The sequence below is a fragment of the Talpa europaea genome (genome assembly GCF_964194135.1).
Source record: "Talpa europaea genome assembly, chromosome: 11".
Taxonomy (NCBI): Eukaryota; Metazoa; Chordata; class Mammalia; order Eulipotyphla; family Talpidae; genus Talpa; species Talpa europaea.
The window spans coordinates 74,577,401-74,865,758 of NC_140078.1; the positions used below are offsets into that span (position 1 = coordinate 74,577,401).

At 42.3% G+C, this 288,358-nt stretch overlaps 2 protein-coding genes across 2 annotated transcripts; one reads left to right on the forward strand and one right to left on the reverse strand.

Moving 5' to 3' along the window:
- Nucleotides 1-8,317: 8,317 nt before the first annotated feature.
- Nucleotides 8,318-132,868, forward strand: ANO10 (anoctamin 10; the record flags this gene model as incomplete). The annotated part of the gene is made up of 12 exons (XM_084247789.1): nt 8,318-8,465; nt 11,722-11,919; nt 13,336-13,470; nt 20,400-20,519; nt 22,774-23,343; nt 24,689-24,744; nt 26,988-27,062; nt 29,277-29,459; nt 37,427-37,618; nt 37,821-37,949; nt 93,646-93,762; nt 132,800-132,868. Exons 1-12 carry the CDS (start codon nt 8,327-8,329, stop codon nt 132,866-132,868), a joined length of 1,983 nt encoding a protein of 660 aa, XP_084103915.1. The 5' UTR covers nt 8,318-8,326.
- Nucleotides 132,869-142,098: 9,230 nt separating this feature from the next.
- Nucleotides 142,099-185,939, reverse strand: SNRK (SNF related kinase; the record flags this gene model as incomplete). The annotated part of the gene is given in 11 exon segments (XM_084246997.1): nt 142,099-143,317; nt 146,713-146,847; nt 149,241-149,453; nt 151,091-151,232; nt 169,085-169,558; nt 169,654-169,712; nt 169,714-169,777; nt 172,764-172,806; nt 172,809-172,821; nt 182,809-182,858; nt 185,850-185,939. Coding segments are annotated over 11 exon segments (2,502 nt in total).
- Between the last annotated feature and the right edge of the window lie 102,419 nt (nt 185,940-288,358).

Consider the following 288,358-nt stretch of genomic DNA (forward strand, 5'->3'; position numbering starts at 1 on the left):
GGGATCTGGGGTAAGGGGTTGAGTCAAGGGAGGGGCGCGCTGAGGCCGAAATCTGGGGCTGCTGGAGTGAGGTTTGGGGGGCTTAGCGGGGTGGCAGGGCTGTAGGGAGGGAGGTCGTGAGTGGGGGCGGAGGAGCCGTGAAGCATAGAGGAGGAGAGGACCAGCTCACAGTGACCCGATGATTCATGCTGCTGGGACTGGGGAGAGTTATGGTATTTCCAAATCCGTGTGGCCTGGACAAGCCTGCAGGGTACTGCTTGCCGTCGGGGTGATTGGGCTTCCAGGCTTTTCACTGGGACGCATCGCACAGTTTAAATAATAACTGCAAGTCTGGGGCAGTACCTGGGGCACCTGAGAAATGTGGATGGAATGTGGTTCTCCTTCCATAGGTTGCTTCTGATTTTGCTGGCGCCTTCACAGCCCCAGCTTTGGTGTGTGCTTTCTTCTGCAAAATCCTGTTCCAGGAGCCAAGACACTTTATGGTGGCCCTGGACTTCTCAAGTACAGTTGATGTTTGTTCAAACTCAAAACACAGTTGTATCACATTCCCTTAAATACTGCGGAGTTTTAGTAAAAAGAAAAATCCTGTGAGTTAAAATCTTTATTACCTATTATCAAACTAAGTCATACTAACCTAGAAGACAGGACAAGATATTTCTTTAAGGACCCATTCTGTGAATATGATAAACCATTTGAAATTAACTGGGAAGTAGGTCATGTCCTGACCAGCTGTAACTGAGAGAATCTTAGGTTGCAGATGAAGAATGAAATTTTAAAAATCTGAAATAGTACAAAAGACCTGGTATACTGGAGTGGGTTTTTTTTTTTTTTTTTTTGTAGAAAATCTGGAAGCTACAGAAAAATATATGGATGACTTTAAAAATCGCATACAACTCCATTAACCCTATTAGCATTTTCATACAATTATTAATTCTCTGTGGGGTTTTGTGTGTGTGTGGATTCAGATATACCTACTATAAAAATTAGGGTCATGTTGATTTTACTTTATAATTTGCTTTTTCCCCTGCTTAGGAATTTCCTGGATCATTAAAAGTCTGCTTAAACACTTTTTTAACTTTATTTTTAGTTGTATGTATTTCTTTCCTTGGATTTTACTTTTTTGCCAGGTGTATGTGTGTGGAAGGAGGGTTGTTAGAGAATAGGGACTTTTTATGGGTAGGAATCTTTAGTTTAGTTTTTGATTTTTAAATAATTTTAGATTATAAAAAAAACTTGCAAATATAGTACAGTGTTCCCATATGCCTTTCACTTGGCAATTATTGAAATCAGTAATTTATATTGCTGCAGTTTTATTAAGTAACCTACATACCTTGTGAAAGTTTCATCAATTGTCCTACTAATGGCCAGGGTAAATTCAAGGTCCTTCATTGCATTTAGTTGTTTTATCACCTTTAATCTGGGTGCTTTCCTATATAGGATGATCTGGTGCAAACTGTGAATTAAAACTAGGCCTTTAGAAAGCATCTATTTTCTCTAAATTCATATCCAAAACCCCATGCCTTGTGAGAGCATATTTATCTTCTCTTCCTGTATTGCTAAACTAGTATGTTGGATCAAATTATGGAACCAATAAGGTGTTCTTTTATTTCTTTTTTAAAGATTTATTTATTTATACAAGCATTGGGTACAGTCAGAAGCGCGGGAGGGTGAGAGAATTCACCAGAGCCAGAGCAGGGAGCAGAACAGGCAGACTGACAAGCACACTGCTGAGGGGAGCAGTGGGCGGCAGGAGAGGTCTGTGCGCCATGTGGGACCATTCCCCGGCCAGCACTCAACCGCTGCGCCACCAGGGAGGCCCGTGAACTTGTCCTACTTTTAAACTGAAAGTCTGTGGCCTGGGAACCCCTTCAGTCTAGGACTGCTCTTTGCCTTATAGTCATTCCTGGCTGCTGGTTTGGGTGACAGTCTGGATACTAGAGAAAAATTGACAGTATTAGTAGGAATCATACTTAAACCCCTCCCTCCCCCACCCCTGGTCCCAAGATGTCCATATATGTTGAATCATTACCTGTTTTTAGATTGATCCCAACTGGAACCATGGGGTCCTCTTTTGTACTTACTCTTAAAGCCTTTATGTCTCCTCCCCCTGCCCCCCCTGTGTTTTGGTCTGGATGTACCAGTTAAGCATCCATGGTAATGGTGGAATAAGTTCCCATTGAGACCCTCTGGTAAAAGTGGATCACGGAGCTCTGCTGTCTCCAAGGCTGCCACAAGGCTTCTTATTTCCACCGCCTCACTGTTGAGATTCATACCACTGACCAGGCGGTAGGGAGAAGTAGGATTGGAGCAGGCAGGAGTCCACTGACCAGTGATCTGCACCACTGGAAATCTGCCTTAGCTGCACCTGTTACATGTAGGACACAGGAAGAGCAGGAACCCTGCGAGGAGAGGGACTCCCCAGAAGTCTTCCTATTGAGTAACAGAAATGTCCTAAGTAGGAGGGGGCACAAGAAGGACACAAGTGTACCGGAGTACGAAGAAGAGAGTACACATGGTATAATAGGGGGTACTGGTCTGAGGTAACCCAGCTCTGTGGCTCAGTGGATGTCTCAAGTGTGAGGCAGAGCTGGTCCTTATGGCACCGCATTGCCAGCAGGGTTGAATCCTCCGACAGCGCCTTAGGTTCTGGAGCCTCGAAGGGATCTAGGCTTACCAGGCTCCACTGCAAAGTCTTCATGGTCAGCCTTCATCCCCCCCACATGTTTCATATTACTCAGAACAGAGTCCAAGCAGCACTGGCACTTGTCTGTGACACTTTTATTGCGCTAAAGCATGCAGCGACATAGCTGTGGCAAGGCCAGTGTTCCTTCTGATAATGAGACTATAAAACAGACTTTATTGATGTTAAGTTCACAGGTAAGGGACAAAGTCTTTATCACGAATGTCATGGTGTCATTCAAAGATCACTGGATTTTCAGACCTGTCCCTGCTACCGTGGTTGTGTGACTTTGGGTTTTCCAACATGACATAGTGAGGTCATGGGCCTAATTGACCCCTAAGACTTTCTGCTGTAAAAATTCTGTCACTGTCCGCCTCTTGCAGTGTTCTTGGCAGTTTCCTACGTAGGAGCTGGCGGGGAGGTGATGTGCCTAAGCGCCAGGTCCTTTCATTTCCGAACTGTGGAACAGAAGGTATTTCATTGTTAATCTTTCCTCAAAGTAAAACAAAACAACTTGAAAGCTAGGCAGCTTCTTCTGTACAAAGTTGGCATGTTTGTTTTTCCCTCCTGTACAGGCATGCTTTGTTTTATTGCACTTTGCAGATACCGTACGTTGTACAAATTGAAGGTTTGCGTCTGCCTTGTGTTAGGCAAGTTTATCAGCATCATTAGTTGGTATGTTTTTCATCTGGGGAATAAAGCAAAACTTTTTTTTTTTAATAAAGATTTATTTATTTATTTATATAAGCACTGGGTACAGTCAGAGGTGCGGGAGGGTGAGAGAATTCACCAGAGCCAGAGCAGGGAACAGAACAGGCAGACTGATGAAGTACACTGCTGAGGGGAGCAGCGGGTGGCAGGAGAGGTCTGCACGCCATGTGGAACCCTCGCCCTGTGGCCAGGGATTGAACTGGCTGCAGAGACTGCGGGCAGCTTCGCAACCCAGCACTCAACCGCTGTGCCACCGGGCAGGCCCCAAGCAAAACATTCTTTTTACTATCAGCTTTAAACAGCTTTAAACAGTATTTGATCTTTACTAAAGTATCTATTTTACATATATTGTTGGAAATGTGGGACTTCTATACTTAGAAATATGGAAACCCCTTTTTTCTAATTATAAAAAATACCCCCTCACTAACATTCAAATCAAAAATAAAATTAAAAAGAAGGAAATAAAAAGCATTCTAAATCCTACTCCTTAGAAATAACTACTAGGCGAAATATATCTGGCTAATCATGGATGGAATTTTTTATTAAAATGCTCTCTATGGACTGACAGCTGTGGACTGAGACATGTATGCAGTTCAGGGTATAAACTTTGGCAATGGGCTGCCTGGTTACAAATCCCAGATTCCCTGCTTGCTGCCTTGTAATAATGGACAAGCTACTTACCCTCTTTCACCTCAACTTTCTGGTCTGTAAAATGAAAGTGTTAAAGTTCCTTCTAATGCAGAGTAGGTAACTAAATGAGTTAATGCTTAGCCCAGTGCTCTGTCCCTAGTAAGTCCTCAGCAGATATTAGCTAGTGTTGTCATTTTGATCTTACTATGGGGTACATATATTTGTAAGTTATGCTTTGCATCTTTTATATTTTTCCAATGTATTATGACATGTTCTCCATTTGAATAGAGCTGGCTCTATATCCTACTACTTATGCTTCCTTAGCTAATCTCCTGTTGTTGGACTTTTATGTTGCAGATTTATTTTTTAGCTTATCTTTAGCTAATCTCCTATTGTTGGACTTTTATGTTGCAGATTTGTTTTTTAGCTAATCTTTAGCTAATCTCCTGTTGTTGGACTTTGATGTTATAGTGTTTTTTTTTCTGTTCCTTTGCCATAAATAATAAAGCTGTAATGAACTTCTATATACTTAATGAACTTCTCTCTATATATTTGACTTAATTAGCTTCTTGTCACAAGTTCCAAAAATAATAAGAAGAAAAAACTGTAATGAACTTCTCTATACACATGTGATTTTATCACCTTGGCATAAATTCCTGACCATCTTGAATGGTATGAGTAGTCAATATTATTTTTCATAATCTCACTATGCTTTCTGAAACAGTGGTGTAATAAATGACAACATCTGTCAACAGTATGTGAAAATGCCTACATCTACATCTGTGGCAGAATGGGTTCTGTCTGTTTTTCAACTTTGGCAAATTTGAATTAGGAAAAGTATGTTGTTAATTTGCACCTCTCTTATTAATAACTTTGAGTATTTTTTCAAATGTGTGTTGGTAATTTGTATTCTTTTGTGATTTGTGATTCAGGGTTTTTTTTTGTTGATTTATAAGAACTCTTTGTACATCAGAGATAGTGGCACTTTTATTAGTGATACATTGGAAATCTTGTGTCTCAAGTAATGAAAGGCATATAATATCTCAAATGAGATAAAATCAATGAGAAAATTATTATTATTTTTTAATATTTTATTTTATATAATTCTTACATCATTTTTCATCTTTGTACAATGTATGCATTTTCATTTTGATGATATTCCCCATACAATTGCACCCTCCCCCTTACTTTGACTCTAGTTCTTCCTCTCCCCACCCCTTCCTAATCCCCCCCCCCCATAGTGTGTCTCTGGTTTATAGTTGCTTGTTGATTTTGATTATTACTTTGCATTGATTAGTCTTTTTCCTGGTCTCTTATTTAGGTTTTCTAAATTCCTGCTGTGAGTGAGACCATCCGGTATTTTTCTTTCTTTATGACTTATTTTGCTGAGCATGATCCCTTCTAGCTCCATCCATGTTGCTACAAACTGCATGTGTTTATCTTTTTTGATTGCTGAGTAATATTCCATTGTGTATATATGTACCACATCTTCTTGATCCAGTCATCTATTTTTGGGCATTTGGGTTGTTTCCATAGCTTAGCTTATCGTAAATAGTGCTGCTATAAACATAGGGGTGCAGGTGCCCTTTGGAATTACTGTTTCTGTGTCATTTGGGTAAATATCTAGGAGTGGAATTGCTGGATCATATGGAAGCTCTATGTTTAGTAGGTCAAGAAATCTCCACACAGCTCTCCAAAATGGATTTTGCCATCCACCACATTAATATAAAACATATGAGACTTTAATGGGAAGAAACTTTAATACAAGTAGGAAACAATGCAGGAAAGGCAAAGAATCTAGTTTCTAAATCAAGCACCCACAGTTACCCGTCCCCTCGTGGGTAAAACTCCATCCAAATGGGATTGGCCCAGAGCAAGGCCCCAGAGCCTGCTTCTAAAGCATCTTCCAGTGGGGACCCACAGAAAAGTGTCAGAAACAACCAGACAAGCCTGAAAGGAAAGAGCAAAATCAAAATCAAGATAAAAGCTGCCACTGTCACCTCCCCACAGATCTTACCCACATCTGTGTCACCCCATCCATGACCAAAAGGCAAGCACAGTTTTTTTCACATGTCTCTAGGCTCCATGTGCCTCCTCCAGGTCTCCTTCTGGCTCCATCCTGCTTTCTTCCTTCCTCAGTCTCTGCAGCTTCTTCTCTCCCTCTCAGCTCCATCCTCCCTTGGGTGGGGCAGGGAACCTGGAACCTCCCCCTTTCCTGGGGTCCACCCTGTTAAGGTTGGACCAGTTTGCACTCCCGCCAGCAGTGCAGGAGAGTTCCTTTTTCTCCACAACCTCACCAACATTTGTTGTTGCTAGTTTTTTTAATATGTGCCATTCTCACTGGTGTAAGATGAGATCTCATTGTAGTTTTGATTTGCATTAATGAGAAAATTATTAGTTTCTAGATAGTTCTCATGTTTAGAGTCTCAGAAATATTGCTTTATGACCTGGTAATTATTAATAAGTTGGTCCTTTGTTACTCACATTAGATAGGTCTTTTAGTGCTTAGTAATGCATTAAATACTAAAAAAGTGACCTTGAGACATGTCCACATATTCCCTAGTGAGCTTTATTTTTCCTTTAACCCAACCATTATTTGTATCTCAGTTATTTCTTCCCTTGCATACTCTTCATGTCCCAGGTTAAAATGTTGGAGTTACCATCTATCTTTTCCAAGTTGAAGGGTTTCTGGCTCTCAGCCTTCCTTTCTGGAAGGTTAATTCTCCCTCCTCAGTCTGCCCTTTTCCCTCTGGTCTTTGCAGTTGCATTTAGCCTTTCCCTGTGTGTTAGAATGGTTTGATACACACCTGCCTCTGCTGTGTGAAGTCAAGCTCCTAAAAAAGGACAGTGTGGACCTTATTTGCTTTTGAACTTCAGATGCTGTCAGGACTTGGTTCGTGGTAAGCTCATAATAAATGTTTGCTATTTGCTATTTCTATTTAAAAGATAATGATGCGGGCCTCCCCGGTGGCGCAGCGGTTGAGCGCTGGGTTGCGAAGCTGCCCGCAGCCTCTGCAGCGCCGGTTCGATCCCCGGCTGCTCCCCATCCACCGGAGGAGGATCCCACATGGTGCGCAGACCTCTCCTGCCGCCCGCTGCTCCCCTCAGCAGTGTACTTCGGTCCTTCTGCCTGCTCTGCTCCCCACTCTGGCTCTGGTGAATTCTCTCACCCTCCCGCGCTTCTGACTGTACCCAGTGCATGTATAAACAAAACAAACAAACAAATATAATAAATAAATAAAAACATGCCTCTATAAAAAAAAAAACTAAAAAAAAAAAATAAAAGATAATGATGCTAAGCCTCTCTGTAATACTGGTAAATTAACATTTTTTTGTTATGAAAAATTTCAGAAGTTCAGAGGAGTTGAATGAATAGCAGGAAGAATGCCCATATTCTTGCATCCTAAATTTATCCATTGAGAGTCATAGCATGGACACAGAGCTAAGCCTCTGCTCAGAAACTCACACAGTGACTCATTACTGATGGCTGGGTCAGATGTAAACTGGAGCATTTCCCTAAATGGTCTCACTTAACAAAATGCTGCTCCTCTGCTCTGTTCTGGCCAGTCTTCCATTCTTCTTCCATGCTGTTTTTATTCTTGCTGCATTGATTTATTGATTTTACACAGGTTATTTCCCTGTGCAGAACATATTTGATCCAAACCTTTTTCAGAGTAAATGTTCTGTGTCCCCAAAGCTGTGATTGCTATCTGCTATCATTTTTTCATTTGTGACCACACTATTAACTATTTGGTCATGAGTACTAGTTCCTATTTTGATCTCATTTTGATTTCCTTCATAGAATCTTAACATCCTGACTTTTGATTTAACTGGTATCTCTAGTAAAAGATAAAAGATCTGATCTGAAAAGAAATAAACATTGGCTGCTATGTTAAATAGCATTGCTAATGTATTTGTAGTATGATTTGAATGTGGCATTGATTTATAATACCTGTCTTGTCCCAAATAAAACTTACACACTGCTGGAGAAAAGCAAAAGCTTTTGATCAGTTCAGGTCAGACAATCTGGATCTGCTTGATCAACATGTTGCAAGATTGAGATTTCTCCCAAAGGAAGAGAAGATGTTCTGTGGTATTGGTCACTCCTTTAGTGATGGTCCCCGGGAACTGATTTGCACTCATACTTCGGAGTCATTAATACTCACATAAAGTACAAAGTTAGAATAAGTTTAAAGTGTAAAATTTGCTCTTGTTCAGAATCACTGGGCTGACTCTAATTTTCTCTTTTCCATAATAACCACTTTTCTTTTCACTTTCTTTTAATTTTTAGCAAGTTTATCAAAGATGAAAGTGACCTTATCAGCTTTGGATACTTCTGAGACTTCTTTCACACCTCTGGTAGTCATAGAACTTGCTCAGGATGTCAAAGAAGAAACCAAAGAATGGCTGAAAAACAGAATTATCACGAAAAAGAAAGATGGAGGTGAGTATAGTGAATACCACTCAGACTTAGTCATGTTCAGTGAGTGAAAATTTATTTTCAAATGTGTTTTACATTTTCTCACTGATATATTTTTAAAATTAATGTTCCTTTATTTTGCTTTTTATTATTTATCTGGGACTTAAAAGAAATCTTTTTTTTTTTTTTTTAAGAGGCCAGAGATGCAGTGGGTGAGAGGATTCACCAGAGACAGTGGGGAACAGAACAGGCAGACTGACTGAAATACACTGTTAAGAGGAGCAATGGGCGAGACAGGAGAGGTCTGACTCACCATGTGGGTTGCTGCCTGGCCGGCCGGGGATTGAACTTGTGCTGCAGAGGCTGTGGATTGCTTCATAGTGCGGTGCTTAACCCCTTGTGCCACCAGGGAGGCCCCTTAAAAGACACCTTAAATCAACATTAGACTGTAAATTTCCATTAGACTATAATGAATATGGAGTGATTTTGTTCACAGCTATAAACTCTGTGCTTATCACAGTTCCTGGTGTACAGTAGGTGCTTGATAAATATTTGTCCAATGAATGAGCAAGTATCTATTGCGTGTTCTTTGTATGGTGCTGGGGGAAAGATAAATCCAGCCTGTTCTTGCAAAGATATTTCTTGCAGGTGACAGGGTAAGGAGACTTAGTGTAACTGTTGTAGAGCAACCCCGATACAAAATGGGGTGCCTGACTGTGGGTCCGACCCGCGCGCTTAAAAGGACTTATTAATGCTCTAGGGAAGGGGAAGGGAAGGGGAAATGAGGAAATGTACAGCTCAGGGAGAAAAGTGGGAGACAAAGTTTTAAATGAGTCCTACCCGATCTGCTGATCTGGAATCCCAAATGGCGCTCTGAGAGCTGCTGCAAGCCAGGAGCCCTAAAGCCAGGAGGCAAGCGACAGCGAGCCCCCCAATGCCCACGTGTTTGGTTTTTATATCCAACCTGGCTGCCCAACTCCACCCTCAGGTCCCAGCCACCCTCCCTTTGGTGGTGATGGGATTTGTCTTTCCCAATGTCTTGATGGCTTTAGTCTGGAGTGGGGGTGGGGTCCACAAAGCCTGTATGGGATTAACTCAGGACATCATTTCCCCCTAACATTACTTCCTAGAAATTGAAGTAACAAAAGAAGCGAACAAAAGAGTTGTTACAAAGCAGTGCTTAGTACCTAAAAGGGAAGTGTATATATACTGTGTTGTAAAAATAAAGGGAAGAAAGCGGTGATGCTTTGGTGATGCTTTTTGGGGTGGTTAGAGATGTCTTTATAGAAGAAACCAAAGTTTAGACCTTTCCCAAAGGGAGAAATGAGGTCTAAATCTGGGTGAGAGGGTGGAGGGCTTTTTACATGAGAAAATGCCCCACAAAACTATGCAGAACAACATCTAAGACTTTACTAACGCTGGACCAAACTTAGGCTTTTTTAAAAAGATTGTTACTGTAAACTGAAGTGCTTTCTTAAAAATGAAACTTCGATAAACACATGCAATTTGCAGCAACATGGATGGAGCTGGAAGGGATCATGCTCAGCGAAATAAGCCAGAAAGAAAAAGAAAAATCCCGGATGGTCTCGCTTATAGCAGGAATCTAGAAAACTTAAGTAAGGGACCAGGAAAAAGAATAACTATAAGAAAGTAAAAATCAAAATCAACAAACAGCTATGAACCAGAGACACTCTATGGGGGGTGGGGGGCGGGGAAAGGAGTGATTGGGGTCAAAATAAGGGGGTTGCAATTGTATGGGGAATATAAAAATAAAATTTAAATTAAAAAAAAAAAGAAACTTCGAAGTGGAAGTTTTAATGTTTGTTTGTTTTTCAAATAATAGAATCAAAAGAAAATTTATAAATATGTATCACTGCTTGCTAAAATCTGAGCTGTTTCACTGGTCTAGGGCCCCTTTAAGGCTCCTGAGATCTCAGAACATTTGTAGTGTCTTAGAGTGAGGGACTACAGTGTACCCCAATCTCTTCCTTTGCTCACTGTGTGACTTTAGGAGGGACACACAAGGGTGGGGAAGGTAGAATCTATCTACTCTGCTGGGACAATAGTAAAGGAAATTACCAAAAAAGTATTCTGGAGTTTTCAGGTATAGGCAATAAATTTAACACTCATGTTTGCTTTTACTCTTTTCCAAATTCCTATTAAAATGTAACGAAAGGTTTTTTTTCAGAAAGATATAAGTACACATTTGACGTAGAAAAAGGACAGCAGCACCATTCTGGAAGCTGGAAAGCAGGTGGATGAGTAGTAATTAGCTTCTCAGACTTGAGAAAGTCAGAGGTGAAGCTGGCTGGGTAGAATATTGAGATGAGTTTGGTTTACACTGCAGAATATTCCCAAAGACTCAGAAGTCAGTGAAACTGAATACACATGAAGTTCGAAATAAAATTGGTGCCAAGAAAAAAGAAAAAGAATGACTGCAATCTATTTTAAAAAGAGTTCAATTTCTTGATTCCTTCTGTATTTTACCACCTGGCAGAAGACTCTGCTTATTCTCTGCAGAGGGTCAGATGCATGGATTTTGGCATGGGGACACTATGTACAATTAGACACAGAGAGTCTGTCTGAAAATAGGGCACTAGCTCAATATTTTTACCCACCACAGCTATGTCGGATAAAATTAATATCCTTTAATTTTAATGTTTTTTAATATTAAGAAACTTGTTATTTTTACTAAGTTCAATTTTATATCTAGAGCTTATAAATTTTGAATTCTTTTCTCATATCTACTTGTGATTTGAGTAACTGTTAAGCTACTTATTAAATTTTCTAGTTTTTGGCATTTATTAAAAAAAGTTGTACAGGATTGCCATCCCCAATTATTTTTATATAGTTGACCCATGGACAACATGAATTGAACTCCATGGGGTCCACTTATATATAGAAAATGTATTTTCTTTCTTATGATTTTCTTGATAACATTTTTTTTTCTCTAGTTTACTTCATTGTAAAAACAAGTTTATAATACATAGTCAAAATATGTATTAATTGACTTATCGGTAAGGCATTCAACAGCAGGCTAGTAATAGTGAACTTTTTGAGGAGCCAAATGTTATACACAGATTTTCAACTATTCAGGAGGGGATCAGTACCCAATGTCCCTGCATTGCTTAAGAGTCAACAGTATATGCTACTTATTTGGAAACTGGATTTAAATAGTTAATATAATTTCTTTTCTAAAAACATATTATTTATTTAGAAGATTTTTATTTTTGAAACTTTTGTCTCTTTCTAAGATTGTGCTTATCTTTTGTGTTTGAAGGTGCCCAGCTGTTGTTTAGACCATTGTTAAATAAATATGAGAAAGAAACACTTGAAAATCAGAACTTATATCTTGTTGGTGCCTCCAACACTAGACTGTTACTCGGGGCAGAAGCACTGGGGTTGGTTAAAGAGTGTAATGACAACGCCATGCGAGCCTTCACCTACGGTACACGGCACAACTTCAAAGGTTTTGATGGTAAGTCCCAAGATTCTGTGTTTCTGTCAGAATCGATTATCAAAGAGAAGTTTTTGATGTAAGTTAAACAGAACATGAAGCTCCTTGGATGCTTATTAAAAAGCCTGTTCTATTTTCACATAATACAATTCTTTAATCATTTCGGTAGTTATTATAGAATGTGGTACAAATATCCAAACAGCAGACGCTTGCTTGATCTCATTCACAACCAGAGAGCAGAAGGTAAAATGTTCTTTAACTCTAATAATATATATTTTTTAAAGATTTATTTATTTATTTATATAAGCACTGGGTACAGTCAGAAGCGCGGGAGGGTAAGAGAATTCACCAGAGCCAGAGCAGAGAGCAGAACAGGCAGACTGATGAAGCACACTGCTGAGGGGAGCAGCGGGCGGCAGGAGAGGTCAGTGCGCCGTGTGGAACCCTCGCCCAGTGGCTGGGAATTGAACCTGTGTGGCAGAGGCTGCGCAGCTTTGCAACCCAGTGCTCAACCGCTGCGCCACCGGGGAGGCCCTCTAATAATATTTTTAACTAGAGATAGAACTGAAGTTTGCCTATACGACAAATTTTCCTTCAAACTCTCAAGCCCAGGCCATTCCTTCTGGAGTCAGGCATCTTCCTGTAAATGAGGGAGAAGAAAGTCTGATAAGAAAATACTGCTTTGGGCCTCCCCGGTGGCGCAGTGGTTAAGCGCTGGGCTGCGAAGCTGCCTGCAGCCTCTGCAGCGCTGGTTCGATCCCCGGCCACCGGGTGAGGGTCCCACATGGTGCAGCAGACCTCTCCTGCCGCACCCACTGCTCCCCTCAGCAGTGTATTTCGTCAGTCTGCCTGTTCTGCTCCCAGCTCTGGCTCTGGTGAATTCTCTCACCCTCCCATGCTTCTGACTGTACCCAGTGCTTGTATAAATAAATAAATAAACCTTTAAAAAAAAAAAAGAAAGAAAATACTGCTTTTTGGACAGGTTAATCCTCTTAAATGAGGCACATTTCACTTTGGTCATTTATTCACTGAGATATAAAAATCTAGAGTCTGATGAAATTTAATCACATTTTGTAACTCAGAAAGCCCAGGAAGGAACTAATTTGATTCCAAAGCCAGATTCCTACCCTGATATCATACCTGCCCTGGCTTTTTTGCTCTTCCCAGAAACTGTCCTTCTCTGGAACCCCCTTTGGGCCAGCATAGAACCAGTTACCTTACCAGGAAATGGGGATTCTAGGATACTAAACTGCTACTGTGTTTCTTATTACTAGATTTTCCAGTATCATGTCAGTAGTGATTTTGTACTTTGATTACTCCTTAAGTTAACTGTTTATCATTCACATCATTATTTCTATAATCCCAGGTTATTTAAATATTAGTCAATTTATTTGACTACTGCTGAGAAAATAACTGGAATTTTTTGTTTTATTTTAGACAACAATGATGATTTCCTTACAATGGCAGAATGTCAGTTCATTATCAAACATGAACTTGAAAATCTTAGAGCCAGAGATGAAAAAATGATCCCTGGTTACCCCCAGGCAAAGTTATATCCAGGAAAATCATTATGTAAGTCATGAAATCAACCAGCTTATAGATATGTATTTGAATGCAACTTTTTTTAAAATAACAGATTATAGAAGCTTTATATTTTTTCTTTTACTGAAAATGTACACAGTTTTATAACTTATTTTGCTCTAACATGTCTTTTGCATTTAGAACTTCACTATTTTGCACCTTTAAATCAATATATTTGTTCTGTATGTTTTGCCGGTTTTTATTTATTGAGTATATTTATCACAGCATACAGTTAGTTTAAAATTCAGTGTGAACACATGTACATATTATACAGTTAAAATAACAGTTTGGGCTTCCCTGGCGGTGCAAGGGATTAAGTCTCAGCACTATGAAGCTATTTGCAGCCTCTGCAGCACAAGTTTGATTCCTGTCCAGGGAGCTAACCCAAATGGTGCAGCAGACCTCTCCTGTCTCACCCGCTGCTCCCCTCAGTAGTGTATTTCAGTAGATCTGCCTGTTCTGCTCCCCACTCTGTCTCTGGTGAATCCTCTTACCTCCCGCACCTCTGGCCTATACCTTAGCTCTTGTATGCATAAATAGATAAAATAAAAAAAAATTAAAATAACAAAGTTTACTTTATGCCCAAACATTGATATAATCAATATTCATGGGGGAATATAAAGAGGAGACGTGATATTTTCCTGGAGCACTCTTCCCATCTCATCTCACTAGAGATGAATACCTGAAAAAAAGGAGAAGGTTTAAATAGATTTACAAAATCACAAAATGCCTGAATACAAATTAGCAGCTTACATTTTCATTTTACATAATTCTGCTTGAATGAGAAAACTAATTTGCAGAATGAAAGTATTTAACTACACTGTGAAATTCCAAGTTTACCTCAAATCCAGATAATGGCAAGGCCTCAGAGCATTTTTTTCTGCCTATAAAATACACTTTAAACATGTAAGCTTTGCAGCAGTCCTTCTGCCTACCTGTGACTATGCAGGTGCTTCTTTTCACCAATTCTCTCCCTTTCCCTTATGCCTGCCCATGACCTGTACCACGCTGGTGCTTGCACTGAACTCCCTCAGCACAGGCAGCTCTCCTCAAGGGCACCTGCCTGTGACCATGCAGAACTCTCTCTTAGCAAACCTGTTTCTTTCGGGGCAGCTCTTCCTGCCTGCGTGTGTCTATGCAAGTGTCTTTTATTCTTTTCCCCTTTTATAATATACCTCCTCTTTTGGATTAAACAAACAAACAAACAAACATGTAAGCTTCTATCACTCCCAGTGTGGTTTCCTTTTAATCATCAGTGTTATACTTTTCCTAGGTGACCAAGAGCCAGTCGGTATTCCCAGTTGTCACCAAATATATTTTAGATTCAGAGACACCCATTCTGATGTTGCGCAACCATCACATCTGTCCCCATAATTCTTTTCTTCATCTTGTAAATCTGAAACTCTGTACCCACTAAAAAACAACTTCCTTTTCCCTCTTCAGCCCAGCTCCTGCTGACCACCATTATATGACCTGTCTTTATGATTTGACTATTCTGTGTGTCTGAAATAAGTGGACTCACATGCCATTTGTCTTTTTGTGACTGGCTTTTTCACTAAGGATAAAGTCCTCAACGTTGACCTGTGTTGTATCATGAGGAAACCTTTTCAAGGTTGAGTAAAGTTCCATCATATAGCTATGCTACATTTTGCTTATCCATTCACATGTTGATAAACCCTTGGGTTGCCTTCTTCTTTTGCCCTCTGGCTGCTTCACCCAGGCTTGCAGAGGTATGGGTGCTCTTAGTTCACCCTGGACTCACTTTTAAGGCCTCTTTTCATAGTTCGTGATTCAGGTTTATAGTGTGGTTCTTTTCTGTCATCACAGGTACAGGTTTCTTTTTATGTTTCTTGTTTCCTTTGTTGTTTTTAGTTTGGTGTCATTAACCAGAACAAGGCCCAGGTGTCTCGTCCCTGTTTATTGCCAGAATTTCGACCTTTGTATTTAAGTAGTTGCTTGTTGCCATGCCCAAATTTTAAATCTTTCTTAATTTATTAATGGGAAGACATGTTTTCAGACTCAGCTGGGCACTGCATCAAGTTAAATACAGAGCTGACTGAGGCACTCTCCTGGTTGTTAGCATAACTATCCTGTGTCTCCTGTTCATCCACTTTAATCAGCCAGTCATGTAGAAATCTCCGATTTCACCTATTAGTTTCTGCACAGGTACATTCTCTTGCTTTGGTTGGGACAGAGATAAGAATGAGTGTGCCCTTTATTAAATGGGGCTTTGGAGCAGTCATTTTCCAAATGTTCCCAGTTGCTTCAAAGAGAGAAATTTTTAACTGAATTGAAAACCATGAAGGAAATATATAATTGGATTTCTCTTGGGTGCATCGGTAGCCAGCCTGGTGCCTTATTAGAAATATCTTTCTTGTTGGCATGGTAAGACTTTTGTAAGCAAGGATCTGACCTTATTTCCCTCCTTCCCTACTTCTCACCCTTCTTCCCTCTCTATGCAATAAATAGAAGAGAATAATAAAATAATTTTAATTACAGTCATGTGAGATTTTTTTTTAAAGATTTATTTATTTATTTATACAAGCACTGGGTGCAGTCAGAAGTGCGGGAGGGTGAGAGAATTCACCAGAGCCAGAGCGGGGAGCAGAGCAGGCAGAAGGACCGAAGCACACTGCTGAGGGGAGCAGCGGGCGGCAGGAGAGGTCTGCGCTCCATGTGGGACCCTCCTCCGGAGGCCAGGGAGCAGCCGGGGATCGAACTGGCGCTGCAGAGGCTGCAGGCAGCTTCACAACCCAGCACTCAACCGCTGCACCACCGGGGAGGCCCCATGTGAGATTTTTTATGCTACCTGAGAATCATGTTGATGTTGTTAGACTGAATTTTAAAATACTGCCATGTTTTTTTCCTTTATGTCTTTGAAAATGTGATCCCTAAAATCCTGTGTTGTATTTTGCATCATTTTAATTTTATATCATAGTATTTGGTTGAAGAAGTGGTATATGGATAATTATAAACTGAACTGTTGACAAATTTTTTTTAAAGATTTATTTATTTATGCACACAAGAACTGGGGTACAGGCCAGTGGTGTGGGAGGTGGGAGGATTCACCAGAGACATAGTGGGGAACAGAACAGGCAGATCTACTGAAATACACTGCTGAGGGGAGCAGCAGGCGAGACAGGAGAGGTCTGCTGTGCCATGTGGGCTGTTCCCTGGCTGGCCGGGAATCGAACTTGTGCTGCAGCGGCTGCAGATAGCTTCATAGGTTGCGTCTTAATGCCCTGCGCCACCAGGGAGGCCCCTGTTTACAAATTTTAAAGCTAATACAACTTACAGTGACTAAAGTCCTAGATTTTCACCACCAAGTTAATCCACCAAAATACATGGAAAGGCTTGTTTTCACTTTAAGCTTTATTGGAGCCATTATCTGAGGTAGCCTCATCCTTGAAGCTGATTGGGAGGAGAGATTATAACCTGCTGTGTGCCAGGCCCCCTCAACATTGGGAGTGGCTCGCACTTTTATGAGAAACAGCCCATCCTCACAGACTTACTTTGATTTTCATTGTGCACATAGCAATTATAATTTTGTTTGCCATAATGTTGTGTTTTTATAGAAAGCTTTCATTCAGTAGCTAGTTACTTGTGTCCTCACAGCCATGAGCTGTGTATGTAAAGGTGCTCTCTCATCCATCAAAGCCACGTGGAGAGCTAGAAATATGCTATATGTAAGTCTCAGTCATTGTGCTCACCTTGGGAGGCTCCCGCTTGTAGTTTCCTGTGTGAGCTAAGATCTCTTCATATTCTCAGATTGTGCCTTCTGCTATTGATTACTAATAGTTAATAGTCATGTAAATAACCTCATGAGTGTTTTTCTTTAGAAAGAGGAGATAGGAGAGCCAAGAATTTCTTATTTATTAACTGTACTCCAAGAAATGTCATTTAAGATTAATCTCTATCTCACAGTGCCTGTCAGATCATTATCATGTTTTGATTGCAGGGATGTGGCACATCTCAGATTAGATTAATATTGTTATTCTTTTAGAACTTCTAATATTTATCTTCTATATACAAATGGGTAGGTTAGAGTGGCCAGATGCAACCTGTCTTCTGAAATTATTAATTCATCTTATGAGAATAATGGAGTAGATTTCAAGTAATTATCATGTAGTCGGCATGTACATAAGAAGATTGAGCTATTGATCTCACCTATCACTGTGTACAGAAGCTATATATCTATTTCTCTATCTATATCTAGATAGAGAGATCTCTCTGTTGCTACAAGCATATTTGTAGAAACAACATAGGAATATAAAAATGTATTCAAAACACAGCAGAGTTTTCCTTCTTAAGAAAAAAGTGGTGTGTTCACTCCTGAGTGAGAGAGTTGGGTGGGGCCTGGGCCGGGGCTGCTGGTGCATAGCAGCAGCTGCAGGGTAAAGGGGGGCTGTCTTCACCGTGCAAAGGCTGCTGCTGGCCTTTGCCCCCTCTTGGTACTTTGTGCGCTGTTCATCACTTTCTGGACTAGAGGCAGCAAGACCTGCTCCTCAGTGATGCTCTGAGAGATTTTTGTTTTTACTTTAGAAGAAAACTTGTCACGTTAACCAAAGACAGAGGTAGTGCTGTTTTAGTATTGTTATTGCATTATTTGATTTAGAGAGTTCCTGTGTAAGACTTATAGTCTCTCTTAAATTGGATTTTTGTTTGGCTAATTGTTAAATGGCTAAAATGGTAATAGCCCTAGTACTTGACAACAGATCATTCAGCATTCTTGAAGGAAGGAATCTTAGTTAGTTGTTCTTTTCTTTAAATAGGCCTGTACATCATCACGTTTTCCATAGAAGGTAAAGCTCATGTTAATTACATTCTTAGCTGACTTGGGAAGGTTGAAGGATTTGAAATAAAAGTCTTCTATTTTTAGAAGCTGAAACTAGAACCATACTTTGGCACTGAAGAAGAAGTGAAGCCTAGTAATGTAGGATTTGTGGCTTTATATTCTCTCTGCGTCCTCAGTTCATAACCCTGTTTTAGAAGTAGACAAGCTGGTTTTTATGCCTGCCTGGAAAGTCTTTTATGCTGGAATGGAATCATTTTTTTTTTTTAAATAAAGAACTGAGAAATAGTGAAATAATTTAGATACTGTCAGTTCAAAGTTAAAAAAATTTGATACAGTACTTGAAAAATAACAAGAAAGAATAAGCTACAGCTCTGCATCCCCAAATAAGAGATAAGAATCAGAACTTTTGTGGGTGGCCAACTCATCTTAGCTGAAGAAAAATTTGCTGAAACACTTTAGAATAAAAATATTCAAACAATGGATCTGACCACAGCAGAGGCTGATATAACTTAAACCACATGCCTTTTTTCTTGTTACTGATATTTTAGTATATGCTTTTTAAAATCATTAAGGAGAATGTCATCACAACCCTAGCTTTTAAAAAACATTTTTCTATGTATAACTTATGTACAAAGTATAACTTGTAATGAAGAATCATCAATTACAAATCTTTTCCTCCAGACTCAGACACTTCCCTATTGTCAGTACTAGATATTTCCTCTTTACTATTTTTCTTTCTTTTCTAAGATATTAGATTTAATTGCCCTGAAGAATATATGATAGGGCTTCCATCCAGAGGACACGTTGTCTCTCCTGTTAGGTGTAGTATTTCTACGCTAAAGACTCAGGTCATGTTTCTTGTCCATCCTGCAGGCGTTTATTTGCTGATCCTCATTGAGAGGCCTCTTTCTGATATTTCATCACCTGTGTTTGGTGACAAGGTGGATAATAGGGGAAACAGTCCTCCAAAGAGATGAGCTGGTAAACCTTATCAGTATATGAAAAGAGGAAAGCATCTGCTATTGATGCAGATGCCATTTTATAAGCAGCCATAGTCTTTCTAAGAGACAGCACTGGGAAAGTGCTCTCTTTCTCTCTCTGATTATGGTACATGGCATTGCATTTGAGTTCTCCACATTTTGGGTCTTAAAGGCTTAAAGGCCAACCAACCCGGTATGTCACTAAGTAATTATGGATGAGAGACTGCCCGGTTTTTATTTGTTATTACCAGGGAGTCTTGTCTGTGATTCAGTTTATCTCTTCAGATACATGCATGAGTGTTAAAATCACACTAGACAAATGACTGCTAAGAGTAGAAAATCTTTTATATTTGCTGTTTGTGAATGTGTAAGCCTTTGCTAATGGTTTAGAAAGGATGAAAATGACTGAACATACTTGTATCAACAAGAATAAGAGGAACCGAACATTTTCTTACCTTCACTGTAGTGGAAAGACAGATTGGAAGAATTTTTCTAAGGGCAGCTTTGTAATGTGTGTCTAAATTTAAAATATGTATGTTTTTGGATCTAGCAATTCTTGTGTAAGGAACTAGTAGACAGGTGGGGAAATGTAAATGTACAAGAATTAACATATAAATAACTAACATTATTTATAATGGTAAAAAAGGGAAATGCATTTTTCAAAAGAGGATTGAATTATAGCATTTCATACAAGGGAATATTGTGACAGTGCTAAAAAGGACATAATGTTCTATTTATAGTGACATTGAAAATATATTACTATGTGAGAATATTCCAGAATAATGAGTATAAAATGATCCCATTTTTGTTTTTAAAATATCTATGATGTGTATTTTAAAGTCTGGCTATAAAGTAAATTGCTGTTTACAGTAGTTAATTTGGGGGGAAGAGAGAAAACCTGAGACCTTTCAAATTCTAATTTGTGCTCTACTGTAAGGCTTAGGATTTTACATTGACATGTATTGCTTTCATAAGCAAAGAAAATAGTAACGACATTTATATCCTGAAGAACAAAAGAAAGTGAGTCTTTGGGGTAGGCAGTATAACAGTGATCTCTGTGTAGCGCTTCTCTCTTCATTTGATGATGCAGGTCATGAACAATCTCAAATCTGTTTTGTGAAGTTTGGCCCATTTTCCCTTTGCAGTGAGAAGACTGCTCACGTCTGGCATCGTGGTTCAGGTATTTCCACTGCATGATAATGAAGACCTGAAGAAGCTTGAGGACACTTGGTACACTCGGTTTCCTTTAAAGTGTCAGCCCAAAGGTATGTGTCAATCCCTGTTCTCTTAGAGGTGAGGAAGACACAGCAGTATAACCCCCAGGGGTAGACATTTAATGCTCTGCTAGGCGAGACTTACCAGCTGCAGTTGGGTAAAACCGTGTGTGGGGGCAGTAAGGGGACTTCCATGATCCATTCATTTATTTGTTCACTCACGCATTCTTTTGTTCCTTCCTTTATTTCTAGTATCATTGTAGGTGGTCTGAATTACAGATGTTCACCAAATTTCACCAACACAGGCCATTCAGAGTGACCACCATGATTTCCTGTCAGAGCTGGAATAGAATAGATTGTATAAGAATTCAGTTTGTGAATATTTTGTTTTTGAAAATATCTTTCTCTTTGGAGCTAATCATTTGGAGTGGACAAGCTGTGCATGATCTTAGAGCCAGACTAGCAGATTTAAGTTTGGTTTATAAATATCTTAAGATGGTTTATAAATATCTTGATGTAAATTTCTGGATCTATTCATTTTCTCTGAATCCAGCTGTAAGAATAATCATTAATTTACTTGGTATATGTTGAACATTACTTTGTGTAAATTTATGTCAGTATGGATGTCCAAATTTTTTGGTTTTGTTAAGTCTTATAAGCATGAGTGTTATATATAAGCTGGTAGATTTCACCATAAATGTTGCTATCAGTTTTTCTTGACATGGCATTTCTCTTTTAATTTTGTTTAAAGGAATCTCTGTAATATAATTTCCTTTTTAATGTCCATTTCTGAGAATAACTGTTAAGAGTATTTAACAGTAAACAAAAAAATATTTTTAAGATCAAATTTTTAAATGGCATTTTGAAATTTTTCTTGTATTCTCTGAAAGGAAGATTTTTGTTTTTATTAGTTCCTTACTTAATCTTTCCACTCTGTTTATAGGCAGCATTAAATTTAAATATTGTCTCTAGGACTTGTAAGAGACATTATCTATAAGCTACTGTTAGAAAGTAAGAGGAGAAAAGGAGTTGATGGTGAAGGCTGGCCATGCTTGTGGTGGTGGGTTACAGGCCTCCGGGAGTGCCTGGGCGGGTGTAGTAGCTGGGGGTAGGGCAAAACTTAAACTCCCACAATCAAAAAAGGGGATTTGATTTAGAGTAATAGAATAACATCCACTGTTTTAATTTGCTTCTGAAAAATTAAGGATGGGAGAAAATAGCTTATCCCAGTTTACTCTAACCCATCTCCATAGACTGATCTGACACATTATCTTAAAAAGAAAACTTTTTTTTAAAGAAGATTTATTTATTTATACAAGAGCTGGGGTACAAGCCAGAGGCATGGGAGGGTGAGAGGATTCACCAGAGACAGAGTAAGTAGCAGAACAGGCAGATGGACTAAAATACACTGCTGAGGGGAACAGCGGGCAAGACAGGAGAGGTCTGCCACGCCAAAAGAAAACATTTTATCTGTATATGATTAACAAGAAATAATAACTCCAACTGCTACCTTTCCCCCAGCCCCTGTGTCCACCGGGTCCCAGAACAGGATGCACTGACAGTCCAGGTGCTCACCCACGTACAGTGCAGCTGGCACAGAGTGCAGCGCTCCTGATCTCTTTGAATTAGTTGCCGTGTGTAGAACTCACAGAATATTAACTGTGACTTTAATGGGAACTTTGCTTAGATGAAGGTATAGACAAAAGTGTTCCATGACTGTTCTAGAAGCAAGTGTGTAGAATATTGTTTCATGCTTTTGAATAATTTTTCTTTAATATAGTGAAAAATTTGCCTTGCTTGACTCATTGATGAAAATTTATATCTTTGGGTAGGAGGAGCAGGATAAGATGGATGGGGAGTCTTCTTTGAAAAGAACATTTATAATTATAACATTAGAGTGGGAGAAAAGTGGAGAGCATAAATTAAATCCCAAATTAAAATAGCTAATTGGCCTGGGCTGAATTTAAAATAGGACCTTGGAGATTTGGAACAGGCCCAAAGGTGAGTTTTCCTTTGGAAAGAGGGCATCCCCAGATGAAGAAGTAAAGGAGGAACAGATCCAGGATGCCTGGCAGCCCCTGTAGCCACAGCCTGCGCCCCGAGCTGGGACAAGTGTCAGTCTTACCTTACAGACCAGTGGGGTCTTTGTACTACGTGGAGGACAGACTTGCCTTCACATATTGACTGAGAACTGAGGGCATTAAGTGATCCCCGCTTAGCTTAGAATTTCTACTTGAAATTATGGAAACAAATGGAAAATCTTCAGTATTTTGTACATAACGTTTTTCTCCCCCTTCCATTGTAGATCATATTCGTGGTTACTTCGGTGAAACAATTGCTCTTTATTTTGGATTTCTGGAATATTTCACTTTTGCCTTAATCCCCATGGCGGTCATTGGGCTACCTTACTACTTGTTTGTGTGGGAAGACTATGATAAGTACGTGATCTTTGCCTCGTTCAACCTGGTCTGGTCTACAGTGATCCTTGAAGTGTGGAAGCGTGACTGTGCCAACATGACCTACAGATGGGGGACGCTGGTCATGAAGAGACAGTTTGAGGAGCCCCGGCCAGGATATCATGGCGTCCTGGGTATCAACTTGGTCACAGGCAGGGAGGAACCGCTCTACCCCAGCTACAAGAGACAGTTACGCATCTACCTGGTCTCTCTGCCATTTGTGTGCCTCTGTCTTTATTTCTCTCTATATGTCATGATGATTTACTTTGACATGGAGGACTGGGCCTTGGGTCTGCACGAGGACAGCGGGTCCGAGTGGACCAGCATCTTGTTGTACGTGCCCAGCATCATCTATGCCATTGTGATTGAGATCATGAACCGGCTGTACCGATACGCTGCTGAGTTTCTGACTTCGTGGGGTAAGGCTTGATTCTTCGTATGTGTGTCTCATTTGCCTGTAAGAAATATTGCTCAGGTCATGGGATTAATATAATCCTACTGCTGCCTTACAAAGAAGGCCATTGTTGCTCTGGCTTGTTATAGAGACATTAAAAAAGTTCATGGGCTTCCTGAGCTCGATGCTTTCATCACGGTTATTGTGGCTCTCACTGAGCATGGTTACCGTGTTCTAGCTGCCCTGCTGAGCACTCTGTCTACACTTTGCTGTTTTCACCTCCTCAGGATACATCAAATTGAAGTTATTTGACTATTGTATGCATAAAGATACTGAGATTTACCTAAGTTCACATAGCAAATTGTACAGCCTGGCTAATCCGGGCCTTACTATGTCTAAGTACCATAATACTGTGTTTTATGCTGAGGGTAAAATAGATTGGATTATTTTTATGATGCTCTGGCCAGATGAGCTGCATCTAGTACCTTAATACTGATTGTCTAGATTGAATGGGGGCTCTGAGGACTGCTGCTGGATTCAGAGAAGGTAGGTGATTGTGTATGAGTCTGCAGTAAAAGAGGAACTTGCTTATCACTTAAAGATGGTTTTGATAGACCATTCCTTAATATATTTATTCATTCAAATGAATATGTTACTATTCCCCTGGAAAAAATCTAGGCCTTAATGTCAAGGATAATAATAAAGATGTGTTAAATTATTTTTATAAGTCATGTAGTGTGAGGGGGTTAAGGGACCCCCTCCAGGGTTAGAGAGTGACTGAGTAGCTACGTTGGTGTTCATGCCTGGGTCGGCTAACACTGACTCTGTACAAGATGACGCGTCTCTTCCGAATCTTCCTTTTGGTCCTTTTATTGCTCTCTCAGGACCTTATGCAGTGTTTCCTTTTATTTGACGAGCATAGAAGTTTGAGTTTTCCTGTAAGTTCATTCTTGTCAGCTAAATATACTGAAACTTTTATTGCCCTACACTTTGGAGGTTGTTTTCAGGTTTTTCCATTACCAGTTTTTTCTATTATCACTTGCTCAATATCTTTTTCTGGGTGTCTCTCTGTGGGGTCATTTGCCAGTACATACCAAATTTCTTTGTAGCAGCAATATTTAAAAAATAATCTCAGACTATTATGCTGTTGCAGCACCATGAAAAATGTGTTTTAAGTTTCTTTCTGCAAATACTCCATTTGTCTTTACCATGGTGGTAAACAGGAGCCATGACTGACATTCAAGAACATTTGCTGATAGAGGCGCTGTTGTTCTCGCTCTGCTCTCACTACAGCTCTCACTTTACTTTGCCACAGTGCTCCCATGCTCCTCTTCTCTGAGAGAAAATGACCTCTCCTTTTAATATTTTAGAGAACCACAGATTGGAATCTGCCTACCAGAATCATCTAATTCTGAAAGTTTTAGTGGTAAGTAGAGTTTTTATATACAAAACCATTTTAATTATGAAAAGTTACATATTGTTTAATATTTCGGAATGTAAATATGAAGACTTGCTTCTCATTTAAGATAATCAGATAGTTAATATACTTTGTGCAAGTAGGTCAGGATTAATAAATAAGTATGTTTATATAGATATTCAGAGTCTTATTACTAATATGCACATGGTGTAAGGCTTCAGATACAGAAAGTAGGATTATAGCCTATTTACAGGTATTCAAAAAACTAACCATGTTATAGATGTGTCTTTTACTGTTGGTGACTTCTTTAGAATATTTCACTATTCAGTAATCCTTCCAGTTACCCACAGTTTGTTCAGAGAAATTTCTAATGTGTGAGAGGTTCCCAGCATGTTCTGATGGGTAGGAGGAAAGAGAGGGAGCAGGCACTGGGTAAGCTGCTTGCTGTTTGTGTAAAAGCTCACACATTATGCCTCTTCCACTATTATTATAAATAATCAAGAAGTACCAGCTTGAGAGCACCTCATTTATGAGGAAATTACCTCAGCCATCTGTAAGAGAACTGAGAAGCAAGGCAGGTGAATAGAGTCCTCTGAACTTTCAACTGGAATTGATTTAACACAGCCCATGTACTCTCCTCCTGAGAGTGGGATCTAGGCCATCACTTAGAAAGAGTGTTCCAGCTGTAGAAATCATTCTAAGGAACTTATCTGTTTTTCTCAGGCTGAAAAGATCAGAAACCACCACTAAGAAGGCATTTAGGTTTCTGGAAGTAGGAAAATTTATAGTGGCAAGAGTGGTAAAGAAATGGAAAATCTGTCACAAGTAGATAAAAGTTCAACATTCGTGGTAATTTGGACATTAGAAAAGGGGTAGAAGAGGGGTAAGAGGCCATCCATATCTGAAACGACTCTGAAGGCCTCATTCTAACATGAAATAATCGATATTCAAAATGCTGGTGCTGAATCAGCAAGGAAGTTAGGCCCTGTGTTCTCTGTGAATAAAACAGGGGGACACACAATACATTAAAAAGGTGTTTTTTTTTTTTTTTTCCAAAAAAGATCATCATAGAGAGCTTTTGCCTGTACAGGTAAAATACTCCATTTGTCTTTAAAGAATTCAGCTGTTTGTGAGATTTTATTATTCTCTGATAATGTCAAATTCAGTGTCAGTGACTGCCCTGTAAAGGCTAGTAAATGAGAATCTGCTCATCTTCCATTGTGTTTCTTAGGGCCGCTCCCTTTTTAATCTTATGGGGAGAGCATTTCTCACCTTGCCCAGGTTTTGCTTTCAATTTCTACCCCAACTCAGCATCCTGACCCCTGTCCTGTGGCTCTGTGGATCTTCCTGCTCACTCCCCATTCCCTGCTAGTTAAGTACACACGCCTGTACACAGAGCAGCCTTTTGTGTCAGGGAGGGACCTGCAGAACAGCTCGTAGGCAGCGGGGGGCTGGAAGGCAGAAAGTGTAGGTGATAGTTGCAGGTCCTTGAGCGGGGGAGTAATTCGAAGAAATGGTACTTGTGACTTGTGGTGGAATTCCCTCTGGTTGCTGTATTCCCCCTCCCCTCCATACAGTGGGCATGCAGGGCAGTCTCAAACCCATGGTGACGAAGATGCTTGCCAGGCCTGGCTGGTTGTTATGGCTAGTATCTCTGTAAGGGTGGGGAGACTCAGGTTTGTGGGCACAAAAGAGGCTCCCTGGACTGGGATGCTTGTGCTGTGGTTCTTGCTGGCACTGCCTGGCCATCCTGATAGTTCTCATGGGATGGGAGTATCAGGCGTGGCAGGAAAAGAGGGTGTGTAGGCAACTTGCAGTTGGGATGGTGTGGGGTGTAATGGGGATCACTATCAATCCTCTTTGCCAGTTCTGCTGCTGTCAGGACTCCTATTCTAATGAACAGGGGTGGGAATGAAGAGAGGTGGGGACTGAGCCTCCCTAGGCTACCTAGGTTGCTTGATCACCAGGTGCGAAATTCTGGGCCTTAGCCTCCTTCTTTTGTAAGAATATAGTAGAAACATAAGATGTGCTGGTGCTGTATTATTCCTTCAGTCCTGGGGCCCCAACCAGTTTGTCTTCCTCGCAGCACCTCCCCAGTTCTCCTTGGTTTGCTTCTTGTTTTCTTTCCAGAGTTTATAGATGTGCTTAGTGAGAAGACCGGCCTTGCAGTCTCTGGACTCGTTCAATGCTATGTTTACAGTTGCAGAGCATTATAAAGCAGCATTAAATATTGCTTTCTTTTTTTTTGGCAGTTCAATTTTCTAAATTGCTTTGCCTCACTCTTCTACATTGCCTTCGTCCTGAAGGACATGAAGCTTTTGCGGCAGGTGAGTGTGAGTAACAGAAAGATGTCAAATGGATGGGTTTTAGAGGGTGCTTCCTATTTTCAGGTAATGTAATCATTTCACCTTATTATTTTTACAAATAAAATCTTTCAAGGTTTTTTTTAAAGATTTATTTTTATTTATTTATGCATATAAGAACTGGGGTGTAGGCCAGAGGTGCAGGGGGTGAGAGGATTTACCAGAGACGGAGTGGGGAGCAGAATAGGCAGATCTATTGAAAGACACAGCTGAGGGAAGCAGTGGGTGAGACTGGAAAGGTCTGCTGTGCCATGTGTGTCAGCTCCCTGGCCAGGGGTTGAACTCAGGCTGCAATGGCTGGCGATAGCTTGGTAGTGCTGAGACTTTAACCCCTGAGCCACCAGGGAGGCCCCTCTTTTAAGTTTTTTGTATATTTATATGCCCAAATCTATATTTTAAAAAGTTAGCAATTAAACTGTGTATCATTTTCAGTTGAAGAGGAAATAGTTGAAGCTCATCAACTTATAAGATTAATCACACAGGACAAAAAAGAAAATTACATAGCGCAGTAAAATCAAATATATGATTCTTCTCAAAACTTGTGAAATCAATGCTAACAGCAAAAAAGGAATTCATTAATTATATTTTTGTGTGTATCAGGGTGGAGGTGATTTGTATAATATTATATAGGGCTTACATATTTCTTTTTTTTTAAATTAGTAAGTTGTTAACTTGAGAGAACAGCAGATTCTATGCAGTGCTGTATCTTTTCTGAAATGTTTAAGAATGTCTGATATTTGTTTTAGTTTGTTGCTATTTAATAACAGTGAGTGAAAATCACTGCTTTCTCATTTCTTTTTTATACTTTCACCCAGCTATCAGTGAGGATTGCTCCTCTCTATGTAGAGTGATTGTTGGTGAAAAAAGTAAAAAAAAAAAATCTAGGCTTATTAATACTTGCATTTTTCAGCAAATTAAAAAACTGGAACAACTAGAGAAAGCTATGAGATTTTGTAATTATGGTTCTACCAGCTTGCATAAAAGTAAAATTAAATGCTGTGCTCTTAAGAGCTATAATAGAAATACTACCACTTTTTGAAAATTGAGAAAGTCCAAAATAATGTATTTGAAATTTATTAATGGATTATAACTTCTCACTTCTTATACTTGGAAAGTCTCTTTTATCTAACAGGAAGCAGGGAGATGGGGAAGATTCTTTAATAAATAGAATTTTAATATCAACAAAGGTGATGTGGGATAGAAACTCTGCTACCATCCAGGGAAAATGGAAATTGACACAACCCCTCCTGGAAACCACTTATGCAGCTTTGCCAACAACCTTCACCAATCCCTAGTAAATCATCAGCGATAGGGCCAGGATTCATGTTTATTGGTATCCAAGGGGCAGCGTTTATAATTGTAAATGTTAGGAATTCAACAACAGTGTATAGGCTGGTCAAATTTTTTTTTTTTTAAGATTTATTTATTTATTTATATAAGCACTGGGTACAGTCAGAAGCACAGGAGGGTGAGAGAATTCACCAGAGCCAGAGCGGGGAGCAGAACAGGCAGACTGACGAAGTACACTGCTGAGGGGAGCAGCGGGCGGCAGGAGAGGTCTGTCGTACCATGTGGGACTCTCGCCTGATGGCCGGGGATCGAACTGGTGCTGCAGAGGCTGCGGGCAGCTTCACAACCCAGTGCTCAACTGCTGCGCCACCAGGGAGGCCCTGGGTCAAAGAATTTTTAATGACATAGGAAAGTGCTCATCAGATATTTAGTGAGGAAAAAATACACAAAGCTGTATACACTTAGGATGATTCTAATTTTATTTTCACATTATCAGAAAGAAAGATCCTAAGATGTTACAGTGGTGCTATGAGGGAGGTTCTCTTAGTTTTATTTTTTTTTAAGTTGTGGCCCAACTTTTTTTCAAAGTCGGCAACCTCATTTAGATTCATATGTTGTAGCCAGGATGGGATGACAATAAACAATTTCAGGTTAAATAGTTTTTCTTCCAGTTCATAACTGGCTTTTTAAAAATTATAATCTTTTTCTGTCTTTCCTATGGAAAAAAAGGAGTAAATCAGAAACATCATTCTAATGCCCAGCTTTTATAACATAATGATATGGAATCTCAGCGAAGACACATTGTTGTTAATAAATAATGTGTATTTGTGCATGGGTGGTGGTTTTGTTAAGCTCACCACCACATATCATTTATGTCCTTCTCTTTAGAGCCTGGCCACTCTTCTGATTACCTCCCAGATCCTGAATCAGATTGTGGAATCTCTTCTTCCTTATTGGCTCCAAAAGAAGCACCACATGCAGATGAAGAGGAAGATGCAGTCTTTAAAGGCAGACATCGATGCTACGTTATATGAACAGGTTGTCCTGGAAAAAGAAATGGGGACCTATTTGGTAAGTTTGAATATTGCTGAATTAAACTTCAGCTGAAAGTGAGTAATAGTTATGTACTGAGTTAAAAAGCATAACGCACAGATACCTTGTGTCAGATGTGACTTTTATTTGTACTTCCAGACAGTTTCCTCACCATGAACTACTTTAATGTTAAAAAGGCACAGTTGTGCATTAATACTATTGTCACGAATCTGAAATTTTGCCTAACAGTGAATTTGGTGAACTGTGTGACTGCTGTGCTGAGGGTGGTGAAAATCTTTGTTCCAAAGATGTCAGAGCAGGAAAGGAAGATGAGATATTCTGCAGAGACAGCACTGCCACTTGCTCTTGACCTTTCAAATTTAGAAAAGATTGAAGCCTATCACTAAAATGAATGTCAATCTGAATATTAATTTGTAGTTTAAATTACTTAATGTTATTGTAAATAAAAGTAGTTCCCTTAAGATGGACATTTTAGGAAACACAGTCTGGCTATTTATAATATTTCAAAAGTCTAACTCATACAGGCTACCTATGTGTTCAGCAAACTTTTTTTTTAAATAAATTTTATTTTTATATTCCCCATACAATTGCAACCCCCTTATTTTGACCCCAATCCCTCCTTTCCCCGCCCCCCACCCCCCATAGAATGTCTCTGGTTCATAGTTGTTTGTTGATTTTGATTTTTACTTTCTTATAGTTATTCTTTTTCCTGGTCCCTTACTTAAGTTTTCTAGATTCCTGCTATGAGTGAGACCATCCGGTATTTTTCTTTTTCTTTCTGGCTTATTTCGCTGAGCATGATTCCTTCCAGCGCCATCCATGTTGCTGCAAATTGCATGTGTTTATCTTTTTTGAATGGTGTTCAGCAAACTTTTGTTGAGCTCTGTCTACATTCACTATTCTGTGTTTTGGTGCAGAGGTGCTGGGGCCACAGTTGCTTGAGGTCACTGTTTCTTGCATCCTTCACCTTCTTGGTATTTTCCTTCGGTGGTTCATTCAGTGAGGGTCCTTGACAGTCTGGTTTTCATCTTGAAAGATTTCGTCTACTGACTACTGAATTTCTTGGCTGATTGATTTTTATAGTTTTTCTCCTATACTTAAGAATTGTAGTTTGTGTTCATCTAGTGTAGAATTTTATTCTCTCTCTGTTCACTTCCCCTGCTTTGTTTTTGCAGTGCCCTGGGCCCCAGGCCTCACTCGCCCCGCCCTGGGCTTCTAAGTCCCCAGTCTAGAGTAGGTGTTTGTAGCTCAGAGTTCCCCCTTACAGTGATGCTGGGAGTTTGCAGAGCCAGTCACAGTGCCAGGAGACAGCATGCTGTGACAGAGACTAGTGCCCAAGCAGCAGCCATGGTTTTTTTCAACCTCCCTTCAAGAGCAGGGCACCACTGTCCTGGCCCCTGGATGTGCTCAAACTGTCTGCTTCCAGTTTTGCTCCGTCTCAGTGGGTGCCTTTGATTCCCCCACCCACAGCATACAGATCCGTGCCATCTCCGTTGGTCTGTGGACTTGAAGCCTCAACAGACTCCTGCTTGCCATCTTACATTGAGCTCCATTTCTCACTTCTGCCACTGTTTTCTTGTTTTTGAGTGGTGATACATCTTTTGATTAAAATGTACATACACGCATCAGCATTTTCTGCCATTGCTGTGTTTGGAAGAGAAAATGATTCAAATTATAAACTTAAAGCACGTCTTGACCAGCAACACCCTTTATGTTTATCTATAAAGCATTAAGGAAATGCAGCACACACACTTGCAGCGGGAGAGTTCAGGGAGCATAGCACAGTGTGGAGCCTGTCTGAGCTGGCTCAGTGCTCGTGTACTGCCCATCACAAGCTGTCTGATTTACGTGCTGTCAGTATCTTTCCCTTTCTTGATCTAGGGAGTAGTATTTCTGGCCATGTTTATTTTTCTTCCTTCACTCTCTTAGAGAAACTAAACTAGCAGATTGATCTTCCTTTTCCCATGACTCAGTGAATGGCCTGCAGTAATTTAAACAGCAGTCCTTCATCTCAGCACCTTTAATTAAGCTAAGAACTATGTGCCAATAAGGTTACACTGTCAAATTCTTAAATCTTACCTTTTCTGGCATCTTTTGACATCTGAAAATACCTTTAAGAAGGAAGATAAGGTAGGTGTTGCTTTTCCCAATAAAAAATTGGCAACTGAAGCTCTGTTATTAATTATTTGGTGACTACATCAGCACTACCTTGAAGATTTTGCTGTCACAATGCCAAGTCTTTCTGGTATTCAGCGTGAGCTCTGTTCTGTGAGTGTGCATCTGCAGCTTGCGTGGGGCCCTGCATGATCTGACCAGCTCTCCCTTCCGCATCTCCTCCAGTGCCCTCTTTATTCTCTTCACTGCAACCACATCAGGTATTTGCTATTTCACTTCTCTCCATGTACTTGGAGAGGGGAGATGCTGTCGGGTTACTTTTGTTCTAGGTCATTGTTTGCTATGTACAGATCATCTCCCTGTGTGGATTTTTGCCCTCACTGAAGTCAATGAACTTAAAATTGTATTTTCTGTAATCTCATCCTGACTGCTGTATATGAAGCTAAAATACATTGCAAAGCTTTGGGGAAAAGCAATTTGACAGAAACTTGAAAAATATTATAAAAATAATACTTTATCACTCACTGTAGAAAGCTTAGAAAATGTAGGACAGAGTCAATTAAGAAAAAGAAGTCCTTGGTCATGTCCCCACAAGGGGTCATCCCTGGGGGTCTCGTGACCCTTCTTGACTGGCTGTGGGGCTAGGTGGCTCGGTGCCACAGCGCTCCTCCACCACTGCGTCCTCCACCGCTGCCGACTGCCAGCTCACGGCCAGCTGCAGAGCTGTGTGTGGCTGCCCTCACGTGAAGAGACCCCAACCGGGACAACATGTCCACACAGCAAATGAGCTGCCTGCTCATTGAGGAGGTTGGCCCACGGCATAAAGGAGGGCCACTCTCCACGCTGACGGTTTTGGAAATGTAATCATTTTTTTCAGACAGTATTTTTTTTTTTTTAATAGAGGCATGTTTTATTTGTTTGTTTGTTTGTTTGTTTGTTTTGTTGATACATGCACTGGGTACAGTCAGAAGCACGGGAGGGTGAGAGAATTCACCAGAGCCAGAACGGGGAGCAGAGCAGGCAGAAGGACCGAAGGACAATGCTGAGGGGAGCAGCGGGCGGGAGGAGAGGTCTGCGCGCCATGTGGGACCCTCCTCCGGTGGCCGGGGAGCAGCCGGGGATCGAACTGGCACCGCAGAGGCCGCGGGCAGCTTCGCAACCCAGCACTCAACCGCTGCGCCAGGAGGCCCTTCAGACAGTATTTTAATCTATGTTAATGTTTTCTTATTTCAGTGGATCAATGAGGAACAATTTTTAAAGTTAGTAATGATCACTTGGTAAAACTCCCATACACGGAAAGTCTTTGGTGTCTTTGAAAGTTTTTAAGAGGTTAGTTTTTGGAGATCAGACAGTGTGAAAACTACAAATCTGGAATAGTCCCCTGCCTTTTTTGTTTTTTTTCAAGGCATTGACATTTGTGAAGTCTGTTTGCCTCATTGTTTCTTCATAGGATTCGAGTTTAGCGGTTTTGGGGGTGTACTTCCTTTGCTACCCCATTAAGAGACAGCAATGTCAGGGTGTTCCTTGTGTCGGGCTGCCTTGTTGGATTATTGGATTGCTCTGGTGACAGGCAAATTGTAAAGGTTCTTTTTCACTTTGTAATGAGTTAAATTTTCTGTGGGTAGAGGTTTTGAGACTATCTGTTCTTTATGAATGGTAGCTCTTTATAAGTAATTTCTAGTTGTTTGTTACTGGTATATGAGAATGCTGTTGACTTTGACCCCAAAACTTTGCTGAATTTTCTTATTTCCCATATTTGGGGGGACTTTATTGGATTTTCTTTGTGGATATTTATTTCTGCTACAAATAATGGCCATTTTCTTTCTTCCCTGAGTCTTTATATTATCTATTGGGCTCTATATTTTGAATACATTTGGATAGAAATAGTAATAACAGGAATATTTGTTGAGTTCCTGATTTTTTTGTCTTCTCACCATTGAGTGCTATTGTCTGTTCTATGTTTTTAGTAGGAAACTTTTTATGTTAAAAAATGTCCTTTTCTCTTCTTTATTATGAGTGATGTTAAATTTTATCTAATCCTTTATTGCTTCTGTTGAGGTTATCATATAATCTCCCTTAATTATTTTTATTTTATTTACATTAGTAAGTTTCTTAGAGAACACTGTGTTTGCATTTAAATGATTATCCCAGACTTCAATATTTTAAATTTATACTTACATGTATTTTAAATATATATATTTATAGTTATATATAAATATATATTTTTAGTTTTATATTTATAGTTATATAAATATATATTTTGTTAGGAATGCTAATATATTATTTAGGGTTCTGGGGAGAATAGCTAATAACTTTCCTTACTCAGTTACTGAGGGAAGGGCCCCCATGTTATTTATCATGGAAACTCTTTTAACACAGAGTCTAGCATTTGACAGGCACTAAATATAATATGAAATCGAGAGCAATTTTAAGACAGAAACAGCTCAGCTCCTGACCTCTGTTGCTGTTCAGTCTATACTTCCTTTCCTTATCATCAAATCTACGCTAAATAAATACATTCAGTATGGGGAACTCTAAGACAGGGTTTCTCCAGGGTGATGTGAAGAGCCAGTGGGGTAGATCACCTGCACCCTGGAACTTTGTTTTCATGCATTCACCTATCTGTATGTAAAATTATGATTATCATGGAAATACTATAGTATTCCTAATAACTGCTTTGTTATTAAAGTTTGTATATAGGTTCTTAGAATTGCCTTAGTTGGTCTTCGCTACCTTGCAGCTAATAGGGCAGAGTGTGTCTCCGTTAATGTATGTTTATTTTAGTGTGTGATTGTTTGCTTTGTTAAATTTGCTTTTTTTTTCCTTTTTGCTATTGGATTATGTCCTGGTTTGTTAAATTTATTGACTTGAAAGTGCTGGCAAAGTGTTAACGTGTAAATACCATCACCCAGAATCACCTTTCGAGGTGGAGACTCAGAGCGCTGCCTTGTGGGGTAGGGGCCCCTGAGTGTGGTGCCCTGACAGTGCCAGCAAGACACTCCTGTGACCTCTGAGGCTGCCCAGCGGCACAGCTGAGAGAAGCGCCTGACTGTCTCTGTGTAGGCTTAGTCTTTTATTTTATGAGCTGAAACGGCACAGTTTTGAAAATAGAGTGTAGGCTATCAGGATTTCTTAAGACCACACTGTGGTAAAATGGAATGATTGTGGAGATTTTTACTCTTTCCTAACTCTTGCTTGCTTCACTCTTCAGAGAAATAGAATGATGCTATATCTCTGGGCATATTTTAAAACCATATCTGTATGCTGCAATACGACATAAGGAAATACTTTCTTTTTTTATTTTATTTTATTTATTTATACAAGCACTGGGTACAGTCAGAAGCGCAGGAGGGTGAGAGAATTCACCAGAGCCAGAGCGGGGAGCAGAGCAGGCAGAAGGACCGAAGTACACTGCTGAGGGGAGCAGCGGGCGGCAGGAGAGGTCTGCGCGCCATGTGGGACCCTCCTCCGGTGGCCGGGGAGCAACCAGGGATCGAACCGGCTCTGATACTTTCTAGTGCCAAATGCAACCAAAGAGTGGTTTAGAAACTGCTCACCACTGAATTCCCAGCTGAGCATCAAGCTGTCAGTCAGTCAGCTCCCAAGGCGCATGTGTCTGGTGTTACTCTTTGGCGAGCCCTGGAACAGCCAGTGAGAGGCACTTAAAACCCCTGCTTCATGCCTCAACCAAATATCCAGAGCATCTGAAAGAAGCACTTCCTGCCATTCCCAATACTCTGTAATTATGTCTGGGTATTTTCTATTTCAGTGAAATATAAAAAAAGAAAGGCAACTGACTGAAAGTGGAGTCTGACATATTAAAACTCTCAGCTACTGAATATAATGTGCATGCTTTGGTGAAGACTGAGTCTGAAGAGGCAGTAATGATAATTACTAATTTTAAAATATTAATATTTTGTGTTGCTTTCAAATATTATGAGTTTTTTAAAATAAAACTGAAATTATTGCATGTGCACTTGGTAATCATGAGGAAGCCTGAGGATATCAGAAGTTGGGGAGTGTAGCCTTGGGCATCATGAAGGCTGGCTAGCCTGTCACTCAATCATGACATGATATAGAGTGCTGCTGTGCTTCTTTCGGGTCAGAATACCTGTGTTATTGTAATAGGCCTCTAGTGAGGCATTTGAATAGCCTATCAGTGATTCTCTCCAGATACAGTGATGTCACTGAGGTAGACAAGCCAGAATCACTGATGCCCAAGAGACCCACATCAGTGAAGTTTCTATTTCTTCTTGATCCACTTTTCATGTTTTGTGTCATTCCAAGAATTGACCCATTTTCATCTAAATTTTTAAATATATTTTTGCAATACAGTTGTTCATAGTATTTCCTTATGGGGGGAAAGAAGTAATGTCCTCTCTTTCATTCCTGATTTTAGTCATTGGAGTTTCCTCTCTCTTTCTTCTTGTACAGCTGAGGGAATGGTTTGTCAGTTTTATTTATCTTTTCAAAAGAAACAACTTTGGTTTTATTGATCGCTATTGTTTTTGTTTTTGTTTTTTAAATTTCTTTCACTCTAATTTTGGTTATTTACTTCTTTCTGCTTGCTTTATTTAATTCCTCTTATATTTTTAAGACTCTTAAAATGAAGGTTTTAGTTGTTCTGAGGTCTTTATTCTTTTTTAATATGTAACAAAGACATTTACAGTCGTACATTTCCCTCTGAGGACTGCTTTCATGGCATTCCATGAATGTTGGTATGCTGTATTTTCATTTTCATTCATCTCAAAGTATTTTCTAATATTTCCCATGACTCCTTCTTTGAGTCATTTGTTTTTAGGAATATGTTGCTCAATTTCCATATAATGTATGAAATTATCAGATTTCCTCCTGCTATTTCCTCCTGCTATGACCATTTTCATTCTGTGATTATCAGGCAAGATGCTGTTTTTAAGCTCTTTAAATTGGTTGAGAATAATTTCATGGCTTAACATCTCATCTGTTGTGAACAGTGTTCCATGTGCACTTGAGAAGAATGAGTATTTTTCTGTTAATGTGTACATTGTTCTGTAGATGTCTTTTAGGTCTCTTGTGTGTGTGTGTGTGTGTGTGTGTTAGGGCATGACTTCAACGCTAAGATTGGAGGTTTAAAATTCTTCCTTAGCATTCACTTTCTGTTTGAGCAGAAGCTCAAGATCAGTAAGAGATGAGATCTTTAGGGCCTTCTTAGGTCTTTCCTGAGGTTGTGCACGATGCTACGCATGTGTGTGAACTTTTAGATTCCCAGAAAAAGTGTTGAAGCTTTTCAAATCCCCTGTGGATATCACATTCTTCAAATTGTCCTTTTGAGTTCCCTAACCAGTCTATTGATCACTCAAACTGCTGCCCATCACCTTAGGCAGATTGATGTTAAAACTAATCCAATAAAGGGCCTCCCTGGTGGTGCAATTCTTTATTATAGAATTGCCTTTGAATTTAAGTAAATTCTGTGATTGAGGAGAAGGAATGGGAAAAAACTCTTTGAGGTTTTGTTTAGAGGCCAATGTGGGGCCTCCCTGGTGGTGCATGGGATTAAGATGCAATCTATAAAGCTATCTGCAGCTTCTGCAGCACGAGTTCGATCCCCAGCCAGGGAGCTACCCACATGGTGCAGCAGACTTTTCCTGACTCACCTGCTGCTCCCCTCAACAGTGTATTTCAGTAGGTCTGCCTGTTCTGCTCCCCACTCTGTCTCCGGTGAATCCTTTTTACCCCCAACACCTCTGGCCTGTATCCCAGTTCTTGTATACATAAATAAAAAAAAAAAATCTTAAAAAAAAATAGAGGCCAATGTGTTGGATAGTAATGCAAAGTGTTATTATCTTATTTTAAAACAATGCCTGTTTTCTTCTTGTGGTTTACAATTCTAGGGCACCTTCGATGATTACTTGGAATTATTCCTGCAGTTTGGTTATGTGAGCCTTTTCTCCTGTGTTTACCCATTGGCAGCTGCCTTTGCTGTGTTAAATAACTTCACTGAGATTAATTCAGATGCCTTAAAAATGTGCCGGGTCTTCAAACGTCCATTCTCAGAACCTTCAGCCAGTATTGGTGTGTGGCAGGTAATTATTTGAGAAAATACATTCTGAAAGTATGGCTTTTTTAAGCTAAAGAAAATCAGCATTATGAGAAAAAATTTGAAATGTATTTGGAATGTTTAGAACTAGGGGAAGACTTTTTTCCTAGATTTGAGATAATATGAGCAAAGATAAGGAAATATGGAAGCGACATTGCATTTTTAATTTCACCTCCTTTTTCTTTCAGCTGGCTTTTGAAACAATGAGTGTTATATCTGTGGTCACTAACTGTGCTCTCATTGGAATGTCACCACAAGTAAATTCACTCTTTCCAGAGTCAAAAACGGATCTCATTTTGATTGTAGTGGCGGTGGAGGTAAGTGATTATTTTAGCCTATTTTAAATTGTTTCCACATCAGACAACTCTGTTACTCTAGAGCATTGGTGCCCTGGCTGTCAGTAGCTAGCAGTTTCACAACATGCATTTACTGGCATGAAAGCATGAAAGTAGTTCAGGTAATGGGAAGACATGAGAATTGATGCTTTGTATTTCCAGTTATTGCCCAAGTAAGTCAGTCACTGTGGTAGACAGAGGAGCATGACTTTCTAGCCGTTGTGCTGACTTGCCCAGTGCTCAAAAGATAAGTCCTGTTTGCAACAGAATCCTGTAGATTTTTTTTTTTAAAGGCATGTTTTATTTATTTATTTGTTTGTTTATACATGCACTGGGTATAGTCAGAAGCGCGGGAGGGTGAGAGAATTCACCAGAGCCAGAGCGGGGGGCAGAGCAGGCAGAAGGACCGAAGTACACTGCTGAGGGGAGCAGCGGGCCGCAGGAGAGGTCTGCGCACCATGTGGGACCCTCCTCCGGTGGCCAGGGAGCAGCCGGGGATCGAACCGGCGCCGCAGAGGCCGCGGGCAGCTTCTCAACCCAGCGCTCAACCGCTGCGCCACCGGGGAGGCCCAGAATCCTGTAGATTTTATTGTTTTGATTTTTTTCCAGGTTCTGTCAGTTCTACTTTTTTAAGCAAATAAATCCTAAGAAATGTTTTGATAATGTCTCATTTTGATAAAAAGCCTCATTTGTGATAGGTATGGACTTGATTGTGAAACTCTAAAACTCCAAAATGTAATGTGTAGGAAGACCCATAATTTCACATGCAAAATACAAGTCAGTTACCTGTCTACTTTTTAGTTTTTCATTTTGTTCATCATGTTCCTGAATATAGATTACTGTAATACTTGAAGAATATTTGAAAACTAACCAATTATAAATGGAAAGATTTTGTAGGTATTTTTTTGTTGCTAGTGGTGATAGTTGTCAGGAGTACTGTGACTGTTCATTTTTATTTATTTAAACCATTGAAGAAGTTATGGAAATTTATCAAAGCAGAATTTAGCAAGAACAGGGAGTGGTGATTCATATAGTTAAAGCTTCAGAAAGTAGAGCTGTCCAGAAGAATTTTAGTCACAAACGTGTACATTTCCAGTAGTGGCAAAAGAAATGTATTCTCCTTTGCTTTTTGCAATCCTTTATTACATTTGATAGGAATCTGTGTTCATGATAGATGCTATATGTGGAATATGTGTTTTGGAGAATGATGTTAGACAGCATTGAGTAGGAATGGAAAAGAAAATGACTCTGGCTGATAAAAGTAAAAGTATTCTGAATTTTTTTAGTTGAATACCTATGAAAGTGAGAAAATGAAACAGAGGTGCTTTAGACACTGGATGGCCAGCTTACCAGGATCACAGTGCACCTTCTTGATTTAGAGTGTGGCCCTTTATGTTGTGCATCTAGGAACTTGCCATTTCTGGTAGATCTAGTTTTAATTAGGTTTTTGGAACTGAAGTACACTTAAAACTAATGAGACTGACAAGGGACTAACCAGAATGCCAGATAGATGATTTACCATATGGAGATATTTTTCCAATGACTGTAACAGTTGGTGTTGAATTGATTATTAGAAGGTTTCTTGGTAAATTTAGAATGCTGGATTAGAGGAGTTTAATAGTCTTAAGAGACCCTAAAAACCTTCCCTACTTCCAAGCAGAGCAGAGCTCTGTCATGAGCCAGATTTTGGCAGCAATGCTGGCTAAGTTCAATACTGCCCTCTTTGTGCTCTGATCTGCACTCCTTCTAGATTTCTGGCTGGTGAGTTTTTCTGTATATTCCCATTAATTAACTACAACCTTCTTTTGTATTTGGTGAGAAGGATGGATGGATGGCTGCATGGATACATGGAGATATACATATATAATTTGCAAATATTTTCTTCCACTCTTTGAAATGACTTTTCACTCTGTTACTACTGTCCTTTGATGCACAAAAGTGAAATTTATCTATTTTTCTTTTTTTTGGCCTGTGTTTTTGGTGTTACATCCAAGAAATCATTGTTTTCTTCTAGAGTTTTAAAGTTTTAGGTGTTTAATATATTTTGAGTTAATTTCTGTAGAAAAGGTATATAAAGGAAAGGGTCCAAATTCATTCTTTCGCGTGTGGATATACAGTTTTCTCATCATAATTTGTTGAAAAGACTGTCCTTTCCCCCGTGAATGGTCTTGGCACCCATGTTGAAAATCATTTGAACCATGTATGTGAGGGTTTATTTCTGGGCTCTATATTCTATTCTATCGATCTATAACTGTCTCTTTTTTAAACTACTTGACGGAGGGATGGTTGACATTGAAAAACTACTTATTTAATGTATGCAACTTGATGAGTTTGGAAATCAGTGTACATGTATATTTATGTTGGCACCAAACTATTTAAATTACTGTAACTTTGCAGTAAGTTTTGAAATCAGGAAGTATGACACTTCCAACTTAGTCTTCTCTTTCGATTGTTTTGACTAACCCAGGTCTATATTAATGTGCTTGTAGAAGCTATGACTATTTTCTTGATTTCTTTTTTAAAAAAAGATTTATTTATGCATATAAGAACTGGAGTGTAAGCCAGAGGTTGAGGGGGAGGGTTGAGAGGACTCAACAGAGAGAGTGGGGAGCAGAACAGGCAGATGTACTGAAATATACTGCTGAAGGGAGGGGAGCAGTGGGAGAGACCTGAGAGGTCTGCCTGCTGGTCAGCTCCCTGGCTGGTTGGGGATAGAACTTGTGCTGCAGTGGCTGCTGCAGTGGCTGCCGGTAGTTTGATAGTGCTGTGTCTTTAACCCCCGCACCACCACTTGATTTCTTAAAACTATTGATCAGAAGTTGGTATTACATTGGCAAAGATTAGTATTAAAATAAGCCCTATCTTTCTACCACAGCAGTATGTTTGAAGATTTACTTTTTTCATCCCTCACTTTCTTTTATTTGAGAGGATCCTGGCTTTGTATTCTAAATTGAGAATTTTTGTGTCAGAACAAAATCAAGCTCAGAGAAACTGTTAGAAGTAACCAAAAATTTTAGTAAGTTAGCTAATTTTATTCTAGTGTTGCTGAGACCTGAGCTAAATGCCATCTGGTCTTGTAATGAATCCAACATTTGAAAAGTTTGCAAATAAATTAGAAAAATTCAGTTTTTTGTTTATTATCATGTAAGTTTGCAAAATCATACTGAAATTCTAATTCAGAATGTTATGGAAAGTTTGTCAAAACCATCAGTGGATCAAATTAGGTTGTTTCTGTTTATAAGATTTTTCTCTTTGATCTGCAAATGTGTTTTTAGAAATGGAGGTAAAATTTTAAATTGTTTTACTTCCTATTTTATTTCCTAGAGTTTAGGTAAAGTTCTTTTTTTTTATTGAGTTTCTAAAATTCTTATTCCAGAAGCTATTAAATTAGCAACGTGCTCTCTCTCTATGTTTATATATTAATTCATAGTCCCTAAAATTGTAGAAATTTTACTAACTGAAAAAAACATAGTAAGTCTTAAATTTATATACATGCATAAAATAAATTCTTGTGTATATATTTAATGTCTTGATGAGAAAAGCAATTGAAAATACTTTATTTTAAAGGTTTTTTCCTTCATTTTCACATCTGTTTTTCTGATCTGAATTTGTTAACAAAGAAAACTTAGAAAATCTAATGAATTTATAAAGTTGATGTTGATAGTGTCTTCATAATTTAAGTTGTGAATGAGTTGTTTTAACAGTTTTTTGGTTCAAATCCAGGAAACTAATTTTTTTTTTTTTTAAGAAGCATTTTATTTTTTTTTTAAAGTTTTATTTATTTATTTATACAAGCACTGGGTACAGTCAGAAGCGCAGGAGGGTGAGAGAATTCACCAGAGCCAGAGCGGGGAGCAGAGCAGGCAGAAGGACCGAAGTACACTGCTGAGGGGAGCAGCGGGTGGCAGGAGAGGTCTGTGCCCCATGTGGGACCCTTCTCTGGTGGCCGGGGAGCAGCTGGGGGGATCAAACCCGTGCTGCAGAGGCTGCGGGCAGCTTCGCAACCCAGCGCTCAACCGCTACGCCACCGGGGAGGTCCCAGGAAACTAATTTTTACTAAGTTTTCGTATTCTTAAGGGTTTTTTTAGTACAATTTAAAATTGAGTAAAAGGTAAGTATGATCATTACTGTGTGTTTGTAATTCATTGTCATGTTTTGTGTTTTTACTGCCATCTAGTGTTGCCCTTAAAAACTAGTGACATGTGAGTACTTTTTTTTTTTTTACATTAAAGTAACACTGTATATAACATTAAATAAGTCATTGAATCACTGGTAATCGCGCGAGTGTATACTACAAGAAATTCACTTTTAAAGTCCAATTCTGTCCTTTGTCTCAATTTACCTGCTCCCTCCCTCCTTCCCTGACCACCAGTTGGTTTCACAAGTTTATTTTTATTTTATTTAGTTCCTCTGTTTTCTCTATGTACCACATGTGAATGAAATCATATGATATTTGCTCTTTTTTTATTTGTAAAATAGTTACAAAAATTTATTGTATACTGGCCGACAGAATAGCTTATGATGTAGGAAACCACATGAAAATGCTCCCTTGTAGGTTAAAAGTGGTCCAGTGCTGGCACTGCCATACACAATGGATTAGATCCATTAAACCCACTGGATTAGATCAATATCCAAGTAATTTCTCTTCATTAATATTCATTATCCTTGGGTTTTTTTTTTTTTTTTTTTACATTTTGAAAGGACAGGTTTATTAGGAAAAGGAAAAAGAAGAAGAGAGGCACCTGCACAGTCACAGGTGGCCAGGAGAGCTGCCTCTGCTGTTTTGCAAAGTGAAAAGGTTTGCAAAGAGAAATACCTGCCTAGTCACAGGCCAGTAGGAGAGGTGTGTTTTGCCAATGCCCATCATCCCCAATTTTGAGATAAATTCAATTCACTTCTTAGATATAATTTCAAACAAATGATAAGTACATTATTTTTGTAGTTATTTCTTTACTGTTTACTAAGTTGAGGTAACATTAGTTTACAACACTGTGTAGATTCCACTACTACATTTTCTCAACACGCCCACCACCAAAGGTCCATTCGCCCTTCACCACCGACCATCTGGCCCTTCTACCCATTTCCTCCCTCCTTCCCCTTTACCTTTTACCTTTACCCTACTTACGATTTACCTTTTATCTTCTAGTAACCATCATTCTGTTGTCAGTCTAAAAGTTTGTTTTGTTTTTGTTTTTTTTACATTCTATTTATGAGCGAAATCATACAGTGTTTGTCTTTCTGCTTCTGACTTACTGCACTTAGCATTAGCCCCTCAAGATCTATCCTTGTTGTCATAAATGGCAAGATTTCATCTTTTTTTATGACTGAGCAGTATTCCTTGTGTATATGTATTTTCACCTGTTCCTCCATGACCAACCCATGATCTCTGGATGCTGGGATTGTTTCCTATCTTGACTATGGTGAATAGCAATGCAGTGATCACAAGGATACATATGTCTTTTCAAATTAGTGGGTTTTTTAAATTATTTTTATTTTTAGGGTGAATACCCAGAAGTGGGATTACTGAATCATATGGTGCTACCTTTAATTTTTTGAGAAACCTCCATACTGTTTTCCATAATGGCTGCTCCAGTTTACATTCCTACCAGCAGTGCACTAGAGTTCTTTTCTTTACATCCTTGCCAATACTTAGTATTTTGACTTTTTGGTAATAGCCAGTCTAACTGGTGTGAGGTGGAGTCTCATTGTGGTTTTGATTTGTATTTCCCTGTAAGTGACATAGAGCATCTTTTTGTGTGTCTGTTCACCAGCTGTATATCTTCTTTGGTGATGAGATATAAGTCACATACCATACAATTCACTCATTTAAAATGTACATTCCGAGGCCTCCCTGGTGGTGCAGGCAGTTGAGTGCATCGCTGCAAAGCTGTCCACAGCCTCTGCAGTGCCAGTTCGATCCCCGCCAGCATTGGAGCAACCCACATAGCAAGCAGGCCTCTCCTGTCTCGCTTGCTGCTCCCCTCAGCAGTGTATTTTAGTCAGTCTGCCTGTTCTGTTCCCCACTCTGTCTCTGGTGGATCCTCTCACCCTCCTGCGCATCTGGCCTGTACCCCGGCTCTTGTATAAATAAAAAAAAAAAATCAAATAAAATGTACATTTCACAGTTCTTGCCTGACTTTTATAGCAGGTCCTCACAGTCTGCTGATTTTCATGCTTTCTCTTCTCTTCCCCCATGCTTTCTATTTCTGGAATGGTTATTCCAAAACAAAATTCTGATCATATTTCTCCTCTGCTACAGTTCTTACGTGAATCTTCATTATTTACAGAAGAAATACCTCAGTCAAATACCAAATTCTTTGCAATCTCCCTTTCTCCTTTACCTCCCCTGCTGCCCACTTTGCCATTGGACAGCCCAGGCCCCTTTCTGCAAATTGTTATTAGCATTTTCTAGAACTGTATGTCAATCATGTGTCTCTTCTACTAGACTCTGGGCTTCCTGAGAGCATGGACAAGCATGCAATAAATATCAATAATTGAATTACTTTCAACTGTTTGTTTTCAAGTGATTAAGCAATTTCTTGTTAAATGTTTCTTAATGAATGAATGAATTATACATATATATTTTTGGTGAACATGTAATTAGTGGCAGTTAAACATAAGACAGCTTTATGTTTAAAGAATTTCATGGATCTTTGAGAAGTATATTAACTAAATCCTTAGGTAAAATACTAAAATTATAAAATTTATAAGTGAAGGTGGGCAGAATTAGACAGTATGGTACAACAATTAAGAGTAGGGACTCTGGGTTCAAATCCTAACCCTGTCTTTGACAAGCTAAGTGTCTTTGAGTAAGTTCAGCACTTAAAACTGTTATGAGGACTAACAAATACATGTCCATGGTCTGCTTACTGTACTGCCTGGCAAGGTTACGTATTCCGTATTTGTTAGTTATCGTCACTGTTGTTTCAGAAAAAGACAGTATCTGTTCTCATAGACGTTTCTTTACCTAACTGAAAGGTCTGATTAAACTTGGAGGATTTAATTTTAAAGATGCCTAGGCAGGAAGCTACAATCAACTCCTTGTCTGACCACCACTTCCCAGTTTTGGGGCATGTGTTGGGTTCTTGGGAGGGTGCTTTGGATTAGGATAATTTTGTTGTTGTTTTTTCAATTTTCTTATATCATCATTTTTGTATAATATTTTATTTCTCCCCTCATGTGTAGTCCCCATAATTCTTCCACCAACACAGCACCTGTGACCATCACTATTGTCTCTTCCTCCCTCCCCTGTTTTGACTCCCCCTCTGTATGCCTCAGATCTCTGATTTGCCTGGGACTTTTGTCTTGTTCCTGAGGATTAGGGTACTTTTGAATGGAATTATTGAACTGGGTTTTTTTCTCCCTATGTTCCTGTGAACCTTGGTAATTTTCTGGTCTTTTGTGGACTGTTCCCCTCTGTAGTTTTATCCAAATGAAACACAGTTCTGTACTCTCTTAATGGTGTGGGAATAATTAAAGACAGTCAAGGCAAATTTCTTTCATTGAACACGTATTTATTGTGTCAGGCATTACTAAGATTCAGCCCTGGCTTTAGAAGTACTCTTCTAAGGCACTTCTTTTTTTTTTTTTTTAAATTCTTTTATAGAGGCATGTTTTATTTATTTATTTATTTGTTTGTTCGTTTGTTTTGTTTATACATGCACTGGGTACAGTCAGAAACGCGGGAGGGTGAGAGAATTCACCAGAGCCAGAGCAGAGAGCAGAGCAGGCAGAAGGACCGAAGTACACTGCTGAGGGGAGCAGCGGGCGGCAGGAGAGGTCTGCGCACCATGTGGGACCCTCCTCTGGTGGCCGGGGAGCAGCCGGGAATCGAACCGGTGCTGCAGAGGCCGCGGGCAGCTTCGCAACCCAGCGCTCAACCGCTGCGCCACCGGGGAGGCCCCTAAGGCACTTCTAAAGACAGAATCCTCCATGAAATAAATCAAGTGCAGTACAGGCCTCTTTTCTAACTTTCCCTAATGAAAGTTGGAAGCTTTCTACATCTCCTCCTGACAGTCAGGAGGTCTTTCCAGAGCTCTGGGTGAGGATGATGGGGAAGTTGTCCACTCACTGAATTAAGTGCTCACCAAGAAGCATTTTGCTTCAAATTTGTTTATGTGTGATATTCTTGTTACTGTAATTGACATAATTTAATTAAATGGAATGAAAACTGATGAAATGTGTGTGCTAAACAGAGAGAGCCGTCGTTTCTGTGAAAACCTTTGGAAAGACTCCATAAAGACAAATTGCTATCAGATTGGATAAAGATGAGGCAATTATGAAAGATTAGGGAAAAATCATAAAAATATGGATAGCTTCCAGATTCTGTTTTTACTTTGCTTAGGAAGTGTCTTTAAGTTTTTAGTCTTCTTTAAAGAAAACAAACCTGGGAAGCTTTGCCATTGTCATATGGGGTTGTTTATATGTGAACAACAGTGAGAATCCCCATCATTGGATCCTATTTAAAGAAAAGGCGTTATACTAAATGATTTACAAATAAATGTATATTTAACTGTTAAAATAAGACATTAAAGATATGCATTGTTTAGGATCACTCAGTTGAGCCAACTTCTTTAACTTAGGAACTACTGGTCCTGCGTGTACCACGGAAACAGTCTTTCTCTTTCCTGGGAAGTGTGGAATTGGGTCCAACCTTTAAGTTTGACAATTAATGGGAAATACTTGTTTTTTTGAAGAGTGTGGTGCCCTCCAAATTGATGGTTAGTCTATAAATTGTTTGAATGTCTTTATTAACACCTGGTTTTAGTAATTTACATTCTCTTAAGGTAATATAGTGGCTAACCTAACTTAGACTTTCTTGTCCTAGAAAGTCTAAGAAAATGCAGAACTCACACCTCTGAAAAGATCAGTTTATATTCAGAATGGAGTTGTTTTCAGAAAAGAATTGTACAAGGATTAAGAATTAGAAAACTCATTCATTTCTTTACAGATGTATATTATCATTTTAAAGTCTAGCTAAATTATTTTCTCTAAAGTGAAATCACAGAACATCATATTATACATATTAAATATTAAGTACCAAAATATCCAAAGCCAAATAAAACAACTTGGCTGTTTATCTTTGAGGACTGCTACGCTGGTCTCCTCCCAGTCAATGTTTTCAAGGCCTGCTGTCAGTTGCCTGCTCCCTCTGTCTCCTCTCCTACCCTAGCCTGTGCCTCTCAGGCTCCATCACTGGCCTCAGTACATTGGCTGCCTCTTGGCTTTTCCTACTAACGCCTTCCTTTCATGATTGTGAACTTCCCTTTCAGGTACATAAACCAACTCTGAGTCAAACTTGCCCCCGCGCTCTGCTTTTCTGTTTCATTTCTTTGGGGGAATGGGGATTTTTGGTTTCAGTTTTTTTCCCCAAGGATGGAAAACAAGTTTTGCTTCAGAAAATGCAAAGAAACTTAAGAACACAAGATATTCCTACTGTGTATAGTACTGAATGGAGTTTTGAGAGGGACCCTGGGACTGCTCCAGACAGGAGTAGGGTGGGGTGGTGAAATGTATGGGGAGGGTACGTAATGCAAACTGGGGGATGAAGGACAACTGATAGAGAGCTAGGAGCTGATGATGAAAATTTTACATTCCATTTGTACTTCTTTGCAAAATGGTCTCTTATAACACACTGGCGGAACTGCAACATTCATTTCCTGTCACTAATGTAAACTTGACTTGGCCAGTCCAATAATAAGTAGCAATGAATAGGTTGAAAATGGAATCTACTGTATCCCCCACTGTGAGAATGAACTTCCACATCTCTCCTTACTAGGGAGTAGCCCCCACTTGGGAGTGAGGGGAGCATGAAATAGGGTTGTGCCTGAGAAGCCTGACCCCTGTGCGTGTCACACCGTTGTCTTGAACCCACGCGCCTCCCCTCCTGTCTCAATGGAGTCTCTCCTGGCAGCCTCCAGGTCCCTCTGCCCCTTCCTCTTCTGACCAGAACACTGGCTGGAGTCTCTTGAGTCCTCTTTTCCTTGTTCCCAAGTCTACCTTGCATTTCAGTTTCTGCAGTTTATTGATTAGGTCCCCGTTCTTTTTACCTGCTGTTCTCACAGTTTCTTCTTCTGCCAGAAATAAAAAAAGAAAAAACTGCCAGAATTGTTCTTAAAGATCTATCCTTGAAGTTATTCTGCTTTCATGAGACTTTCTATTTCATGTATTTAAGAAGCTGTTTCTGAGTTTAGTGTAAACGGAAACTACGGAGCAGATAAATCACATTCTTGCCCTCTGAGGAAGCCTGGGCCCAGGGGTGGAACATTTCAGAACTCATTTTTGATGCCTTTGTTTTTGATCTTTCCTTCAGTTAAAACGGTGTCTTTAAATTCATGCTTATCAACATCTAGATCCTGCTTAATAACTCATTTCCTTTAGGAACGTTTTCCCAAATCCAAAATGTTATGTTGGTCTTTAGACCAAATCTCACTTCAAGAAACATTTAATTGCTTTTTGTATTGGACTTTTGCATCAAATACTGGACCAGATTTGAATGATTTTTTTTTTAACAACATAGACATTGATATATTAATTGCAATTGATGAAATGGTGTCAATTTGACCAGCTCATATTTTTTCTAGTTACTTTGATGTATTGTAATTGTTCTTTTGTTATTATTTCTGTTTTCCTTTTCCTCTTCCAACTTTAGTCTGTATCTTTAGTTTCTTTTGTAGCCCCCCAAGGTGCCATGTTACCAAAACTAGATTAAATTAGAAACTTTATGAGTGTGTGCTGTGGACTCCGAGGTGCTCATAAATGTAAGATGGTAATATTACCACTGTCATTTCTTTCTAATTAATGAAATGTGTCTCCAGTTCCATTGTGTTATGAATGTTACTAAAAATGAACTATTTCCAAATATATTAAGAACCATGAAAGGAAAGAAAAATTTTGAACGTTGATTCTAGTCTAAGAAAATTTCTTCTTACCTTACATATTTTAGTTAAAAAAGCTTGTCTCCCATCTGAAGGAATGTAAATGTCATGTTTTACACACATACGTGCTTGCACACATATATGTATTTGCATGTGTGTGTGATTTATGTGTGTTTTGCAAGATATACCTATTCTGAGCCTGCAGATCAGGTTTGTGCTCTGACAGATGACCTACAGAATGTAGAGATGTGATTATCTCCCCTGCTGTGTCAGGCCCTAGGCCCAACCACTTCTCCCTATGTGGGAAAGGTTGCGCTTCTCTTCTTTCCGTGGCAGCACCTTGCGTAGACACTAGGTACCATCTGTACTAATATGTCTACAGTGTGGTCACTGGTGTGCTTGCGACTCAGGTTAAGGGAGTATTCACAACTAGAAGTCAGGGAGAAACCCACATGGCATGGCAGACCTCTCCTGTCTTGCCTGCTGCCCCCCTTAGCAGTGTTTTGGGTCTTTCTGTCTGTTCTACTCCCCGCTCTGTCCCTGGTGAATTCCCTCGCCCTCCGGCGCCTCTGGCCTGTACCCCAGTTCTTGTATAAATAAACAAATAAATCTTTAAAAAAAAAGTCAGTAGGATTGGAGCAGAAAGAATACAATGTATTATTATTATTATTGGTAGTAATCAGTTATAGAAAAGGAACCACAGGGAAAAGCAGCTTTCAAGATAGCCAACAATATTCTTCCACAGCTGATAAGTCCATGACTCACAAAGGGTTTGAAAAGCACATATGAGCAAGGTGTGGGGAGAGCTCTTTGCATTGTCTTCTCTTTGCCAGTAAGATTATCTGGTAGATTTGTTGTAATGTGCATCCAATCTAAATTTGGACATAAAAATTTAGCGAGGGTGGTTGCCCTGGTTTAGGAGTGAGGTGTGTGACTTATAGCACAAGGGCATTTTTGGAGCAATGGAATTGTTGTGTATTTTGATTGTAGTGATAGCTTCACAGCTCAGTGCATTTATTAAAGCTCAGAGAGCTGTACACCCAAATGGTGGGTTTTCTTCTGTGTAAATTAAAAATAAAATTTTAAATCTCTAAACATTTATTGAAAAATGTTTTGAAAATCTTTTTTTTCCCTGTGGCTTAGGGCATATTTACAAGACGAAGGAAGTCATTTTTTCCTCCAACATGAAGACCAATTAATCTAAAATTTGATTTTACATGGCAAGCAGCTCTTTTCATACTCCAACTAAGAGTTTGTAATCGAATTTTTTGGATATATTGTTAAGAGGAACATGTTAAAGGAAGTAGACCTCTTTAGTTTTTCTTTCCTTGAGCCCTCCTAACTCCTTTCAACATAAAAGGAGCGGCTAGTCTTGAGTATTGTTACTGATAAGAGCAAATTAATGAGCTGAGCCATAGTCTCAGACATTTGAGAAGTCGCTGGTCATGCTTATGAACAAAAATGATTGGCTGTTTTATGCTTTGTTGTTTCTAGAACGTGGGTAGTGCACATTAATTCAGGCAATTTTATGTGAAGTCATTTGCTGCTGTGCAAAGCCTGAAGACACAGGGTATCCTTGCATGCTTCTCCCCCAGTGGGATCTGTAGAGGGACTCGGGAAGCGGCACCTGGAGGCCACTGAGAATTCCAGTGTTCTGATGAGTGAGGGATCACGTTGATAGCAGTTAATGGGGTTATTAAGAGCCATGAAGTTTGTATTTGGTAATTTTAAATAAATTCAACCTAAAAGAAACATTTTGAACAACTTGATCACCTTGAAAGTTTGTTCAAAGCATCCTATCTTAAGCTCTTATCAACTGATACCATGGTAATTAGTTCACATGTCAGCTGAGATGAATGGAATTCGGATTTCAGGATTTTCTTCCTGTTGTCTTCATCTGTGTGTCACTGAAACCCGCTCTTATTTGTGCTCATCATAATTTACATTGTTACTCCATACACTATGTTGGTCTGAGAACTGTTAGTAGTTTTTTTTTTTTTTAAAGATTTATTTATTTATTTTTATACAAGAGCTGGGGTACAGGCCAGAGGCGCAGGAAGGTGAGAGGAGTCACCAGAGACAGAGCGGGGAGCAGGACAGGCAGACGGACCGAAATACACTGCTGAGGGGAGCAGCGGGCGTGACGCCACGTGGGAATCTCCCTGGCCAGCCGGGAATCGAACCTGCGCTGCAGAGGCTGCGGACAGCTTCACAGCGCTGCGCTCAACCCTCTGCGCCACCGGGGAGGCCCTGTTAGTAGTTTTTGAAAGATCAGGAACATGTGGTAAAATATAAAGCCAATGCTCCCTTAAGAGAAAATGTCTGGGTGTGGACAAAAATGTCAGCTGAGCTGTCTGTGCTCGGTGACGTAATGGATTTGCATTCTGGCACAAGGCCTTCTCTCCTGGTCACTGAATCTGAATTAACACCCATACCGCTGAGCAGAAGCAGCCACCTGTTGTGTTGTTACCATTCTTGGCTCTGCAGCTACGGTGTCTCACTCTACTACTCTGTGACTGTCCACTTCTGGGCGACACTGGGACAGTGGATGGAGGTAGAGGACTGTCCTGTAGTAAAGGTCACCTGTGCCACATTGGGTCAACAAATCATATCCTTTAGAGACTTTGCTGCTAGGAAAAGTGTCAGCCCCAGGTGAGCATCTCTTCCCGGCTCTTCCTTTATATATGTGCAACTTTTAATCATATTTTCTGAGATGCTTTTCTCTCCCATATTCACCTCTTGTATGGACCGAGTTTGTCTCCCTTTTCTACATGGCTTGCTGTTTGATAATAGCTTTTGATGCGGTTTCATTTTTGTTGTTAGCTAACAGAATGGAAACGACAAAGGCATTTCCTCACTGAAATAATAATCTTTAAATTTTTGTATTCATTTTTTAAATAGTAATGCTTTTACATGACTCAAATTTGAAAGCTTCAAAGACATAGTGATAAAATCCCTCTTATTTTGTCTCCTAGTCAACAGTGTCTCTTCATGGAGGCAGCCAATGTAATTGTTTCCTTATATATATGCTCCTAAAATATGTAATGTGTATATAAATATACATATATTTATGAATACATTAAATGTATATATTTTATACATTAATATATATGAATAGGGATTCATGAGCAGTATTCAGGCCATTTATTTTATACCTTGTTGTTTATATGAATAAAAATACTATGGGTAATTAAACAAATTTATGTAAAGGAATGCATATGTAAGATGACCTCTGATGCTATTGAACTTTGGAATTTATGACTCGAATGTTCTTTTATGAAACAGTTTTGACCTTTTCAGTATAATTAAAGTTCTTGCATCATGAAAAATGACAGGTAGAAGGATAATACTGTGCTGCTTGATTCATGTTTGGTTCAGTTTCACCTACATTTTAGGAAAAGCCAGAGCTGCTTATCAGTAACAAACTTTGTCGGCCTTTTGCCAAGTATAATACTAGGACTGGATTGGGACCAAAGCAAAGAAGTAGTCTATTTGTACATTTATTATAATTTTTAAATAGAATGAAGTTTTAGAATTACTCCTAAGGCTAGAGTCTATTTAAAGAAATAGTCACGCATTGATGGGAAAAGAATCAATTTTAGCAGCCTAATTGAACAAAAATGCACAGGATTAAGGCATTTTTGAGGTTGCTTTTTAAAAATAAGTTTCATAAAATTTAAACAAAGGTCATGATTCCATAGGCCATGAACTCTACTTTGAATAGCAAAAGATTCCTCAAGAAGAGTTAAGTTCCTGAACATTTAAGACTATTTCCTATAAATTTTGTACTTAAAAGACAGCTTGGCTGGATAAAAAATAAATTGGCTCAATTTTCTTAATGTTTCTTGAAGAGGCTGCTACTGTATTGTCATGCTTTATTGCTGTCAAACTGAAGGCACTCTGCTGTTCTTCCTCTGTTGAGTGATGTGATCATTTTGCTTTGAAACCTATAGGGTCATTATTACTTTTGTCTGTAAAGTCTAATCATTTGAAATATATATGTCTCACAATTGACTGGTCTAGATCACAGATATACAGTAGGCTCTTTTAAATGTAGTTTCACATCTTTTATTTCTGGATTATTTTCTTGAATTACAATTTTTAAAGTTGGGCTCTATTGTTTCGTTTTTCTCTAGGGCTTCCAGTTATATGTATTTTGGATTTTCTTTATCTTCCATATCAATCACTTATTTCACTTCACATTTCTCTTTATTTTGTTTTATTTTATTTATTAAAGATTTATTTATTTATGTATACAAGAACTGAGGTACAGGCCAGAGGTGTTGGGGGGGGGGTGAGAGGATCCGCAGAGACAGAGTGGGGAACAGAACAGGTGCAATGACTGAAATACACTGCTGAGGGGAGCAGCAGGCGAGTCAGGAGAGGTCTGCTGTGCCATGTGGGTCACCTCCCTGGCCGGGGATCGAACTCGTGCTGCAGTGGCTGTGGGTAGCTTCATAGTGCTGGGTCTTAACCCCTTATATCACCAGGGAGGCTCCTCCCTTTATTTTATTTTTGTCTCCTTGATCTTTTAAGCCTTCCTTTGATGTCCCTTACAATATTTTCATTTCTATCCATTTGCTACTACCCATTTTGTAACTTAATCCTCATTTCTAAGTTGATTTTTTTCTTTTTTCTTCACTTCTTTACTGGGTTGTCACTCTCATTTCACTTCTTTTCCTGTTTGTTCCTGATATTTCTGTTCTGAGCTTTAAAAATTCTCATTTAGAAGTTTCCTTTTGCATTTGTAAATGCTTATTTAAGCTTTTAAATTTACATTCAAGTATTGAATTACAGTATTCATCTGGTTCATGTTTTGTTTGCCTTTTTTTATTTTGTTGGGGAACAAAACCGCCTTGATTCTCAATGTTTATTTTATTCTTAGTAACTTTATACAGATGTTTTCTGTTTGTTCATTTTTAAATGAATGACTTTCTTGAACTGGCAATACAATTTTTGGCAGGCAGGGATACAGTGAGCACTTTACTCAGTTTTTCAGTTCAAAAGTGCTCCCTTCTTCTGTTTGGTAAAATGCCTTTTTCTTTAATGAGTACCTTCTTTGTGGTGAGGAGTATAATAAATATTGCTCTGGTTTCTGCAGGACAATAATTTCTACTTTTTGTGCTTCACTTTCCCATAATCACCAGCCTCCTAGTGATACCTGAACCTTCTATGTAGTCTTCCCCTCCAAATGTGCCCTTCTAAGATAGACTCTCTGGTTCTGTTCACTTTCCAAGTTCCATGGTCATTATTCTCCAGGAAACCTCTGATCCACCATATGCCAAACCTGTTCTCAGTGGTTCCTTACTCTTTTTGCAGTCAAATGCTCTACCGCTGAGCTATACCCCCAGTTCCTTACTCTTTTTGGACTGATTTTTATCTGTGTTTCAACACCCTTAGAATTCTATTCCTCTTCTTAGATTTTTTTTTTTTTTTTTTTACAAAGTCTCTAACTTGATTTCCAACATAGATATGAGCTCTGGAGTTGATCTTATTGGATTTGAGTGTTTATTTCCCTGTTTTCATGTTTGTGTCATTCCCTGTTTAGTCAAAGGAATGAGTAATGGATAGTTTGGTTTGCTCACTCCTTGTTAATTTGTTTGCTTTTAAGGATGGATGGAGAGATTTGAACTTAGAGGACGCCATTGTCCTGCAAGAACCCAGAATACTGTAGTAACATTTTTATATTTGAAAAAAATTGAATTTATTTTGGTATTTTCAGGCATTGAGAACTAAGTATATATTCATTGAGAACTAAGTAAGAATATTTCATCTTCAGTTTAGTTTATCATCATATTTTATTATATATTATTTGGATTATCATTATACTTTAATTTATACCTAGTTCACTATAAAATCTGTTCTTATTAACATAATAGATAACATCTAATGAATCATCTATAAGGAGCATGCTGGGCATGTTATAATAGTTTAAATGAATAAGGGGCATTTCAGAATTGAATTTTTAAAAATATAGGTCACTGAGCAAAATGTGAAAACTTTTCACAGAAATTCTATACAAAAATCTCTGCGTAGTTCAGAAATTTGTGATTTAAATCCTTGTAACTTTGCCACAAGCCACAAAAGAGCTAGCAAGGGGTGTGTGTGTGTGTGTGTGTGTGTGTGTGTGTTATCCATTGTACGTGCCATATATGCGTATATATGTGTGTATTTTATAAACAGACACTGTTTCTCTACTACTGAAGTCAGAAAGTATGATAGAAATTAATTTAGGCCTTGGGCCTCCCCAGTGGTGCAGTGGTTGAGTTCTGGGTTGCGAAGCTGCCCGCAGCCTCTGCAGCACCATTTCAATCCCCGGCTGCTGGCAAGAGTCCCACATGGTGCGCAGACCTCTCCTGCCGCCCGCTGCTCCCCTCAGCAGTGTACTTCGTCAGTCTGCCTGTTCTGCTCCCGCTCTGGCTGTGGTGAATTCTCTTACCCTCCCGCGCTTCTGACTGTACCCAGTGCTTGTATAAATAAATAAATAAAACTAAAAGGAAAAAGAAATTGTTTTAGGCCTTAACAGTATTGAAAGGATCGCTACTGTTACTTGCAGCTAAAAGAAGGGTTGAAAGAATATAGGCACTATATAACATTTATAAGATATTTTATTTAAGTAAATATTCAAAATATTTTAGAGAACTTTATAGTAAAATTTAACATACATAAAGACATTGATTATGAATGCCAAACCCAATAAAGTTTCAAGGAGTTAGAACATTTGTCAGGCAGAAAATTTTACCAAAACCCTTCCTAGCCCTTCCCAATCACTGCCAGCCAAAAGTAACCACTTTTCTGATGTCCATTTCCATTTAGTTTTGCCTCTTTTAAAATGTTGTTATAAATTGTATCACAGCATATTCTCTCAATATATATTTTCTATGATCTCAGTCTGTTGTAATTGTTTCCCTACTATGATGCTTTTTAGCAGTTTCTTTTTTTTCCCACTGACTCGTTAATGAATCACTTAGTGTCGCTGTGTGGATGCGTGTGATGCAGCTGGCAGGGAACCGCAACACCCTGCAGACGCACGGTTTCCAGCATGATAAAAATAATCATAAATATTACATCTCTAAATCCAGAGAAGAACTTGTCAAAATGATGGTTAATTAGAGAGATTAATAAAATATGAAGATATTTAAAGATTTGTGACTGAACATAACAATTAGTATGTTACTAATTCTGAAAGTAAATCTAAAATGGGTAAGATAATTTTACAGTCCATATGTTAGTCATATCCCTGACTAAAGAGACAAGTTGGCAGTCTTATTAAAGCTTCATCATTCTCATCATTCACTTGTTTTTATTTCCCTAAGTGTGATGATTTCAATGACTCTTTTCTACTTAATACTTTCTAAGCATTATGTGAATATGCTAGAGTGTACTGACTGTTGTCATTTGCAAACACAAGTGCTAAATGTGTGGTAAAACAACAAAATAAATTACTGCAGAGCAGAGTGATGAAGTTAGCATAGTACAGTAGCAGCAGGACCTTGGGTTTGGAAGGAATGATCACTGGAAAACCTGAGGTTTGAAGTGCCCAGCCTCAATTAGAGTCTTAATAAGTTGCTGGCATTTTGACATTGAAAATCAAAGAGAAGTTTGCAATGGAGAGGAGCAAGTTTGAAAACTGGTCTCTGCCTTTCATAAATGTGTCAGCTCCCTCCCCCTGCCACTACCACTTACAGGTTTATTATAGAAACTTTGTGGCGACAAAACACCTTTCCCTATTAAATAACTCTACTCCCTTTATTTTTTATTTTTTTTAATAGAGGCATGTTTATTTATTTATTTGTTTGTTTGTTTGTTTGTTTTGTTTATACATGCACTGGGTACAGTCAGAAGCGTGGGAGGGTGAGAGAATTTACCAGAGCCAGAGCGGGGAGCAGAACAGGCAGAAGGACCGAAGTACACTGCTGAGGGGAGCAGCGGGCGGCAGGAGAGGTCTGCGCGCCATGTGGGACCCTCCTCCAGTGGCCAGGGAGCAGCCAGGGATCGAACCGGCGCCGCAGAGGCTGTGGGCAGCTTCAAAACCCAGTGCTCAACCGCTGCGCCACCGGGGAGGCCCTCTACTCCCTTTAGAATGTAATTCTTCCTTACCAAATTCGGTGACCTGATCACATTTGCCATTTTAAAAACCAAAACACCCCCTCTCTTACTCATGATGAGGGGTTTTTCAGAGGAGTTAAAAGGGAAAATTAGTTAACTATGGAGGCCTAGGGGAAGAATCCTACTTGGATCAAAACTGGCATTGGCTCTTCTGGAGAAGTACATGTGGGAAGCAGTATTCAGGGATGTCAGAGATGCGTGGATGTGTGATGTATTAGGAAAGAGGGTGATATTATGAGATACTCTTAGGTTTCTAGCTTGGTAATCAAATCGGCGTCCAGTCAGTGAAATAGGGGACACTGGTAGAAGACTGCTTGTCAGACAATCCCACATTTGCTTCAAGTTCCATGGAGTCTCGGGTACCTCTGAGATAGGCAGGATTAGCCCAGCAGGCAGATGGATGAGCTAGAAACCCAGGTCCTGAATGCCCTGTGTAGGGAATCCATGTTCCCTTTCCCTCCCCCTCCATCTATTGGCCCAGCCTGTGGTGCACATGCTTTTTTCACAAGATACTTGGAGGGAGAGATATTATCTTGCAGAAACGTTCTTGGGTTTTGGGCCCCCAGGAAAAACTACAACCTGGACAGATAAGTACCGTGGGGTAGACTGAAAATACAGAACCATTGCAGCCACGCTGGGATTACTACTTTGCAGTCATATCTCAGAATCTAAATGGAAAAGGATAGGGTTAAGAGTCAGAGACTCACAAACTTGACGAAACTATGCCGTAACAATTCTCTGTATTCCTCCACCCTCAAGAACACAGATCTTTACAGCTGGGTGCAAAATGTACTCTTAATAAGAAACCTGCCCACACAACCATTACTGAAACAAATTTTATCACTGTGCACAGGGACAGCTACTTGAAAGATAGCATGGCAGGATAAATAGACATGATTCACACACAGTGCTTGGTTGAGGTGACTCAATTCATTCTAGAAATTTATTCTTTGGCTGCTATGAGAGATTTGAATCCTGTTTTCTTCCTCCCTCTCTAATATCTATTCTTTTTTCTTTTTTTAAGATTTATTTATTTATTTATACAAGCACTGGGTACAGTCAGAAGCTCGGAAGAGTGAGAGAATTCACCAGAGCCAGAGTGGGGAACAGAACAGGCAGACTGACGAAATACACTGCTGAGGGGAGCAGTGGGCGCGGCAGGAGAGGTCTCCGTGCCATGTGCGACCCTCACCAGCAGCCCGGGATCAAACCAGCACTGCAGAGGCTGCAGGCAGCTTCACAGCCCAGCGCTCAACTGCTGCGCCACCAGGGAAGGCCCTCTAATCTCTATTCTTCCTTGACAATGGGCTGCTGCTTCTTCAGATCCATTGCCACTCCTGTCTTTTATTCCTGAGCCACTCCATGTATAATGTGACTTCCATGGCTTCCATTGTAGCTTTGAGTGAGCTCTTTCCACCAGGGCTTCTGCTTTACTTCTAGTACCTCCTCCTGACTGTCACCTGTGTACCTACTTACCCAGTTGCCTCCACCTTAATGTCACCCAGCAATGACTGTTGTAGAGGGTGTTATGTCTGTGCCTTGCAGCTGTGCCTCCAGCATCCTTCCTAGATAAGTTCTGCATCATTTTGGACATTCTCCTGACTGGGTGACTGCCAGGTCTGGTTCTTTAGACATTTTAGAGGGTTTGTAAGCTCTACAATAGCCTTTTAACAAATCCCTTCTTTGCCCAAGAAAAACAGAATTGGTGTCTGTGGCTTGCAAATTAGAACCCTGCTTAACTCAAGTAGATTTCCAGCATTAATACCTTTAAGGATAGAGGCCAAAATGTAATCATCTATAACTTTAGTGGCATGCTGTAACTCAGCTTGCACATAAGTGAGCGCGCCATCCTTTAAGAAGGGGGCTTGTCTTACATGTGCCATGACACGAGCAAGGGCACAGGGCTTTCCCTTGCAAAGAACATCGAAGCATTACTATGATAGTAAAGAGGTTAAAAGTGGGGGTGTAGTAATAGCTATGGACCTTTTTTTAAAGATCTTTTTATTGTGGTGAAATATAGATAACGGAATTTGCCATTTTATCAATTTTAAGTGTGAGGACTCATACTTCCCAATTTCAGAACTTCCTACAAAACTACAATAATCAAGACAGCGGTGCTGGGATAACAAGGGATTGATTGATGGGATAGAATTAAGAGTCTAGAAACTCTCACATGCGCTTTTTGACAAGAGTGCCAAGACAGTGCATTAAGAATAAAGAACAGTCTCTTCAACAAATACTGCTGGGACAACTGAATATCCACATTGCTAAAGAATGAAATTCTTTTTAAGATTTATTTGTTCATGCATAAAAGAACTGGGATATAGGCCAGAGGTGTGGGGGGTAAGAGAATTCACCATAGACAGAACAGGGAACAGAACAGGCAGACTGACTGAAATACACTACTGAGGGGAGCAGTGGGCAAGTCAGGAGAGGTCTGCTGCGCCATGTGGGTATCTCCCTGGTCGGGGATCGAACTTGTGCTGTAATGGCTGTGGCTAGCTTCATAGGTTGCGTCTTAACCCCTTGCGCCACCAGGGAGGCCCTGAAGAATGAAATTTGACTCCTACCTCTACTCAAAGTGGATTAGTGTCCTAAAGGTAAGGCTGGGTTGGACTGCGGGGCCGTGGCAGGGATGGAAGGGACCATACCTGGAAGGAGTACGTATCACTTCTACTTATTGGCTGTGGAAATCAACCAGATACATTCAGAGCCGTGTAGCTGCAGGGAGGCTAGGGAATGTGGATGCAGAAAGAAGAGGAAAACAATTTAGGCGAAAAGCTAACTTCTGCTGCAAGGAGATTATTCTTGGTTATTCTTTTGCCTTTACAGTTCTAAAATTCTGCTCTATATTAGAGCTCCCTCACTGAGTCCTACAGTTAGAGGGATTGAAAAGAAGTGAGAACAATAACACTCAATTACCTTTTCCCTGGACAGACACAAAAAAGAGTAAAGTTCAGCCAGCAAAGTTTTCACAGAAATGCTGTTTGCAGAAACATTCTGTGAGCCTGTGAACCTACCTGTTTGCCAAAGCACAACGCTGGCTTGAGAACATGATGATCTTTCCTGATCTCTGGCCTGTTTCTTTTGAGCTAAAAACATAAACATAGGCCTCATTTGTGCAATGGAAGTTCTGTGGCATCATTGAAGATGAATGAACACTGCCTTAGGGAAAACCAGACAAACCGATCGACCAGTAATGGCTCTGAGTGAAACCAAATGAATTAGATTCCATCAAAGACCCTCTGCAGTGGCCATCAGGAAGTCAGACATGCCCATGTGGGGACCAGAGCCCTCCCCTCCATGGCTGGATCATGGGAGCCAATTTTGCTCATCTCTCTGAGTCAGTCTCTTGACGGCATCTGTTTTGTGAGTTCGGTATGTGTATTATGGAAGGAAGAAGTAGCACTCATCTCATCTGTGAGTTTGTAATCTAATTTGTAATGTGTTCTGTGAATATAGTTATAGAGACTGATGGGATTGCTAAAGAGAACCAGAATACAGGGTGCACTAAAAGCAAGGCACAGTGCTGTTCACCTCTAAGAACTGCCTTCTGCCCTGTCTTAAGGGACCTTGCCTGACTATCACAGAATCCTGAGCTTCTTTGTTACTCCCTTTTCCCCACAGCATACATCTACTTTCCAGTGTTTTTAAAATACATGCCTTTGAGTTTAGTTCTATGTTTAGGCTAAATGTTGCATTTTTAAAGTAAACAATCCGGGAAAGACTATAAACCAATGCTGAATGAAGCATGGTCTGCAGACTGGTGTTGGTCCACAAAGTGTTTGGCACTGGTCCACAGTGAGATAAGCACAGAACCTGGGGCTAAATGTTCAGAACCTTCTAAGACAGTCTGGCAGCCATTTCAACTTAGAATTAGTGGGGTCATCTTGTCGAACAAGTAGATTGGGGTTTTGCTTGCATGGTAAACTGCCTATCATGCAAGCTCCTTTTGGTAACATGCAGTATGTATTGGTCTGCTCTGGCTGCATAACAAAATACCACAGACTAGGTGACTTAAACAACAGAAATTTCTCATAGTTCTGGAGGCTGTCAAGTCGAAGATCAAGGTGTCAGCAAAGTAGATTTCAGTCTGAGGTCTCTTCCCTTGGCCTGTGATGGCTGCCATCTTGATTTGTATGTGACCTTGGTCTTGTGTGTGTGCAGAGGAAGAGAGCTCTTTGGTGTCTGTTATATGGAACTAGTTGTCTTGCCAGCCTTCTGACCTCTTTAACTCTGATTAGCTCCTTGTGGGCCTTAGTTCCCAATATGGTCACATTTGGGGCTGGGGCTTCAATAGAAGCTTTGGCAGGGCACAGACCAAGCACAATAGGGCCAATAGATCGGTGCTTAAATGCAAGGAATTTAAAAAATTGGTCCCTCACCACATACAGTTTGAGAAACTTTATTGTAGATATAAATAGGGGTAATTAACCTGAGCATGAGTAGATATTACTTAAAGAAACAGGAAACAATTAGTTTTGGGTTAAAAATATTTGCATGTTTATGAAATTTATGTATCTTGGCATTCACTAAAATTGTTTTGTGTGAAATGTTGACTTTTTCGAGATTTGAATAAAGACCAGAAATGATGTGTGGATGGTTAATTCCTACAGAGGCCTGTGCTGAAGCTTGGTACTGTCACAGTGCAGTAGTGCTATCCTGTGTAAGCAGCCCACTCACACACCTGCCTCTGTCCACTGGCTCTTGCCTTCCGGCTGCTTGAGGCCCTCTCCCCATGGCCTTGCCACACCTCAGGCACTTCACCTCATCCCACCAGAAGAGTGCACGGCAGCCTCCCTGGGACCCTACTATTAATGCTTTCTTCTTTCTCTGTATTTTCTATCTCAACAGTAGGATCTTCATCATCATGGCCACTTACTTGAAGCCAGTGAACATTTTTTTCATTTTCCTCTTTTCCTCTAGACTTATTTGTCTCTTACCTGCTGATTCTCCCTCCAGATTGTCTCCTGAATCAGTTTTCTCCTGTCTGTTCACCTTGCAGCAGGCCGCAGCTGCCCTGCCTTCTTTCAGTGAACACCAAACTGCTCTCCCTGCCTTCACCATTCCCTCCAACCCATACAGATGTTGCTTTCCCAGACCTCAGGAATTACACACATGTGCCTGTCACTACTCTCCTGAGCTCTTGGGGCACACCGGCTGCAGGTACACCAAGCTGTCTGTTCTGTGCAGCACACTCTGGTAGCCAGTTAGCACCTTGTTCTACCTGCACCTGCACTCAGGGTGTCTTGGCACAATCTGGCCTTCTTTCCTTGCCCTGTGCTGGAAGGTCTAGCTGCAGGCCACCGAGAGACCATGAACACACCTTGTTTTCTTTCTTAGGGAATACGATCCTTTATTGTGTGATGTCCAGCATCTTGCAAACTTATTTCATGAATTTTGGTTGTTGTCATGTCAGATGGGAGGGTTATTCCATCATGGTTAAAGTCATAGTTGCCTATTGGAGTATTTTTAATAAGTAAGAAGGTAATAGGTTTAATTAAACCAAATGTGTTAGAAGGGTGAACTATTTTCTCTTTTCCGCATTATCAACTCCATTTCCCTAGTTGCTGAGGCCCCAAACCCTGGAGTTGTCCTGATGTATCTCCTTCCAACCCCAAATTCAGAGTCTTGTTTACTGCAAAATGCAGTTGGCTTTTGAGCAAATCAGGGGTTGGGTGCAGACCCTTACCCTCACCCCTGCACAGTCAAATATCCACATACAAACTATACTTACCCTTCCATATCTGTGGATGCTTCTCTGCAAATAGGAAAGAAACCCTGCTTGTGGGTGGACCTTGTTGTTCCCACATCAACTGTGATGTGGGAGTCTGACTTCTGCTCATGAACGCCACTGCCTACAATGCCGGCCAGTTACACATTGTGACTTCGGACAAAGTACTGAGTCTGCTTGTATCTCTGTTCGTGATCTGGAACATAATGCTTGGTAATAGTGTCTACCCAAATAACATTGTTAAGAAGAGGAAATAAATCAATATTTTAAATGTGCTTAGAACTGTGTCTAGCACATGGTGTTTGTTAAGTGGACAAGGACAGATCTGTGATTCTTTCTTGGGTCAGGCTGGCTCCTGAGATGGTGACCTTCCATCTCGTCTCTCTTCCCACTTCCCATGTGCCGAGAACTGTGGTCAGGGCTGGAAAATACAAAACAGTGAGAGGGTGGACTTCTTCCCAGAAGACACTTGCCAGTTGGCTGCGTGCCCGAGCCTAGATACATGAAGCCAAGAGTGAATCAGGTAGAACCATGACTGGCAAATGAAGGAGAGGTTGTGGACGGCAGCCCGCCCCACACGACTTGTCATGGCAAACATGTCCGGGAATGGGGTGAGAAGTGGGCACTTTCCAGTGAGGGCGCTGACTCTTCTTTTTTTTTTTTTTTTTTTTTTAAAGATTTATTTATTTATTTATACAAGCACTGGGTACAGTCAGAAGCACAGGAGGGTGAGAGAATTCACCAGAGCCAGAGCGGGGAACAGAACAGGCAGACTGACGAAGTACACTGCTAAGGGGAGCAGCGGGCGGCAGGAGAGGTCTACGTACCACGTGGGACCCTCACCTGTGGCCGGGGATCGAACCGGTGCTGTAGAGGCTGCTGGCAGCTTCGCAACCCAGCGCTCAACTGCTGCGCCACTGGGGAGGCCCACGCTGACTCTTCTTTACACTCCCACACAGCATTCAGCCTGGGCTGTCCTGCTAGGAAAGCTCGAGCTCATGACAGCCTGCATTTATGCAGCAAGCCTGTGCTTCTATACAGTGCAGTGCTTGTACCAGGGGCTCATCACATGTTCCTGAACTGCCTGGGAAAACACACAGAACTGTGCAGTGAGGAGTCAGTGCCCAATGCCAACAGGCGCTGATCTGGCCTTCAGTGAAGAGCCCCTCACACTTTGTGTTTTCTGAGTTTCTGAAGGCATTTTCTTCCTCCAGAGATGCTCACACATTATGTTCTTGTCAGGCTGTAGATGCAAATCTCCCTGGTCCTCTCGGGTATCAAGGTCAGGTCAGGCTGTGCCTCGTGATACTGAAATGGGGGGATGGAGGGAGGTGAGAGTCCAGAAATGAAGGGTGATCACACTAACAGACATAACCAAAAACTAAATGAATGTCCTCTGCCTGACTATGTATCTGCAATCATGATTTACATGTGAAGAAAAATGCTCAAGGTTATTTTATAAAAAATTATTTTCAGGAAGAGATGGGGACTGGATGTTAGGCATTAATTTAATATGGACGAGTTTATGCAGGCTCCACTCTCAGGCTAAGTAGAATCGGTAATGTCAGTCTAGTGCTTATTAAAGCTTTTTTTTTTTTGAAATTTTCCAGATACTGTCAAATTAATGAATAAATTGATATATGGACTATATTTTGTGAATTAAAAAAATCTAATTTGTGTTACTAGAGCAGCAATAACAAAGCTAAACAACCGAAATGTATAAATAAATTATGTTAGAAATAGAATGACACTATTTTCTATTCTGTGCTTATTTCAACTCCATTATTTTACTGTCATCAGTTCTTTTTGCATTGACTATCTTTGTAGTACTTAAAGCAATACTCTTTATAAGGGAAATCATTAAGTTTCAGGTGTGCATCATTAAAAACCAACATGTATATACAACATTAAGGTATTCATGTTGGTTTTTAATGAACCACACCTGAAGCTTGCATACTGTTATAATACAATGCTACCTCAGTTTTCAGAAAAGTGAAATCATTAAAGTAATCATGAAATTTTGAATGTTGCTTATAGTAATTCACCGAGCATATTAATCAAACTATACTATTCTTACTTATTAACAATTTTAATTAAATCATGAAATGGGATACACATTAGGTGGTTAATTTTTGTCATCTTGAGAACATGATTATACTGAAACTAAATAAGACTGTATCCTGCCTTTTATTTGAAAGAAAAAAAGTCTTTTTTCCAGTAGAATTAGAGCTATGAATAGCACATAGAATGTGACCTCTGGACAACTTAGTAAACTATTAGGGAGTTTTTATGTAAACCTGGTGGGCTTAATTGTCAGCTAATTGCCACTTGAATCCAGTGCACTCCTGTACATATTACTTAGGTCTCAGGGAATTCAGTAGAAGGTGCCTAATCAGACCATGGCACAGTGATGGTGCTGTGATTTTTTACACTGAAATTAAGATTTCAATGTATAAATAAATCTTTATTTCAATGTAGATAATCATGGGTTCACTTACAGTTTTAAGGAATAGAAATAGAGCCCCCCTGTCTCCTCCAGTAATAACATTTCATAGAACTGCGGAGTCACACCACTTGGGACCTGATGCTGGCCCTTTGTGGAACTTGTTTACATTAACTTTACTTGCTCTCATCTGTGGGTGTGTGTGTCCTATTCTCTGTGGTTTCGTAGCATGTGAGGGTTTGTGTGGCCACCCTCACTGTCAGCAGACAGAACAGCTCCGCGCCCTGCAAGGATGTCTCCTGGGACCTTTGTGACCACCCTCCCTCCACCCTCTCAACCTTTTACTCCTGGAAACCACCAGGCTGTTCTCTGTTTCCAAATGTTGCCTTCTAAAAAATGTTCTATAAATGAAACCATACAGTATACATCCTTTGGGATTGACTTTTATTTATTTATACAAGCACTGGGTATAGTCAGAAGCGCAGGAGTGTGAGAGAATTCACCAGAACCAGAGTGGGGAACAGAACAGGCAGAGTGATGAAATACACTGCTGAGGGTGTTAGGGGGGAAAGGATGTCCCAAAGCTAATTCCATATAGGCTTTGTGGACTCCACCCCCACCCTAGGTCAAAGCCAAAGACACTGGGAACTCCAAATCCCATCACCACCAAAGGGAAGGTGGCTGGGACCTGAGGGTGGGGTTAAGCAGCCAGGTGGACATAAAAGGCAGACACGTGGGCTTTGGAGGATCCCCCATTTTTGGCTCTCCGCCAGCTCGCAGCGTTCGGCCAGCTCTGAGAGTGACTTTGGGTTTCCAGGTCGTCGGATCGGGTAGGACGCATTAAAAACTTTATTTCCCTATTTTCTCCCTGAGTTGTACATTTTCCTTATTTCTTTTTCTCTTCTAAATAAACCTTTTATTAACCCCTTTGTGTGTGTCTGTAGTAGAGTATTCATAAGTCCCTTTAAAGCGCGCGGGTGAGGACCCACAGCCAGGAACCCGTTTAATATCGGGGTTGCTCTATAACAAGGGGAGCAGCTGGTGAGGCAGGAGAGGTCTGTTGCGCCTAGTGGAACCCTCGCCGGCGGCCGGGGATCGAACCGGTGCTGCAGAGGCTGCGGGCAGCTTCGCAGCCCAGTGCTCAACCGCTGTGCCACCAGGGGAGGCCCAGGATTGACATTTTTAACTCAGCACAGTTTACTGGAGATTAACCCAAGTTATTATTGTACCAATAGCTTCTTCCTTTTTATCACAACCCAGTTTATTTAACCATTCCCCACTGAAGTACATCTGGGCAACCTCCAGTTCTTGGTTACTACAAATAAACTTACTATGAATATTTTTTACAGTTTTTGTGTGAACATAAGTTTTCATTTCTCTGGATACATAACCAGGAGTGACGCTACTGGCCTGTATGGTAATTGCATGTTTAGTTTTATAGGAAAATGCCAAACCGTTTTCAGAATACTGTACCATTTACATTCCCACCATGTCTACATGACGTAGTCTCTCCACATCCTCGTCAGAATTAGGTGTTGTCACTAATTTTTCTTTTAGCCATTCTGATGGGTGCATACTGCTATCTTGCGGTTTTAATTTGCTTTTTTCTGGTGATAGATGATGCTGACGTTTTCAGGTGCTTATTTGCCATCTTTATATCCCCTTCAGGGAAATATCTGTTCATGTCTTTTGCCCATTTGTGTTTTTAAGGTTCTTTACATACCCTAGATAGTAGCCCTTTGTTGAATATGTAGTTTGCAAATATTTTCTCTCAGTCTGTATCATCACATAAGCTTTCACAGAACGAAAGTTTTTAATTTTAATGAGATCCTTCCTCTTCATGGCTTTTTGATATTTGGTCTTTTAAAAAGTAGGGAGAAGTGTCTTCTGTAGAATTAGAGCATATTTCTCTTGTAGTTATTTTTATTTTAAAAATTTCTTCTTTTCCCCCACTTTCATGCTCTCTTTAGCAACCTAAGTTTGTTCTCAGTTGTGAGAATATTTCAAGTTATTCCAACTGTAATTTATTTCCAGTGTTCTTACATTGGATGAGCATCTTTACATTTTTCTCCTACCCTTTACAACATCTAGAAAATTTCTTCTTCATTTGACCACATTTTTGCAAGTGCTTGCTTTTTAAAATTATGTGATTATGCTTTTCACTATTCACATATTTAACTATAGAATTTCCTCGCCTCCCTTTTTTTTCCCCAAATCAAACCCAGTGTGCAGGTGGCATTTCATTTTTACCACAGTTTATAGTGAGTCCCTGGAGCCTGTGGTGGAGATGTACATGTTTGTATATTCATTCTGACCACTTGGAAAAGGCTGTCCCAGTCTATCCAGTTCAGAGACATGCCTTTCCTGAGTGTCCTTGGCTGCAGGGCCTCCAGTGACCCTTCTGCAAACCACCATCAGGTTTGCAGCATTTCCTGTCTCTGTCCCTTGGTGAAGAACTAGGCCTCAGCTGGGAGGTCAGCAGGCAGCGCTGCCTGGTAGCATGCTGAACTGCCAGCTCCAGTGGTCACGGCTTGGGGGAGGGGCGCCTCGCACTCTTGACCTGCATGCATGTGCTTCCTGTTAAGGGAACAGCCCCCCCGCAAGGAGCCCCGTACCCCCAGCTCTGAGCCTGTGATAGGTCCTTAAGCCTTGTTGAACACCTGTTCCTCCTCTATAGAGCAGGGGGTGGAGTATAATGCCCACCCTGCTTCCCTCAAAGGGCATATCAGAAAAATTCTTGCATCTTCTTTCCTGTTCTATCGGGACTCTGGTGAAAGTACCTGCTGACTCCCTGCTGCTGGGGATGCAGAAAGAACCATACATTGGCTCTTGGGCAAAAAGATAACAATGTCAAGTCTACTAGCAAAAAAACCCCTGCTGCTTTTTTTTCTTATGAAACTGAGATGATCTCTAGAATAGAAATTATAACTCATTCAGTTAATTTAATTAGGATTTATTAACATCTACTCAAAGCCAGACACTTTTCTTATCAGTGATGACACAGCAACAAACAAAAAGAAGTATATATTTTAGGGGGAAGATAGATAATGAATAAGGCAAGCAAATAAAATATGTAGTATGTATAAATGATAAGTGCTAAGGGAGAACTGAAGTGAGGCTTGGAGATGGGACGTGATGATAGGGTATAGTGGTGGTGGTTTTTGGGAGGTTGTCTGGGAAGGTTTCCCAGAAGGGTGCCGATAAGTCAAGGCCTGGAGTAAAACCCTGAGGGGATCTGGGCCTAGATCCCCTCAAGAGGCAGCATTGGAGAGGGGTGGGGGGAGAGTAGGAGATGAATCTAGAAATCCTGTAACAGGGCATAGGAAACCTGAGTGTGTAGGGCTTTTCAGCTCACAGGCAAGACTCTGGCTTAACTCTAGGTGACATGGGGGCTGCCTGAGATTCTGAACAGAAGGTGGACTGTGGGATTTTTGTATTAATGGGGTTCCCTGGCTGTTGTTGTGACAATGGACTGTAAGGGGTGAGAGAAAAGGTAGAGAGACCAATTAGGAGACTGTGGCAATGATCTCCTTGGCCAGGGTAGTAAATGTGGAGGTGGCTCCAGTGTATTCTGGATATAGTTTCATGGCAAATTAGAGGGACTTGATAATAGGTTACAGGTAGGACATATCAAAAGAGAGGCATCAAGGATGACCCCTATGTTTAGCCTTAGCAACTTAGAGAAGGGAATTGTCATTGCTGAGATAAGGACAGCATTTTAAGTCAGTTTTGGCAAAGAAGGTCTAGATAATACAAGTGCATTTTATCTTTTTTAAAAGTTGAGGATTAACAAACATACAGTAAAGTGCTTTAAAGTGTAGTCATTTTAAATTGTAGCTTCAGCAACCCTGTGTCTTAAATATAGTTTATTCATCATAAAAATTTTTGGATGGAAATGTTTTTCTTTTTTCTCTTTAATTATTTACATCTTAAACTCTTTTTATTTTTAGTTCTTCTAAGAAGCAAGGTAAATCTGTCTGTGCTCCAAATGGAAATAAAAAACTCATATGTTCTGCAAATATCTTTTATCCCTATTATGCATACTTATAATATCCTGGCCCCCTATGGGAGAGGTGTAAAAAAAGGCATGACCTCTACCCTGAGGGGCCATACTACTGAGTTAAATCAAAATAAAAATGTAAAAACTGCAGAATAATGACCAGATTCAAACAAACCTCACTGACAGGCAGTTTGGGATTCGTGACTCTGTGCCTGTGTAGTTACCTACTCGTCTGGAATATCTGTCTCGAAATGACAGTGTTTTGATTCTATTGATAGGATCTGAAAAATGGCTTACTGAAAAGAATGTGTGAAAAAACCATGTTACTTGATGAGTAAGAAAGCCTACTGAGGTTTTGAAGTACACCTCAAATAAAGGGCTTTGATGTGGTTTCTTTGGGGGTGTCACTCATAACCCCTAGAGAAGATGTCATCTCAAGTAAAACACATGCTCTTCAGTCAAGCCATTAGTGAAATACTGTTGAGGGAATTCAGCCTGTGAGTAGCCCTTGTGCTAAGCAGGAAAAATACTCTGATAATTAATTAAAGCACTTATAACTTGAATCTGATTTTCCTGTAGAAAAAGTAATGTGGGAGAACAATATGCTGACCAGGGATCCAATGTTCAACATGTTGTACAAATCACCAGACACCTTGAATTTAACTACATTTATTTTCAGCTAAAATCGACCCACTATTTAGTATAAAACTTGTATAGTAATCAGAAACCCAGTTACCAATGACAGGATTTTATTTATGCCAATACCATCTCAAAAAAGCCACTGTTGTTTTTGTGTATTCTACTTTAATTTTTGTAAAGCAAATCAGAGAAACTTTCATTGTACTTGGAAAATTCAGAAGAACTTTATTTAGACTTTTGCCATCATCTTTAAATGAAATTTTGAACTACTTGGCCATTTTTCGAGAAACAGAGCCAAGAATAATTTTGTGAAAAGACGTTTTCCTCTAAACTTAGTGACCCACTGTGATTAAAAAAAAACAAAACAAAACAAACCCACTATACTTCCCTTAGCAATGGCAGAAAATATATCACAGCCACAGCTATAATTTGTTAGATACCAATCACACGGCCCATCTGTCTCATAGTAATTTACCTCTTTTAGTGGAGGTATTTCGTGTTTTTTCTTTGGTTCATCAGCCTTTGGCTTTTCTGTTTGTGTTGATTTTTGTCACCTGTAGATGCAATTTATCGCCTCACTGTGTAGCAAGACTCAAAGCTTCAGTGCAAATGGCGGCCTGCACACTTAGGCAGGGATTGGTTTAAAATCTACTAGAAGCTAATCCTATTTAATTTCTTCAAAGATGATTTTGTAGTCACAAGAGAAACTTAAGTATTTTTATGATGTGGTTGCAGCTCCCTTCCCTTTGCCTGTCACTGCTCTTTTCCAGCCTCCCTTCTTTGTGCTGCTTGGCTCTCGGGCCCCTCCCTTCAGTCTTTGCTGCTGAATCTTCTGATCTTGAAGGTAGCAGATAAACTTGTGACTCAGGAGCCATCATATTTGATTTTTAGGTCTTCTTCCCTGTCCTCATCTACTGGGATGAATCTTTGTAGTGAACTAACTCTAAGGTTTGGATTTCCTAAAAGGAAGTATCAGGTGATACAAAAAATAAAAACAGAAATAAATGACCAAAACAGGAACTTCTGAGCATCTGAGGATGGTTAAAGGTGTTTTAAACCACTAGAGGGAGCCCATATTGTTCCCATCTCTGAATCCTGTAATGTTTAACGGCGTGATTTTATTCTCCATGGAAAAGTTACTTATAGGTACATTATTTTAACAATCTCCTTCAGTTTGCTTTGAAGGTGGAAATGCGAGAGTACCAGTTATGAGAACACTGTCTACTCTGGTGGTTTTGTACTCCATGTTCTGAAAGTGGTATGGGCAAAGAAATCTGAGCAAGGACCTTGGGATGGCTCCTTGGCTGGTCTCTGCTCTCCACCCCTTCCCCATAACACTCACTGTCATCTTCCACCCCATCCTTATGCCAACCCCTGGGAAGATTTCGTCCCATTTGACAGCACATCATGCTGAACTCTGGGCAAATGGATGGTGAATGATACAACTGTCCTTCTCACGTGCGTAGAAACTTCCAGCTTTACCTCTCTTGCTTTCCTCTGAGGAACTTGCTCCTAATGATTTCTCAGATACCCTTCACGCCTTTGAATTCTCTGGGTTTTCTATCTTTGTATCAGAAGAGTTGTGTTTGTGTTTTATTATCTGAGAATGACTCTGTGCATGGCAAGGTTTTCACAAAATACTTGTATTTTAACAGTCAGGTTACTGAAACTATGAATATAAAACACAGAATGTTTCTTATAATGTTCAACTCATAATACTTTTCTCATTTGTAAGTCTATAAAATTTTACATATAAGAATCATAGTCACTTTCAAATATGTATCATTTTTATTACTATTTAGTGAATTTATAAACAAGCACATTAGGATTCTCTAAACAGTTAACAAAATTAGTTCATTAAGTTAATATGTAACCTTTATTGCAGACTTCATATATATGACTCAAACATGTCAAAAGCTTGACAGGGCAGCTTTGCAGTCTAACATTAAGCAACTCAAACCAAACAAGTTTAATCAAAAAAGCAGTGGATGAGATTTTGTTTAACATTTCTAACATATTAAAAGTAAAAAAGCCCAAAATAGCCCAATGATTTTTAAAAAGTGTTGTTGCAGCTTTGTGTTAGGACTTACCCAAGTATGTTTATATTCATTTCTTCACCCCAGGGTTCCTCACCCACCCAAAGGGAACAGCATGACCATGTCAGACCCCTGGACTTGGTGAGGCTGGGCCCCAGGCCTGACGCTAAGAATGCTTCCATTACTTCTACCAAGGCCACAGTTTATTGAACCCATCTTGTACAAGTTGCCTTAGAGTAATAAGACTTTGTTCATCCCTTTAAAATAATGTCTTGAATGCATAAAATTTTATAGCTCTCACTTCTGAGTATGAATTATTTATTGAGAAATCTGAGTTGATTCAGTTCTTCACGTACCACACACTCCAGCCCTGTACAAACCTTTTACAGGATACTTCACCTTTTGCTGTTTCTTCTGCCACCTTCTAAAATGATCTTTAGAAAGTCATGTGAGTCTGGAAGCTTCTCCAGCCTTTCTAAATTTCACACCATCCACCACTATCAAGTTGACTCCCTCTACCCATTCTTCTCGCTTCCCCTCCCCTTGTCCTCTGGTAACCACTAGTTTGCTGTCACAATGTGAGAGTTGTTCTTGTTTTGTTACTTTGTTCTGTCTTTATATTCCACATGTAAGTGAAACTGCCCAGTGTTTCTTTTTCTCACTTACTTCACTTAGCATATTTAAGTTCCATTCATGTTGTTGCAAAAGGCTAGTCTTCACCTGTAAACAGTTAAGAAAAATTCCACTGGATGTTTTGATATATATCACATCTTCTTTGTCCAGTCATCACCTGTTAGGTTAGGTTGTTTCCATGTCTTGGCTGTTGTTAAGTAGAGCAGCAATAAACATGAGCAATATTAAGAAAGTGAACAAAACACTAACTCATTTATTTTGTGGGCATCCCTATAGTTTTTCCCTTTTTTCTTGTCCTGATAGATAAAGACCCCATCTTTGTTTGTTAGTCACATGGAAACAGGAACTTTTTGTTTTGGTAACAAAATGCTCCTCTAGCACAAAAAGGAATCACAAAATAAGTTTCTCTAGCATGTACTTAGAGTATCGCCTAATTGAATCACAAATATTTTGAGCACTTGAAAAGGAAAATTGTCAAAGAATTTATTCTGTCAAACTGTGTGATTGCTGTAGTGTTACTGTGAACACACTCTTTTGTCCCTTGTGTCTTAAATGTTCACCCTGAAGAGTGCAGGATCCGACACTTTAGCTCACATGAGACGCCTATTCAACAGTGCAATAAGCTATAAACATATAACCTCCAAATAAGTAGTTGATTGTGCATGCTATGGGGGAGAGTTCAGCCCCATCTTTGTACTTAGTCATGGATGATATTGGCTTATGATTCTTGTGAAGTACTGAGAGTTGACTGTCATCAGTCATGTCTGTTGCATAGTTAGGAACCAGGCCATTAGCTCAGACTCTTAAATAGAAATCTGCCTGCAGAAGAGTGTCCTCGGGTCTGGAGGCAGAGAGCTTCTCTGGGTAGACTCACTTAGGAGATCATTTTTTTCCACAAGAAAGGAACAAAAAGAAAGAAAAGCATTTGAAAAAACTGTAGAGGAAGAATCATCATTGTTGGATCTCTGTTTTGTGGCACTGGGTGCCCAGAGCACAAGATGCTTGTAGCATAAAATCATGTGTCCTTAGAGAAGATATAATCAAACCATCCTTAAATATGACCCGAAACTGAATCTCTTAAGAGACAAATGTAAAAAGCAGCCTCTTCCTTTAGAATGGATGTTCTATTTATTGGCTTGCCTGCCCAATACCCATTTCTGCTGGAAACTGGCCTCCCTCTCTCCCCCACAGCAATGGGCGAAGCCTGCCTATTGGTCAGTGGTCAGTGTGGGCACGCCCAGCCCAGGCTCCACCATGCACCCCTTCGGTGGAGGGTGGGAATTGCCATGAAGGGCAGTCTGTCTCTGTCTGTCTGTTCTGCTGGATGGGGCAGCTGGGAACTCAGCAGCTATTATGGTCCCAAAGTATGAGAGCTAGAGAGAGCCCCTTAGAATATAGAATGGCCAGAAGTAAGACTCAGAAGAAAAGCATTAGGAGCCATGGAGATTTAGCACGTTCATCCAAGTGGATCATCTCATGTTGTTCTGCAAGGCATGGCAGAACAGGGAGCAGTTCCTGCAGCCGATGTGCTGGCGGGTAGCCAGGCGCATATTGGGAGCAGGAGGCCTGAGTTAGTTGGCTGTGCAGGAGCTATCAGTGACATCCCATGGTTCTCAAGGCACAAATTAAGTGTCAGTCTCACTGCCTGCCATAATTTAAAAACTGAATTTACATTTTTTTCTGCTTAGAGTTGTCCAGGTATATTCAGTTTCCTGTCATTATGCTATTTCATTTTTTAAAGTAATACATATTCATAATTTTAAAGAACAAATATTCCATTCAGAACAATAACAAAACAACCGGTCCGTGCCCTTTCCTACCTTCCTACAGTCAGTCATTCAATATTTTCACCTTTCCTGTTGCTAGACGTCTCTGCTTGTCTAAGCAACATGCTTTTTGTTAACTTTGTCGACACCTGACTATATAATATGAAGGTTTCTACACCCAGGGTATACAGGAGCTCTTTCCACGTCTCAGAGACCCATCTGCTGTGCTGCACCGGGATCGGGGTGCTGCAGCCTGGCATTTTAGTGAGATTAGGGAGATGAGGCGAGCAGAAATAAGTTTATTTATTCCAGAAGTCTCCCAAATCTCAATATCATAATTTATTTTATAACTTTGGTAGTTAACTTTTCTCCTGCTCAGTCCATTCAGTACTTATTACATGGGAATGCCAGTAGCTGTAAGCTTTTTTCTTTTCCTTTTTTTTTTTAAACTCCAATCACATTTCACTAAAGCTCATTACTTTTCTGATTTTTATTGAGTCCTGTGAATCTGATAGTTTTTGGTACATACTGAATTTTAAATTGGCCAACCTCTGAATTATTATGTCCCTGTTTACTGTTTATTTTTTGTTTCTACCTCTCCCTACTTGAAAAGGAGTAACAAAATTAAAAATATGAGTAGGATAGATTAAGAAGCTTTTAGAGAATATCTAGAGTGATCAGACAGTATGTTTTTACCCATCCACACAATATGAGACATTTAATACAGCTGGGTCTTAAAACTTGCTCTCAAATTCTCTTGTCAGCTGAAATGAAAAAGGGAAAGGTAGTACTTCTTTTTTTATTACTAAACAAAAGTAAGTTTAAAAATTCTTTGGAGATAACTTTTTGAATTAAACTCAAATATGACTTTATCTTATAATTCTTGGGCTAGGGAACCTGGATTTACATAATGATCGATGTCCTCCAGCATAGTTTTAGAAAATATGCACAATTTGCCATTGAGGTGGGTCAATGACCACTTGTAGCGTGCCCTAACCTAGCAGAGGCATTTCTGAAGGGAACTGTGAAATTATCACTTAGGAACTTATGTTTGCTTTCAGATGCTCCAGCCTTAAAATAGAGATAGAATTTAGAAGTCTAATACCCTGTTCAACTTTTTCAACTGTTTGATTTCTCAAACTTACGCCAAATGTTACATCAAGTCAATTTATTTTTGAATTATCTGCTCCGTATGCATGTTGCCAGTATTTTGTATTATTTAAAATTAGGACAATCTTATCAATTATGAACACGACACAGGAGTGAACATTAAGCACTTATTAAATTAACTACTTGGCCCTGAAAACTTCTCAACTAGAAGGCCAACCTACAGTATCATAGGCATAGCTCTTAGAGTAGATAGAGCCCTGCTGATCTTCAGTTTTGTCATTCATCAACTAGGGGTATACTGCCTACCTCATCGGGCATTAAATGAGTAAGAATATGGAAAGCACAAAGAGGAGGGGTTGGGTCATGGTAAGCACTACATTCAAGTATTAAAGTGTTAACTTAAAAGGCAGAAATGCTCCCCCAGACTGACTGCGCTGGCATAGCTTTAAGGCATTCATGCCACACTAACCATGTTTGCCATTGGGGTACATGTTGGCTGTCACCTGAAATGTCCAAGGCTGTGTCTAGTGTCCATGATACTTCTCCATTTTCTACTTATAACCTATAACAGCAACACTTTTTTTTTTTTTAGTAGCTGAAATACCATTGCATTTTAACATTTAGTTTCAGGTGAACAGGCACCTTCTGTGTTCAACAGGGATGCCTCGTCAACCCATCATCCTGTGTGCTGTTGCACATGACCAGGTTTTGTCTGACAATAAAGGGAGGTATGTGGATATTTAGGATATGTGCTTTGACACCAGCCATCCCTTCCCACTCTGAGCTTACTGCCCATACAGTTTCATGGTCCAGGATCTGAAGAAGTATTTGAGGGGCCTCCCCTGGTGGCGCAGCAGTTGAGCGCTGGGATGCGAAGCTGCCTGCAGCCTCTGCAGCGCCAGTTCGATCCCTGGCCGCTGGCGAGGGTCCCACATGGTGCGCAGACCTCTCCTGCCACCTGCTGCTCCCTGTTCTGTTCTGTTCCCCTCTCTGCCTGTTCTGTTCCCCTCTCTGGCTCCGGTGAATTCTCTCACCTCCCACGCTTCGGACTGTACCCAGCGCTTGTATAAATAAATAAATAAATAAATAAATCTTAAAAAAAAAAAAAAGAAAAAGAAGCAGCATTAGAGCCTTGCATCTGTGTTGTCATTGTTCCATTTGATCAAAAAATGACAGTTATGTGATGATTTATTGATTTAACATTTAAATAACTATTAGCTGTTCTTAAGTATTTTCTTAATAAGATGAACTTCTAAGAAGGGTAATAGTAGGTGGAATGTGTCTTGCTTCCCTTCCTACCCACACCTCCTAGGACAGTCACTAATCTTCCCAGGCACTGTTAGGGCAGTTGGCATATGGCAGATGCTGAATAACAGTTTGTTGAATAAATAATTCTAAATTGATTTAATGTTCATAAATAAGAAGGAAAATGTACTACATCTTATTTATACATCTGGGTAAGTTTCATCCAGTGCAATTCTTTTGATATGCTGACTTTCTAAACAGTTTGTAATAATGTATTTTAATGCCATGTAACATGATTAATTTTTATTTGAAGGATAATGAAGAATTTTATTATTTGTAGACTCCAGGATAAATAATAGGGCCTGGGACAAATGGCAGGGAGAGTGTTACAGGATGCCAGCAAGGGGCAGGTCAGGAGTGGATGGAAGACCTACTTTGTCTTTTTCTTTTAACCATCTATATACATTATTTTCACAAATGAAAAAACAAAACAAAACCCTGACCTGTGGTAAAAGGAAAAAGTATTGTAATTTGTGCCTAACCTAGGGAGAATTATATTGACTTTGTTAATTAGATAAATAGTTGGGCAACAATTGTAGCTCACCTTCCAAGGCATACTTAGTAGTTCTGGGGACTGGAAATCTTTTTAATGAGACTTTTTATAGATTGTTCAATCAGAGATTATAATATAATGGAAATTTTGACTTTTCTCTGGGAAAGATCCAAAAATCTGCCCACTCTGGAGATCTGCCTCTCTTGAGAATAGATCAGAGTGATTATCAATCAGCAAACAGGTTTGCCATGTTATTTTTTCTTCAGAAATCCATGCTTATCCATGATGTTACAGCTTGACTTCTTTTTTTGCATTTACTTTTTTTTTTAAATTGAGATAGCATTGGTTTACCACACTGTGTATGATTTAAGGAAATAGGTTCAAACCTCCTCAGATGTTGTGTTTCCACACCTTCCACCAAAGCACCCACAGTCCTTTACCTTGGACAATTGGGTTCCCTCCCCCCCGACTTTTTATTTTAAACAGTTAATCTTAGGTTATCTCATTGTTTTAATATTTATTAGCATTTCTTGTCCGTATGAAGTTTTTCTTGCTCATACAAAATGATCTAACTCAAGATCTCCTGAAATAGTGAAGTAAAGAGAGAAATAACAAAAATTACAAAAGAAGAAGAAAAGTAAGGGGAAACCCCATCAGCCCAGAAGCAGGAAAGGAAGTGGTGCCCATTGTGCCCTACAAACATTGATTCATCGCCGATCTCACACAAGTGGACATGCTGGAAGTAAATACAGAGGGAAGGGTCAAGGATGAGGAGGGTAGTGGGTAGAAGTGTTGGGGGAACTCAAGGAAGAGGACACAGATGTTTTCTTCTGAGACCTTCTGGTCTCTCCAAGAGACAGCAAGCATGTGAGTGCTGAGAGTGAGGAAGCAGAGAGTGGTGTTAGATATTTGAAGAGATGTTAAAGTATAGAATCAAATAATTGGGTGGGTCGGGGGAAATAGCAATTGTCAGTCCAGAGAGCCCATTTGAGGTCATGAGTTTAAAGTGGGGTCAATAGTCTTGTATTTTTTTCCTCCATCCATTGTTGTGAGTGTATTGTTAAAAATTAGAGCAATTCTAATTAATCATGGACTTTTACTTTTGGGGATTTTATCAAAATATGAGAGTACCCATGGAATGTGTCATATGCAGAAATGGCATCAATGAAACTGGCTACAGCATAAATTTTAACACCACTGATGTTCATCTGGAGGCCCTGATGAGGTATCCTCTGCAGGGGAGGTATCTTGTAAGGTTTTACATCAAAATCTAGACTTGCAAGAAGTATTCCATTTCCTAAGCATAAACTTCTAAAAATTTGAAACTTTATACTTCAAAATTATGAGACATTTTATGGCAAGAACGGAAAAAAATAAATGTTTTGTCAATACTTGGTTTATTTTCTTAATATTTCTTTTTTAATTGGATAAACTTCCCTTTTAGTTAAATCTGGGGTTGAATGTTTGATATTTCTTTAAATAGACTTCCAACAGGGGGAAAGTGTTTTGTGAATATTTTCTGGGCCATCACAGCAGTGTTATGTAAGAGGAAATCATTATAACATCCTTCTAAAAATACTTTAATGGAAAATTATCTTGCAATCAGAATATATCTGTTTAAAGATGTAATATTAAAAAGCTCTGCAATCTTCATTTACAATGTAACTTAAAATTAATAGACTAGTTTTCAGAGCTGTTTCAGTTTTACAGAGAAAATTATATAGAAAGTGTGTTACCCTATGCCCTAAATTCCCCCAGTTTTCCCTGTGATTAACATCTTACATTAGCATGGTACATTTGCTATCATTGATAAACCAATATTGATTTATTATTAATGAAGGTTCCCAGTTTACATTGGGGTTCATATGGTATCATTGGAATGGTTTTACCATCTTAAAAGTCTCTTGTGCTTCAGCTGTCATCTCATTTTCCCTCCCTCTCCCCCACAAACCATTGGCCACTACTGATCTTTTTACTGTATCTTTTCTACAGTGTCTATAATTGGAATCATACAGCATTCAGCCTTTTCAGACTAGGTCCTTTTACTTAATCTTATGCCTCTAAGGTTCTTCGATGTCTTTCCATGATTTGATAGCTCCTTTCTTCTCATCACGGAATAAGGCATTCCATTGTATCATACACTGTGGTTTGTTTGTCCAGTCATCTGGTGAAGGACATCTTGGTCGCTTTCACTTTGGGGCACATATGGCTATAGTTGCTGTACCCTACAATGTAGTTTTTAAGTATAGTTGTAATTGTTGATACCTCTGTTAAGTTAGCACTGCCCCTGTCTTACCTGACTGCTTAGCCCAGATGAGTCCAAGAATGTTTCCAGCTGGCCCTGGTCATCGCAAAGCTGAAAAACAGACTCCTTGTTTCTTGGAGCTTACAGTCTATTTAAGGAAGAGCTGGATTATGAAAATACACATCTAAGGATTTAAATACACAAATGCATATGATAAGTTTTAAGTATTTTAGTATTAGAAGATTCAATGCTGGGCACAGAAAATTGCTTAAATAATAATTGGAGACCCAGAGTAATGGGCTTCCTTAGAGAGTCTTACAGAAAAAGCCTTTGTGACTTCTGCTCTGTGACCATTAAGCAGCTCTTATTTATAGTAGTTTTATTTCTAAAGATAAAAATTATGATTCTTGGCACTTCCCCAAACCCTTAAAGCTTTCACTCCAATCAGCACAAGTAATAAAATAATCATCTTAACAGGACTTCGAATATTGTAAACATTAAGTAGTGAAAGGTTCTTCTCTGGCCATGTGCCTTCAAGTTCTATTGATTTGATGAATCAATAGGAGATGAAATTAATATGAACCTGGAAGAATTGTCAGGAGGGAAAATCATGAAAAGCTGCCGTTTGATGTAGGATTGAAAACTCAACCAGAGGCTTCAAACCGAAACCACCACCACCACCACCACCATCAATTTTCCTCTGAGTTTTATGGTTTTTACATTTTATATTTTTATCAGTGATCCATTTCAAGTTAATTTTTGTGTATAGTATGAACTATTTTTCTTTTTTTTGTTATCATTGATAAACCAGTATTGAGGATTTTTTCTTTTTTCCCATGTGGACATTCAGTTGTTACGATAACCATTTGTTGAGGAGATCCTTTACACCTATTGATTCAACTTTATATGTATGGCTCAATTTCAAGACTATTCTATTCATCTATAAATCTATTCTTTATGTTTTGATTACTGGGGTTTTAAATTTTCAAATCAGCTGTTGCACTCTGCAATATGCTGTTGTTACTCAAAATCGTTTTGCTATTCTAGTGCTTTGCATTTTAATTTAATCTTATAATCAATTTGCTGATTTCTGCAAGAAAAAAACCCAAACCCTTTTGGGATTGGGTTGATCTAGTCTACCAGTTTGGTGGCAATTGGCAGAATAAACAAAAGATGAAATGACTGAGCAGTCGAAGGTGGACTAATGGAGGTGGTTGGACAGAAACAAGGACAGGGAGAGAAAAAGAGATGTGCCTGCAGGGAGTGACGAGTCAGCCCTAGTTCATGGCGCTTTCAGAGTTTGTTCTCTTTGCATTCAGTGGTGCTGCCTCATGTTCTACCTAATTCCATGAGCTCAAGCGGCTCAGAGACTCACCTCTCTAGAAACGTGCTTCATAGTATGCAAGAAATTGACTTAAGTCTCACGAGAGACTTAATGCTCTGCATTTCCTGTCTGCTGGTGTTAGTAGGAATTCATAATTCAACAGAGAATTCATGTAGAAATACTGTCTTTGTTAAAATATTTTCAAAATATTGTCACCAGCAGTAAAATGAGGATGTCCAAGAATTTTGTGGCGCAAATCAAATTAATGCAACTTAAATTCAAAAACTTTTCAGGGCTGCATTGTCTTGTGCTGAGGACAAGAAGGGAAAAATAGGTATTGTGAAATCTTTGTTAAACTTCTCCTTAGAGTGGATTTTTAGGGCCTCCCTGGTGGCGCAGAGGTTGAGCGCTGGGTTGCGAAGCTGCCCGCAGCCTCTGCAGCGCCCGTTGGATCCCCGGCCGCCAGCTGAGGGTCCCACATGGCTCACAGACCTCTCCTGCGACCCGCTGCTCCCCTCAGCACTGTAAAGCACTGTCTGCCTGTTCTGCTCTCCACTCTGGCTTTGGTGAATTCTCTCACCCTCCCGACTTCTGACTGTACCCAGTGCTTGTATAAATAAATAAATAAATCTTTTAAAAAAAAAAAAAAGAATGGATTCTTATGAAGTTATCTGTCTGTCTTAAACCTTTACGGAGGTTCTCCTGCTTCTGCTGAGAGCCATACTACTCTTGATCAGCAATGGTCTTCATTGTTAGGGTCTCTTGACAAGGACTCCAGGATCAGCATTTATAACAGGTCTCCAGGGTTTTAATATTTCTATTTTACAGGTAACAGAGGTCATCTATAGCATGGTGGGAATATGTTTGTTATCTCCCCCTTTATAGTTAATCAGCTGGGGACAAAACCAGGGTTCCTGACCCTTCCCAGTATTCATTCATCCACTGTCTTTGTGGCCAGGAGCTCAGTGTCACTCAGTGAAAGGGAGGAAGAGAGTCTTGAATGATTATTCCAAGCTCACACAAAAAAATGCCCATAGCAGTAGAAATTGGGGGGGGGGGTGGCCTTTGGGCTGCAGACACAGCATTGGTCAGCTGTCCCTGAGGCTCCAGCCTCTCCCGGGACAACCCCTAGGACACATTAGTTAATTTGATTTTCACCTGGTGCTGATCTCCTTGCAGTTGATTTGTTTTAGAATGTAATTTTCAGTTCAGAGATGGAAAACAAAAACCAGGCTATGAATTAGAAGCCTATAGGAAACATATCTATTCTAAAGTGAAACATGAGCTCATGTTTGCAATAAGCAGTCCCTGACAGGGTAAATCCCGTCGGTGTCATTAGTGGCCTGCTAAGGGTTATTTCGTGTGTAAGTTACTCATCTCAGTATCAAGTGCAATTCTGTAGGAGTCTTTTTATCTACTTTTCTCTTGGATTTATTTCAAAGCACTATTTAAGCTTTGCTTTTCCTTAGATTCAGCATTAGCTAGTTTAGCTTTTGGCAACTATTATTCTAGTTCCTATTAAATACCATCCATAAATTTGAAATGATTGTACCAAAATATGTCAACTTTATAGAATGGTGATGTGCTGTTTGGTGTATCACCATGCTACATTACAGATGTTTCTGGAGTAAGATTTATGAGAAATACTGGAAAGCTTCAAGTATGAACAATATATCCCTACTAACTGCATTTCTTTTCTAAGAACACTGTGATTGCTTTCTCTCTTTGAAGTATGACAGCTACCACCTCAAATACACAAAGTCCATTTGATCCTACCTGTTGACTCATGGCACAGATGTCTTCCCTTGTATGTTATGCTGATTATTTCCATTTCTGTGGCCCTCCCTCTACATAGGCGCCTATGCTGGAATTATGTAGTGTATGTCCTTCGCTTTCATCCATTCATTCATTATTTATTCATTGTGTTGTCTTTTATATGTTTAAATTTCTGTGCATGGATTTGGGCTCTGAATCTCTAATTATTTTTCATTCAGTATTATGTTTACAAGAACATGTTTATAATGTCTATGTTGCTGTGTATAAATCTGGTTCATTGCCTCACACTGCAACATAAATTTTCATCTTCTGAGTACCAGAATTCCCTATCTGCTCTCCTAGTGAAGGACACACATCCTGCCCCCAACTCTTTGCTTCTAAATCCAGTGCTCTGTGAGGTCGCACAGTCTGACGTTTGCTCTCTTGTACACGTGGACACGATCTTACATTGAAGCACGAGTGGAGAAAATGCCCAGGCTTTGCAGTTGTTTAGCATGTAGAATGTAAAAATTAGTGCCACTTATGTAATTTAGAACTTTAGGAGCTTTGAAATACATACATTTTGTATAAAAGGTGACATTCGAAAGTGCAGTTGAGATCACTGTGCAGTATAAACTGCACTGTCTGAAGATTCTATTTTTGTAGCGTCCTTTTCCTTGTTCCTAATGGCTCTGCAGGTGTTGGTGACGGGCTTCTTACTGAACCAGGTTCCTAGGGAGGGAGCCAGCCACATTATCTGAGAACTGGGCAAAGTAACACATCTATTTCTATTTAAAGGCAAAGACATTAATTGTTTCATCATGTAGCAGGTACTTAAGGGTTTTTTTTTTTAACTGTTAAATGTTCTCTTTGCTATTCTTCTTGTCCATGTATCAGAATTTAGAGTTAAGTTAACCTTTTTTTCTTACTGCACTTTGACCTTCCTCTAGAATAGCCAGGCCTGGGAATACTGTCTCATGTACCACAGGATATTAGAATTTATTTTTTATATGTTTTTTTCACCTTGTGCCTGAAGACCTAGAGTCAGAATCTGGTGCCCAAAAAAAAAAAAAAAAAAAAAAAGAAAAACAGAATGAAAAGAGAAGGGTTGGAACCAATGTTTGATTGATTATATGATTATTTTTAGTAATTTTGGAAACACAACTTACTCAGAGACTGAAGGAAAGACCAAATCTGCAGCACCCAGCAGTCCTGGGAGGGACCTGCAGATGGTAGAGGGTAAAAGAACAGCCAGCCAGCCAGAGCAGTTCTGAGCAGCTGGCCCGAAGAGGGAGCAGTGGGATGAAAGGTGCCCAGGGTGATGGCAGCTTCATCCTGCTGACCGGGCCTCCTCCAGTGTGCTGCAGCTCACCCCAGGCCACTTGCCCATGCTCCCTATGGACCTGGCTGGCTGGCTGTCTCTCTCTCTCTCTCTCTCTCTCTCTGTCTCTCTCTCTCTCTCTCACACACACACACACACACACACACACACACACACACACACACACACACACACACCCCACTACTGCCATGGCAACCAGCTCCCTCCACCTCTCTCCTCCACTGACATATCTACCCACTGACATTTTTTTTTAAGATTACTTGTGCATACAAGAACTGAGGTACAGGCCAGAGGTGTGGGGGGATGAGAGGACTCACCAGAGAGTGGGGAGCAGAACAGGCAGATCCACTGAAATACACTGCTGAGGAGAGCAGCGGGCAAGTCAGGAGAGGTCTGCTGTGCCATGTGGGTTGCTCCCTGGCTGGCCGGGGATTGAGGCCATGGATCAAGGCCAGGGATGAAGGCCTGGGATCGAGGCCAGGGATTTGAACTGGTGCTGCAGTGTCTGCCAATTGCTCGACAGCCCTGTCCTCAACCCCTGACATTTTGATCTGCATGCATCATATATCCCTTGGTATGATAAGGGGTGTGATATACAGTCATGCCCTTCACCTTGTCGCTGCTGTGTACCCATGTGACTGGCCTCAGTTTAAATTCCTAATCGCTGACCTCAAGGGCCCTCCATGTTGCCTGGGAGTTGTGCATATTTTCTTGATACTTTCTCTTTCCTGCTCTCCTCTTTCAATCCTCCAGTACCTCATTTCCCTCCTCATTTCATGATCTTGTTTCCCACTTCACTGAGAAAACAGAAGTGTGAAATGAAAACATCCACCACCTGACTCAACGCTCAGGCGTTGATATTTGACCTTGTTACTGTGGGGGAGCCCTGCCTGTGCCCCACAAAGGACACGCCACACCTGTGGGCTGGTCCCATCCCCCCACCTCTCTCAAGAACACGCTTGAGCAATCCCTCCCACTCTTGCCTGCAAGAGGATACGTGGGGTTCTTTCCCACGGGCACAAAACATGCCCTGTTTCTCCCATCAGGTCACATCTCTGGAATTACTGCCCCGTTCTTCTTAGATTCAAACTCCTTTAGAAATGTCGTTCGTGGTCACTGTGTCCAGTCACTTTCTCACACCCTGCGTCTATCCATAAGCAAAACCTCTTTGGCTTTACAGAGCACTTCTCACTACCCCACGGCCATCCCTGTGGCAAGGCCACAGCCATCTCTTGCTCAGCTATTGCATAATCTCCTAACTGATCCCTGCTTGTGCCCTGGCCCCTTGGTCTACTCTCAACACAGTAGCCATCTAGATTCTCCTAGTAACCTTCACCTTCATGTTACTCCTCTACCCACAAACTTTCAGCCAGTTTCCACCTCATTCACTGGAAAGCCAATGTCCTCCTGATGACTTCCATTGTAAGGGTCTGCTCCCATGTTTACCGCCCTGCCTTTATCTACTCCTCTCACCTTCAGTTATTCTACTCAGGACATGCTGGCCTTTCCCCATGATCCTGAACAGACAGCCAGACTGTTAGCTCAGGGTTTTTACACTTTCTTTTCCCTCTAACCAGAATGCTTTCCCTGGGCGTCATCATGTCCAGCTGTTTACTTCTGTTAGGTCTTTACTTGAGACTCACCTTCTTGGTGAGGCCTCTCTAGTTTTATTTCATTGTTGTCTGAAAATATAGTAGGATTTCTATGATCTTAAATTTGTTAAGATTTATTTTGTTGTCTAGTGGGTTATCTGTCCTAGAGAATATTCCATGTGTGTTTGAGAATAATGTGAACTCTGATGTTATTGGGTGGACTTTTTTTTTTATGATTGTCAGGTCCAGTTGGCCTATAGTGCTGTTCAGTTCCTTTGTTTCTTTATTTATCTGTCTGATTGATTGATCCATTATTGCAAGTGGGTTGTTAAAATGTCCTTCTACTATTGTGTTACTCTCTATTTCTCCTTTCAGTTTTATCAGTGTTTTATCAGTGTTATGTATGTTTGTTTGTATGTGTATGTATTTGTAATGTCTAATCTTTCATTTCTGCATTTTGTTTGAGTCTTTTCATCTTGGTTAATCTTGCTAAGGATTTGTGGATGTGTATGTGTATGCACACATACATATATCTACATGTACATGGTAAATTGACCATTTTATCATTAGATAATGCCCTTCTTTGTCTCTTATCTCAGTCTTTTATTTAAAATCTATTTTATCTGTTATAAGTATGGTCATCCCTTTTCTTTTTTGATTACTTACTGCATGAAATGTAGTTTTCCATCCTTTCACTTTATCCTATGTTTATCCTTACATCTCAAGTGGGTTTCTTGTGCACAGCACATAATTGGTGCTTGGACTATCCATTCAGGCCTTCTGTGTCTTCTGACTGGGGCGAGTAAGCTATTTATATTCAAAGTAATTACTGATAGTAACATGATTGCATTGTGTCTATATGTAGACCTCCTTGGTTCATCATAGTTCTTTGACATCCCAATTGGATATTCATTTTCGTCCCCAGATTTGTGATGGTTGTGGGCATTATTTCTTTGAATAAGCCTTCTGTTCCTTTCTCTGTTCTCCTTCTGAGTCCTTCTGATAATGAAGTACTGACCTCTGGGATAGTATCTGTTAAGTTCCTTAAGTTTTCTTCACCTTTCTTCATTCTCTTTTTCTTTTTGCTTCTGTAATGTGATCATTTCAAATGATGTGTCTTCAAGTCTGCTGATTCTTTCTTCTGCTTGATTAAATCTGTTGTGGAACCCATCTAGTGATTTTTTTTTTTTTTTCAATCAAGTTGTTGTATTCTTTCCTAAGTGTAAGTCCAGAATTTCCATTTGTTTCACTTTTTTATAGTTTCTATCCATTTCTTTATATTCTCATTTTATTCATGCACTGTGTTCTAATCTGTATTCCATATGTGTTCATTGTTTGTCTATCTGTGTTCTCTTGTATCTTATTAATATTCTTTAAGATGCTTATTTTGAATTTTTTTCCCAAGTGATTCATAGGCCTGTTTCTTCAGGGTTAGTTTTTATAGATTAATTTTGTTTCTTTAGTTGTGCCATGTGTCCCTGTTTCTTTGTATACCTGTTATTTTTTTCTAGGATTTGGGCATTTAAAAAAACCAGCTCTCCCAGTTTTTACAGACTAACTTTGTCAGGGAAAGACTTTTATCATTCAGCCCAGTTAGTGATTCTGAGACTCTCAAACTTTTCTGGGGATGTCTTTTCTGGTCTTGTGCATAAAATTTCCCAAATAGGGAACTTTCTAGTTTCTTTCTTAGGAGTTCATAATCTCTTGCTCCCTCCAGTGTCTGTCTTCATTACTGCAGATTGTCTGGTACTTCAACAATTCTGCAAGCTCCGTTTTGTTCTCAGTGGCTCCCAGGCATCCAAAGTATGTTCAGTCTTCTCCAGAGCTCTGAGTCTAGTAAGAATAAAACAGTTCTTAGGGCAACCTCCTGAAAAATTGGAACATTGAATGTATATTCCACTCTTCTCTCCCCGCCCCCTACCATTAGAAACCACAAATTGGATATTTTCTCCTAATTGCACTGAGTTGTGCCAGTTTAAAGGAAGGACTATTGTAGGTAAAATGCCACAGCTTTTCATAAGTAAATGCAATAGCTTTTCTTGCTCATTTCAGTGTGAGTTTTCTTGACTTTGTTCTTGCCTTGGACACTTCTTAACTGGTTTCTGGCATTCACTAAAGGCTTTCGGGACAGTGTATTGTTAAATTGATGTCTTTGTAGGGGAACAAGGTTTGGGGTTTCCTGTTTGGTCATCTTACTGACATCACTCTGGTCTTTAAGTCTTTAGGAGTCCTTAGGAGTTTGGCATGACCTTGAACTTTCTTTTTCTCTTAGGCCTAGCAAACCCACATAAGAAACTCTCCCAGAACATTACATGTTTTTCTTTAACGGGCTGATCTCTGGTTTTAGTGCAAGAGTAAAACCTGTAGTCACTCCATTAAAAGGTATTATAGAAAGGGCTCCCCATGGCCCTGGCTTTTCTGAAGGTGGTTCTTTAATACATTCATTTTGGTGCTGACTCCCTGGCCAAATCCTTTCCTTTTGCGGGGTTGAATCTGTTATTAGCTCCTCTCTGAGTTTCCTTTAGGGAGGATCTGTCTTTGTTGCAGGAGACTTCAGTTACAGTTTTCATTCCCTCATGCCTACATTCAGAAATTCTAGAAAATTCTCTTGTTTTCTAGCCTTGTTCCTTTTAGAATATAATTTCTGTCATTTCAGGGGACCCTGGGAGGTGGAAGAAGTAGATGTGTGTGCTTGGTCTTCCATCTTGAAATGAAAATCCCTGAGATTTTTTCCTTAAGAGCCTAATTCCATACTATTTTTTTCAGTCTCCATTAATCATTTTTTATTAATTGGCATTTGGCATGCAATTTGTCTGGTAATCAGCTGATGCTTTTTTGAAGAAGTTTCTTTTATTCATTGGTGACTAGGCTCTGAATGGGAAGAAGTATGTGGCAGACATACCATTGTAGAAATCAAATTAGCTTTTCAGAATTCTAAGAATTCAACTCTAATTTGCATGCATTTTCTATTTGAGAAGAGACAGGGTTGGGGACACACTGCTACAAACACAGCTGCTGCTGTCGATCATACCATGAATTCCTGAGTTTTTGTAAAATAAAATGGTTCTGCTCACTCTCTGGCATCTGGATGAGACTCCCAAGTCTTTGACAGCCCTGCAGTGACCAAAGGTGAGGGACATGTGATCACAGAGAGGCAGGACTTTACCTCTGGCACCAGAAAACATTTAGCTTCTGGGTGCTAATTTTCTCTGGTTCTGTTCTTTCTTCCCTTTCCAACGAAGACACCCTATAATCATTACTTGAAACATATTGTTATGGGAAGCCAACTTCTTTGTATTTATTAGTTTTAAAATCCTACACATCTCTCCACAACCCTCCTCCCCCCAACTGTTTCTTTTCTCCTTAACTTTGTTCAGGATATAATTTTGAGTTTTACTTTAAAAGAAGATTGTTGGTGAAGAATCACAGTCATGACCCATAAAATGTCTTCTCTTTATAGATAGGCTATGAAAAACCACCCCAACTATTCATTTTGAGTGTGTTTTTCTTCAGATCTCAGCAGATTCATATCTCATCTTAGGTTTTCTTTTATTTACAAAAACAAGTAAAAATAGCTAAAATGCTTTTCACAATTTTTTTTCTCAGTTCAGTTAGCATAAAGCATTCCCAGCCTTGAAACAGATTTGCTGTATAAAAAATGTAAAGAAGATTTTAAAAATTGATCTTCTGGAACACTGTGCTATAAATATTACTTAGTTTCCCAAGTTTGACCACAAAAGCTTAGTTAATCCATCATGATGCTCAGCTTGTATCCTGGGTCCTGGGTATAAGAACCCGGTAAGAGGTGGGGTAGGGGCATCTTTTTTATCCTATTTCTGATCATTTGATGTTGATTCCTTCCTGCTTCTCTGTACCTCCCTTCCTCAGAGCTGGTGCCCTACTGCTGTAGACGCTGTGGTGTCTTCCCCATCCCACTTCCAAGTCCTGACGGTGCTGAGGGCATGGTGACCCATAAAATTTATTGGGGATGGTGAGCAGACAGTGTTTGCTAACACCAACTAACTAAATTAATTGGCAGGCATCTGTGAATGGTGATGCAACTCCTTTCCTTTGTAAAGATGATGTTTCTTAAACAAACAAACCTGTCATTGGAGGAACTTTGAGAGTGTGGCAATGTGAGGGGCCAGGGTGGGGGTCAGTGTGACAGATGATTTTGAAAAGGAAGTGGTGGAAGAAGGCCACCATGTGAGCAGTCTGGCCTGCCTAGGGGGTCACTACACATTTACAGAATGAATGAGTGGACACAGTGATTACTTTCCCTACCCTCCACCCCAACCCTCCCTCCCACTCCTGATTGAAAGCCAGACTCTGAGTGGAAAGTTGTGTCTGTTTACTGGGCGAGTGGGAAGTCATGACCTGGTGGAGTTAGGAGCCTAGCAGGGTGTGTGTAAGTCATTTATTAAGCAAGGAAGGGAACCCTATGTTCTTTTTCACATACGTGGCTTTTTTCCTGTGTAAAAATAATGCATGTCTGTTAAAGACTAAAGAGAAAGAGATTGCCCTTGGTGCCACATGCGAAGAAAAACTGCCGTGAGGATGTTCAGACACTTTCTTACAACCTAAGTAATGAAGTTGGTGCTTTAGTATTGTTTTGTTCTTTTAAAATACTTTTTTTCTGCTGAAGATTATGATCATCTGTTTTGAGGAAATGATACTTATTAATGGTTTAAGATTAGGGCTATAAAAAAAAGTGAGAACACTGTGGGTAATTCTCACCTCTCCTTCCTCATTTTAAGTACTGAATTGCATATTCTGAAGAGTAGATTTCTTTTTAAAATTCTTCTCTCTGTCTGAAATTAGTGGCCCTAAGTGCCTTTTTTCCCCCGTGGTCAGCTCTCCCTCCACTGCTGTGACATCGCCAGACCCTGTTTGTGGCTAAGCCCCTGCCTTGTGTGCTGGTCTAGCTCTGTGCCTTACAACTTCTCCTTCCAGGATCTGTGCCTCTTTCCACTATCCTCATTCCTTTTCCAGTGCATCTCAACAGATGCAAGACATACACCTTTAAAAAGCAAACACCTGGCTAGCCACAAGCTACCACTTCATCTCTTACCGCTCTTTCCCAATGAGACTTTATGAAACTATTTTTGTGCCTAGGACCCAGAGTCACCAAAGGCCTCCTGGTGATTAAGCCCAAATGTTTCTTTTTAGGCTGCACATACTTGACCTTCCAACAGCTACCTCGACTGGCTCCTTATCTCCCCTTTGCTTCTATAACTCCAGGACCTTCTGGATTTCTGCCTTTCCCCACCTGCTTCTTCTTAAGCTTCTTTTTGGGACTCTCCCCTTTAGCTACACACATTTCTCTTCCTCTAGGTCCATCCTATGCCCTCTTCTTGCCACATATACACACACACTGATGACTTCCAAATTTCTGCCTCCAGCCATCTTGTGAATTGAGACTTTCTTTTCCCACTGTCTGCTGGACAGTCCACTTAGTCCACAGACATCCGGAAGAGTATGACCCACACAGACGCCATCTCCCCCCTCCAACTTGCCTTTCATCCAGTGCTTACCGTGGTGGTGGATGATCACGGAGGCCCTCAAGTCTTCTGCGAATGATCTCTCCAGTTATTTTGAGCTTCATCCCCATTGCTCTTCCACACACTTCAGGTCACTTTGCTGATTTCTCAGCACTTCCAGAGACTCCTAAATTGTCCACTGAAGGAGAAGTCTGACCGCGTCAGCCCTGTATTGTTACCTTCAGTGCCTCCTCACTTCTCAACTTGGTTTTGCAGCTCTCTTGTCATCAGACTCCTGGTTGCCTCTGGCCCCTCCCTCTTCAACTCCTCGGTCCCTTTGTATATGTGTTTTCCCTGGAAACACTCCTCCCCCTAGATAACTTCTCATCACTATGACTGCTCACATGTTTTTCCTTCAGGAAGCCCTCTTTGGCCTGCTAAAAACAGAGAAAGCCACTGGTCTTTGTGCTCCTGGCACCTTGTACCAACCTGACAGTAACGCACATCTGGTACTACGTGGCCTGTAAGTTGCCCTTCTTGTCTAGACTGTGAGGCAGGACTTCATCTCTCTCACTATAGTCTCCTTCACACTTAGTCTAGCCCAACAGTCACTAATGGAGTGGAAGACAACACCACTCTCCTGCTGGCTCTCGGCGGCACTAGTAGCTAGCCAGAAAGGGTGCTCCCCCTGTGGTTTTGTGTGCTTCTTCGAGGAGCAGAGAACCCTGAAACTGTTCAGTGGGAGGCTAAAATTTTGAGACAAGTAGGTCTCCTAAGAACCCATTTTGAAAATATAATTCAAAGGAAACTTATTTCTTCATATTTACTCTAAACTATTTTTAGGAAAATAAACTACAGAGAACTACTTGTTGCCATCTATGTGTTTTAATCATGTTAAAATGACTTCCTATTTTAACTAGTATTGTGTAATAAATACCAACTTTTTTCAATGCATGAGAGTTTTATGATCACTTCATATGGAGACCCCAGCACTGAGAGTGGTGACAGCCTTGCTAGCCCCAGTAGCAGTCCTGATCCCCAAGGAAGTGTGCACACCTCTCCCAGGCACTTACATCTAAGGGGAGGCCTTGGCAGGTTCTTTTTTCCATACTAATTCCCACCAAAGCTCCAAAGAAGATTTGTTAGGCGAATGGAAGAGAGCCAGTGACTGGGTCATGGTGAGGGTTCTGGCAACTTGAGGACACAGTTTCTGAAAAATATGGAAGAGTTCTTACCCACTAATTTATTTCCTGCCCACTATTTCCACTGAATAGGTAATAGTCTTATATAAAATTATTGCTTACTATATCAGTGGAATGAAACAATGACACATATAGCTTTTTTCTGGATTACTCATTTGTTCTTTGTAGATTACATCCAGGTTCCTGTTAATTCAACTAGATCAGCTCAGAATTACAACATATGACATCATGTGGTCCATGCTTTATTACCTACTTGTCTTCATTACCTAGACATCTAATCAGAATCTTCTAGTGTCTTCTTTGGTCATGGCAGTCACATTTTGGTGAAGACTGCCCATCCGTGGTCTGTTTCAGATCTCTAGTTAATACGAGGCAGTGCCTGGCCAACCCTGTGGTTCTGCCGATTTCGAAGTCTTTGGAATGAATTATTGCTTTTTTCTAGCATCATGCTGGCTTACTTAATTGTTTCATGCTTCTCCCAAGAGATCTTGACATGTTATTTATCCTTCATCCTCCTCTTGTGAATGTCACAGTAAGGAATTCATTTACTATTTTCCAGCTCTTTTCTTTTTCTGTCAGTAATTCAATGCAACATTTCTTAGAGTTGTTCCCTCTCCTTCACTCATTTTCTTGATGCCTTTTAATTATTTCTCAACTTTAAGAATTATTTCACAGCTTCTACTATTTAGTAATTCATGCTATCCTCAAAGAGGTTACTTTATTCTTTTGATCATTCAGATTTCTGTGGTATTGATCCTGCAGATCAATGATGGAGAAGAATCAATATCTTGAACCAGTGTGGCTGAAGAGCAGGTCTAACAATGGAACAATCCTCTTGGTTTATTTCTGTTCTGCAGAGAAAGAAGCAAAATTATAAACCTTATATTTTATGTTATAGAGAACCTCTTTAATGTTGGTATAGAAGAGAAATAAAATAGCTTTTAAGCTCCCTAGATAATGGGTATACTCTATATTATAAAGGGTGCACTCTACATTTCTGGGTGCCCCTCCTATACGATATAGAGTTAGCAGCCAATGTAGTTCATCACAATCAATATGTATTGATTATTATTTCATGAAAGAAACTACACCAGATAGTACTGGGGATACAGAGAGTTCAAGGTATCTGATGTTTAAGCCACATGGATGTTTTGTTAACCTTAATTTGAAATGTAGCGCAGAAAGAATGTTGTTGGGTAAAGAGTGGAGTGACTCTGCAGATGGTGTATGCTAAAGTACCTTGGGAGTTAAGTCACGTGTAGGGAAAAAAACATTTTGGGAAAGTAATTTTGAATATACTTTATTTTCCTAAAGCATTGAGAGTAGTGCATGAAATCAATTTAAGGTAATAAGTGATTTTAAAAGAACGGAGCAAAGTAAGTCAATAATTATTGAATGGACCACAGTAGGGTGGGTGAATTAAATGTAACTCATGAACCTGGTTGATCTCTGATTTGTCATGAAATTAGAATTTGGTAATTAGAAATTACCAAGATTAACGAGAAGGTTCACAGATTGCCTAGTTACCAATTTTTTTCCCTGCACATGTGGCTCACTGTGTTAACGTCAACAGGTATTCTTTTTTATTTTCAGCATGCACTCCTGGCTTTAAAGTTTATACTTGCATTTGCCATACCTGATAAGCCACGGCATATCCAGATGAAACTGGCCAGATTGGAATTTGAGTCTTTGGAGGCACTCAAGCAGCAGGTAAGGGCAACTTTCCTGAAAATAAATTTATTTCTTTAGCAAATGCCAAGAGACATAATTCAAAATTCAGCAGACTCACTCTCAGTATTTCCCTCAGTCTCGAAGCTACCAGTTTAAATAAATATAGAAGACAGCACTCTGGGGTGGCATAAAACAAAGCCAAAATCCTAGTAACATGAACAACACAGAGGTTTAAAGAATGAAATTAAGCAAAACAAAAATATTCAAGCTATGTTAAATAAAGAATAGGGCTAGCATTCAGCAGAAGAATAGGCAGAGATTTCCAAGAATCACTGTGGGGCAGCTTCCCACAGAGTTTAAGTCTGCCTCCCACGGAAACATTACTAGAGAAGTGAGTAAATAGAATCCTGAATACTGTCTTGCAGAGAGTGGGAGAGAATGTGAGAAAGTGTGGGCAGAAGCAACAAAAAAAGGTCATCAAAGTGGAAACCACTTCCCAATGACTTCCAGAGAGAGAGATTCCCAACATACCCAAAACTTGTTTTCTCCAATGATACAAAGGAATGTAACGATCAAACCAACATGACGGTTTCATCCTAGGAATAATCTCTGGGCCCAGGACCTCTCTTACCCCATGATCTTTTAGATGTCCAAAGCATCTTTTATAGGAATATTTCCTCTTACATTTGGGGAATTGAAAGGGAAAAAAATGACCTCTGTTGCCTTGGTGTAGGACAAGTTCACTAAGCATTAATGGCAATGTCAGGATACCCATTTTCACCACTGGCCCTCAGCATTGTGTAGAGATGCTAACCAATGCACCTAGACAAGAAGAAGGAATAAAAAAGTAGTTTAGGAAGCCTGGAAGAGGCATATTTATCATTGCTTGAGGATTGTATCTGTAAACCTCAAGATAAGTTAATAGAAACAACAAGAAATTTGGTGAGGAGGCAGGTTACAAAGTGTATTGAGAACTGTTTCCTTACAAGAAATAATAGCCAGTTTGAAATAGTATTGAAGAAGATTCGTCATTTATAGAAGAGACCAAAATTTGAAAGCTATAGGTGGTAATTGAGGAAAACAATATGAATAATCTACATGAGGAGTATTTTTAAAACTTGAGTGGGATCAAGAGATTCAATCTTGTGACAATGCGCTGCCAATTGAAACAAACATCAGGGGATAGAACAGCAAGGAAGGGGGGACAAGGAAAGGTGAGACTCTGGCTGTGCTAGCTATTAAAATGTATTCTTAGTTACAGTAATTCATTTTTAATTAGGGGAGAAATGGACAGATCAGTGGAGTAGAGCAGAGTCCATAAATGGGTCCGAATAAAACAGGGACTTTCTGGTAGTAGTGACATTTTATGTTAGTGGTGGAGAGGGATGGATTGTTTGTTACAGTTTGATGACAAAGAGTTGTTTGGAGGGATTATTTCACTTATTCTACCTACTTCCACACATAATCCCTCTCCTGTGAAATTCAGGTGGTTAAGAGGTTTCAATGTAAAAAAAACTTGAACCATAAAATGTCTATAATAGAGCCTGAATATATCTTACAGTGTAAACACCTTCCTAATCAGGATACAAAATACAAAAATTGAAAAGTAAAATACATGAAAATATAAAACTTCCATATGACAAAAAGAATATGGAAGCTCAAAAGAAATATTGGGCAAACTGGAGAAATATTTGCAACACACGAAAGGTACTTAGTATCTTTAACTCAAAACAATTTTCTATAAATTTATAAGAAAAGACAATCCAATAATCAAAAGATAACATTTAAAGAGATACCCATCCTTACTAAAATTAAAGAAATGTAAATCCAAGCAACAGTGAAACATCAAGCTTTATTGGCAAATGCCGGTTGATAAGCTGTCCTCATTGGGTATGTGAGAAGGGGACACTTTTGTATACTCTTTGCAAAAATGTGAATTGGTTTAGCCTTTCTAGAATGTAAATGAATCAAAATATAAATTACCCTCCAACCCAAAGTCGTTCTTGTGAGGGTAACAGTTACACCTGCACAGTACACCAAAATAAAGTGATCAAAGCACTTTTATTACTGAAAACCTGGAGACAACGGAATTCCTCAGTAGGCTATGGTTAAATGCATTACAGTATATCCAGGTGATAAAAATCTATGAATCCACTTTTTAAAAAACGGTCTGTTTCTGCTGCTGGTGTGTGTGTGTGTGTGTGTGTGTGTGTGTGTGTGTGTGTGTTGGCTATTAAGTGAAAAAAGGAAGATACAGAAAAATCTTTTGAGTCAAATGTTGAAAGAAGAGTGAGGTGAGGGAAGGGGAGAAGGGGAGAGAAACGAGCGGAGGAATGCTCATCTGCACATTTGTTTCTCTTGGAAGGACTCACTGGAGACCTTGAGTGTAATTACCTTTGAAAAGAGATTTCTCTTGTCATGTGCACTTTGAATTTTCTGACCATGTACCTGTGTCACATTTTAAGTACAGTGGGAATTTTTTGGAAGGGAGACTATTTGCCATGTGTAATTCCTCTTTTCTGCATATGGAACATCGATGTCATAAATAAGGGGATAAAGGCCTTACTCCTTTGATTTGTGTAATTTCTTCAATTTCCTTATACCATTTTCAGACACACACGGTGGGCACAACCTTCACACATTCTTCCTCCTCCTATTTACAATCATTTCTTTTTTATTTTTAGAAGAAATGTTTTAAACATCATGAAATTTTTTAAGTAAAATTTATTTTCACTTACTATGCATTGTAGACATGAAATTTGAGACCATGAATTAAGTGTGGAAACCAAGATGCCTTGTGACACAAAGTGGCATTTGTTTGTAAATTCCTCAGTAGACCCGTGGCAAGACCATGAGCAGAGGGCAAGTCTGCACACTAGTAACTTGGCACCCCGTTCACTGTTTTATAGTGTTTACTCAGCATCTCTCTGAAAAAGAAGTGAGAGCAGAGTAGAATGAACATCGAGGGTGGGCAGTGCACGCCCCTGACAGCAGCGTGCCTTTGCTTTGCGAGGAGAGAGTGGGCACAGGTCTGAGTCATAAGCCTCAACATTCATATCTCAACTTACACATACCCTCCTTCCTAAACCCCAACTAGTGAAGGGTGCCAGGGGCCTGCTGGTCCCTCCTAGCTGTCTGTAGCCAGGCCGCCTCTCCTTTCACTTCAGCCTTCCCCCCACTTTGCAGACCTCTAAACCATCTTGAGCCTTCTCTGCCCCTTATCCCCAGATAAAAGCCTCCTAGGTAACAGAGAAACTTTCAGAATGTAGGTGTCAGATCAGAATTGCTTTTAACAAAGGCCTCCCAACTTCCCACCTGCACACCAATACTAAATCCATCTCCTTATAAGATATGATTCCAAAATAGATTCAGAAGTCTATGTTCAATAATTATTTATCAGAATGTATGGTATACTTATATATTTTTATCATATCTGTACCAATATTAATTTTAATGATCAATCATTTAAATCTGAAGAAAATTTAAATCCTTATCATGAGACATCTAGTCACAGGAAATTCTAAGAGCTTTAACAATTCAGTTTATGAGCATGTTATTATTGTGGCAACATAATGCAAGAATGATTGATAAAGACATTCAAGTGAAAAATACATGTTATTAGGATGCAAGTTTTTGGGAGAAGTGGAAAGAAAATGTTTCAAAGAAGGCAAATTAGGAAAAACAAAATTTTTGCTATTAAGAGCATATTAGTATATTTTTTAAGTGGGCAATGGTGGGTATCACATTACTTTGGCATGTATATTTGGGATCTGTTGCACACCTTCAAAAGTATGACCTAAATATGTGTCAGTATTTGCAGTACGCTGAAAAATATATTTTGCAACTATTTAGTTTGTGAGAAAAACATTAGATGCTAACCTAAAATTATGGGGGTTGTGTGTGTGTGAGATGTAGCATCCAAAAATTTTGTAAGCAAAAATGTTTTTAATGTACAACATTGTCTTTGCAAGAGTTTTTGTAAATTAAGTTTCCCCTAGTACATTGCTAGTGAGGTGTCATAGACTGTGGCAGACAGCTACCCAGCTGGTGTAAACACACCTTAATTCCAGGTCCAGTGAGCAAAGCTTTCCTGGCACTCAGGATTTCACATTGCCCTGTATTTGTCTTTAAAAGCATATGATCTGTATTGATGTTGCATGTTATTAACATGTTTCTCGTTACTGAATATATTTGCCTAAGCATCCTACTGCAGAGCTGTTGTGTTGGCTTTGGTGGGGGGAGTGTGAGATGGTTATTAGTGTCTGCGTTGGCTGTGGCTGTGTCGCTTCTCAAGTCATCTCCACTCCTGGATTTCCATATCTTTAGGTATAACCTACCTGACAGTGAAGCAGAATCCCAATTCAAAAGTAAGAGAGATTTATAGTCATTGTCATTAAAAAATGAAATACTAACAAAAATTTTATCTCATTATTTAAAAAGGAGAAAAAGTCTAAAAGATTTCCAGGCTCTTTGGGAATTTTTTCTTCTGAGGTCATAATGTGATTCTCTGACAAACATCTCTTTCTAAGAAAATCAACTTAACAACTGATTTTGCTATTAATTTCCTGGAGGGACAGAGATGTCCAGAGTTGTCAGCTCAGTGTATTTATCAAATGCCTCCAACCAGGATGTGCCAGCGTGTACTGAAGGTAACTCTTCATGCAGGTACAGCTAGAATGACTGTGCCATCAATTGGGCAGGAGGCAGTGCTGGACCTGATGGTCAGGGTCCAGGGAGTGCTCCTCCCTCCACCTGTCTCACTGCTTTTTGTTAAAATTACAATCTGAGGATAAAAGGTGCAGGACAAAATCTGGGCAGAAGACCCCGTGGCAGCTGCCCCTCTCCTCTCTCTCATGGGTCCAAGGCTTTGTGCACAGTGGATTCTGCTGCATGGGCCCCCAAAGTTGTGCTGCCAAGTTGGAAACCAAGATATTTTCATCACATTTCCTGATTCATCTTTCTGTCCATAGGTTCTAAAATGTCCAGGAGGTCTCGGGTATGAAACACTCCCCACTCTGTGCTTTTCAGAAATTCAAAGTAACTGATTTAAATCTTCTATTTACTTGCTGAACTACTGCCATTTCTAGGATATAGAATTTTTTCATATTTTTCTTACTCTGACATTTAACCATCTGCTCGGTAAATAAAGAAGAGTTTCAACTCCCTGGGCCATTCCCATGTTCCAAAGGCAGAGGGAGCTTCTGCCACGTCATCTGGTCAATTCTTGGTCCCCAGATCAAAAATGGAATTATTGAAAACATTTAAGAATAAATCTCATTAATGCCTAGACTATTCCCTGACTCTTTCACTAAGTGACCGGAAATCAACTGTAAGTTTGTCAATCATAATTACTACTTAAGAACAAATATCATGTTTAATTTGTATTTGATTGGCTACTTTTCAACTTAATTCCCATTTTGTGGCCAAAAACATGATTAAGAAATCTAAGTCCTCCAACAATTCTTAACTAGGACTGTGCATCTGGACTGTAGAAATTTTGAAGAACACTTGTGCCTAGGCCCACAACTTAAAGGCTCTGATTCCAATAAATCTAAAGTGGGGCCCAGGCACCTAAACTAAAAATCCCCTCTACTGCATCACACCCCTCGCCCTCAACCCCAGCCTCCAGCAAAGGCACACGCCGCGTGGCCAGGAGTGCGAGAACAGGCCAGCTCTGAGCCTAGTGCTGCACTCAGAATGAGTCGGTAGCTTCTTTGCTGATCAGCTTTTTGATTAATAAAATGAAGCAATGGTTCCATTTTCTGTGGGAAGGCCCGAGATCTGTTTTTTAGATGAGCACATCAGGACTCTAAGGAGGAGCCCAGGTCCCATGTGGAGCAGTGCTCTGTGGCCTGGTATTCCTCTCAGCTGGCAACAGAGGAAGCCGTGGGGAATGCTGGCATGGATGGGAGGAAGGTACTGGGAGCTGTTCTATTTTCAGGGTCAGATAGGAAACTCTGTGGCATTTCTAAATATATAAGCAAATTAGATATACTTGAAGGTGAGAAGCAAACTGGGAAAAATAAAATTGTTTGCTTTGCAAAGGGCATTTTCAAATGATTAGGCTTCAGTTGGTGAGACCTTTACAAAGAATTCTAGACAGTAAATATCATCCTAGTGATGCCCTTTTATTTCTTTTCGAATTGATTTATTCAACTCTCAGTAATTTTAAGATCCCATTAAAAATAGAAAGGCGTCTTCTCTTCCAGCCTGGAGCACAGGGGCTTCCTCAGCACAGTCGCCACTTTAGCAGCCTGGGGAGCCCAGCCCTCCCAGAGCAGGGTCCAGGTGGAGCCAGGGAGAGTGCTAACAGCTTCAAAAATCAGTTGAGAGAAGACAAGGACTAAAAGAAGACACCACAATGCTAATTACAGCGCTCAAGGGCCTCAGTCGGTTGTGGAACTCTTGACTCTGCAGTCCAGCCGGGCCAGTCTGCATTAAATGTTAAGAAATGCCTCCATCTTGTAGGGTTAAGTATATTTAAACCACTTCCAGCATCTCCCAAGAGTTACTGAACTTTTCTTTTCCAGTATTTGTGTTCTCAAGTTATGGCTGATATGTAAGCATTTTTAATGGAAAGTTTAAAGTTTCACAGCATAGGCTGAGGATGCTAAAGTATTGGGCTGTGAAAATATAATCATGTATTGATTTGCTGACATGAGGTTTAGAATGAAATGTTGACTCCAGATAAAGAACTGGCTTCTAAGAAAGCCTGTGAGTGGCAGTGTCAGAGCTTCAGTCCTTGCAAAGAGGATGGTCCGTTTCCCAAGGTCCCCAGTCAGGTCCAGGCTTAGTAAGCTTCAATGAAAGGTGGATCAAAGTTCATAGTGTTTCAAGAGTTCAGGGGACCCCTCTGAGCCTGCCTCACCCTTTTTTCCTGTCAGGTGGCTTGTCTGTCAGCCCTGTGCATCTTCAGGGGAGTGACTTGACCTTTCTGTGTCATAGTCTCCCCAACTGCCAAGTGAGACCAAGAAAATGGTGCCTCCACATGAGGTTAGAGTGAGGCTGGGGTGAGTCAGTGTGAGTAAGACAACCTGTGAAGCCTGGCAGTAGGGGGTGGAGGTGAGGATGATGAAAGAGGGGACTACCTCCTTATGTCTGGGTGCCCTGCATCACTGGGTGAACCAGGAAGGAGTTCTGGGATAAAATGATAACCCAGGCTAGATGACAAGTCAGACTTCACCAGCAGTCATACCTGTTACCATGACCTACACACAGAGGGCAGTACTTATAACAAGGCAGGGACGAGCCAGCATGCAGCAGGTGGGGATCTGAGCCTGCGCTAAGCCTTCTCATGAGCCATGCACCTCAGAACCGTTCCCAGGTAGAGCCTGTTAGCCCTTTGCAAGTGATTTTTCATACAGCAGATTTCTCTGATACATAAGTGATCACTTTCTTCCATGGTGATTAATACTCTAACAAATACTGATTCCTGTGTGCCTCTCAGACCCCTCTCCTGTTACTTCTTCCTCTTCCTCGTGACACTGTGTCAGCAGCTTCACACTCATGTATTCCCAGATACCTCCGCTATGTCCATCCCCTCAGCTACACAGGCCACCAAAGCCTCCCCTGTTGTGTGATGTAGGGGCCTGGTGACCAGTTCTGTACATTTGCCCCACTGTGCTTGGCCAGCTGATACCATACGCACCCCTTTGTCCCCTCACTCTGTGCAGGACCTGGTGCCCAGTAAACTCTGCATAAATCTCCACTTAATAAAACTGAGCTTGTTGACTCATACATAGTTCAGAAGCTAATATATTAAGTAAATGACAAATGATGTCCTTGGACAAAGAAAAAAACAAAAATGGAATCTTAAAATAGGTACTGTGCAAAAAATGGAACAGTTAGGTCATATGTCTTTCTGGATCACTGGGGAAGAGAACACTTTCTGATGAAGTACATATGAGCAATTTATATGGACCCTCCAGTCTTGATAAAACTAAAGGATTTTTCCCCCAAAACACTACCTGGGGTTGAGGTCCATAACAAGGGTAACCCTCAAAAGGGAGCTGTAAAATAATCCCATATTAATCCATATAGTTTTCTATAATAGTTGATACTTTGCACAAATTTAGACTGAATTAATTCTGTCCTTATCACTTACAGATAGACTATTATTTAACCCAATATTCTTTGTTCTCACTAGGAAAAAAAAAGTGCATGGAGACACCCAGACATTAAAATGCTTTATTAAAGCTCTTGAAAGCTTCTGGCCATTGTTGTCTTCCCTAGCAAACAATCTCTGTGCATTGCAATTTATCTCATTTCCCTGGTTTTCTAACCAAAATTTAAAATTTGAATATCTTATTTTTTTCCCCCAGTGTAGAAGACATGGCCAAACCCAAACCAGATTTGTTTTTACTGGTGGAAATTATGGATTGGACCATGAAGAATAATAAAATTTATTTTCCTGGTCATCATAGGAGTATATCAGGAATAGTGGGAGCAGAAGGGGCCTAGAAACAGAGATCTACCCCCACAGAGAAGGGCCTCAGGGCCACTGTACCTTACAAGTCATGCCCTGTGTTTTGGATTGTGTCCATGTATGTCATTAAAGTGTGTCTGTATTTGTAAAGAAAATAACTCACCCCATAATAAGTCACTCACTCTAAAGATTTCAGAATGTTTAAAACTATACATTAAAAAGATTAAAATATTAATCTAGTAAGATACTAAAAGTTCTAAGAATTCCATGTCAGATTCTGTAATAGATTAATAATCACATTGCCTTGAGGGCAACATGTGTGGGAATAGGTCTTCCTTATCCTGGTAAATGCCTACACTATTGCACATCTATTTACTTTTTTATCAGATGTTGCAGGTTATTAAAAAGCTGTACTGTTGGCTTCATCAAGGTCAAAGATACTAGTCTGTAACCACCAAAACTAGAAGCTTCGTAGGGACAGGATTACTGCAGACACAGAATTTGTATTAGCTGATGAATGAGACAGGAATAAAAGGAATATGGCTAGGGCCAATTCCCATCCTTTTGTGCCTTTTCTATTACTAAATTCAAGTCCTTTGACTTTGAAGTTATCATCTGTGTGTTATGTTTTAGTATTTACCCTATCAGGAAAGCATAGTCTCTTTACTTTGGCTTTTTTATTTTTATTTTTATTTATTTATTTTTTTAGATTTATTTATTTATTTATACTAGCACTGGGTACAGTCAGAAGCATGGGAGGGTGAGAGAATTCGCCAGAGCCAGAGCGGAGAACAGAACAGGCAGGCTGACTAAGAAGTACACTGCTGAGGGGAGCAGTGGGCGCTCCAGGATATGTCTGTTGCACCATGTGGGACCCTCGCTGGCAGCCAGGGTTCAAACCAGTGCTGCAGAGGCTGCGGGCAGCTTCACAGCCCAGCACTCAACCGCTGTGCCACCAGGGGAGGCCCTACTTTGGCTTTTAATTTTTAGCAAATTGCTAAAATAAAAAATCTTTCATTTAATATAACAATATTATTTTCCATTGATTTAGAGATATGATTGAATACTGTATCACACAGTGTGAATGTAAGCTTAAGATATTGAGCTGAAAGGTGATTGGTAGACTAGGAAATTTAGGCTTTAAATCCTTTAGAATAGCAGTTGGTGATTTGTCTTTTTGTCCTATGAGTGAAGTACAGAAAATAAGGAATGTTTAGATTTCATAACTTTTTGCCACCTAATCAAAGGAAAACAATCACTTCATATCAATAATGGATGAGAACAAACAGTAAGTTATACTGAATTCGTATATAAGTCAAATTTATCATTTGACCCACTGCATTGGGATTCCACATACTCACTTCCCCAGAGTGGTTGATGTGCTGGATTCAGAGAATGGGTCTGGATTATTTTGCTCCTGTAGTTCCCCAGGATAACCATGAAATAAGATTCAGTGCTGGATTTTGACCTCATGCGTTCTGTACATTTAACCAGATGTCGTTGGTGATGCCATTTACAAAAGAGATAAAGTGATGTGAACAGGTAAAGAAAGTGGTGAGAGAGGAAAGAGCAGAATATCAGACCTGATAAAATGTCATTGGAATAGGAAATTTAATTCAAAAGTACGTCATCGTCTCTTTCCTTTTTCCTTTCAATATCTGTTTCATGTGTTTTCCCATTCTAAACATGTGGTTAGGAGGAAATGAATTTTTCCCTCAAATTTTTGATTTCTTATTAAATTTTTTTAATGAGTAGCTTTTTAGAAAGACTCTGCAAGGCAGTTATTATCTACCAGGTATTATCTATCAAACTGTAACTTTAAATTCTTGATCTGCCCCTCAAACCAATTTGGAAAAAAATCTCTTGTCATTTGTCATTTGGGAAAATAATTGCATCTCAAGATTCTCTCCATTTCTTCATTCAAGTTGCTTAAAGCAGTGTTTGTGTGGGTAGAGTTGCAGAGTCTTTTATTTGAAATTTTTTTGAAAAAAATGATAGGCATATTTTTAATTTGCAAGTCTGGTTTTAGTCACAGGCATGAGAGAAAATGAACTGCCAAATGTCTGGGGAGCATAATCCCAGCCCCTCTGCTTTCACTCTGATAACTATTGTTTTGATTAGACACAGAACTAATTCAGGTTCCTTTTTTTTTTTCTTTAACTTGGACTAACGGTTTCACTTTTTATAAAAATCTGTGTTGTAGAAAACCACTTCTAAAAACATCAGTCTGAGTTATTTAAACTTTGTTCAGGATGGCTGTGCACAAATAATTTCTGTGAATATGATGTGTGGTTAAACAGTTACAGTCGGAGAAACTCACTCAAGAATTGTCATTTTTATTCACAGTCTGAACCAAAACATTGGCCTTAAATGAAGCACTTTGGTTCTCTGAGGACACAAATGTGCCAGTGGCAGGATGGATGGTTTGCTTGCCTGGAGTGTTAGAAGAATGCCCTCCCCATTTCTAAGTAACCCTGGGCAAGTCACCCAACCTGAACCTCTCTGAGCCTCTGTTTCTTCCGTGTAAAGTGCACACGATGACAGGGACAGGCTGAGCAGGTCAGGTCAGGCCCAGGTCAGGACTCTGGCAGCTGTGGCTTTTCCACCACCGCCCATCACGGGCCAGTGGGTACCAGTGACAGAATTCTCCACTGAATGTGACAGATAGCTTCTCGACCATTCAGAGATAAAATACTCCTGTTTAATATTTCATCCTTGGAAGTGGAGGTTTTTAATCCTCCAACCTTAGAGAGCAGGGAGAAGACAAGTAACTACTTGCTTTGGAGATTTGCCTGTTTTCTGGCAAGGGTCAGCCTCAGGTTCCTCCCAGCCCTGTGAGTCCTTAAAAAAAAAAAAAAAAAATGCTGTCTAGCTATATTTTAACCCAAAACAGGTAGTCTTGGAATGTCAGTCGACCAAAACTAATTGGGATTTGAAGTGAATTTCTGGAAATGAAGAGTGCTGTCAGGTCAATGAACAGGGGCCACCCTTCAGTAACCAGCACGGAGCTCTTGTTGAACAACCCTTCCTGGGCTCATGCTTGAAAGAGGAAGTCTTTACCATGGCAGAGTTCGCTGAACGTCAGCTTTGAGGTAAATTCGAGCAGTTTCTAGTAAGAACCATTGTAGTTCAATTAAGATAGAACTGAGCTCCCAGGACAGCGCTCAGTACAACCTGTCAGTCACCAGGTTCCTTCCTTCCATCCTTGTTTTTTCCCTGTTTTCCGGGAAAGAGAAAAGGACTAAATGCAGATGCCCGCTCTTCAAACTTGATGTTATCTAAATGCCTTCCTTTTAACATTTTTTTGCTTTGTGCTTGTTACATTTTGAATCCTCATTTTTTGTTTGCTTCATTTCCCTTTAGCAAATTATCTCGCTTTTCTTCCATTATCTTGGCAGATGTCCATGTGTCCCATTTTTATTCTGCTGGTTCTGTCTTCCAGGATTAAAGCCCTGATTTTCAAGCCCCTCCCTGGGATGGCGCAGGCCTGTGGCCTATGCTCTGGGCCTGTGTTCCTGCCCTGGAAGCACTGTGCTGAGGGTCACTTTACCCTCAGGAAAGCTTTCTTCTCTCAGGACTGGGGATGTGGGCGGGAGGAGGCTTCAGAGCCCTCTCATCTTCAGACTGACCAGGAGAGCTTGGCAGAGCCCTCCCAGCACAGCTGAGTCCTTGGGGGGTAGAGGGGGCGGCTGGGAGCCCTGCAGGCTGCTTGCCTGCTAGTGGCAGGTGAGGTGAAAATAGATCTAATTCAGACCCTGCTGCCAGAGATGCATCTCTGCAGCCAATTTCACTTGCTGTTCTCTGAAGAAAAGGCTCTGCCTCTGGTAATGTTCATAAATGAATTCACTTGTAAATGCTGCCATAACAGGAGGCAAATAAGGAGCTGATTTTTAAGTTAAACTGGAACCTAAAAGTAAATGCATTCCAGGTGAAAAAAAGCTTTCTGCACATCCTCTCCTGTGGCTGTGGACTTACAGTAAGACAGGGTGAGCAGAAGCAGGAAGCACAGGGTTAAGCCTGAGAGCGTTCCAGCAGGAGGTGCCTCCTGCCACAGAATTGTTTTATTCCCAAGTACAGGCTTTTCGATGGCTCTGTTAAATTAATTTTGTTTGAGATCATCATGCACACACAAACTTTTCATTGTCCGAACTAGGCAGGGAGTAAAGACAATTGTTTGCCATTTGTGTAGTTTCTTTGATTAAAAAAAAAAAATCTCTGTGAATGAGTGAAGCCAGAAGGCTTGGACAGCCCCAGCTATGGAGAGGAGCAGTTGATTCAGAAGTGCTGGAACATGTTCTGGAAAGGGAACAAGAACAGCTTCTTGGGGCCAGGGTAGGGAGATGTTGCTCCCAGGTACTGGGACCCCAAGAGCCTCCCAAAGTCTGTGCAGTTGTCTCCAGTTGTCTCATTTTCCACCTCTTCAAATGAACTGTGCCAGTGTTTCTTATCTGCTCCTGGCCCTACATCTCTGTGTTACCACCTTTTTGGCTCCCTCCAAGTCCCTTTCAAACCAGGTGCACTTGGTTGGAGGGGGTTAAGCAGGAGCACACTGGTGCTGTGGTGGGAAGGGGCGCTTTGATTTTCATTCAAGTTCGATTGTGTGACCTGGTAGTTTTTTTCCAGCCCTAGTTCAGGAATCTTGTTTAAAGCCAGCAAATGTCAGCTGTAATAGTCTAGATAGCCCTTGTATTTGGACTTGTTAGTTAAAAATACACACACATATTCACACAAATGAGCTTCTTCCCTCTTGGGTACTTGGGCCCAGAGGCAGTCACAAGGTATACCCATCAAACACCTTAACTGTGGAGAGAAAACAGCTGAATCCTTGTGAGCTAATTGCCTCTTAACACAGTGGCAATCTCAGAAAGAAATGGTGGGTCAGCACGTAGCTCATCCCCTTGTAACTCATTTGTCTGAGAAACAATCACGCCAAGATGTAGTTGTTCCCGACACCTAAAATACAGACTGAGGCATCTTTACATGGTCCTCCATTAGACCTGAACCCATCTGCTTGTTTGCAGCCAAAGTATAAATTTTCCACTGCTCTTGTTGTAGGACAGGGAGAGGGGCAGCCCAAACCCCGCAAACCTGCCTATTCTACATGGGTTCTGCCATCCGCCGCATCAATACAAAACATAGGAGACTTTAATGGGAAGGAACTTTAATAAAACTAGGAAACAATACAGGTAAGGCAAAGAGTCTAGTTTCTAAATGAAGCACCCAAAGTTACCCGTCCCCTCGTGGGTAAAAGTCCATCCATATGGGATCGGCCCAGAACAAGGCCCCAAAGCCTGCTACAAGTCTAAAGCATCTTCCAGTGGGGACCCACAGCAAAGGGTCACAAACAACCGGACAAGTCCGGAAGGAAAAGAGCAAAATCAACATCAAGATAAAAGCTGCCATGGTCACCTCCCCACGGGTCTCACCCACATCTGTGTCACCCAGTCCACGACCAAAAGACAAGCGCAGTTTCTTTACGTGTCTCTAGGCTCCACGCGCCTCCTCCAGGTCTCCTGGCTCCATCCTGCTTCCTTCCTTAGTCCCTTCTTCAGCTTCTCCTCTTGCTGCTCAGCTCCACCCTCCCTTGGGTGGGGCAGGGAACCTCCCCCTTTCCTGGGGACCACCCTGTTACAATCTAGACTCTTTGCCTTACCTGTATTGTTTCCTAGTTTTATTAAAGTTCCTTCCCATTAAAGTCTCCTATGTTTTGTATTGATGCGGCGGATGGCAGAACCCATGTAGAATAGGCAGGTTTGCGGGGTTTGGGCTGCCCCTCTCCCTGTCCTACAACACTCTGAGCAACTTGGTGATGGCACCACTCCAGAGAGAGAAGCAGCGCAGACCTGGCCCTGTGGAGGCTCTCCTGCCAGCCCCGCAGGCCCTCCTAGTGCCTTTTCTTGGATTTGATTAAGGAACAAAGAACCAAAGAAGAATATGTCTTTTCCAAATTGGGCTCCACTCCTCTAATATTTTCCTGTGCTTCCAAAGGACTTAATCTCTCTAATCTAATCTGCCTTCAGTACCCCTTTGCCTTTGGACTCTCAAAGTAATTAGTCCTTAGTTGTAAAACAGTTGTCAAAATCAACATGATTTGCTTTGAAAGGGATGTCAGTAAAATGGGGAGGCAAAACTCTCTTACAGGAAAATTCAGTAGCCCGAAAGGTGGTATTAAGTATGGCACCAGAGTGGGCTGTGTCACCCTTGGATTCTTAATGTAGCTTCCAGGAAATTCTGCATTAACATCTTAGTCATACTGTATGTGTATGCATGTCCGATTTTCCATAACCAGCTCCCTGCAGCATCACACTTAGGTGTACTAGTGAATCCAAACTCTTCTTGCCTGAGGCTATAGATACAACTGTTGAGGTAGCAGTGTGCTTTTCAATGCACAAAGCAGTAGGTGCACACATCAGCAATTTGCTGGAAAACTTTGAGATGATGATATTATGGAACTTTCCGAGAGTGTTATAGGTGAATCGGTGAAGTTCTCTGCCATGTCAACAGAAATGTAGTCACTTATGCAAGAGTATCAGAGAAAAGTTATTCTGCAGGCCAACTGGAATTTTATTCTTAACCTAGAAACACTCACAGAAAACGTCTTTCCACAAACATAACACTGTTTTATTCAAAGTGTATTTTCTCCTGCAACTAAGAACAGTGACTTTAGCGTGGATTTCTGAGCGTCCAGTGGATGAGCCTGAGTAGGAGAGATTGGGTTTGGGATTGTTCCCTTCTTGGTACTTGTATAAATATTACCCAGGTTGAAGAGTGTCTCTCACTGTTTTCAAGAGCATATCAAAATAGTTTACTATGCTGTGGACTTGGAATGTCTTTTTTTTTTTTTTACACAAAAATGTAAATACACAAGCACTCACAATAGTGCAGATGTTAAATAGTATTAGATTTTAATAGTGCAGATTTCCCTTTCAACCTTGGTGATGGAATACAAATACTCTTGCCCAGCAGAATCAGATACGAGGTTAGAAAGGTTTAATATTTTTAAAGTAATTTTTTAATGATAATAAGGGGCCATATTTTTAATTACTTCGAGGAATGATTTTTTTTGGAATTAGTTAATTAGTAAAATAGTTAAAAGCAACACTGTTCAACATTCTTTTTCCTTTTGTTTTACCATTTTCTTTGGTTATATTAAATATAGATTTTGTGGGGCCTCCCTGGTGGCGCAGCGGTTGAGTGCTGGGTTGCGAAGCTGCCTGCAGCCTCTGCAGCACCGGTTCGATCCCCGGCTGTTCCCCAGCCACCGGAGGAGGGTCCCACATGGTGCGCAGACCTCTCCTGCTGCCCACTGCTCCCCGCAGCAGTGCACTTCGGTCCTTCTGCCTGCTCTGCTCCCCGCTCTGGCTCTGGTGAATTCTCTCACCCTCCCGCGCTTCTGACTGTACCCAGTGCTTGTATAAATAAATAAATAAATCTTCAAAAAATAAATAAATAAATATAGATTTTGTGAGGCAGGCAAAAGTGAGGTAATCTCGAAATATAAAATATTTTATTTTCATTTTCTAAAGCAATTAATATGGTGGAAACAATTGCAACTTCACAGTAACACAAAGAAAACACTCAAATCTCTTCCTCTTTCCAGTTTTCTTAGAGGGTGGATCTTCAGGAATAATATTGCTGAAAAAAGAAAAAATATTTAAATGAAATGTAAAAAGTTATGACAAGTCAGTCCCCTTTAAAGCACTTGAAGACACTTAGCTTTGATAGTGCCTTTTTAATGCAGTATTTTGTTAACACAACATTAACCCCAAGTGTGAAGCATAAATTAGAGGGGTTGGTTGGTTTTTATCTTACAATTAAGTAGTGTAACATGCATATGCTTTTGAATGTTTGTTACAATTTTACTTCATTTGTTGCAATTGTTCCTTTATTGTATATTTAAATTAATTGGTAAAGCTCATTCCGGTTCCCTGCAGTAATTAATTATAAGTAATATGAACTGCATTTTACATCTGGAGAAACAAGATTCTGAAAGATGCAGACTCTTGGATGCAGAGAAAGTAAGCACAGTAGGTACAAGAATAGTTTTTTCCTGACACCATAGCTACACCAACTCTTCCATTTCCACACCTCTTACATGGATGCTGGACTCTTGACTGGGCAATGGTGCTGGTGTTTAAATCAGCTTACCAGGTACTGCTGAATAGCTCATGGCTGAGGCAACTGGAAAGCCAGACGATATCTAGAGCTCTGGAACCTTTAGACTGTGATCCTAGAAACCTCCCCCAGAAAGTGACTCAGCCAGGACTGGCAGGAGAACTGTGCAGGCCTGTCCTCATCAGGCCTCCAGCCTCTACCCCCCTACCCCCCATCCTTTTGTTTTAGCACATTCTCTTCACGCTGCTCTTTCCTTCCATCTACTTCTTTTCCTAGAAAACTCCTCCTCCTCCTCTTTTAAGACTCTTGGGTCACACTGTCCTTTGTGGACATAGTGTGGTACTGGGTGGTGACCACTGGTTTACATATCTGTCCTGGAATGGGCCACAAACCCTGTGTGTTCTTAGTACATAGGCTTGTGGTAGATGGGCCTCAAAGGGTGACATACATCCCCTGACCTGGTGGCCCCACATTTGCACATATACTCTTCGAGAAGGTAGTGCGGGCTCCGCTGCTTGTGGCAGTGAGGACAAGCTGGTGGAAGATCCTTAGGGACAGGCCCTGCCCCCAGGGACTCAGGAAAGTGGGGAGTAGGGAGAGAAACATTGTATTCTAGTCTGAGGAGAACCTGCAGGTAGTTTGGCAACTTCTTAGATACTCTGGAGGTTTGTGGGCCTGAGGATTCTAGTCTGAACTCTGGGACAGAGAAATCTCACAAACTTGGGTAAGACCTCCAAGCTGTGCTTCCTTGTCCTCATTGCTAAACTGGGCTCTTGGACCAGGCAAGCCCAAAGGCAGCTCCACGCTCCAGGGCAGCTTTTCTCCAAGGGAATTAGCATGGCCACTGCAGCCTGGGGTGACCCTAACGGCTGTTCCCCTAGGTGTTCAAATGACAGGTGGTCACTGGCACCATTGTATAAAGATTCTTGAGTTCCCACAGGTGAGGAGAGAATTTGGAATGTTGTGAATGGAAATTAGTGTTCACTTCATTTTTGTTGCTGTAGAGCTGTGAACTATGTTAGCTTTTTAAAGGATGCATCTTGGGAGTGGGTGGGCAGGCCTCAAGGTGTGCCAGGGACACCACCTGTCCCTACCCCTTGCCTCTGGCACCTGCTCTGTGCTTGACCTGAGTGTTCTGCAGGACCAAAGCATTAACTTTCAAAAAATTAGAATATTCAAAGAAGGCCTCCAAAAAGAAAAAAAAAAATAAAAGGCTACATATCACAGCTCTGTGGGTAACTAGGAGGTAGAGATGCGGTTGGCTTTAGGGAGAGGCTTCCAGTATTCCTTTCTTCAGAGGCATTCTGCATATTTTGACTCTCATGAATTGACACGGACTTCATCAGTAAGTCCGCAATGTCATAATAAGTGGTGTTCCTGTCAGCCATGATACGTGTGCAAGAGGCCATTCCCCACGTGTCAAGAACTTCTCAGCCTAGCAGTGTGACCTTTATTTCAGAATCAGAATCAGTAACAACAGGTGATGATGGCTCCTTTTTTGCCTCTGAGATTTCAGTATTGGCTCACAACATTTAAAAATGTGCCTCTAAAAATGTGGTCATGATTGCTCTTGGTGTTTCCATGAGGTTTCTGGTGGGAGAAGGCTGTGACTCAGCATGGCCCAAGGCAGCCTGCTCAGGATTTGCAGGCCTGACCCCACCGGAGCAGAAGCACAGTGTCTGCGCCCAGGCCTGTTCTGTTCTGGAGGCCTGCTCAGAGGACCAGAAGGTGGACAGAGCAGCTGCTGTGGCAGGTGGGGTCTTCTGCTCCCCTGAGAACTGAGTTTCTGTGACCTCCCTCTTAGCCCCACTTCCTCCTCGGTAAAACCAGGGTGGGGCCAGCTTCCCAGGGCATCTGGGCACTGCGAGCCTGGCACTGCCTGACCACAGAGTGCACGTTGGTTAAACCGACATCTGAAAAATGTGATGGCTTCTGGATGCATCAGAGAATGCAAAGGAAAGGTTGGGAATATTGGGAGCTTTTTGTGTCTTATTTATTATACCTACTATACTAGCAGTGAACATTTTTATGTTTATGGAAAGGACTCTAGTCTGTAATTAGAACAAAAAAGCAAACATGCAGAACTGTCCCAACTTCAAATCATTAATTTTTCCAATCAGAAAATTCTCTGGGATATTTTGCAACAGTCCATTTTGCCTGAAACAAATTGAACTGTGAAACTACTGGTCTGTGAAATGATTGAACACATTAAAAATGTGTGTAAACAGCCAGGTCAAAATTAGTAAGAGAGTCTAACTGCTGAAGCAGAAGCCCATTAACAAGTGAGTCTTAAAGCATATTTGGGGTATATTGTTTGTGTTTGTGTCCCCCTCTTTTAAAAAAAATTAATATATATTTACACAGAGTGATTTAATATCTGAACTTCAGCCTAGAAGGAAATCTGGAATTTGGGAGTTTTTTATTTTGTGTTTTGAAATGAACTGTGTTCTCCTTTGGCTCATGAATAATTATAATGATGAAAAGTATGTGTTTGATAATACTGGTTTGGGGACTTCACCCTAGCACTTCCTTCACCATTTCTGTGGCCAGCCTGTCTTACTCAGGAGAAAATACTATAGCAACACCCTCCACCCTGCCCCCAAAAAACTAGTCTGTGGGACCAAGATTATTGAGACTTAAGGAAAAAGTAAAAACTCTATCAATAGAGTTTTTAAAAACCTACTACTGTTTACTACCAGCTAGATAATAAAAATAAACACATATGTGTACTTTTCTTCCAGAGAACAGATAGAAGCAGACTGAAGCCCCCCCCCCAAAAAAAAAAAAGTTGCTAACATGATTGACTATGAGCTAGATTCTTGGCACAGTCATTCTTGCCTTGTACCTGTGCCCCAGCATCTCCCCTCCACAGAGCCAGATACTCTGCAGCCAGAAGAGCTCTCTGGAAGACAGTGTTTACCAGAGGGGCAAGAGACCCATGGACGCTCTGACTTTCCCAGCTTCCCAGCCAGCAGCCTTCTGTAGTATCACTGTTGGCCCAGTGATCTGTTGGCCGGTTCTGCTCTCTGTCTCTGGGGATGGCCTAGTGGACGTTCTGTGGGAAAGTGAGTTCACAGGTCCCTTACACTTACTACCATCTAATAGGACTTCCCATTTATTCCTGCCTCCTCTGAAAATATTTAAACAGAAAGGGAATATTTACACAGAATGGGAAAATATAAGAAAAGCATAAATCCATTTTAAAATGTTGGAAAACAAGAAAGCAGGCCTCAGCTAACCAAAAATCCTTGAGAAATTTCTGTAAAACAGAGGCAGAACAGGAATGGTTGATAGAACACTGGAGCAGAGAAGCTATAGCCCTTTTAGACAGGACTGACTGCTGGGAGCGGAGAGTGGCCCCTAGCTGGACAGCTGGCGGGCATTCCGGCTCTGCAGGGAATCAGGGCATCAGCCTTGGGCAGTAGTCAGAGGACCTCCACCTCCTTAAAGGGAAAAAGAGGGAGGGGGAGGAAGCTTATGGAAGGAGCCTTGGGACTGTGAGGGATCTCCCAGGAGACCCAGAGTGAGGGGACTTGAGGAAGGCCACAGTACCCAGAGACTAGAGATGCAAAGCTGGACATGCGGCTGCTGGCGGCCTGCACATGCGCCTGATGAAAAACATCTTGTTGGTACATGCAGTCTGCTTACACCAGCCCCACTTCAGCTGGTGGAGAAGGGAACACCAGCGGGACCAGGAGAGAGGAAACTACCTCATTATTACCCTAGTGTCCGCAGACCACCAAGGATCCCCTGGTTCTGCTTTAAAGTATAAAGAAACCACTAAGAAGCATCAGATACTTGAAGAAAACCAACAGTAAGAGGGAGACACACACACAGGATGTCCTGCTGATTTTTGAAAAGCACATAGACAGGAGAGTTTTCTGTACTAGAGGTGCTGGAAAACCTGAGTACCCATATACAAAAAAAAAAAAAAAAAGAGCATGGACCCACACTGAACCCTAAAATGGACCATAGACTACGTGTAAACCCTGTAAATCTCTTGGGGAAAAAAACAGGATAAAATCTCTGTGACCTTATATTAGGCAAAGATATCTTAGATACAACTTGAGCTATAAAAGAATAAATCAGTAAGTGGCACTTTGTAGGAATTAAAAACAGCTTTTTGAATATCTGCCATCTCTATAATGAGAAAGCTAAAGGAAAGCAGGGGAATCTGCTAGAAAAGTGTCCTTTGGGCTCTGCATGGGAGAGTAGCTGCCCGCCCCTCCCCCAGCTCCTAGCCCTCTCTCCACAGGGTGGGAACAAAAGCAGAGAGAGCAGAAAGCCCAGCAAAATCGTAGTTCCCTGAGATAAGAAACTTTTTAGGAAGAGCCACAGAGGAGTATGCTTCCCTTGAATGCCAGGAAATATGGAATTTGAGGCGATTGGGGTGAATTGGTTTGAACTGGGCCTAGCAGCCCTGGGTGTACAGCTCAGGACCGAGCTTACTGTATAGCTGTGGATGTGTGTCCTGACTTTGTGAGGTCAGTCATTGCATCTGTGAGGTGACAAGTGTGAGAATTTGAGGTCCGGGACGCTGTGCCTGCAGGCAGCAGCTCAGGGCTACCCAGTGCCTGTGCCACCTCTCATTTTTCTTCACCAGCCTGGGCAGCAGTCTGTCATATGTGAAAACTACATGCACATCTAAGGTGGTTTTTTAAAGTGTTTCCTATAAATTCCAGCTGATCTTCTTGCATGGAAGAGAAAACCTAGGCTCTAGTGTTATAAGTGTTATAAAAGGGATAAAACATTCCTGTGCAGGGTGGAAAATATTCAAGAGGAAGCCAGGAAAACAAATACCCTAAAGAGGCTTAAAGTCAAGAGGTGAGGGTGGAAGAATTTGACACAAGGGGGAAAGAAAAATGCAGAGCTACTGGTGATGTATTTATGACAGGAAGGTTTTCCCATGGAGGGCAAATCTGGACTTTTCAAGGAGAAAGCTGCATACCAAGCCTTAGTATAAGATGAAGAAATCAGAGAGAGGTTGGAGGGGGTCTGCTACTGACCACAGGGACCACGATGCCTGGGACTGGGGCCAAAGGACACCAGTGTAAGGCCCACGCCACCAGGCAGGAGGGATCTCGTCTCTGGCACATTTTTCCAAGATGTGAAAGCAAATCTGCCAACACTTATCAGCCCCGCCAGTCACCCTAAACTTCCCCTGATTCTTGCGAAAATTAAGTGCGATAGAAAAATGTAGTTATAATATCCAGTGAGTGTTCACAGCTCCCCTCCCCCGGCGTATTCTTTCTCTGCTCTCTCAGCCCCCAGGCTTGTGTATGAGGCAGAACAGTGAGGGGTTGGGGTTGGTGGAAAGGACACACTTGATCGTCCTTTGCTGGGAAGGGAACAGGAGAGGAGGCCTGGGAAGGAGGTGGTGTGGCAGAGTCCTGTATCATCCAGTCCTGTATCAAAGCCTGTCGTCATCTTTTTAAGTGCCAGCATCTAGAGCATTCCATCTACCCTTGGGGGTGCTTTTGCCTAACACTCAGAACTCCTTGCAAATGTTAATCTGTCAGAACAAGGTGTATTCCCTTCCATTGCTACTTAATATCTTCCCCCCACACCCTTTTCTGCCTCGTCCTTGCTAGAAGAGCCTGCCTTTCACTCTCAAAGTGGAAAATGTGCCTGTGTAATTCTACATTAGGTCCGCGTGGTCTCTATGATCCTTTATTATATAGTCCTGTGAAGACCTGATGCTGGGAGAAGCGGGGGGGGGGGGGGGGGGGCGGTGCTTGAGCGAGCTACAGTGGGCTCCGGGTGAAATGGGTCGCTGCTGGAGGGGTTCCCTCACGTTATTTTTCTGCTAATGTTGACGCACAGCGTAAGAGGGGGCTGGTGCTATTTCAGATTGGAGGTCAAGATTTTGTAACCATAAAGTAAAGGAAATAAATAGCTACATGGAATGTCAGAGAACATGACTTGAGTTTCTAAATGTGGCTTAAAATATCAGACTCTAACAACCAATAGAAAGTACTCAAGATACACTAGAAAAACGAACTTGCCAGAAAATCGGCCAGTGTAATTAAGAGAACTTTAAGTTATAATTTAGGGGAGAAGAACATATTCCCAGACAAAGCCTTCGGACTAAGTAGAATTATAAACAGCAGATATGACATATTTAATTAAGATGCCCAGTAATTTACAGGAGGACATAAGGATGATGAGGTTTAGGAACTTTCATAGCCTGGGATGTTCTGGGTTTTTGCATATAGAGAATAAAAGTTACTAAATGAACTTGAAGTATCATTAACTCTAAATCTGTAAGTGGAACTGTCCCAGGGCTGGGGGAGCAGCCAGTGACATTTTAAAGATGCAGGCTGAGGACATAGGTAGGTCTTTTCTGTTTCCCCATCCAACTATTCTCAGTATATTAGCTTTCCTCATGGTCACAGGGTGTTGCTATAGCTCCAGGCACTATATCTCCACACGTGTCCACAGGCAAGGGGCAGAAAGATGACTTCTCTTTAGAGTCTGTATCAGAGAATGAAACGTTGCCCCGAAGTCCCCCAGCAGACTTATATTCAAGCCCCACTGGCCAGGATTTAGGTCTTAGTTCAGGCCTAACTACTGAGGAAACTAAGACAGCACCTGGGATTTTCTTCTTCTCGAGTGAAAGGCAAGCTAAACTGAAATTCTTGCATTTATTTTTTTAAAAAAAACCACAACATACAGGAAAAAAAAATCTGACCAAACCAAGTGCATATGGTAAAGGTAGGCCTGTCCCCTCAGCTCAGCGTTCTAATGAGCTGGACGTGAGACTGCAGAGAAACTACGTGTCAGAGGCTGCAGAAACAGAGTGATGTCCTGTTCTCCTGACCTGTCTTTTTCTCTGCATTTCTCACCACCTTCATCCTTTGGTATCACACACTCTTTGCTCAGAACACCCCTCTAGTGACTTCCCTTAACAGTCAAGTGCTGGCTTCTTCAGACTCTCCTGACCTCCTGTCTCCCCAGCCCCAAGTAAGAACCCTCCTCTGCCACATCATTTCCTCCCCAAACTCCTGCTTAACACTTGCTAATCCCTCAGCCCTACTCATTTTGCTGTTGTATGCAAGCCCTGCCTTGAGGGGCCTTGTAGGGACCCCTGGTATCTGCCCTGAGCCTGCCCCCAATAGTGTATTATGGCTTCTCATTGACCTAATGAATTAATAAGTGGAGATTCCAGCTGTATACAGGGCACATGGAGAGTAGTGTCCCAAACTCTTAAGTGCCCATGAACACCCTGGGGGCTGGTTAAGCAGATTTTGAGTGGACAGGGCTGGGGTGGAGCCTCAGATCTTCATTACCCCGGCCTCCCAGGCAAAGCTGGGGCGGCCTCTCCTTGGACCGCATGGCATGGCAAGGCCTGAGTACCATGTTAATTCCAGGAGCTGCATCTCAGCAAAGACTGAAGAATTTAAGAGATCAGAAGGCTCTGAGACCGAGGTCAAGTTGTTTTCTCTCTCATGTTTTAGTTTCTTATTTCACAGACTGGAGATAGTGATAGCATCCAGCTGGAGCTGTTCAAGAGTGGTTCACACGTGCTGACAGAGTAATAGGCACAAAGGAAGTGGTGGCTGTTCTCACTGTTGTCATTTGTTACGACTCCAGAGGGGGACCTGTGACCCCTGACCCGGAGAAACAGTGGGTATATTTTGCAAAATATGAAGACCTCTGTAATCATCAAACATGACCAGAAGGCGGTAGAGGAGGTTGAAGTCTTCTTGATGAGAGCTGTCCTCCCTCAGACTAGAAGTGTTCAAGCCAACCTTGCTGTCCAACTATAGGGGCAGGAAGGGCCACAGTACAGATTTTCTGTGATTCCAAGCAGACAGGGTAAAGGAGGAGAGAGTCCTGGAGCCCTCAGTGGCTTTTGCAGCTTTTTATTGGGATGTACCAGATACATAGCAGGCAGGGGTACTGGGGGGCCGGAAGGCTGGCAGGCCTCCCAGCCCCCAGCAAGTCTTCACTCTGTCTGGGCTCTCCGGCGTTCTCTAGCGGTCTCTGCGCTCTCGTAGTTCTGTTTCTGCTTCTCGGATTCTGCTGGCGTCCCTGTGACGCCACCCTTAAAAGCCCAGTCTCAGCCCAGGTGAATCCCATCTACCTATGCCCACACCCTACTCCAGGTGCCCGCCATCAGGCATGCATTCAGGACCGCAAGGTTCCGTCATCTATCCTAATGGCAGGAGGACAGAAAAGCCTGATACTTTTACCTCACCCTACACCAACTCACAGGAGGGCCAACAGACAGGGGTTACCACAGTCCCCCCAGCTCTGCTTTTATAAATGGGAGGGACCTGGGTCTGCAGAGGCACAAAGTGGAGAAACAAATGAGCGGGGCTCTCCTCCCATAACGTCCGTCACTGGGAGCCAGCTCTTTAGGAACCTTCATGATGTGGCCAAAAGGAGGATAATTGTTTGTTTGCTTCCCAGAGTTACCAAAGGTGATGTTTAAAACTAAGAAAAAGACCAGAAAGAAATGGTAAAATCCCTCCATTGTTACTGCACCTTTATCCCAAAAGCACAGGAAGCCACTGACAGGCTGAAGCATGGAGTGGGCCATCGTTAGACTTACGTCCAGCTGACATCAGAGAAGACAGACTGGGGGTTATAGCCAGAGAGGGTACAAGTAGGTCAGTCAGGAGGTTGTTCTGCCGGTTCCCTTGGTGGGTTCTTGTGCAGCTGGTCAAGATGTAGAGAACTAGACAAATTTAAGAAATGATTAGAAGATGACATCAGGCAAACTCATTTTTCTGAAAGTTCCTGTGCCGTGTGCTTCATTAAGTGGGAAGACAGTCTGTCTCCAAAAGATGGTTTTGAATATAGTTTTGTCAATTTAGTAACATCCAAGAGAAGACGTCAAGCGGGCATTGTTTATGTAAATGTCATGTGAGTTCACGGGCAAATCTGGGCTGGAAATAGCGGTGCATGCGTGGGCTGCATGTAGATGGGCCGAGGCCGTGGGTGCGTGTCGCTTCTTCCAGGGAGAGCGCAGGGAGCTTCGCTGACCACTAGCCATCTGTGGCTATTTAAATTTAAATTTGTTCAAATTAAATCAGATTAAGAATTCAGCTCCTCAGTGGCACTAACCACATTTTGAGTGCTTAATAAAACCTCCCTATCATCACAGTTCTGTTGGACAGTCTGATCTAAAGTGAAAAGAGTGGGCCTAGGCTCGATCCTCGAGGAATGCCAGCTGTTGAGGTCTCTCGAAGAGGATGGCCCTGCAGTGCAGTTAGAAAGGAGGGAGGGCAGGAAGGCAGGTAAGTTGTCTTGTCGAGAGCAGCGGTGTCAGGAAGGAGGTGGCAGATGTGGCCAAATGTCACATGTGACTATAAAAGCCGCAGGTGAAGACGAGGAAATGCCCCTGGGATTTCACAGAGTGGCAGTCGGGTGACCTTCGAGGGAGCCATTTCAGCAGGCTGATAGGGCCAGGAGCTTGTAGGGAGTGACTGGGGAGCAGAAGGTGAGAAAACAACCAGGGTAGATGGCTATCACCATGTTGGCTGAAAAGAGTGGGGAAACTAGAATGTCAGCTGCAGGGGAGAGTGAGGGTGAGGGCAAAGGGGAGCATTTTGTTTTTGTTTAATGAGAGAAACTAGGATATGTTCAATAGACTATGCAGAATTCTAGGAATTTATCCCCCAGATATACTCACATGTACACAAGGACGCATGCGCGCATGCGCACACACACGCACACAATCAACCTAGATATCCTGGTTTAGGGGGATTAGTTAAATGAACTGCCCTGTCCACTCAATAAAATGTTGCAGTCATTCAAAAGAAAGAATTTTCTTTTTTTTTAAATTTTATTTTTATATTCCCCATACAATTGCAACCCCCTTATTTTGACCCCAATCCCTCCCCTCCCTGCCCCCCACCCCCCATAGATTGTCTCTGGATCATAGTTGTTTATTGATTTTGATTTTCACTTTCAAAAGAAAGAATTTTCTACAATTCCTGGTATGAGAGCATCTTCAAGATATATTAAATTCTTTTGCAAGATGCCTAACAGGGTATATTGTACTACCCTTTGTATTAAAAACAAGAAGATAGATATTGTAGAAATATCCTCTGCTGGTATTTGATATTTCTGAGAGAATGATTGTGAAATGGTTAATGTAAGAAGAAATTGCCTCCCAGATGAGGGACTGAGAGACAAAAGTGAGAATGGATCTTTTTTCTTCACAGTAATTTTATTGTGCTTGATTCCTTTAAACTATGCATATGTAGTTTAGAATTTAAAAAGTACGTGTAAAAGTCAACAGGAAAAAACTGACCCATCACTTCACCTTTTAAAATCTTCTAGTGAACAGTCTCCTGTATTATGTAAGAAAAAGGTATCTTTTAGAAAAGATACCCTAATGCGTTTAGAGGAAAAGTTACATGCAACTTACTGTCAAGGGATTCAGAAGGAAAAGCATAAAGAGAAGGCTAAGGTAAATAGGGCAGAATGGAAGCAGCTGGTAATATGCATAAGGGTATTTAAGACTCCCCAATGCTATGCTTGCAATATTTCTGTAAGTTTGAAATAATATCAAAATGAAAAGTTTGAAAAACAAAATTCTCAGGCCCCTCTCCAGGCCTGCTAAATTGTAAGAATTGCAAGTGGGATCTAATCCTCAGATACATTGCATGGCTGAGCAGCAAGGTTTGGGACCCAGAACTTGAGAGTCCACTTCATTTTACACTTAAAGCTCTCTGCACATGACATCAGAAATTGCCAGTTGGACTTTTGCTTCTTTTGGGTAAAGGAGGCTGTCTCATGAGGTGTTCATCCCTGACCACAGTCTTGACTTTCCTCCAGCTAAGAAGCCTTCTCTGTTTGAGGGAATGGGGTTTTGATGGCAGAGAGGGATTTTGAAGCCTGGGAAAGAAAGGAGACCCTAAGGATGGGCAGAAGCAGTTGGTCTCAGCACAGAACTGTGCAGAAGCCCCCCGCCCCATCTCCCTTGGCTCACCCACAGTTCTGTGCCACATCTCAGAGCTCTTGATCACCCCCAGCACAGGATGAACATGTTCCTGGATGAACATCCTTAGCCTATGACCAATCTCTGTGCTCAGGAACCCACTGGCTAGCTGGGAAATCCACTAGCTGGGAGATCCACAGACAGATGGTATCGTACCTGCTCCCACACCCAGGTCCTCTGCACGCTTGGCACAGCACAGCGGCGTAACAGGGTGGTACATGCTGGTCCTGCCTGGGCAGGCTGGGGGAGGCTTCACGGAAGATGTGATAGATGCACTATGCCTTCAAAGAGCAGCAGGAACTCTCAGCCTTATGTGAAGCCATGGGCTCAAAGCCATAGAGACCGCTGCTAGATCATTGTGCTGGGCACAGAGGTCAGGAGTGAGCCCAGAGCGGCCTGCTGTGGTTCCTCAGAGCTTCCTGCACGAAGGTGCCAGGCAGAAGGAGGTAAAGAGAGGACTTGGAGGTCTGGGAAGGGAGATTCAAGGTGGGTTGAAGGTCCAATCCAGGTGTGTTAGCCTGAGGGCTACAAGCCCAGCAGTCTCCCCCATGCTCCCAGGGCCTGCAGGCTCTCGACCACATGGCAGTGAGGCTGATGTTATGTAGCTTAAGTGGGGGTCAAAGAGGGTTCCCTGGAAGGCAAGGACTAGAGCTGCAGGCGGAGCTCCTCACCAGGCATAGCGTTACAAATGGTGAGCTCTTGTACCTGATGAGGGTTTTGTATGGAAATAGTTGTCCTGCCATTGTCCTCAGAGACATTCAACTCTGACTCACCCCATTGTTTTGTTTTGTTCCATTTCCGCCTGCTGCGCGTTTCCCCTTGTGGTCAGCCATCACTTCCTCCCAGCCCAGGATATGCAGCTGCAGGCTGTGTGTGCCTGGGGAGTGACTGGCTTTTCTGGCACAGTGAAGAAGTCTTGAGACTAATACCAGATTATTTTTTTTGAAAAGAAAAATGGTGGGGTTTTATCCCTGAGCTTATTCTGTTAAACATTATGGATGTTTTCTCGTCCAGTGGTTACCATGTCTGTTTAATTAAGCCTGTATAAGTAAGAGCATCCATCATCCGTGTGCTTTGCCACGCGGTACCTGGAAAGGGCAAAATACACACGCACACGCACACACACCCCCTAGGTGCAACTGATTGACTGGTGCAAGCTTGTCTGTCTGACCTGTCAGAAACAACTTATGGAAACATTGGTTTGCTTTTCCCACCTCAAAGCACATAAATTAACTGTCAATCAGCTGTGGGCTTTGTCAGTGACACAGAATCACTTCACAAAACCTGGCAGTGTGCTCCTAAAGTGTATATTGCATGTCCTCTTATCAAGAGGATCTGCAGGTCATTCAGGGTCACAGGCAAACTCATCTATATTTTAAGGTTTACTAGGGATTCCCTGTTAGCAAATAGCCTACCTCTTATGCTCTCTGTGCCATTCTCGGTATCATACAAGAAAAAAGCTGTAACAGCAAAGAAAAAATTGTTTGAAGTCTTATTTAATTCTACACCTGTTAGATAAGTCAACCCATTGATGTTCCTAATCAGCAAGACAAGAAGGTAGAGTTCTGACACGCTCATGTCTTCACCTGTGGTTGGAAACGTATCAGCAGCAGGCGGCCTTGTGGCTCCGGTGATTGTGCTGGCTGAGAACCTCCCTGAGACTGATCTCATTTCCAGAGGTCAGACCAAAGAGAGCACTGATCACCAGAACTTTCCACTTTCTAAAAATGTGTGATGGAACAGAGAAGGAGGCACCTTTCTGCTCTCCCAGCAGAACATACAGCCACATCTTTAGCTTTAGGAACCGCAAAAGAACCAGGTGGATGGAACCAAGAAGGTATTTGCCACCAAATTCTTTTCTGTGGTGATTTTAGGAGCCTTATAAAGTACATATTATTACTTCTCTTACTTTGCAAATTTCTGAATATGCAGATAGAATTACATTTGAACCCTAACTTTTTTTTCTTTCCGAGTTCACAAGCAATATATTTTTTTTCAATAACACACCTGAATTTGGCAATACTGGCCCTACCTGAAGAACCAAGAACCTCTTTTAAGTTCAACCGTGCATTTAGAGCCTAAGAAAAATCAGAACTGTTCCATTTCCATGAGGTGGACAAAGCATGACCTGTGCTAGTTCATATAATAAATTAGCAATTATGATATCTCCAATACTTTGGAAAAAACCTAGGAGAGTCTTAGACTATGGTCAGAAACAGGGGTGTCCACGTGCTATTTCTCAGAACCTTTCTTTACCCCCGACCACAGCATCTTGGAGCTTTCTCTTTGAGGTACGTAATAAACTCACCCATGATCGCACAATTAATTTCATGAAAAAAAAACCTCAGAACACCCAGAGTCAGTGAAGAGGACAAGCTCTTGAGTGCCTCCAGATCAGCCCTGTCTCCTCCCCAGGGCTTCAGTCCGAAAGCCCCCGCCCTGAGCCACACGGCTGCGCTCCTCAGGATGGACCCCCTCCCCCACATGTTAAGAAGGAGAGGGCTTGATGGGAGAAGAGCTGGCCAGAGCAGGGGGAGCTCAGCGGGGGCAGCCCAGGCACCTCGCCTGCCTGTCGTCACCTCCTCACAGAAGCTCGGCACACTGGACCCCCCCTCAGAGACCATGCAGCAGGGACCCTCTCCCTCCAGTGAGGAGCGGTTTTAGCTTCCCAGACGGTACCAGGCTCTCTGCGCAGAGCGCAGAAGGCTCTCCCAGAGGTCACGATGGCTTTCCTCTGTTTGCTCTTCTGCGTTCTTCTTTTTTTCCTTCCTTTTTAAAGTTGTTTTTCTCCAATTGCTGACAAGCAGCCAGAAACAGAAGAATTCCGAGGTGTTTTCTTGAACAGAAAGTATCTATACCATATCCTCATCTCAGAGGCCTGAACAGCGGATGAGTCCTTGAATTCACCACTTTCTTGGAGAGGATCCAGTCCTCTCCGGGGCTCCAAAGGTAGAGGAAGCACAGGACGGTTTATTTTCCCCTTGTCCCCAGCAAACCACATGAGTGGAGAGGGAGAAGGACACTTTCCTAAACCAGGGACAACGTGAGAGATGAATTTCATCCCTGTATAATACTTTTAATCAAAAAAAAAAAAAATAGACATGAGCTTTAAAAATCACCCAATTACTAACACCGCCAATTTCAAGGTCTGGCCTGGCCTCTCCTCTGGGAGGACTGTGGTGGAAAGATGGTCCCTTGGACAGGGGGGGTCAGTGCCGTGGGTAGCCTGGAGGGACTTTGGTGGCTTCTTGTCACCAAGAGTATTGGTGTCTGTAGGGTAAGTCAAGTGTCAGGCTTTTCTGCCCTCCCGCCATTAGGACTGATGATGGAAGCCTGCGGTCCCGAATGCAAGCCTGATGCACCTGGAGTAGGGTGTGGGCATATGTAGATAGGATACACCTGGGCTAAGTCTGGGCTTATAAGGGTGGCATCATGGGGACCCCAGCGGAACAGCAAAACGAAAGAGAGTGAAAGGAGCAGAGAAGCAAAGGCCATGAGAGAATGTCAGAGACCCCAGAAAAAGTGAAGACTTGCTGGGGCCTGGGAGGCCTGCCAGCCTGCCGTGTACCTGGTAAACCCAATGGAAGCCTGAAAAAGCCACTGAGAGCTCCAGGACTCCTCCTTTACCCCGTCTGCCCGATCACAGAGATCCTGCTCTGGCTTTTCCTGGTGCTACAGAGTCACAGTTCTAGATTTCAGAAAAATTGGAATCTACTGCCTTGATTGCCTAAGTGTGTTCAGGAGCCTGTGACATAGCATTGCAGAGGGCTCAGTGACATGCCGTCAGCCTGTATTTAACCGTCAGTGTTGGTTTCAGGGCCTGCCACTCACCCAGGAGGGGATATAGATGATGGAAAGTTAAAGTGAAATGAAGGACGTAGGGCAGGAGCAGTGAGTAATCCTACTTCGCGAGTCTTCGATGGGAGTAAGTGAGAATTCGCTCTCCTCAGGGAAAGTGGGGCCAGGTGATGGAAGGCCAAAAGCCCCTGCCTAGTACTTAAGGCAAAAGCACAACCTAGCCAACCCTCCCAGGCCCTGCTTCACCCCAGCCCTGCAGAAGGAGCTCTGGTGCTGGCTCTGATTCTAATGATGGGGAGACGAGGCCACCCAGAGTGGGGGATCGAAAGGTGCTTGTACTCTGGTGGGCAGCAGGCGTGATGAAGAGTTTTGGAAGTCATGGTCAGTGCCATCATTACTGCTTTGGTTTTCATCATAACATTTGATTTTGAAATTCTAGGTGGTGTGTGGAGGGCATGGATGCCTGGTTTATCAGAGGGTTGCCCAGTGTTTACACCAGGAAACACCCCCACTTTTGGGCTCTCCAGGCTCTTGCCTTTGGTGATGCATGCAGTGTTTCCGAAGGCCGAGGTCCTGCCTGTGCTGCACACCTGCTCATGTCCACCGCAGCGGGTGGGCACACAGAGGGGCCCAATCACAGGGCCTCCCCACTTCTGCTCTCTTTCCTGCTGGCAGCTGCAGGAGTAACTTAGATGAAAGGTTGTTCCCCCTGACGGCTAAGAAAAATCTTTACTTTAAATTTTAAAACCTGCTTGGCTGTGCCCTACCTTCCACTTAGTGGACTGTTTCTCATCCTTTTATGTCCCGAGCCCCTTGGGTTTCTTTTCATGCCACAGTGAAAGTGTGTCCCTTCATGTGCCGTGACCTGGGACCTGGATGGGAGGTCAGGGACATTAGATCCCTCTAACAGTCAAAGATGCCTCCCTCAGATGGTCACCGAGTCTCCCCACTCTTGGGGTCCCTTTGGAGACCTTTGGATCTCTGTGGCTTATCAGTAGTGTTTACTTCTACTCTTCAGGCTTCTAAGCCTCTGTGCAGCTCCTTCATCTTACGAGGGTGAGGAAGGCGCAGCTCTCCAGACGGCCAGTGCCTCCAGCTTTCAGTGAAGGAAGCTGTGGGGATTTTCTCAGGAGCAGTCACCGCGCTGGGCGTCCATTATCCCTCTGTGTCCACTGGCTTACCCACCCTCCAGCCCCCCAGCCAGGACCCCTGAGCACTGTTCTGCCCTGAGCTATCAACTTAGGACCCAGAGATTAAAGATGAGTGTTAACCAGATCATGGGCTTGCCCCTGGCTCACAAAGGCCCCTAATGGCCTGTCTGACACACATGGAGCTCCCTGACCCTGCAAACTCCTGCTGTGAGACCAGAGTGCTGCCTCCTCCTTGGCTCCCGGGCTTCCAGGCAGGAAGGGAGTTAAATCCTGAAGACCTGACGCGCCCTTCCTCCCAGGCCGTGGCCATATTCAGGCCAAGACTGAGCTAGTTCCTGAGTAAGTGATGCTGTGACAGTCTTGTCCAGGAAATGCCTCCCGCAGTCCAGGTGCTGTTGGCGTCTAGTGGCCTGACCCACTGGCACACCAGCACACTAGTCGTGTCATGGGCTGGTGAGAACAAGTCTGAATGCCCCCCTCTCTCCTCTGATTGGCAGCCCAGTGCCTGGACAGAGGCTCTCCTATCCGTGTTTCACTCTGCAAAGCAATATCCTACCCAGAGATCTACTTACTTCAGTGAAAGATGTCATTAAAAAGTGATGTAATTTTTAAAAGAAACGGTTATTTATCACTAATTTGGGGCAAACTGGTTACTGTACTATTATGTTTCTGCTGAATACTACATGTTTGCCAGGCTACAAAATGCTTTCCCCACTGTTGCACACAGAAACCGTGTGGTCTTCACCTGCCTTTCCTGTCCTCACGCCGCGGTATCTCGCGCGTGTCCTCACCCATTCCTTTGTCACGCTCTCCCTTAAGTGGTGGTGACACACTTGGTGGGCGGCCACTCCGGAGTATTGACTGTAACTTTCATATCTATCTCTATTATTTCCTTAGAATTAGTCATAGTTTACTTTTGACCTCAGGAACACTGATTCTTCCTGTTCCAGTTTTACTCCTATTTTACGGATTCTGTCTGCGTTGTGACCTCACCCGACACGAGGTCTAGGGCCTGACAGCTCCAGGCCAGTCCTTTCTGCCTCCCTTTGTGGATGTTCCCAAGGGACCCCTCGGTCCTCTGTTCTTATTCTCCGTACTCATTTCTGGATATTTCCAAAATACAGCCAATCAATTCAGCTGCTTTTTAGGCAACATCTGTCCTCTTAGCTAATAAAGGCAGACATCGCTTGTTTTAACCTTTCTTTTTCCTGAATAATTTATGAACATCTCTGTTCCTCTTTATGTGTTTAGTGAGTTGCACTTTGTTGCCAGTTTCCCTAATTCTGTATGTTTTGCCTTCATTGGAGATGCTCTTGGTAGCAGTTCACCTGTCACCAGTCTTTTCAGGACTTTAGCTGTGATTTTTTTTTAATTAACTCTTAAACTTCCTATCTAGAGTTGTAAACAACTTTTAAAATATTTCTTAAGTTTGTGCTGACAGGTCAGGATGGGGGCGAATGTGATATCTTATAGGGTTGCACTCCCTCAGGTTAGAGAGAGTAGCAGCCGGCATCTGAGCCAGGTGGAACAGATCAAAATCTAATCTTTACCAAGAATCAACAAAATAACAGCAAGCCTTCACAGGAGAGAGATGTGATCCATCCGAACCTGAATCTCCCAGCATAGGTAAATCTGGCGGGTAGCTGGGGGGTTGTTATACTAGTGCAAAACCAGCACAGAGTCGGGGTGCACCGTCAGGTAGGGCTGGGCAGTCTGCAGGTAAGACTCAGGCTCTGGAGCCAGTTCAGCCTTCTATGAGCTGTGTGACCTTAGGCAGGTTTCTCAACCGCCCTGTGCCTCAGCTTCATCTTTTTTTTTTTTTAAAGATTTATCTGTTTATGCATACAAGAGCTGGGGTGCAGGCCAGCGATGCGAGGGTCAGAGGATTCACCACAGAATGAAGAACAGAACAGGCAGACTGACTGAAATACACTGCTGAGGGGAGCAGCAGGCGAGACAGGAGAGGTCTGCTGCACCATGTGGGTTTCTCCCTGGCCGGCGATTGAACTCATGCTGCTGAGGCTGCAGATTGCTTCATAGTGTGGTGCTTTAACGCCTTGTGCCACCAGGGAGGCCCTCAGCTTCATCTTTAAAGTGAGGAACATAGTATGTCTCTCTAGAGTGGTTGTGAGGAGTTTGTATATGTGCAGTTTAGAACAGTGCCTGTGTCTTGTAATGAGGTATAAGGATTGGTACTTTTAACTTACAGACATTAAAAGTCATGCCAACAAAGCTGGAGGGAAAATGTGGTTTTCATGTACAAGCACAATTAGAAATGCAGGAAGAAGGGCGGTGGGAGGTAAGAAGCCAAGAGTCACAAGAAGCTGGCACTGAGGACCACACATGAAGCCCCAGGCTGGCACCCCAACACACCTGCCTGAGTCCTGTGAGAAGCCTCTAGAATGGAGCGTGTCAGCATATACCGAAGCCCAGGGTGCCCCAAAAGGGCCTATTACACTAAGTGCTGCTTTCACAGGTATTTGGATGAATGGAAAGGATCACATTTAGGGTGGCCGTAACTTGGAAGCGTCAGTACCCACTGATGGAGTGGGGCAGAGGCAATGTGCTGCTCAGATGAGGGCTCTTTGTACCTAATACTGTTTCCCAAATGCAGGGAGGATGACACCCTTGCATCAGTGTGGTCACTTGCTAGCCTCTCAGTCACCTGTGGGGGCTTCCTTGCCGTAGCGCTGCGGGGGTGTAATGACTCACAGCCCACGTCTGAGACACAGCCAAAGAGAATCAGACGTACTTGGCTCTGTTCCAGAAGCATCCGAGTAACTTCATGCCTGCAGATGGTTGGAAAGCAAGCCTCTGGCTTCCGTGGGCTCCTCACCTTGTTGCAAGTAATCTGCATTCTTAAACTATCTATGAAGTTTTTTCTCAATGTGCCTTTCATTTCTGCTTTTGAAAGTTTTGCTTTGAAACTCAGGGTTCAAAGGTTTATTTAAGAAGTAGATGTTAAAAAAATTCTTTTTTTAAGTCAAACTGATATTTTCTCTGCCCGGGGTCAGCTGGGTTCAAGTTATTGCAGTTAATGAACTCATGGGCACTGGCATCTCATTGGTTGGCTGAGCCAGGCCTGACCATCAGGTATTGGAGCTTTCTAGAAGCTGGGTTTTTAATCTTCTTGGAGAAACATGCATTTCCAGCAGGAACTGAGCTGATAATTTGGACATCTACCTGATGATGCTGATCTTTAGAATTTGAATATGTCTCATTTACATCCTCATAAGAAAGGAGGCTTCATTGTTCCTCTTAATCGCTGAGATTATCAGATGAATTATAATCCCTCTGGCTGCTGCTGCAGGCTTGAGGTCGTGGGGCTCTCCCCAAGTATTTAGGAGCACTGAGGCTGCCCGTGCTGTTGGGGACCCTGGCGTGCGTGCCTGCCTGCGTTACGTCAGTTTGCTCTCTGGAGATTAGGTATTACTAGAAAAGAACATTTAAAACAATAAACATTGAAGGAAAATAGTATGACTGGACTGCAGGAATTAAAAGAGGAGAAACCACGTTAGATTTTTTTTTCTAAGGGGGTAATATTGCTCCCTCCTAACCACCCATATCCCAGCCAGGGTTGCTGAAGAGGCAGCCTGATCCTGGTGGGACAGTGCAGACCTACTTCACCCCAGTGCTCCTGGCAGGAGCCCACCGTGTGGCCTGACAGGGATCTCCCATCGCCTCCTGCCACTCCAGCTTGCTTGTGAAGGACAGGCAACAAATCAGACTCCCCAAACTGGGGTGGCTGTGCAGAAACTTCTAGGTCTTGTTAAAAATTCTGAGTCCTAGGGCCTTCCTATATTAGCACCTCAGGGAGGGATTTGAGTCTAACAAGGTCTCAGGATTCCATGTGGCCAAGCAACCGAAGGTTTGTTGGGCCTGAGGCACAAGAGGTTGTGGGGTCCTTGAGCATTTCTAGAGTAAATGACTCTTTTATGCCCTCCTGCCACTAGTGTGGATGCCCAGGGCTGGGGGCGTGGACACGGGCACGTGCGCCTTTGTGGACTCCTGGGCCAGAGAGCGCAGGAGTGCGCATGTGTAAAGGCTCACACCTGTGACGAGAGGCTGAACTAAAAGGGCAGCGTCATTATGAGGCTCACTCTGATGAGAGGACCACTCTGAGGTGAGGCAGCGTGGTATGAGACCAAGAAAGCCCAAAGATTGGCGGGAGTTCAGGGGCTCGGTTGCCTTCCTCCTTGCATGCCAGCCTCCCTGCCTGGTGTGCCTGGTTGCCTGAAAGAGCATTAAAGCCTGAGAAGTCCCACTGAGGTCTCTGGACTTCACTTTGTCTCCCTGGGTGGCCAGTGACCCTGCCCTGTGCATAATGGCATCAGGTCATTGTTTCTACCTTTGCTACCAGCAGTGCAGCTCTGTGCTGACACCCCACAGCCTCCAGACATCCCTGGCTTTTAGGAGCCGCCCTGAGGGGGGCAGGAGGGTCTGAGCACCCCCAGCCATGGGCCTGAGAGAAGGGGCATCTCCAGAAGTCAATCAGGGCTGGCTGTTTCAGGGGAGAGGGCCCATCAGACAGAGCCCTCATGGCAGGGAGCCCCTCTGGGGAGTGCTGCAGTCCCTCTCCAGACATCAGGGGCTCCCAACCACAGCCATGTAAATAGGGGAGCAACTTGCACCTCACAAAGAGCCTCAGAGCCTCCTTTTGGATCAAAATCAATTTGATCAAAATCCATTGACTTTCCTCCCGAGGTGAAATGCTGGGGAAGCAGTGCTGGAAGATTCTGTGACAAGCTAGGGCCCTTTCCTCCTCATCATGTTCTAGCTTAGTTAAATGTATGTAGCTTTTAATTTCTTAGAGTTAATTATTAAGTCAGGAAATAGATTCATCTCCTTTCTCTCTTCTCTCTCATAAAAAGACATTTTCAAAGGTCTCATGAGTTTTAAATGACACCAACTAGAAGAGTCTGCAGTGAGTGGGGGCTGACGCGGCTGTTTTCTGTGTGGGGCTAGTTTACCTCAGTGACAGGTGATGAAGCGGGCCTGTGACAGGACAGGCAGTGGTAGTGACAGGAAAGGTACTCGGCGCGGAAAACAGCTTCTGGGGAGACGCCCACGTGGCATGGTGCGTCTGCTGCTCCAGGTGAAATAAATAAGCTGACTCCACCCCAGTCAGGCCGAAGGTTACGTAAACACTCCAGCTGTGGGTCATTCAGACGGGCTGGTTGGGGCCCACCTCCACCCCCCTGTCCACCCCTGCTCCGGCGGCTGTGTCCTGTAGGAGGAGCCCGTCCCCACCCTCCCACCAGTCCCCACCTCATCGAAAGCCGTCCCCTATCCTTGCGGAAGACGGAGAGCCAGGCAGGCCCCTCCCTCACCCAGAGAGGGCGGCAGCCTCTGGAGCCCACCTCTGAGCCGCCCTGTGCAAGACAGACCAGGCTCAGAACAGATGAGAACTGCGCCAAGTAAAATGGGGTCTCTCGAGATAACAGAGATCTCAAGGCCCTGTCAGATGGGAGATGGGGTGAAGCAGGAGGCCGAGGCTTCCCTCTACAGTGTGTGAGGGGACTCTTCTCCCTGAAAGCTGGGGGGAGTGTGCTGTTGCTTGCAGCCAGAGGTGCAGCTAGGTACCCGTAGCCATGTACATAGGGGAGCAACTTGCACCTCACAGGGAGCCCCAAAGCCGCCTTTTGGATCAAAACCAATTGGATCAAAACCCATTGATTTTCCTGCCAGGTGAAACGCCGGGGAAGCAGTGCTGCCAGACTCTGACCAGCGAGGGCCCTTTCGTCCTCTTACGGTTTGCGCAGTATTTGTGCTCAGAGCTTTGTTTTTCTCATAAGCAAATAGCCCTTATCAAGTCTGTACGCGTATCTTAAGCCACATTCCAAAGTAGTTATTCATTTATTCAAACAGAAGGGCAGAGCTGTGGTCATGTTTTCCAGCACCCAGAGGACAGAGGTGTCTGGGACCTGAGGGCTGGCTAAGGACGGGAGGTGCGGCCCCAGCACTGGAAGCAGGGGTCTCCCCACCATCTCCACCCCAGCCCCCAAGGCTGCCTTGCCCCTCGGGTACAGGCGACACCTGAGTCTGGGGAGATGGACCTCCTTCCTGCCCTTGCCCCGGGGGTGACTTCATAGGCTGTCCCGGGCGGCATGGCGGGGGGCATTCCTCTGGCTGTGGGGACAGAGGGCTGCTAGGATGTCTGCGGGTCTGGAGCATCTGCTCTGGGTCAGGGACGTCCCGCCGAGCAGCCCCACCGCCACCTGCATGGTGCCCCGTTGCTCCCCCTGCAGGGGTGGGAAGGCAGGCGCAGAGGAGTCACGTTGCCGAGGTCACTTGGCTTAGGGGGCAGAGCAAGGACTTGGCCCCGAGTCAGGGCTCCAGACCCCCTGCTCTGACCTTCCACCTCCCCTTAGCCCCGAGGTCCAGGGAGAAGAGATTCCAGCTGCTGCTCTTTCAGCGTCTTTGAACGCCCTCATGGAACACAAGGCTCTTTCCACTCACGTCCGCTGTCTCCCACCGTGTCAGGGGCAGAAACGGGGCCTCTGCTCTGCACTCCAGGAAGCTGCAGGGCCAGGCTCTCAGGGCAGCGTGTGCTGTGCCAGACCCCCAAGAGCACGGTCGCCCACGGCCCGCTGGACTCGCACCACTCACCCCGGCCCTGTGTTCTCTCAACAGCAAATGAAGCTCGTGGCTGAGAACCTGAAGGAGGAACCACGGGAAGGCGAGAAGCAGAGGGCGACCTGAGTGCCCGGGCTGCCCGGGCTCAGGCAGAGGGGCTGCCTCGTGGCTCCTGCGCCCAGACACGGCGCTTGGCCCGATGAGGCAGCTCCTGTGGGGCCGCCACCGCCTCCCTCCGCAGTGTCCCTGCTCGGGGAAGGGGCAGCTGGACCCAGCTTTTGGCTGTCCCCTCACCCTGTCCTGTTCCTGCCGGGTTTCTGCCCAAGCCCCGCGCTCACTCCAGCTGCCTGGCCTGTTGCAGGACTCCTGCTGCCCTGAGCCTCGTGCACCCGCGGATGAACCACCAGCTCTCCTCGTTGCCCTCGCAGGGGCCACCGCACCCAGCCCGCCATGGCCCAGGACCCATGGGGTAGAGGGGCGGGTCGAGGTGCGCCCACTGCACTGTCACCAGAGCCATTCTGAGGGGCCTTCCTGCTGAGCCTCCACTGAGCTGAGGCTGTATTTCCAATACCCGATGACTCTAAATACCTCTTCCTGGTTCTGTTTTCCAGTATGTTACAGGCTGTTTATCAACAGAACCGAGCTCTTAAAGATGACTTGCAGCTCTTGATTCCCCCCCACACACACAGATGGCTCACTCTGCTCTGAATAGAGCCCTGGGCTGCGTCGTGAAAGGTGGAGCTGAGGGGGGCTTGGCTTGAGGCTGTGCACCTGGGTGCCACTTCCAAGGCCCAGGCCATTTTCAGAGGTTGTGCTGCCCCTGGAGCCTACCCCTAGGGGGCTCCTAGGGCTGCTGGGATGCCTTGCCTGCACTCAGCTCCGGGCCTAGGGGCCAGCTGCCATGGAGCACCTGCCTCCAAGAGGGATGAGGCTTGGCTTTGCCCAGGGGCCCGCTCCCTTAGGTAGGCACCTCATTCACAGAACAATAGCCCACAGGGGCCAGTGGTATCCAGCCCACCAGGGTGCAGACCCTGGGGCCCTTGGCTGCTCCCCTGGCGGTGGTCTAGCTTTGAAAACCACCCCTCAAGGGTCAACCTGGCTTCCTTCTCTCGTGCTTAACATTCAGCCCATGAAACAGCCAGCCCCTCCCCACCAGGGCCCATGTCTCTCACAGCAGGGGCACCACAGACCAGGGGCCCTTCTCCCTGAAAGCTGCAGGTGCCTCGGCATTGGGGGAAGGTGGGGAGGGACTGAGGGGCCTCAGCTTCCAGACCTGTCTCCTTCACGCAGGGGTCTGGCACCTTAATACCCTCCTCCACGTCAGGATGGAATGGCCTCAGTGGTCCACATGTCATGTTTCTGGAAGCCCCAACTCTTCTAGCAGCCTCCTCTTGGTGATTCAGTTGGCCCTGCTAGACTACCACCATATTTGCCAGTGTGGGCATGTTTAAATTGGCTTTGCCCTGCCCTATTTGGTCTGAGGCACTCCATGGCACAACTTTTCAGTGGTGGTTCAGTGCTTGACAGTCTTTCTAGAACATGCTTGTGTGCCTCCTTGCCACCATCACAATTTGAGCCCTGAGCCCTTAGATCTGCCTCCTGACCCCGGCCTGGGGGCCGATGTTTCTGGGAAAAGAAAAGGTTTGGATGGAATCCCTGGACCCAGCTTTTCTTCTCCCCTACAGTCAAGCCGGGGGTCCAGTCCCAGGAATACAATTGGGTGATCAGCTCGTCTCCCTCTGAGGCTCAACACCTGTCTCCAGACTGGTCTTACACCATGAGGTGCCAGCACCCAGCTGGGGTTCTCTGTGCTTGTGGCCTTCCCAGAAGCCTCCCTCTGCCCTTCATCAGTCTGACCAAGGCAGAATCACACCATCCAACCAGGACTAAGCCCCATGACAGGGAAATGGAAGCCCTGGTCAGCATGGACACCCAGGACCCACCTCCCCTGGGACCAGCCCCTGGGCACCGGGCCACAGGGAGGGAGTGGAGGGATGTGGGAACCAGTCAGGCTGTGTCAAGAGGGAAGACTGCTAGGCCCCTAAGTTCTTTGTATCCAGTGATCCAGTAGGGGCATCTAGCATGAGGCAAGTGCACAGGAGAAGGGCTGGGAGGAAAGGAGGTGCCCTTCATGGCTCACCTTTTGTATACCCTTAGTATCTGAAGCGATTTGGGAGGCATCTAGGATGATGCTGTCCCACCATACCACCTGCACCTGACCTCACGCATCGTAGAGGGTGCTCTTCAAGCCCCTGGTCGTTCTCCACCTGGCACCATTCACTCAGCCGGCTCCCTGCCCATCAGGTCATCCTCCTCCGACTCCTGCCCATCTACTTGCCTGTTACTCTTGTTTCTGGCCTCCATTCAGCCCTCAGACCCAACCCACACCACTACCCTGCTGGCCATGGGGTCCTTGTGACCCCACTTGCTCTGGTTATGCTACCTCAGGCCCTCATGGGGACCCACCCACTACTCCCCTCCTGGACACCCCTGAGGACTCCTGCTGACTGAAATCCTCTCTCCTTGTTCCTAGCTCACTTTCTCACACACACAGTTGACACGGGCTGGAGGCACTGCCCCCCTTGAACAGATGGGGCCTCTGGAGGGCCAGCCCTAGCCTGGCTAAGATAGGGAAACGGTGCAGTGGTGACAGCCTCGGGGTCTCCAACCAGCAGGGCACAGCTAGAAAGGGCTGCAGAGCCTCATTTCTCGGGTGTGAAGGACTTCGTCCACACTGGTAAACGAGAGGAGACTAAGAGCCTCTCTGAACTCCCAGCCCAGTCTCCAAAAGTTCAAGGAGGCCTGGAAAGAACCTCAGCAGCCTCTGAGAAGCCAGAGCTAGAAGGAGGTGATGCCAGCCCCGCCCCCCACACCACCTTGCCCCTGCTGGGAGGGCCCGGGGAGACTGCTGGGCTGCAGCGGCAGGAAACTGGGAGAGGCTGCCTCTGCGTTGCCGGCGGTTCTGTGCACCCCAGGGCTGCTGGGCGGGCTGTGCCATGAGCTCTGCTCTTTGTCCCACTGTGTGGCGCCCAGGGATAGGTGTCTCCCCAACTATCACACTCCCCCTTAACCCCCCTCCCTCAAGCCAGGAAAAACAAACTGTCACAGAATCCACAGATTGGCAGTGGACCTTGACCCCAAGTGTGATTCACTTCTCAGACCAATTATGTTCTCCAACACAACCAGCTGTGTCACTGACATTTATTGGGGACTCCTGTGGGTGATTGGGCTGTCACAACCCACACATGCTCCACCTCTCTCCAGAGCATGGAAGTTCCCGAGCCAGCGGTCCACAGAGTTCCCAGAACACCCCATGGTCAGACCTGGGCCTCTGCTGGCAAAGCCCAGCCCCGAGGCTTGCAGCCTCCAGATGGGTAGGTGTGGGGTGGGGTGGTGGCGTGTTCTCTTCCTCCTGGGGTTCACACTGTCACACTCCCCACCAGCAGCTCGAAAGCTCAGACTTGTTAACAAATCTTTTTCTTAGTGGCTTTGGTGAGAAAACAAGAAGCAACTGGGTTAGGGACATGCAGCTGCAGGCCAGGGGCTGCTATTCACCTTCACATATGCTCTGGGAATCAGTTTCCTCCCCATTTTATAGACAAAGACATTACAGCATGTAGGGTTCCGGTGACTTCCACAAGTTCTCACAGCCGTGTGGCTCACTCTCCACAGGCCCTCCTGTGCCAGGATGGTGTGTGTGTATGCCACCTTCCCCAGGCCCTCTCCTCATCTTAACCCCTGCAGCTCTTGACCTTCTTCCAGCAGGAAATTCATAAGGAGGAGTAAGGCCAACGTAAACAAAAAGAGGGTCCTGGGACTCAGGTTCTAATTACCCAGTTGGTTTACAGATCCCACGGCCCTGCTAGGACAGAGCGTTGTGCTGTACTAAAGGACTGGGCAAGGAAATATTAAGGCACTGGGCTACAAGCTCCACTTCAAACCACAGTGGCGAACTTACATATATATATGCATCTAGTGACCTAACTCACACCTGAACAATTCAATTTCCATGACACTCTGGTCCTAAGGGATGGCAGATGTGCAGATGAGACTGGGGGGACAGCAGACTATAGCTCCCGATGAGAGACCATTTGGACTCAGGGGCCTAGATCCAGTCTCACATTTCCCAAAGAATTCCAGAGTGTTGAAGCTAACCTGGGCTGGTCATTCCTTTGGGACCTGCTGTCTGGGAGGAAATTAGGATTGGGGAACAAGTGGCTCTTAGCCGCCAAGAGGCTTATGGCCTCTTAGGAATTAATATCTGAAAATGGTACTTCAATGTATGTGTGTTAGAAGCCTGGCAAAAATCTGGACACACACTTTAGATGGAAGTCAGCCACAAGGTGGAGTTGATTTGGGTTATTAATGCAAATCCTGACTGGTGTCCTTCCTTTAGCTGCGGCCCAAGTGCCAGGGGTCATAGGGCCATTTATAGTTGTGAGCAGCTACTAGAGCAAACTGCCCATCAGTGGACAGGCAGAGACACCCCAAGATGGCAGGCAGTCAGGCAGGTCCTAGAAAGCAGTCACCTTACCATAGCAAAGATGGCCTCCCCATCTGTACTTACCTGACTCGGTTATCCCCCGCAAACGTTTCTCCACTGCAAAACTTATTCCAGTGATTTTTCTTTCCTAGGTGGAATCTTTTTCAGGAGCTGCTATTTAAAGGTCAAATGCAGAAAACCAGCTGTAATCTGAACAGCCTAGCTGAGGCGCAAGCATGTAAAAAGAGGCTCATGTAGGGCTCCACCCCAAAGAAAACCATGGCCCCTGTTTGCTTTAAAAGTAGCTCCCTCTCCCAATCCCAAATCCCAAATCCCAATCCCCCTCACCTCCCAACCCACCTTTTTTTCCCATTGCAGGTGAAGCAATAAAGTTCTTGCTCTGCTTTACCCAACCTGGTTATATTAATTGGCTTACAATAACTAGACAGCAGATCTTGGGGTTGGCGAAAACTCCATGTGTAAAGGACAAGGCCTGTAGTACAGCTTTTGGCTTTGCATTCTGGGGTTGGGAGGGGTGAAGTCACTCCAAGTGCTGCTTTAATTTCCATTAGGGTGGGGACATTTGGTTTCCGTTTTTCTAGCCTGCAAGCTGTATAAAGGGAGGTATGTATACATGTCTGCACCACCAAAGTGCCCGCTGGTTAACTGTTCAGCATTCTGCTACAGGGCCGCTGGAACCTGGTCCTTGCTTCTCACCTTCCTGTTGCTGAGTACCCCGGCTAACAGGAAAACCACACACCTCAGTCCATCACCAGTGAGAAAAAGGCCCTCCCTGCCCTGGTAACCAACCCCATAAAACCAGTATCATACAAAGTAGCTTTCAGGACAAAGAATAATGACCTAGGGACAAAGAGCAACACTTCAAAACCGATAAGAGAACATAACTCCTAAAATGTGTACGTACCTAACAAAAGATCATCAAATTTCATGAAGCAAAGCTACTAAAACTAAAACTAGGCAAATCCCTAACAGCCCTCTCTCAATAACTGATATGAGACAGAAAATCAGTAAGGATATAGAAGACTTGAATAACATTAATGACTTGAACTGATGGGTATAGAACATTTCACCAACAGGAACACTTCAAGCAGTCACAAAACATTCACCGAGATAGGCAATTATCTGAGCCATAAAACAAGTTGGGTCCTAATAGAAGTTTTAAATGATTTAAATTATACAAAGTATAATTTCTGACCCAAACAACTAGAAACTAGTCAGAAAAACTTATGTAGAAAATCCCCAAGTATCTGAAAGTATACCTTTCAAAACATGATTTAGTTTTACACACATCACTGAGTGCAGCGTGGAGAAGAGAGGCCAAGCAAACGCAGGGAGGCCTCTGCTAGGCATTTGCAGCTGTCCACATGAGCGATGATGGGGTCATGGACCAAGTGTTAACAGTGGAGGCCCTGAAGGGTCAATTCTTGAATAGTAAGATTCACTGATGGTTTGGACATTGAGGTGAAAGATCACGCCAAGATTCTGAATTGTGCAAAACTAATGAAGGTTTGAAGTTGCCATTTATGAGACAGGAAAGATTTGGGAGAGTAAGGCTTGAAGACGAGAGAATAGGAGTTAAGCCTTTTATTGGGTTCTCTCAGCACATAGCTGTTAGACTGAATGGAAGTTTGAGTGCAGCTAGAAAAGGGAAGCAGAACGACCTTGGGGCATTTCAAATTTAGAGGCTGTGAGAAAGAGGAGTTGGTGGTGTGAAGACTACTAAGGTAGAAATGGGGTCCTGAAAAACAGGAGGTTTATGAGTGATCAGGGCATTAAAATTCATCACTGGATTAGTGGTTGTCTGGGGGTGAGGATGGGTTGGGGAGTTGAGAGGAAAGGGAAAATGGGTATCTCTCTATACTCTCTATAAGTTTAGGTTAGGAGGTTTAGGGCAGGACAGAAATACATGCAATGGTAGGAAGGTAGAAGTGGGAGCTTGCGGCAGTTCTAATGGCTTTAGTTGATTCAATTACTAGGGAGCATGGCGAGCAGCCGAACGAGAAAAACAGACGAATTCGGGAAACACAGTATAATTAATGGGCAGTCCCGGCGTCCACCTGAGACCTGCGCTCGTGAGTTTAAAGCAAGAACAGCCAGGACTGTATTTTTCAGTCACATCTGGTGGTGCAGGTGTGCAGCGTGGAAAGTTGGGTCAAACCCCAGCTGCAACAACCCAAAGCTGAATTCATGAGAAGAAATACAGGGAACACGATTTATATTGCTGAACACCAATATACTCTTTATTATTTGGATTCTTTTTCCCATTTGTCACATACCTGTCAATGTTTACACAATGAGGAAAATCAACCAGCAGTGGAAGCAACCGACCAACTCAGCTGGTAATTCTGTACCCTCTTAACACATGAACTCTTACTTGGTAGGGATAGCTCTGATAGGTTCTCACAGCTGTTCTGAAAATCGGTGTCAAGATTGTCGCATCTTTAAATACAGATAGAACTGCCAGAAGTACATAATTTTATATTTATATATATATACACACACATATATGTATATATATATATACACACACACAGAAAAATACAAGACTAATTGTTTTTCCACAATATTTAATTTACACACTACTGTAACTATATGCAACTTCTGAAGACAGGTTAAGGGGTACAAGAAACTGTTTAGAGCAAGTAAGTAGTTTGGTCCAATATTAATGTAATGGTTATTCGCTCCCTCCCTTTTATGTGACGACATACTATGACATACAACACATGCACAATCATTCACTTAATGAACAAATGAGGAAGACGCCACTCAGACTAACATTTGTATACCCAGAGGGTCAACCAACCACACACAACTAATAAGGCTATAATACAGCTATGCAGCATAAATGGTCAACACTGCTGATCCTAAAGTGAGCACCATATATACATCTGAATATAAAAAACTGAATCTGAATTGAAAACCAAACACATATGGGTTAGTTAAAAGGTGCCATTCCAAGGCTTTACATAATCACAGGAAAAAGTATTTACATTACTTGGAAAACAGCTGCAACAAAGAGTTTATTGCCAATGCCCTTTATAAACTTCTCTCCTATGTTTAATACAGATGTTACGCTCACTATCTATGTGAACCACACATCTTATTTCTGGCCCTGTTTAAGATCCCTGCTCAAGAATTTCAAGCAAATATGTTCTATGGCTTCACCCACACGTCTATTCTCGTAGCTTTCAGTTATAAATATCACAATGAACTAGAGCTGTAGCTTAAAACGTATCTAGCCTAGGTCTAGAAAGTAAAATAGGTATTTTAAGTATCATCTCCACTTAGTTTAGTAGGTATACTGTGAATTCAGAGTTCTGAGTAAAATACATGGTGCCCTAAAGTAGCAGAGTCGGTGTGTGCTTGGAGAAAGCGTGGCCCATGGCGTGCTGTCCGTGGCGCTCTGCCCACTCTGCGGGCCAGGTGGCGGTCACTTCAGAGACGTGAAGGGAGGCTGATGAATGTGGGAGAGCTCCCGGGGGCCCAGCCCCATCTCATCACCAACATTGCTAATAAGCATTTCTCTTAAGACTCCCCCAGGGCACAGCATGAAACCGTAGTCTCTGGCCCCTTCCCAAATTAGCGATCTGCAAGATACTGTGTTTATAAGATAAAATGCCACAAAAGATGACTATCTGGTCAAAAGTAGTCTTTGTATAGGAATAGTTTAAAGCAAGAGTTCTTTGATTACTGTTTGGCAGGAAGGCAAAGTGAAAAACACTTAGCAAAAAAAAAAATTTTTTTTTAAAAGCCAACAAAGCAGATTTTGTGTTTTTGTTTGTGTGTGTGAATTTTACCCTTTTATGTGATTTTGATGAGCCAATTTTCACAGCTAGCTGAACTAGAGGATGTAAAATAATGGTAGTAACAAGCGACAAGTCCTAAAAATCAAATCCCATTAAGTTTTTTCAACTTACAGGGTTTTGACTTTGCCAACCTCTGTGTGCACCTTTGTTTCCGTATTAAGTCTGACAGTTTCCTCTCTCTACACGGTTTTAAAGGAAACCCTGGGGTGTGCCCTACAGGAAGGAATTTACACTGAGCATCTTTTTTGTTCTGTTAGACAGACATACACTCTATAAGTAGAGTTAAGACATCATCAGTTCACTTTATCACATTACAAAATAAGATTGTCTAGTTGTAATTTATCACTATGGGGGAAGCTGCCTTATAAATCTAAGTACTTTATCTCACCTATTACAAAACAAGAAAATCTTTTTCAGTTAAATTTTAAGAGCCCAAACTTTTTTTCACACTATAGCTTAAGACAAACAGGTGTGGGGATGTTGAAATCACGGTTTTAAGGTTCTCAGTGCAGACGCTCGCTGTACTCTGCTCTGCACAGGCCTTGCAAGGCTGGGCGTGCATGCGCTCCTGACTCCAGGCCTGTTGGCGTCACAACGTTATTGCTTTGGTTCTGTCTCAGACACCACGGAGTGTGCCTCAGAGCACGGAGTTTCCATATCACAGAAGGTCAGGACAGGAATTTAGATTTTTCACAAGGAAACAAAAGCATTTTTTCCTTTCTCTAGGTTAAGTGCAGAACATCAAATTTCTAAGTGCTCCATTTATATTAGGTTCCAAATATACATTTTAATTTAATCCTGATCATCCACATGAAAATTATAAATGTAAAAATTACACAACAGACTTTTCAGCTGGAAAAGAAAAGTAGGGTCTAGCAGCATGCACAAGGACCATGCACTGTCACATCGGCAGGCGAACAAACAAAAAATAATAAATAATTGCTTCTAACGCCCACTTTAAGAGAGTAAAACTGAAAGGAACAGTGAAGTGAGCCAGTCTTCACTGCTCTGAGCAGGAAGCGTGCTGGAGGCTGAGCGGGCCACAGTCAAATGACGTGGCAGCAGCTGGCCGGGCTGGAGGCGCACAGCAGCCCCTCCTTAGGGTTCCGCTGGATGTTCACAGAGATGGTCTTTTCACACAGAGGTAGCTGGAGCACGTTATTTTTCAGGTTCTTGCTCTTTATTCGTTCTAATTCAGTGGTGGTGCCTGCCACATGGTCAGAGAAAAACTTTATGCGGCCCACAGCAGGGGCCTGCCCTGCGTTCCCTGTGGAGCTGATGCACATTTTCCAGCTGGACTTCTCTTGCACTTTCACGCTGGAAAACGATAAGCCGTTCTGTGGATCGATAATGTACTTGGTGCTCCCATGAAGCTGGGAGCCGAGACAGAGGCTCATGAGTTTCAGGCTCTCAACGAGCTCCCCCGCGCTGCGTGAGGCCAGCTGCATGGAGTTGCCGGGGCCAGCGCAGCGGCGGGTGGTGCCGGATGTGTTGGTGGGGTTGCCGCCAGAACCGCTGGAGGGGCTGCCCCCACCGGCATTGTTCTCGCTGGGGCTGGCCTTGTCCGCCCCTCCGCTGCCGTTGCTCGGTTTGCTCTGGCCCCCCCCATCTCCCTCACTGCCAGGGGGGCCCTCGCTGCTATCCCGGCGGTGCCAGGAGTAGGTGAACCCACTATCTTTATCAAGCCGCCGTCGGCTTTCAGAATCGTCATCGCTGGTCTCCGAGCTGCTGCAGCTGGAGCCCCGGCCCTGGCTTTTCCTCCGGTGGTAGCGTTTGTGAACTGTACCCGGAGAAGCAATGTTCATCTTTAACCTGCTCAGCTTGGGAGGCAGATTCTCATCCATGTCAAACTCGTCGTCAGATTCCCCTTCCTCAAAGATCTGGTTGAGCACAGGGGCACTTTTCCTCGACGTCAGCCGATTGGTCACAGAAGGCTTCCGGCGCAAAACCACTTGTGTTGAGAGGGACATGGGCTTCTTGTCCTCTTCATCTTCCTCTTCATCTTCTTCCACCCGAAAGAGACACTTCCGCCCACTGGCCGTGGATTTCAGGCCTGCGGGGGACACCGTGGCGAGTGCGGGTCCAGCCAACTCGGGGAGGTCATCCTTCTTAGCTGGGTCACACAGGCCTTTGCTCCTGTGGCCATTGAGGACATTGTCGGCAGCCCGAGCAGGAGGCTGAGGGACCGTCGTGTGGGACAAAGGAGTGGCCGTGAGGTCATCCTCAAGGTCCTGGGGCACATCGATTTTGGTTGGCCATGACTGCCTATGTAACAGATGGGGGGAAAAGTCATGTAATAATATACAGATTTTAGTAGAGTATATTATATAAAACTTACTAGGGCAAAATCCACAGACGTTAAAAAAAAAAACAAACCCAGCAGCCCGCACACCCATTCAACATCCTGTAAACATCAGCAAGGACACCAGAAGGGCAAATGTGGTTTCGAAACATGATTCAGTCTGGCTTGCTGGCCAAATGAAAAGTTCACTGCAGCTGCCAGAGAAGGGGGCAAAGAGTTACTCCATCTTCTCTACACAGAAGTTTTATCCCACAAGAAAAACATTTGGGTATGCCAGCAGCCAATTAAGCCAAATATAAATAAGATTTTTAAATGCCCACCCGAGAGTAGTGAATAGTGAAATCCATTATTATTTAAACTGTGATTTTATTCCTCAGCAGTGTGGAGTCACACAAGAACACTGACAAAATTAAAAAAAAAAAAAAAAAAACAACAACTATGAAAATGGAGTTTCTAGCCTATTTTGTAAAAACACTTTGGAATTCTCAACTGTCCTCTCGGCTGAGGAACATTAAAACAGTCACTTCCACACTATGGTATTTTCCCTTCACACCAATTACACTATCCTAGAGTAAAACCTCATTCAATCTGTAGCTTTAAAAACCTCACAGAAATTTAAACAGACTTCTTTCCCCTTCCCCTAGAGAAGTCTTATTCCCTCTGGAGGATCGAGAGGATCTGTTCACTGCAGTCACTGCGTTGTAGTTTATAAATGTAGTTGATAAATGCAGAGTGTTAAAAACAGTGTTCTAAGGTCAAGGAGTATCTCTACACAAGTCATCTGTCCTCCACCAACATCACTGCACAAAACCCTGGTGTGCCTCATGGCCTGGAAAGCTGCCCACCAGGTTCCTTTCAGTTTGCTCCTGAAAGAGCAATCTCTCAAATCCTCACCTGGGCACACCCTGGCAAGTCCCGTGGGGTGGCCAATTCATTTGAGGAGGGGCACAGACTCTTCCCCTCTCCACCCCAACCTAAGAGAAAGCCAATACCGCTCTCCTGAACTCACCCTCAGAAACAAGATGAGTAAGTGCTGCTGCTGTCGTGGCCACTCTACTGGCCACTCCTGAACTACTAACTCTATATGAGTAAATCAAATTGTTAAACAGCTCACGTTTACTGAACACATACATGTACCCGACACAGTGCTGGGCTGACTCATCCTTACAGCACAACGTGCAAAAATCATGGCTTAACTTAATGAAAGAGAAGATGACTAAAAGTTCTGGAGCCTGCACTAGCAGGTAAATCCATTTTATCCCACCACAACTCCATGAAGTAGGTGCTCTCATTAGCTCCCTTTACACAGAAGAAATCAAAACACAAAGTAAGCTGCCAGGCTACTCAGGCTTGAAGTGACATCTTGGTTGGGTCCCGTGGTTACCAAACCAGAGGAGTGATACCACTCTGCAGCCTGTGGGCCTCCCGATGACTGCCGTAGAAGGGAGGGGAGCTCTGCGGTCAGGCCTCAGTGGTTCTCCTCACTTCCTATCTCTCTCTGAGAGGATGCTCCTGTACTGAGGTCAGTTCCCAGAGGACTTCACAGTCTCCTCGAACAGACCACACCATGCTTCCACCCCTCACCGACAGGATCTAAAGCAAACAAAGTCAAAGACTGCTCTCTGAAGCTGGCTTTCCCTGGCTTGACTGCCTGTCCCTCTCCCCAGAACTAATTGTGGGTTTAAACACCAATCTCGACCCAGTAAAGGTTTCTACATCCCAGGTCACTCTGACTCCAAGGTATCCCCAGTAAGTTAGGTCCACAGTTTTGACAGTAAAGTCACAGTTTGAATAAAGACCAACTGCTAGCAAGCCCTAGGTCCAGGAGGAAGAGCAGGCCTCACACAGTCTCCACTCCAGAATCCCCAGGAGGCGAAAAGGAAAACTGCATATGAGGCTCTGATATTTTTGTACAGCACAGTTGATTTTGCAGTTCTATAGTATAGTAACACAAATTTAACTTATTTTGGAGTTAAATTTGGCCTATCTGGCCAACTTTGGAGTAAGTTCTAATCTCTTGCACTGAACAGAAAACAATTTAAATCCAAATAATCTCTTCTCCGAAAGTCTGGGGAGGCTCCAGACTCAGTGGCCTGGAGTGTGGCACTCTGCTCTGAGGTTGCTCTTATCCACCAGAGGGCTCAGGCCAGGCCTGTGTTGATCCTACCCTCTCGTGTTCTGTCTAAGGCCCAAGGGTTCCCTCTCTTCCTGCAGCTACCAAGAGCACACCTAGTTTTCATTATGGAAGAATATATCCAGGATATAAAGGAAGTAACCAAATTCATTTTCCAATGAAGCTAGGATCCTAAGTCTTTATTCTTTAGCCACCCATGAATGTTTTTTTCTCTTTTCTGTCACTCCATCCCAAGTAACAACCTATATATTGCACGCTGATTGCAAGTGATTTCAAATCCAATGATTTTCGTTTTTAAATAATAATCATGATTACACACGCACTACACATACACTCACACATACATAGTTGAACATATCAGTATAAGCAGAGGATTATTCATGTTCAGGAGTGTCCAATTCTATGGATTACCGTCTCTGAATGGATAACAACAAATTTCAGAGATTTTATAATCATGACACAGAAAGTAACCCTATGTTTTGATCTTAAATGGAAAGCTAATATGGCAGACATACAAGACAAGCAGGAAGGCAGGGGGAGAGGAGATGACAGAGGAGGGGAAGAAAAGAAGAGTGGAAAGCACATTCACTCCTTACTGAGCTGCTACGGTGGGGGATAGTCACCACGATGACAGCAAATATAGGGAGCTCAATTCGAAGAACTTTACATGTATTAACGCACACACCCCTCACCACAACCCCCGGACATAGACAGTATTATTACTTCATTTCACAGGTCAGGAAACTGAGTCATAGAGAGGTTAAGTGACCTCCCAAGGTCAAGCAGCTAATAAATCATCTACGCTAACCTGACAGTCACATCCCTGAAATCCTGAGATGACATCATGGCACAAAAATGTTATGTATGTCTTTTAAAAATTATTTCAAATTACTAAGGAGAACTTGACCTTGTTCCTGGAGTAAAAATATTAAAGAAAATAACACATTAACAGAGGTCAGACCTAGGAGAATTTAATGCAAACAGCTGACTGGCTTGAGGTTGCAGCTCCTCTCTCTACTGAGCCCAGAAGCAGAAGGTGTCCTGGGTGACAAAAAAGCCCAAGGCCCTCATGCACATGTAGCCCCTGCATGGTTTCTCCACTGAGGCTGTCATCACCGTTTTTACTCTTACACCACAGAGTTAGGAAGCATTAAAAAAAAAAAGGAAAAGTTCACTATTTCAAAACGTTAACTTACTAAAATCAGTGAAGATTTTTTTTCTCACCTAAACTGGGCCTTAATATTGCTAGGACTTGCAGATCGGGTCTGTATTTCTTTCTCTTGCTTTTCCCTCAGGATCCTTTCAGCAAGTAAGAAGTAAGTGGCTGTGATGTGATTATACCTGTTGGTTTCCAGGGCTCTGAGGAAAACAAAGGGAAGAGTAAATGTAAGATACATTAGCAGATTTTTACCAGCAGAACTGATTTTTTTTTAAGTACAAGCAAGTGAAATACAATGATTTGGAATCTTTTAAAATTATGAAAAAACACAAGGCAAAAAATTCAAAGGTCATTTTTGAAATGAAAAAAAAACTTCATAAAGCTATTTAATTAATATGAAAAATACTAATGCTGATGGCAACTGAATGGGGTGTCAGTTTTAGACACATAAGGCAATGAAGTTTTCAAGAATGTATATATTATCCAAAAATTTAACCTGCGCCAAAAGTGTGTTATACCAGCTTGCTTGCTTGCTTCCATTAGAAGTATAAAATTATACGAATGTGCACTGAAATACTAGTACCAATCAGAAAAATCAGGATAAATTTCTTACACTTTCTGCATATATTGGCATTTTGGACATTAATGAATTATTAATGTAATTGAGATTTTGCTATTTATCCCTTCTCTGAATTAAAAATCAAAGCATTCATTCACTTATTTTAAGAGTAACTACTGCCTCAACTATCTCTTCTGGTGGGCACCCTGTTGGGAGACACTGAGGCAAAAGCCCACAGGGCACACAGCCGTGCTTGCTCTCCTGCAGTTGGCCTGTTGGGGACATAGGCCCAGAATGCCACAGAAGACCTGTAAGGCCCAGAAATGCGGCACTACGCTTTTTGAAAGCTTCCCACAGTTAGTGACAATGAACCAAATGAACACTTGGGAAAGAAAAAAATGCAGAAATCACTTTTCACAAAATGCACAGTGGGATCACAGCTAATGGAGACAGTGCAGGCTGGGTATGAGATTCCAAAGAGCCCAAGGTGAATTCAAGGGCTCAGAATGACTGTTCAGACTGTTCAGTTTCTTTGGCTGAGCCAAAGATCAAGTCGTCGGTGTGCGTTGCAGGTATCAACAAACCTGTGTCTTTAAACTTGGGAACGACCTTGAGAACGCACCACAGGCAGCGGGAGAGCTCACTTCTCCCAGCTCCTGCTTCTACCAGGGGCACTGACCCTCGGGTGATGGGCAGGCATAAAGTTTATACTTAAACTTACACGAATTACATCGTTCTATGTAACTCTACTGCATGTTTTCATGTAAGCTAAACATACTGTCACTGTAAGGAAATATAAAGAGTCTTTTTATCCACTCAAAATGAAAAATCACTTTCTCCACATTCCTAAAGTGAGTCTTTGGCAGGAATAGCAACTACCCTGCTCTTCCTATTCCTTTAGGTCATGTAAGTAGCTGTGGGTCAATCTGTGAAAACTTACAACACATTTAGAAACCTGCAGACACTTGTATTTAAACCCCAGTTATGAACCTGGGTTTACTTTTATCAATCTTCATTTCCAGTGTACTAAAAACACCTTAGAGATGTCTGTCCGTTATGCAGACACCACCCTTCTCGGGGGCCAGGCCACTTGAGTGCTCTGCGTGGCAGTCCTCAAGCCGCAGTTTTGTAAGTCTAGCCTGGAACCTCCTTTCCCCGAGATCCAGTAACTGGGTCAGATCAATCAGTCATGCCAGAGGGGCCCTCCGATGGGAACCTCTTTTTTGTCCCCAGGTATGTCCTCTTTCCATTATATCCAACTGTTGCATTCAAAAGATTAACTTCGTTTGTGAAAATGCCTTCCTATTTTCATAGACAGGGTCTCTTAAAGAAATGAATCATTGTTAAAACAAAGCCATGCATCTCCTTTTTTGTCCCCCCCAGAAATGCATCTTTACATTACTCTTGATTCCAAACTTCTTGGGGTTATTAAAAACTGGTTTTGGTTTTAAAGGACTTATCTTGTGCATCCCAGGCTTCTGCAGCAGGGTTTGCAAAGGGTCAGAGAAGTATGCATTCTGGGCTCTGTGGGTCATGTGGTCTCTCTCACATCACAGCCCAGTGCATCCAGAGACAATACGTAAACGCACGGGCATACTGTGGTCCCGGGAAGGTTTACTTACAAAATGTGTGACTGGCCTGATAAACCAATCCCTGATTTAGAGCACTCTAAGTGTGCTGCTGCCCCATTCTCCCTGCTTACTGCAAGGACTAGAAAGAGACACTGGAACAAAGGATACAAGGGATGTTCTAGGATAAAAAATAGGCCACTCCAATCCACCCCTGGAGGAAGGGACAAAGGCCAGAGCATTCCCCAATACTACCCAGCAATGACTTACTTGTTCACAAGTACAAAAACAAACACAACAAAACCTGTGAGCCCAGCAACGGGTCAGGAGCTATAGAAATAAATGACATACGCCTTGCCAACTAGGACCTCTATTCATAACACAGTGGCCGCAGGCCCTGATAAGCTGAGAGCCCATTCCAAGACTCCTAAACCCGTGGCCCCGATATTAATGAGTGCTGACATACTCTACAATGGCGTCTCGATCCGCTATGTCCCCAAGCACCATGCGCTGAATGATGCTGTTATGCTCCTCTTCTGACAGGTTTTTGTATGACACAAGTGGGATGTTATACTTTGTGGCTGGTGAAGGGTCTACTCCCTGAAGCCAAGGATGGTTTTCAATCTCTTCTAAAGAAGCCCTTCTCTTGGGATCTCTCTGTAACATCCGTGTGATCAGGCTGCAAAGGAAGTAAGTCCATTGTTAAAGCTAGCTGCTGGAAGGGGTTGTTATTGGTGGCTTACTTTATTCAAATTTATTTCCCACATTTATACCATCAGTTTCATTAGGTTCACTTGTGGTGGTGATGGGGCAGATGGGAATAAAGATTTAGTAACCACCAGACTCAGAAATTAAAAAATCACAACCTCGAGATACACTGATAAATCTAATATACAGCTATAATTTCCTATCATCTAGCATTAACTCTAGGTATCAACATCTACTTTCGAATTAACTGTGGCTTGGTGGCATACCAGAACTAGATACAATGATCAGTAATGATATACAGAGTACAGGAAGTCCACTTCTATTCCAGAGCAATGAATGACCCTGCTGATTAAAACACCAAAATGCCATATAATGTGTCATTAGACACATTATGTTTAAAGGCATTGTGTTTGCAAAACAATGAACAAACAAATTAAGTAAGGAATACTTACAGGTAAAAATAGAGTAAAGGCAGAACTCTTAGGTGGCAAATGACAAAGGTGGTCTTTGGCCTAACAGTTTCTGGTTCAGTTTTGAAGTCTACAATGAGTGCATGAAACAGCCTATAACAAGTAGGACCTACTGAAGGTGGCGAATACAACCTAGAGTCCTTGTAAAGTCTTAGGACACCAACTTCAGTGTGAGGGTGAATGAGGAACAAATCTGTTGTTCAGATGTCAAGAAGGAAACTTGCCTGTCTCAACAATGGTTCTTAAGGTAGGGCCGGAGGATTTTGTCTAAGACTTTCTTACTATAAACTGGTCCTCACACAATTCTATGGTCCAAATTAATGAGTATGGCACACTCAAGTTCTTACCCAGCCCATCCTACCCCTTTTCATAACATGGTAAGAAAAGACTGAAGACAAGATTCCTCAAGTTATCAGGTTTGCTTCTTACCACCTAATGGAAGTAATTCAAAATCCTTTAAGTAAGGGCTGTAATCTCAGTCGTTATGTATTAAAATATACCAAGCATAATGTTAATGAAATACTAAACTTCTGACATTTTATTCCATTATTGTATTTTTCATTACACATGATTGTTACTATAAAGTACTTTAAATTTCAAAAATTCAACTTGCACATACTTTGGTTGCTGACTTCCCATAGTTACATAAGCCAAAACAGGGTTCTTTAGTCAACTGGGAGGAGCAGTGTGTGAATAAAATGAGATATGCTATGTAAATCCTAAAATGGTATGTTGATGGTCTATTTCAGGAAAGAAAGCGCACTAACTCTCTGGAACTTAACTGCAGGTGGTCTTGCTTTCTGTGAATGCAAGAAGAGGAAGGTAGTTCCCAGGGTAATATCTAATTTCCAATGAAACTAATGATCTCTTGTGAAGATGAAGGGGCATGTATGTAATGGGTTTCTTGAAAACAGGCATATTTGAAATACAGACTAATACTGTACTCTCACATTAAATTTCAAATCACTCTGGGGCTAACCCATCAAAATATACTTAAGAGAGTAGAAATATTAAATTCAAAAATTAAAATGAAAACAAATTCTCGGGTATTATCATCTCAAATTTTTGACATGTTGATGGAATAAAATAAAATTTCTGAGTGCTTAAGGTTTCCACATGCTTTTGTTTTTTTACTTACTCTTTACACTCTTTAGACACGTGGGACGGTACTGTATATTTGCAATCCATAATCATTGTCAATGTTTCACTGTCATTGGCCTCTTGAAAGGGTGGCTGCCCACACACCAGCATGAAAAGAATCACTCCCAGACTCCAAATATCTACAAATCAAAGACACAGTGTTAAATATTGAACTGGTTAGGAATCCAAAAATACTAAGATGAGCAAAAGCAGACTCACAATATTACTTCAAACAGTCAAAAACACTCATATTCCAAAGTATGAATGTCTAAGGAAGCAAACCCAAGCCCTGATAGGGCAGGGAAGGTATTTGTTCTGTTCAATTTCTGTGTTCAATGAAAGTCCACGCAAGCACCAGGTACACACTGAACGATCAGTTCAAAGAGGAGATGAATCAGTCCATTTCCTAATGGTAGGAACATCAGCCGGAAAGGACCCATCATGAGCCCCCGAACACTGGGGAACCCTGCTGTTTTTACATGATACTACACAGAGGTAAATCAGACGTGAAAAGAATTCTGCCCACAAAATCCTTTACCTCAGTTGTTCTTGACCTCAGTCCTGGGAGTTAACCAGATCATGTAACTTATGGTCATTCCACAGATTTGAGAATCAGGAGGAAAAGGTGAGAAGGGCATGGAAGGAGGTTTTATTTTTTTTTTTCTTTTAAAAAAAACATTACTGGGGGGCCTCCCCGGTGGCGTAGCGATTGAGTGCTGGGTTGTGAAGCTGCCCGCAGCCTCTGCAGCGCCGGTTCGCTCCCCAGCCACCGGGCAAGAGTCCTACTTGGCGCGCAGACCTCTCCTGCCGCCCGCTACTCCCCTCAGCAGTGTATTTCGTCCTTCTGCCTGCTCTGCTCTCCCCTCTGGCTCTGGTGAATTCTCTCACCCTCCCGTGCTTCTGACTGTACCCAGTGCATGTATAAATAAATACATAAATCTTTAAAAAAAAATAAAAAAACATTACTGGCAATGACTGTTCATAGGTTAACAAACTCTGATCACTGAAAAATCAAACTTAATGTTACGACTACCTGAAGCATATGTTTTTATTTCAGATCTAGTTATAGGCTCTTGATTTATAAAAAATGACAGAAGAAATAAATAGAGTTCCTTGGTTAAATATCTTTCAACTCACAGAACTGTGGAATTGGGTAGAAAGAAAATCAAGTCTTAGTTTTAATGGTGGGAGTTACTGGTCTTCCTTACTGGCAGTTCTCAAACTAGCTGGAAATGAGATTTCAGAAATGAGTATACTGAAGCCTTATCTGCCAACATTCAGCAAGTGAATTTTCAAAATTCAATTGACTTATGCTATTTCTAGTCTTGAAGGTGGAGTTTATATTACAAAGTTCATTTTTAAGCAGGCTAACAAAAGGGCAAACTGTAAATAAAACAGAATAAAAGAACATGCTAAAGATTAATTTAAGGAAGAGCAGTTGCCAAAGGGGGCGGGAAGGTGTAGTGACTACTGAGTAATTTTCTGAAAAAATCATTTCTGAACTGGATTACCTAGACAGCAAAAGAAAGAGTAAGAATTAGAAAGCAGTAAGAATGGAAAGACCGGAAGAAAGGTTTTAGGAAGAAGCCTTTATTTTTTCCTCTTTTATCAGTATAGCCATGAGTCAGCAATAGGAACAGAATGTCCTAAACCCACTACAGATAGAGCAGGGACCTTCTACTATACCCCTTGCAACTAGCAGGATTTATGCAATCACTTTTTAGTTCCAACTGTGGTCACCAGCAACTGACGTATGACCCAATACTATGTAAAAAGAAATGCATCCTTGCACTGTTACCAAAGAATTTAAGGCCCAGGAGCTCTCTAATATAAGTAGGACTTTGGTTTCTTGTATAATATTCAGAAACCTAATCATTCAGATTCTTGATCTAAGGTCAGTGACTGGTTCAACAGACATGACTAGAAACAACTGTAAAACTAGAAAACTGGTCATTTGAAGTAACAGTGTAAGATCGGGGCAGAAGAGGAATGAAATATGCACAAGTCCACATTATTCCTGGTTCTATCAATACTCTAGTTAGGAGCTAAATCTTAATATTTAATAAGAGGTCATTTCTTTTCTTTAAAAAAGTTAGAATGAATGTCATTACCCCAAACCTACTACAAAAAAACAAAAAACAATTCCAGACCTGAATCCATCTAAATGTTCCCTGGGAACTTCAAAAATCAATACTACCCAGGGCCTCCCCGGTGGCGCAGCGGTTGAGCGCTGGGTTGCGAAGCTGCACACGGCCTCTGCGACGCCGGTTCGATCCCCGGCTGCTCCCCGGCCACCGGAGGAGGGTCCCACATGGCGTGCAGACCTCTCCTGCCGCCCGCTGCTCCCCTCAGCAGTGTACTTCAGTCCTTCTGCCTGCTCTGCTCCCCGCTCTGGCTCTGGTGAATTCTCTCACCCTCCCGCGCTTCTGACTGTACCCAGTGCATGTATAAACAAAAACAAACAAACAAACCAGCAAACAAATAAATAAAGCATGCCTCTATAAAAAAAAAAAAAAAAAATCAATACTACCCAAACAAAGCTTATCTTTGTTCACCCAATCCTATTTGTCCCCATCTGTGTTCTATCCTGGCCAATGGCACCTCCACCCAATCAAATCTTAGGAGACATCCCAGACTCCCCACACTGTGGGTTCTGACCTCCAGGCCAGAGATCCTGCCAATTCTATCATATGCTTAGAATTCTTAAGTGATTCTAAATCTACCACTAACACTCATTTTCCACGAAGACTCCCCAAACCTTGTTACCTAGGCCACCTCGTGATTTCAGTCAGTATCATCACAATGAGCTGTAATTACAGATGTTCTCCTATTGCCTCCATTACACAGAACTCCTTGAACAGGATCATGTCCTGTGCACAGGTAGTGCCAACCTGACAGAAGTCTGCTGTATGGAGTGAAGCTAAAATTAAAGAGAAAGCAATACTTCTTGTAAATACTATTTGGGGAGGGTCCCCAAAAGGCAACTGAAGCAGTTTCAGATATAAAGACAGATACACAAGATTATTCCTGTTTTTTTAAAGATTTATTTATTTGTGCATACAAGGGCTGGGGTACAGGCCAGAAGTGTGGGGGGTGAGAGGATTCACCAGAGACAGAGTGGGGAACAGAACAGGCAGACTGAAAGACACTGCTGAGGGGAGCAGCTGGTGAGTCAGGAGAGGTCTGCTGCGCCATGTGGGTTGCTCCCTGGCTAGGGATCGAACTCATGCTGCAGAGGCTGCGGATAGCTGTGGATAGCTTCATAGGTTGTGTCTTAACCCCTTGTGCAACCAGGAAGGCCCCAATATTATTCCTTTCAATAAAAGCTAAATAGGAAAAGAGACTAAGAAATGCTCAGACTTGACTGTAGTTGGGGGATCAGTGAAAAGTAGCTGCAGTTTGTTTTAGTCAGCTGTTAAAGGCCTTGTGAAATTTGTTTTTTTCTAGCCAAAAGAAAACAGGAAAAAGTTCAAGAAGTCAAAGGTTACCGATCACATACTGTGCAGCCTCACACGTTCACACAAATCCAAACCAAAGAAGCAGCAGACACCCTTCCCACTTAGCATTCCTTCAAAAATCACTTTAAAAATCTGATTTGGGTCAGAAAGTGAACTTTACCAAGTAAGAGGGAAAGGTAAGTCAGGCTAAAATGGAATAGTTGTGAGATTTCTTTCAATATGGCTTAATGAAAAGAGCATAGACCTGGGCTAAAACTTCAAAGAGGCCAAGGTTAAATCATACCTTGGCCATTTAATTAGGCTATCATTGTATTCTTGGCCACGTTACCTGGCTTCTATAGCTCTTAGTTCTCTCTTCTATAAATATGCACACCAACACTTATCTGGTCATTTCTGAGAGGGTGTCTGCGCAAAAAGTGCAGATCCTACAAGGACTCATTAAAAAAAATTGTTACCTCCAGGCAAAAGAGGCTTTATACTTTAAAAAAAAAAAAAAAAGATTTACTTATTTATACAACAGCTGGGGTACAGGCCAGATGTGTGGGAGGGTGAGAGGATTCACCAGAGACAGAGTGGGGAACAGAACAGGCAGACTGACTAAAAGACACTGCTGAGGGGAGCAGCGGGCGAGACAGGAGAGGTCTGCCCTGCCATGTGGGTTGCTCCTCAGCTGCCGGGGATCAAACCGGCACTGTGGAGGCTGCAGACAGCTTCACAGCACTGAGCTCAACCACCTGCACCATCAGGGAGGCCCGAGATTTTATACTTTTTACTCAATATACTTATGAATTATTTTATGTATAAGAACATTTACTTATTGTAAAAAAAAAGGAACTAAAAGTTAGCTGTGCTTCAGCACTGTGAGGCTGTCGGCAGCCTCTGTAGTGTCGGTTCGATCCCCGCTGGCCTTGGAGCAACCCCCATGGCGAGCAGACCTCTCCTGTCTCGCCCGCTGCTCCCCTCAGCAGTATATTTCATCAGTCTGCCTGTTCTGTTCCCTACTCTGTCTCTGGTGACTCCTCTCACCCTTCCACGCATCTGGACTGTACCCTGGCTCTTGTATAAATAAATCTTTAAAAAAAAAAAAAAAGTTAGCTGTGCTTAACAGTGTTATGTGTACATACTTCATACTTTAACTGAGTAAGCACAATTTTTTCATAGGAATGTAAAGGTTAAAAAAAAAAAAAAAAAAAGAAGGGCCTGAGACAGTGATTCTCACCCTATGGTTTGGGATACTTGATTCTGCTAGGTTCCCTTGACGGATTATAGATCAATCTCTCCACAGCATGAATAGCTATAGTAGGAATTATTTTAATTTTTAGTATAAGAACTTCCTTCAAGGATTAAGAAAACTCAAATATTAAACTCACTAATGTTCTGTAAAAATCCTTAACTTGTAAAATGTGATGAAAGAAGAAGGGCAGGATTATGGGTCCACACAATCTCTACATAAAGTTCAGGTTTTCCATCTTAATATGACAGTGCAGGGAGAGGGCCTTGATCCCAGGAAGTCAGGAAAGGAGTTGGGTTAGTGCTGCTGGCAGTTTCATCCTCTAGTTCTAGTATTTCTGTGCTTTAGGTTTTCAAGGAGAAGGTGACACTAAAGCCAGAGCCACCACTGGACACCCATGCCGGGTACATTCCCAGACAAAGTTAGCCGGGGTATTCTGGCTGTCCTGAAATTTCCACCTAGCCAGAACCAACCTTCCATGTCTTTCAAAATACCTCCTCAAGGCAGAATCAGTTTCAAATTCATACCTTTCCAAAATTAGATCTTTAAAAGCACACCTTGTAAAACCTAAATTATTCCTTTTACAAGCTCACAGGAAAAATCTCAAGCTTTTGTCAAATTTTATTATACCAGTTACAAAACCTAAAATGTTCAAACATTAGAAATATGTTTTGAAAAGTAGAAACGGGGCCAATAGCAAAGCAACATACTGTAAGAGTACATTCTTCTACTACAAATTGAAACATAATGCTCTTCCATGGGGGTAATCTACTAGACAACTACCTTGCTGTGGACACAGTGATTTTCAAAGTCATGGAAACAATAGGAATAGATGAATTGAAATTCCAGATCAGGAACAGCCCTGTCTAGAGTGCAGGCAGAAATCCAAAGAAGAATCCTGCGGCCTTAGAACTTTTAATGGATCACAAATTGGTCCTTAAAAAAGGTTAAATTCAATCAACTAATACAATATAACAGCTACAAGAGGATCCTATATATAAATATATATTTAAAAACCTGAGGAAAATAGAGCTAAATATGTAAGAATATAGCTTGTAATGGACATACTTAATATCTCAAATATTAATCAACTGTATTCATGTACACGCCTCTAAAGAATGTGTTAAGCCAGTTGCAGTACTCTGGAAACTACCACTGGGTACAAAACTGAGAATCACACCGTGTAACTTAGGCTCATACCATCTAAGGGGCTTCCCTGCCATCTACTCAAGTTCCATGTTAAGTCTTATTAAACTGGAAGAATTCCCAAAAGTCAGTGAAAAGTGGATACATACAGATTATGTTAATAACATAAAATGTTTTTAAAAATATTTTACCAAACATACCAGTTACAAAATAAAAAGAACACTGCACCCCCAGTGACTTGATACTCCTTATGGGACCAGCTGTGTATATACCATTTTACCTCCAATTTTCCATTACAATCTTCCCTAGTCAAAGCTGAGACATTTAAAACACAGTAAGGAAAATGAGAGAGCTAATGTAAAAAACAACAATGAGTTAGAGTCAGGTAGCCAAAAGCACAAAAACAGGGACAATATTCTACATCTGTATTTTATGCTCCTAAGCTTATTTCCAAACTGCTTGTGCTCATTTTAGCCACCCAGTTGTGGGCCTACATTTTACTTACAAAGACCAGACCTAAAAAAAAAAGGCATCACAAATGGTCCCGAAACACCTCTGAAACTGCACTTATGTGTGCATCTCTCTGAAGAAAAGAACTGCAGTTTTCATGAGGATCAGGAGAGCAGGACTCGTGAATATAACACAGAGCAGGAAAAAGGAGGCAAGATGGAAGCAAATGGAGATCAGCAAGAGCCACAGGCGCCACAATGAAACTGTAAGGTCTACAAAAATGTCAATTTTTGTTTCTTTAGTTCATCTCTGTAGTTTTTATTCATTTAAACAAACATTAAAACCCTGTCCTGTTTACCAGGTGCTGTTTACCAGGGTTGGGACACAGATAAGACATAAACAAACACACAGTTCCCTCTCTCAAGGACCCTACTATTGTGCAAGGGGGACAAGCGAGCCATCTGGAGTAAGCAAGCCTTGGCATTGCCCCATCTTAATTCCAAAGGGAAAAGGCAATCCGGGCACGTGTCCTCTGCATCTCATCATGTCTTTTTTTAGTCATCGACAACCCCTCCATTATTTTTACCCAGCAAACTAGTATGCTTACTCTAGAAGAATACCCTGGGCACCAGCATTTAGATGTATCTACGAAGAGGGTCTTTACTCCACCAAGTCTTGTTTTTCTACTAACCAGAGTGCTACAAATACTGGGATCCTACAATTTTTTTCTTTAGGTTCTAAATTTTAAAATAATTCTGAATTAAAATTTTAAAAAATTAAATTTTACACTAAATTGGATCTAATTTTAAATATGTCACTATTAGGTTAATCAAAAAACATTGGTAGATAAGTCAATATTCCCCAAAGATCAAGAAGTGACACAGTATGACAGGAATAACAAATGAAGGAAGAGCGAAGGGCAAACGCCTGGCATCCTGGTTGTAATAAAGCACCAGTTCCACAGTATAATCTCTGCTAATTAACTTGACTTTGCTCTGTGGTGCCCTGGTGTACTTCTGTCCTCCTTCTTTTTCTACCAAAGTCAACATTAACATGTGAAGATCAGACTGTTGGAAGCCACAGAACTTGAAAGAAAGAAAATCACACTGCATGATAATGTGACTGAAAGTGTTTCCCACACAGCATCATGACAAAGCAGGACGGCACACGTAACCAGAAAACTAGATCTGTCACTAACTAGTTGCATAGGCTCCCAAGAGAGAGCCCACAAATGAGCAAGCACAGCACCTGCATGTAAACGTGCGTATCTTCCAGCAGTTCTTACAAACACTACAGTAATGCACTCAGGCGTGCGGAGCTCGGAGTCTGTCCAGCAATGTGTATTGTGCCTAACAGGACTCCAAGTTTGTTGTGCTAAAAAATCTGTTCTAACTCTTGCAATTTTGTTTTGTAACCCAGTCTTTCTTCAAAGTATATGCTTCTCCCACCGCCCCACCCCCCGCAAAAGCTTAAAAAAATAAGAAAGCAGATTTGGTATTTTCAACTCCCTACAGTTTCCTATGCTACAATCTGAAGAGAATATAAGTAGATTCAGTTCCTATATGTACTTCTGTATTAAAATAGTTACTGTTTTGGGTGGTTTGAAAAGCTCCTCTGAAGTTCCAAGAACTTCCAATTATCAAATAACTACCAGGACTTTCACTTGTTTTTATCTAACATTAAAACACACACACACACACCTACACACACACACACACACAGAAATATCCCTACTGTAGACATTAACCTATTCCCTAAATACAAATTCCTTAAAGTTTAATACAGCTAAAAACAGATGCAAGAAAAACACAAGAGCAAAGGTCTTGGCCTGCCTGTCCTCCCAGTTCTCGCACAGCAGCCAACATTTCAGAAATCCCAAGACAAATTTCCAAAGGAGACGAGAACACCTCAGAAGAAAAGTAAGGCCATGATCTTTTAAATGCCCTCTGGGACAGCAGCTGCAGCCCCACAGAAAGAGAAGGCATCCTGTGATCTCTGCAGAAGAGGAAATGCTGAGACAGCCGCACCAAACAGAAGGCTGACTTTGTGTGTGGTGTTATGCTAAGTATTTAATATGTATTCATCGATCTAATCCCTTCAACAATCCAAAAGGCAGGAACTGGTGTTACCTCCATTTCACAAACGGAAATAACAAAAAGAGAAATGAGTTAGGAGAACAGGCAGCGCTGGGGCTGTCCAACGTGGGGTATAGACTAGATGGTGAGGGTGGTCTGGGCTGAGGGCAGGAAGTGCAAGGGCCCCGAGGATGAACTGGGTGTGGAGTGTGACTACAGCAAGGAGGCAGGATGACTGCGGCTGAGCTAGTAACTGGGAAACAGGGAAGGGAAAAGCATCCTTTACGGGGAAGAAACAAGCCAATCTTGAGGGCTATGTTGGCCAGTGTGAGGCATCGGTTTTGACTGTGAATGACATAGAAGTCTTTTAAGTGTTCTAAGTAGAGAAGTGACATGATCAGACTCAAATTTTACCAGGAAGTGAAAAACACCATTTCCTTATGAGTGGCAGTTACCGAAACTGCCATCTTGGTCTGGACCCAAGGGCTCTTCCTCTCCTTACAGCTGCTCCTCACTTAATTCCCAATATACCCGACCCCCCTCACCTGGAATTTGCCACATCTGAGAACTGTAGCAGGAGGAAACAAAGGAAAGGAAACCTGTTTCTAAAATGTTTTCCTTCTCTTCTTCCTAAGTATATAAGGCCATGCTGGTCAGCCCAATCCCTACCTCCTCAGAGGAGATGCCCAAAGACTCAGAGCTTGGTTCTAGTTAGAAGTGATAAACAGTAACTTCCAGTTTCTATTCAAATAGGAACTAGTTACCAGCCCTGCACATCTTTGTCCTTACACACAAGATTTTAGAGGAGTGAGTAAGAGGTACAATAAAGTCCACTTTAAAAAAACTAAACTCCTTTCTAGTTAAGAGTAGTTAAGTCTTGGGCCTCCCCGGTGGCGCAGCGGTTGAGCGCTGGGTTGCGAAGCTGCCCCCGGCCTCTGCGGCGCCGGTTCGATCCCCGGCTGCTCCCCGGCCACCGGAGGAGGGTCCCACATGGTGTGCAGACCTCTCCTGCCGCCCGCTGCTCCCCTCAGCAGTGTACTTCGGTCCTTCTGCCTGCTCTGCTCCCCGCTCTGGCTCTGGTGAATTCTCTCGCCCTCCCGCGCTTCTGACTGTACCCAGTGCATGTATAAACCAAACAAACAAACAAATAATAAAAATAAATAAATAAATAAGACATGCCTCTAGAAAATTAAAAAAAAAAAAAAAAAGAGTAGTTAAGTCTTCAGAGAACTGTGAATCTTCTAGATTTATAGCACTGAGGCAGTGAGGCAAATTTCTGACCTTGGTGAGGCCAGGTGACACCCTAATCAGAAGCTCCAAGGGACAGCAATGGAAAGGAAGCAAGCAGGACAATCTGTGGGCTCCTTCATAAGACAAAGGCCCCTGAGGATGTCTGGCTGGAAGTCCCAGGCATGAAACATTATCAAAAAAATTTTCAAAGGTCTTAATCTTGTCTTCACTTACTCATCCATAAATGAGCACAGAATTTAAAGTGGGGGGTTGGGGAAGGGCCTCGGAGGGGATAGATTTAAGTACAATTATCAACATCCAAAAATGAGAAATACATATTCTCAGTTGCCTAATCCTAAAGAGGTTGAAGAAAAAAATTTTCCCTAAAACTTACTGATTCAGTTAAATGAAAATGTTGCATATCCCTCCTGCCTCCCGTCACTAAAGAAATTTGATTCTATAGGTTTAAATCAAGGGCAAACAAAGCAAGATGCACAGAACCCCATGGAAACTTCTCAATGTGGGCCACATTCAAGACTCTAAATCAGACTCTCTACAGGTGGGGCCCAGGCAAGGCTTTCTGGTATTTCTTCTTTTTTTTTAAATCTCCTCCAGGGAAAACTGATGGGCAATGAGTTGAGAACCACCAGTTTAAATCTTACCATACATAACTCTCTTACCAGTAACTTACTTTCTAAAATAATGTCAACATCCATTTCATTTGATTTGAGCCTTAAATATAGTGAGGACAATAAATACCATGGCTAAAAATGCAGTAGTGAAAATATCACACCACACCAATCACATTTCTCCTACTTTCTATCCTTGAAAAATCAATGGTTGTTAGTCTGAAAAACCCATCTATCTAGTACCTAGATTATACCATGCACACTTAATGCTCCAGAATCTTTATTACAAACATTACTTGAGCAATAGCTTATTTACAAACTTTTATAAGTCTTTTACTCAAAAAGATTGACTCAAGGCACAGAACCTCTGCTACCTGCCTCTCAAATACTTAACTACACCACATTCACATTTAAAAGCCAGTACATTGTGAACATAGAATAATGCCAAATAAAGTGGTTTTATTTACAGGTTTATGCCAGATCAATTTTTGAAATAATTGTCATTTTTCAAAATCATGTGAAAAATCAGTTTAGGGGACAATTTTCACTTTTATTTTTGGTTTCATATGACATGAGATGATGTTACACTTTGAGAGTATGTGACCTTGCACCTGGTGGTGGGGGGGGCACAAAAGTGTCCCACATTTCTATGGATGTGTTTTCCAGTTCTGAGCATGCTTCATATGTGCGCCACAGGCCTGGGCCTAGGTTGAGAGGCTGCTTATGCTGGGCACACCTGCAGGCAGGTTTCATCTTGACTTTTTAAAATAAAACAAGGTGCTGCTTTAAAACAGACCAAACTCCTTCCCTATGTAAAAAACCCACAAATCATAAAATGAGTAATCCCCAACTCCACAGAGTCCTCAAACTCTGTGATTCAAGCCTAAAGTCTTCTAATCTAGATCCAGCAGAGCCCATAGGTCCAAGTGGCATAGTTCAAGAGCTGGACTCTGGGACTTTGAAGGTCCAAGTAAGAAAATACTGAAACATCACTAAGGCATGTCTCTAATCAATGGAAACTTTGAAGAAAATGAAACTGTGTACACTCAAGATTTGGGGCAGCTTGGGAAGGACTGTAAAATCAAGCACATAAATAGCTTTTCTAGAATAAATTTGAAATGAAATCAAGAGTTACCAATTCTGACATAACTATGGCAGATTTATTTTTTAAAAAAAGAAAATTTCTGGGCCTCCCTGGTGGTGCAGTGGATTGGGTGCAGCGCTGTGAAGCTGTCCGCAGCCTCTGCAGAGCCTGTTTGATTCCTGGCCAGTCAGGGAGATTCCCACATAGCGAAGCAGACCTCTCCTGCCTCACCCGCTGCTCCCCTCAGCAGTGCTTTTGGTCCTTCTGCCTGTTCTGCTTTCCGCTCTGTCTCTAGTGAATCCTCTCGCCCTCCCGCATCTCTGGCCTGTACCCCAGCTCTTGTATAAATAAAAAAAAAATTCTAAAAAAAAAATTGCTGATGTGGTTATATCCTTCTGTACTATTTCAAAGCTCCATAAGAAAGTTATCACAGCTTAAGCTATGTTACCTGTACAGGAGTAATCTTTCAAAAATGTTTTAGAGAAAAATATTTTAGCAATTATGCACATAATGCTGCAATCACAGTTCTTTCAGGGGCCACCTGTTTTCTAAATTCTCTAGAAGACTATTTTATAGGGGGGAGTATGATTAGATTTTATACCAGGCCTAGAGTACAGCAAAGACTGCCTTAAATATGTTAAATGTGGTTTCTAGTTTAGCCACAATTAGTACTTGAATGTACCAAGATAGCCAAAAGTTTGCATATTATGCAAGTTATTAGCAGTATATAGTCAAGAATATCTCAATTAGTTTTACTGATCCACTTTTTTTTAAAGACAAGGCAATTCTTTTTAGACAGACCAGTCATTTTTAAATTCATTAAAATGGATTTTAAGATGTTCTTCACATGCAGTTAAGTTAAAGAAAAATAGAGTTATAGATGCTTAACAACATAATTCTAAGATGTGGCCAGAGCCATCATCAAATCTGAAGGATTTACTGAACCAAAAGAAAAGAACTTCTGCTCTAAAATAAATGCAAGTACAAACTTTTAACATGATGAAGGCAAAATGCTTCTACCTCGGTGGATAGGAAATAACTTGGGAGCTGATTACCTAATTTAAAAAATATTTTTATTTAATTATAGACTCACAGGCTTTGGCCCCCACCCCCCAAAAAATGTACAAGGAGGTTCCTTGTACTCTTCACCCAACGTGCCCCAGCAGCACATCAGAACCAGGAAGCTGACATTGGTACAGTCTATTTGGTACGGTTTATTCAGATTTTGTTTCACATGCACTCCTTGGTGTGTGTGCAACATCTATGCAATTTTATCATATGTGCAGATTCATGGAACCAGATACAGAAGTGTTCTATATAAGACTCATCATGTTATTCCTTTTTACTGCTCACCACCATAACCTCTGGCAACCACCACTCTGCTCTCCATCTTTACAATATGTTATTTCAAGAGTCATACATGAACTATATAAATGCATGAGCTTTCTAGGTCATCTTTTATTACTCAGTATAATTGCCTTAAGATCTAGCCAAATGATTGTATCAATAGTTTATACCCCGGTATTACTGCATAATATTCCAGGCAAGGGTATACCAGTTTAACCATTTAGCTTTCGGAGGACATTTAGTTTGTTCCATTCTTTGGCTATTACAAATAAACATGTATGTACAGGTTTTTATGTGAATATAGGTGTTCACCTCTCTGGGACTGCAACTGCAGGACTGGATGGAAGTTTGTCTTACAAAAAACTGCCAACTATTTCTCAGAGTGGTTGTAGTAGTAATTCCTCCTTTGTTATTATTCTTTTTCAAAAACTCTAAACCCTTCTTCTTTTCATACAAATTTTAGAATAATTTTGTCCATGCCTATAAAACTTTGTCGGGCTTTCTACAGGAGAAACGACTTCTGTACTATGTTGTCTCCAATTCATGAAAATGCTTAGTCTATTTACTTGGGTCTTGTATGATTTCTTTCATTAGCATTTTATAATTTTCAACAGATTTTTTGTTATATGTGTTTTGTTCAGACGTATACACATTTTCTTTGGCATAACTGTAAACAGTATTGTATTTTTAATCCTGGTCTCCACACATTTGTTGTTAGTATAGAGAAATGCAATTAATTTTATGTGCTGATCTTGTATCTTGAGATCTTGCTGAATTCATTTATTGAGTCTAGGAATTTTTCTGCAGATACCTTGAGATTTTCAATCATGTCCCCTGTGGGTTGCAATAGTTTTATTCCTTCTTTTCCAATCTGTATGCCTTTTTGTATTATTTGGAATAAGAATGTGCATCCTTGCCTTATTTTCAGACTTCGAGGGAAAGCATTCATTAACAACATGCGTTGCAGGGTTTTTCTTTTTTTTGTAGATACTCTTTTTATCAAGCTGAGAAAGTTCCCATCTCTTCCTAGTTTACTGAGAACCAACAAAGTAATATTTTAATGTAGGACAAAAATACAGATTTATGAAGAATTCATTTTTTGCATATTCACATGCATGGGTGTACTTCTCATTAACTATGGATAACCTCCACTAAATGTTAAACTACAAACTGTAGTGAGTGCATCTAGATTTTTTTGTTTATGTACCAAAAAGCTCCACACTAGCACTAAATCCAAACCTTTGCACTATTTATCAACAGGGAATCATATTTTATTTAGTTTTCAGTATCTACTGCATATTAACTAACCAAGTAATAAATGAATACAGAGACTGAATACTTCAACTTTTAAACAGCTTGTCAATAAATTACAAAGCATCTAACATGGGGTCATGTAACATTAGGAAGCCTCTGAGTCTCAATAAGACTGTAGACTTCTCAATACCAAATGCAATTCATTTTAACTTGAAAATAAAATTTCAGTGAAGTAGAAAAATAGTCTTAATGTCAAAGTTTACAACAACTGAAAACTTTTATCTGTGATCTAAGAAAGTTTTCCCATTATATGGTTCCTACAGTGAAGGGATCTTTAAAGCTCTCCTTATTTTTTAAAGCAGGGTAGGCTCTTTTCCCAACTGTTGCATTGAAAAACATCTCTCAACCCAAAATTCACTCAGAGCCACACTATAAGCAGCCCACCCCACTGGGAAAGCAGCAGGGCACACCAGTTACAGCAGAGCCTGATCTTTCCAGAGCAAAGGCATTAAGTGTGCCTTACCCCAGCACACACAGGGTCCATCCAGAATGGAAACTGGAAAGAACAGCATGCAGCAACACAATCAATAAATGGGATTAATTAATTCCTCTCACCCCATAACTCACCGAGCACGAACAAGCAGACAAGTACCAGGTAGAAGTGACTGGGGGCATTACAGATAAAGGTACACTGATAATCTGTCAAACAGTAAGACCACTATCCCACCTGGCCACACCTTGCTCCTCTCCCACCATCCACTGGATGTAGACCTTAATACTTAGATATGAAATTCAAACAGGCTATGATGGAATCTCAAAAACAGAAATAAATACACAACTAACACCCAGCCAAAAAAAAAAAAAAAGCACCTCTCTTACTACGAGAGGAACCAAATACATCAGAAAAGAACTAATAACTGAGAATAGCCACTTAATAGAAATACTTCCAGAAGTGTTAAACGATGCCTCACAGAATGAATGAAATGCAGTACTACAATGAAAAGTTTCAGACTTTGCACTGGCAACTTTAGAAGCAAAAAGATGACAGGCAAACAAAGTTGGCAGGGAGATAATTTTGAATATGTATTTTCATACTAGCCAAATTATCATTCAAAATATCATTTTTAGATGCCAAGGACTAGGGGAATTTTTCACAAATCCTCTCTAAGGACTACAAACAAAACAAAATAACTCAAGTGAATGAAGGGAAGGTGAAGAATCAGTGGTAAATTAAGAAATTTTTTTAAGATTAAGTCCAAGTAAACTCTTATTACAAATAAAGCAAAGAGGAAATCGTTTCTAAAAGGGATGTAAAGCAAATTATGGTCCTTGTTTGTTGAGTAGAGGGGATAGTAGCGTTATTAACTGGATAATAAAGGTAGACACCAATACAAAGAGAAACAGACTGCATATCTTACAAACCAGTGGAGGAGGAAGAGCAAAGAAAACCTGAATTACCCAACAAAATATGGGAAAAGGTGATGAACAAATAATAAGACACATGGAAGACACTAAAGTAGATCACACAAATAAATCCAAAATTAGCACAAATAAAATTCTAGTAGTAGTGTGAATGAAATTAGATTTACCTATTAAGAGACTGACAGATTAGACACAAAATGTTTTGAAAAGATAAACCTAAAGCAAAACAAAATAGAATTCAAGGCAATAAGCCTCAAATAAGCATAGTTTCATATTAGTAAAAGGTATAATCCATTATGTAAAATAAATTATAAACTTTTATATACCTAACAGAGCTTGAAAATAACACAAATCAAGCAAAAATTAAAATTCACCGTAATTCTCTCAGAAAATAGGTCAGAATAAAAACATAATGACACAAAGGAACAAATTACATAATTAACAAGCTCAATTATAAATTAACTCTGTATGCATCAAAAATACAAATATTTTAATCATACAGGGAAGAGCAACCAAGAATTTACTATACATTTAGCCACACAGAAAATCTAAAATTATTCCCCAAAGCAAAAACCAATCAGGTATATTTATTGACTAGAATATACAAAATTAGAAGTCAAAAACCAAATAATTGAAAGGAAAATAAATCCATCTACTTTGAATTAAAAAATACAACCAAGCTCTCAATCCTACATAAGAAAGGAAACAAAAAGGAAATGCCAATATCCTAGAAAAGTTATTAAAAATGAGAAAGTAATGATACAGAAAAAGTACAACTGATTAGTAAAATCAAAATCTGATTCTTTGAAGAGCAGTAAAAAGACTAATCCTGAACTACATCTCAAGGTTGAAGACCAGTGTACTCTGAGTTGTTTTAGTTAACAGTATCTGGTAATTTGATCAAAATGACAGATTTTAATCTTTCTCCTAATTGTGAAGTCACTTATTCTGGCACAATAGTACATCAACAGAAAGAGAATTATCCATTTGTTTTTCAAAGCACTTGTATATTTATTTCAATCACACAATTATACAAAATGAATTGAAATAAATACAATTAAAGAAAAGTTACTCATGAACACCACCCAACCCTACTTTACTAGCACAATGTAATCATTTCTCTGACCCCTAAGCATCCCTTCTGGATATTTTTTTTTTTTCCTTTTCAAAAGTTTTATTATGCAATATTTAGGATATGAGGGGGAAAAAACATTACAATGAACACCTGTGTACCGACCACCTACCTAGGGAATACACATCAGCAGTATAGCTGAAACAGTCTCAGTAGGCCTGCCACTTCACTATCTTCATTTCATGTATTCTTCATACTTTACTACATATGCATGTGTCCTGAACATTACAATACTGCTTTATGGTTTTAAACCTTTATATAAATGTTAAAATACTTTACCTACTCTTCATCAATTTGCTTTTCTCTTAAACATTACACTTATGAATCCCAGCCATGATGATAGAGTACATTAATTTTCACCAACATAGAGAATTCTATCATAGGACTATTAAACAATTTATTAACTTTCTGATGTACATTCAATAATGCTCTTAAAAAGCTGCTTTGAAAATCTCTGTATACATGAGTGAAAGCTTCTCCAGGTATATACCTAGGTATATACCTGGGTATAGAACGGCTGGGTCTCAGGATGTGTGTATCTAAATCTACCACATATTTAAAAATTGTCTTCTACATAGTACTAGAGCTCCTGATGTCCTATAGTCTTATCTACACTTAGTTTTGCCTTACTTTAACTTGTTCCCAATAGGAAAAGTATGAAACAGTATCTTATTATGGTTTTGATTTGCCTTTTCCTGATTATCAATGAGTTTGAACTTTTTTTTCAGACATTCAGGTTTCCTCTTCTGTAAATTCTTGGCTTCATGTTGTAATTAGAGTTGCTCCACTAATCAAAAATCCCTGGCCCAAATATGCTAATGAAAGACTTCAGTGAAGTCTGGTTATCGGTAGTGACAGAAACCATTCATTAATCCTCTATTCTCCAGAACACATAATCTAAAATGAAAAGCAGTGTCTTGCTGAAAGGGTATTCAATATAGGATCAGTGCTCTCCAATGTGTCTTTAGTCTCATGCAATCTTTATTTCACATGATCAGAATGCAAATGATGAAACACACATATCTAACAAAGATTGGAATAATGTTCATGAGATTATGGGATTTAATTTTATATTATGGATGACAAAATAAAGCAGAGGTTAGGTACACTGTTAAAGGTCACAATGAATAAATGGTAACAGTGCCCAAATTCTTCAAACTGCACTGTAACAGTCACAGTACCTTCCCAACATGGGTCTCAATCAATGTATTCTCAGGAAGGAGATAACTAGGGCCACTTCTAGAAGAATTTAAGATAGCATCTTTAAGAAATTACAATGAGCAGATGAGAGGTTATCTTAGTGTTACTCATTTCCCTCTGTGGTTTAAGACTTTGGACATTTACTATCTAAAGGATAAAATAAACTAATCTGTTGGCTTTAGGGATATACGGCATTCATGAAACCCAATGTGTTAGTGAAGACACATTTAGCACAAATTCTCTTTGAAATTATTTTAACAGGAATAATATGTGATCAACTACACTCTTGCTGGTAGAATTCAAGTGGGCAAATAAATATTGGAAGGTTACGTACCTACTGCAGGTGCATCATACTCATCACCAAGCAGAATTTCTGGAGCAGAATATGCAAGAGATCCACAGCTTGTCGTGAGTTTCTTCCCTGGTTGAAATTTGTTGCTGAAACCAAAGTCTGTCAACTTTACAAGACCTTGTTTTTCAAAGAAGACCACATTCTCTGGTTTTAAGTCTCTATGAACCACATGGAGTTTATGGCAATAAGATATAGCATGAACTATCTGAGCAAAGTACTTCTTGGCCAACTCTTCATTAAGCCCCTCCTCGTGTTTCATTATGTAATCAAACATATCTCCTCCATCCCCAAGTTCTAGAATAAGATATAGTTTGGTCTGGGTATCAATAACTTCATAAAGGCGTACAATGTTGGGATGCTGCACTAGTTTCATGCATCTCACTTCTTGGAAGAGATGACCAGTGGCTAGGGTATCCAATTTTGTCTTGTCAATAACTTTTACTGCTACTTTTTCACCTGTAAAGACATGCCTCGCAAGTTTAACCACTGCAAAATGACCTCGCCCCAAGGTTTTATCCAGATCATATAACCCAGCGATCTTTCCATCGTATCCTCGCTTGAATCCTGCCATGCTGGTCCAACAGAAGAAAAAATATTTAGTTGTTTGAAATGATCTTCTCATATAAGAATATCTGGCAAAGATAAGGAATTCATCTTCAATGTTGCCATCGACATCTACAAAACAAGAGGAGGAAATTAAGTTTCTGTGACTTTATTCTAGAGCTTTTAAAACAAATTTTAAGAAAAATTTGAAGTAAATAAATTGAGACCTACTTAACAATTATTAAGGTTGAGAATTCAAATACCATATTAAATTTTACAGATGAGAAAACAAGTTTGTTGAAATAATTTTATGATAACAGAAATAAGCAAACTGGCAAGTTTAACAATGTATGTTAAAAAACATTTCTCAAAAGTAATTTTAATTAGTATCTTAAAAATCAAAGGCAAGAACTGACAGGACACAGATTAAACATTTAGACAGAAGCCCAAAAACTTTTCCCTGTTATCCCAAGACTAGTACTATTTCCTTAAGAACAAAAAAATTGCTTCAGCGAAACTATCTCTAACTCACTCAGCTGGAATTACCTTTCCTTCTCTGTTTCTCCAAAGAACCTTGGGATACTTCCATCCCATGTGGCTTTATTCTGTAAGTTTTTGTATACACTATCTCCATCCCAAGATTGTAAAGAGTGTTTTACATATAACAGGTAATCAAAATTTTGTTAAATTTTGAAATGCAACTTTTGTTCAAAATGTTTACAAGGCATTTGTTTGGTCTTGCATCACTAGTGCCTCAAATGGTATCTGGTACACAATAGATGCTTAATAAATATTTGCTGACTGACTGGTACCTACTCTTTGTATTTATCGGTTATGTTTATCTTTATTAGTTTTCCAACTCTCATAAACAAAGCCCATTGTGACCTGCTTATACTTCAAGAATAAACAAGTATATATTCTTAAGTTATCTGAAGTTTGAAAAAACATATTTCAGATGGCATTTGAAATTCTCAGCCTTGATAATATAAACATTAAAATGAAGAAATAGGTTCTTATTAATGATCCTAACTCAGAAAAATAAGTAAATGTAAAAAATTATACAAATTAGAACATCACTTTAAATATCACATACTGAACTCCCACTGTCATTTTTTGATCAAAATTTGACAGAATGATATTCAATGAAGAACACAGCAATCTCCCAATACTAGTTTTTTCCTATTAATACACATCTATCCCTCCACTGAAGCTTTTTCTAATGCTCCCAATACATAGTTTCACATTTTTCAGTTACTTTTTATTAAGAAAGTACTGCTGTTAACTCCATTTAAGTGAAAATATCTCAAAAAAAAACCCCAAAACTAAATGGTACCTATAACATGTGATTGTTTTAAAGCACTAACACTAAATTTCTTCAAATTTCATTTTTGTTTAAAAAGAACAAATGAAAAGCTAACATTTATTAAAAACCTACTATATGCATTTGTGCAAAATGAATCATACTGGATTGTGTCAATGATTCTGACATTCCTATGAGGTCAGAATTAGTCCCATTTTTATAGACAAAGACAGTCTATTCTAGGTGTATATAAAGCCAAGATTCAAAACTAATTTTTACTTCAAAGATCACATTCTTTATAAACATTTGATCACTCTACTTGATGCTACATTTAGGATAATGTTATGAGCAAAAATACCAATTCAAGAAGACACACAAGGTCATTCTGAAATGCAAACTGAAATGATATGAATAGCATATCTGAGGTCACCTCAAATATATACATTTCTACTGTTACCGTTTACTAATATGTTACTATATTTTAGTAATTTTACTCAGTAATTTAATAAATTAATATCAACTACCATTCACTGAATGAGTATTACAGGCCAGTCATATATTAAATATTTTACATCCTCTTCATTTAATCCTTATGATCATCCTCGAAAATAGGGATTATTAGCCCCATTTCCAGGCACAGAAATTGTGCTACAGGGCCAGTACCTACAATAGCTGGGATTCAAACCAAGGGCTAACACCAAAGTCTATGCTTTTAAGCACTATGTTACACTATTTCTTTTAATTAATTTCAGAACCAAAACTAAGTTACTAATCCTGTTTCTATTAAGAGTTAAAAAATGAACAAGTACTATGTACAGGTGTTAGAGAAAAAGCCTGTTTCTTCTATGCCATGTACTATTCTTGTTCTCTGGGCTAATAATTTTAATGATAAGATTAACAGGAAAATCCAAGTTGAAAGACTTTTGCTTTATTTGGAAAGCAGTTCTCTAAAAGAAAGTTTTTCAAAAATAGGGACTCTAGTCTAGCTCCAGGAGGGCGGAAGACTATCCTTAAATCTTTAATTTTGATTATTAAGGCAGTAATTATTTTTAAAATTCTTGCCAAGTCTATGTTTCAATAAGACAAGCATGCAAATGCAACTCTACCTTTCCAAACACACTTCTTCAGCTTGCCCTCAAGTTATATAATATTTGTTTTCTTCATCTATTACTAAATATATTCCTAGCAAGTGGCATATAAATCAGATTTTATAAATAAACCTGTTTAAATTAAATTTTCATTTAGTTTTTAAATTTTGCTTTACTATAAATGAATATAGTCAAGGAAAACAGTCTTTTTTCAGGATCTCAGACAACCAGAAATAATCACTATTAATATGCTGACCTTTCTCTTCCCAGATCCATGCCAGCAGAAGGGCACAATGGAATAATTTTTAATTTACTAGCAAATTCACAGGAAAGAACCTAATAGGTTTCTTCATAATGACAGACTACCCTGTAGTGAAATAACTAATCATTCTCACTATGAAAGAATTTACTTTCTTTTGATACTCTTTTTGTATACATATTCATTTCTCAGTGTCTATAAATCTAGAATTACATACCTAAAACAGGACATTGAGATCAACTGAAGGTTGGGATGGGGGAAATGTCCTTGTTATTGAAAACCATTTTAAATGCTAGTTAACTGTCTAATCCTATGATTATCAAGTGCATTTTGAGTTAACATAGGAAATAATTGGTTTTTCTTCTGTGAGAATCATCCAGAGCCCCCAATGTCATTCTGAACATCGATATCAAGTGTTAAGATATGGCTGATACACAGTAAAGGTGACTTCATACTGGTTGCAAGACATACCCTGCAAACTGCATACTGAATAATCCTTGTTATCACTGTTTTGCTAGTTGTTTTTCTCCTAAAAGAAAATAGAGAAAAAGATTTCTGTTTAGTTCTATTTGTTTTAATTTTGCTTAAAACATATACCCTAAGGTTGGATCCAGATAAACAGATAAAAACGGCAAATTTGTCTTTATGACCCAGTCTCCCGCTATCTTTTTTCCCTCTATGAATTACAACCCATTCAAGGAGTCTTCAGTCAACAGGAATTTCACAGTGAACAGATATAGAGAATGTTCCAGATAGACAGACCTAAAAGATTATTCCACTAGAAGAAGTTAATGTGAGTAATGAATAACAGTAAATGCGCTGTTTTCTAAATGCCTCCTGGCTAACAGGCATCGAATCCATGTTTTACTGACTCCTCACTAAGAGCCTGCAAGGTAGGCACAATGAGGTTCAACCGACCTAGTAAGTAGCAGTCCAATCCTGCTCAGCCTGGCTGCAAAACCCAACTTGCCCGCAGGAACAAAACACTCATTCCAATAGCCAAGGAAGGCAACCTTTCTACTTACAGAACCCAGTTATAATGGCAGCATCACAAAATAGCTTCGCATTGGAAGCTTTCCATTGTGAACAAAGAAACCATCACTATGAACAAATAGAATGGGAACAGACCACTTACATCTAAGATTGTGGCACAGTGGGAAGGTACTGAGGTTGCCTTGCAGGCCTTTTCACAATATTTAAATATTACACAAATAACTAAAAGGTCTAAACATTCATACTAGGGCAAGGCATTACACCACTGAAGGTGAATGTCCAGGTAATCACTAAGCTTACGCTAACACGAACTTCAGAAAGGAATGCAAAGAAGTAGGAGAAAGTAGACAGGAAAGGCAGAAGGCATAAGAGGAAATGTTATGCATTACCCTTGGCTGCTTCTTTTTTTCCAAAAGCCCCTTTTTGTCCATAGTCTTTATGGCACGGTAGTGTGGCTGACTGCTAATTCTGAAAGGCAATGAATAGATCTGAATCCCAGCTCACCAAGCACTAGCTATAAGACCTGAGCAATACCTGATCTCTGTATGGTCAGTTTCCTCATTAGAAAATGTTAGCAGTAAAGAGTACAACCTCACAGATTTCAGACGGGATGAAATCAGTTAGTATAGGACAAGTGTTTAGAATAAAGCCTGGCAAGAGCATTCAGTGAATACTAGCTGTTACCACCACACCACTGTTAATGGTGTTATCTCCCCCACCTAAGTAGAAATCTTTTTTAGTCTTCTATGCTATCTCAAGAGAATGAATTTAGCTGTTCAGTGTCCTAAAATGCATTACACTGAAAAGGAGTACTGTAAGATTATAAGAAACAGGAAATAATGTCTCTAGCTGGGCATCAAAGTTTTTGCTTTTAAAATGATATTGAGAGTTTATATCAAATCTACCCTTTCAAAAAGGACAAAATGTTTATTTACATTTTTCCCATAAAAGTTATATGTTCTTATAGAAAATATGGAAAAGGTAAAACAGGAAGTAGAAAGACTAAAACAGCACCCATAGTCCTACCACTGATCAGCACCATTAATACTTTATTGTTCTTTCTACAGATAATTATATACAGCTTTTTTGTATTTTTTTTTTACAGATGCATGATCATTCTATACATAACTTTGTATCTTATAGTCTGCTTTGTTCCACTTGACATATCACTTCCCTTTGTTTTAGTATTCCTTTCAGTTATGAAATACCTGTACAGTATAGGAAAAAATACAATTAGAACACTCTAACAGGCAAAATATGGGGGGAATTAAAAAAAATCCACTATTCCATCCTCTGAAATATCCTCTATTAACCCTTTGGTATACAAGCTCCCAAATTATTCTCCATGTAGATGGCCACACACAAAGTTTTTGATAAAAGGGGCTAGCCCCTTTCCACCCCCTACCTCCACACACAGAAGAAAGAGGTTTGCAAGAATTTCTCTCCACAAAATAAATTAATATAAGTTCAGTTTAGAAAATTTGGAAAATGCAGAAAAACACAATAAAGAAAATCACCTGTAATCTCATCTAGGATGACCTGTCTTCAGGTCTGAATATATACACATAGCCTTAAAACCTATGCTTCTTTACAAAGCTAAGGTATTGTATATGAAGTCTCAGAACCACTTTTCCCTCTATTTTATATGAGAAACATTTTCCCAGGCACTAAGTTCTACCAAACCAGTATTTAAATGAGTACATAACTAAAATGACGTCTTTTAAAATAGCAAAAACGGGCCTCCCCGGTGGCGCAGCGGTTGAGCGTTGGGTTGCGAAGCTGCCCGCGGCCTCTGGGGCGTCGGTTCGATCCCCGGCTGCTCCCCTGCCACTGGAGGAGGGTCCCACATGGCGCGCAGACCTCTCCTGCCGCCCGCTGCTCCCCTCAGCAGTGTACTTCGGTCCTTCTGCCTGCTCTGCTCCCCGCTCTGGCTCTGGTGAATTCTCTCACCCTCCTGCGCTTCTGACTGTACCCAGTGCATGTATAAACAAAACAAACAAATAAATAAATAAAACATGCCTCTATAATAATAAAAAAAAATAAAAAATAAAATAAAATAAAATAGCAAAAACACTAAGTCAGCCCCTCCAAAGCAGTCTTATTTAGCATAGGTTCACACATGCATATAACTAGGCTGGACCTAAATCAAACAGTTCAACTAATCAAGAGTGTTTATAATATGGAAATTCATGTTTGAGAAATAACTACTAGTATGTGCTACAAGAAAATACCGATGTTCTCCCAGCTAAAGAGAGCAGAAGCAACCGAAGTGTGCGGGTGTGGCTGGAGAAGAGGAAGGAAGTGTGGGTGGCCCTACACACATTTTGCAAGCTGCTGAAAACAGTTGTAAAACCAGCCTCTTTAAACCTACTGTCAATCTGAAATTCACCCTGTTATTCTTGTCAAAATTTACTTTTAGCTTTTCACTGATATCATCACCATTGCAGTATGGTCTGTATGTTAAACAAAATTTTCCTACTCACTTCTCTTCCCAGGAGTGGTGAGGACAAAAGAGCACAATGAAGCAAGGTGGCTCTCTCTGCCTGGATACCATGAACCAATCCATGGCTTTACAAAGTAGAGGAGCTGAATAAACAGGGCCATGGGCAAACTCAGGCTTCTTCTACAGTCTCCCTACATTTTGTTTGGGGTACTATGAAATTCCCCGAAAATCAGACTGTCAATATACAGAAACTCCCGAACAAGTTAAATGCTTGGGGTGGGGGTGGGGGGTGGATTGTGCTAATGCTCTCCCTCAAACACAGACTACTACTAAAACGATGAGTTTTTGTAAAGTCACACTAAAAGTGTATTTAAGCTTCTTATACATGGAAATCATCTGTATCCTTTATAAATAACAAAAAATGAAAACTGTAATTCTTACTCATGGGAAATATCACACTGTAAGTTTATAGACAAGCCAACTTAAGTGGCAGAATTACCACTCTCTCAATGAGTATTACCATCCTAATCTTACTGCTAAAATTTCAGATACCTGGAACAGAAATGGTAGAGGTTGAAAGGAAAACAGCAGATTATATCCTCAGTAATATCAATAACCTCCAGGTGAAGCAAAGTAAACAACTCTACCATGCAGTCATCGCTGCTGTTCTCTTTATCCAAAGTAAACAGTAGTCCACATTTTTAGAATAGCACTCCTTTTCCTGGGAGTACCAATATAAAACATAAATAAAGATGAAGAAGTCACAAACAGGTCAACGGGTCCTAACATAAAGAAAAAAAAAAAAATGTAGTTTTCACTGGCTTGGTTGGTTATTACCATGCAATTATCACTCAGTATCAGCCTACAGTCACTAGATGGAATTAAGATGGGAAATACACATTAAAGTCATTTACTGTTAAAAATGTCTTAGTAGGCAAAACCATACCTCCAAATGTCTCAGAAAGTACTGTCCAAAGGAAGGTAACTGCACACTGAACTATGTTCTGAAAGGTTTCTTCCAAGTATTCAGTTTTAATGGACGCAGGCCATGGAGGTGACCAGGAATAAGCAGCTAAAAAAACCTGCTCCTGTCTCTCAAGGCGGTGACTGGGTTTTGTACAGATCAACTCCTTAAAGTGCTGATTTAAGTAATCTTTATTTTGTCCAAGTAAAAACAAGCTCTATTCCAGGGTATTTCCAGGTCTATTCCAAGGAATTTGAATGTATGTAGGAGTCAGGCAACTTATTAGGTGACATACGTAGTACTTGCTACTTATAGAGAGAAAGAAAGAGCTTAACATCCAAGCCTGGACCAGCAGCGCAGGTAAGATAAAATTCCTAAACAGATTCTACCTCTTGTTAAAGTAAAGAAAAAAGCAAAAGGTATCAATCACCATTTCTACCTGTGGATAAGACTTAGAGCATTAACATAATTAAAGAGTTCACATAAGAGAGACATAATAAGCAAACCCACTAACAGTCATAGTTGCCAAGAAAACAGAATATTAAGTAGGAAGTTATGAAGAATTTAAGAGTAATCTAAATCTCTCTTCTAAAGCTTTCATTAACATTGTCAAAACTCATTGTAACTCCCTATCATCTTTTCGTCCCCACTGATACTGTGATGAAGATGGTCATTAAAAATACCCAAAAAAAGATTGCTGGAACAGAAAAAAATAAACAAATCCATAAATAAAAATATAGGCACCTAAGATTTCACTGACTTTGACTTCAAAGAAATCATTTCAGGGTTCTTTTACACTGTTGGGACTGCAAATTATCTCTGAAAGGCAATTTAACAACACCTGCACCAAGAGCCTTTAATAATTGATATCACTGATTTAATCATCTTACTAGATGTATATCTTACAGAAATATCGATGTGGAAAATACTTAACAGTATCAATAATATTTATATGTGCATAAAAACCAGAACCTACAGGTCTGCAATAAGGAAATGGTTAAATAAACCACAACATACCTAACATTAAAACTGCTACTATTTTGAAGATATTTAATCCAATGGGGAAATCCTCACAGTAAAATGTTACATAAAAAATTCATATGCCAAATTTTATGGCATATGATCCCAGTTTTTAAAAAAAGTGTACTTTTTTGTCTGTATATATATTTTTAAAATACATTTTAAAATGTTAAATTGCTAGGATTACAGAATATTTTTTCTCTTTATAGTTTTCTGTTCTTTTCTAATTTTTGGCAGTGAAGTATATGATGCTTTTATAATCAATGAAAGGTAGATGTTACTTAATTTTTGACTTTCTGAACATAATTACTCAGTTTACTTTTCCATTGAGACCTATGAAATAAATGAATTTCCCTGAAAATATATTGTCTAAAGCCTAGTCATATAATCTTAATAAACAAGACACATTTCACTGAAATATTTTATGTCCCTTGAGGGGACAGGTATGCAATTCTTTAGGTTGAGGAAGAACAGGAACACTGAATCTATTTTTACTACAAAATATCTGAGACCTAACTGTAGGACACAACATGGTCCCTCTTCTTTAATACCTTATACATAATCTACATATAAAGAGATAAATAAATAAGCTAGCCCAGGCAAGGTGTATCAATGGAAGGTAAAGGTTACTAAAGAAGGCAGGATGATCAAGGACAGGGGCTGCCCACAGACCGGGCTTACCCTTCTGAAGGCAGCAGAGGAACACCATTCCTGAAAGTGGGGGAAACAGAAGTAGCAGAGAGTGACTATGACTCACTGGCTTCAAAAAAGAGAACACCAGTTTGGGTTAAGTTATGATTTGGAGTCGAAATGAATGTTTAGCAGGGTTAAGAAAGCTGATCATGAAAAATATTTCTCCGATCACCATAACAAGTAGGATGAACTCTTCCCAAAACTAATGGAAACTTGCCATAATAAGGACTTCACCACATATCTTTGAATTATACTGGTTTAATTAAAGTGTCATCAAAAAGTTAAAAATTCACAGAAGCAGAGTCTCATCATAGAACTGACATGAATCTTCTACAGAAGTAGAAAAGTCTTTAGGTATTCACATTGAAGCAACAGAGGAGTAAGGTCATTAAAGAATTTAAACCAATTTAAGCATTCACGATTCACTTTAAAGTTTATAAAACACCAATTTTTGCTTTTACTTCGTTAGATTTCTCTCATTATCACCTATACAACTTTCCTAAAAATCAATTACTAACCTAAATAGGTTTATATAGAAATAAGTCGAAACAACAGTTGACTTTTCTTTCATTGTCTCATTTAAAATTTTCACAATGTCCTTTCCACACAACTGCCCATTTTAGAATTCCAGTTTTGTTTTAATGTAGGTATCAAAAAGAGTAAATTATTACCAGAGATCTCTGTGTATACTGAACTCTGTATTTCTTATATCACTACCCCCTCACAACAGGAAATACGATGGAAGTGTTACAGCTATTTTACAGATGAGAAAGCGGAGTCAAAGCAGTGTCTGTCCCAGTCCTATACCAAGGTTAAGAGCTATCTGGGTTGGACTCTAGGTCCCACTGACTTCCGGGTCCTACATGTTTTCCTGTAACAGTACAATGCCTCTCTTTACCTATGTCTTTCTAATTTTCAAGGAATAATAGCAAAATAGGGGGCAGGATGCTTTTATAATCTATGAAAGGTAGAAGTTACTAAAATTTTAACTTTCCAAACATAATTACTCAATTTACTTTTCCACTGAGATCTATGAAATAAACCTCCTCAGCCTAAAGGAATTGCATCCCTGTCCTCTCAAGGGAAGCAAAATATTTCAATGAAGGGGCCCTATTTAGTAAGATTACATAACTAGGTTTTAGACAATATATTTTCAATTTTCATTCTATCCTGACATTTCTCATATTCCTCCAATTCTGATATGCCATACAAATTACCTCCTCTACAACCAGTTAAGTGGAGGAAATTTCCTAGCACCACCTAAGATTCATAACATTATCAACAAATGATTCCATTAGAAATGTTTTGAAATGTTTTGATGCTGCTTTTTTAAGCTGAAAAGGGAAGTTACAGGAAGATAACCATTCAAAAAAACAGATTGAGGTAATTACTGGTCATCTAAAAATAGAATAGCACCTTGAAAATAACTTCACAGTCAAGTTTGCATATAAATTTTGTGATGGCAAGATTCCTCCCAGTGACACAGAACAGCCAACATCACATAAGCAATTCAGATAAAATTCAGGCAGGTTCTGTTTTTGGTTTGAAGTCTTTGTCCTTTCTGCAATTTTAATGTATTTTGCAAATTACATTCTCTCCATTTATTTCCAAAAAGCATTTTCCTTCACAAGAGGATTAGCAAATACTCATAAAATAGGAGAGCAAAGAATAAAATCTAGCCATGAAACTGCAGATTGAATAGTCTCATTCCGAATTTCTTCAGTAGCACTCATAATACCAAGAGAATTCTTCAACCTGTAGAAAATGAGGTAAAACAGAAAACTAAACTTTACTTTAAAATTCAACCACTGGGCCTCCCCGGTGGCGCAGCGGTTGATCGCTGGGTTGCGAAGCTGCCTGCAGCCTCTGCAGCACCGGTTGGATTCCGGGCTGCTCCCTGGCCACCGGAGGAGGGTCCCACATGGCCACAGACCTCTCCTGCCGCCCGCTGCTCCCCTCAGCAGTGTACTTCGGTCCCTCTGCCTGCTCTGCTCCCCACTCTGGTTCTGGTGAATTCTCTCACCCTCCTGCGCTTCTGACTGTACCCAGTGCTTGTATAAATAATAAATAAATCTTTAAAAAAAAAAAGAAAGAAAAGAAAATATCTTTAAAAAAATGCAAGTATTATTTCTAAAAATAAAATAAAATAAAATTCAACCACTTTGCTTTTGTCCACTGCTATAAAAAGGCTAAATAAAATGAGTATTTTTAAGAGTGCAGTATACAGTACATTCCAGCTTCCCTCCTAATCTAATATTGGCTAACAAATTATCCTAAATCTAAAATGAACTCTATCTAGTAAAGTTATACAATAAAACTTACATTACCTTAAATATAATCTAATATGGAAGAAACATGAATGAATATTAAACCTGCTTTGACAGATTAGCCAAACATTCCCCCTAACTATGCAACAAAGGTCACATCCTATAAAGGCCTAAGAGATGTGTGTATGTAGAGATAGGAGAGAATATTAGAGAGGAACTGGGATAGAGTCTACATTTCAAATTTTTTATTATTATCATCTCCATCACAGAGGTACACTTTAAAAATTGTCAAAATTCATTTACTCAGCAAATATGAGCAGCATCACAGTGCAATGGAAAGAGTATCATAGGATCTGAAGCCCAACAAGTTACTCAACTTCTATAACCAAGCATGCATGTCTTTATCTATAAAACAAAGATAATCACTACCTTGGACAGTTATTACGAAAGCTAAATGGGATAATATATATTAGCAAGGTATGAGTGGGATCAAAATCACCCAGCAATTTTTTCACCAATTTTGCAGAACCGGGTTTCCCTCCCTGCAAATTTCAGTATTTGAGAAACACTGCATAGTTCCTGATTTTATTTGGTATTAGTAACCTCACCCTTAACTGGCCTGATGAACTGCCCCTAAAAGTCTCTAGAAGTAGTAAAGAAGGTCCCTGCCTGTCTAAAGTTGTTTGTAATTTCTTACATGGAAAGACCTGCTGGAAGTGTTCTATCCCCTAAATCCACCTTGGGGAGTTCACAGGAGGCAACTCCAAGAAAGCTGTGTTTTTGTTTGAGCTAAGGGTAGGAAGGAGGCTTTCTAGGAGAGACCTGAGCGAGCTTATTGTGACTGGACAGCAACAGATGCAGAATACGGTAAAGGTCAGGGAGGTAGACAAGGACAAGAGACCCAAAAGGTCTTGCATTTTATATTCCTCAGGTGTGGCTGGCCCTGATTTGTGCTTTAGGGTCCAGCTTAAAAATCACCTTCCTGCCCTTTCTACTTCCCCTGCATACCCCTGCATACCAGCTCCTTGTGTCCAGGTACCATGCCCTTTTCTACTATGGCTCTTATCATAGTGTGATTATATAATAATCTGTGTGATTAAGTGATTAATAATCTGTGTCCCTCACTAGATTAAATTTTAAATTCAGTCACTGTAAGGCCCATGTACATTTTATCCAGCTATGTATCCCAGGGCCTGCCAAGTAGAGCATCTACTCAAAAATATATAGATACATTTTTTTAAATGAACAAATGAAAGCTGGCACTAAGAAGCCAAAGAATCCTGGGCAGGGGAACAGCAATCAGAGGTGACAATGAAACCATTCTGGCAGCAAAGTGCAGATCAAACCAGAAGAGCAAGACCAGAGTTGGGAGACAAGACTACCGAAAAGGTCTCCAGGTAAATGATTACTTAGACTTAATGAGGGCCGCCAGTAACTGGGCAGTGAGGATGCAGAAATAATAATGGAGACACCTTTAGGAAGTAGAATCTAAGAACTCAATGCAGAGAGGGGAAATTTAGAATGACTCTAGTGGAGAGTGGTGCCATTCACTCAGATCAGGAATACAGGACAGGTACAAATATTTCCTGAGTATCTACCACATGCTAGTTTAAAGTAAAAGATTTGCCTCTAGTTCTGAAGTTCTATGACTGAGAAACAATTTAAACCCAGCCCAGCTAAACTAAAATGGGTAAGGATTCTAATAGCCTTCATTAAGACACTTCTTGGGTGAACTGACTGCACAAGGCATTATGCTTTTCTAGGGCTGTAGAAATCAAAGAAGTGGTCTCTGCCTTAAGGAACTAGCAATCTTTTGGATTTGAGACCAGTAATTGCACGACAACAACTGAGAAACTGAGTCTGATTTGACTCATACTTCTGGAGCATTGACTTCATAACCTAATATATTTCCAGGCCTATATGTAGTTGAAAGATTATTTGTTTAGACAGACAGAGAGACAGACCTAATCTTGCTCTGAGGCTGGAGACACTCCAGAACTTAAAACATCATGACATGTGAACAGTTAATGCCCTCTGCCTTTGAAGCAACTGCTGAGGTAAGCCCATATGGCAGCAGTCAGGGGATAAGATACAAGTAAGGAGGGAAGAAGGCTGATTTCTCATGGAAGAGCCTACCTGAGCAGAGGCCAAATGCTGGAGGTGCCAAAGCAGAATCTCAGGAGGTTCTGGAAGTGACAGTAGAGAAACAAATATTCAGGTAAGGTAGGGCAAGAATCCTCTTTAGACAGGCTCCTCCCCTACCACTGGCAAGAAATGGTTTCTCATGGGATATAAGTCCTTAACCCAAACTCGATGTCCAAAAAAACAGATGAGAAAATGATCCATTATGAATAATGTAGCTGCAGATCATCCGGAGCAGACAACACACTTCCAGGGCTTACTTGTGAGGCCATTAAGTCTAACTTTACACTAGCTTTTCCCAAACAAAAACAAAATACCAACCCATCCCTAAAGTACTAATCCATTTCTTCCCCTTCTTTTTTTTTTTTTCCCCCCAAATGAACAATTCACCGTCTCTATAACTTCAACCCATTTCACAAACCTGGCTCCAAGATCTTCCTCTACCACTTGGCCGTATCTTCTCATTCTCCCTGAACCCTGAGTCCTTTCCCCGCTTTCTCTGTCTAGGAACTCTACCTATCCTTTAAAAACAGTTCAACTATCACTTCCTGTGGAAAATATTCCCAAATCAGCTTCTGAGGGGTTTTGCCTATGCCTCACCACAGCATCTGCAGGATCCTATTGTTACTGTTTATTTCCAAAGCCATCAGCTCCTAAAGGCAAGTACCAGTTTTTAATTCACTTTTCTACTGTCATTCTCCAACCCAGACCTTTAAAATAGAGACTCTAAAAATAAATGGTCATAGGTTAATTTACCTTCAAAATTGCTAGAATCCGTTCAACTTTTCCACCTAAGTTGTGCTAAGAAAGCACCTGAATACACATGCACACTTGAGAAATACCTAAATTTTGAATAACAGTTTCCTTATAAAAGCATCATGACTAAAAAAACTCAAGATTGGTTGTTAAGCAAATAGCTGTCATGCAGTTAAATTCAGACTTAGAGATTCTCCTCTATGTTTTTAATTCCTAACACTTGTATCTTTTTCTTTCTGGGTAGTGTAATGAGCTCTTAGGCTCAGACAAGCTGTTACAAAGAAGAAATCATGCCTTATTTATATCATGCTTAGAACCCTGGCTGTTCAATATCTCCAAAAATAAACAGTTTTTCTCCTATTTACTTTCACTTTCTATATGACATGCCCATAGTAAAGTGAGATGAATAGTATTTTCTGCTATCACTAAAAACTTCATGAAAACCCTTCAATTTTAATATGGACATTTAAAGTCTTCATTTTAGGATTATGGAATTAAATTTAAACCAATCTACATTTATGTTTTAGAAAAATAAGTAAATTAAGAGACTTTACCACAATCATGCAGAAAAATTTATTCATATACTAAAAATTAACAGGAGACTAATTTTTATGTACAAAAATAAAACAATTTGTGTAAATTTATAAAACTGAAAGTAGAACTCCAAGTCCCCTGCCTGGAAAGTCTTAAAGATGGAGTATTAAGAAAAGTTAGCACTGGGCACTTGATTTTCACTGTTTCAACACGTGACCTTGGGAATGTCATGTAATTTCTCTCATTTCTAGTTCTGTAAAATGGGAATGTCATCTGTTTGCCTAATAAGGACAATCAGACAGTGGGATAAAAGAATCAATATCTATTTTTTTTTAAAGAAACTTGTCTAATTAGTATGCTTTAATCATCACTTGTACAGTACATTCCTTCTCAGGAATCCAATTCCAAGAGAAATATTTAAGCAGACGCTGAAGACAGATTTCCTTAAGGGAATGATTTTATAAATCTGGAAAGCAATGTAACAAGCTTATAAATTAACAAGTTGATTACATAAGTCTTGACAAACCCAGGCTTTAAAGTACACTGATACACATGCTGATAGATTGATTTGGGACACAGCGCCCCAACCATGGACAAGGAAGCCAAACTGAGGCATCTGATGCTTGATGGGAATTCGATGGAAATTCAACAGGATGACCAATATTTGCAGTTCCATCACCTGCAAGCCCGGCTTCACCTTAAAACCTGATAAAATGTGAAATGCATTAAGAGACAGCTTTACCTCTCGCTAAGACAGAAATTGCACTCAATTAAATGCAAAGGTGGTGGTGGTGGGGAAGGTAACGTGACAGTTTGAAACCTCCTGTATCCTTAGGCAACTGCACATTTAAGAACCCTACAGTTAACCCCCCCCACATCAACACCAATACAGGACTTGAACAGAACTCCCAACGAAGCTACTGGGTTGCATCTGCCCCAACTGCTAGGAACAGCACAGCTCCAGACACCCCCCGCCCCCACCCCTCCAGATAAAAAGGCTAGCACTTTCCCGAATCCCAAGTGCAAGTAAAAGGCAGGAAGGTTTATGTAAAATGGTCCGGCAAGAAATCAACAGGCGATGACTATGGAAAAGAACGGAGGTTTCCCAATCCGAAAAAATTCTAGCTCTCCCTCGGGAACGGCTCTGCTCCTCCTTCTTTACCCCGCTGCCCTTTCTCTACAAACAATATCCTCATTCTATTGTAAGGCTGCAGTTTTACCAAGGAACCCCCTTGCTGCGGCCGGATTTCCAGATTCGCTGCAAAAAGGAAAAACACATCCAGGGCAGAATGCACACCCCACTGAAGACCCCGGTCGCGGCGAGCCCGGCCGGGGCGCGGGGCCGCGCGGGCGCCGCACTCGGCCCGCTCCGGGGCGGGGCGCGGGGATGCGGGCGCCTCCCGAGGTGCCGCAATCCCGCCGCGGCCGCAAGGGCAGGGCCTCGGGGCGCTCGCGGCCGGGCGCCGCAGTGACGGATCCCGCTCGGGCCCCGCCGCCGCCCCGCCGCCAGGCCGCGCCGCCGCCTCGGCGGGTCCGGGCCGCCGCCGCCCGGGTCCCGCGTCCTCCCGGGCCCGCGCCGCAGCCGGCGCGGGGAGCGCGGGGCGCGCAACTTACTTTCCGCCCGCGGCGGGCGACCCTGCCCGGGCACCCAGCCGGGCGACAGCGCGGGCGACCCGGAGGCGGGGGCCCGCCCACACCCCCTGCCCGCGGCCGCCGCGCCCGGCCGCGCTCTGCGCCGCCCCTACCTCAGCCGCCAGGCGGGCGTCCGTCCGCAGCGGCCGTGGCGCCGACGACTCCCTCCCGGCCGCCGAATCCCCGCACCCAGCGCTAATCATAATAACGAGCGGGCGGCCGGCCGCGGGGGGGGGGGGGGCAAGGCTCGCACTGCGCCTGCGCGGGCCGCACGTCACTGTGACGCGCCGCCGGGGCGGGGCCGCGGGAGGAGCGGGGCGGGGCGCACCTGCGGGCCCCAGCGCGCGCGCTGCTGGCGGGCATCCTGGCGGCGCCCCGACCCCGGCGAGCCCGCGCCGCGGCCGGCGGTAGGAAGCGGGCGAGTCGCCCGAGAAGGCTGGGGCGCGAGGAAGGAGGAAGCGCCAGGGACTCGAGACAAAGGCCGAGCCAAGCAGCGCGAGCTGTCAGGAGAAAGGGAAGGGAAGGGACTGGATCTGCTCAGGATGCGGCTTCCTGAGGGCGAGGGGCTGGGAGCTGCGAGCACCTTGCCCGTTTGCAGGTCGACACCATCTCCCGCCCACGTTTAGGCAAGGAGAGGGGGAGAAAATAAATATATACTCGTATACGCGTTCCTACCTGTGTATTTTTTTTCCTCTGGAGTTTCTTCTTTCTGGGAACCCCAGTTTTGAAGGACTCTTGTTGATCTGGCTGCTGTCTAGAAAAAGGTCCGGCATCAGAACGCACTGCTGGCTTTAAAGGTTAGCGGGAGCCACTGGCCTGACCAGGCTTCCTCCCCTTGGAAACAACGTGGAAAGGCAAAAGGTCGTGAAAAGTATCAAAACATGCAATCAGGGACTCAAAACACGCCGGGCATCAATCGTGGCTCTGCATGCTCCGGCTGCATGGCCGTTAGGCCGGGTGGCTCGGGAACCGAGCTTAGCGCTGGCTGGAGAGCGCTTGCTGGCTGCGCAACGGAATCAGCTCTCCCGGGTACCTGGAGGGGAGCAACAAGCCAGATGTCAGGTTTATCCCGTCTGCTCTTCCCTTTCTTGTTTCTTCCTCCTTTCCAGCCCTCTTCCACGAAAGGACTCGTAGCAAAGCATACACGCACAAACAAAGCTGCTTAAATGCTCTGAATTTGATTAACTAGAAGCAGAGGAGAAATCTGGAAGGCTTTAGCAAATGTCTCCATTGACCTGCAAACATCAGAAGCCTTGCTTTCATACTTTCAGTAGCATTAGCCTTTACATGACTGAAGATAATGGGGGACGCGAGAGTGGGTTGTTGGGAGGTGCAAACCCTCAGGGTAACAAGCAGGTTTTCTTTTAAAGGGGATCCCCAGTTGCCCCAATGCCCTAGCATGGGATAATGGATCATTGACTGGGAAAAGCCTCAGGCCCTGGGCCTCAGGGCTGGGCCTCTGCCTGTCAGGTCTGAGTCAAGGCCTTGATTCTGGGATCATTATGACTTAGAAAGACCATTAAAAAAAAATGATCCTACTTGGATACATTTTTAAATCCTGACATTCTAACTCTAGCAGTATGTTAAGCAAGAGCTCCTAACTTGGTTTGTGGAATTCGTTCCTTTGTTGGAAAGCTAGAAAGCTGGAAGACTGTGCCCTTTTCCCCTCAGGGAGATATCACTATTCAGAGAACCCTGTAGCCAAGTAAAGGGAAAAAATACCACTCTAATGGTCTCCCAAGGGAATGATACCAATGGTTGAAGGCCTCCACTACCAGGTCCATAGCCCCTGAGATGTAATAATAACCACAAAACAATGGCCATACTAGATAAACCCTTGCAAAGCCAGTGTTTATCTTCCTGCTGTGTAGCTCAGGTTTTGAATAAATTCTATAAGGAAAACAAAGGCATAAGAATAGCCAAACAATAACTGAAAGGGAACAGAATAATAAATTGATTTAAATAAAGTGGACTCCAACTCTCTTCCAGAGAAGGATGCACTACAGGCCACGTGGTAAATCACTTACTCATCCCCAGTGTTTCTTAGGAAGCTGGAGTGCTGCTGGCAAGAACATGACCCATTTTCAGTTCCACACCATAAATGTGGTAACATGATCTGATTATACTTAGGCAATATTTAAAAATATTCAAGTACAAATTAATATATTATTACTTAACTTTGAATTTAAGCAAATGTGTTTATTGTTAATGATGAAACCCCCTTCTCCAATTTACCCTGGGGCTTTCTCCAACACAAACTGCTTTTTTAATGTTAGGTCTTTTTATGGACCTGTAAGAAGCTTTAATTAGATATACAGACTCAACAAAAAGACAAGATGGAGCATGCAGGCTTGTTTTACAGTCTCTGTGATTCAGATCTCAAAAATAACATAATGCCACCAATTTAAGTAAGTTGTTTATTGGAAGGAAACCAGGGAGATGCTACAAATTACAAGAAGATGTGAAAAGCAAGGAAATTCATGGAAGGGTTGCCATTTTCATCTTAGGACTCCCCCCCCCCCAAAAAAAAGCAGCATGTAAAACAAGGCTATCTTCTCCAGATGTTGTCAGTTTTCATATTTTACAAGCAATTTTTAAAAGATACACTTGAAACAACAGGTATTAGTATTCATGCTTAATTCGAGTTGTGACATTTCATTTAATGATTTCCTTTAACTTAATCATTTTGTACACTGACATTTGTGCATTTTTAAATCCTGACTTCACCCCAATTGGACTAAAATAATACTTCATTTGAATGGCCTCAAGAGGGTTCCCCAAAGACTTTCCCTCATCACCCCCTTGGCATCAGTTTGTCTTTCTTGTATCTCAGTTGTCAGGTAAGGTCATTGTGTATGTGAGAGAGAGAGAGAGAGAGAGAGAGTGTGTGTGTGTGTGTGTGTGAAAGAGAGAGAGAGAGGTTTGATAGTTACAAACCAGGATTGAAACTAAGGGCTGCACTAGCCCTTAACTCTGGTTCTTTTCCACCTGTGAACCAGGGAAATGTGGGAAACCTTGCCTGACATTGAATGCCTGCCCCAACACTAAAAGCAGCTTGCTTGACTTTCTGTTTGTTTCCTCTTCTGTAAAATGGAAATGGTGATTATGATAACAATACATTTCTTATAAGCTATAGTGGGGAGAAATATCAGGATGAAACCAGAGGGGTGGGGGTGCAAAAATTCACCAGAAACAAAGTGGAGAGCAGAAAAGGGGAATTTATTGAAATACCCTGCAAGAGAGCAGGGGGCAAGACGGAAAGGTCTGCTGAAGAATTTGTGGCTCCCTTTTAAACCTGTTTACATGGCTTTTCATGACTGGGGAGTATGCCTCTGCCAGTCGCTATCTGCTTGAACATCAGATTTGGGTGGACCTTCCGCACAGGAGGTGTCCTGCCTGGTTCTGTTTGTCCTGTTCCCTCATTCCTGGGAATTCCCCATGACCCCCTATGGGTCATGTGGACCCATGCCCAGGTCCCCATGGCAACTCTATGGATGTCCCTTTCTTATCTAGATTGTGTCTTCCAGCATTGTTCAGCTGAGTAAAGTGCAAAAAACTAAGCTTTAACTATTAAATGTACGCCAACGTAAGGTTGGTGTAACGCAGTAGTTCTCAAAAAGTGTGTTTCCTGGACCAGCAGCATTAATTTCTTCTGGAAACTGGATGGAAATGCAAATTGTTGGGCTTCAATCCAGACCTGCTAAATCAGAACCTCTGATTTCTGTCTGAATAAGACTTCTAGGTAATTCTGGTACAGGTTGTGAACTACTATTGATGGAATTAAGCGAGTTTATATAAAGTATTAAAGCAGTACCTGGCACTCAATAAGCAGTATATTTATGAATATTTATTAAATGAGTGCAATATGATGTTGCCAAGATACATAAAGTTTAATTTAGCCCCAAAGAAGCAGGCCCATGTTCCTTCAAGAAATTAATCCTGTTCAATCCTTTATCCAGAGACTTTCAGAGGGCCCTTCATGATCTGGTCTCCTCTTTCCTGCACTTTCTATTCTCATGGGTACCAAATCTCCAGAATTCTCAGTTTTTAGAAAGGGAATTGCTTCGTCACACCTTCAAGTCTTTGCCATTCTGTCCCCTTTCCGGAAATGTCTCTCAACTCTTTCTTTACTTCCTACATTTGCGATTTCCTGAATTCCTACTTACCCTTAAAAACCTAACTTCAGAGTCGAACCTTTTTCACGGTGCCTCATTGTCTATCATAGGGCTTTGTAATTTTACTCTTCAGTTTTTCCCTTTGGAACTAAAATTCCTGGAAGACAAGGATTTTATTTTATTCAAATTTCTATTCATGCTGCTTGGTATAGAGAGCTTGGGGTATTTTTTCTATATAGGTTATTTAAGAATTTGAATTCATTATGAACATCTTAAAATTGGGAGATTTAATTTCTTAACAATTTTACTGAGATGTAATTTACTTATAAAATTCACTCATAATACATGGTAATTCAGGGATTTTTCGTAAATTTGTAAAAGTTGGCAACTGTCATCTCAGTCCACTTTCAGTAGAGTCCCATCATGTCCACCAAGTTTTCTTATGTGCATTTGTAGTCAGACACGTTCCATTCTCCAGTTCTCATCAACCAGTGATTTGCTATCTACCACTAAAGATTTGCCTTTTCTAGAAATGTCATATAAATGGAATCATACAATGTGTAATCTTTTGCATCTGGTTTCTTCCACTCAGTGTGATGTTTATCCATGTTGAAGCATTAGCAGTTCATTATTATTGCTGAGGAGTATTCCATTATGAAGATACATTAGATTTTGTTTTCAGTCATTTACCAGATGATGGACATTTCACTTATATCCATTTTTTGCTATTATAGATAATGTTGCTATGAATATTTACATAAATTCTTGATGGGAATATGTTTTCATTTCTCTTAGGGATATTGTGGATGGAATTATTGGGTGATGTTGTAACTATGTTTAACATTTTAAGGCACTAAAAAAATGTTTTTTGAATTGATTATTCAATTTTACATTTCTACCAGCAATATGTGGGGTTCTAGATTCTCCATATCCATGCCAACACTAATACATAAATTATAATATTAGACTTTTAGGTATCACTATTTTAACAAATATGTAGTGATATCTCATTGTGATTTTAATTTGCATTTCTTTAGTTTCTAATCATGTTGATCATCTTTTCATGTGCTTTTTTCATATGTCTTCTTTGATTAAAAAAAAGTCTGTTCAAATCTTTTGCCCATTTTTAATTGGGGTATTTGTCTTATTGAGTCATAAGAATTTTTGAAACATTTCAGATCCAAGTCCTTAATTAGATATATGATTTGCAAATAAGTATTTTCTTCCAGGCTGTGGCTTGTCTTTTCATATTTTTTATGATATCTTTGGAAAGTGCCAGAGATTTGAATTTTGATGAATTCCCATTTATCAGTTTTTTCTTTTATGAATGTTTTTGGTAGTATATCTAAGAAATTTTTGCCTGAGCCAAAGTCACAAAGATTTTTTTCCTGTGTTTTTTTCAAGTTTATGGTTTTCAATTGAACATTAAACACTATAATTTATTTTGATTTAAATTTTAATTATGATATAAGGTAAAGGGTATTTTTTTTTTTACTAATGTATTCTTTGCATGTAGGTAAAACTGCCCCAGAAGCATTTGTCCAAAAGAGTGTCATTTCACAATTGAATTTCCTCAACACCTTTATGGAAAATCAACTTAACCACAATTGGATGGATTTTCTGGACTTGTTATTTGCTTCTTTTGATCTATATGCATAGTCTTATGCCATTTTGACATAACCTTGACTATTATTGTTATAATAAGTTTTTAAAGTGAGTAGATTAAGTCTTCCGATGTGGTGTTCTTTTTCAAAATCATTATGCTATTTTTATGTATGCAGCATTTCCATGTAAACTTTAGGATCAGCTTATCGATTTCCACCCAAAAAATATAAGGACATATTTTGATTGTCAATGGTATTGTGTATACAGACCAGTTCAGGAAGAATTACCGTCTTAACAACAGTGAGTCTTTCCATTCATGAACATGGGACATCTCCCCATTTACTTAGATCTTTCAAAATTTATATCAGCTATGTTTTGTAGTTTTTAGGTCTTGCATATCTTTTCTTATGTTATTTCACAGTGTTTTATTTCTTTTATGCCTCTGTGAATTGCATTATTTTCATTTATTTTTTGAATTGTTCCTTATCAGTATATAGAAGTATTATTTATTTCTGTATCCTATGACATTTTCATTTATTGTATTCATTAGTATTTTCAGATACAGGGTTATACTATCTGCAGAAAGAACAGTTTTACTTCTTTTCTAATTTGGATACCTTTTTATCCCCTTGTCTTCTTGACTGGCTGTAGCTTCCAGTATGATTTGAATAGAAGTGATGAGAGCGGACAGCTTTGCTTTATTCTCAAATTTATGGAAAACACCTTTAATCTTTCCTTAAAAAAAAAAAAAAGACAGATAGATGCTTTTTAAAATCTGTTTGAGGAAATGAGTGTTTGGTTTTGTTAAGTGATTTTTCTGCATGTATTGATGTGACCATAGTAAATTTTGTCCTTCATTACATTAATATGATGTGTAGCATTAATTACTTCTCAGATGCTAAATCAGCTTGCATTGCCAAGATAAATCCCACCTGGTCATTTTTATGTATAGCTGGATTTGTTTTTTGTGTTTATATACATGTGATATATTGCAATGTCATTGGCCTTAATGAATTTGAAAATGGATTCTTTTTGAGAGCCTGTAGGAAAAAACCTAGTTCAACTAACACCTGGATTTGAGCCTCATGAAAACCTAAACAGAGAATCTGGTGAAGTCTGCCTGGACTTCTGACATTCAGAACTGTGAGATAATAAATGTGTGTCAATTAAGCCACTAAAGTTTGTCATAATTTTTTACAAAGCAAAGAAAAGTAATACACCAACTTTGTCCAGTTTCACTCTGCCATAGCTGGAAGTTCTACCTCATGGCAGTTAATTTTGAAAAATAAAATCAAGATTTCTAGCTTCACTTGAAAAATGGGAATATCTTGCAAGTTGAGATTTGGGTTTCCCACATGTCAAACCATCTGCTAGAGCTGAGCCGTGACTTTCCCCATCCTCCTTATGAGCCAGGGTCTAGGTCTTCTAGTTTATCACCCTAGGCCTGCATCTCCAATTGCAGGCCTAGCCTGTGGACATCTGGGTCTGTGAAGCACTTGATTAGCACATGCCCAACTTGTAGTAATAAATGCTCAGTAAATGTTTATTGGATGAGTGAACCAAACCACAGAGTAGGCAACATGTGGGGGGATTTTTACATACAAGTGCATAAATGGATATTTGGGATGGTTGATGACATTATACCCTTCAGTGTACTTAGGGTGGAGTTAAGGGCATGACCCAAAGAATCTGTGCACCTGCAAGAGACTTCCAGAAAGACCCATCAACTTCTGTTTACATCTCATGTGTGCATATGGCCAGTCCTAGTTCCAAAAGAGGCTGGGGAATCATGTCAACTGCTCCTACAAGGACATCAGGGTTCTGACAGAAAGGAGAAGCAAGGATGGATATTGGTGTAGTAATCAACAGTCTCAACACCCAGACCCCAGAAAAGAACATGACCAGCCTTCTTGTGGCCCTTCCCTTCAGTATTCCCTAAAGGGTAACCACTGCTGTCTTATACTATTGTCTCTTCTTCAGCTTCAATAAGTGGTCTCATACAGAGTTTCTTCTTTTGTGTCTGAGCTTTTACTTGAAGCCTGAATATTAAAAAATAAAACAACACAATCAGAGCAGGTCAATTTTACATGACTTATTAATTAGCCTTGAGGAAACCATGACTATCTGTAATGGAATTATCCACCTCTGTTCCTTAAGTTAGTTATCAGTAAGTACCCATTTGCCCTTCAACCATGAACAGTTAAGAGAAATGACAAGTAGATATAAACAACTAATGGGGGCCTCCCCGGTGGCGCAGCGGTTGAGCGCTGGGTTGCGAGGCTGCCCCGAAGCCTCTGCGGCGCCGGTTCGATCCCCGGCTGCTCCCCAGCCACCAGAGGAAGGTCCCGCCTGGTGCACAGACTTCTCCTGCCGCCCGCTGCTCCCCTCAGCAGTGTACCTCGGTCCTTCTGCCTGCTCTGCTCCCCGCTCTGGCTCTGGTGAATTCTCTCACCCTCCCGCGCTTCTGACTGTTCCCAGTGCTTGTATAAATAAATAAATAAATCTTTAAAAAAATTAAAAAATAAACAACTAATGGTCTTTCCCAGGGGAGGTACTCAAAATATTTTCAAATCAGACCCACATGATCACTATATGTGTGGAAGCCCCTAGTTTTGTATGGAGGGAGGGTCTTTGGGCCCCTGGGATGCCAGGCCTCAACCCTCAGTTGCTGGATTATAAGGACTTGGGCAGGGAGGGCCATTCCTCAGAGAGGAGCTGGGACTCCGAGGCTCCAGGCAATGGCTATGTTTCAGAGCAGAATAAGCTCAATATTTTAAAGTCAGTCCTGAGTGCTGACTCTGTAATGCTGCCCTTCACCAAACAGCACCAAGAAGCTTGTGGTCTCTGGCGAAACTGTGGCCAGGACATATTCTGGTATCACTACAGAATGAATGATGAGGTGATTCTGGTCTGTCCCCTTACAGACAAGAGGAGACAGGACAGGGGCAGCTCAGATCCTGCAGCTGGAGTTGGCACCTGATAACCAAGCTGAGCTGTGCTGAGCCACAGGGCATGGATGTCAAAACAGCTGACATTTATTTCCTTTGGGCAGTCTTGCAAATGAAAGCTTTACTCATTTCCAGCTCATAATTCTCTTTAACTGTCCCACCCTGCTTCAAAATCAGAAAGAGTTAGACATTATATAAAAATAGAAAATAAGAGCAAGATAAGGAAAGTTGATTTAGGACTCAAGACAACTCTCCCAGAAATGGTAACCCTATATTAACCCTCTATTGACTCCTAGCCCTACTCCCTTGCCTGTTGGGACTAGAGAGACCAGCAAAATTGCTCATTTTCCCAAACTTCCTTGCAAGTAGGGGTGGCCATATGATCCAGTCTGGCCAATAATATCTAGGAGTAATTCAGCTGGGGTGAGGATGATTTGGGGAAAGTGTTTGATTTTCTGATACAAAGGGACAGCTGCAGCTGGCATTGACCTTCCCCTCTCTTTCTGCCCTGATTATGGGCAGGATGCCTGGAACAGGAGCTGCCATCTTGCAACCATGAAGGACAGGCCAAGAGAATCACATCAATGCTGGCTCTGGATCTCATGAGCTGCTGAACAAATGCTAACAGCTGCCTACTCCAGACTTTCTGTTCTGTCAAAAATCGGAATACTCTGTTCATAATGCTCACTTATAGTTGAAAGCATTCCTAACTAGTACAATTCAGTAAAGGATTACTTGTCATGAATAGGCAAGGGGGTGGGGGAGGCTTTTCCAAGTCTATTTAATGCAGCAGATAGAAGCTGTGAATGCTTTCCTCAAAAACAAGAGAGCAGAGAGTACCACTGGGGTCAAGTCAAGACGATACAGAAGCTGACTATGATTCATAAAGAAGTTTATTGTATTTATTTTTTTCACCACTCTTTTACATGGCTGGACTTGTATTAAAAGTTAAAAACATTATTTTAATTTGATTTTCCAGCATTCTAGATGCCAATAGCAACATAAATGAGAAAACAATAAAGAAAAATTCTTGTCAGGGCCTTCCCTGGTGGTGCAGGCGGTTGAGCGCCGCTCTGTGAAGCTGTCCACCGCCTCTGCAGCACCGGTTCGATCCCGGCGGCCGGCGATGGCCCCACATGTCACGGCAGACCTCACCTGTCGCGCCCGCTGTTCCCCTCAGCAGTGTATTTCATCAGTCTGCCTGTTCTGTTCCCTGCTCAGTCTCTGGAGAATCCTCTCACCCTCCCGTGCATCTGGCCTGTACCCCAATTCCTGTATAAATAAATAATCTTTTTAAAAAAAAACCTGAAAAAAAAAAGAAAAATCCTTGTCAAAGTCTGAATTTTATTTCTTTTCTTCATAGAGTAACTTTTATCAAACCTAAAACTAATATTACAATCACAAAACTAGTCAGGTGCCTGTGCTTTAATGCAGAGAATATTAGGGGCACTCTAGAGATACTAGTCCTGCCCAGCACACCTTCCAAGGTCTTGTCCATCTGTGCGATTTTTGGTGCTTCCTTTTGTTCTTGCATGTCCCCAAGAGCACTTCGCTCTTTCTCTTGACTTCTGATAACTTGTCCCACCTCTTCCACCAGACTGAACTGCTTCTTCCACTACTACACACCCACCAAGGACCAAGAATCAATTCGGGTTATTCTCTATATTACCCACAGGGTGGCTGGTATTAACACATAGAAGTACTACATAAATACTTGGGGAATATATGAAGAAAATCCACTGTTTTACACCTGTAGAGTCTGAAATGCCCAAGGTCAAAGTTTCTGTGCTAGAACTTCAATTCTTCAGAGTCTGAACCATTCCTGAGAACAGAAACCTCTGGTTCCTAAAGCAGTGCTATATCAAAATCTCCTTTTTGATTCATAAGAATCTTCCTTTTTATGTGAGGATCTTTCCTCTCGCCAAACATGCCCTTTCCAATGCTTCCCAAGCCCCCGTTTTCAAAACAAATTCATCATATTCTCTGCCATGACATGTCTTTCTAGAAGCCATTACTTAAATAGTTTTTAGGCAAAAGATTATTTAAAAATTATACAGCACAGACAATGAGGTGTCTTCTTTAATAACATCAGAAATACATGAAATCCTCAACAGTCATGTTTTCAGAACTATTAACTTGTCATTTTTTTGAATTTGGGCCCCAAAGTCACCATAATGTGCATGGGAATCTACTCCAAACTGAAAATAGCATCGGTTTTCTTCATGCCTTGCTGACCAATTTGAGCCAGTCTTTAGCCAGAAGTCATTTCAGTTAGTCCTCCCAACCCACCTTCCAGAAAGACCCTTTTTTCTGACTGGGGGTGACCACCTCACCCCCAATCACAAACCAAGTGAGGGAAAGTCAACCTGGACATTTGTCTCCCATCCTCATTCCTTGTTGCTTCCTTCTATATCCTTCAGGTTTTAGTGTCAGTGTTCCAGTCTCTGAAATTCCAGACACACACCCTAAACCTGAGTTGAGTGGCCTTCGTTGTGCTCCCATAATATAGCACCTGTTATCTGATATGATTCTTCCAAAATTCTCTCTTATCTTCACTTCTCCAACATAGAGACTGCAAGTCTCACCCTGGTATCCCCAGTGCCAAGTACATGGTAGCTACTAGTAAACACTCGTTTTTGTGACTATCAAGGAGTTGAATGAATGGCTTTCAAGATTCAAATGTGCAATAATTGAAACTCTAAATTTTGACCATCTTACTTGTTACAGAGTTATAGAAATACTTTTGGTCCTCAAGGTTAAACTTAAATAAATTGTGTTGGAAAGGGAGGAGCCACTTAGTCTTCAGAAAGTGATTGAAAAATTGGATGGGAGAAATGGGCAGTTATACCGGTACCCATCATCACTTCCTCTCATTCTTCTCTTTCTCTCAGGCCAGCACCTCTGAAAGACTATCCTGAGGTTTTACTTGGCCCCTTCATCTAGTTTTGCCCTTGGGAATAGAGAGTTGGAGTTGTGGATAGTGGTGAAAGGAACAAAGACCACTGGCAAGAGCTGAGCCCTCCTTTCTGAGTGCGGCACACTCCTTTACACTGCCTGGGGACTTGGCTCACCTGGAAGATGACTAAATTTTGATCCACAATCACTATTGGGGCCCCTTCCAACTGGGGCCTTGTGACAAGACATGATGCAAATTAGTAGATCTCAATCTGTAATGAGGAGGATGGGTGTGGATTTTCATGATAATCCCTACTCTTCCTAAATGGTAAACTCCCATTTATTCAAGGTAATGGAGTATTTATGTGAGCTTAGAGTCAAGAGAAGGGCCAGAAAATATCCAAGTACAAACTGTGGAAAGAGGATTTTTTTTTTTCAACAAACGCTTATTGAGGTAACATGGCTTATAATATTACATAAATTTCAGGTATACAATATTACAATTTGACATCTGTATATCCCATCTGTGATCTTTTACATGGCCTTTTATGTGATCAACTATAACAAACACTACACTAAATGAAATCAACCAAAAGGCTTCATTCAGATTTCAGTTAATAGTCACGATCATTAACTGGGGGCGTTGAGAGGTGGGGAATTACTAGATTCTATAAATTGAGGTTTAATAAGCAGGAACTGTACTGTCACCAAATATCTATAAGTTCAGGCCTACAGAGTTGAATCATATTAAACATGGTATCTTTCAGCAGATTCACCCATTGTTAGTTCTGGTCAGATATGATCAGTTTTATATTATTGTCATTGTATACTCAATGTCCAAAATAACCTGCCCCAGATGAGAAGTCATTTAGAAAAGGAGGAAAGATAGGAACTCTTGGGCCAAAAGCCATGCTCAAGGTTCAGAGTCAGTTACACCATCATCCTAAGCATTGGGAACATGAAAATTCTAAACCACATGTTATCTTCAAGGAGGTCACTGTTCATTTGTTGCCAAGGTGTTATCAATACACAGTGCAGTCATGCAAGAGTTCAGAGACAGGAAAACAAGAACATGTCCACAAGCAGATGTACATATTGCTTTTAAGTGATACCAAGCTTTTATCTTGGCAATGCATCCAGACCCACCAGTCTTTCAGTTCCATGAGGGCAGGAACTCTCATGGAACTGAAGGTTTTTGCTCACCACTGTAGCTCCAGCATTCTGCAGTGGTGCAAGGCACAGACTAAGAGCTAAGTAAATATTTGTCAGATGAATGAACCAATAGGCATACTGTCATGTATACTTGGGAAAAGAAAAACTGAGAAGCAGAGAAGCTAACTGATTTATTTGAGTTGATCATCACCAACTCAGCAGTTTCCCATTTGACTCATTACAGCTGGTAGCTCGTAAAACATAATCAAATTCTTGTTCCTTTAGTATTCTCTGGAAGACAGGAAAATATAGGAACATGACATATATATATGTAGGCCCAAAGGTAAGACTTGATGCATGTCTAAAAAGTGGTGCCTACTATTTACAAAATTTTGGATAAAAAGAAAATTTCTTAGAAGGAATAGACATTGGATTTTAATGTTTTCAATGGCGAAATGACAAGTCTCCATGCCTCTGTGATACTATAGATACTGTGTAGCCATAGTGTATGTCAGCTAATTTTCTTATATTAGTAAAGGACATAACGGGGAATTTACATAAGTCAGAGAATATTTTAAAATTCCAAACAGAAAACTGCTAATGAATTTGGTTTGGGGCATCTTGTCACCAGAAAAATGATAGACCTTTCCTAAACACCTTTGGCTGTTTGCTCATCAAGAAAATTCACACATTTACTTTCTGTAAAAAGTGTCAAATGAAAAAAAAACAACAAACCAGGCTGAGTGCAGTTGTACTCCTATTGGGCTGGGGACTGGGCCTGTTCTTTCAACTCAATATATGTTGGGAAAACCTTAGAGAACCATGAGAGAGCTCCACTCAGAGAAGGTGCATGAGGCCAGTATCTTTTTGTTCCATGTCAGGGAGATTTTACAGGGTGCAGACTGAAATGCTGAGTCCCAGTTACATTCTCACCCATGGGACCAAAAAAAAAAAAAAAAAGCCTATGTTTCTTTTGTTTTTAGTAGTGCTTTTCATGATTTCCCCAAAATTTGTCTCTGCTGCAGTGACTCCCACGAGGCCTTCCTCAAGCCTCTAGAAGCTCCTGATCTGTACTTTTAACCAATTGTAGGATTGTCTGCATTGCAAATCCTGCTGGCTTTTCTCTGCTGGTAATTTTTTGATGCTTCCTGAAGTCAGTCAATTATGAGTATGTGGGTCTGAAAGAGCCTTTAAAGAAGCCTTAGTCCAGCCTCGTGCATTTAGATCCTGTTGGTTCCTTCTTGTCCCGAACTTTGCACAGCAAACAAGGAACTTTGCACAGCAAACAGGGTCTAAGTAGACCCTGATGATGCATCTAGGATGGGCCACTTCATCGCTCCCAGGCTTGGTCAAAGCCTTGGTCCAGCATTGGGACTGAAATCCCAATGGGAGAAAAAACAACACTGTCTTCAAAAGGTCATCGAAGTGAAGATTAAATAAGTGAACTCACGAGGAGAGCACGGAAGGATCAGTAAATGTCAGCTGTACCAGAAGTAGGAGGAGAGTTCCTAGTACCTTTGGAGCAGGAGTTCTGATGCCAAAACACCAGACTTGGTATGAAAGCAAGGCCCAAACAAAGAGATTAAATGGAAGGTACAAAGGCTCTCAGGGCTGTAGCTATTTTGGTAATAGCCGTTAATATTTAAAATGCTCATCTCTCCATAAACAGCAACCCAATCACCCTTACACAGGTGGTGTGTTCAAGCATGTTCACCATATCATTACACTGTAGCATTACAGAAAAATGATCTAGTAGTCCACTCATGGCTTTTAATTGTAGACAGTGGCATACTCTCCAGCAAAAGGATGGGGTGGCCCTCTGTTTTTTGACATAGAAAATTCCTCAAAACACATTATTGGGTGGGAAGAAGAAAATTGCAGAAAGGCACAAGAATCACCATTTATGTGAAAACACAAACACAAAATAACCCTATATGATTTCTCTAGGAAGATGTGTATTTACAAATAAAATGAAGATGTTCTAGAAACAGGGTGTGGGAACCAGATGAGACATCAGTTGATTATTCACACTGTACTTCACATCAAAAGTAAAAGTCGTCACATATAAAAACTAATTACAGCTATTTATGTATATACCTAATGTCTCTAGGCATGTATAACAATTATGATGAATGTAACAGAGTATACTGTTGAAATAATCTATTATAAATTTATTAAAGTAATTTATATTTTTATTTATTTAATGTATAATTTATATAGGAAATAAAAGAGTCCCTTTAGGGTGTCAAGCGTGGTCTCATTCCCCAGTGTACCGAATCCTATATGTTTAGGATGTGAGCCAGCCAAAGACTTACATTTTTAGCAAGGCAATTCTGCTGTTCTTGATGGTCCAAGGCCCACGTTTTGAGGACATTTCATTTAAAAAGTCTCTTATTCCACTGTAACTCACATATGAGTCACTCAGGAAGTTGTGAAATTGCAGGTATGGAGGAGGGGTTGGCATTCTGGTCTCTCACAAGCTGATGTGGCCAGTCCTCTGGTGTGATCGTGAGGCCTGACTGAAGAGTCAGGCTTTGAAATGGGTAGAAAGTCAGTGGGTACAGGAAGGCCCTGAAAAGATGAGGACAGATGTGTGGAGGCAGAAGTGGGGAACGAGGCCAAGGAACAGCAAGGGGGACCGGTCTGGACAAAGGGGCAGCAAGAGAGTGTGGCTGAGGACCTGGCCCTTGGTCAACTGCAGCTGCTGCTGGTTTTAGGGTGTATCTCAACATCTCAATCATGAAGAGAGGAGAGGACAAACAGGGGGTGAGAGCCAGAGTGGCAAGATCATGGCCCCAGGCACATGTCTGAGGGGCAGCTGGTCTGGCTTGGAATTGATATCAGGGCTGCCCAGCAATCCAGGCCCCCACAAACAGGGAGGAGGTTGCTCTAATTATTTTCCTGGCATGGCAGTGGGATTCTGTATTACAGGAGGCCTGGAGCTGCTTATATTATTGAATGGACACAGGGGATACTCTTCAGAGACACAAAGCGACTGTAATTTTTCTTTGTGTGATAAAACACTTTTTCCAACTTGGTAGAAGAAAGCTTTACTTTAACAGGATTCGAGCCAACCAGCTCATACAACCTTTGAGAGGGCTTCGGGACAGTGTAGGTGATTAAGGTCAAGATGAGAATACAGGCTAGGGTAAGGCAGGGACAGAGCATTGCAAAACCCCACCATTCCTTGTCACACTTGACCTTTAGGGAGGCTATTCAACTCCGAATAGTTAACTTAATTCTCTGCTCTAATTTTCAGGAGGAGATGGAGCCACCCACTTTTTTCCCAGGCTCATAGCTAGATTGATTTCAGAGCAGCAGGCTCCCATTTGTGCCCGATTTGCATTTCCAGCTCCAGAGGCCTCCCAAAAGTTTCCCCTGACTCCCCCCCCAGAGCAGGCAGTGAGCTCAGGCCCAGGGGCCTGCGCTGCGCACTGTGGAAAGGACGCAAGACCTTTCCAGTCCCATCTTACAATGGAGGGAGATTTTGAAGGGGCCGGGAGAAACTTCTACCTGATCTATAATGACCATTTCACATTTTGAGCTTTTGTCACTTGGAGATTACCAAACAATCTGTTTAAATTGCATCTGAAGGAAATACAGGCAGACACCTGCATTAAAACTTGACATGCCAACTTTGATTGCAGCTTAGTAGAATTAACAATGTACGTGAATGCTTACATGCAAAATTAAGGATCCAGTTCTGCTGCAGTAATAAGATTATGGGTTATTATAAGTACATCTTTTACAATTTGGTCTTAATGGTGCCACTGTCTTTTCAATTAAAAAAGCTTATACACACATGAATATTTTTATAAATCAAGTAATCTAATTTTTTTAAAAAACTTTTTTTAAATTAGAAAAGCATGCTATTATGGAAATAAAGATGGTATGATACAAACAATAAAATTACCCCCCATTTCTCCACTTAGAAATGAGTATTTTTTAGCACTTGAAAGAAGAAACTGGTTTTCTTAAATAAGCTTTTTATTTTGGAATTTTTTTTTAAAGATTTATTTATTTATACAAGCACTGGGTACAGTCAGAAGCGCGGGAGGGTGAGAGAATTCACCAGAGCCAGAGTGGGGAGCAGCGCAGGCAGAAGGACCAAAGCACACTGCTGAGGGGAGCAGCGGGCGGCAGGAGTGGTCTGCGCGCCATGTGGGACCCTCCTCCGGTGGCCAGGGAGCAGCCAGGGATCGAACCGGCGCCGCAGAGGCCGCGGGCAGCTTCGCAACCCAGCGCTCAACCGCTGCGCCACCGGGGAGGCCCTATTTTGGAATAATTTTAAACCTACATACAAATTGTGAGGATAATGCAGAGTTCCATACCCCTTCTCCTGGCTTCTACAGTGTTAACATTTTACATAACTGTCGAGAACATTTATCAAAGCTAAAATATTAACATTAGTACAACACTATTAGCTAAACGACAAAGTCTACTTGGATTTCCCAAGTTTTTCCTTCTTCTGGTCCAGGATCCCATCCAGGTTATGCCATTGGAGAGGCCCGATACTCAGTTTCAATAAGTCATTATTCTACCCAGGGGTAACATATAAAAAACTAAAAATAAAGTATTGCATTTATATGATTTGATATTTTTTGAGCCGCAGAATGAAGCACTGGATATCTGCAAACTTTAGAGGTATGGTATATAGCAGGTGTCTTAGTCCATTTGGGCTGCTAGAAAATACCACAGCCTGGGGGTCTTCTAAACAGCAGGGAAGTATTGCACACAGTTCTGAAGGCCGGAATGGGAGGTGCTCTGCTCTCCTGGCAAGGACAGACTTCATGGCTTTGTCAGTTACATCTGCCTCAGGGCCAGATAGCCCCTCTTCACTGCCTGAGGGCTTTCTGCTATGGCTTCAACCTCAGTTTTGTGCATTGTGACAGCTCAGGCATGTCATCCCCTAAGTCTCCATCATAGGACACACCCATGAACCTAGAGCTTATTTTTGAGAGTACTGCTAAGAGCCACATGGTAACTACCAAGGGATAGCCAACTCACTCAGGAGATTTTTGAAAAGCCATCAGGGACTCAAACATTTGACAAGAGAATGGAGAACCAATTCTGGGACTCTAGAGGGTGAGACATCAGAAACGGTGTGGCCCACGTGTGGATGCCATGGTGACAGAGTGCATCCTCCATCTGCCCCGACATAATACTCTCGTGAGTCTCTGGAAAGATTGGCTCCAGCAGCGACAGGCCTGCTCTTATGCCTTCCCCTAACTCCCAAAACCACACACAAAGAGAACTTCCAAGTGAGTAGGATACGACAGCACAGAAAGTCGGATTTCAGACAGCTCAAACTATGATATATGCCTGCTACGATACTGTGTTTATTTCTTCACCCGTCTTCTAAAGACTACTTCCTATGAGCCAAACCTGGTGGGAGGGAATCGGAAAGAACCTTCTCCCTGGGAGTCTGCATTTACTCACAGATGGGAAGCACACCCATAGTCTAAGTGTTGGAAGGGCCTCACAGCAAGTCTGTGCTGGATGCTGAAAAGCAGGGCTAGTTAATTCTGTGTGGGGAGAGCAGGAGGTGGCCGATAAAGCTTGATAGTAGAGGTAACACTGGAGCTGTGTCTTGAAGGAGGGTTGTTTGGCTGGCAGGCTGCTTGTAGACATGTTTGGGCAAAGGATGAGAACATTCCAGTCAGAGAGAACAACAGATGCCAATGCACGGAGGTGTGAAGTGGGCACAAGGTAGAGGGAGTTGTAAGTCATTTGCTATGGCTGGAATTCCCAGTTTGAATGAATCCTGGCAAAAGAAAATCTACAGTTGCTCAGATAACATGGGACATGCCTGGGACTTTGAATTTCATACTCTAGACCTGCACTAACACAGTAGCCACCAGCCAGTATGTGACTATTTCAGCTTTAATTAATCAAAATAAAATACAACTAAATTCAGTTCCTCAGCCACAGTACCCATACTTCAAGTGCTCAGGAGTCACTTTAAGTGCTCAATAGTAAATAGTCAAGTGTTCATTAGTGACGTGGCCGGGGATTACCATGTTGGACAGCACAGATAGAGAATATTTCTGTTGTCACAGAAAGTTCTACTGGGCCTGCTTCTCTAGGTTGCAGGAATCATGGGAAGATTTGAAGCAAGCAGATGACATGGCCACATTTCATAAAGCCCTCACTGTGGCCAAGGAACATAGATCAGAAAGGGGCATATCAGATGGCTGAGATTGGCTAGAAGACCATCACCACCACAAGTCACACCAGAAGTGGCCCTGTTTGCGGAACTTCTAATTTAGAGCTGAGTGAAGAATTAGTTAGGGTCACCAACATACCCCCTCAGTCCTGATGTCCTCCGACCCCAGTTGGGGAGACAGGCATCCCTAAAGGATCATAAACTAGTATATCTGGGCAGATGACCCCATGGGGATGGATTTCATTTCATCTTCAGTAGGTCCTAAGGCTTTCATGATAAACTTAGGGTATATCCACAAGACACAAGGACACCTCAACCTAGGAGTCATACCAACTGGATGGAGAAGACTTCAATGTTGTCACCTTAAAGGTCAGGTCAGATGTTCAAGTGAATCCACAGTTGCCCATTGTCCTTAATATCGAAGCAGCCAGAAGTTGGGAAATTAAGAAGGCAGTAATAACCCCAAAACCTGACAGATACCCTGTGAGCTCTGTTAAGTTTCCCTAGCTGTTTGCAGTTGCAGACCTGGGGTATGGGTCTGTTGACACACCCAGGCTCTGAATGTTGTTAGTGACAGTGTGCCCAATGTGCTATTGACTCAGATGGAACACTCGAGAAAGATTCTGCTTGGGGCGGCTATGTTCTGAGGGTGTGGATGTGCCACATGAACATCTCTGGAGTGTGTGAAAATCACCCTCTTGTTCCTGGCTGAATCAGAAGCAGATCTGGAAGTCAGAGGACCTGGTCCAAGGCCAATGTCGCCAGTCAACCGAAAGCAGACTTGTTTCTAATGCTTCTCCCACAGACCCACAGTCCTCACTCACTGCAAGTCAGGCCCAGTCCTAAACCTTTAGAAGTATTAATTCATTTAATCCTCACAATAACTCATGAAGCCGATGTTATTATTGCCTGTACTTAAAAGATGAGGAAACTTAGTCTTGGAGGTTAAGCCACTTGCCCAGGTTTACAAAACCACCCATGTCCAGCCCAGCCTCCAGATTCTGATGACTGCTTGCCATGCACTGCCAAGAAGCATGTGAAGAGTTTGGGCCCTACACTGCCAGCTGGGTGCTGGGTGCTTCCGCTGTTAGTGCACAGTGATCATGTCCCCATGGTGGGGACAAGCGCTCCTTTAGGGAGGGGCTAGTACAAACACCCCAAGCACATACCAAGTCCACACTCTTGATTACTACCGCAAATAACTTCTGCCCTCATCACCTGATGCAGCCACAATGAGACCCCTTTACTGGTGCCGCCCACTTCCTTCACAGCAGGTGATGGGCCTCCACACACACCCTGTGGAGAGACGCCAGTTTGAGAGGCAGTCATTATGCACGGCATGCTGGCACAGAGGTGGCAGTGCTCACCTGCAGGCTTTCCTGGTGCTGGGCCACGCACCCACCTGTGTGCCTGCCCACACGCTCCCACCCACTGAGCTGCCGTTCTTCATTTCCTCACTTCCAGCCTCAGCGGGTCAGCACGGGCGTGCCTGAGGACAGCTTCAATTATTGAACATACTGCCCACGGCCAATGACTGTAAATCAAGATCATCTGAGAGACATCACCAACCAAATTCTAACCCTGGGGTCAAGGTAGTGATTGGAGAGCTCAGTATCTCTAGAGCTCCCTGGTATTGTTCATATGGGTGATCCCAGCAACTTGTATAGGAATTTATCAATACATGTAATGGAAAAATCCAGGGGTGTCTTTTTTAGCTTCTGGTCTAGCTTGAACCAGGAGCTAAAAGGGTGTCAGTAGAATTTGAATTCTTCCAGCTCCATCACCCACTTGCAGTTTCATCCTTGAACCCCATGTATGACTCAATCCATATTGAAAACTAGGTGGTGGCAGAATGGCTAACTTCACAGTTTTGCTCAGTGGAAAAGAAGACTAAAAACTCTTCCAATAACTTCCACCAAAAAATTCCTTAGGGCCTCCCTGGTGGCGCAGGCGGTTGAGCGCCGCATTGTGAAGCTGTCTGCAGCCTCTGCAGCACGGGTTCGATCCCGGCCATCCAGGGAGAAACCCACATGGCACAGCAGACCTCTCGTCTTGCCCGCTGCTCCCCTCAGCAGTGTATTTCGTCAGTCTGCCTGTTCTGTTCCCCGCTCTATCTCTGGTGAATCATCTCACCCTCCCGCACATCTGGCCTGTACCCTGATTCTTGTATAAATAAATAAATCTTAAAAAAAAAATTTAAAAAAATTCCTAAGATTCACTCTAGATTGGTGTATGTGCCTGTCCTTGAATCAATCTTGGATCAATTGTTGTTGCCAGGGCTAAGGTTAATTCCTGAGAAATGAAGACTGGACAGATCCCCAAACAAAAATCAGGGATCTTACTACACAAAAGTTGAGATGCTGAATGGTTAGACCGCAGATGTCTAGTACAGATAGATGAGGAAATTATCCTTGATGAGATCTAGGGAAATAGAGTGATGTCTGTGGTCCACACAGCAAGAAAACAGCAGAGCAGAGTTCTCAAAGTCATTCTTTCCATCTTTAGATCCACTGTGTATGTGTGGAAGCCCAGAAGCATGTGTGTGCATGCAGAGAATGTCCTTGGGGTTCTGTTTTACTTTATGGCAAAGCCTGTTGTTGCCTATCCGTTCACGGTACCCATTTCCTCACCTCTAAGCCTCTACTAGATTACAGCAACAGTCTTCTGACCCTCACCTTGCCTCAAGCTCTATAATCCATTCTACCTACAGTACACAGAAATTTTTCCCCTCCTGTACTTCTTCGACACAGGAGTGAGCCTTCTGGTTTCTGCAAGCCTTTCTCTGCCACCTCCTGCTCATGATCTCATCCAGTCCAAGGAGAAGTCAACTTCCCCCATCCCAAAGCATCATTACCTGAAGTTGCATCATCAACTGAATCACTCCTTTAAGAATGAGAAACCATGTAAAATAGGATACATGGTCCTTACCATTTTCAAACTGTTCCAAGCTCTACAGCAATGGCCAATGGGAGCGTCCTCTAACCAGAGCATTCTTCAACTGCACACTCTCCTAGGCAGGGCTGGCTTGTACTGATGCTTCACATCACAGCTTAGGCCTCACCTTCCCCAGGAAGTCTTCCCAACCCTCTTAGGGGCACCTCTGTTTTCTTGCTGGCAATCTGCCATGGCATGTGGTCTTGTTAGGACCTTAACTCCTGTGGATTTCCACCTTCCACAAATGTGAGAAGCTGATTCCCTACTGTTACCATCCCCATACAGACAGGACAGATGTATGGCTGATGCTTGTCCGCTGTCACGTTTTCTTCAAACACACCAGATGGAAGAAATGGCAAAAGGGCTTTTATCCTATTGGCACTGACCATATTCTCTGCCATTAAACTGTTCCTACAGTTCCATCTTATTAGCCTTTATACCCCCAGTGGCTTTCTTTCCTGTAGTTCTTCAACACAGGTTTCCAACCAGTTTCTACAATCTTCTTTGTAATTCTGTGTCTCATAATTCTTTTAATAACTTTAGTTTTGTTGCTGTTAGACAAAATCTATTTCTGGGGACCTCCCCGGTGACGCAGCGGTTGAGTGCTGGGTTGCGAAGCTGCCCGCGGCCTCTGCGGCACTGGTTCGATCCCCGGCTGCTCCCCGGCCACCAGAGGAGGGTCCCACATGGCGTGCAGACCTCCCCTGCCGCCTGCTGCTTCCCTCAGCAGTGTACTTCGGTCCTTCTGCCTGCTCTGCTCCCCGCTCTGGCTCTGGTGAATTCTCTCACCCTCCCATGCTTCTGACTGTACCCAGTGCATGTATAAACAAAACAAACGAACAAATAAAATAAATAAATAAACATGCCTCTATAAAAAAAAAAAAGCATCAAAAAAATGTTTAAAAAAAAAATATTTCTGTTGCTTGCAACCAAAGGCCCTGGACTAATACAGAGAATTTCTTCATCCTTCACTGATACATAATTTCTTTCCATTGCCCTCCACTGTGTCCCCAACACCCCTCACAGTGCCTGGCACAGAGGAGGCACCAAATACTGTTTCATGAGTGTCTGATGAACTGACCCCTGTGCCACTTTGCTTTCTCCAGAGCTCCTGAGGACAGCTCAGCTACATGACAGAGGCTAGGCCCCCTACCTCCTTGGTCCCTGCTCACTGCATGGGGAGGGTCTGGCCTTCCTCCCAAATAAACTTCACCCTCATTCCAAAGTAATCTGCCTTCCTTGAGAATCAGTCCTTGTAGGGCCAGCACCTTTCAGAACTTCTGCTCAGCTGACCATCCAATTCCCAAATTCTTCTTCCTCATGATTTAAGTTAAAAGCACACTGGATATTACTGATGATGGGTGGTTTTGCAATAATCTTAATGTCTTGTAGTAAGAACCTCATTTCCCCTCTCACTTTATTCGTATTTGCTGTATGTCAGTAAACAGCCAAATTGCAGCTGAAAATGATATGACCTTTTTATCTTCTTACAGATAGGGATCTAAATTCACATGAGGTATAGGTTTCATTCTAGGTAGGCCTGACCAAACATTTGAATTTTCTGAATATATGACCATGACATGCAGGAACGTCACTTGATTGGAAGTGAAGTGAATGTTTATTTTTTGTTTTTAATTTTAGTGTGTAATCATAGTACTGCAAGTACATGGTGAGGAATTAGAGAGAACAACAAAGTTTCTGATGAAAAACAAGTCTCCTACCCCAGTCGCACCTCCTCAAAGTAATCTCTTTTATCAGCACCTGCATAGTTTTCTCTGATGATTTTTATGACTCTGTAATAAACTTTTCCATGCATAGTGCTTTTCCTGTCTTCTATCAGTTTGCCCAGAAGCAGGGCTTGAAGAGGTATTTGAGTGATGTAAGTTCTTGTGGGCAGGTCTGAGGAGAACAGGAACCAGGGAAGCAAAGGGAGCAGAGGAAGGAGCTCAAGGACCCCAGAGATGGGGTTTCAGTTGAAGTCAGCTTTAGACTAATTCCATGGGGAGAACAGGAATCACGCATGGAGTGGATTCCCCTTGAGGCAAAGAAATTTCAGTGAGTCACCACCTCAGAGTTGCCCTAGTGGTGGAGGAAAATGCATAACCTCCCCAGCAAGCCTGCTCCAGAGAAGAGGCCTGCTGCTGGCTGTTTGTGTCAGCGTCCCAGCAGGGGTGAAGCAATGCTCTGCACTGGAAATTGGTGGTGGGGAGGGAGGGAAGCATCTGCAATCTCCACTCCATCTTCTTTGGGTGATTTCTTCAGAATATATTCCAGGAAGTGGGGTCATGAACTACAATGGTAGAATAAGCATAGAACTCTTAAAACCTGGTTCACATGTAGGAAATTGAGGTATTAGTGCAGGCATTAATATTTTATCATGAAGCAATGTAGCAAACATGACAGCCAGCCGTGGTGGGCTCCTCAGCTGACTAAAGGTAGGATGAGAGAGCTGTTCCCCAGGCCTGCCAAGCCCTGGGCTTCTTACAGAGCACTGCAGAGAGGGCAGGGAATAGGAGGCCATCAGCTGGGGAGAAGCTGGTGGTGAGGTAAAGATGGGGGTGCCTGTCTGTGCTGGGTTATACAACATTGAAGGGGGCATGCAAAAACCTGTAAGTGAATATCTTCATGCTTCTAGAAGTCAGTATCACACCTGGACTCTGTTCCTGTGCTTCCCTTACTGAGCATTTTAATTGTTATGAAAAATTTCAAGCAATTCAGAAAGACACCATGCAGAAGAACAACCCTTCCCCCCCATTTCCAACCACAAGCCCATCTACCAAAGGTAACCACTGCTAGTGGTTTGGTATTAACTGTTTTTTTTTTGTTTGGCTCCTCTCGTTGAGGGAAATAAATTGTCCCTCCTCCTACCTCACAGGTGTTTTCAGCTTCCATAATCCGTGGAGTGCAAACAGTAATAGAGATAAAGAACTAAATTCACAAGCAAAGCCGTTCCTACTAGGCAACGAGGGCCCCCTGGGGGAGGCTGCCCCTGTCTCAGGTGAGCAACTGGGTCCTCAGGGCTGTCGTCATGGGACCCGGGGCTTTGGGCTTCTGTTCAGCCGCTAAGCCTCTCACATCTCTCTCCACACCCGATTCCTTTCAGAGCAGACAATCGGGTTTTCTAAGGTCCTCAACCACATCTTTCTCTGCCATGGGTCATCAAAGATGCACTTCATCAAAGACGGCCTCCCTTTCCCTCCCCTCTCCGCAGTGCTGCAGTGCTCTGTAGGAAGCCCTGGGCTTGCCAGGCCTGGGGAACAGCTTTCCCATCCTACCAAAGGTCATCTCTCCAGTTTCCATTTTTCAAAGTGCAATGTCAGAGACTTTGCTCTGTTTTCATTCAAACTGAAATAATATACCAACTTGTTTAATCGTAGAGAGCCAGAAAGGAAACTCTTGTTTACCCAAAATCCAAATAATAAGGAAGCTCAGAGAGCCAAACGGTGTTCTGCCTCTCTGCAGTGTTCTCTGAGACAGAGGCAGAAACAATGGAAACGACTGGAATGGGAGGGTATAATCCCCAAAGAAAGTTCAGAACAAGCTACAGTCTTGCTTCCAGTTTCTGACACTCCTACATCTGGTCGTAGGACCAAGTGAGGCTATCAGTAAAACTTCTAGGCATTGGCAATTTCTGGCCCAGTGGAATCCATCATCCTCTTATCTCATGCAGCCTGAGTTTGGTAAGTAGATACATCCACTTATTGAATTCATTGAACACCTACCATGTTTCTGGCTGAGTGCTAACCACTCTGTGGGTAAATAAATAAAGTAAGTAAATAAATAAAGTAAATAAATAAAGTACCCACTCTGTGGGTAAATAAATAAAGTAGTCCAGCTGTCTGGTTTTCAGGACACACTCTACAACATGTTGAGATTGCAACAAGTAGCCACTATGCAGGGCTATGGAGGTACAAAGAGTTAAAAGAGAAATTCTAAGTGCTGGAGGAGTTACATGCAGTCATCACAGCTTTGCCATGGGGTCACTGGGAGAACTTCTTGGAGGAGGGCGTTTGTATTGGATTCTAAGGATGGATGGTACTGTGGTGGGCGGATGATATTGTGCAAACTGGGTGGGATGGGTGCAGAAGTCAGGAGCAAAGATGCCAGGCCTGTGTCAGAGCTCTCTGCAACATGGCCCAACTGCACACACGTAACGTGGAGGGAAAGAAGTCACCTGCTGAGGACGCTCTGGTAGGATGGCATCGTATAGAGCCTTTAAAAAGGCAAACAGATCTGTAGCAATTAGAAACTCGCATTTAGTGGTAAAAGGATAAAGAAGAACAAGAGAGCCCTTTCAGGTGGCTTTCAGGTGGGGAGGGTGGATCGTGATCTGGCTGTTACCTGGGAGGTGATGATACAGGGGAGGTGTTTGTTCTCCAATAATTCCTTAAGCTCTATAGGTATGTTTGTTACAGGGAATAGGCCTGGCTTCTGCTGCCTGTCACTACCAAAAAACCAATAAGCAGACACAGAATTGACTCTCTAAGCGCTTTTAGTTTTCAGATGGCTGGCCATTGATCTGAGAGAACAGTGGGCACAGCACCCGGAAAAGACCACTCTGCCCTCTCATCTCCAGCTGGGCTTTTTATAATGAGTTAAACAAAGACAGTCATAAGCGAATAGCCCTTCAGAGCAGGCCGTCAGGGCTGATGTTTCTGGTATTTGTTGTGTTCAGCCCTCAGAACTTGTTCTCCGCCTCCTGGCTATCTTGACCCTGCTATATCTCATGGCATCAATGTCGGCAACATTGGGGCAGGAATCTCAGTTCAAAGCAAGAGTTTTAGTGTAAAGAAAACAGATCATTAATCATATAGTGTGTACGTGCAGCCTGTGCTACGTGTGTGTGTCCGGATTCCTGTACTAGGGACGTTGTCCTTGCCTTCCTCCCTCTCATATTCATGCGCTTTCCTATTTTTATGCCGTATTTGACAGTGACCCACAGTAACCTCTCTCTTCTTGGCTCTGCCAAAGGTAAAAGTTAACGTGTTCCACATCCCCCTGAAGGGGTTTGTCATCTTTGGAATTTAATTCAGTTGGTTGCCTTAGTTTTCCTGTGACTTAGGCTCCCTTGCTGGGCTCAAGAAAATGTAAGACTAGATTATTTGGCGCTTCACATTGCTAGGGCGAGAGTGGTATTCTCTGCTTGCTTTCTACATCCTAAGTGTGATTGTTCTGTTATCTCTCATTTAAAAAGTGGTTCAACAGAAAGCAGTATTGGCCAGAAAGTAGAAGACAGGACAGGAGGGTACCAAGGGCTGTCAAGGAAGTGGAGTTGAAAGAGGGACCAGAAGGAGGAGGAAGGGCTTTGGCTGAGTTTGGAAGGCGATGGAGGGCAACTCAGCAGGAGAGGAGCGAGGCTGTGATCCAGAGTCACCAGCTCAGAAGCCAGGGCAAGAGTCAAGCTGAGTCACATGGAGACCTAGACAGTGGAGGGTAGAAGAAATGGGCATGAAGGCATGGATGTAAGTGGTGCATGTGGTTGATGGAGAAGAGGTTGAAGGGACTCAACAGTTTAACAGTCTGACAGCATCCTGGGCAGGGCTGGCGCGGCATGTACAAGATATTGTCAATCAGGAGGACTCCCTGGTGGCTCAAGGAGTTAAGCACAGCACTATGAAGCTATCCGCAGCCACTGCAGCATGAATTTGATCCCCGGCCAGGGAGGTGACCCCACATGGCGCAGCAGACCTTTCCTGTCTCGCTCGCTTCTCCCCTCAGCAGTTTATTTCAGTGGATCCACCTGTTCTGCTCCCCACTCTGTCTCTGATGAATCCTCTCACTGCCCCCACCCCACCACATCTCTGGCTTGTACCCTAGCTCTTGTATGCATAAATAAATAATTAAAAAAAAAGATATTGTCAGTCAGGAGGTGATGATTGTTGGGATGACATTGGTCCCACATTTGGTGTCAGGACAGGATATCACCAGTGAGTTTTAAATGGAGGAGACAGTAGATCTCTTTCCCAGAGCTGCCAGGGATTAATTAAGAAAGCATGAAAGAGTTCGTTGACACCCCCAGGTAATGTTCTGCCTGGAAGTTGAGCAGCCAGTGCTGCACGCAGGACTTATGTATAATTAGTTTGTGCCTGGCGTTCATATTTAATGTACTGTCTTCCACTTCGCAACCAGTGAACATCTCTGAGTGGACTCTCATGCCCACCATCTGTCAGCTCTCTCCCTTCACGCATCACTTCCAGGCCCTGGTGATGACCATGAGTGTGGGTCCTGCAGCCTCGGGCGCCTTAGCTCAGTGTCAAGTCATTGAGAAAGGATGTTTTATTCAGGTCGGCCTCGCTCATGCTGGAGTAGAAGCTGAGCTCTTCGCCTTTACCTTTAAGACCCAGCTTTGGAAAAAGCCCCCCCCCCATTATCGTCACAGTCAGCATTGCTGATTGTGCCACTTTTCACAGTGCCTTGACCTTAATCCTAAACCTCACTCTCACTTTTTATATTTGCTTTCCTTTGAATATTTTTAATGCCTTCAAACTCCTATCAAAAAATTAACCAAAACACAGGGGAAAATTCTGTTTTGTTCCTAGAGCTATACTAAGTTAAATCCCTCAAAATACAAAGACAAAGACATATCAATGTGTTGGTTGAGAAGGTCTTTGTTTTCTAATTGTCTGGGTTTAATTTGCATTACGTGCTTCCTGGCCTCCTGGAAGAGAACTAAAGAACATTCCTTATGGGGCTCTGAGAGCTCCCCAGCAGCAAGTTTGGGAGATGGCAGATGACTCGCCCATCCTGTCGTGGGGCTTAGGGAGGCCAGGGCAAGCTATATATTAAGATGAAACAGACCCTGACAGAGAGTTGTCACTGGCACAGAGGCAGGGAGGAAACAATATGATGTGTATTCAGGATTGTTAGTAATATTTTAACACTAGGCGTCAGCAAGGCTGTGGTCTGTCTTTCTAGGGCCCGAATGGGCATAGGGAGCAGGCCAGGCCTCAGAAGCTCTGGATGTACACCTTTAATCTTGGGTTTTTTCTTTCAATCTTCCTTCTTAGTACAGTGATTATGGCCTTTTCACATGTCCTTGCATGAAGGACATATTCCTATGAACTGCCTGGGCCATTTCAAATGAACCAGCAATGACCCCAGATTGTTCTTTCTCGGTTCCCCTATTGCCTGGTTTTTAAAAGTTAATTCTATTTCATTTTGCCTTGGAAGCTGGTGGTGCTTGCTTTATCTTATCATGTTTTCATTTTTCCTTCATTCAGCCTAGTAGCGTTAATTTTTTTAATCAGAAGGTTGAGCAAAGCAAAGCTTTTCAAGTTTTGCATGGGTAAGCAGTATAGAAAGCAGAGATCTTAAATATTCAGTTTAGTGAGGTTTTTTTGTAAGTGTGAAAAGAAGTGAAGACCACCCAAATGAGAATAAACAAAGACTATGTATTCAGCACTTACTATAGCAGGGGAGTCTGCTCGCCTTTGGCAGAGACTCAGGCAGACAGAGCAGTGGGAAATCATGTTAGTGGGAAAATGCAAGGCTTCAGGCGTGCCCTGACTGAGGTCGATGGCATAGGAGAGCTGGAGGTGGGTAATTAGAAATGGGGCATCCTATGTGATTGGTTAGGGGAACATACTTGCTATTTGGTTTTCTTTGTTTGTACCTGATTTGCAAGCAGTTTGCAGGGCTGGGAGTGACAGCTATTAACCAAGTCCTGTCCCAACTCTGCTCTGGGCCACTTGCTGCAGAGATTGTGGTTTGGCTCTGGCTTCTGTAAGGCTGGTTGCTGCAGAGTTTGACCTTGGCTCCTATGTGAGTTAGAATTCTATTGTCATATATGGTCTGGCCAATGCCCATTTCCACATTCAGACTCTCACCCGTGTATATATCCACGTTACTTCTATCCGGAACAAAGGGAATGGAGATTTATGCATTTGAAATTATTTGTTTAGTGTTTTTGAGCACACGCTGCACAGAAAATGTTAGAAACGTTTCCTTTTTATGGAAGCCCCCCTGCTGTGTTTGGGTAATTGTTTAAAGTGGTCAACAGACTACAAAGATTTACAACCAGGAAAAAGTGCCTGCCAGATGTTCATGCATGATGCAACTTTTTCTTTTAAATTTCTCTGATTTGAGGTAAAAAGAGAATGTAAAAAGGAGAGAAGAGAGGGCTGAGTGGGATCCTGGAATCTGGATGAAAGAGGATGTGACAAGGGGTCTGGAGGTGCTGTGTGGGGCATGGGAAAGGAAGTGTTGGGGGGAAAGGAGGAGGGATTGATAAGGAACGTGGGTGGGAGGGTGGGAGACTTTTAACAGGGAGTGAAAGGCGTGGCTCTCCAAACCCCCTGCTCCTTCATACTGCCGTGCTCCTGCTTTCATAGACACATGCATTCTTAGCTGAGCACATGGCTCCCCAGAAAGAAAAAATCAGATCACACTTCCCAGCCTCCCTTGCAATTAGATGTGGTCACATGACTAAATCTAGACCAAGGGGATGTCAGTGGAAGGGACATGTGAGACTCCAGATTGTTCTCCTTTGCTGCTAGAATGTGCACATAGTGGGTGATGAGTCATTTTTGATTTTTAGATAAGGGCAACACCCTGAAGACAGTGGAGAACAAGATTAAAGGGTCAGGGGAGCTTCATCATAGACTCTCACACCTGCCCTGGTCTGCTTTGTCCAGGTTGGTGCAGGACAGGAAGTAACTTTGAACTAGTTTAAGTCATTGTTATTCAGATGTCTCTTAAATTATGTCACCTCTGTCTATGAGCCTTCGCCTTTTCATCCATCAACTTCTCTGCTTCTCTGTATGTGAGAATTTGGTATGTTGCCTCCCATTATCCCCTTGGGATGTGTCTGGAGACAAACCTGCAGATCTTCTCCCCAAGGCATCAACTGGGAGCAGCCCAAGGGGAAAAGCAAAGTGAGCATGGTTGTGCCCTGCACACCTGGCTTCATAGCACTCACCAGCCAGCCAAGATGGCTGACCCCCAGACTTCCCACCAGAGATCCTAGTTCCCCAGAGAAAGTGGCCTAAGAATGCCAGGGTTTCATTGCCATATTTTCTGGCCCTGGGTCTGACAGCTTTGAGGGTCAGCACAATTTGTTTTAATCTTGAATGAAAGTATCCATGCTAAGCATCATGATTCTATTTCAGACCTCATTTCTGCTGATCAGCTGCATTGATAATAATGTGGATTTCCTTTTTTTTTTAATCTCTCAGCGTCAGGATCCAGAGTCAAACCACCCAAGGACCCTTGGGGAGCCTAAAGTAGGCCCAGATCCCATCATGCCTAATGTTTGTAAAACTAGGATCACTTACTCTCCTGGCCTATTGCACAATTAAATTAGCATGCATAAAACTTCCCGAGATGTTCCAGGCACAAGCCATTAACCACAACATTTTACTGTGTTCCAGAGGACTCCTCAAACTGCTAATGGCTGGAGTTCCATAATTCCTTGCCTGCTTTGTGCAGAGGGTGGCCAAACAGTGGTACTATTTCCTCTTGCCTGGTTAATTGTTGCCAGACTTGCTGTTCTCAAGACTAGAAACCATGCCAGCTGAATTAGCTTTGTGTTTGGGGCATTCGCCTTTAAGGATGCCAAATCCATTCTTGACCCTCATTATATGAAATATACTTCAATAATTTTCCACTAGGTGAATTCAAATAATGCCAGGACTGCTGCTTGAAACTCCCCGCCTCACTATAACTCGATTAAGAAGCATTCAAGAATCTTAAAACATATCGTATATTTCTTTCCATGCTTTTATACTCAGGGGCCCTCAAGAGCTGCCCCAACCTGAGTCTGGTGCCAAGACTCTCCTGAAAGGAACTGAGAGGTGCTGTGGGCTGAATTTTAAACCTAGAGCATTCCCCACAATCTGGGCTTCACGTGGCCTCTCCCCATTCTCTCTCTCTGTCCCTTTCCCTGCCTCTCTCATGCACAAACAAACATTATTTGGCTACCGAGGATTCTTACTCCCAACTTTCCCCTATAAAACTCACTCCCAAACACCATCCTTTTATGTCTCTTACCCAGCAAAGTTTTGCTAAGGAGTGATCCACACCACGCTCCCTCATCCTCCAGCATTTCAGCAGGCAGTTGTTTTTCTTGACTCCATTCCAGATGGAAGCTTCCGGCCTCGTTGTTTACCATGGGACACGCATTGGGCTTTTGCTTCCCCTCATTCTTCTCTGGGCACCAAGTTTCTCTGTGCTTCAGTGGCCATGGAAATCTCCCCTCCGAACACATCCGGTTAGACACAAAGACTGAAAACATCCCAAACTGGAAACCTGACTTGGGGTTATTATGCTTGTTTCTTGCCGCCTAAGTTAATCGGATTTCACACATGCTAACAGCATTTGTTCTGTTAGCCAAGAGGGGGGTATATTATTCTGTTGTTAGGATAAAAATGTCCTGATTTTGCTTCATGTCTCTGAATAGAGGCCAAACACGGATACGTGTCTAGTTCATGAAGGTACCCAAATGAGTCTATCGCAAGTGGCCCAGTTGCCAAGATGACAACTGGCTTGACAGTGATGCCCCTTGATCTCTGCATGTGTTTCAGCTATTTGCCAAAGCCCCATATTATTTGTGCAAAAAGTTGGGAAGCTTATCCCTCTGCTTTGTTTCACTCTGTAGTGATGCTTGGGTCAACTAATGAAAGTGATCTCCTCGGGAAAATTTTGTTTCTTTGCTTCTAGGAAAGTCAGTGTTTATCCAGAGAACATCCAAACACCCTGAAACTTGTCACCACACTCCAAATTCAAGACAGGGACAAGAAAGTTCTCTACCTCAGCAGGGTTCTCTTCTATGGACTTCTGCAGGGGTATGTCCTCCTTTCAAGGTGAGCTGGGTTGGTCCTGGGTTTCTGGCTATAGATCTATCTTGAAACCGACCTGATTAGCTCCCCAACTTCTGCATGTGTTCCCTGAGTCACCATGGTCAGGAAGTCAGCTGTTGCAGCCTGGAGGTCATTTCCCATTGAACACACTTCTGGATAAAAAGATTGCTGTTTCTCTGAGACCCACCTCCCCAGCTCCCCCTTATCCTCAGTGTAATCCAGCACACAAATGTTGAATGCCTGCTTAGGCCAGACAAGACAGGCAACAGGTCCTTAATATTTTTTGTGCTGTGCATCTCTTTGAAAATTCCACAATAGCCATGGACCCTCTCTAGAAAAAAAATGCTCATACAAATAAATATTTCTAGGCAATCTCTTGAGCCAGTCAAAACTCTAGGTTAAGAACTTACTAAATAAAAAGAAAGTGTGTGCAACTTAGACACACAGGGAACTGAAAGCTTGCTCTATCATTTACCAACATTAGGATGTGGGGGGACCTTCTCAAACGCTCTGAACCTTAGCTGCTCAACCATAAAATGAAACTACAATCTTTGTGTAATGAGATTTGATGAGAGAAAGGTTGAAAACATGGAAAGTTTTATACCTGAGCTCTCCCCACACATGGGACTTGGTAAGGATTTCAAAAATCTCACCTTTTATAAAGATGGAGGCCAAGATTCATGACAGCCAATGTTTTTACAAATGGAAATTTCAAGGTAGATTAAATGGCGGTCTTGGTCAAATCAAATCTGTTATAATTACTCAGGGACAAGAAGATGACCAAAATATTAAGAACTATAGAATTTTCCAGATTCTGGTTCAGCTTCTGGTCTTGGCTTAGGGAGTCCCCAATTTGTTAATATGGTAAAGAGCTACCTTGGTCCTCATTCCTGTTGTTTCTCTTGGTGGGTAACTCTCTGGGGGTTACAATGCTCACTTGGGGAAACTGACTCAGCTGGAAATCCAATACCTCCTTGATTCATTTGGCTCAGAGATAATCCAGGGGGAGGTTTCTTCGTGCCTTAATAGTAGTTCTGTAGAGATTTTGCCCCTATTTCAGTTCTCCCAAGATGATTTAAGTTGATAGTTTTGATGGTGCTACCAGAAACATGGTTGGTTAATAAGATCTGAGTCTACTTTCTGTTGTGAAGAAAAAGGTGGAAGGACCTAAGGCTTGGCTTCCATTTACTTTGATATTTTTGTGGATGCTCCAACCAGGAGCAGATATTACACCACTAGTGGGGGACAGTAGGAAGGACTGGACATTTTCTGTTCAAAATTTGGACAGAATTTGTTTCCAAGTGGTTTCCAGAAGCTCTTTAAAACAACATTGGACTGTATTTACTTTTTAAAGGAGCGTACATAGCTTGGTGTGTGAACAGTATGTCAGCTGTCCTGTGTGGCAAAGATTTGAACATCACAAAAACTTGGGAAGTCAGGAAGGAAGGAAGGAAGGAAGGAAGGAAGGAAAGTCAACAGAAAACTGAAGCCAGTGGAAATTCAGTGTCAGCAGTTGCCAAATGAACAGGAACCAGGTCTGTAGCTGGTGCCTGGAGTGGGGACATGGTCTAGGAAGTTCACAGGGGTGTGCCTGAGCTGCCTCCCTACAGGGGCCTTCCAAGGGCTGTGTCTAAGGACAGTAGCTCCCTTCTTCCTTATTTTAAAATTTCTATGTAGAAAAATATTGCATTAACCCTTTTTTCTTTCAGATGAGAAAACAAATAACAACATTGGCTGTTTGGAGAGTCACTAAACCTGAAATTATAGGACAGTACCTACTAACAAGGAACATTTGTATTGGGCTTTACAGCAAACCGCATTTATTCCTCTGATCCTCGCATCAGCCCTGCAAAGTAGATAAAGCAGAAAGCTTTTATTAATCTCATTATAGAATGAAACTAAGACTCCACAGGGATCCAAGACCACACACTGTCCTGTCTCAACCTTGTGGGTGTCTTCAAGTCATCAGGCTACAACAGGAGAGAAGGAAAAAGCTTGGAATCAATACCTGGCCAAGGGAAAGAGGAGAGGGGTTGAGATACAGGCTCCTTTGTGTGCCCATATTAAAAGCCAGAGACACCAGGTATAAGTCAGGGCTGCTTGGATCTATGGTCCAAAGCACAAGGACAAAATGAGGCTGGGCAGGGAGGGCCGAGATGGCAAGGAGGCCGCAGAAGTGACCCACAGGGTTCCTGCTGGAAGCAGAATCATGCTTCCTCCTAAAGCATCGGATCAGAGCAATTACAAAGCCCTTTCCCTAAGAACAAAATTTGGACTCCAAGACTGTTTTCTTGTTTCAAAATCCTAATTTGGATGCTAGTAACTAAATGTTAACTTCTTCCTTTATTTTGGTACTTACAAGATTCTTAAAATTCCCCAAAGCAAAAGGATTCCCCTTGAAGAAAAAGGGGGAAGTGTCAGTGCAAGTATACAGTGCAGTGTATGTTTTAAAATATTATTTTGCTGACATGGGGTTTGCTATTCAGAGGGTAATATAATAACCACACCAAATGCAGCTTAATTGGACAAAATGGGAAGGGGGTAGGAGGTGTCATTCTAATGAGGGTTTGTGTAAAAACAGTTATTTTCAGGCACTTGGTACAATTACAAAGAGCACAAAAGTAAAATATGGAATGTATACAACACTCAACTGCCTTCAGCTGAACTGAGGAAGCCTGAAGTGCCCACTAGTCCATTGCTCCCTCACCCACTGCAGACGTGAGCACCTGACCCAAGCCAGGCTTGAACATGGCGCTTGGCAGAGCTCAGGGCCAGCACAGACCTGCTGTGCCCAAATGTGCTATCACGGGCTCTTTTAGTGATAACAACCCAAGAGGCTTACTAGTTTAGACTAACATAGGCCCAGATTATAGGGGCTCCTACAAACACTTTTACTTGATATTGCCTACACAATGACTTCCACGGTTGGGAGTTCTTTTAAAATTATTATTATTATGAAAAATTTCAAACATACAGGGAAGAGCAAAGACAGTAGCATCAACCTCCTTATGTCCATCCTTTAAATTGACAATTGTTAACATTTCCCCACAGTTGCTGCATTTTTTTTTTTCTGAGGTATTTTTAAAGTAAATTACAGACATTATGGAATATCATCTCCCAAATACTTCTTTAAACTACAGGAGCAGTTTTCTATGTAGCTAGAATTCCAATTTACGATAATGATACATTGTTTTTTAGAGCAGTTTTAGATTCACAGCAATTTGGATGGAAAAGTAGAGACAATTCTTGCATACCTCCACCCCAACACATGGGTAGACCTCCCATGCTGTCCTCCACCAGCATGGGTATAAACGGATGAACCCACACTGACACATCATTATCACCCAATCCATAGTTTACAGTATCACTCTTGGTGTTGTACACTCTATTTTGACAAATGAATAAAGACAGGTATCCATCACTATAACATTAGGCAGAATAGTTTCACTGCCCTAAAAACTCTCTGCATTCCACCTAGTCAGTCATCTAACATAACACCCTAACTCTTGGCAATCACTAATCTTTTTATTGTCTTTATGGTTTTGCCTTTTCTAGAATGCCATAGTTTCAATCATATAGATATAGCCTCTTTATTTTTTTTAAAGATTTATTTATGCATACAAGAACAGGGGTACAGGCCAGAGATGCAGGGGGTGAGAGGATTCACCAGAGACAGAATGGGGAGCAGAACAGACAGATTGACTGAAATACTCTGCTGAGGGGAGCAGTGGGCAAATCAGGAGAAGTCTGCTGCACCAGGTGGGTTGCTCCCTGGCTGGGGATTGAACTTGTTCTGCAGTGGCTGCGGTTAGCTCTTTAGATGAGCTTCTTTTGCTTAGTAATATACACTTAAGTCCCCCCAACCCCCATCTTTTAATGATTTGACAGCCCATTTATTTTTAGCACTGAACAATAATAGTCCGTTTTCTGGAATTTATACATTTACCTACCAAAGGACATCTTGATTCCAAATTTAAGCTATAATGAATAAAGCTAATGACTGAAAAATATCTTATTGTGTGGATAAAACAAATTTTGTTTATTTACCCATTCATCAGTTGATAGACATTGGGGTTATTTCTACTTTTTTTTTTTTTTTAGCTATTGTGAATAATGCTGCTATGAACATTCATCTGCAAGTCTTTGTACCAATATATATTTTCAATTCTCTTGAGTATATTTGAGAGTAGACTTTCTAAGTCATAATGTAACTCTATATTTAACATTTGAAATGTTAAATTGTTTTCAAAAATGACTGCACCATTTTGTGATGTTCTATTGAAGGAAGTATGGAAGATCTATTTAAGAGACAGTGACTTGTTTCAATGCTCTCTAAATACTTACTAGCTTTGCCAGAGTGACTGAAATTCCCATAATTCTTGGAGTGAAAACACTGAAATCCCTTTGTTAAAAACATATTCACCTAAGAGAAATAAAATACTGAGCAATTCCTAGTTAGATAGAACATGTTTGTCAATTTGATATAGGTTCATAGAACATTGGTCAGGTAAGTATTGACAGTGAAAAACAGTCAGGAAAACTCCAGTTGGCTAGCCTTGCTGGGAGAAGGCTGGCTTGGATTTAGATCAAAGTCATGAAGAAGGGGAGCAGGCCCAATCTGGGGGAAAATGTTCTAAAGAAAACTCTGCAGGAGTGACTAGAGTACCTATAACAATTTTGCCCAGGATTAGTAGTCTCCATTTTGTTAATCTAGGACTGATCAGAGAGCTAAACATTGATCAAAATAAAATCACTTATTTGATTTGACATTTCAAAAAGGGTAAATTCAATAATGTGGTGGTAAATGTTTAAAACTGGCTCTGGGAGCAAGAGTGGGGAGGACGAAAGGCCTATTTGTAGGATTTCTGTGGTATAATTAACTTTTCCATGCCCAATTTCAAACTACCAATGTGATGTTAATTGAATATAACACTGGGAAGAACTATGCACAATCAGCTTTCTTGAGCCTGCAGGGGCCAGCTCCAGCATACCATTGACTGAAGAGAGACCTTAAACCAGATAAAATCAGGGTGTGGCAGTTTGTGTACGTTGGACCTGGCTAGACACAGGGGATGAGAGGAGGGAGACAGAATGAAGGAGGCAGAATGACAGCAGGCCAGTTGCAGATGAGAGTCACTCAGCATGGGAAGGCTGGTGTACATGGGGCTGGTCACCCACGTTTGTGTGGGTGGACTCTTGGTGCTGCTTTGTATTTCTCTTCTGTGATGTAAACAGTCATCAGAAGCACAGAAACCTCCTCAATGGGCCACTGCCAAGGTTCTGCTGCAGTCTGATAATAGCACCACGGGCCAGGCCAAACTGTTGTCTGTGCCTTGAAGTTACTGGATGAGACTTGCCTGGATTGATTTGGCCTCCAGAAGGTGAGGTGAAATCAAAGGGACAGGCTAAATGGAGGCTTTTCCTTCTCTTTGGTGTGAGCCTTTGTGGTATAAGCATATTTTTCATCAAGATTAGTTGCTCAGAGAAGAAGGATCCAAGCAAATTTGGACCAGGTGTTCACTCCATTAAGTCCCAGAGCCAAGAAAAACCACTTTCTGGGCATTGGAAAGAAGAAAGGGGAGAATGTCAATTAATGATCATCTTTCAAATTTTTTTCTTCTAGCCCAAGATAACATGTTTCTCCTGGCCCCTCCAAGCCCCACTGAGCAATTGAACCTCATTTCTGCAGGGAATTTTCTGATGGTTCTAAGTAAAGTCACCCAGTGGGGAATTTTATAGACAACTTCCTCTATAAAATCAAAGCTGTACCTGCAGCAGGATCTATAGGAAGCCAACACAGGCAATAGAAAGTAAGAAATTCAGTTACTTATCCTTGGAGGGGAAACAGAGGGCTGTGGGATGTCATACAACCACACTGATGGATTTTTCACAGAATCGACGGGTGTTTTGGCGCAGTTGTCCTGAGTGACTGGTTGCTTAGGCGATGTGCAGACACAGCTTTCTTCTAACTCAGTGGGATGCCGATTATCTTTTTCTTTATCTGCTAGACCCCAGGGAAAATAAATCTGTATATTTTAAGAAGGTGCATATATTTCCTTTGTGAGTGAAATAAAACTAAGGGGATAATTTTAATAAATTATGAGTGCTCACTTATCCTGATGAGGAGAAAAGAAAGGTTGATTCTCCTTCCAGAGCAGTCACTTGATCTATCCAATCTATTAAAGAATAATTAAACCAGCAACAATCACTTTCATGAAGTATCTACTAATTACGCTGTTCTATAAACAGTCTCTGCATTCAGACATGCCAATTGCTAAAAATGGATCATTGCATCACCAAGGGTGACATTAGAGTTTTAACTACTCTCAGATTCAGAAGATCTAACCCTGGAAAATGAGGGCTGATGTCTCATTTTCCCTTTCCTAACTGTGCCCCAAATCTCAACTCATATATTCTGAAACCTTTGCTTTCTTTCAAATTCAAGTCTTTTGTCTTCTTTTGTCTTATCTTACAAGGGATCCCAAAATACACCATTATCCTTAAATGATTCACACATTTAAAAAATTTTATTCAGCAAGCTCTTAGACAGCTGACAGGGAAGGTACCATGAACCAGACTGATACAATCCATTCAGGCCTCCATTTTTGCCTTTCCAATGAGGGAGCTGGGTTGTGTGTCCACTAAGATTAGTTTCAGCCATAACAGAGGCCAAAGCAAAAGTGGCTAAATTGAACATACACTTATCTTTCTTCCATAGAGTGAAGTCTGGTGGAAAACATTGCAGTCAAGGCTGGTAACCGCAACTCCATGATCACCAAGGACTCCGGTTCTTGCTAGCTTGCTGCTCTGCCATCCTCCAAGCATGACCTGTACCTTGAAGCCTAAAATGGCTGCCTTGGATCAGCAGTATGTCCGCATTTCTACCATCAGTAAAAAAGGCATGTTGCTTCTCTGAAGTAGCACTAACAGAAAAACTCAACTCTCCCCACGTGCAAACCATTGAGTAGCTGCAAGAGAATCTGGGAAATGAAGTGTTTATTGACCAGATAAAAATTAGAGAAAAGGAAGAATGGATATTGGGTAGCACTCTCTCTACCCACTGTCACAGATTAGATCACTGGTTTTTAACTATGTCCTCAGTCCTAGGATGTGGGGGTATTGTATAGGGGTTACTATGGGTTGAGATGCAAAGATATGTGGGTAAATTTGCCTGAAAATTTCTCAAAATCAGAGCACATGAATCTCCCTTATTGAAGTGCAATTATTTTGGACATTTCTGGTGGGTGGCAGTGGTCTGAACTGAGAGCCTCAGATAACTGACTGGTAAGAATTCTCAATTGCCAAGGGAAGAGGTGCACTGAGTGGTGCCCTGGTTGGTTAAGGGGAGATCTAATCCTGCAGAAGTGTGCCAATTCTGGCCAAAGATACACTGAGCTGGGTTAGACCAGTTTTCAACATATATATCACATGGCACTACCAGAAATAACAGCAGCTGACAAGGGGCCCTAAAATTAGACAGATAAAATTCTGTATTTTTCTTGCTAAATGAGTTGTGATACAAGTGGTGATGATTTCAGTAAATTTTCTCAACTTTGACACCATAGACAACTTGTCTATGACCATAATGGGCATAGTAGGACTTCTACTCAACAGATGCCATAGTAGTCCTCTCTCTGAGAACCAAAAGTGCCTCCAGACATTTTCAAATGTTCCCTGGGTCAAAATCACCAATGTGTAGTTGTGACCCATTGGGTTAGACTCTAGGTAATGATGACCATTTTTGTACTTTGCGAATAGTTATATAATTTGTACCAGTCATGAATTGGTACTTTCATAAATTAGATGGACTACATATCATACATAGGCTCTAACATGTTTATGACTTTGACTTCATAATCTCATTTTTTGGACTCTGCCTCTAGGAAAAAATTGGTAAGAGGCTTTTTATGTAAAGATGCTTACTCTAGTGCTGTTTTCAATTAGGGAAAAATTAGAAATAAAAAGTGGTCAGTAGTAGGGAAACAGGTAAACCATAGTAGAGCCACACCCACTCACATGTTTATATGGAGGAATATTTGATACAATGATGTGAGCAGAGAAAAAAAGGACAAGAAGAAAATTCACTACAACAGTAGACTCTATAGAAAGGAATTAAGAGTGATGTTTTTTTCTCCTTCCTTCCATTTTTCCATACTCCCCAAACTTTCTAAGCTCAGTACAAATGACTTTATATAAAACTTCACAATAATTCTAATATTGAATAGTGTTGGTCTTGCAGGGCCCACAGGTCCTTATGTGCAGCCCTGTAAGAGTGGAGCTGGGGACAGATGTGCCTGCACAAGGCCACAGCCCACTGAGCCAGGGATCTCAGCTAAAGGCTCTGATAGGTGGAGTAGAAGGAAAATCAACCACATTTTAGACGGCTTGACCCAAGATATTGAATAGCAGAAAACAGGACCAGTCAGATCCTGTCTCGGGGAATGTGCATGAAAAAACTCCCTGAGGAAGTTTCTCTGCCCAACTCTGTCCAACCAGATCGGTTAACAAGGACAACTGGGCCATTAAGTGAAGTCTCAACAATGAGAGCTATTATTCTGGCTCCTGTGAGCCAGAAAAGGCTTTCTGGACTCCTTCACGTTCTTAGAAGAAGCTTCTACCACATATGAAGATCTGGGACAAGTGAGACCCCCCCCTACCCCCCAGTGTGCGAACAAAGCTTGTCTTCCCTTGGTGTGTATAGGAGACATTACCCAGGCAGCTGAGGCCCTCCTCTCCCACCTTCATGCTCCCAAATGCTGCTCCAAGACTGGTGACGCGGGAACTTGTTTAAGTCCTAATTCCGGGCACCTCCCCTAGGTAATCCCACTTAATACTCTGAGAGTGGGATACTTGGGAACTTGTGTTTAAGTGCTTAGGTAATTTCGATGCATAATCTGGTTTTGCAACCATTGTTTTATCTACTACTGGAATAACTCTAACTTCCCCTTCTCTAACTAAGTAGTCCTTAACAGTGTGATGTTTCCTCAAAAAATAAATAAATAAATATAGATTTATCACATGAACCAGCAATTCTACTCCTGGGTATATATACCCAGGAGAACTGAAAATAAGCTCTTGAACAGGTGTCTGTATATCCACATTCAGAGCAGCATCACTCATAATAGTCAATAAATGAGGAATGGATAAACAAAAGGTGGCATATACCTAAAAGGAGAGTATTATTCCACCTTAAATGGAGTGAAATTCAGACACATGCTCATCTTAGGTAAATGTGGAAGACATCATGCTAAATGGAATAAACCAGAAACAGAGAAAAAATATTGTATGATTCTACTTATATGAAGCTTCTAGAGTAGTTCGATTCAGAGACAAGTCAAACAAGAGTACTGGGGGGGCACTGAGAACTGGGAAGTTATATAATGGGAACAGGATTTCAGTTTGGGGAAGTGAAATAATTCAGGAGATGGATGGAGGTGGTGGCTGTACAACAATGTGAATGGACTTAATGCCAGTAAACTGGACACTTAAAAGTGTTTAAGATGAAATCATATGTGATATGTATTTTGTATAAAATATATTGTATATTTTATATAAAATATACAATATATTGTATATACAAATATTTTATATAAAACACTGTCAGAGACAAATGTTTTTAGAAAAGAAAATTAGTACAAACAAGCTTCTTTTTTTTATCAGATCAGGGCCTCTTATCATAAAATAAACAAAGAAAAAGGAAATGGGAAGCTAAAATAAGTCTGTTTAGAGAAAAAAAATCATTCTTAAAAATGTAGCAGCAGGTCTTTCTGGATCTTTAAAAATGTCTCTGAAATGTAGTTGAAGATTTTCAACTACTATAACCTCCACCCACTCCCCAGAAACTTGTACTTCTTTCCTTAAGAACATGAATTTTCTTTGATGTTCAGAGAGATTCAGTGACTCTGGGACCTCCTTGTGGTGGCTGCCCCCAAATGAACCCTGTTCCTTGAATCAGCTAGGATGCCCTTCATGGTGGATGAGTGTCTCCTCGCTAGCTTACACTACAAACGGTAATGCACCTCGGGGGGCGGGGTGAACAATATATTAGATGCCATGAGTTGGGGGGGAGCCCTGTTAGGCGATTTCACAAATGTGAAGGGCTACTAGTAGGGTGGTAAGCTGCTCATCACTATTTTCACAAAAGGGGAAAACACAACAAGACCAAGAAAACAGCAAAAAATGACACCAGCTTTTCATACAACATGAATGATGCTCAAGAGAGGATTAGGTTTGTCAACGTATGAGTGAAAATTCCAAGCAACAATGACTTAAATAACAGAAGTTTCTCTTTCCCTTTCATGCAAGAACCCAGAGGTAGGGTGGCTGGTGTGGTGACCCTGTGAGGTTACTAGGGGCCCAGGCTCCTTCTGTCTCATCGCTTCATCCTCAACTCATGGCCAACGTAATTATTTGACTGGTCAAATTTTAGCCACTGAGTATGTATTCTGGCCCAAGAGAAAGAGGAAGGGGCAAAGAGGGCCACTCCCTCCAATAACAGAAGTTGCACAGAAGACACTCCCATTTCTGTTCCATTGACCAGAGCATATTCTCATGACCACACCTAGTAATACACGCTCTTGGGAAATGGAACTTTTTTTCAGGGAGCTGTTGCCCAGCTAAGAAAGGGAGGGCTGATGCTGAGGTAGATCGTGAGCCACCTTTGCCACCAGGAAGTTAGGTCAGAAGACAGGACTCTGGGAATTCTTACTCAGCACAGGCATTGCTGATATTTTACATGAGACTCACCTCATTTAATCCTTACAACTTTGGGTTTATGTTATTCCCACTTAATCAAACAAAGATACTAAGATTCCAAGTTTTTGTCACTTTTTCAAGGCCACTCCATAAACTGTGCTGTTGGTCTCCAAATTAGTTAGAATCAGCCTCGAGTAGTCCCCAAACCCCTTCCTTTGTGGCACCAAGAGGAGGTGAGTAGATTCTAGGCTGAGGGAGGCTGTGTTGGTCTATTGTGGGTCTCTCATTTCTAAGTATGATCATCTCTGGTATAGATGTCTCCCTAATTCCAAAGTCTTCCATAAAAGGAAGGAGAGCAGGACTACCTTGGTGGCAAGCTGTGCATGTCACCCCAGTCCCCACTTTACCCAAGAGACTGGAAATGCTGGGCTGGCTGGCTGCTGTCTTTTTGAACTGATGGTGGATTCTAAGGCAGATTTACTCATCCTCGGTTTGACTGCTGTGCTTTCTTTTTTGCAGATAAATGTGTGTTAAAAGGGTGGGAGGGTGTTCATTTCAGACCTTACAGGGCCAAAGAGGAAATGGAGCAGCAAGCCAGGCCCGGCTGCCCCCATGCTGAGACATCTGTTAGGAGGGAACACCCGAAATCAAGAAAGCCGAAAAGAACCCTCCTTTGATTGGCTCTGTACTCTCTGGAAAGTTCTATGGGCTCCTTTCATATTTTCAAAGAACTCCCCCAAGGGATTAAGGTAGTGTTTAAATCAAGAAGACTTACTTTCAAGAAAAAGACACCTTTTTGTTCCTGTCTAGGAACTGCCCAGCAAGCCCCCCACTCCAGTGGAGGAGTCTTAGGGAGTAGACTAGGCTCAACCGCGACTCTAAAGAGTACAGGCATCTCTGCATTGCTATGCGAGGACTCGGGGCTTCTTGTCAAGTCCAAAGCCAACTTCCTTAGAAGCGTATGGAAGAAGACTGATTTCTCTTTATTATTTTAAACAAGATCTTAGGGCACATCACCATTATCTCCTTAGAATAAACTAGAAGTGGAAAGCTGGGCAAAAGCTTTGTTAAACTTTTAGGGTATTTTGAGATATAGGGCCAAATTTATCTGTAGAAAAGTTGTAATAATTTACACTCATGTCTTCAGTATATAAGAGGATTCCCTGCATTCTGTTTATACTAGACACTGTGTTTGATTTTTTTTTTAATTTCTACAAAGTTAAAGCCATCCTTGAGGCAAGAACCACAATTGCATATCTATATGGTATAGAAAACTTTCCTTCCACAATCTATCTGAGGACTCAGGATCAAAAGCTGCCCCAAAGGAGCCAAATCAGAGCCAAATTAACATCTGTTTGTGTTTCAGAACATCCTGGCATTCCCACTAGCCTCTGAACACACATCTAATCAAACAACTCTATTATTTGCAACCTAGGTTGGACTCACGACTAACCTAGATACAGAGTACCTGTTAGCTCATGACCAGTCCTCTGAACCTCTCCTTCTGGCGAAACAGGTTACCTATGCAACTGGGAATCTTTATCACTCAACTAGCTTTCTTCTTGCCAGTTTTCTAATGAAAGACTATTTCCTGCCTTGCTCTTTGCAGAAGAGAGGATGTAGATATCTTTTGCATATTTTTACCTGATAGCCAAGGGTAGTTATTTTTCAAAAACGTGGCAGTCCTAAAGATCCATCGTAGCTCCCTGAGTGTGCCAGGAGAAAGTGGAAAGAGAAAGATGGCAAGAGGGAATGGAGTCTCAAGATTACCAGAACTTACCACTGTGTTATCTCACGTAGGTTAATATTTAAAATTTTTGTGGTTGGAGGAAATGCCAATTATCTTCAAAACTGAGATTCTGTTCTTGGCTACAAGTGTTTTTCAGATTCCTAGAATTAAAGCAGATTGTTCTTCCAAGCTCCTGAGCTATTTTTTTTTTCATTTATTAATCTGAGGAATCTCAATTTATTAAAAATAAACATTTGCTTTTCAGTAATTGCTGTCAATGGTGCTTTGAGAACAGTCTTCTTCTGAATCTTTGCATAGGGAGCTTCACTGAGAATAATTTAGAACACTTCCATTACTTTTCAGGTACTATCAAATACTAAAACAATTTAGTACAGATATTTTGATTTCATATTAGATGCAAAGTCTTCCACATCCTGCCACCAGTATCAATTTACTGTTATTGCTAACTCTGATCATGAAACTTGGGCTGAGATCGAGGTAAATATGATTGGAACCTTCTTATGATATAACTGTTTCATTTCCTGTTTCCTAGGTTTGCCTTTCTAGTGCTATTTTTACTTGCAACAATATGGAACATACACACACCCGTGTGTGTGGACACTTGGGTTCTCCATGTTGAAGTCAGAGCTGAAAGATGGTGAGCTTGGTGTCTTACCACCTATGGAGAAGGCTACTGCCATGGAATGGAAGGCGATCTTCCTTTATAGTTACTCACATTCTCAAATGATCTTAAAATCAGTCATAAGGAACAAAATAAACCAACTTTTAGAAACCTCTAAAATTGTGTTGTTATGGTCTTTTAATTTTTTTTGACTCAGGGATTTATTTAATCATCCTCATTGAGGACCTATGGGGCAAAGCCCTCTGCTTAGTCACGCACAAGGCGTCAAGTCAGAATCCCTAGCCCAGAGGTCACCACCAGCGGTCACGACGGAGTCCCTACAGGTCACCGTCTCCATTTAAGCTCCTTTTGGAGCCAGGTTCGGGAACATCCAAAGGGGCTCTGCCCATTATGACTTCTCCCGTGAGATCCTCTGTGAGGAGGGGTCCTTTTGGGGGGAGTGTCAGGTTCTCCAGGGCAATGCATTTCCTAATTTGCTGCTCCCTCCCTAAGGGCTTGGGCTCATGGTAGCCCGGGGCCGTTGCTGACCCCCAAGCCCAGGTTTATTTCTATAAGGCAGTAACTGCTCTGCACTTATGGACTCCTCAAAGCAAGGAGGGAGGTGTCTGAGCCACCTCTAGCTGGCATCCCACACAAGTCAGAAAGACTTGTAAAGTGGAGCAGGTTGAATCTGCATGGACCCGTCTGTCCGTCTGTCCCAACCACAGATGCAAGAACTGGTAAAACCATCAGGTGCTGAGGTCCCACCAGCAGGGTTTGAGCCTCACCTAACAACACATTTTCTAGTCTTATATTTGTGCTTATCAGGAAATGTTTCGTTATTAAAAATTTCAAAATTATGTACTATAGGCAGCAGAGTACAATGAAAATGCAGGCATTTAGCCCCAACAAATTTAACTCTGTCCCCTGTTATTCCCTGATCCTTTGAATCTCAGACCTCATGTCATTTCACCCATAAATACTTCAGGGCATCTGTAATTGGTAAAGATTTTTTTAGAAATATAACCATTACACCATTATCCAACCTAACAAAATTAAGTTATTCCTTAATACAAGATTAGGTCTCTTAAAGATGTGTCTTTAAGGCTGCTTTTATTCCTCAAATCAGGGTCACCAAACAAGGCTCACACATTTCTCCTGTTGTCCCTATCTCTTACACCTCTTATATTCATTAAGGGCTCCCTGACCTTTTCCATGCCATTAATTTGTTGAAGGCCTAGGTCATTTATCTCGCATTCTGGATTGAGTGGATTACTTCTTGGTAGGATTACTTAATTTGTTCATCAGCCCCTAATATTTCCTATAAACTAATAAGAAATAGAGAGGCTTGATTAGACTCAGGACCAGTTTTGTTTTTTAAGCGCTGTGTATTTCATATTGCATCATCTCAGAAGCACACAGGGTCTGTTCCCACCCTTGTAGATCACCACATCTACATCAGACGAAGGCGGTGTCAGCCATTTCCCCTAAGACTTTCATCATGCAGTAACAATTTTACTAAACTTATTATTTCATTAAGGATCACAAATGGAATTCTATCATTCCTTCTGCTCTTAATAGTAGACATTCTTACATAACGGAGAAATTTCCTAGCAACTCTTTGGCTGCCCTGAAATAGTTATACAGACAAGAAAGGCAGAATAAATGTTGATGCTTTCTCTTTCTCTCCCAATGTTTTGTTTTTTTTATTTTTTAAATTATTTTTATTTATTTATTTTGTAATTTTTTTATTTTTTACATCATTGTTCATTTTTAAACAGTGTTTGCTTCCCCACCCCCTCAGGTGGAGTCCCCATAGAATTTCCTTCCCCAAGGCACCCGTGCACCATCACCTCAGTCCCCTGTGCTCCTCCCTCCTTCTGATCCCTCTCCCTCCTCCTTCCCTGCAGGATGTCTCTGATTTATAATTGTCTGTTTTTGCTTTGTTATGTTTTGTGCTGTTATTATTTTTTTTACAGTGATGTCTTATTGGGTTCCCCCATATTCCTGCTATAAGTGAAACCATCCGATATTTTTCTTTTTCCTTCTGATTTATTTTACTGTCTCTCCCAACTTTTGAAGTAAGGCATGGAAGCCCTAGCCACCTCTAGTGGAGACCATGATCATTTCTTTCTTTTCTTCTTAACCATATCATTTTGAACTCATGCATGTTTATGCATTTGATAGGTTTTAAATGCACTGCTTCTTTTTTTTTTTTTTTAACTAAAATTGTCTCATTTTCTGCCAGTGGGAATCCCTTCAAGCTGACCCCTGACTCCCTTTGACATAAATCCATTTATTTTTACAATTTTACAGACTTTCACAGTTTTCTTTCTGGCCTAAAAAGTCACGGGATTATCTTGTACATTTCCTGTCTACCTTCAAAATCAGTCATTTTTTCCCAGAGCTCTGCTTCTTATACTGGGAAGTGGTATTTAGAAACCCAAATCTGGGGCCTCCCTGGTGGTGAAGCGGTTGAGCGCTGGGTTGCGAAACTGCCCGCAGCCTCTGCAGCACCCGCTCCATCCCCAGCCGCAGGGCGAGGGTCCCCCGTGGCTCACAGACCTCTCCTGCCTCCCGCTGCTCCCCTCAGCATATTTCGTATTTCTTCACTCTGCCTGTTCTGTTCCGCGCTCTGGCTCTGGTGAATTCACTCACCCTCCCGCGCGCCTCTGATTGTACCCAGTACTTGTATAAATAAATAAATAAATCTTTAAAAAAAAAAAAATCCACCGAAGTCTCCAAAATTCTCTTTAAAAAAAAAAAAATAGAAACCCAAATCTGGGCAATAACAGTGCTGATCACCTCCAGGTCTTTTCATTAGATAGAACTACAAATAAATATTTTAAGGGGAAAAATTATAATTTCACATACTATTTTCAATGAAAATTTCAAAGTACAGAATTTTTTAATTCTATATTTATCTCTTTTTTCTCTTAGCTCTTAACAGCACTATTTGCTTATTCCTATAATAGGCTTATAATAATTTCTTAATACCAATACTAAAAGCAGTTATGTGTGAATATATTCATACCCCCTCCATTCTTAAACAAAAGGTGATGTGTTATTCTGGAAATCATGCCATATCACCCTATAGAATTTACTTTATTCCTTTTTATTGTTGCATAGTAGGCCAATATGTTGATCTACTTATAACTTATTTAGCCATTTCCTTAATATGTGTTTATTTGGTTAATGCCTATCTCCTGTATGATGTCTGATTTTACTTGCTCCTGTATTTTCTGTTCCTAGCTCAGTGTCTCATACATAGTGGATACCCTATAAACATAGTGGATGAATGGACACTTGAATTTGAGGTCTCTTCCAATCCTGAAATTCTAACCTCTTTTGATCCAACTACAACTCAACAAGTAATAACCCGCAGTGCTTTCTGTGTTTTCACTTCAAGTCAATGATCCAGATGTTTGGTAGCCTTCTGAGGGTTGGAAGACTGGTAAATTGGATTATCAGCCTCAATTCTCTACCTTGCTGAAACAAGCAGAGAACTTTAATGTGCTTGTGTGGTTTGACTTGAGCTTGGGTATCTTTTGCATCCACCATGAGAAAAGTATGTTGTATATGCTCAATGGGAGCTTTGGAAGTTGCCATAGGTTGCAGGGATTGAAAGAATTTTGGGTAGAAGACCAAATAAAAGCATTCCAGCCACATGTTAATTTTGGTTGACAAATTCCCAATCCAATTTCCATAATGATTCATTTAATAAGTTACTGCTAAGAAGCTATAAGCAAAAGAAAGGGGTCAATGAAATTTGCATCCATCAGAAGAATTGTTGCATCTCACCAACAATATTTGGTGTTGCCAAAGTCCTAGAGAATTTGGACTCTCTGTTGGAAAAGATTGCTCATCCATTTATGATTCATGCTTTTTCCCAGGGGGAAGCAGCCCTTCAAATAATGAAGGTCCTTTTGATGCTTCAGCTTTGGCATCTGAGACATCTTTTCTAGAAAGAACTTGCTGTGTCAGCTGCACACACTGGGGGGAAATCTTTTCACAAGGAGTACTGAGTAGCTCTATCCCTTCCCCACACATTTGCTCAGAGCTAAGTTTCCACTTGTGAGGCATGGCAAGCTTTTGAGACATGGCTTTTGAACATCTTGCTTCACTGTGCTCTGGCCTCTTGACCTTCTTGTCTTAGGCTCTTCCCAGCATCTGCCCTGTTTTGTCTCTCAGTTCTGATTCCATACTTGTCCTTTGAAATTGGCGACCCTCGGGTTTCCCCAGTTCTGACCATCTCATGCTATCATTTGTGATTTGTATCCACACTCTTGTTGTATACACTCTTGTCCGTTTCAGATAATTACTCACTTGACCTACTTGTAGTTTCATCCCTAGCTCCAACGGACCAGAGGCAGGTGGAGTGCAGTAAAATGAAACACTCCAAGACTTGAATCCAGACACTGTTCATCTTGACCCACCATAGTTAACCAACATGTATGCTTAGGGGCAAGTCTACACCATATGGCACTCATCTGTACTTTGCAGAAATTGAAAATATGTATGCATTTAGGATTGACAGGTGGGTGTTTAAGTATTGAATTATTTCCGTATCACTTTGTGCAGTCATTGCCCCACCTCTAAGGAACCTTCTAGGAGCTTCCAGACCTTCCCCTAATCCTGAAACTTCAGGATCAGTGCCTGGCCAACCAAAGAGTAAGGAGGGAGTTGGGGTAGAATCCTGGTTGGCCCTGGCCATATCCATTTGATACATGAACCATACAATTGTTATATGTCTTAAACATCAGCCCTGTGCAAGTGAGCTTAGAGATATCAATATTTTAAAAAATGAAAAAGAAAAGAAAGTCAGACAAGTCACTGCTGTGCTGGATACACCCAACTGGCAGCCTCATCTCTTCAAAGACTGCCCTAAAGGCATGAAGGTTTGTTTGCAACAAGCAGATGATTTAGTAAATATTGCTCTTTGCCGAATCCCCAGAGGCCCTTGAATGTTGGGTGCTAATAAAGCTCAAGTTATTATTAGGCATGTGGTCTATGTAGGTCATTGCCAAGTACTGGTATGATGGAAACTTAAGAAAAACAAAGCAGATGTGTTAACCCCCAATGGAACATGGATGAAGAATAGCCGCCCCTCCTCCAATAGGAAACACACCTGAAATCCCTTTTCTCTTTTGCCTCCAGGAAGGACTTAGTTTCCTAAGCTATAAAATGAGGATCAAATTACCCACTTCACTAGGGTCTCAGGATTTTTGACAAGAAATAGCCTCTTTGGAAGAAAGTAGGGAAACCAACTGGGAAATAGCATGGGGAGACTCATGCTGTAGCTTTTGCATTTCAACTGCTACCATATCATTGCAGTGTTTGGATTTGTTTGACCTAGAAGTCCAGAGAGGGAATGTGGGCCTAAGTAGGAGCAGGAAACAGCTCCAAGAATTCAAGGTCACTGCGGAAGGAAACAGCAGATGTGCGTCTGATTCTGCTTGGAAACAGGCTTTTTTCAGATGCTCACAGGAAGATGACTTATGTCAAGCTTTCAACCATTTGGATAAAGTTCAGGATTGTTCTTTAGGAAGACCTCTTCCTGAGCAATAAGGAACACACGCATTTCCCAAGCATCCTGTTGGGTGGCGATGTTCCCTTCCTTACCAAGGGTCGCCAAGCAGGAGACGCAGCTGGTCATTCTGAAGCCTGCACTATGCGTCTTCAGGGGACTGTTGGAATTGGAGAGATCTGAGGGGTATTGATGGATCCCAGATTTAGTGTGACACTCCCAGGGAAGAAGGAAGAGGTTGGACAAGCAAGATGTATTGTGTCGCCTGTCCCCTGTCCTAGCAGGGGAGTTCCAGGCTGGGCCACCGGGCCTGGACCTGGGAGAGAATGGCACCAGTGGGAGCTGGTCAGGCTGAACTCAGGTCAAGCTGGAGGGAAGGGGCAGGTTCTTGTGGGACAGTGACACCCAAAATGAGTCCAGGCTAGGACTCCTTTTTTTAATTTTTTTTAAAGAAAAGCAAAGATTGAGGTAATATACTCTTCTTCCTGTTTTACAGAACATAAAACAGTTTTAGTTTTATTTATTAATTAGATCAGCACTTGTAGCCCTTATTAGGTGCCAGGCACTCTTCCAGACTTGACAAGTTTAAACTCATTGCATCCCATGACCACTGGAAGTAGTGAGATTATCCCCATGTTAGAGCAAGGAAACCAAGGCACAGAGGGGTTAAGTGGCTGGTCCAAGGTGAGGAGGTGCAGGATTGGGGCCCAGGTAATTTGGCTTCTAAGTCTGTGCTTTGACTCTTGACTTGATTTTTTTAAAAAATAGATTTTAGTTTTAAGAATGATTTTAGATTTACAGGAATATACATGCCATGCCCAGTTTCCTCTACTCCAGAAACCTTACAATAAGATGGTATGTTTGTTACAATGAATCATCTGATTTTGACATATTATGACTCAGCAAAGTCTATAGTTTATTTGGATTGCTTTATGTTTTACCTACTGTCTTTTATCTGTTCTGGGATCCCACATTAGTTTTCTGTCTCCTTGGGCCCCTCTTGGCTGTGGCAGTTTCTCCAACTTTCCTTGTTCTTGATGACCTTAATGGTTTTGAGGAGTGCTGGCCAGGTGTTTTGGGATGTGTCTGATCGTTTTTCTCACCATTAGACTGGGACTCAACCTTTGACCTTTGATAGGTACAGCAAATTCTTGCAAGGCAGCCCCAACCCTAAGAGGAATGTCTGGTGGTGCTGCCACTATTTGAATACTGTTTTCTTACATGTTTGTTTCATTGCACAAGGAAAAGGAGACTCCTGTTTTGTAGTTGGGCCAAGTCATCTGGTTCCAATGAAAAAGAATCATTTCAACCCAGGCTCTCTGGCCCGTATTTCCAGGCCGCAGCTTGCTCTGTCAGTCCCCAGCCTGGCCCTGCTTGTCCCTGTTAAGATTTGGGCCCTGGCTCAAAAGAGAGGGCAGGGAATATTCTCCAGGACTTGACCCTCTAGGGCAGTGCCCTACCCACTCATTTGTCATCCAGATCTACTAATCTCCTGCAGCCAACACTTCCTCATGCCTTTGTTGCTCCCCACTTAACCCAGAGCCATAACCCACATCTCATGTGTGGCCGGCCCCTCCCAGCTCCTGACCTTGGCTCAGTCTCTGCACTCTCCATCTCTGCTGTCTTGGTGGAGGCCTCTCCTCAGTTAGCCCTGCGTGTGAACACCTGCCGAAGCTCCTCCACTCCCCGCCTCACTCAGGTGCTGTCCTGGCAGGGGGTCCCACCATCCCAGGTGAAAGAAACTATTCCATCAGATGGATCCTTAAAGTTGAGGCTGGGGACACATTGGAGGGAGGACTGTGATCATAAAGATGTTTACACATGAGAGAAGTGCTTGAGGTGTGGTCTTGAGATGATAAAAATACTCATAACCTTTTAAAACCATGGCAACACAGAAGCAGGAATGCTACAAATCGAAGTGCACTTAAAATATGACTATGGACTGCAGGTTTGAAAATAAAGTTTACTAGGAAACCAACCAGAGGCAACAGAATCCTGCCTTTATTCTCACTGGTATTGTGTCCCAGCTCAAAACCTCACGAGTCCAAGCACAACCCCCAGCAAATGTTTGCAGGGACATAGGAGGCTTTTCCCAGCTGCCTCCCACAGGCCACAGCCTGGTGTCCCTCTCTGCTCTCCTTTCCATCTGGACAGTGGGATAGCGCAGCGCTTCACGGCTGTGCTTCCTTCCCAACCCTCCTCATGCTAGGTTGAAATACTGGCCTCCATTCTTCATCTCTTGCTGTATCCCCACCCTTTGCCATGTGACTGTGCAGGGCTCCCCCTGCCATTTTGGGCTTGGCCCAAGGACATGAGCCTTGGTGAAGCAGCTCGTGGTTGAAATGTCCCTGTGTGATTGGGCGTGTCCTCTTGGGCCTTGCCATTGCCATGAGAAGAACATGCCCCAGCTGGCTTGCTGGCCCTGGGACGATGAGAAGCAAGAACAGCTCTGGACCAAACTGCAGCCTGGAGCCCAACCCAGATGATCCCGGCCAAGATCAGCCGAACTGCACCAAGGCTGAACTGCAGTGTATGAGCGCTCAGCAGTGTGCTACTAAGATTGCAAGTTGTTGGGACCCAGCAACAGCTGGGTGTGCCACTTTGCCTTCCACTCCCTCTTGGAAACCTGCACAGGAGAAAGTTTCTGGGAAAAGGAGCCTTCATTTGAAATTCTCTCCCAGAAGACCACTCCTTCCTTATGGGAGCCTTACTAGTGGTGTCACAGTATGTGACTCACCTCCCCCATAAAACTTTAGTGTATTAGTAATAATGGTAATTAGAGTTCATCTGGGATTTTATGAGCAGGAGGTAGCTGTGACATCCCACCTCTGATGAGGTGGAAGGCCAAGGTTATCATGTCCATTTTGCAAAGAGAAAATAAAAAAACTCAGACGGGGCCTCCCTGGTGGTGTAAGGGGTTAAGACACAACCTATGAAGCTATCTGCAGCCACTGAAGCATGCATTCTATCCCCTGCCAGGGAGATACCCACATGGCACAGCAGACCTCTCCTGACTTGCCCACTGCTCCCCTCAGCAGTGTATTTCATCAGTCTGCCTGTTCTGTTCCCCACTCTGTCTCTGGTGAATCCTCTCACCACCCCATACCTCTGGCCTGTACCCTGGTTCTTACTTGCATAAATAAATAACTAAATCTTTAAAAAAAAAAAAAAACTCAGACGAGGTGGGTGATTCACCGTGACTTGAGCTGGAGGCAGTTGTCTGGAGGAAGAAAGAGTTAAGGAGCTCCTTATACCCAGAGGAAGTCACGTGTGTGTGAGCATGTATGTGCACACAAGCCTGTGTGTCTTAATTTTTATAACCTTTTTGTTATAAAAGATACAGACCAATTGTACAAAAAATAGAAAAATGTAGAAAGCATAAAAAAAAGTTCCCATTATACCCAGTAGTATTACAATGTATGTGTATTTTTATGTTAGATTCATACTATATGTAAGAGTGTGTCTCATGACATTAAGTGTCTTTGACAACATATAGTTTTTAATGCATAGCATTATACTTTGTGAACTTACTCTAGTTTGTCTGAATGGTCTCTATTATTGTACATATAGTTTGTTTCTATTTTTGTTTGCCATTAAAAACAATGGTTTGGGGCCTCCCTGGTGGCACAGGCAGTTGAGCACAGTGCTGTGAAGCTGTCCACATCCTCTTCAGCGTGTTTTCAATTCTGCCTGGCCAGGAAGATACCCACATGACACGGCAGACCTCTCCTGTCTCTCCCCCTGCTCCCCTAGGCAGTGTATTTCCATCTGTCTGCCTGTTCTGCTCCCTGCTCTGTCTCTGGTGAATCCTCTCACCCTCCCTGCATCTGGCCTGTACTCCAGTTCTGGAAAGCATGAATAAATACATCTAAAGAAAAAAATTTATTAAAAAAATTTTAAAAAAACAATGATTTGGTGATATCTTTGTTGGTATAAGAGATAATTTGTGTATTTGATGTGTGACAGGTGGAATATCTGTCATAAATGCCAACTAGTATATTTATCTAAACTCCTAATATTTCCTACAAAGAAACTTTAAGGTGAACTTATTGGGTTAATTGAGTTTGAACCCTTAAATAGTTTTGGATGCATCTTGTCCAATCACTTTTCAAAATGGATGTTGCAATTTCTGTTTCTAAAGATAGTGTGACAGGTGTCCACCTCACAGCCTCCTTTCTGGTGCTGAGCATTTTAAGACAAAGCATTGCTAATTTGACAGATGAAAAAAAAATGGTGCGTTATACAATTTTTTATTACAAGTGAGGTCAACAATTTCTGCATACCTGTTAAGCATTTGGTAGCAGGATGACTCTGGGGAGGCATGGGCCAGGGCCTGACTTAATAAATGGTTTTGAATGAGTGGATCCCCTGTGGGTATGAGTAGGATCGCCAAGACTAATCCACAGGATTAGAATTGCTGAAGTATTGACTATATGGGCAGGAATTTACTCCTAATACTTCTTTGTTCAGTTGAAAATCAGATGGCCAGAATTCGGTTCAGAAGTGAGGTTTGGGAGTATCTGTTGGGTGGTAGTAGTGAGAAGTAACTGCTCGGCTCTGGAACTGGCCAACAAACCAGTGAGAACCCTCATTGGCAAAAGAAGCTGGAAACTCAATCTCCAGTTAGCCATTTGGGGGCTGGGGCTGCCAGTGGCACCTTCATTCCTCCAGTCCCTCCTCTGCACCCCAAGCACATTTTGAACCTTGGGATGTATGTGGACTCTATAGACAGTTTTGTTCGCAGGGAGAAGGGTGGTTTCCCTGTTGACTGTGGAGGTTTCCCTGTTGACTGTGTCATGAGTTGACTCAGCCCTAGACTGGTTGAACTGGACTAACTAACCCCTGCTGTACTCCAGTTTCCTGTCCTCCAGACCTGAAACATCCTCCGTTCTCCCTCCTCCCTCCTCCTGGCTTTTCCTCCCTCTTCCTCCCTCTTCCCTTCTCCCTCTTTTTTCTTCCCTCCTCCCTACGCAGGGAGCTCCACCTCAGCCCAGAGCTCTCTTATAGTACTTATTTTCTTGCACTATAATTTTTCATTCTCAAGGCAAGCTCCTCTCCTTAATACGAGCTAAGTAGGGTCTTCTTATCTTTGTGTTTTTAGCAGCTAAGAGTATGGAAATGAATGAATGAATGCCCCAGAAGTATCAGGAATTCACTAAGAATAGACTAGGGGTTGGGTTGGGAGAAATAGTCAGAGTTCATTCTTTATTAATATGTCTCATCATGGAGGTTGATTGGATAGAAAAGTTACAATGCCAATATTAGACTCTAGAGTTGGTTGGGCAGAAACTACTTCATACATCCCTAAGCCCTAAAGGTTTCTATTGTTGTTTTGATTTGGTTACAAAGAGAACCATGTCTCAGCAAGGGGAGTATTGTTTTTTAATTACCTACCTATCTTTCTTTTAAACCAGTGGTTCTCAAACTTCACTGGGAATGAATTGGAAAACTTGTTAAAACACAGAAAGCTGAACTTGACTCCTGGAGTTTCTGAGTCAACATTTTTAACAAGTTCTACTTGATGCTGCTGCTGGTCTTGAGACCACCCGTGGAGACCCACTGGTCTAAATGTTTTAAACGGGCCCCTGGACAAGGTGCTGGGTTGACCTTCTCCCACGTCCAAGGAACTGGGTATATAAAGTACTTGACCACTGTGTCAGGGCCCAGCTCGGCTCATCCCGACATCAGACTTGGACTGTCCTTGTCTGGCAATCTGCACAGCATATTGAGCCATCTCAGGCTCTTAAAAGGCCATTGGGGCCCCAAAATCACAGAGATTGAAACCTTACCAGGGTAACTACTAGTTTGCTAAAGAAGCACACAAAGTGTCAGAGGATTTTACATTCTGGGAAAATGCCAAACCCAAGAGCCAAACTTTGTAATGAGGCAGTAACCAGGTATCTCATCTGCCCCCTTCCAGAAGCCAAAACTCTCCAAGAAGGAGACACTTGGCTGTCATTGTGAGGGTCTCCATGCACTCCCCACCCCACCCAGTCTGTTCCTGTGTCCTCACCTCTTCCTTTTTGGTCTTTATATGAGAAGATTTGCTTTCCAGCAATTTCTCTCCATCACAATTCAAGTAAAATCCCAACTCTCATTCATGGCCTGAGCCTGCCTGATGCTCCTACCTCATCATCCTGCTCTCCAACTTGCCGGCTCCACCTGCCTGGCTGGCCTCCCTGCTGTCCCTCCAATACCATGCCTGTTCCTATCTTGGAGCTCTACAGACTCCCTGCCTGCAAAGCTGGGGCCCTGGATGGGCATGCGACTGGAGGTCAGTGATGCCTTCTCCAGAAAAAGGTTTCTTTGCACCATATTGCCTCCCCCACCTGGTTCCTTCTTCAGCATTCAGAACCCTTTGCACCACCTGACATCACATCCAGGATGTAAGGCTCAGGACCACTGGAACCTTGTTTGCCTTTCCCAGCTATGTCCCCGGCCCCTGGAATGTGCCCAGAACACTGCACGGGTTTAATGAAGATTTACAGAATGAATGTGCAACCTCTGTGGAAAAGCAGGTTCTGGGATCCTTAAATGACATATCTCAGACTTCCACTCTAAAATCCAAAATCTGTCTCCGTGTTTACTTCCCAACAGCTTATTCAGATGGGAAGAGCCAGGGCCACAGATAAGGCTCTGTCATTGCTCCTGTCACTCTGGACTGGCCCTTCCACCTGCATTGACCTCACCTGCCTCACCTGCCCAAAGGCTGGATAACATTTATGTTGCCTGGCTCTAAGACTATGCCACAGTTCAAGAGGAGTAGCTGCTGGAAAAGTGTGAAGCCAGGAGAATGATGCTGAACAAAGTTGAAGTTTGGGGATGATTATCCTGCTCTGTGGCATTAAAATGTGCATGTAGCATTTAATTTTAAATAGATGAACTTTTCATTCTTGTGGTTAAAAAAATAAAGCATCATTTAACCTCTCTGTAAGCTTAAGGTAAGCCCATCACAGACTGAAAAATCTAAGGAGTCATAGTCAAGAAAGGAATTCTGGAATCAGAGTCCCTGCTAAGGGACCTTACCTTGCTCATGCCTCAGCCTTCTTTTTCCTAGCCACAAACATTTGCCTCCTGCTTTCTCAAAGAGGGCTGGGCTTTCTCCCTGGCATTAAGGAATTTAAGTGTGAATTAAAGAACAATTTTGGCTCCACACTCTTAGGTCTACGAACAGTTCAATGTCTTAGAAAGTGATTTTAGTTGACTTCAGGCTCTATTGAAGAGCTCCATACCTCCCATGTTTTGGCCTGAAATGGAGTTGTTCCACCTTCCAGTTCTGTCCTGGGCAGGGAATTGAAGGAGGAAAACCCTTCTGGTAAAGCCCTTGGGGTAAGGTTACCAGATAACTCTGGTTTTTAAAAATACAGGATGCTAAGCTTCATTTACATTTCAGATAAGCAACGAATAATGTTTTAGTATAAGTATACCCCATGAGATATTTAAGATATACTTATGCCAAAAAAAAAAAAAAGCTTTCATTGTCTATCTGAAGCTCAAAATTTACTGTATGCTTTATATTTTATCTGACAACTATACCTTGAGGGCCTGTTCTGATCTTTGATCCTAGGAATGGGAGGACAGGAAGACTGCTTGTCCTTTTCCTAACCTGTTTTACCCTAGAGTTGAGAAATGCTTTGCTATCTGTCTCCACTCACTCCATCCTGGCCTGTGGGTCATGGGCAATAGATGCATATGACCTTAAATAACCCATCTGCCTAGGCTGCTGTTGAAATGCTGCCTGTGCAGCCACACTCCTTGGAATTAGCAGGCACTTACCAAAGTGTGGATGCCAGGAAAATGCTCAGGCCCTAAGACAAACCAGCGCAAGAATGTTTTATAGCTGTTGGGTGCATTTGATTCTTAGATAAAGGGCCTAGGAGACCCAGAACACTTTCCTAAATGCAGAGCAAAACTCCTGTGTCAGCTTATTTATGTTGCTGTTACTGAACGCCACTTTTATTACTAATAATACCCTCACTCATGTTGTGCTTTTCATCCAGAGATCACTAGGTGCTGTATTAACATTAAACAGCGCAGCCTGTCACCTCTGGATTATGTAATTGTACAGAGAGCTTCATCGAGGTAGAAGGCTGAGTCTTTCATGGGACAGAGCTGGAAAGGAGTAAGAAAATTTGATACAAACCTAAGCCAGGTGATGGATATCTGGGCATGTTTACCCTCCCACTCCACCTCATTGCACTGTTAGGCTCTCAAGTACAAGGTCAGTGCAAACTTTGAAAAAAAAATCCTCAGCATTTTGCACAATGACTGAAGCATAGCAACTGCTCAAAAAAAACATTTGCTGAGTGAATGAGTGGTAAACAAATAAATGAAGCTAGAAATGAACTTTGCTTCCTTCCTCAGCTTTATTTTCTTGTGACTGGGGTCTGCAGAAGTTGCTGTCGGTCCATGTCAATATTCTATCAGATTGTTTAGCACAGGGACTCTTCTGGTGCTTTCGATCCAGCACTGCCTGCATCTCCTTGTCAGAGGACAAGCCACAGGCTTCTGGAACAGGTTTGCCTGCGTGCCCTGCAGCCCTTAACCAATGACTGACCAATGACTCCCAACTCCCTCATCCTTGATGAGGACCATAAGTGAGAGCTATACCTGTCCGGAGGGACTATGCCAACATTACCCTCTGGGTCACTTGGCTTGACATCAGACCCTAGTTTGTCCTCCTTCGCTTCCCATTCCTGCCTCCCTGCACTAAGAAACACTTAGAACACCAAGAACTCTACCTAATGAGTCAATCTTCTCTTGTGGTCTGCTTCCAGGGAACCTAGCTTGAAACTGGAAAATTTTACTTCTTGACCATGGCTCCTATGCCCTATGAGGCTGATTCTTTTTCTTGCACCAGGAAGGACCTTCTAAAAGAAAGCAACAACAGCAGCAACAGCCACTTGTTACTATTGTATGAGAAGCAATAAAAGATAAGAAATAGATAGGCCTTTAGAGCCAGCAGGTATTTCAGCTTGTAATTGAGTGAATATGGTATTTCAGCTTGTAATTGAGTGAACCACTGCAAATGAAGCTTCAAATTTGTAAGTACACAAATGGGCGGCCCTTCTTACCGCCCCCGCCTCTTCAGACAAACCTCTGCAGGAGCCAGGGCCGAGAGCAGCCGTTGCTGAGAGACCATGGTCAGACCCTGTGATGGGAGGTCAGGCAGGACCTAGTCAGAGAATTTCTTTGCTTCCCCATTTAGATCAAGAGGGTTCCTGGGAAGAGGGTGGGGGCCTGGGAGGAGGAAAAGTGAGTCAGTGTGATGGGTCAGTGGCTGGGTTTAGAGAGGGCTTTCTGATTCCAAGGCTTCTGGTCTGCAGGGACCACATAGAGCTGTGGGAGCGGCCATCCCTCTTTCCACGCACAGGTTTCAGGCAGACGGGCTGGAGTGGCATTTTCAGGCTTTCCTGAGACTAAGGACAATGACAGGGTGATGTGCCCTGAGCCCCCTGAGGTTTTATCAGTTTGTTACACTTTAAAGGGCTTTGGTGCTACTGTTATAACCTACTTTGGAGGAAAACACTTATTATTAACATTGGTTTAACACTTTCTAGGGTATTTGTGGATGACACAGTCATACATCTGCCTTTTTATAGTGCTTCACGGCAGAGCACAAGACCTTCTGGCTGACACCTCATAGATCATGAAAATTAAGACCTCTAGGCAAACAGAAGAAAGTAGGGCGGGAGGAAAATGGGGGCAGCAAATGGGGGTGACTCGAATGGTTTCCAAGTTAACTTTCCTTTAGAGAGAGACCATTTTCATGAAGGAGCAAATTACTCTTAACATTCAAAAATTCTTGTTTCCATGGTAACCCACAACAACTAAAAGAGTGGTCTGCAGTGGCCTTACGGCCAAGTGATGCTTCTTACCTGCCTGGTGGCTAGTAGAGAGCAATTCAGAGATGGGGTCGGCAGCTGGGGCTCATCCCCTAATTATTTGGTATTTTGCACCCCAGCTGACCTGTGCTGAAACCCAAAGAAAATCAGCTGGGGCTAAAGCAGGTTCTCTATCTTTTTATAAACATAAACTGCATCATGACAGTGTAAAAAATTTTGCTGATAACTTAAAAATGATATTAACAGAAAACTACAAATAAAAGAAGAAAATCCTTCCCTTCCAGTTCCAGCATTGGCTGCCATTTTGGGGTCCCTTTTGCCCCTCTATAAAAAGAAGAGCAGGAGACCATATTTGTTTGGCTTCACTTGCTCTTCCACCCATAAGCCCCTTTCACCCCCTTTGCTCACTCAAACTGGCCAAATGTGACAACTAGGGAGTGAGCGATTAACCAGGGAGCAAGTAATTTTCCACTGTCCCTTACCAGACATCGTTTCTGCCCAACATTATTGGGGCCACAAGTCCTGCTTTGTAGCAGAACCCTGCCCTTTATGTTGGCAGGGAACAACGATTATTGTCCTGAAGTCTTGAAACTGTCAGCATTTTTGAGCAGGAAAAAGAGAAAATTGAAGAAGAAAATTTCCTTGAAAAAGGAGAAGTGGATAAAGATCCTCAAAATAGCCATTTGGGGAACTCTTGCTTGGGATGACATGAAACCTTGCCTCTCTTCCACTGACCAAGTAGCTGCTGTCTGCTCGGAGCTGTCAGGAATCAACTGTGTGTGATATGAAATGTAAAACCAATCCATCTGCTGGGTGCCTTTCTTTGTATTCTTTTGTCAACGGTGTGACATTAACAACACCATATGACATTTGTGTCATGCGTCAAATACATGCCTGTTGGTTTCCAAACAACATGTCCAGAGAGAAATAGAGCATTACAACCCAAAAAAGGAAATGAGAGCAAAGAGAATTCTGCTCCCAGCTGTTGCTGGTCCATAAGATTCCCCTGAAGGCACAGCACAATGGAAAGTGGAAAAAAATGCAGAGAAACCTTCTGTGTTCTGGGAAAATGGAAAACCACCATGGAGAGAGGCTCCTGCTGTCAGAATTGTGGTAATGATTGCTTTAAGGCTTCCCTAAACTGATGTGCTTTCTTCAAGTCCAGGCATCCAAGTTGTACTAGTCCATGTGCAGTTATGTTTTATGATCTGTTTTTAATTCCTAAATGACAGGACATTTAAGCTTGTGTCTACAGGAATGTTTATGGAAAAAAATTCCAAGTGTGTATTCATGCACAGTGATACGGAAATCTACATCATAGGTAGGCCTGGGGCTTCTGCCTGTTATCTTCATGCTAACAGAGAGAAGACGCAGCTCCTAGTGGATGGAACCCTTGTTTGGATGGCAAATCAGAGGGCACACACTGCTTCAGAGCAAAAGTAACTGGCTACTAGTTACCTTTATGTAGATTTAGATTATTTAGTTACTGATAAGCCGTTGAGGGCTGATATCAAACTAGTGGGCATCACACTGAACCCTCTGTCTTCTGGGAATCTGTGCAAAGTGCTGATCTGATCTTGTGCTTCCTTCTCTGCCCTGAACTCTCATTCCCATCCATGAACCTCTGCCCACCAGCCATTCTCCTGCCCACACAAACACCAATAGGGAGTTGTCACTCCCTGCCCTCCTGGCCATTCTTCCCTCCTCCTGACACAGGCAGGGCTTTACCTTTGATCCTATATGCCTGCTGGGCCACACATTCTCAGGCAGGGTAAGATTGCTTTTGAGCTTTGAAAAAGACAAGATCCGGGGGTGGTGAAGGACCACAGTTTCTAAGAATGTGGCCTGGAGGCAGAGCTGCGTGCTGTGCCACGTGCACGTGTCATTTTACTAAAGGACAAGAGAAACCAAGCCAGGGTTTCCCTGGCTGGGTTCCTGCACAAAACTTATACCAGCAGCTGGGAGAGGGGGCTTTCTTAGAATCCCAGGGCTCCTCCCCAGACTTATGTGGACCCCAGCAGGCCCCATGACCTCCCAGTGTGAAATCCACACCCTTCCCCCTTTATCTTTAAAATGTTGCTAAGCCACTTGACCTGGGCTTGATCAGTTAACTTTGAAATAAACCAGAAGGAAAAAGAAAAATATTGCATGGTTTCACTTATAGGAGGAATATAGAGGAACCAAATAGGGAATCAGGAAAATAATAATAATAAATATAAAAACAAAATTAACTGGCCACTATAAATCAGAGACATTCTGTAGGGGAGGGAGAGAAGGGACCCACACAAGGGACTATGGTGATGGTGCAAAGGTGAATTGGTGGTGGAAACTATACAGGAACTGCATCCGGGAGGAGAAAGCAAACATTGTACAAAAAGGAAGACTAATGTAAAATATATATTAATTAGTTAATTAATCTTTAAAAAAAGAAAACAAAGAGCACTCAAAGAGAAAACAAAAACAAAAACAAAAAAAAAAGAAGGAAAGATGCCACAACCCAGATGTATAGACTTGGGAACAGACACAAGAGGAAAAAGAAATGAGAGATTTCCCACCCCACCCCACCCCAACGTCTTTCCTTGACTTAGCGTGAGAATCAGTGTCCCTGCTGGTTAAGGGCATGGACTCCAGACTCCTTGGGTCTGCACCTGAGTTCTGCCAGTGGCATGCTCTGTGGCCCTGTGCATGTCATTGAACCTCCCAGTGCCTCAAGTTTTATATCTGAAAATGATGCAATAACTTACCTGATGGGATTGTCAAGAGGATTCAACGAATTGGTGCATAGAAAGAATTTGAATCATGCTTGTTCATTGTGGTTCCTCTCTGTGTTAGCCCTTCTATTCCACCCCCAAAGACCCCACACTCAGAAGGTCTTGCACTCAACTGAATGTTTTGCTGTCATCATCTTGAAATTCTTGATAATTTTGTCTCTGAACTTGGGTCTTATAAGCAAAACCAATGAGACCATGGAGAATGCACGTGAGCAATACATATGTCTGCCGCTCCCTACTGCCCCTTCTCATACAGCACTTGCAGTGCCCCCGTGAGCACAGAATTCTGGTGGACCCAGAGCTTGGGAGACCCAGGGTGAGCACCTGTATGACTGGCGAGTACCTGTAAGTGGGGAAGTGGAGGCTGCACCCCCGACAGCCGAGAGGGGTCATGCTTCCTGGTCAGCCACAACTTGCCTTGAGTGCAGAGAGGAGAAAGGCGTTCTAAGAAAGGTGAAGGACCCTGTTATGTTATAATGCCACTTCCCTGTATTAACTGATCGCTGAAAATGATGATAAAGAAGGCAAGGGAAAGACAGGGCAACTATGGTTTCTTTTTGTCTCAATCCTTCCCTCCAGACCAGGAAGATGAAGGGAGGGTATTGGTGGAACGGACATCTATAAGAAGTGAAATAAGAACATTAGTTCCACGCAGCATTTCCATCGTTCTAGTAAGAATGAAATACATGTGCACGTGAGAGTTGGGCTATCTAAATTGTGTCATTTTGGTAATTCCACATCTGAGTTAAGTACTCTTATATGCAAACTTAAGACTACCCTGCCTAGTATAAAGATGAATGGTAGGATTCTTGCTGATAATTAATATTTCTATTTATTTTTAAGCATTACATAGCAAATAGAACACATGAAAAGTCAAAGAGAGACCACAGAAGAAAAGTGAACCCTTATATTACCCTGCATTTTTGAACAAAAGTTCCCACATTTTTACTTTGTACTGGGCCTCGCAAATTTTGCAGCAGGCCCTGCCCCCCAGCTAACTCCTCAGTGCTATTCCTATGAGCCTGTCATTGGGCCTCGCTTCTCTCACAGCCAGGAGGGTTTAAAGAGAGAGGTAGGGGAGGCAGAGGGAAGAATGCTGAGGCATTTTCAACTGAGATCTGACTTCCCAGGGGCACTTCATTCCCCCAGGGAGTCCTGGGAGGCTGCTTGGCGACCTAAACAGTCCTGTCACCAGCTGAGAGAATGGCGCGATACCCACCCACCTCCCAACCACAGCCCCCTCCCAGCATTTGCCAGATGTCAGGGCTGGTAAGGAAATTCTAGTTTGAGGAAACAAAAAGACAATGCTGAAGACTCACACCAAGCAGGTGGGCACTGCCAGCCAGGACTTCAGCCTGAGGACCAACCTGGCACCTTGTTTCGAATGACAGGAGCGAAGCAGGGTTGTCATTTCTCTTCTTGGGATCCAAATCAGACAAATCTCCTATTTGGCTTACCAGGCAATAAGTGGATAACGCCAGTGAATGTCAGTGCAAATTACAGCTCTAGCCTCCTGTTGTCAGCTTTGTGCTGCTTCTTGTCACTTTAACGCAAAGAGACAGCATGGCGCTGATAACAAGCCAGAAAGGGGGGTTGGGGGGTGGGGGTGGAGTCAGAGACAGGAGAAGGCATGTTGGAGAGGCTGATTTGAGACAGTAGAAAACCACATGATGCTTTTCCTTGACTGCCCATTGAAGGGGGCGGGGGTGGCGTTTAAGGGTATTGGGTGCCTGGGCAAGGCCTCTTAGACGGCCACAAAACTAAACAGCTACTGCGTTCATCGTTCATCGCCTGACTTCTCTTATCTCACCTCTTTTATTGCCATCCCCACCAACACCCCTGGCTTACACCTTCCAACCAAATTATTAGAACTTTAATCCTTGCTCAGGTTCAGCTTTCTGAAACAATAATATTTGTTTGACACCTGCTATGTGCCCACAGGTGCTGTGAATATATTCAAAACCGATTAGAGGCCTTGGAAAGCTCATTCAGAAAATCAGCAGAAAATCTGTTCCAAGGTCACCTCAAAAATCAGAAGCAGAATGGTAGTGGAATTGTTGAAACTAGAGTAAAAAAACTGCTGGTGAGAAACAGAAGGAAAGGCGGGGAGGCTTAGTGGAGATGGGAGGGCATCAGCTCTCCAGGGCCTAAAGAGAAGAGGAGCTTCTATAACCTTTCTGACATTTGGTCTAGATTCCAGGCACCCAAACTGGTCCCTAAGTTGGGAGAGGTTTCCGCGTTACAGGAATTTAGTTTGAGCATGATTAGTGTTCTCATCATAGCAGAAGTAATTAAAGAATGAAGGAGGGGCAGCTTTTAGTTATCTATTAATACATAATAAATTACTCTAAATTTAGGTTTAAAACAACAGAAAACTATTATCTCTCACAGTTTCTGTGACTTAGGAATTTGTTTTTTTGTTTTTTTGTTTGTTTTTTTTTTAATAGAGGCATGTTTTATTTATTTATTTTATTTGTTTGTTTTTGTTTATACAAGTACTGGGTACAGTCAGAAGCGCGGGAGGGTGGGAGAATTCACCAGAGCCAGAGCAGGGAGCAGAGCAGGCAGAAGGACCGAAGCACACTGCTGAGGGGAGCAGCGGGCGGCAGGAGAGGTCTGCGTGCCATGTGGGATCCTCCGCCGGTGGCCGGGGAGCAGCCGGGGATCGAACCGGCGCCGCAGAGGCCGCGGGCAGCTTCGCAACCCAACGCTCAACCGCTGCGCCACCGGGGAGGCCCCTGACTTAGGAATTTGACAGCAGTTTGGCTGGATGGATCTGGCCTGGGTCTCTCCCAATATTAAGGTCAGGCATTGAGTGGGCAACAGTCAATGAAAGGTCATTTTGGCGCTGGAGGATCCAATTCCAAGATGGCTCACACACCTGGCTGTTGGCAAGAGGTCTTAATTAATCCCTGTGAGGACCTCTCCTCTGGGCTCCTTGGGTGACTCATAACATGGTCACTAGCAACCCCTAGCACAAGCAATCCAAGACACCAAAACAGAAGCCACAGTGCCCTTTTTAACTTAGCTTCAGAAGTCACAGAATTTTCTCTCCATCCTATTTTATTGGTTATATAGAAACCCTAGATTCAATTCAGGGAGAGCATGGATAGAAGGAGGTGAGGATCCTGGCAGAAGGAGAAGCATTTTTGGAGCCTGAACTAGAGTAGCATCGTGGAATATCAGAGTTAGCAGAGTTCTTAGACATGTTGGCTTCAACATCCTCATTAAGTAGCAGAGAAAACCAAAGGTCAGTGACATCAAGCAATTTGCTCTAGGTCACTCAGTGAATTGTCCATTCACACTTAATTCAGGACTCAAGAATGCCTCAGGAAGCACATTTTATGAGACCATGTGAAAATTGTAGCCTATGATCAACCAGCATCAGGATGCTGATGAAGGAAATCAGAGTTGATGCCTTCAGCAAGAGCTGCTGAATGAATTCATTGCAGAGTTGATTATGGGAGTTCATTTATTCACTCAGAATTTAGTCATCGAGTGCTATGATGTTCTGGCAATGTTCTGGGCACTGGCACAGAGGTGAGGAAAAAATGTCCTCCTGTTTTCATAGGTCCAGTAGCATATAGGGGAAGACAGGTACACATGGTGTGGTCCCACAGATAAGGAAGACGTTACAGCTCTCTTGTCACATAGGAGATTGAAGCATTGAATTTATTCCAGCCAGGGAGGCTCCTCCAAGGAAATAATGATTCAATTATCACTTGACAACCTGAAAGTGAGTTTCACTATCAAAAAGATGATGATTTTTGCCCACAATATATTTGTTTTTGAGATATTGTATTTTTCACCTCCAGAAGCTCCATTTGGGTTTTTTTTTAAATTTTATCTTTCCCTCATAATTGAGTTCATGCTTTCCTTTAACATCCTTGGCTCTGTTGATAAGATTTATAATAGCTATTTTAATATCTTGGTCTGCTAGTTCCATCATCTCTGCCACTTCTGGTTTGTTTCAATCTTTTTCTCCTATTTACAAATCATATTTCCTGCTGTTTTGCATGCCTGGTAATTTTCTACTGGAAAATTATAGTAGGATACAGGTAATGGAAATTTTACAGTGTTTATTTAGATTTTGTTTTATTCCTTGAAAGAGTGTAGGACTTTGCTCTGACACAGTTACTTGGGAATAATTTACTCTTTTCAGGGCTTATTTTTAAATTTTGTTATGTTAGGTCAAGAATAACCTTTAGTCTAGGATTAATGTAACACTGGTATTGAGGCAATACCCTTCTGAGGACACTACCCATTTATTACCCACTACCCATTCAACTGGTAAAGACACCAACTATTTCTAGCCCTGTAAGTACGCTAAGAATTATTCTACTTCCCCCTTTGAGGTATTTCTTTGCCCTGTCTTGTGGAATTTCTTCATATGTAGGCACTGATGAGAGATCAGAGATTTGAAGTTTTATCTGATAATCTCTGGAGTTTTCTCTGTGTGTAGAGCTTCCTCACTGCTGCTCAGCTCTGCAAATTTGAGCTGCCTTGGCCTCTCAGAACTCTCCAATCTGTCTCCTCAACCCTGAGAGACCATCAGGATTCATTTGGGTTCTTTCCAGGATTCATTTTGTTTGTTTCCCTTTTGTTTGTTTTGATTGTTAGGGATCACAATCCTGTCTTGACTGTTTTACAACTTTGAAATTTGTTGTCTCCACATTTTTTTCCTGTTTTCTAGTTGTTTAAGGACAGAGTATATATTTAGTCCCTGTTATTGCATCACTGTTGTTACATCAAGACATATATTTTCTATATTTATTTTTAGACTGTTTTATTGAGGCATAATTAACATAATAAACCTCACAAATTTAAAGTTCTTGATGGACAAGTCTTGACAAATGTACATACACATGAAACTATCACCACATTCAAGAGAGTAAACATATCCATCACCTCTGACACATGTAGTTTCTCCATAACCTGCCATCCCTCTTTCTGGTTTCCTGGACTTTTCCTCCCAAGGCAAACTTTTAATCACAATAGATTGGTTTGCCTTTCATAAAGTTTTATATATAATTCCTTTTTGTCAGCTTCTTTCACACAGCATGATTATTTTGATTCATCCATGTTGTTATTTGTATCACTCATTTTCCTTTTTCATTGCTGAATAGTGTTCCATTGCATGGCTTACAATAGTTTATTTAGTCATTTTGCTTATACTTTTCTTATCTCTCCCTCTATATTTCCCTCCCTCTCTTCCTCCCATTCTTTCTTCCTTCCTTCTTCCTTTCTCTTTCTTTTTCTTTCTTAATGGGCATTTGGATTATATCCAGTTTTTAGCTATTATAAATAAAGCTGTTATGAAAAGTCATGCAAAAGCGTTGGTATGGATGTGTGCTTTGTTTTCTCTTGGGTAAATACCCAAGAATGAAATGGCTGGAGCATATGGCAGGGATAGGTATAACTTTTTAAGTAACCGCCAAACTGTTTTTTGATGACATTTGTTTTAAAGTCAGTGTTTGTTTGTTTTGGTTTAGGTTTTCGTTTTGGTTTTAGATTCATATGACAATGTGGTAAATCAGATGTTTGGGTGCAAATATTCAACGTCAGAATTGCTTATTCTGAAGCAATAAGCATTCTATGGCAACTGTCATGTTGGTAAAGATAATGTCAGCTTTCATTGGTTTAGAAAGTAGACTTTCACTACAAGATGGAAAAATAAGAGGAGAAATTAGGAGGGGTTCCTAACCTGCCTGACAGCAGTGGGAGAAGAGTCAAAATCCTTGGACTTTTTGCTTTGAAGCATTTAAACAGAAATTAAAGTGAATGTGCTCTTTGGATAGTTCACCCTTTTCTTGTGGTTTTTGAAAATATGAAATTTTGCAGAACTTAGGTCAGAGCTGTTTTTTGAAGTTTTGAGCTGTTTCCTTGATGTTTTGACTTTGAAGCTCCTGTCTGTGAATAAATTTAGCCTTTGTTTCACCTTTCCCTGCCGAACAATGCCAGCGAGTTAGAAGGTAATATCCAGTAGGGATAAGTAGCTTTCCTTTGATCCACACACAAATCAAGCTCCATTTAGTCAATAGAAAAGTAGGATTCTCAAATGCCCACTGGCTAAGAACCACTTTGTGTATTTAATAGAATGTGCAACGGGTTCTGCCTTAACCACCTCCGTCCCCCTTCCCAAATGTCCTGGCACAGATGGATCCTCTTAAAGGAGTTTCCTTATGACAGTCATACACACCAGGCAACATTTTTATACTTCCTTTAATATCTCACACAGATTGAGATTTCTAGCACTTGGCAACTTTATTTAAGGCAGAGACCCTTGAAAGTCACATAACACCTGGGAAGCTGGGGAAGAAGGTAGCCTGAGGAGAATGCTGATTCTCTCATCTCTTCAGTCTCATTTGGCATCATAACAATGCAGAATAAATTAGAGATCAATGTCCTGGGCCCTCATGACCACCAGCGCCTGCCGAAAGCCTAGAGGAGGGGGCAGCTCTCTGAAGCGGTGGTCACCACGCCCTCAGAGATGGCCTTGCTGAAGCTGTCTGGTTTAGCTCACCACACAGCTTGAGGAAATTATAGAATGTTTGTGTCCATATTCATAAACTTCCCAGAACAGAAGTGGTGAATGATTCCCTCATGGCCTTTTCTTAGCTAGACCAGATAAATTTTTAGATGTGTGATTTTGACTGCAGCTAGAACAGGGTCCTGCTAATTATTATTAGTTTCTCATTGTTTTTAAACTTTACTCTTTTTTTTTTTTTAGCTTTATCCTTAATAATAATGTTGTTTCCTGTTTTGTTGTGTGGGAGTTCTACTTCCCACCTTTCCATCTGCAAACATAGTCTGGGTTCTTGGTTTTCACCGAACCCTCCCGGCACCGTGGCCACCCTGACACCGGCTGGGACTCTGCCTGTGTTTCAAAGCAGGGGTTCTTCACCCCAGTCGGGGGCAGAGAACCATCACCTGGGCTCGCAGTGGGTTCCCCATGACTTTAGCTAAACTGGCTACACAGGTGAAGAGTTAGATGCAGGACGCAGCTGAAATCGATGTCACAACAGATGGCAGATTGGACCAACGTGAGCCAGCCCCCACTGAGCACCCTAGTTCTCCTGCAGGTGACAGGTGGAGACCCCAAGACATCTTCGTTTCTGCCTCCTTAGGGAGGCTGGCCGTGCTGGGAAAATAAACTGTTCAATTGATTTTGTTGCTGACAAACCTTGCAGTTGTCATGGCAGCAAGCAATGTTTTTATTATCATCTGTGGCCTTCTCCCCTCCCCTGGGAAATGTTTGACATGACTCTGCCCTCCATGCTAGGTCTGCCCTTTGTCTTTTGGGAATGTCTGTTTCCTTGCTTGCCTGCGATTGCAGGGAATTTTTGTAGGTTCAGAGGGATTGGAAGATGCATGGGAATGATGGGGGTGGGGTGAGAGAAGAGGATCAGAGGAGAGACACGATTGCATCTGTGGCAGGGAGAGACTGGAGCATGGGGACAGACTGTCACCAGGACACAAGGGGAAAAGGGACAAACAGTGGGACAGAGGGAGGAGGGACACATGGAGAAGAGGGCAGCCCCCTCCTTCAGGAAGGTCCTGCTCACACACACAGACACACCTGCAATGCCCCCTCAGCAGCTCCCTGCAAGCTGTTCTAGGCCCTGGATCCTCTAGCAGACTGTAAGCCTCCTGTGGGCCAGGACAGCTTTGGTTCCTCATGCCTACCCCATGGGTTCTACCATGTGCCTCAGAATAGTAAGCAAGCCAAGACTGAGCAAATAAATGCAAGAATGGTCTCAGTCCAGCACTTTTAAAAATGTTTATTGAATAAGGCTTGTGGGGACAGGTTCACAGGAATCAATCACTAGTGTCAGACAGGCAAGCATGTGGATTTCTTCTGAGAAATACAGCTTGGGAGAAGGGTGGGAGGCACACAGTGGCTGATCAGTGGGGTCTCCTGGAGGGGAACTCCTTCAGCGTGGGCCTCCCCCCTGATGTGCTGATTATCATGGAAGCGAGGCATGTGTGTGTGTTTGTGAGTGTGCACGTGTGCGAGCACACCCAAGCCTTCTGAATCCTGCTACAGCACAGGTAGAGCAGCTAAATCAGTGCTTTCTACCCAGCAGAGTGCCTTTCCAAGCCCCTGGGAGGAAGAGAGAGAGGCGGCATGCACCAAGTACTTAGTGCATGGGGTGGGTCAGTCCTCCGCCTGGCTGGTAAGAGGAGTGAATCGGGCAGGGCCCCTGCAGCAGGAGGTGCTGAGGCTGAAGCTGCCACTGGGAGGACAAGGCCAGCTGGCAACCTCCCGAAACCTCTTCCTCTCCATGACTGGGCCCCACCCACATGTTGCGCAGGTCAGGAGAGCCTGAGGGTGAAAGGAAACTGAACTATCTTAGAGGAGCAGCTGTCCGGAAATGTGTGGGATGCGTCCCCAGAGCTCAGGGAAGTGGAGGCTGTTAGCCCCTTTATAAGATGATGGGAAGAGGGAGAGGAGGAGGGAGGGAGGGGCCGGTGTCCCAAGTCCCTCCAGGCTGTCCTGAAGGGGGTGCCCCACAGCTGGCCGACATGCTGGCACAGTAGAGTAGTGTCCTTATCACCGGGCACGTACGTAGGTCAGTGGTTGCAAATTGTACCTCTGCGACTCTTAGGTTTTTCCAGCAGTGTCCCAGGGCCATCACAGGAATCAAGGAAACCCCGAGCTGCTCTATTTTATCCCATTAACATACTAAATAAATCAGGCAGGGGCCCAACAGGGGCAGAGTGACCCCGCAAAGTGGTATTGTGAAGAAAAATTAAGGAAGGGGTATGTCCAGAGCAGCCTGGCAGGGCTAAAGAACCAGCCCTGGAGAAGGGGAGGTCCCCAGAGCAACAGTAGGAAGCAGATAGCACCTCAAGGTACAAGAGCAGGAACTGATGAAGCAGCCTGACAGAGTGGGGACTTGGAGGAAGGGCTGGGGCTGCAGATACAACCACTGTCAGGAGCCCACCTCCGCCAAGGTCACAGGGAAGTCAGCCAGCGGGTGACGCTGTCCACAGAGGTCAAGCCCAGGGCACCAAGCAAAAAGGTACAGGAAATACTCAGGTCAGTGGCAAAGGGGCTAGGTCAACACTTGGGGCATCCGCAGAGCAGAGTTCATAATAAACAGGAAAGAACAACTTGAAAAGCCCTTTTCTTACCACAAATCTGGGTTTAACTCCACTGTCACTCACTTGGCCTCTTGGTCAAGTCCCCAAACTTCCCTGATCCTGCAGCCCTCCCTGTAATGGCAAGGACTTCCCTGGCTAATTTACTGTTTTTATAGGATAGCATCAGTTAATGACTGTGACGTATTTGGTAGGGTGTAAAGCCTTGTCACAGTTGCCCGCGTTATTGCCCCAGGTGCGTCCTGGAGAAGAGAGCCTGACTGTTCTGGGCACAAGGCCCTGCTGAAAGGATCCTTGGAGGGGAGCACTGTCAAGGAGATGTTGAAATGGGAAAGAAGGGAGGATGCCTCTGGCCTTGTCTTGTGGGAGTGGCCACAGGAAAGGCTGGACCCGTATTCCTTTGGTTACAGTAATAGCTCTGTGTGATCTCATGCCTAAGCCCAGTCCTAGGAATTAAAAAAAAGGTTTGCAGTGGAAAATTCCAGCTTATGTCTAGTGCTGCCAGTCATTCATCTATGGAGACAAATAGGAAGCAAACCAGAAAACCGACCCATCTTGACCAAACTCACAAGGGTCTATGGATAAATCCAAATGCTATTTTAAACATCTGTGCTATATTCTTTAAGTTCTTTGAAATCTGCAAATATTACCCTGGTGCAAAGGAAAAAAAAATCAAGACTTATGTAAGTTGAATCACATGAATTAGTGATCCACATGATTAGTCAATCAGGGAATCAATCAAAAGAAAAGAAAAACTTGGGCCTCCTTGGTGGTGCAAGGGGTTAAGATGCAGCCTATGATGCTATCTGCAGCCACTGCAGAAAGAGTTCCACCCCTGGCTGACCAGAGAGCTACACACATGGCACAGCAGACCTCTACTGACTTGCCTACTGCTTCCCTCAGCAGTGTATTTCAGTCAGTCTGCCTGTTCTGTTCCCCACTCTGTCTCTGGTGACTCCTCTCACCCCCCACACCTCTGGCTCTTGTATGCATAAATAAATAAATCTTTAAAAAAAAAAAAAGAAAAGAAAAGAAAAAGTGTCTGTTATACCTTATTCCCAAGAAAGGAAATGGAGATGGAGCAGGGAACAAATTTGTTGTTCTTTGCATAAACAAGGAAACTTGATCTGAGGGGGGAAATAAATTTCTGCTAAATGCCAATCTCAGTACTTTCCTGTGGATGTAACCCAGATATTAGCCTCCAGCCCTGACACCTCTCCTCCCTTGGCAGAGATCCAGGTAAAGTTGGCTTGAGTCATCATATTTGTGGCCTTTAGAACCCTAAAGCACTCCCTAAGTTTTCTGCCTGTACTTAAGGGCTCATGTGCTTGTGGCTCCTTCTGTCACCCTGTGTCTGCCCTGCCCTGGCTCCTGCTTGCCTGTGTGTGGTCCTTAACTCTATATTGTTATATGCCACAGTTTCTGTCAAGTATTTCAAGAATCCCTCTCACACACAAAATATTTATGAGCTGAAGCGAATTTTCCAACTATTTCAGGAGTGAAAGGGCTAGAAAGGAAGACAATTTCTGTCATAGCAACACACTTCAAAATCTATCTGGAGAGCATCTTTAGCCCTCAAGCTGCCCCTGACTGCCCCACACTGACATTCTTCCACTCTCTCCCGCCTCTCTCCATTTTGCCTTTTTCCCTACTCCTTTCTCTTCTCTCCTTAACCTTCTCAAAAGCTCTCGATATGCTAAACAAACAAACCACCATTCACACATATTTTTTTAATTTTTTTTTTTTGCTTCCAGAGTAGCTTCCACTTCAAGGTCAAACATCCTACCCCAAGCATTTATTAAGGTAGTTCCCCCTCATCAGGGGTGTTCCCTTAGTGCTAATAGAGTCATTATCTCTCATTTCCTAGCCAAACCCTTATTGCAGGACACCGTCTCAGTCTCCTCAAGGCACTCCAAGGGTTTAGCTATAATCAACCCACCCTACACACAACTCCTTTTAGGAAAGAGAACTCCTTGTTACTTTCCGGATTTTGTGGAAGAAGCAGGCTTCAGGATCTTGGACAGAGTACTTAATTCCGCTAAGCCTTCTTTAGAAAGGAAATAGCAGGTAACATACAAGCTACAGCAAGGATATAATACTATGATGCATGTGAAAATGCCTTATAGCTACAGAGCTAAGTGAAATTTATGACTGTTTCTCATGGCACCATGTTAGCTAGGACACAAGCAAGGTGACCATTGGTTCTCTGAATTTTGGTGTGTCTTCCTTTCTCAGTGACAGCAGCTTTACTGATATACCAGTCCAAACACTCTGAGGCCTCTCCCTATGTACAGTCAGAGTAGGGAACTAGCAGTCCTGCCAGAAGTGGAGCATCCTAGGCTATGAAATGTCTCTATTGAGGGAATTAGAAATGCCCATGTGCCTACACAAAATACTTGTCCGTGGGCACCTTATACTCTACATCAAACACTGTTTAAAAAGAAAAAATTCCTCTGCTTTACTTCATTACACAAATAATATATTTATTATACATTGATTAAACAATAGATGGAGGAAGAGAGAGAGAGAGAGACTCATTTGCAACACTTTACCCAGTGAAAATCATGATAATATTTTAGTGTCAAGACAAGCTGACTTTTTTCCGTGTGAACTCCTCCATGTCATTTTTGTGCACAGTAGGTTACTCTTCTTTAATTTTTCCAAATTAAGTTAAAACTGCCTCAGTCACCATCTCTTAGATCCATTCACTCATTTGGCAGATATTTTATGATGCTTTTTATGTTCCAGGCTCTACTCTGAGTGCTAGGGAAATAATCAGAGAGGACAAAAAATCTCTGCCCATGCCCAATTGACTTTCTAGTCAGGAAGAGAGACAATAAACAGATGAATAAGAAAAACATAGTATGACAGCTGGGAATGAACACAGTGGAAAGATCACAGCAGGGAATGGGAGACTTGGGCAGACTGAAATTTAAAATGGAATGATCAGGGTAAGTCTGAAAGGCACAACCTGAAGGAGATGAAAGACCTAGCATTTGTAGATGGGGGTAAAAGTGTTCCAGCAAAGAAAACAGCACATGCAAAGGCCTTGGGGTAGCAGTGCGCCTTGCATGACCTAGAAATAGCAGGGTGGTCAGTGTGGCTGAAAGAGGCAATGTCAGTGTAGGAGGGTGTAGAAGATGAGATGCAGAGTTGGGGAAGCCTGATTTTCCAGGGCCTTGAATACCAGTGAAAGAATTCAGCTATTTTCTGATTAAGATGGAAAGTCATTGGAGGATTTGAGCAGAGCAGTTACACGATATTATGCAATGTTTAGGAGAAAATAATACAGGTGAACAAAGGTAGGAGAAGGACCTGTTATTGTTACTGCAATAATCCAGATAAGAGACAATGGTTATTTGGGCCAGGAGGATATCAGAGGTGGTGAGGTGAAATGGCACCTTCATATATTTGAAGATAAAACTGAAACAATTTCCTGTTGGAAACATGAGATAGGAGAAAAAGGGGGTGGGTAACCCCAAGGCTGCCCTGAGCATCCAAAGAATGGAGAAGGGGAAGACAGCAGGAGAACCAGAGTGGAGCAATGGATCAGAATTTGATTTCAAAATGTTTTATTTGAAATGATAAATAGCCAAATGGGATGTCAAGAAAGTCAGTCTTTGTTTGGAGACAGGCTGGCATAGAGACAAATTGGAATTTCAAAAACAAATGTTAATATCTCCAGCCATAAGGTCATCAGGGAAGTGCCTGTAGATAGAGAAAAGTCTCCAGGATCAGGGCCTAGATTAGCAGAAAGAACCACATCTCCCTTTTGGGGCTCCCCAGATCCCCGGGTGGTCTACAAAAGAAAACAGCACATGCAAAGGCCCTGGGGTAGCAGTGTGCTTGGCATGACCTAGGAATAGCAGAGTGGTCAGTGTGGCTGAAAGATGAGATGTCAGTGTAGGAGGGTCATTGATGAGATGTCACTGATGAGATGTCATTGAGAAGACGAGATGCATCTTCTACAGAAATTGTCTGATTTCCATTTTTTTTTAATAGAGGCATGTTTTATTTATTTATTTTATTTGTTTGTTTGTTTTGTTTTTACATGCACTGGGTACAGTCAGAAGCGCGGGAGGGTGAGAGAATTCACCAGAGCCAGAGTGGGGAGCAGAGCAGGCAGAAGGAGCAAAGTACACTGCTGAGGGGAGCAGCGGGCGGCAGGAGAGGTCTGCGCGCCATGTGGGACCCTCCTCTGGTGGCCGGGGAGCAGCCGGGGATCGAACCGGCGCCGCAGAGGCCGCGGGCAGCTTCGCAACCCAGCGCTCAACCGCTGCGCCACCGGGGAGGTCCTGATTTCCATTCTTAAGTGGGGAGATCCCTGACCCCTACTATTCCACTCTAGCCTAGCAAAGGCCACACACACACACACACACACACACACACACACGCAAGAGTTGTACTGTGTGAGCTTAACATATTTTATAATGGTTCCTTTCACTTGCTAAAAATCTGTCAAGATGCTCCTTTCAATAAGTATATGTTTACAAAATCATTTCAGTGCCCAAGTCTCACTTCAAGTGTGTTTTACCAATCTTTTGATAACCAGCTCCTTATGGTTGGTCATTTGACTTGTTTCTGATTCTTTGCTACTAGTAAAAACAAATTTAAAAAGCATTGTCTGAACCTTCTTGGCACTAAATTGACTGTTGTATCTGATTATTTCCTTCAGCTAAATTCCTGACATTGGAATTACTGGGGTAAAGGGCAGGCATGTTGTTAACATTTTGGCTATATTTTGCAAAATTATGCAGCAGATGTCATTGACACAGTCCAATGTGCAAAGGACAAAGAGAATAAGCCAAGGAGCCAGCTTCCCTTCCAGGCTCTGAGCTCCCGTGGTGGCTTCCCATGGCTCCCAGAGACCCTGCACTCAACTGGGCACCTTAGAACTTCAGCTAATCACGTGTGGGCTGATGGGCTGAGTGAAGAGAACCAATAGGCAGGGATGTTAGGTCCAGGCCTTTGTGACAAAGGCAAGTTCATTTCCAAGGGTGAGTAGGGGTATCACCTAACTGAGTAGAAATAGGTATGTTGGTTCCTGGGCCATCTCCCTCACTCACCCATCCCTGCTCTTTCTCTGAGTTGATCTACAATCAGCAAAGCAACAGTCTCAAGACTTTGTCTTGAGATTAACCCGGATGATCTGCCACCAGAACGGCTGTTTGTGGAGTCAAGAACAGACATGGCCTTTGCTTTGTCCCCAGATTTGAGTCTGGAACCTGGACCCTCATAATCCATTTCACTCTTAACGATTCCCGGAATGCTTATGCCTCTCTAGATCATATCTCTGGGCAGTTGTTTAGCTCATGGGCTAATATTTTCCAAGAAGCACCTCCAAAGAAAACATGAATGCATGAGTTCTGTGGAGAGAAGTGACTGCTGACACTCCTGGTCACAGGCAAGTTTTGCTGGTGGCTGAGACTTGAAGCTGTGAAGGATTTTCAGCTTCTCAGAGGTAGAGAGAAGGAAGGGTCCCACTGTGCCCAGATCAGGGGCGTGGGATCCAGAACAAGAGGAGTCTTACCTCTCCCAGGCCTCCCAGAGCATGGTGGAGAGGTCAGAAGTCAAACAGGTCTCTGTCAAATCCTGATGCTCACTACTCACTGTAGGCGTATGGGCAAGTTACCTGAACTTTCTGTGCCTTAGCAGGAAATGAAGGTAGCAAAACTGGCACTGAAGGTGTATAAGGAACTAATTGATTAATGTGCATAAAAATTACCTGGCAGGTGCCCATTTTGTGTAGATGTTAGTCCAGCATCAATATACCAGGTGCAGATACTCAGGAGGCCAGAACAGAAACACAAAGAAACAGATACAAAGACCAGTGGGCCTCCTCCACATATAGCACAGCGTTATATCCCCAGGGTGTAGCCCAAGGTCGACACTCCATAAATATTTGATGAATTTGATGAATGAATAAGTGCTGGGCCATCTGACACTTATAGGTGGCTACAAGGGTGAGGAGCTGATTCCTGGAAAAGCTAAGAAAACTGTGACAATAATAATGCTATCAAGAAAAGTCATGATTAAATAATGCTTAACATTAAACTTCACAAACTTTATCAACTAATGCTTCATTTGCTTCCATTTTACAGAGGAGGAAACCGAGGCACAGAGAAATCATATAACCTGCCGCTGGTCATGCAGGTAATGACCATGGGGTAGCATCCAGGTCCGGATCCTGCCACAGGGGGCTGACAGGCCCAGGGACTTCCCAGCATGGCTAAGGTGGCAATGGGTAAGCAGAGGGACTCAGTTCAGGGATGAAAAGGGGGGGACCTGGGCTCACAGAGAAGACATTGCTCACCCCCTTGCAGAAGCCCAACAGGCTGGGACCATGGAGCCAGGGAATGGACCAGAACAAAGGCAGGAGGGCCTATTTAATCTCTGAGTGGTTTCTTCTCTGTAAAGCAGGATGACACATTTACTCACAGGGAGCCAGGGCTGTTTGCGGGGCTTCAATCCACCAGCGAACCTATGGCTAAGTGCTTTTATTATGCCCATGAGGAAACTAAGGCACAGAGGGGTTAAATAACTTGCTGGTTCACACACACACACACACACACACACACACATACACACAGGAGCACATGGCCTAACTTGGGTGTGCACCCCGCAGTATGGCCACAAAGGCCCCAGGCCACCTGCCAGGCTGTGCTGCCTCCAAGTCAGGCCCACCTGTGGGGTCGGTGACAGGGTTGTCTACTGGTTTAACAAGTGATGATCTGCTCCATCGTGGCCCATTGTCAGGGGCTGAGGGGTAGGGATTAACCCAGTGGGGCACAGCTTCTTCTCAGTGAGAGCCAGAGGCAGGCGGTCACTCTCTGGGTGCCTCTGCGGCGGCTCCTTGGGCCCTGGCCCAGGCTTCAAGGACCAATCAGCACTGCCAAGTTGCGGAGCCCAGGATGCTCTTCAGTTTGGGGTTGGGGCGGCCATTTGTTAGAGTATCCCGAACACCTTGATGGAGCTGAGCTTCAAGGCCTGCTTGGTGGAGCTGCAATTTGCTTTCATCATCCAGGTGATTAATTTTTGCAAGAACAACAACACACAGCTATTCAAAAGATCTTTATTATTGACATTCCCATTGTAAACAAATGGCTATGCTATTATAAATCAAACAATCTCCAGCCCACATGCTTCTTTACCATTTTTCTTTCTTTTGAAACCTTAGAATACAACTTTGTGCATGTGGCGTTTCATAGGGACATTTTTATCACCTCTACCTAAGGCCAAGCAGGAAATATATCAGGGTCAACAAAGACCTCGCGACACAGCAAAGGAGCTGAGATGAGGGACCACTGGGGGGAGATGGCGGGGAGGGTTGGGGGGTCCTGGCAGGGCTCATTGAGCCCCATACCAGTGTGACCACACCCCTCAGCTGGGATGCCTGTCCCCCATGCACACCCTCTTCAGGGGGGACAATGCCTGGGTGACAGGTGACCCGAGGGAGCCTCGCCTATCGTCTGTGGGTGGTGGGTGACCCTTGAGGAGGGAAGTATTAGAGCCACGCCAGTCACATGGTCACATCGACTCCCTTTAGGATAAGACCCAGGCATCCTGGAGAGGGCGGACTGGCCCATGGAGCAGCAGCAACCGCAGGGCTGCAAACTAAGAGGGGCTAAACTCCCTGGAAAATCCCCTTGCTGCGGGCCTGACCCTCTGACGTGTCTGGTCTCGGATTTTCTAGTTTCATGGGCAGGAACCACCATGCTGAGGCCCAACACCATGCTGGGCTGAAGACCCTGCCTCCCTCCCCTGTTCTCGCCCTAGTTCTGCTGGAGCAAGTGGGAGCAAATGGGCCACTTGGGCAGCTGATGCTCACTCCCTCCAATACGGTGCCTGAGTGTGCAAGGGACCCTCCTGAACCATAAGGGACCACTTGTGGTTCACCATTCACAGAGGACAGCTCTTCCTCCCTTAACCCCAAGACTCTTTGGGAGCCTGGATGACCTTATGTTGAAGGAGGGCTCTGAGTTCCTTCCTTATTTCTGTTCTTTCTCCTCTTACTTAACTTTCCTGTCACCTCTTTCCTATTCTCTCCATTCCTTTTCCTCCTGCAATCCCAGCCCTGCCTTGGTTTCCTTGTTCCTACAGATTGGGGTATTATTCACTGGCCACCGTGGGGAGCCCAGCCTTGTAGGCCGGTCACATTACCTGGTCTCAGGAGGGCAGGCTGTCCTAGGAAACATGGAGACTCTGAATCAGAGAGACCGGGTTAAGTCCTCCTCACATTGTTTAACTTTAATGGGCTTCAGTTCCCCAGGCTATAAATGCACAGGAATCATCCTCTTCATTGCGGGACTTTACCTGCAAGCGTCCAGGGACTTCGTCAGCAAGCATCACCAAATTTGTGATCACCAAATCATTATAGATCTGCCTTCCTCTTGCATCATTTCTCAGGGTGTCCCTTCTTCTCTGGAGTTCCTTCCAGCAAGTTCATTAAAAGGAGGGACCAGGCAAGAAGGAACAGCCTGGATGTCAAGAGGACACAAAGCCAAAGCAAATTGGCCTTGTTGCCTGAAAAAAACTCTTTAAAGTCAAAGTCTCCATTTAGGCAGATCCAGATGTTGACCAAGCATCCAACTGGTGAAGAAGAATGTATTTTAGGGCCAACTGCAGAAGCAGACACATCTGCCTTTCCCGTTCTGTTGGGCGACATCCCGGCCTTGACATTCACACAGCTCCACATTTGATGAGCTGACGGTGTACACGCACACGGCCAGGGCTTCCTGTGCCTCTGCCTCTCCATTTCCTCTCTACCTCTGAGCTGGTTCCCTTCATTCCCCCCCCCCCATTCCATCTCCCTATAACTTGTTCAGATCTGTGGGTAAATGTGCAGTGATGTTCTGGGAAGTGGGAATGTTAGACTCCAGACAGACAGAGGTTCAAATTCCCACTCAATCAATTCCCAGCTATGCAAACACAGGCAGTTTACCTCTCTGAGTGTCAGATTTCCATCTGGAAACTGTGAGAACACAGGAGAATTATTTGGCAAAGAGCCTGGCATAAGCGAAAGGGGTAGTAAATGGAAAAGAATGGGGATGAGGCTTGCACCCTTAACTAAGTGTGAGTCTGAAGCAGGGTCAGTCCTTAGTGCCCCCTGGCATGTTTTTGAAGGACGGTCTTCTCCCCCTTTGTCTGCCCACAGCCTCTATCTCACATGTGGATCCTTCCTGCCTCCAGGTGTGCCTCTGCAATGGGTGGTCCCACCTCACTATGGAGACGTCCATGCTCCCAAGTAAAAGCTGGTCTGTCACCATCTCTGCCCAGGATACAGCTGGACCAATGAACTGACCTTGATTGATACTTTAACAGAGTGAGGTAATATTTTACCAAGGCTCAGGGATACACAGCTGTCCCTTATCCAGTATTTCTCAAATGTCTCCAACAGGAGCTTCCTTGCGACAATACTGTGTATTGTCACACCACCCCCAAAGAAGACTAAATGTATAGCCTCCCAGCAGCCGTGCGTCCATGGAGGAAGACCTTTGTCTTTGAACTTAAGGCCATACTGCTTAGGTGAGTGTGAGGTCAAAATGTGTGTCCACTATGTCTGTCTCCCCACTGCAAGCAGAGCCTGGACAGGGAGCAAAGGGCCCTTCTACAGCTGTGTGTTCATGTGTCTTGTGCCTCCGCCCTTGTGGTTGAGGATCAGGCTAGGCTACTGCACCAGGGTCCAGAGATCAGGGTTTAGATCCCACTCTCTTGTGACTCATGCAGACACAGGGCAGGTCGTCGCCCCAGTGTTGTGGCTAAGCTATAATAGCATCTGGCCTCTCCCTGCCCACGTCATGGTGACGCAGAGCATTAATGAGGGAGGGAGTGCTAAGCATTGTGAAAGCAGCTTTGTTCTCATGCTGGCTCCTCTGATGACTCCACCAAGCAGATAGAACTCGAACTCGCAAAAGTCAAAGTTCTCTCTACATGAAGGCACCTCTCCCAGTGGGGTGCCTAGCACTGCATCTGCGTCACCATCCAGACCCAGGGGACACACAAAAAGGGGAAGGCGGGAGGTTGAACATTCTCTAAGCCACATGTCTGGGGCATTGTACATGGTGAGTCAGCCAAAGGAATGGCTCTTGCTGGGCCTTTTGGAAGCCTCCTGTAGCAAAAAGCAGACTGAACCTCTCATGTTTCAAGTGAGCAGGACTGACGCGGTCTCTGTGGAAATGCAGTTTTTCAGGATTCTCCGGGTTTTCCACGGTCAACTTTCTTATGTAATTTGGTTTTACAATCGCTCCCCGGTCAGCTGAAAAAGCCCATGGCACCACCTCAGGGATACTGGGGGCCAAGGACGGAGCCCCAGAAGGACAGGAGAGAGGAGAGGCAGATGGGGCTACTGGCGGTGGCCCAGTGTGATGGCGCCAACTGGGAGAAGCCGCTTCCCTCCATGCTGTGGCTTTTCCGGCCCAGGATCTGGAGCTTCCTTGGTGAAAGGTCTGGAAAGGATTAAACTGACTCCCCCATTAATTCCACTTGGGGCAGAGCAGATTCTTTCTAGTTTAATTTTGTCTGATATTCGCTCACATGGTTCAGAAATCAAAACAATAGAAATTTAATACAAAGATTAGATAGTCTTGCTCCACCTCCACCTTGGTTTGCTCTTTTCTTCCCCACTCTAACCTATTTCCCCTGTGGCAAGCTGCTTCTATTCGGTTCTTATGTGTCCATCCAGTACTTGTTTATGCAAATTCAAATTCTTTCTCGCTGCCTCCTCCCTTAAGTGCACAAAACTTAGCCTAGGGCGTGCCCCTGAGCCTGTCAAGGTCTATAGGAAGCTGGATAACCAAGGAAGGTTAATAAAAGGTGGCTGACAAAGGAGTGGGTGGGAAGTAGGAACACAGAGGACTATGCACTGCCCCTCAGGGCTGGTGTCTATGGGGAGAGAGGGACAGGAGCAGATAGCTGCTGGGGGAAAGAGGTGGTGGAGGAAGGAAGGTAGAGGGACAAGATGTTGAGAAGCTGCAGGGATGAGTCAAGGACTAAACACCCCTTCCTCTGGGTCTTCTGCAGGACCCCCACCGACCAATTCCTGCCAGAAGCTGTGGGGCAAGGAGGCCAGCCTCCTGAGAGGCAGACGCATGTATGAGTGTGGAGACCCTGCTCTTTGGATCACCTGGATTTTAACTCCGCTTTGCTCCACTTCCTCCCCTTCCCAGCTTGCATTGCCACCAAATTCCTCATCTACTGCCCACGACTCCCAAGGACACACCACACCATCCTGATAAAATAGGACCTCGGGTCCTAGTGTCTGTCAACCTGGGGGGTGACCCTTCTCTTCAGACTCATTTCCCTTGGGTATCCCTGCCTGTTGTTTGCTCTCGTGAATAAGTCCAAGGTTTCCAGGTGTCACTGTCTCCTCTCCGCGGCCTCCCTCATCCTGCACCTTTCCTGCCTTGCCTCCCCACCCCTGCTCTGGGTCACCACTTGGAACATCACTGCCTCGCCCAGCCTGCTTCGCCAAGTGTGGACACAGCACCCTCCCCCTCCCCCTGACCCCACACGGTGCCGCTAACCCATGGCACATGGGAAACCATCTGTCCTTGGGGTTTGGGAACAGCAGAGAAGTATTATGACATAGAATAGGGACCCATTTAAAATTTATCAACAGACTTCACTGCTGGCAAAACTCACTGCCAGCCCTGCCTCAGGGACGTAGAGAGCCCTTTCTTGGCCATCTGTCTCCCTGGTCTCTGGTTGCTGAGCTCCCTCCCTCCTTTCTCCATTTCCTCTCTCCCCTGAGACCCAGCTCCTTGCCACCTTGCCTGTCCTCGACCTATTCTGTTGCTTTCCCTTTCTTCTGCTTTCATAAACAAAACAGTTGAGTTCCTTTTTACCTCAAAGTCTCTCCCAAGTCTGGATCCATAACTTGTTCTTTGCAACCAAAGGGCTATTTTCTCCCTAGTAGCTTCCCACTGAATGCCCTGATCAGTGCCCTCAGTAGAAACAGGAAGTGAGCCATAAATAAACCCCATGTGTTCCTATAGCAACATTAAAAAAAATGAGAAGAAACAGGTGAAATTAATTTTATAAGCTCTACTTAACCTAATAGCCACCAAATATTATCCTCTCAACTTTTTTTTTCACTATCAATTGAGCGAGATATTTTACTTCTGCTCTGTAGAAGATATTTTAGATCTGGTGTGTACTTTGCACTTACAGCGCATCTCAATTCAGACCACTTTCTTGTGTTCAGGAACCACACGCCGCTGGTGGCCGCCACGCAGGGCAGAACAGCACCAGGTTACAGAAAGACCTGACAACTTTTAGCAAGTAACCAGATTTCTCTCACTTAGTGGGTTCACGTTAACCACAGCAGCCCCTTTGTGGCCCTCGCTTCTCACCCCACGCAGACCCCTCACGGCCCTGATGTTCACTGGGGTGTTTCTGGAGGAGAATTTCAGGCTCTTCTTCAGGCTCTGCCTGCCCAGGCAGGCTCCGATGTGGGGGGTCCCCCTCAGCCACTGCAGCCAGAGCACCTGCCCAGGACCCAGCAGCTCCTCCAGGTGCCCAGCGGCCTGAGGCCTCCACCCTCATTGTTCCAGAACCACTGGTGTGCCTCTGCGCAGCGGGGAGGACACAGGCAGGCAGTAGTCTCCATGTCCTCTCTCAGGAGGGCCCCCCCACTAGCATGTGATTTGAATATAAACCCCAGAGGGCACAGCTCCTTCAAGAGACTTGAAGAGTGTTCCAGCATCCAAGACAAGCAGTATGCCACATACTCTTCTCTGCCCCAACCTCCCGAGCTGACAGCATTCACATCCATTATTGGGAGGAGGGGGGTAGTGAATGGAGGGGTAGTGGGGGTGGGGGGTTGGGGGTGTGTTTCCTAAGCTTGGTATCAGATGTGTTTATTGCAATAGCTAGAAAAGGGGGTGGGGTTCCCTAGAAAAAAAAATTGGGGGACCACTAAATTAAGCTGCAGATGTCTGAACTATGGCTTCTGAGTCTTCAGTATCCTAATAGGACCCCTAATGTCTATGGACACATGTGTGGAGTATGTCCCAAATTACTTAACCTCAGGGCCCCTCTTTTCTGCAGCTTATTATGAGGTATGAGAATTTTGAGAAATATTTTTCAGGTATCCTGATAAATGAATTAAAATATCTCTTCAAGTACAGTTAAAAGTTTCCTGTGTACTGGAAACACTGGTAAGAACAGGACTTTGGGAAAGAGTTCTCCACCTTGATCACCAACTGTCTTGTTCCATCTCTGACTAGCTCCAGGTGACTGTATTTGCTGTAGGGACACGTGACACCCTGCACTGCTGTGGTGAGCTGAGGCCCCCCCACGCTGAGCTTAAATCAAATGCAGGGCCCTTGCCTTTAGGGGAGACCCTGTGAACGGTGCCTGTCCTGAAGGCCTTGAACACAGCTCCCCTGGCCACCTGTTTATTTTTAGAATTATTTTTATTATTAATTATATAAATTAACATATTGTTAGGAACAACTAAACAATAAACCGCCCTGAACATCACTAGCCTCACTAGCTGCACACAGCCATGATCAGTCTGGTACCTAAACCTTCACTGTTTACTATGCATTCATGCACCTATGTCAGTTCCCACGGATATACAGATTTTGTTTATGGGCTTGTTTGTTTTCTTTAAGTAGCACACTGTACATACTGTTCTGCAACTTTTTCCCACTTAATACATCTTAGAGATCTTTTCATATCAGTGCATATCAGTATCTCATTGTTTTTAACTGTACCATGAAGTTACTAGTCTATTCCCCAACTGATAACTATTCAGGGTGTTTCTAATTTACGTAGTTGCAAACAAAGTTGCAGTAAACATGTTTGTGCACACAGGTGAGCATTTCTCTAAGGCCCAGAACTAAAAGGGGAATGACTAAATCAAAAGTTATGCATATTTAAATTTGAAGATTTGCCAAATCACTCTCCAAATGACTATTCATTTGCACTCCCAACAGAATTGTGCAGAGATTTCACGTCCCCACACCCTAGACAACTCTTGGATCATCAAGCTTTAAATTCCTTGCTGATGTAAGGCAAAGGGAAGCAGGAAATCAAACTCTTTAGGAGCCAGCATCATGAAAGGGGGGTACCTGATCCCACAGCTAGTGGGACCCAGACCCCAAAGAAAGAAGACTAACAAAGCTAATATAAGGAGACTTTATTACTTGCAGATGCAATTAGTATCTGCAGAAGAGTTGGAGAGAATATAACGTCAATACAAGAGAGGCCAATGAAATTAAAAACAATAGCAGAAAATGGAAACAGAAGTTTGACTAATTAAAAAAAATTTAACTCAGTAACTAAGAATGGAAGCACCAAAGAGTAAGTATTACTGTAAAATCTGGTTGAGGTGAAATCTGGGTGAGCTTTCTATCAGAAAGGGCACACATATGGGCAAAGATGTGGAAAGCATGAGGGGAAAATTAAGAATGAGGGCCTGGAGTTTGAACACTCATCTACTAGAATTCTCAGCAGAGTAAAAGAAATAATCAACATACATCTGAAAGGATGTGAACCTAGACCTCTGAATCATACAGTGTTTTCAACCAGTGTTACCTCAATTAAAAAAAATTACAAAGAAAGAATCTGCATAAATTTGCTATAAGGCTCCAAAAATTGCAAAATTTAGATATATATATATATAATATGCCTTTGTCAGAAAAACCTGGAATAAAACAGTTCTATGAAAAGTGAAAGAAAAGGGCCTCCCTAGTGGCGCAGCAGGTTGCATGCAGTGCTGTGAAGCTGTCCGCAGCCTCTGCAGCACGGGTTCGAGTCCCGGCTGGCCAGGGAGATACACACATGGTGAGGCAGAACTCTCCTGTCTCACCCACTGCTCCCCTCAGCAGTGTATTTTGGTCCTTCTGCCTGTTTGGCTCCCTGCTCTGTCTCTAGTGAATTCTCTCACCCTCCCGTGCCTCTGACCTGTGCCCCAGTTCTTATATAAATAAATAAGTCTTTAAAAAAAAAAAGTGAAATAAAAAAGAAAACATTAAAGGAAACGTCCCTAAACTGAAGAAATACTGGCAGGAAAGGGAAAGTAATCCCATACCTTGAGACTGACACTTTTTCATGTGAAAATCTCATATGACAATATAAAGATCTTCCTCGGTCTTTTTTGTGGTTTCAGAGAAGTCCATAACACATGCACATTAAATAACTTATTTAATTATTTTCAGTTAATGAACACTTGTATGATCTCCATTAGTCACTATTACAAACAATGGTCAATGAACATCCTTGTCCCTAAATCTTTGTAAACACGGGTGAGTATTTCCACAGGATGGATTTCCAGATATGTAAGTGCTGAATTACATGTAAGAGTTTCGTATCTGCTGCCAAGATGCCCTCTTCCAGGGTATCAACAAATGACATTTGTGAAATTGCTCATTTATCATTTCAACAAGGGAAGTTAAGGGTGTGTTTCATTTATGCCAAGTGGATGGGTGTAAAATGTAATTTACGTTTCCCTGATGACGTGTAAGATTGAGCTCTTTTAACCTATTTACTAGCTATATTTATATTGTTGCCTGTGACTTAACTATGCCCTTTATCCATTTTTTTCTGCCTTTTTTAAAATTTGAGTTTTAGAAGCTTGCTTTGTACTCTTGTCAGCTTTCTGTGTGTACAATTACGTATTTGTTTATTTTATTAATGAAGTACCATTGTTTTACATCTGTGTAAATATTTGACAATGTAGGATTTCTCCTAAGTATAGCCATCACTAAAGTATCTATGGGCACTTTTATATCTAAAGTATTTATTTCTTTAGCACTAGGGCATCTTCTTCTACTATATCTTTTTAAATTTCCTGTTAACAGTTCTTTGTGTTCTCACCTCTGGAGTTCCCATATGAAAGATACATCAACGTTTGATTCTAAATCTTATATCACTTAGCTTATAAAAATGATGGTATCTCGGGCCTCCCCGGTGGCGCAGCGGTTGAGCGCTGGGTTGCAGGGCTGCCCGCGGCCTCTGCAGCGCCGGTTCAATCCCCGGCTGCTCCCCGGCTGCTCCCCGGCTGCTCCCCAGCTGCTCCCCAGCCACTCCCTGGCCTCCAGAGGAGGGTCCCACATGGTGGGCTGACCTCTCCTGCCGCCCGCTGCTTCCCTTGGCAGGGTGCTTCAGTCCTTCTGCCTGCTCTGCTCCCCGCTCTGGCTGTGGTGGATTCTCTCACCCTCCTGCGCTTCTGACTGTACCCAATGCTTGTGTAAATAAATGAATAAATCTTTAAAAAAAAAAAAAAGATGGCATCTCTATCTTTTTTTTTTTTTTTTTCTGATTCATTTCTGAAGAATCCCTTAGCTTGATTTTCCAACTTACCCCTTTGGTTTTCATTTGTCTAATCAGCCCATTTATTGAGTTTTAAACTTTGGCAATTTTGGCTTTAATTTCTAAAAACTCTGATTATATCTTTTTCATAGTCTTTATTTTATTTTTATTGCTTTCATTTCTGTTGATGTTACATCGGGTTACAACACCGTATATGATTCAGAGATATAGGATTGCGCCTCTTCAGATGCATAGTCCTCCACCACAGTCCATCGGGCCCCCTCCCCCTTCTGCTGCCATCCCCTACCTCTCTGGTACCCTCAATTTTACAGTGCACATGGGTATATTATTCTCTTAACTCACTCGGGGATATTCGCTGTAATTAAAGATCTCTTTTGGTAGGTCATAAATTCTGTTTTATTAGAGTCAGTCTATTTTTGCACCTAAGTCTCTGGCCTTTCCAAAATGCCTGTCAATTCTTGGTTTTTGTAGATGAATATATGAACTGAACAGTGTTGGTGGCTGGAGGACATTTCTGTACCCCCTTGAGAACACTTTTTCTCTGACAGGGAATGCAGCCAGCCTGGCTCTCTGTGTGGGGGCAGGGAGTGCTTGGTGGATAGTGGTAAGGAACTAGCTCAACCATCCTTTATCTCATCCCTAACTCACTTTTTCACTTACTGAGTGTTGTAATTCTGCTGGGATAATTCACTCTGCATTGAGTATGCATTCAGCTCTGCAGCATTATAGCTTCCATTTCACTTCACCATCACTCTGTTCTAATATCTTTCTTATGTTTCCCAGAAATTCCTTACTCTTCTGAACATTGATCCCCCTCCTGTGACTGTCCACAGCCACTGTGACTCGATCTTTGTTCCTGCACTTCTTCTGTCATTTCTGTGTGATTTGGAGAAGAAGAGGGATACACACCAGTATATCCTTAGCTTTTTTGAATTTTAAGACACTTAAGTAATATTGTTGGATCAAAGAGCAAGAACATTTCTGAGGTTGTTGATACATATTTAAAACAGTTCACTAGACTAAGGAGGAGAACAGAAGGAAGACACTGGTGTTGGCAAGGAGAGTTGGGTTACAGTCTTAGTTCCTTCACTAGTCAGTTGTGTAACCTAAGTGAGTCGGGGAATCTCTCTGAACCTCAGTTTCCTCTTCAGTGAAAAGGGCACAGAAATGACATCAACATCTAACAATACTGTGAGGATGAACTGTGCAAAGCAGCTTCACCTGCCTAACTTATAAAAGTTTCTTGATAAATGCTGTTAGTCAGCTTTGTTTCAAATAAGTGGTTTGTCAGCATCAAAGAATCATGGATTCAATCAGGTGCTCATAAAAGCATCCCCTTTCCTGGCTGGTGGCATTTTATGGCATTTCATGCTCTCTCAGATAAATCACTTCCCAGTTTGGTAACGCCATCTCCAAAGAAAGAAACCTACTTCCTACCTGCTCTCTGTGGAGGTTTCTGTGAAGATTCTCTATTATTTATAAAGCCCTTCAAGATGCTCAGATGAAAAGCTTGCTTGGGACTGTTTTCACAGGAATGATGGGTCTGGAGCCCTTGTTGCCAGTTCCAGGCTGAGTCTCTTCAAGACGATTCTTCCTTCTGAGCTTGGTCAGTGTTAATAACCATGGAAAAAAAAATCTGTTCCTTGTTCTGGGCCAACTTCCAGAAATTTAATTTCTTCCATAGCTGGGGTGTTGGTTCTATGACTTCCTTTTCCTATTTGACAGCATATTAATCAGAAATCCCCAGCAAACCTCTCCGGGGAGGCAGAGGCTGCACCATGGCTACATGTCTGTCCAGGCCCAGGATGCCAGGGATCCGGTGCTTAGGCTCAGCCCATAGAAAGGGCCACAGGTGCAATGGCCTGGGTGTGTCAGGAAACATAAGAGTATGAATATTTACAAAGAAACCAGCTCAGTGACAGAGAGAGAAGTTTATACTTGTAGAACTAAAGCAGGCCCAGAGCAGTGGCCTGTAGGGGCCAGCACTAGAGATGTCACTGGGCCAAGCTTCTGGCAGACAGGAGCTGAGACAAAGCAAGAGGTGGCATGGAAGGGATAAAGAAGGGGAGAATTTATTTAGAAAAATAGCAGGGCAACTGCAAGGCCTGAAGGTGTTTTAATTTTGTCTTGATTCAGTAAAAGCAAAACAAATCCCACAAGGTATAGGACATGAACTTGACCAGGAACTGGTCTTTGTTTAGCAAAACTGTCACTATGAAAATCTGTTCCTTTCTTCCTCTTTTCTGTCTCCACGAACAGCAGGGTTTGTGGCCACCAGCTGGAAAGAAGGGCCAGAAGGAAATGTCCTGCAGAGTTTTAACAAATAGAGGACAAGAAGGACATAAGGTAGGGGCAAGAAAGGAGGGTTCACTCACCAAAGGGGTCCTTCACTCCCCCATTCATTCACAATCGACATCCCCTCTGTTCCCCAAAGGACTGTGTGCAACCAACAGATGGGATGGCATGTGACCACTCTCCTTTAATAAACGGGATGACCATGTTGACAGCTCAATAGTGCCTGATTTCTTGCTGGTGAGATAGGAAACTGAGGCTCAGAAATGTTGGACAGCTTGTTCAAGGTGACATGACTAGGAAGAAGGAAGCAGAAATCAAAATCTGGTAGTTTCTAAAACGTCTGCATACTATAAGTAAAATGGCCCAAGGGGCTTGGGAAAACATAGACCATAACTCCCCAAGCACCTCAGCACAGAGGCAAGGGCAGAGCATCCCTATTTAGGGTAGACTGGAGAGCAGGTGAATTTGTTGTGAGCAAGTCAAAGCAGGAACAGCCTCTGGGAAATGAATTCCAGCTCCATTGTTCCCAGTAAATCTCAAATCCTCCTCATATTTGGGGAGATTAACAGCGGAAAAGAGAAGACAGATTGATTCTCAAATGCTATTGAGACTCCTGTCTCCATATGAGCATTTCTCCTGCGTCCCTCCCCGATGGTGGAGATCACCCCCTCTTCATTGTCCTTTTGTGATCTCAGCTGGGGGATCCGTTTCTCCTCAGTGACCTACTCAGGCAGATGAGTTCACCCCTAGGGGCTCACTCTTCTTCCATCTGAATCCTCAATGCATGAACTTCTTTTGGGGAAATAGTTTCATTCCTTTCTGATTACCAATTAAATACATGCTCAGTGCAAAAACAAATTAGAAAATGTATGACGATAAAGCATCTTTCAAATGATACATCTAAGGATCAGAGAGCAAGCAGTTCTTTAAAATAAAAGATTAAGGCCTTTTTTTATGTTTTGATAAGGATGAGATCCAAAGTGACACAAAAGCAGTCAGGTGCATGACAGTACACAGAGCAGCCACTGATTCTGTCAAATGCTCCCAAGGACACTCAGGCAACTGGTGACACTGGTTGTTCTATGGAAAGAGAACCAGGAACTTGGAGGAGACTGTCCCCTAGTTTTTTGAAGCTTTAGAATTTTATGCCATGTGATTTTATTACTTTTTCAAAGATTAAATAAAAATTTGTAAAAGAATAGCTTATCGTGTGATACTCAGCAAAAATTCCCTTTAACATATTTCTTCCAATTTTTATTTTCTGCACATATGCACATTTTCTGCACATATACATATACAAGTTTCACATATATACATTTTCTGCACATATACATATATTTATTTTCTGCACATACACACATTCTTACTATAAACTGAGATCATGTTATAGTGAATTATAAGCTGCATTTATAAACTGCATTTATAGAACCCCCATTTACTATACTTGGATAATTTTCTATGTAATGTATTTAAATTACACTGTTACTTTAATTAATCAAGTAGCTGCAGAGTAATCCATGGGACTTTTACCAGGATATTTTAAAAGAATCCTTTGTAATTTTTAACAGTTTCATTGACATTCACCTGCCATAAAAATCCATCCCCTGAAAGTGTATTATTCAGTGGGTTTCAGTATATATTCACAGAGTTGTGCAACAATTACCACAATCTAATTTTAGAACATTTTCATCAGCCTCAAAAGAAAACCCCTGGCCATTAGCAGTCATTCTCCACTCCTTTCCCTCTCCCAGGCCTGGGCAATCACTAATCTACTTTCTGTCTCCATAGATTTGCCTGTTCTGGACATTTCTTGTAAATGGAATCATGCACCATATGGTCTTCTGTGTCTGGCTTCTTTCACTTAGCCTAATGTTTCCAAGGTTCATCCATTTTATATCAGAAATCAGTACTCCATTCCTTTTTATTGATGAATAATATCCCATTGAATGGATATTCCACATTTTGTTTATCCATTTATCAGCTGATGGATATTTGGGTTTTCCCAATTTGGGGTTGTAATAAATAATACTGCTGCAAGCAGCCATGTACAAGTTTACATGTGAACATGCTTTTCATTCTCTAAGAAGCCTGGCTGATCATATGGAAATACTATGTCTAACTTTTTGAAGAACTGCCAAACTGTTTTGCAAAGTGGCAACTCCAGTTTCCATTCCTACTTGCAGTATATAGGGTTCCACTTCCTCCTCATCTTCCCCAACACTATGTATTTTCTATCCTGGATTTCTTGTATTTTCATATGATTTTTACGATCTGTGTCAATTTCTGCAAAAGAACAAACTAAGACTTTGATAGCTTCTATACTGAATCTTTATTCAGGGGTTTTATTATCAAGTTAATACTGACTTCATTTAATAAATTGGGTAGAGTCCTCTAGTTTTTGGAAGAGTTTGTGAAGAATGGGTATCTATCCTTTAAATGCCTGGTGTTAACTCAACATGAAGCCATATGGATCTTAATTTTTCTTTAAGGAAAGTTTTTCAGTTACTAATTCATGCTTTCTATCCATTAGGTCTCTTCGAAATGTTTATTTCTTCCTGAGTCCAATTTTTTAGTTTGTGCCTTTCTAGGAATTTAATAATTTATGTAGATTTTCCAGTTTCTTGTCATCTAGTTATTTACAGTAATCCTTTAAAACACTCCCCTCCCTTTTGTAGTAAGGTCAATAGTGAAATCCCACATTCTTGATTTTTGCTCTTTTCTTCTTCATCTTATAGCCTCTGTTCAAAACTCTCTCCTCTCTCCCTTCCCCAGTACAGGACTTGTACTTTTTGGAAGGTTGCATCCCATTACTTGCTTTGTAAACTAATATAGCTAAGTGCCAATGAAAAACTATCTTAGGCCAACTCAGAAAGATACAACAATGTCATAACCAGACCATCTTGGTGCAGCCAAGACATTGCAGCTTCAGAATCAAGAGCATCATTGCTTTGTATAGTTGCTTCCATCATTCCAATTGTCTGGGATGATGTAATTACACTCTCATCTTCACAAGAATCAGTTTTTCTTCTTCAGACTATACTTTGGAACCACTCAATGTATCCATCCCACTGCAAGCTTTTTGCTAGGTCTTTCCTTCTCCAGACTAAGAGATAGGGGGATAAACCCCTCATCTGGTATACAGCTGCACAAGACAGGCTGACACCATCATGCCCAGGCCCTGGATGCAACCCTGCCAGGCACAGCTTTCATCTCGCCTTGAGTTGCTTGGACACTACATGCAAGACCCTGCCTGACCTGCTGAACATGAGGCTCCACCACAAGATCCTGTCTTAGGTAGAAGTAGAAGACTTAGGAGACTCAGATGCCCATTCTGACTTCACCCCTGGAGGTCATACCCTAAGGCAATGACCTCTTCTTTTGCAGATTCAGCTTGGTCAACAGGAAAATAAGGAGTGGAGCCAATTGGCTCTAAGTCTTGCCAAGTCCAGCTACTTATGAACAGAGATTTTGCTTAACATTCTGGACTGGGAAAACTCAGCCTCCCCTAGCCACTGCCACCTATACAGGCAACAATCCCTGGTTTGGGATTCATGTTCCTAGGCTGGAATCCCATCTTCATCTCCTACAGGCTGGTGTGTGACCTTGTGCAAATTATTCAATCTCTCCCTTCCTCAGGAGACAATATTAATACCGATCTAAGGCAGCTGCTGGGAGTGGTTGTGAATTCGACAATATATGTGACATATATAGTTTCCAACTGTGCCCAGTAGACAATGAGCACTCAAAAAAATGGTAGCATTAAAAATCACTGCCCCTTTAGAGTTTTACCATTGCTCCTAGCCCTGCTTTCTGCAGCCGACATCTTTCCCAGCAGCAGGAAACTGCTGGGTGGCGGTCCCCCCAGAGCTGGGTCAGGGTGCTCCTTACCCAGGGAAGGACAAGGAGACCAGCTGCTGGAGTCCTGAGCCCGCACTGTTTCAGGGAAGGGGATCAGATCTGCTCCAGGTGCACCCACAGAGCTTCACGCATTGGTGTGAGAAAGACCTGCCTTGGAGGGCTGCTCCAGCATCTGCTCTCCAGGGGCCTCTGAGGGCACTCCCTAACCTGTGAGTGTTGGCTTGTTTATTTTGATGGGAAGAATGGTACCTACCATTCACTGTATTGGGGAGAATATGCTAATACTTCCCACCTGATCAGCACCAACTGGCACAGATAAAGGATTCATTTTAGACCATGAAAAGTTGTCATTCTGCTCTTGCCTTTATTCTTTTTATTGTAAAGAACCAACCCCCTTCTACTCCTACCACTGTTTCAAATAAAGGACATATCAAAATTTCAATAAATGTGGTTTTGAAGCCAAGCAGAGGTGGCTTTGATGCGTTATGACAAAGGTTCAGATTGGGGCCTGTTTGGCCCAAATTGCCTCCTCTTTTGGCTGATCATATGATCTGGCTGTTTTATTCCCCTCACATCACAGGAGCTTGGGCTACAAGCTGAAATCAGAATGAATCTAAGGTTTCCAGTCAATTCAACCTGAGATTCTTCCACTTTTGATGTTGTCAGGGACCTGAGTGGCAGGACCCAAGTGGCCAAGTGTCCTGCATGGCTGTGCTGGCCCCTCTCTGTCCTCTGTGGCCGTGGGACCAGGATGCGGGGGAGGGAGCCAGCGACCCGTGCTCAGAGAAGAGGCAGCACAGATGCCACATGCAGGACCCCACAGGACCAAGCCACCACTTTGTCTCCTCAAAGAATGATGCCTCCTCCTCAGTGTGACCATTTCCAGCAGCAAAGCCGCCTCTGGGGAGTGCCTCTGAGGAGCCCCTGGATCTGAGACACTGCTGCCAGTTCTGGGAGCTGGTCCTGAGCAGATCTGGCAGAGAAAGCAGCAGGCACAGTCTGCCATTGACAGTGGCAGGGGCGTTCTGTGCCATTTCTACAGAGTCACGTTTTTTGACTTGATTGAAAGTAGAATCTTTAATAATATATAAATTTTAAGTGACTAAAGCCTGGCTCTTGCCAAATCCGAACATAAAGCATATTTTTACAGCTGGGATAAGTCCCTGAAAGACAGCACTTTCCATGGAAACGCTGACACAGCCTTTCATTCCCTTCACAGTGATTAAAACCCTCATTTCAATTTGTTTTTCTTTATTTTGAGCTGGAGTCATTTGCAAGCCCAGGAATATTGCTCAGGGCCGTAGAAAACTAAATGCTGCCCTCTGTCAGAAATAAAAAGGAACTGCTCTTAACTCACTGAAGTGGTCGGAATCTTGGTTTGGAGAATTATGGTAATCCTGGAAAACGGGTTTTCTTACCAACAGTATTACTAGGAAAGAAACTCCTGCAGGACATACATTGTTTCGTCGGGAAAATGAGGCATGGGAGGGAAAGCAGCTAATGAAACAGGTGTTATATCAAGTCAGGGTTTACTATGGAAAGCAGTAGGTTCGGCTCACTAGGGAATTCTGGGAACCTATATAGACTATGCACCTCAGTCATCCTGCCGGAGGGAGAGGGATCCAGGGCATTTACACTCCCACGCCCATCAGTCACTGGTTACAGTCAGCTCTGCCTCAGTTCTGTGCAGCTCTGGCCTGCAGGCATCGCAGACTCCAGTGGCCAGAGGTCCTCTGGCAGAGATACAGATCTTGGCAGATAGCGGTCCACCAGTCCTTGCCACTCCAAAGCCCAAGGGGATATGCACAGATATCACCTCTCTGTTGCACGCATTTTCTGTTATTCTCTTTACCCTCCTTTGCATGGTTTCATATGCAGGCATATTTTATGCCCCTGAACTTCAGGGCCATCTGCCCTCTGTTTATGCAAAGGCTGCAGTTTTTGCTGAACTCAGTGTTCCTACTAACCAAATGCCCAAGGATGTTTTTCTACTTTCCAGATCTCTTAATTAATAAGAAGATCCATAATAGATCTGGCCACACTTCTTAATCTACTGTGAGATCACAGTGGTGTTCTTGATCTGAGAACTGATGTGCTCTCAGTTTTCCCCACAGAACAGGGCTCCATTCAACAATGCAGATCAGAACGTGGCCTGATGGGACCTGGGCGTCTCCCTGATTCTGCATGCAGCGAGTGCCTTGCAATATGATTTTCCAATGCATGTTCCACAGATAATCAGTGGACAGAGCTACTCCTCACAAGAGAAGTTCTGAGGTTGGTAATCTTGTTACCCACAGCTCTCCTCACCCTCTTTCTTAAATTGAGGTAACATTTTTTTTTACAGCACCATATAGGTTCCAAGATTGTATTTTCTCACCATGCCTGCCAGCAGATGTCCAGCCACCATCTACCACCAATAACCAGGCCCTTCTAACCCACTCACTTCCTCATTCCCCTCTGGTAACCCTCATTCTGATTTCAGTCTAAGGGTTTGTTTTTGTTTTCCTTATATTCCACGCATGAGTGAAATCATATGGTATTTGTCTTACTCCTTGTTTATTTCATTTAGCTTAATTCCTTCAAGGTCCATCCAGGTTGTTGCAAATGGCAAGATTTCTTCTATCCAGGTTGTTGCAATGGCAAGAGTTCTTCTATTTTATGGCTGCATGGTATTCCACTGTATATAAATACTACACCTTCTTTATCCACTCTTCCATCGCTGGGCTATAGCTCCCTCTTGGAGATCATAATATTCACCAGAAAATTAAAGGCTCTGAGAAGTCCCATCGGGAGAAATCCATTTAGCTTTGTTTAACTCAGTGCTTCCCAACTTATTTCACTTCTTGGTGGTGCATCCATTATCTCATAACACTGTTATGATATGCATAAAATTCCCTGCCTTTGACTTGTCCTTTTCCCCCTTCTCCTTCTGAATTTTTAAAATAGCTTCAATTTATTATACAAATATCACATGTTCATTGGGAAAAAACTGAGAACTGCAAATAAGCAAAAAGCAGGGAAGAGGCATTGAGGTATAATTACTGTGGGCATTTTGGGTTCCAACTGAGCCGGTGTCCCTGGTGTGCCCCTTTGTGAGAAGGGGTTTTGATGTCACAACAGTGAATCTGTGTTCCCCAGACCACGTTCAATTTTATGACCTTTGATTCTAAGTAGCAGGTTTCATAATATAAAGCACACATGTCAGCCCACAATGGCCAAAGAATCATTTTGAATTATTTCCAAAACCCCAGGTAGAGGAAAATTCCACAGCCATATGTTGTCCCTTTTATAGGGAGTGGCAGGCCGAGAAAATGAACAAACTGGCAGGAAGAGGGAAAGAAAAATGTGGAGATTTCTCAACCATGTGATATTATTTGTTGTTTTTGAAAAATGGGAGCGAAATACACCCAAGAAGTAGGAAAATTTTCTCTGAAAGATGGGTTCAAACATAACTTTTACTTTCCTCATTTGTAAAAGCAAAACTTAAAGATAAGTCCCTTGGCAAGTACCTCCCTAGACACACAGAAGGCCAGTTTGGTGGGGATTAGAACAGAGAGGGGCTTTCACTTGTAACGTGGAATAGGCAAATTAACTGACAAAACACAACAAAATAACTCTCAGACACAAAGAAAAATGGGGTGACTACCAGAGGGGAAGGGAGGATGTGGAGAGGGAGAGGCAGAGGGGGTCAATTTGATCGTGGTGAATAGCACTAGCACTTTAGCAGTGGGTGTGATGTGATATGTACAAATATGGATGTGAAGCTGTGTTCCCCAGAACGTGTACACAGTCTTGTCGGCCAATGGTAAACCAATAAAAACTGTAAATAAATAAATAAATCAGAGTAGGGGCCGCTGAGTTTGGTGGGGGCTCTTTTCTGGAGGACAGTTGCCTGGAGAGGGGATCACAAATGACTTGGGATGAAGCAGGAGGTGTAGCTGGTTTCATTGACCCTAAGAATAGCCCTAGGAGGGAAGAGCCTTCATGCCCCTTTCCACAAGGCCCCCCGAATATGCAGGCTCATTTCTGAGGCTTTGCACTGACTCGTCCCTCAGCCTGGAACACTCATCGCTCAGGTCTCCGCTCAGAGAGGGTCTGTGAGGAACCCAAGAGCACGCAGCGTGGGGGTTGAGCCCAGTATTTGCCTGACAGCCAGTTTCACAGGGGTGAACCTGAGGTTGTGACAGTTTGAGAAGAGAAGGCTTCTGCCCCACTTTTGAGGATGTAGGAGACCATAGGGCTATCTGACGTCATGGAGGGAACACAAGGGTGTGACTCCACATCTCCTTTTTGAGATAATGGCTCATCTGAAAGCTGAGGACAACTTCAATTCCACCCTCTGGTGTCTGGAAGGCCACGTGGAGGGTCACAATCTCCGTGTGCAATCACAAGCCACTGCCCCCTTGCTCCCTCTGGTCTCCTTCACTCTCCTAACCACAGCCAGGGCGCCTCCCGCTCGGCAACAGCCTCACAAGTGCTGCCCAGAGGAGCCAGGCAGAGCCAGCCACCCATCCTGACACCATCCAGGAACCGAGCTGATGCCACAGCAGTGCTGAAGGACAGCACTTCCCTGCCTTGGGAGAGCGGGCCCAGAGAAAATATGCTCAGATGGAAAAGTGCCTTCATTTTGTACATAGTTTGTCCTCTGGTCCCCTATTCAGCATGGCTGGTGCCATCACTCTCAAGCCCCGGGTCCCTGTTTCTTTGTCTTTGTAGCAATTATCACTCGCTGATGCAATATTCTCTCCCTCCTTCATGAGAGGCAGATGTGTGAATTGTCTTTTCATTTGATTCGCCAGCACCCAGAACACTGCCTGGCACCAACAGATGCTCTATAAATATCTGCTAGTTAAATGGCTACCTGTTACCTCAGTATCATGTGTGCATCTCAGAGCATCAGGAGTCCAGGGAATGGTTGTCTGGGTGACTCAGTGGGTTTTGCTCAATTTTGAGCCCTAATCTTGACCCAGTGATTGCAGTGGACATTGCAGATTTTAGGAGTGGTGATTCCTTCATAGTGCCAGCTATCAAAGCAGCCACATATGGTGCTCTGGGCCCTGGGCCCGGGGCACATTCTCTGTGTCACCTCCAGAAAGCCCTGTCCCCTCTCTGCCTGTCAGCTTCTTCGTCATACATAAAGAAGCAGAGTGCACGCTACAGAAACACCTTAGGGGTGGTTCCTACCCTAAGACAAGCATTGATGGGAACGTAGCTCACGAGGAAGTTCAGCCGAGTGGGGCCAAGGAAGAGGGAAGCCATCTAAGAGCGCATAATCAGGCAAGTCTACTGGACACGCCCGCTGGCTCCATTCCACAGAGAACCCCAGGAACAGAGTGAGGCATGCCCCGTGCTGTCTGGATTGGCAGTAGAGGGCAGAGGACTTATATTTCTGCAGTGGGCACCTCTGGAGGGATGTCAGTTCCCAGGGATCTCCACGTGCCCAGACCAGGTGGGCTCCAGCAGCCTGTGGGCAGTCAGTCCTCAGAAAAAGACAAGATGCTGCCTTTTGAGAGCGAGAAGGGTAAAGGGATCTAAGGCAATACAGGTGGAATTTTAACAAAGTCCCTAACAGAACATTTCATTCACATGTGGAATATAAATAAAGCAAAGGCACAGACCGAAAGAAAATCTTGAAATCTGAATGAATAACTGAAGCTACCAGGAAGGGAATGTGGGGGAGTGGGAGCAAAATAGGGAGGAGCCCAGTGGAACTCTGGCAGAGGGACTGGGGTTTTGGTGGTGGGTATGGTGTGATGACATACATTTGTAAGAGTGTGAACCTATATCCCTAAAGCACATACGGTGTTGTAAGCTAACACTACCTCGATGGATATAATTTATTTTCAAGATGACTCCTGAGGTCCCTTCCTGCTCTGATACCCTCGCCGTATGACAATAGAGCTGTGGTTGCAGAGGTCGTAGTTCCACTGGACGCCAGGAGAGGGCAGCAATGAGTAACCATCCGGAGGCACACCCTCGATGCAGGGAAAGATCCAGGCCAATAATAGGACTGTAGCAGCCAGGACAAATCTGATTGTTTCCTTTTGTCATAACATGGGCTGGTGCCTCTCCGATCTCCATGGGTCATCTGTCCTTGCAGGTTCCGTGACCCTTGCCCTCCATAGGTGACCTTATTTTGGCACCCTGGAGGCCTCAATCACTGCCCAAGGTCAACCATTTGCTCCTTGTTAACATCATCTACCCTCCCTTTCTCCTTAGAAAAGCTGTCACGGATGGGCTGTGTCAGGAGCTATGGCGCCACATCAGGGAAGGTGGTATTAGCTACTAGAGAGTGGCTTTAAATAACCACGGCTTGAGAAACCCAGCTCATAAATTGACATCGCCGTTTGTCTATGGCCCATGGCATGATGTTTTTGCCAGTCACCCTGTGTCCTCCTGCAGCTCAGGCCACAGTAACACTGACATCCGACACCTGAGGGGGGCAGTGCTCAAGTGACCATTGGGGAGCATCCTCGGAGTTGGGGCTAGGTTATTCCTTCTAAATATACCCTCTCTGTCTTCAGGGGCAAATAAAAACTACTCCTCAAGACATTGGAAGGGACTGGTACCTTGGAGCACAGAATCGTTATTCATTTCTAATCCGAATACTTCAGCAAACCCAAGGGAAATGCAGCATGGATATGCATTCAGACTCCACGGTCCTCATCTTCCTTTCTCACTCCCCAAGTTTGGCTCAGCAGCTGCACACAGCCCTGCTGGCTACAACGAGGCAAGATGAAGCTAGAGGCCAGCGGGGACCTGTTTGTGAAATCTCTTGGTGAGCTGGTTCATTTTCTCACTCCCAGGCTGTTTGGTGACACAGGGAAGATGTCTCCATGATAAAGAGCAGTGCATGAGGGGCCTCCCCGGTGGTGCAAGTGGTTAAGTACAGCACTGTGAAGCTATCCGCAGCCTCTGCAGCACTGCAAGATTTTGATACCTGGCCGGCCAGGGAGCTACTCCCATGGTGCAGCAGACCTCTCCCGTCTTGCCCACTGCTCCCCTCAGCAGTTTATTTCAGTCAGTCTGCCTATCTATTCCCCACTCTGTCTCTGGTGAATCCTCTAACACCCCGCAACTCTGGCCTCTGCCTTAGTTCTTGTATGCATAAATAAATAAATCTTAAAAAAAACCGACAAAAACAAAACAAAACAAAGAGCAGTGCCTGACACACTGCAGTTATGGTTCTTTTCAATGAATAAACCTGTACTGCAAAGGTTTTCTTGAGTCCCTGCCAATGTTAGTCTCTGAAAGACAGAACTTGATTTAATGTGTCAGACACTGAG